This window comes from Sphaerodactylus townsendi, linkage group LG08 (genome assembly GCF_021028975.2).
Source record: "Sphaerodactylus townsendi isolate TG3544 linkage group LG08, MPM_Stown_v2.3, whole genome shotgun sequence".
NCBI lineage: Eukaryota > Metazoa > Chordata > Lepidosauria > Squamata > Sphaerodactylidae > Sphaerodactylus > Sphaerodactylus townsendi.
In genome coordinates this window covers 81,844,486-82,132,843 of record NC_059432.1, presented here as the reverse complement: position 1 = coordinate 82,132,843, position 288,358 = coordinate 81,844,486, and the positions used below count along the sequence as shown (strand labels likewise).

The window sequence follows — 288,358 nt, the reverse complement described above, 5'->3', positions numbered from 1 at the left end:
AACACTTGGAGCCACAAATAATTTTTGACAGTTAAAATAAAGATAACACTATATATATTGGGGGTTTTTCTACCTTTTACTCCGCTCATTCTGAGAAGTGCATGGATGCGTCTGCCCTGCTGACTGCAGGGCAGGCAAGGATGGGGCCTGGGGCTCAGCCTCGCCGGCCGCCGGGAAAGCACCCACCCCGCTCCAACAGGGCGGGTGAGAGGGGAAGCCCACGGAACCCAGCCGATCGTGGGCAGTTGGTGCGCCCGCCCTGCTGCCTGCAGGGTGGGCAAGGATGGGCCTGGCGGCTCTGCTGTGGAGCCACAGTGCAAGGGCAGAAGAGCCGCATGCGGCTCTCGAGCTGCAGGTTCCCTACCCCTGGTATAGAAGATCTTGTGCAGATTTCATTACACTAAACCATTTAGCTGCAAAATAGCATCCAGGTTTACATAAAAACACAAAGGGTGCCCTGCTATATCAGTACAACATCCTGGTTGAGAAAATGGCTAAAAGGTTTCCCTACTCAGCCAATGAACAGGGCATAGAGGCTATTGTCCTTCCTGATACTGCATCCTAACTAGAGGCTTTTTGTATCTGGGCAGGGGCAGACTGGAGAAAAAAACTGACCTGGGAAAAGGGTCCCACCTCCACCAATCCTGTGACCTCCTTTAACACCTAACATGAAGCAGTGGGGTCATCCTGACAGGAGTGACTGTCACTACATCATCAGGCAGTGAATGCCACAGTTTAATTACGAATTAAATGAAGAAATACTTCCTTTCGTCTGTTCTGAATGTGTTTCCCGTGAACTTCATAAGTGGTTGTGTTCTACTGTTTTGGGAGAGGAAAAATATGTTTCACCGTTTCCATTTTCTCCACCTCATGCATTATTTTATGGACTTTCATCAGGTAACCACTTACTTGTCTTTTCTGTAAACTGAACACATAAAGCTGCCTCACAATGGGTCACATCATTGGTCTATCAAGGTCAATATTGTCTGCTTGGACGGGCAGCAATTGTCTGTGTTAGCCATATAAGTCCTTCATCCCACTTACTACCCAAATCTTTTAATTGGAAATCTGTGGGACTTCCTGGATGCAAGCAGATTCTCTACCCCTGAGCTACACCCCTGCCCCCAAAGCCCAGATTCTTCAGTCTTTCTTCATAGGAAAGGTGCTTTAGGTCCTTAATCACGTTAGTTGCAATCTTCTGAATTTTTCGAACTTCAAAACATCCTTTTGAGATACAGTAACCGTAACTCTTCACACTATGGTGCATGAGACATAACTAAGTATAGATCTAGAAAACATCATTACAGTGTTTACCATTTAATCCTTTTCCTAATAGTCCCAAATGTGGAATTTGCCTTTCTCAATCCTAACATAAAGCACTGTGAGTCAAGGTTTTCATTTAACCATCAACTGCAACCCCAGTGACTCTTTCCCTCTCAGTTCAGATCCTATCAGCATATGTTTAAAGTTAGGATTTGGATTCACATTTATTAAGCTTCATTGGCCATACTTGTACCCACTTTGAAAAGATCCTCTTCACTGTTGTGGTTGTCTTTACCATGAATTTGGTATCAAAGACCAATACTGAGTGGGAAAATGCAAGATGTCAGGATGGTTCTGCAATTCTCTACTTAAAAGGATTGATCATGTGCTTTCTGCACTCATTTTACACTCAGAGTTGAATCAAAAGATCCTCTGCATGCACAACAGAATGTGGCAGTTAAGAAAACCAATGTGATTCTGGGCTGCATTAACAGTAGATCAAGGAGTAGATCAAAGGCATCAACAGGATAGATTAAGGGAAGTAATAGTACTACTCTATTCTGCATTGGTCAGACCTCACATGGAATACTGTGTCCTGGGCACTGCAATTCAAGAAGGATATTAACAAGCTGGAACTGGTCTAGAGGATGGCGACCAAAATGGTGAAAGGTTTGGAATCCATGCCCTACGAGGAGAAACTTGGAGGCTGGATATGTTCTGGGCACTGCAATTCAAGAAGGATATTAACAAGCTGGAACTGGTCTAGAGGATGGTGACCAAAATGGTGAAAGGTTTGGAATCCATGCCCTACGAGGAGAAACTTGGAGAAGAGAAGGTTAGGGGCTGACATGGTAGCCATATTTAAATATTTGAAGGGATGTCATGTTGAAGAGAGAGCAAGCTTGCTTTCTGATGCTTCAAAGACTAGCACATGGGGTAATGGATTCAAACTACAAGAAAAGGGATTCCACCAAAACATTAGGAAGATCTTCCTGACAGTAAGGGCTGTTCAACAATGGGGTACACTGCCTCAGAGTGAGATGGAGTCTCCTTCGTTGGCCATTTTAAAACAGAGGCTGAATGGCCATCTGTTGGGAGTGCTTTGATTGTGTGTTCCTTCATGGTGGGGGGGTTGGACTGGTTCAGCCTTCCTCTAGTTCCAGGTGCACCAGGTGAGCACTTCCTGGACTGGCCTCTCCTCCTTCTTCACCTGCAACTGTGCCAGTGAAGGAACTTTCTCTGTGTGGTCCTCCTGTGCATTTCCTCTGTAGGGCAGGTCTGGTGGCACCCAGAGGGAGTCAGCAGCATGCGAGATGAGCATACACGTGGCCCCATCCCTCACCTAGCTTTTTAGACCCTTGCTTGCCTGCCTAACAAGAGGGCCTGGGGGTAAGGGAGGGGGCAGGGGGCAAAAATGCTCCCTCCATGTGACCCAGGTTAATGGCACCTCTGTCAAATGACCCCGTTCCCCCCAAGAGACACCATTGCTTGGGAGACAAAGCTGAAGAAGTCTTCTCCCCAGTACTCAGATTTATTTTATTTCTATCCTGCCCTCTTCCCCACTGTAGTGGTGTTTGGTACAGCTAACAACATGTATCATTAATATCCAGTAAATATATAAATACATAAAATCAACATCAGATTAAGATTATTTTAATATAACCCTAAAAACTCTGATATGGTACAATTTTATTTGTGTTTCACTTGTCCTCCAAAGATCTAATGAAAAAGAAAAAGAAGAGTTGTTTTTTATGCTTGGTTTTCATACTTTACTTTTCTCTACTGTAAGGAGTCTCAGTGGCTTACAATTGCCTTCCCCCTGCCCCCATCTTATGAAGTAGGTGTGGCCTAGAGAGTTCTGAGAGAACTGTGACTAATCCAAGGTCACCCAGCAGGCTTCATGTGAGGAGTGGGAAATCAAACCAATTTCTCCAGATGTGATTCCTCTGCTCTTAACCACTATACCACTCTGGCTGTCATGTGGAAAGGCATTGAAACAGCCACAGCATTTCATTTTTGCTACAACAGACTAATAGTAGAAAGGACTTTTTAATTGATGGCATAAAATAGGTATGAATACCACTGGAATTTTTGAAAACAAAGAATGGACCTGCTGCTACAGATGGTTCTTTCAGAAGCTGCTAAGTTTGTAATTACAAAGATTAAGCTAAAAAGGTATAATGAAAAATGCTTCAATTGTTATGTCCTGAGTGTACTGCCAGGTTCATTGGATGATACTGACTATTGTGTCTTGAGAGAAGGAAACACCAAGAGGGGAGATAATTTTATCTTTGTTGATCCATCTAGATCATATTATATGGATAGTATTTATGGTATGCTGTAGAAAAGTGTGAATTAAAAAAACCACAGTGCTAGAATGAATGATTTAAAATACAATATTAGAAAAGCAACATTAGATCAATGTCATATATTCTTTGATATAGCTGTGGTGTGTCAGCCTTAACTGAATGGTTGAACTAAAAAAAGGGAAAATAAATTTGTACTAATAATTGCTAGTCAGAAGTTCAAATCTATTCCACAGGAGATTGGTTTATGAATAGGCTGAAATGCATTGAAAGTTAATAAGGAATTCTTAAGTAAGTGAAAATGGGTCAGGACTATCAAGGAGCTATGCAAGTTTGATAGTGGATATTGGTTCTTACTGAGCAGTGATCGGTAGAAAATAAAATAACAACTGTTATGAATAATAGAAGAACCTTTTTGTGAAACCCTGCTGTATAAAGTATGATTCTGAATGGCAGAAACATTTACAGTGGAGAATGAAGATTCCTTGTATATATTTTAAAAATAAATAAATGAGAGTGGCCCTAATCTTTCCTGGGAGAAAGCACTGTTGAATAACATGGAATTTGCTTCTGAGTTGACCTGTTTAGCAGTGCTTCCAGGGTTGTTTGGATAGTAGCCAATTAAAGAACAAATACAGTGGAACCTTGGATTTCGCCGATAATCCGTCCGGCGATTATCGGCAAAATCCGAAATTGGCGATTTCTGAAACTGCACTGTTTGCGCATCCGTGACGTTTGCGCATGCGCAAACAGCATAGCAAATGGCGCAATTTACGTCGGTGAAATCCGAGACTGTTGGCAAAATCCGAGATGTTTTAACAGCCGGCGGCGACTGGCGAAATCGGTGATTTCCAAAGGTGCCAATTTCTGAGGTTCCGGTGTAGATTGTTCTTCATGATTTAACTGTTATGTTTTTACTTTCCTATCCATTTTACAACCTTTTAATCATATTTGACATAATATGGTATATAGTTGCTACTGCATTTGTTCAGTTTTATTTAGCCTTGTTAACTAGTATGCTGTACAGAGTTATTTCAGACTGTGCCCATTGATTTATTTGTGCTTGGACTGGAGTAGCTGTGACTAGGATTGCATTATAAAACTTCTCCTGCAGCACAGTCTCTTCTGATGTGTCCTTTTCTGTGTCTGAATTGGGGGGGGGAGCTGTTTTCCAAGAACATTTTATAAAATGAACATAAATTGAGTCTCCCTCCACCCCCACCATGCCTGTCTGTTATAAAGCCCAAAGTGCCCATACATTGGTACTGATTCATTACATTCTATTCCTAGTGATCCACCTTGAGTCTTTTTGGGTGCAAGTAAACACATTACTAATCATTGTCACCTCTTTTGTCCTGTGGTTGCCGTGTTTATTCAATGTAAGGAATATTATGGATTGTGGTGGTATTGGTAAGAATGGATTAGAGTTGCCAAATCTTTTTGCATATCTTCTCTCTGTCCATTTCTGGTGGTTTCTTCCTACACCAGCATCATCCCTGGCTCCCAGAACCATCTGGTTGCAAGGATCTTTTCTTCCCACCGTAATTTCGAATATGATCCTGGGTGGAAAATACATGCAGGCTTGTCAATCATTACAAAAATATTTCACTTCTACAAGAAAACACAGAGCATAAAATATGCTTGCAATATTTTCAGAGAAAATAAACAGCTATCTGTAGCGAAGTGATAGAAGCACTTGGAATTTCCATGTTCAGTTCCTGAAACTGAGCAGAGAGTGTACTTTTGCTGTTTGTAAGTTGTATTTCAGTCTGAAATTGGGCCCTACTGTGGTAAAAGAAATTCTAATCTTGTTTCAGACTTTGCTTGTCATTGTACACCTCTGAAGATGCCAGCCACAGATGCAGGCGAAACATTAGGAACAAGATCTACCAGACTACAGCCACATAGCCCAGAAAACCCACAACAACCAGTTAAATCCGGCCATATTTGTTGTTTTAAATTTTATTACTCTTTGAGAGAGGATACCCAGGAGTAATTATGTTGAATACCTGAATCATTTCCCCATTTGAGGTAAGGGCATTGAAAGGAACACTAACCATATCAACAGAAAATTGGCTAGAGCCATCAGAAAAACATTTGGATCCATTTGGCAATATCAATATCATTTGGCATCATCAAGTTAGGCTAATTAATTTTTCTGCAGGCTCCTGCCCTTCCCTACCCCCGTTTTTCTGCCTATTTGCAGTGGTGTAGAGAGAATCACCTGGTGTTCATTGTTAGTCACTGGCCCATTATGCATGGAAGGCTTACTTTGGGATTCTTCTCTGTGCAGTAGGCTTTGCAGCAAAGTCTCCTCTTGGGTGTGCAGTTTTTCCTGCAGTGAACTCTCCCAACCTGGTTCTCTTAATTCTGTCCATCCGCTTATTCTTCAAGGCACAGATCTTATTACATTTGGTAGTCAAGATTCCTGACAGTTTTTAAATGGCACTTTTATCAATATTACTGTTCCAAAAATAATCCTCCCGCGAATGAAAGAGCAAAGCAATACCTTGGCCCACATGCTGCCAAAGAAGAGGGCATCCTGCTATAGCCGATATTTTATCTCCCTCCTCACTTCCTGCTGCTGTCGCCTGAGAAGAGAGGTTTGTCATTCCAAGTACTCTCTGTTGATATCTCAGTAACTCAATAGAATGCAGAGGTCAGCGTATTTTGGTTAAGCCCATGTGAGGGAGATTTTTTTCCTTCACTTGAGGAAGCTGGCAACTTGGAAGGGGGGCAAGGAGGAAGGCATGGATGGCAGTGCAAGGGAGCAGGAAGGCTGGCTGTAGGGAGAGGGAAGATGTCTTGTGCTCACTGTGATGAATCAAAATTAAAATTGTGCTACAAGTAGTTATGCTTGCTGCAGAGAGATTGAAAAGTGAAAGCGGGGCTTAAAGAAATATGTCTGTACAGTAAATCTTGCTGTGGCAGACATTTTCCCCCATCATGCAGCAAATATGTTGTTTATAATTGGCCACTGGAAATCAACTGGCTAACATTTTTTGAGCTTAAAATACCTCCGTGGGTAATATTTTCATAATCTATTTTATACTCTTTCCTTTATATTGTAAAATGTTTTTTCAGGCCACCTCATAATAGGTTTTTTTTTTTTGCAATCCTATATAAGTAATGCTTGTCAGACCCCAAATAAACAGCAGTTGTGTTGTGTAGGAAGGAGAGATTTTATCCTTTCATGGAGATGCGTTTCAGAACAAAACACTTAGTACTAAGTTTTTAATGTAAATATTCATTTAATTTCCTCCCTAACATGTATTTTTATAATTTTGTTTTCTATTCTGTTTTCTATTACTTTTTAATGTTAATCAACTGTGTCTCCTTTAAATTATTATGCTGGATTATACGTTTGATGCCAATAAAGGCCTATGGATCTACGTATGTATGCATGTAATAATCTCCTCCCTTTCTCTTATGAATCTTCAATTTAAATAGAAAATGTAAACAATTATGCTTTCCTTGTACTTCTTAGTAGTGGATAATTCTGTATCTTTGTACTGTTCCTGAAATAATGTCTTTTTAAGAGATGAAATTAAATATTTCTGCTTATGAAGTTTCCCAACTGCTTAGCAGTCATAATGGAGACTGTAGAGTATAGTCACATGCCATAATGCTTCCTGTAATCATCACTCTAATTTAGGGAATTTTATTTTAAATATAGAATTAAGTATGCTGCGGGATGATTGTGAGGGCAAATAAAGACCTTTTGGTAGATCAAAGGAGTTCAATAGCTGGCACAGTGCTGAAATGGGAGGAGGTTGCTTTTTGCATGCTTTTACATACTGTGGTGGTTTGGTATGTGGCTTATATGTATGGGATATATTTATTTACTTCAAACCTTTCTCACTGAGACTTAGGGCACATTTTATAATTGCAAAAAATGCAGTAGAAACAATATAATAATTCAACAACATGCTATAAAACTGAATTGCAAAATTAGATAATACATTAGAAAACATACAATAAACTGAGATTACAAAATTAGAGAACAATGCAAGAAAGCAGTTTAATATCTACAATGAACAATGCAATGGAGACTCCTCAGAAATTCAACTGTTTGTTAAATGACCTCCTGAACAATTTTGTGATATGTTTATGGTCTTCTTTCATTTTTAAAATTGTTCTTCTTGTGCTAAGTAACTTTGGGTATTGTTTGGTTGTGGTGGGTTTTCCGGGCTGTGTGGCTGTGGTCTGGTGGATCTTGTTCCTAACGTTTCGCCTGCATCTGTGGCTGGCATCTTCAGAGGTGTATCACAGAGGGAAGTCTGTCCAGACTTCCCTCTGTGATACACCTATGAAGATGCCAGCCACAAAAATGCAGGCGAAACGTGAGGAACAAGATCCACCAGACCATGGCCACACAGCCCAGAAAACCCACCACAAACAGTTGAATCCGGCCGTGAAAGCCTTCGACAATACTTTGTGTATTGTATTTTCTATTAATCTGCTATTTAAAGCATAGACTAAGTATGCAAAGCATATATAATTTTATAAGCAATCTTCAATGCTAGGGGGTCAGGAGCAAATAGAGTGTGAGGGTTCAGATGGTAGACCTTTTGTGGTGAAAGAAAGTGCCTGAATTGTCTGGCCATGGTAATCCAGGAAGTGGCCCATCACTCTGCCTATTCAGTTGGCTGTTGCACTCCAAATTCAGTTGGGCAATAAGATATGTGAAGCATTGTTTCCATTATGTATTCGCTTCATTTCCTCTTATTTGCTTATTTAATTTATTCCTGCTTTTCTCTCCAGTGGATGCCCAGAGTGGCCTACAGTGCTCTGTTCTCCTCCATTTTATCCTTCCAACAACCCTGTGAGGTAGATTAGACTGACAGTCTGTGACTGGCCCAAGGTCTCCCAGCAAGCTTCTAAGGAAGAGTGGGGGTTTGAATCTGGGTTTCACAGATTCTAGTCTGAAACTTTTAACTACCGTATAACATTGCCACTCATTATGCATTAGCTTTATTTGCTCTTGTCAGTTCTGATTAGGTACTTGCATCATGACATCACACTTGTTATGTGATCCCCGATAGGGTGATGTCACATCATGCTTATTTAGGAACCCCTGGAGAATGGGAGAGTGATTCTAGAGCAGTAGCTGATTGGATTGTGAACAGGTACAATATACTGTACATCCGAAGGATATTCCCCCAGCAAATGTAAATATGCTCATCACAAAAGCACTCTGTTCATAATAAAAATGTTTCAAACAATATGCTCCTAATTATTGGTGGAAATAATACTTGGTATTTTATATTTGGCTGCTGGCTATTCTAAGCAACAGTGTATTATGCAATCTCAGTTTTTTGGCTAACCATTTAAATGTTTTCATATTTATTATTTGATAATGTGCTCGGCTGTGTATTCAAGACCTTTCTGTGGCTCAAGCATACCTGCATACCTGCATATTGGAGGAACATGTTTAAAATGCAGTAATGTCACACTGAATTTTTCTTTCATCATCTCCTCTGCCAAAGTCGCCTTTGAAAAGTCTTAGAACTTGAGTACTATTTCCTTGATAATAACTAAATATTCCTAAGAGAGTGTGTCATCCCATTGCAGCTACCGTCTGCCTTGGTTGGATAGCCAGAAACCTGCTGTAGAATGTATGCGGCTTCACTGAAGCAGCCAATTGTCTGTTCCGCATATAGTCACGTAGCTATAATGGGGACAATCAGGGACAAATGCCCTGGGAGCCCCCTGGAAAATCACCTCCCACACTTCTGACACACACCCCACACACCCCGCCCCCGCTGGCCTCAGCCAGTCAGGCCAAGTGAGAGGTGGCGGGCCGTCCGGGCCGTCAACCAACCCGGAGTCTGGAGTAGCCAGCCAGCTAGCCAGGCCCCACCCCCCCGGCTGGAGCCTGGGCTTTACATCAGCTGGAGCCTGGGCTGTGCAGCGCCGGCTCAGGTAAGTGGGTGCAGGGAGCGTAGCTACCATGGGAAATGGGGGGCAGGAGGGGTGTGTAGCTACCACAGGGCACTAGGGTGTTCCATTTTGCCCTGGGCACCATTTTGCCCAGCTACGCCTCTGTCCGCATAGCAGAAAAAATACTTCTATGGGATGTCTTGAAAAGAGGCGACTGCTTCTTTTTTTATTTATTTATTTATTTATTTATTTATTTATTTATTTATTTATTTATTTATTTATTTATTTATTTATTATATTTGTATACCGCCCTCCCCGAAGGCTCAGGGCGGTTTCCAACAACATAAAAATTTAAAACATCATAAATATAAGTTAATTAAAATACATAAAATATTAAACTAGAGATGGCTTCAACTATTCTATTCTATTCCCCCTTTTATGAACCCACGGGAGGCCAGATGTTTACTTATTATTGCGGTTGATATCATCCCGGCTGGCCAAATGCCTGGCGGAACAGGTCCGTTTTACAGGCCCTGCGGAAACTTTGTAAATCCCGCAGGGCCCTGATCTCACCTGGAAGCCTGTTCCACCAGGTAGGGGCCAGAGCCGTAAAAGCCCTGGCCCTTGTAGAGGCCAGCCGGATCGCCTTGGGGCCAGGGATCACCAGTAGGTCTGCCTCCGATGAGCGGAGGGGCCTAGAAGGGCGATATAGGGAGAGACGGTCCCTTAGATATGCTGGTCCAAGGCCGTAAATTGCTTTAAAGGTCAAAACCAAAACGTTAAACATGACCCGGTACTCGATCGGCAGCCAGTGCAGTTGATACAGGACTGGAGTAATCTGGTCCCTTGCTGTTAACTCGGAAAGGAGTCTGGCTGCCGCATTCTGTACAGTTTCAGTTTCCGGATCATGGCCAAAGGTAAGCTCAGCGTGAAGCGAAGTTACAGTAGCGTAATCTAGAGGTGACCGTGGCATGGATCACACAGTGGCCAGATCAGAACGGGAGATACGGGGCCAGTTGCCGCCTGCCGCAGATGGTAAAAGCTGCCTGGAGCTGTCTACTTGGGTGACCTGGGCCACCAATGATAGAGATGGATCCGAGTCACCCCCCAGGCTCTTGGCCGGGGATGAAGAGTTAATTTCGCAACGTCTTCGCCAAGAAGGGTAGAGCAGGCCAAAGGCCACCGGACACTCCGACCCAGCCACAGGACCTCGTCTTGAGTGGGGATTCAACTTCAGCCGACTTGCACTCAACCAACCAGCCACAGCATCAAATAAGACAACGCTGGAGAGCATCAGGGGCCGTAGGTCGGGCTGCCTCCATTAGTGAACAAGAGCTGCAGGTGTCATCAGCGTATTGGGTGACAACCGCAGCCCAAAACTCGAATCTAGACTCCGCCAGGGGGGTGCATGTAGATATTAAAAGCATTGGGGAGAGTATAGCTCCTTGCGGCAACCCGCACACATAATGGAGGCTGACGGCTTTGGAGATCTCACCCCGATGCCACCTGGTGTCCCCAATCTCGGAGGCGCGCGATCAGCCAATTTAAAGGCTGAATCTCGAACCCCTCGATACTCCAGCTTAGCGGTGGACCAAAAGGTCGATGGTCTACCATATCCGAGGCACGCTGCGGTGAGATCTAACAACACCAACAACGCCGAACCGCCTCTGTCCAAGTGTAGTCGGAGGTAGTCCACAACAACAGTGACCAACACTGTCTCGGTCCCATGACCAGCGCGGAAGCCAGACTGGAAGGAATCCAGTACGTTTGCAATGTGTTCATCCAGGAATCGCTGGAGCTGAGCCGCCACCGCTCGCTCAATTACCTTGCCCAAGAATGGCAAATTAGAAACTGGGCGGTAATGGTGGCGGATCTCCAGGATCTAAGTCGCGGTCTTTTAGGAGGCGGGCGGACCACTGCCTCTTTAAGCCCGACCAGGGGAAAACTCTCTTCTTGCTCAAAGGGAGCAGTTGACTATATCCAACAGGTGGCTCAAGCTCCTCCCTGCCGGCTTTCACCAACCAGGAAGGGCACGGGTCAAAAGGACAAGTGGTAGATCGTACAGCATCCAGGATCCTGTCAACATTCGTTGGGTCAAGTAAGCTGAAGTGGTCCAAGAAAGGACCCAAAGACGCCCCAGGGGCCTCTAGTTCACATACCGTATCAATAGTGGCAGGGAGGGATTGGCGGAGGGTCAGGACTTTGTGTGTGAAGTAGTTAGCAAAAGCCTCACAGCCTAATGCCAAATCAGTCTCTTTTGGACCTATCGAAGAGGTCGTCCAACGTCCGAATTACTCTGAAACAATTGTGCTGGGCGCGAACTAGCAGATTCAATAGCGAAGCAAAGTATGCCCGCTTCGTCTCCTTCACAGCACTCTCATAGGACTCTCATAAGCGATCGATATGAGTGTCTTGACCCCTCGTCAAGTACCCGCCGCCACCCTCGCTCAAGCCGTCTCAGGTCCCTTTTCATCTTCCTCAGCTCCTCTGGGTACCAAGCAGCCGGGTTGATGCAGGCACGGAGAGGACGCTTTGGAGCCGATACCGTCGGCGGGCTTCAGAGAGCCTGGTGTCCCAGCTCTCTACCAGCTCATCTAGAGTAGTGCCAGTGGAAGGAGTTCCCGTGAGAGCATTTTGGAACCGTTCTGGTTCCATTAGTCTCCTGCTGGGCTGGCTAAAATATGCCCGTCACCTAGACGGGGGGGGCATAGGAGCATCAATCCGAGCCTTCAGGACATAGTGGTCAGACCACGGCACTCTTTCTACAGAGGATAAGACCACATGCACACCTGCCGCGAAGACTAGGTCCAGAGTGTGGCCTCCCTTGATGAATAGGGACACCAGTATTTATAAGAGAGAGGCCTGAAGCGTCGCCATGGATGACACTAGATCAGCGGCCACTGACGAGGAGGCCGAATCAACATGGACGTTGAAGTCACCCAGCACAATTAAGCGAGGGTGCTCCAGCGCCCACTCAGAGACGACCTCCAGAAGCCGTGACAGGCTATCCACTGCGCCTAGGTGACCGGTACACTAGCAGGATAGCCAGCTTCTCTTGGTAGTCCCAATGAAGGCCTAGACACTCCATGCCATCAATCACCGGGACAGGGGACATCCTGAAGGCGATAGTATCTCGGATGAGCATCGCCACGCCACCCCCCCGGCCCTGTGTCCGAGGCTGCTGGACTGCCACGGTACCCCTTGGAGTGAGATTGTTGAGGGCAACTGTTTCGCCCTCTCTCACCCAGGTCTCCGTGACACACACGAGGTCAGCAGCTTGATCTCCGAGATATTCTCGGAGAGTAGCATATTTGTTATTAATTGACCTCGCGTTAATCAACAGCAGCCTAGGAGCAGAGTAATTAATCCCTGTCCCACTACCTGCATTCTTTGGGATAGGCCGTAGGTCAGACAGAGAGCGAGCTTCACCATATCTCACTCTGCGTCTAGTATTTTCATTTCATACACCCCAAATAAGGTGTTTGGAGAATGTCTTAAAAATAGATGGCTGCTGATTTGGTTCCAGATAGCAAAGGCATCAGTGGGAAAAAGAAACTTTTTCCCAGCCAACCATTTTGCTCTCTGGTTAGCTTCAGTCTCCACTTGTACCTGACATTTTGTGTGTTGCTGAAGAGATTCTCCCTATCTCCATTTTCTGAAGGTTGTTCCAGGATGTTGGTTCTGCAGTCTCTGATCCTGGATGCCTTTTTAGCCTGAAAAGTACATAGTTGTACTCCGTTTGTCTTGCTAATTCTGGCAATATAAAGTTTTCCTATTTTTTAAAAAAAATTGAGGAGCTATCTTTGTAGCTATGCAGACACACCTAAGAGAATCTTAGTCGCTTGTAGGACTGCTTTACGCCCCATTGAGAAGCATTGGGTAGACCCTTTTGCAGGTGCCTTAAGGGAAAAAGGTGCATTTTGAAATGTTTTCAAAAAAAGACTTCTTGAGCTTAAATAAGGTGTGGAATTCCTTCCCAGGATGCCCTTTTTAAAGGTCCTCAGGATGTCTTATTTGTGTTGTGAGTAATGGACCAATACGAGCAGATGTTAACTGAAGGGAAATGAGAGAATATGAAGTTGACTAGATATGCGGCCTAGCAAGTTGACTAGATATTGCAGCCTAGCAAGTTAGAGTCCCACCCATCAACTCAGAGTTGGCATCTTGGTGTCCTAGGCAAGTGACAATGTGAATTGTGCTATTCATTGAGTGACTTCATGGGAACTTGAATGGTTTACAAAGTTACGTGAGTAGAGCAAGGGAAATAAAAGAGCAGTTTTGAAGTTTATCAGGATAGTTCCTGCTGGTACGAGAAGATTTCACTGTCTTACGAAGCCCTCTTTACAAAGCCGTTGAAAGGACACCCCATTCTTTCCTTAGTACAAAGGATCACATTCTATTATAGCTTTGAAACTGCAGAGTGCTAGTGCAACTGTGATTTCAGTTCATCAGTTTACTGCTAGCTCTGGGTACTGCAGAGTTCTGATAATGAGAATGTGTTATTTCTAAATAGGTCACGACAACCTCAAGAACAAAGTCAGACCATAGGTAAGTAGCCTAGATCAAATTTTGCAAACATGCTGAACCTTTTTTCAGCAGGGTATGAATAATTGGTAACATGTTTATTTTTGGCATCTAGTTAGAAATACTTGATGCAATTATTTCCAAGTTAAATGGCATCAGGTCACTTCTTTCTGTCCTGTTAGTACACATCACAGCTGGAACATTCCTTTTTCACATACATGAAAAAAATGTGCAGCATTCTTAAAGGCATGAGATTGGCCCCAGGCATACATTATTCACACAATATGAATGGAAATGAATGCTGCTGGATATCTCATGTCCTTGCTGAGATAAACACTATACTGCAGCTTCTGTTCAAAAGCAAAGTCAGTAGGGAGCTTTTTCCCCCCTCTGTGATTTTATACCTTTTCCAGAAAATGCAGATCAAACTTCATCCCTTGGAGGGGTGATATCTATCTAGCATTATATAAAATCCGCAAAAGGCAAATACTTTTATAAACATAGACTGGATTATCATACCCATATGTATAGTATTTTTTTAAAGCACCAATCTCTGACAGGTTCTGAAATACTGTGCCCCATTTTTCAGCAACCAGATAAAGTCTTGTTGTATGCTACTACTTCTAAAGAAATAATATTGTCTGTTATTATAGGTTTGACTTGTATTGTAAGTAGCCACTGTGAAGTTCCAGAAATGATTCATAGCTCATTAATGGAAAAATGTGGCACAGAAAAGAACCCTTTTGAATCCAACCAGCTTTCCCATTCCTTACTACAGCTCCTGCTCCACATAACTTTCAGCGATGCTGGTCCCATGATCACTGGCATAGACATTTTGGTGGTCAGAGGGGTGCCACCTCTTCTACTTTCTGCTATCTGAAAAGCTGGTTGGATCCAACCCATAACCTGCATGCTCCTAAGATATTTGGTTATCTGGTTTCAGATAAATTTGTGCTCATGGTTAATACTGAAAAATCTAAACTTACTGCTACTCAGTTGGTGGAATTCATAGGAGTCCCATTGGATGCAACATCCAGTAGGGTTTTCTTGCCAGTTCTCATGGCACACGTCACCATGACCCTGAAACACAGGTTTCAGCACAACTGATAACGAAGGCTATTTGTATTCAGAAACTTTTGGAGCTTGTGGCATCAACTACTGTAGTAATCCCTTTTGCCAGACTGTGTTTAAGAACCCTGTAAAACTGGCTCTTTTGGAACTGCTGTATGTTGCAGTGTTACCTGAAATGACAGGGTCTGATCCTTTTAAGATGGGAATTACCAGCGAACAGGCCTTAAATTGAGAGAGGGGATAACCGGGTTCTTTTCTACTTGAGTTTACCAAGGTATTTCTCTGTCAGAAAACCACAGGAGTTCAGAAAGTAAAGTTTTAACAATTTTATTGAGAAAATAAAATAATAAATTTGCACACACACAAATGATAAAATGAACATACATAGAGAATTCAAGAGATTCCAAGAATTTAGATAGAGGTGAGAGAATAGGTATGGAACAGTGGATTGTTGCAGAATGGGGTGATAGCTACCTGTCTTGAAGAAGAGAAGGCCCAGAAGGGCAGAGTCCAACAACTGCATTTGATTACCAGAAGAAGTAAAGCAGCACTGTGCGCAGGAAAACTATATATTGCCAGAATCAGCAGGAACAGCTGAGTTGATTCATGTAGTTTATTAACTGAAAAGAAGCCCGGGTGTGATTCATGCAGAGCAAACGTCCCAGGGCAAATTCAGCTAATGGCTTGAGCAATGGAGAATTCAAGCAGCAGAACATGGCTGGTGTCAGTGAAAATGAAAGTGAGAACTTTACTGAGCAGGAGAAAAACCCACTCTATCCTCAGACACTTTGTTGTTGTTTTTTGTCGGTTGGGACAAACAAAATGAGGAGATGGGTTTTTTAAAAGACATCCTCTGGATCTCTTATTTTGATTGTGTGTAAAAAGCCATGATCAATTTCTATGGAACAGGGATACACTTTGGAATTGCCTCCACAGGTGTCCAGATTTTCATGGATGCTTCTCTCCAGGGCTGGAGGGCACATTATGAGGGTAATTATGTCCAAGGACACTCTCAGGCAGAGTCTTCACTGCATATAAATGTCTTAGAACTCAGGGCAGTGAAACATGTTCCTGTCTTTTTTGCTATTATAATCTGTGGCAAGAGCATGATGAATTTGACAACTCAGCCACAAAATATCAACAAGCAGAGTGGAACAGGCTTGAGCCACCTGTGCGTCAAGGCTCAGAGTCTGTGGCTCTGGGAAATACAGCAGCAGGTGTCCCTAACAGCAGTCCACATAGCAGAACAGTCCAATAACCTAGCAGATTCCCTCAGTCTGAACCTGAATCTGAACCATCAACAGGAATGGGCGGCACAGACTGGAGGGATTTCAAAATCCCTCCTGCTTCCAGAATTCCCCCATAATGGAAACAGACTTATGCCTCTGCATTTATCATGAAAATCTGAGGGCTGATCCAGAGCATTCCTGGCACAAAAGTCTGATAGAAGTCAACTAAAGTCAGCTCCGCCTGTGGGAACACCCCCAGCCATGCTGACCTACAGCTTTCCCACCAGCGTAAGTGCTACTTACAGCCCTGTGCTGGCTCCAAGAGCTGATTCAACTACTACTCCACATCGAATAGAAAAGTTGTCTCTGAATAGAGAAAACCTCTCCAAGACTGCCCCTTCCCAAATTTGATGAGATTTATTGAGAAACAAATCGTGTGGAACCATAATATGCTTATGAAACACAAAACTCCAACTTCCTGAGCATTTGAAGTGGCACACAACTTGCTTTGAGAAGTTCAAAGTAGGTCTCTCTCTCTCTCTCCTTGAACCACAAGGTGATCTTGTCAACAGCTGTTGGGCATTATTCTCCTGTCTTAGTGATCTGACATATGATTAGAGAACAACATGAAATATTTTTAGATCTGTACTTACAAGTTGCCACATTTTTTTAATTCCCTGTTGTTGTTTTTACTAATCAGTCTAATGAAAGAGGAGCAGGAATTGAAAATGTATTCTTAAATACTTGTTTATCTGAAGCTCAAAGAATAAATAGGTTTGAAACGAGCTGATGCAGCAAATTTTATTTAATTTCCCCCCTTATCTTTGGACACTCAAAAGCCTATGTTTGTACGCTAAAGAATTTCTATCTAGACTATAGTGTTACAATCTTAGGGAAGCATACGGAAGGAAGTCTGAGTGGAATACTGAACAGATGCAAAAAAGTATGGCGAGCTTATATTCTAATAGCCACAATGCAAATTAGAGTAAGTGTGTCCTAATTATTTTTTCATTCATAGTTTCATGCTCTTCTCCAATAGCATGCTAAAGGAAGTTGTTGTTAATGAAATGTAAATGGCATTTTTTTTGCTCCCAGTAACAATTTTTAAAATTTTATTATGCTCATCTTTCTTCCTTCTGGGCTGATACCCATAGAATTTGCCATAGCAAAATGTGTGTGTATATATGTATGAGGGACAAATATATTTATTTGAAAATAAGTCAGTAAATCAAAGCAATGACACTTGGCTTTAACTCTTACAAACAGCAAGTTAGTATGATATAAGTTCTATCTCACACTTCCAGTTGCACAGGGAGACTGTGGAAACCGTAAACCGGTGTTTGGAGATAGTTTCAGAATGGATATGGGCTGACAAGCTAAATTGATAAAATGGAGGTGTTATTAGTGGGGGGGAATTTTGACCCAGGAATTGGGATTCACTTGTTCTGGATAGGGTTGCCCTGTCCCTGAAGAAGTAGGTTTGTAGCTTGGAGTACTGCTGGATCTGAGCCTCCTGTTAGTTAAACAGGTAGTAGTAGAGACTAGGGATGACTTTCACCAGTTTTGGCCAGTGAGCACTTTCTGGGCAGGAAAGATTTTGTTCCTGTAGGTCATGCCCTAGTAACATCTACATTAGACTACAACAATGCACTCTGCATGAGCCAGTCCAGAATGTTGACTGGAATGTGTTGCCCAAGAGACTGTTATTCCAGGGGAATAAATCCAAACTGTGTTTGTGCACATTAGTTTAATGCTTGTTAAATGTGATGAATGAATGCATCCTATATGAAATACAGATATTTGCTCCTCTGTGAGATTTAATCACTCAAAAATGGGGACAGAACCATGTGGACTGAAAACACTTTCAGGTGAAGAAATTTGCTCTCAAAATAGATTATGTGCAAAGTTTCTATTTTTTTCATTCTCACCACAGTAAAACTGGTAATTGCAAGAAGGGCCCTTTTTCAACTAAACACAATTTGGTCTTTCATGCACATAATAAAAGTCTGCCTTTTTATCCATTGCTTATTCACAATCTAATTTTTTCTTATTAGAAAAAAACGGAGTTGTGATTTGTGTGTTTCTGTATGTAGTAAATTTTTCCTTTTTGTTTCATCTCTCAACTAAAATAATACCCAAAAATTAAATAAAAACTATTCAACCCATAAGACTGAGTCAAACAAAACAACAACAGATCAATAGAAACATAATACAGCATAAAATCAACAGAGTAGTCTAAGGTGGTATTGATAAAATGGTTCTCAGGCTATGCCTGTAAAGCCCCTGGGGAACAGGGAATCCCCAATCCCCAGGCAAGAGAAAAATTAAAAGAAAAATATAGTGTTCTATACTATCACATTGTTCTTATCATAGAGTTCTTGGTGATTCCTAGAAATATTGAGAAGTGTAGCTTTAGAATCACTAGAAACTACACCATATAATTTTGTGATTCTAGAACTACCCTTTGTTACTTGAGGGTAGCTTTAGGAATAGCCAAGAACTCCATGATAAGAACTTATTGTACGTAGATGAGATCTTGTTTTTAATTTTCTCTTCGGATGCTGCCCCCTATTGATAGTTGCCAGGCAATACTATCTGAGGCTCAGAGCAAACTGTGTAATAGTTAAAAAGAAGGAACACCTCCTACCCCGGTTAAAAGGCTGGGTAAAGAGAAATTTTTTTGGCCTAAGGCTTAGAGAAAAGTAAGGTAAGACTTATTTCCTTAAGATTAACTCAGTGTAGGGGTGGGGTTTTTTTGTTTTGCTGTATTTGCCTTGGGAGGAATATGTATCTCAGCACAGTTGTATGGTGTCCCTTCCGAATCCAGATTTGTGTAAGTTCTAATTCTCTGAATAGCCAAAATCAGCATGATTTTTTTAAAAATGCACTTGCATTAATAATTATGCACCACCGTGTAAGGGTAAAACAATACACAGGAGTCTAGAAATATAGGTGTGTGTATATGTGTGTGTGTGTGTGTGTATGTGTGTTTGTGTTTGTGTATTTTGACTGAAGGCTTGTAAATATTCTGAGTTAATATTATAAAATCCTTTAAAAATTTTATATGCAGAATCAACTTGGGCAGATTCCCCATTGGAAGGAAGGACTTAGGTTAATGATCTTGCAGTTTGTAAACTGTGCGTAATAGACTTCATTATGCAGACCAAAGAAATCTAAGTCAGAAATCCAAACAGATCTCATAAGAAGTAAGTCCCATTTTATTCAACGGGTTTATTCACAGGAAAATGTTCTTAGGATTCTAGTATGTGTATACAGACCACCCCTTTTTGCCACTTGGTTGGACTGTGCAGTTAAAAGATGTCATTGTTTGTAATAATATTATTATTGATACATTTAATATAATAACCAGATGTTTCTGTTGAGTATTGCTATTTATTGTACTTTTGGGCCCTATACTTTTGCTTTGTATGTACTTCTCTCCAATTACTCTGAAGACAGTCCTGCAATGCAGAGCTCCATATCCTCTTGTGTCAGAATCCCAAGAACTGTAACAAACTCATGTAAAAGAACAGTAGTTTATTGGTAAATGAGATCTTCTCTGGTCAATGCCAGAACTGAGATTTGCCCGCGCAAACCCCTATAGTTAAAGCAGAGTGCACCCCCCCCCCCATCGTGGGAATGCGTGCCCAAAAGAACTGAAAATGAGATAACAGTGAAGACAGCCAGGCACTGACCTTGGGCAGCACCTGGTACAGTATAGCATCACACAGAAGACAGAGAAAAGTCAGTTAGAAATGCCGTTAACCCATTCCACCACCCTCAGCATCCAGAAAGCAACAAAAGCAAATCCCTTAATTAACAGGCCTCCTGACATCTTGATACTTTGGTGATTATAGAAAACATTGGAGTTATGCAAATGGAAGTAGAGTGAGTGGAGTGAGAGGAGGGGAGTTCCGTGGGAAAGGTCTGCCTCTGCAACTGGGGTCACCATCTCTGGACTGGGAAATTCATGAAGATTTGGGGGCAAAGCCTGAGGAGAGGGAATTTGGGGAGGGATTTCACCCAAAATCTATGGTAACCCTAACTGTCTACCTGCTGAAGCTGCCATTTCTTTCTAGGAAAATTGCTCTCTGAAGTGGAATTCTGGGGGAACTTCAGATCCCACCTGGAGGTTGGCAGCCCTGTCCGCAGATAGGGCTGCAAAATAGGGAAAACCAGAATATCTACTTTGGCCCTAAAGCCCATTTAACTCACTGGAATTCACTCCTGAGATAGCATGTATAGGATTGGGCTATTAGCATCTGAAATGGTTGTTTATTTCATACATAATTTGCAGATGTACTTCTGCACTTTCAAATCAAGATCCTTCCTTGCTCTTATTTCTGCAGCTGTAGCTCTTCTGTTTCTTAGTATCATCATCTATTCTTCCAGACAAAAGAATCAGAGAAACAGAGTGCCTCTAAAACTGGATAAGCTGATTAGCTTAATTGTACTTCATTCTTATTTTGTATTATAATAATGATCTGTTTTATAATAAAGGCCTATCTTATCCCTTAGTATTAATATTCTGTGATATACCATTTCTTTTTTTTTACTCTTAGAAAATCATTTTTATTTTAATTTAAGATTACCAGAATGAACAAAGACATTTGTGAAAGAAGCAACGTGGTGCTAGTTATTCTTCATTCACTGCTTGTGTGTCCTGACCTTTTACTAAAGTAACTATGGTCAAATCTACCAGTTCCATGAGTGGCCACACCTGATATACCTGCCTTAAGCTGGAAAAAGGAATCCCTGGCAACTTCTGAGTACCCATGTCTCACACAGTAAGGAGTACCCGCTGACTGTGAAGCTGTCCTTAAGGGGGAATATTACCCCATCTAGAACAAACTGTAGCCCTCCTCCCCAATTTGTTTTTACCTCAAGCTAACATTACTTTCATCTTGTCTAGATTAAGTTTGTTTGCTTACCTTCATCCAGCCTATTTCCTCCAGGTACTGATTTACAGTCTCCATCATTTTTCCAGATTGTGATAGAAAAGAGAGAGTAGTGTGTCATCTGAATATAGATTGCTGGATGAATCATCTGCCCTTGACACATTTCAGTCTAGCTTCAGATATGGTTTTGGAACTGAGTAACCTTAATTGCACTTTTGAATTATTTTCTTTTCTATCTTAATAAGGGCAACATCCCTTTCTGATTCTATTAGGCTTTTCTATGGCCTTTGACAATGTGGATCACTCTAGTAGTGAGCGGATATTGACAGTTTGGCCCTACGGTGGCTTTGGTGGTTTTTCTCCTGACAGATATCAAGAGTTTCTGTGGGAGAGTCTGCATCAGCAGTTTCAAAACTTGATTAGCAGAGTGCTGCAAGGATCAATTTTGTTGTCAAAGCTCTTTAATATTTATGTCAGGTCTCTGAATGTGATTTTCTATAGCTATGAGGATTGGGAGTCATCAGTATGCTGATTACTCTATTTTATTTTGTTTTGTTTTGCCTGAGCCCCTAGAAGCTGTGTGTCAATTGGTGACATTAGGGTTAGGCTTCTGGATGCCTCACAGATTCAGTACTCTCCCCCACCTCCAGCAGGTTGTAGCTTTTCATTAGAAGTATATATGACTATTTAAATCCCTTCCAAAAGATCATTAAGTACAGAGCCTGACGTTACTTACCTGTGATCATTCTAAAACAGTGAGTTTGGGGTAAAGGGACGAAGGCAGAATCAAAAGAAGCTGAATCCATGCAAAACTGAGGCAATGCTAGTTATGAAAGTTGTTTAGGATTCTGGAGGGTAGAGTCTACCTGTTTTAGACAGAGTAAATCTCTTTTGCAGATCAGATTGAGAGCTTTTGAGTACTTATGGAATACAGTTTTGCTTGAATAGTGTTAGTATTGTGGTTGGAAGGGCTTTGAAACAATTGCACGTTGTTCACCAACTGTCTGTAGTCGGATTTGGCTGATCAGGCCATGGTCATTTATGATTTGGTGACCTTGTAACTGGATTACTGTAGTATGCTTTACGTGTCTGTAAGACCGTATGGCTGCCTGTTTGTTATCAGACGTAGCCACCAAGGGCTTCTTTCAGCTTTGCTTAGAACAGCACCATTGATTACTTTTCTGTTTCCAAGTTCAGTTCAAGATACTGAACTTGGAAATAGTTTAAAGCCTTTCGTGACTTGTGACCTATGTATCTGAAGGACCATCTTCCCTTACATAATCCCAGTTGTCTCATAATCCTATAAAAGAGGGTAAATCCCATCCCTCACTTAGCATCCTATATTTTTGTAACATATACCCTAGACCTGTATGGCCACTCTTTGTACAAGGTTTTGTTGTTGTTGTTCTCACCTATTGCTGTTAGATATGAAATGTACTTTCTCCTCAGACAGATACTCAACTTGCCCATCTCTTGCTGTATCTAAATGCTTGTTGCTGGGACTGTGTGATGTGTCTTTAGTGGACTCTCATGCTCTCAGAAATGGCCTTTCAGTCTGTTGGTGTTTTCCCTCTCAAGATAATACAGTCTGATGCAGTATGACATTTAATTTAGGCCTGTATTTCAGTTTAACTCTATAATGCCTTTATGAGGTGAAGAAAAAATTTGCTGTTTGGCCTAAAATATATTTGATTCTGATTTTCCCAAATAACTGGTGAGTACTTGTGAGGTACTCCTGGGTGGCAGTTGCCTCTCCCACAGTCCCCACACCTGTCACACTGAGAGGGGCTGCCTCAGAATAGGAGGGGAAGGGGGAAACTTGCACCCAACTCTTGCAGTCCCTGACAGGGATATTCCCCAGTCTATGGGAACTTTTCTACTTGATTCCTTCCCAGCCTTGATTCCTTCCCAGCCTTGATTCCTTCCCAGCCTTGCCTCTCCCCTCCCCTCTTCCCCTGCCAATTCAAACCCTGAGGCCAGCTTTGAGCCATTCTCTCAGGGCTTGGGTTGGGTCCCTGGCCTGCCCATCAACGTTCTACCCCTTCTCCTGTACCAAACCCCTCCCTCCCCAACTTGATGTCAGCCTTAGTTGCTGAGGTCTGCCTGTGACTGGAAGAGGATCTCTGGTCCTGTAGCCTCAGTTACAGCATTGGGATGGTGAGCATGTTCTGCGTCATCACCTGCTCGCCAGCTTGTTCCTCGCTTCTGCTTCTAAGCTGTCCCCAGACACCCACTTCATGTCCGGCTTGCCCCATTGCTGTCCCTTACTACTGCCAGGTGACTCTGGGATGCTGGGCCTCTGGGCAGGTTGGTAAAAAGCAGGGGGCTTGCTGGAGCCATTATGGGACAGTGTTAAAAATTTTGGTGTTGTACACATAGATGCAATTTTGCATAGTGTCTGTAAATAGCTGAGTCTGACAGCACCAATTGCTCTATTGTGTAATCTAAATAACTTCAAGGTGTCCAGTTTGTAGTTATTTTTGAAACCAGATGGGTCCAGAGTGACATTTATTATACAAGGTGTGCTGTATTGCATTACTGAGAGTTATTGTAATGCATTCCTAATGAGCTAGACAGTGCCAAATGTCTTGCCATCTTGCTAGAGAGAGAAAAAGCACACACAGAGATCTTTCAAACAGCAGAGCCACAATCTATAGAACAATGTTACTAAAGTAAAGGATATGTGTAGAGAGAATCTCTGAAATCAGTTCTTTGAAGCAGCAATGGGGGAGGGACTTGGTCCAGTTTGTTGGCCTTCCAGGTGGAACAGGAGGCTGAACTAAATGGACCATAAAGTGTGATCCAGCAGGACTGAAATTTATATTTATATTACTAGCTATATACAAGTAGAAGTGATTTTGACTTTTTTTAAAGCAATCTCTTTTTACTTAAATGGAGCATTCTACTAAGAGAGCCAACGTAGTGTAGTAGTTAAGGGCAGTGGACTCTAATGTGGAGAACTGGGTTTGCTTCCCCACTCCTCTACATTAGTGGCAAACTCTTATCTGGTTTATTTTCCCACCTCTGTACATTAAACCTGCTGGATAACCAGTCACTGTTCTCTCAGAACTCTCTCAACCCCTCCTACCTCACATGGAGTCTGTTGTGGGAAGAGGAAGGGAAGGAGTTTTTAACCTGCTTTGAGACTCCTTACAGTAGAGAAAGATGGGGTATAAATCAAAACTCCTACTCTCCTTAATATTAAGCATTTTCTTTTTACTTAATATGGAGTTCAACAGCAGTTTTTGCCAGGGACATAAAAGAATGCATCAGACACTTTGCCACTATTTATGTACGATAACAATAGGTTCATGAATGTGCACACACAGGGAGAGATAGTTGCTTTTGCATCACAAAAGCCATGAGCATTTTTCATAGTCTGCTAAACAGTGGCCTTACCACATTGAGGAACAGGTGAATGAGGAACCTTGCCCATCAGATCTATCAATTAATGCTTTTGTATTTTCTCACTGTTAATAATATATTTGAAAAAACCCTTGCTTATAGGAAAAAGCAGCAAAGGAAATTTTTCAGGGAGGAGTTTCACCCTTAAAAGTTATTGTCAAATGGAGTCTATGGTGCAGCTTTGTGAGCTTGGATGTTACCATAGAGTGGACAGTTCCCTGGTTCTGAAATGTATTCAACAATTCCCATCTTTGAATTTGAACCACAACAAAACATTGTGATATGTAGAGAGGTTATCAGAATCAGGGGGAAAGTTTAAACTCTGCTCTAGTGGTATCAGTGTATGCATGGTGATACTTTCACTGGCTTCTGTTCATTCACTGTGAGGAAAAAAATAATGTATAATTTAAGTGTTTGGTAAGAGCCTTGCAAACCTGATAAGGAGGACTTTAAATCTTGTGGGGGACGGCAACAATGCTTCAAAGTCTAGTTAGATGCCAATAACTGAAGATAAGAACACTAGAGATGTGTGGGGAGTGACAGATATGTGGGGAACCATTAATTTTCAGGTAAGAACAGAAATTGATTCCTCAGGGCACATTAACCATAGTTTCCAATGTCTTTATACTAGTACGCAGAATCTGAGAAACAAGCAGGAGGAACTTGAAATTTTAAGACCGGAAAGGGATTGTGGTCTAATAGTCATTACTGAAGCTTGGTGGTATGGAACTCACAATTGGGATATTAGGACTGAGGGATACAACGTGTTTAAAGGAAATAGACAAATAAGGAAAGGGGGAAGATTAGCATTATATGTCAAGGAGCTTTATATTTGTGAGGAAATACATGAATCTGAGCAAGGAAAGTCAGTTGAGAGTCTGTGGGTAAAAATAAAAGGAGGAAGAAATAATAGTGTTATTATGGTAGGGATCTCTTATAGACAACCAAACCAAACAGAGGATTTGAATGAGACTCTCCTAGAACAGATTACAAAGTTCTCAAAGATATGGGACATAGTGGTCATGGGAGATTTCAATTACCCAGATATCTTCTGGAAGTCAAACTCTGATAAAAATAAAAGGTCTAATATTCCTGTCTTGTGTTGCTGAATACTTATTTTCCAGAGGGAGGAGAAGGAAACAATGTGGTCTGCGATCTTGGATTTGATTCTCACCCCAGGGAAGAACTGGTTGATGAGGTGAAAGTAGTGAGCATGCTGGGTAATAGTGATCATGTAATTTTGGAATTTAAGATCTTGGGGAAATGAAAAACTGTATGTCACTACACATATAGGTTGGACTTTTAAAAAGCTAATTTTTACAAATATAAAAATTTTACAAATGTAAAAATTGTCCACAAGTACACAAACAATTTCAACAGAAAAGAAGAAACCATAAAAATGAACAAAATTTGTCTGCCAGTACTGAAAAACATTAGAATCAAGACACTGACTAATGAACACCATCCAGAGAAAGGATGTCTCCAGGCAGTAAGCAAAGGGCTGGTGAACACCACCCAGAACATCACCCACCGCTCTAGGCAGTAAGCAATCAATGGGATCAAAAAGGCCAGGCTACTACAATGCAGATGCCCTCACCAATTGATTATGCTTTCTTCATGGTTACTCACATGCTAAATGGGTGAATACCACCCAACACATGCAAGTCAAGCTTGCTAATTGCACCCTTTACACTTGTTAACAGGCAAATGGTTCTTTCTCCCACCCTGGACATTCCACAGGTATAGATACTCTGACTTGCTTAACTACCATCAGATCCTCTGAAGATGCCAGCCACAGATACAGGTGAAGCGTCAGGAGAAAATGCTACTAGAACACTGCCTTACAGCCCGGAAACCACACAATACACCAATGTAAAGTTATGTTGGGTAGAATCCTATGGTCAGAAATACTTAAGGAGAAGGAAGGTCAAGAGCGGTGAGAGTTTCTTAAAAGTGAAATCTTTAAGGCACAATCACAAGCAATTACAATAAGAAGGAAAAATGTGAGGAACCTGAAGAAGACCGGGTGACTCCATAAACAGCTTTCCAAAGATCTTAGGGCCTTTGTTCATGATTTTGAAGAATTTTTGGAGAACAGCTGAGTTGTCAAAAGATTGGAGGCAGGCAAATGTTATCCCTATCTTCAAGATGGCAGAAAAGGAGGATCTTGTAACTACCGACAGATCAGCTTGATGGCTATATCTGGAAAGGTTTTAGAACTAATCATCAAACAAGTCAGTCTTTGAGCATTTAGAAAAGATGGTTGTGATTACTAAGAGCCAGCACAGGTTCCTTAACAATAATAAATGTCAGATTAAACCTTATCTCCTTTTTTGAGAGTGTTACTATCTTGTATAGGGAATGCTGTGGGCATAGATTATCTTGATTTCAGTAAGGCTTTCTGATAAGGTTCCACATGTTATTCTTGTTGATAACTTGGTAAAATGTGGTTTTGATCCTGTTGCTGTTAGGTGGATTTGTAACTGGTTGACTGATTGCACCCAAAGAGTGCTTGTTAATGGTTCCTCATCTTCTTGGAGAGGAGTGACAAGCAGAGCGCCTCAGGGATCTGTTCTGGGCCGTGTGTTGTTCAACATTTTAGTAACTGACTTAGATGAAGGAATAGAGTGGATGCTCATTATATCTGCAGATGATACTAACTTGGGAAGGCTAGAAAATGCAATAGAAGACAGAGTCAAGATACAAGATGATCTTGGCAGGCTGACAAACTGGACTAAATCTGAGTTTCAACAAAGATAAATGTAAAGTTCTGCATTTAGGTAGGAACAATCAAATGCATAATTGTAGGATGGGGGATACGTGTCTTGGCAGTAGTACATTCGTAAAGGACCCAGGAGCCTTAGTAGAACATACACTGGATATGAGTCAACTTTGTGATGCAATAGCAAAAAAAGCAACTATGATTTTCGGCTGCCTCAACAGAAGTAGTGTCCAGATCATGCAAAGTAATGGTATCCCTTTACTCCTCGCTGGTTAGATCTCAGAGTAGTGTGTTCAGTTTGGGGCACTGCAGTTTAAGAAGGATGTTGACAAGCTGGTATGTGTTCAGAAAAGGGCAACAAAGAGCAAATCCTATGAGGAATGGTTGAAAGAACTGCATGTGTGTAGCCTGGAGAGGAGATTACTGAAAGATGATATAATGGCCATTTTAAAGTATTTAAAAGACTATCATATAAAGCAGTGGTTCTCAACCTTCCTAATGCGGGGACCCTCTAATACAGCTCCTCATGTTGTGGTGACCCCCAACCCTAACATTTATCCATTTTACAGATGGAGAACACTGATGCAGAGAGTCTTAGGCGACCTCTGTGAAAGGGTCATTTGACCACCAAAGGGGTCCCGAACCCCAGATTGAGAACCACTGATATAAAGGATGGAGTAGTGTTGTTTTCTGTTGCCCCAGAAGATAGGATCCAGAACCAAAAACCAATGTGTTGAAATTAAATCAAAATTGTTTTTGACTAAGCATTAGGAAGAAATTCCTGGCAGAGCAGTTCTTCAGTAGAACAGGTGTCCTCAGAAGGTTGTGGGCTCTCCTTTGTTGGAGGTTTTTAAGCAGATGGCCATCTGACAGCAATGCTGATTCTGTGGATTTAGGCGGATCACGAAAGGAAGGGCAGAAAGAGGTGAGTCTGTGCTTGGCTCTTGTGGTCCTTCCTTATATGCCAAGGTAATGCCAAATCACTGGGAATGAAGATGAAGGACCAGGGCAGAGACTTGGACTTAGTGAAGGAACACATGTTGGGCAATCTGGGGTGTACTTCAGTTCAGCCTTTCTCAGGAGGAAGAAGCATTGTTGCAAGTCTTGGCAGGAGTCAGGACCTTAACCAGACTACCAGGAAGGACAGGGATTGTAGCCTCCTATATAAGCATACAGGTGAAAGAAAACTTTCTTTGGTTCAAAAGGTCCCACTAATCACTCACATCTAGCCAGGAAAGAACCTGACCTTCCACACCAGCCTCTAGTACTGAGTTTATGTGGAAAGTCCTGTTCCTAGTTCCTGCCTCACCTCAAGGTGCACAGCTGCACAAGGTCTACAGCCTGCCTGCTGCATGCAAGGCTGCTTCTTCCTCTCTGCTTCCTTGTGAGAAGACCACTTCACTGCTGACACCTACTCTGAGTCCAGGAGCAGTTAGTCTACACAGTCACCAGATTGCTCTGTTTGGGGAAATGTAAGGTAACATACATGCTACTAGTATGGGATACAGAGCAGTATCAGTGTATGGTTTGAAGTGGGGAAAACAACAAAGCTGTTGCATGGTACAAATTGAACAGAAGGTGCTGAGTAATGGAAGGATCATTTGCTGACATATGCAAGTATGCAAAATTTGGCTTTTTTTGGATGGGGGGGATCAGGAAGATGCACTGTTTTTTAAGGATATTTGTGGAAAGAAAGTTAATGCCTTTATCTTATGCCTACTTACTCAGACGTTCTATAGGGTTCTGAGACACATTTGAATTGTAAATAGAACTGCACTTGCACAGAAAGGGCTGATTGTTAAATAAGTGTAGGATGCAACACTGTAGTAACCTCTTAAAAGTACATTTATTTTATTGAAGAGGTTCCATGAAGTGCCACTGGTGGTAGCAGTATTAGGTAGTTGCAGACAAAAATAAAATGACCCTGTTTTAGCATCTTAACAGTTGCAGCACATCTGACAAAATGGGATCCAGTTCATAAAAATTTATGTTACAATACATTTGTTAATATTTAAGAAGTGATTATTGAATTGGGTATGTTCATGGGTTGGATCCAACAGCAGAAATTTTTGCACATGCAGAAAAGCTGTGGTGAATCCAACCATCTGAATGCTTCTGAAATAGTGGCCCATATTTTTGCCTAATAAATACTTGTTGAAAAATGTATGGACCTACTCTGAGCTCTAGTGAAAGATCAGGCTCTAAACTAAAGTAAGCAAATATGGCAATTTCTAAGTGAAATTATTACAACTTACATCATTTTTTAATTTATTACATCTACATTAGCTGACACTGCATCATAAGATCTGGCTGGAAGTGGCTTGGAGAGGAAAATGCATGGGGCACACTTTTCATTCCATGCTGACAACCCCTTTTTCATCTTGGAGCAAGATGTGCTTTCTGCTGCAAGATCCTTCCATTACCTGGCCAGCAAAAGAAAGTGGTGTGGGAAGAGACCTAGAGTTGAAAATGTGTCCTTTCTTCTTTTTATTGACTGAATAGGTGTAATATCTAGTCTGGTTATGATAATGATTGAACTGTGAGGAGTGTTTGTTTGGATACATTAAAGTTGTTTTTCAAGTTTGAAAGGACTTGGAGGATCACAGCAAGGGATGAAAAATATTCAGCATCCCAAATAAGGTGTATTTTGGGAAACTGATACAATGATCCCAAGAAATATTTTGCATTTATTAGGTAGAAGCCAATGTTCACAAGCTCTGGGAGATGTTTTTTTACTCTCCTTCTTTCCCCCCTTTGTCTTTGCATTTAAGTTGAGGGGGTGGTTTCATATAGGCTTGTCAGACTGCTTGGATCAATTTGTCTTTGTCAGTTTCAAGAGAGTTTTTTCTTTGTCAGAGTTGCTTTGTGTTCCACTAATTGTTTTCACAGTGTTGGATTTGTTCTGCCATTGATTCACATTAGTTCTGTTGGAACTAGTTTTGCCTACTATCATGGCACTGGAGTCTCTGGATATCTGTACATTGTCATTTATTCTATTGGGCTTGCAACACCCTTGTCCCTTGCTAGGATTTGTTCTGGTGTAATCCTCCAAGTCCTTTTGAACTTGCACTGCCAGAGTGCTCTTGGGTTCTGCTGGGCATTCTATAGATTGCCACTTGTTCTGCTTGGCTTGAAAAAGTACTTCACGTCTTCAGTTTCTACTTCAAAAATTCTCTGGTTTGACTTTACATTTGTTGAACTTGCACTGCCCAAGTGACTCTGGGTTTTTCTGGGCTTGTGCACATTGCAGTTGGTTCTGCTACACTTGCAAAAGGACCCCCCCTTCAGGTTCTACTGCAGAGATTGTCTGATTTGAAATTGGTTCTGTTGGGCTTGCACTTCCACAGTGGTTCTGGGTCTCTGCACATTGCCATCAGTCTTTTTGGGCTTGCAGAAATGCCCCCAACCTGGAGTTTCCACTGGAGAGATTCTCTAGTTTGATTTTGGTTCTGTTAGGCTTAGCTCACTAGCTTGTGATTCTACTAGGATTACTGGGTTCTGCAATGGTTCTGCTGAACTTGTTGTGTTGGTTCTTCCATGGGAAACATTTGACCAGTGATTGCTGCTTGCAGGAATAGCTTTTGCCCTGGAAGCAGCTTGGAGGTTTTCATTTTGTTCCCCTCCATAGGAAATAATGGAAGATGGATGGGGGCACCTGTTTAGGGGCCTATAGAATTGGACCCTTTGGTCCAATCTGCTTCACTTTTTGGGCTATTTAAAGGACAGGCACTAGCATATCCCCTGCAGTTTTGGTCCCTGTACCTTTAAAAACAATTCTGCCCCCAGCCACTCAGAATTTTTCTCCCATAGGTGATAATGGACCCAAACAATTTAGAAACCCCCCAAACATCCGAATACCATATTGATATTTTAATTCAGGGATGTTGGGAATACTGATGTTTTCCAAATCAAATATACCTGAATCCAAAAAATGCCATTTTTTGTGTTGTTGTATGTCACCTATAGCTGTGATGTTCTGTACAAGCTGAAACTTCCAAGTTATCTTCAGGAGTAATCCTATGTAGAGTGCTAGTCTAGCTTCAGGGTTACTGTGGAATACTACCAAGTAGCTAGATTGGCCTTGCAGTGAGGTATCCCTCATGCTAAAAGAAGTTTGAAGGAATTTCACAACTGAATACAAAAACTGTGTACATTTGTCTGCATCACAACAATTTGTGTGTGCAACATGCTGTCAAGTCACAGTCAATGTGGCAACCCAGTAGGGGTCTGAAAGCAAATGACTAACAGAGGTGGCTTGCTAATGCCTTCCTCTGCATAGCGACCCAGGTATTTCTTAATAGTTCCCCATCCAAATACTTATCAGGGCCAATTCTGCTTAGCTTCTGAGATCTGATGAGATGAAACTAGCCTGAGGCATCCATATCAGGGCCATTACAACAACAGTCTTAACTAAATGAAATCTAGGACAGTCAGGTAGCAATCCTAAGCAGGTCTACTCAAAAGTAAATCCCATTTTATTTAATGGGCTTGCAGCCAAAATCAACAATAGGTGTGACGGAGAATCACATTGTTCGGAATTTGCTAAGAATGCTCTGTTTAAAAACACATAATTCATGATGTTACACAGTGGTTTACTGAATAACAGAAACTTGTATCTATTTGTATTTTAATAAAATCAATTTTATACTTGAAGCCTTGGGTCAGTGTAAATAGGAAGGAAATTGTGTTCTATTATGGTTCTCATACGTTAGTGATAAAAACCATTATAAACATATACTCCTGTAGGAAAGATCTCATCTGGTTAGTTCTGAAATTTCTTCCATAATGATACCAGGCCCAGTTGGAGGTATTTTTTATTCCCTCAAGGCAAACCCTAGGCACATACTATTACCACATTTTCAGCTGATGTATCTGTACTACTTTAGTTAATAACAAACTGTCTCTTGCTATCAGAAGAAATGTACATGTAGAAAGAGACCAACATACTACAGGAAGCTTTTAAAGAGCAGTGTATTCTCTGAGCACATTAATTACATTGCACATCCTCAATTGGTCTGTATTGGTGAAGATTAGTGCTCTCTAGTGACAACAGTGGCAGGAAGGAGGTTCTCCAACAAATGCATCTCATATTGCAGAGGTTCCCTATCTGCATTGCTCTCATTTAAGTTATCTTTCTTACTCATTCTATGGTATGTTGGTACATTGAGAGCAGTTCAAAATGTTCAGAACTAAACAGGATACTTTTATTACCTTGGTTGTTACTTGGTTTTATGGTTTTGGCCAGGTATATTGTCCTGGGTGCTCTTTAGACAGAAAAACAACCAATTCGCTTTATAAGTAAGTTACATTGCAAGTATCAGAGTGAAAATAAAAATCAGATAAATTGCTGAGACCTTCAGTACCCTTGTCCAGGATAAGCCCCGTTGGCCTACTATGCAGTGTTTTTTGTGTGATAGCATGTGTTCTTGGATTTGCTGATTTCTGGGCTATTCTATAAACTAAAGTGAAATAAATTGGCATACTTCATTTTGGTTAGAAGTCTTTTGGTATACATTTTTGAAGGCTGTTGCAATAAAATTATGAACAAAATTACAAAAAAAGAAATATTGAAATGAAATAAAGCTTAGAGATGCAATTAAGATTTGTTTGTTTGGAAGATGTCCTCTCAGATTCAGGGCATTGTGCTTTTGGTTTTCAATACTTGGTTTTCAATTAAACAGAACTTTAAGCTTCATTGGAGTAGTGTGTCAGTCGATGTGTTTATTGCATTTGTTGGCATTTTGTTTCGTGAAATATCAAAGCTCATAGGAGTGGAAGGGCAACTTGGAAACAGCCCAATTTAGTTGTCATTCACAACTATGATTGATGTTTTAAACTGTCTCATAAGGGTTTTGTTTATAATTGGATTTAGTTAGATGTTTTATTTTATAATTTTTAAATGGTGTGGACTATTGAGAAACATCAGGAGGAAAGATAATGGTAAGTGTAAAAGGGGTAACTATTACTACAGCAGTTTGCAGACACATATGTGTGATGTCAGTGTATGTTTAGCAGTAACCAGCGAACATGCCGTATGTGCCAAGGGGACTGAAGGAGTAACTACTGCAAAAAACCCAACTAATATTGCATTTGGCATAGGGGGAAAGCAGCCTTGATGTGGATACAACCATGCAGTTTTATTGCTGCCTTGCTGACATTCACCTAGCTTGTTCTTGCAGTCTCTGATGCCTGGTCCAGACCAGTCTATTTTTCAATTCATTTCAATTATATTTGTACCCTGCCCTATCCCCGAAGGACTCAGAGCGGCTAACAACATGATAAAAATACATTTCAGTAATACAACAATAACATACAGTAACAATAATAAAATACATGAGACTAAATAGAACCAATTTCAGATGGCAACTAAGCATTTCAGGCTATACAACTTATATGACCTTGGGCAATGAATTCTTGGTTTTGTTTCACTCTTCCCTGCCATTCACCTCCTCTGAGACTTAAGGCTTTATCTGAACTGTATTTGGATCCAAGCCGTTTGCTGTCTGCTTCTGTTGCTCAGAGCTGGGTTGGAGGCGGAAACCTAACACCAGCTGCCTGGAGCCTGACTCAGCATAGATAAGCATCTTTGAGCAGCCTGCGGAAGCTGGCATATTCTACAGCTCTGAAGGGCTGCCCATCAATAGCAATCATCATACTGATGAGATGTGACCCTTCTCTCTACCATTCTTCTTACCTCTGATCACTCTAGTGCAGTGGTTCTCAACCTTCCTAATGCCGTGACCCTTTAATACAGTTCATCATGTTGTGGTGACCCCCAACCATAAAATTATTTCTGTCTCGGTTCCTAAGACTACCGGAAAAATGTGTTTTTGTGGTCTTAGGCGACCACTGTGAAAGGGTCGTTCGACCCACAGGTTGAGAATTGCTGTTCTAGACCAGGGGTAGGGAACCTGCGGCTCTCCAGATGTTCAGGAACTACAATTCCCATCAGGCCCTACCAGCATGGCCAATTGGCCATGCTGACAGAGGCTGATGGGAATTGTAGTTCCTGAACATCTGGAGAGCCGCAGGTTCCCTACCCCTGGTCTAGACCAAGGATGTTAGAAGACACCCCTGGAGCAGACACTCTGTGTCTAAAGGGCACAGGAAGAGATGAATGAAAGGAGTTGAGATGGCAGCACACTGAGATGTTCCTCCATCTTTTCCTCTTGTGTCATCTCTAGCCTCTCCTCCTGTCTCCCACGGGAAGGGCCGCTGGGCTGTGCAGGAACCAAAGAAGAAGATGGTGCATGAAATTCCTTGTCCAGTTCCTCCAGCATTCTCTTGGTCTTTAGGGTGAGGTTCAGAGCTGCAAACCTGCTAGGAAGAGTACAACAATATAACTTCACCAACTCAACAGAGCATCAATGTACAAAACCTTCCCCACTTCAAAACAGTTTAAACAAATGAAGAAAAAACAGGGAACAGGGACCCAGCTTACAACAGCTCACCACAACAGAGAAACAAGCATCAGAAAACGAAGGGAGGGAAGGAGGAAGAATCAACACAAAAAATTGAAAGACCCTCCCAAGACTCGGAATCCTAGAGAAAGAAACCCAAAGGGGGGGGGAGGGACCCCTAATACAGGGGTGAGAAAACATACATATGCACAAAACCAAAGGAAGTACTGTTAAAAGAAACCTAGAACCTCCCACACAAGAACAAAAAAATAATTAAAACCTCTGCAACCAACCAACTACTGAAACACCTCCCCCAACAGAAGATAACCAGTCACTCAGGCTTTACAGAGTTTTTTGGCCTATCTTTCCCCCCTGTCCCACCCAAGAAGAAGACAAGAATTTCCAAGTGAAAGATAGAAGGATTGATGGAAGGCCTCTCCAAAGAAACAGCCCCCGAACAAGTTCAGAACCCCCAGCAGAGACATACACAGACACTCACAAAACCCTAAATATACCCCAAAAAAGCCTTATCAAGTTTTAACACACAGGGAGACCGGAACAAATTCATAGCAACTGAAGGGCCTTTATGGTTTGCCAGGCCTTGAGGGCCCCTAAAACCCACCAACAGGCCAAAGACTGAAAAGTGTAACAGGCACACTTCACAAAAAAATTACTCTTCAATAACTCAATTATTTCGACCCATCTGATATCCACGTCTCCAGGCAGTAGGAATCCAATGCAGGCAGGCAGTAATCCAAGGGATGCAGTAGTCAAAGCACCAGAAACTCAGAGGGAAGAGCAGCAGCCAAAGCCAAGCTTTGCACTGAACTCTCTCAAACCTCTGTCTGGAATGGAGTCTGTTGGAACTAGACCTTCGTTTTTTGCTCTTTGACCATGTGCAGAAAAAAATGAAAGAAATCCAGACAAAATACCTTTTGTGATTGGCCAAAGAATAGCGTTATCTCTTACCTGAAATCTTTTCATCCAATCTAAATTTCTGCCCCCCACTTTCACAATCCTTTCTCTTTAGGTTGCTGCAGTTCAAATTGGGACTGCAGCAGCCTAGCAGAAGTTCAATTCAAAATGCATTGCAGCCATTAGCTAAATAGGAAAGCTCTAGCAAGTCCTCCTATTTGTCCTTTTGTGTCTCCTTCCCACTTATTGCTCTGTAAACCAACCAAAGGGAAGGAAAAGGGCACCAGGAGAGTCCTCCTGCAGCAGCAGATCCCAGCAGAACCCAACTGGGAGTGCATTAGTTGAAGACTAAATGGCTTAAAAGTTATACCTGTGTAGAGAATTGCAGTGGTATGAACCAAAATAGTCGTTCTCACATGCTGGTGTTTTCAGCATGTGAGAAAAGACAAGTGTGAATAGAACAATTTACTATCGGTATTATAGTGGTGCTTTTTAATCTTTCTCTATTTCTCTGGCTTGGAAAAAACTTTCAATGCAGCGCTAAAGTCACCTTGGTGTACTTTTGTTGCAAACCTCATACAAATTGAGGTGAAACTTCTGCTTTTTTCCACTTTCATCTCTAGCTTTGTCAGCTAAGCTCTGCATCTGCTGACTTGTACCAGAATTTCTATAGAGTCGGGTATTCAAGCTGACAGTCAGATGCCCCATGGATAAATAAAGAAACAGATAACAATAGAGTACATGCTGCATCCATTTCCTCTTACGAAACCGGAGAGTTATCAGAGTCCATAACTGCACTGTATTGACATGTTTTATCTACTTAATTTTTACCAAATTATTCTACCATTCAGTAATATTGAGGCTATTTAGTTAACTGTTCATGTATTGCAAATGCTATTTCAACATTGCCTATTTAAAAATTAAGCCTTAAATAAGGATTTCTGAATGACTGATTTGGCATCCACCAGTCAATTCTGTAAATGCATTGCTAATTTGTTCATAGTTGTGGGCACTGAGAGCATGGTCAGCCCTGTAAATAATCCAAATGCCTAACCCCAACATTTTTAATTAGCCATCTCCCCCCACCCCCTTGTATGCACTGGTATTTGTGGCAAGTCATGACAACAGAAAGAAAGTCCTCCCTCTTTGGTTGTTTGGAGGTTACCAATAATCAGTTGCAAGTGGATTGAGAATGCAGAAGGTACTGAGCTTCTTGTTGTTACTGGTTCCTAGCAATGTGTCAGCCCCACATTCCACACATGTATCTGCATCTCGAAATCTTGCTTAATCTATCATAGATTCACAAAGGACCAAATCAAACTGTAAACATGTTATGACACAGCAATTTTTTTCATGAGCAGAAGGCTTCTAGTAGACCTTAGATTTTGCTAGTGCACATATTATACAGTAGATGTTGTCCAACTTGTCCTTGTTTGAGACTGTATGTCTTCCAATATTGTTTAAAAGATGTCTCCTTTATAGTTGGAAAAAACAAAACCTAAATCTTTAAGGATGGCCTAGATTTTATTTATTTATTTAATTTATTTATTCGTTCCACTTTTATACCGCCCTCCCCCAAGGGGCTCATTTGCAGCTCGTCAGGGTGTGTCCCTTTCTGTGCTGGCTGGGAGCTGCCTTACCTGAGCTACAGTTTAGGAAATTAGGAGAATCAAAACAAAACAAATGCCTACTGTTGGGGGCAGGGGTCATAATGTCCAAGATTCCCAGATTTGTGTACCCATTCTGGAAAATCATGGTAACAACCTGAAACAGTAGTTTTCTTGTATATTTTTGGCTTGGGAATTCCAAAATGCATGGCCCTTCTAGTTATGTAATAGTTTGTGTTGAGAATAAACTGCAAAGGAAGAAGTGATCTATGTGAACTGATGTAGTACAGGACATATGGTCATGGGGCTTTGAAGAAAGTGAAGATGCTCTGTGAAAAGTTCTCATTTTTGGCTGACAACATGGTATGGGGGATTGAGGATGTGGGAAGAACAGCAGCTGTTAGAAATCCTAAGGAATTAGACTGCCTTTTGCTAAACAGTATTGATGGAAAAAATGTCTGAAAGAGGGACTTTTTGAAGGGAAATTGGTCTGTGTGAACTTTCTGAACAGGTTGCATACACCTGTATGGCTTTTAATGGATGAAAACGCTTGGCCACCTTTCCAGATTTTGATGGATGGCTTTTGCCTGTGAAATTTAGTTTTATTTTTTATTCATGTTTAGACTCTTTAATCAGGTGGTCCATTTCCTCATGTTAGCATTTCTAGTGAAATTTATACACCAGAGCCCATGCGATACATTACTTGATCAAAGCAGACAAAAAACTTTCTGTTACTGAGTGCTCATACTTTGAGGTAATATCCTGGGAGCTGAAGCAAGAGGATACATGTTCTATTTCAGGGATCACCGACCTAGTTCACCAGTGGGCACTTTTTGGAATTTTGAAAACATTGAATGGATACTTTGACAAAATGGCTGCTGTATGGGGCACAGCCACCAAGAGAGGCTGTCATGAGTAGTTGGGCCACTTTGCTTTCAGAAAGGAATGCTTTGATGAAGGAAGTAGATGCTAGATGCTATGGTATATTGAGGATCATGGCTGAACTGCATCTCTTCCTGATATTCCAAAATTCTAAAACATGCCATCATGTTAGTTTGGATTCCATCAGAAAGGTTTAAAGGGAAATGTGGTCTTACCTATTTAAAAAATAGACACGATACAGTTTGATGTGGTAGCTTATTTCTTAGCATACATATGCATATACTTCCAAAGACTACTTTTTAAAAATTAGCTTCTAAAACCGTAACAGTACTTTTAGTAGAAAGGGATGTTTAAATTTAATAAGTAATTTCATCTGTATAGGTTTGAAAAAAAACAGAGTTCTTAACTGAAATGAAGAAGCCAGTCTACTTATCCAAACGTTAGATGAGGCAACTAATTAATTAGTGGATATCAATGACTGGCTGGAGTCAAGTGAGATTGCTGGTGTTATTCAACTCTTCTGTTGGTACTAGAGGCTGTTAACACTGTCGAAAGAGCAAGATATCTAATTGATGTTATCTTAGTTTCATACAGAAAAACACAGTGTACTTTCAACACATAAAATTTTTCCAAATATCATGGTGCATTTCCAAATAACATGGTACATTCTGATTTCTAGTGCATTTCAAGAGGATTCTATCACAAGGTTCTTCTGCCAAGCTTTTAAGTGCCATCATTTTAAGATAACCAATTTTTCTTTACTCTGTTTCCTTGATTTATTGTATGTGGAAAACCTGAGAATCTTTTTAAATTGAAATGGGAACAATGAACCATATCTAATTGCTGATATAAAGCCTTTGAAATCACCTAAACTAAGTATGAATTTTAGTCCATTCATAATTTAAGATGAAAAGCTAATTCTATTTCATAGTATTAATTGATCAATTCTGTTGTTTCTGTTCAGTTTGTTTCAGATTCATGTGCCAGCAGTCCTTGCCACCATGGCAACTGCACTAGCAACAGTGAAGGCTACCTCTGTGTGTGTGATGAAGGCTTTGAAGGAACAAACTGTGAACACTCACTTTATAGTCCTCCAGTGTCTGGATGGACAGAATCGGAGGTGCGAAGCCAAAGCAGGCCAGCACTGACCACCACGGAACCTGACATAGTCTTGCCAAGATCACAGGCCACAGTGACTTTGCCTACATGGGAGCCAAAGGAGGGACAGAAAGTTATGGACCTGAAATGGAATGAAGTAGAGGTGAGAATTTTTCTATAAATGTTCTGTGCTGTTTTAAAAAGCTTGTAATATAGATACATTGAGTGCTTTTTAAAGTTACAGGACCTGTTAATTGTAAATGATCTATCAACTGCCCAGTATATGACATATAAAATCAGCTGAAAGAAAAAAAATAACTTATAAAATAAAACTAAGCATCATCTCACTGTTTTTCATGTGAAACCTGCATGTTTTAACCAGTGGATTAATTTTAATTTATTTAACAACCTCAATTTAAGTGATTTCACAAGTAAATGGTTAAACATTATACATATTTTTTGTTGGACTGTTCACTTGAATTATATGAAATGTGGAATGTCAGAAGCCAGTACAGTATAGCTTGCAGGTGCTGAAGAGAAATCACAAAATTGCATGAAAGATAAATTATCTTTACAAAAGCATTGAAATACAACCACTCTGCTTAGTCATGGCATATAGTGCATTCTCTTTTTTATTACCCTAAAAAGGCCTCCACAAGAAGTAAACATTGGAATCAAGTGTTGTCAAAGTGTGAGGGATTTTTGGATGACCAAAATTTTTACTTTCTTTTAAACAATTTAAATGAAGCTTTCTGTGAAATGGCTGCCAAATTTCTCTTTGATGTAATTAATGCTTCGGTATGAAATACGGGTATGCAACCATTAAGCATCAGTGAGAGTCTGATTGATTTTGTATATAATTAGATATTTTAGGCTGTGATTTTGTAATTTTTTACTATGCTGATAAAGGCTTTGCATGCATGTGACAAGCATGAGTGTGCCATGGTATCTAAATGCAAGTACTTGAAAAAAGAAAATCCCCTCTACCCATGGGATTCCAACAGCCCAATCCAGAGCCCTAGGGCAGCCAGGGACGGTGCTGCTCTGGTGCTCCATGCTGCCTCCACAGGGCTTTTTGGCAGTGCAGGGAAGCAACATACAAAAAAAACCTTCCTTGGTGCCAAACAGCCCTCCATTGGGCTCAGTTGGCTTATGCCATCCAAAAGGTCAGAGTAAGTCCATGCCTTGGGTGCCAGTTTTCTGGGAGGTAAGACCAGGGACAAAGCCAACTAAGGTCAGGTCCACCCCCGACCATGCCTCTGGAATGCTCACTATGCTGGCAGAGCTGGGGTGTGTGTGCAGGAATGATGATGTAGCACTCTGTGCTGCATCTGACCACCATGGAGGGCTGCTGCAGCCATTTGCCAGCTGATTTGCCCCTCTTCCAGGGTAAGTGCCCCAGGGAGGGTAAATCCACTGGTATAGGGGTCCGCCACCTCCACAACTCTGTTGCCTCCCTTTCTCCTGGATTGGTCTGTTCATCTTATTTTAAACCCAGTTTAGAATATCAAGTTGGAGCAGGGTGAAAAACCAGCCTCTGTTCATTTAGGCACTTGCATTCAGATATCATGGCAAACTGGAATTTGATTCAAGACTTTCAGTATTTAGAAACCTTTGACCATGTTCTGTGCATAATGGAAAAAAGCAATTGGATAAGTGCTACACAACACCAGCCCCCCAAAGAGCAACATAATTTGCAGAAGTTTTTTATGATAAAGCTGCTGTTGCCTGAAATAAGCTATTTTACAAGAAGTACTGTAGAGGTCATGGATTTCTTTACTTAGCAGGTAGTGATGGCTCAATTTATTTTGTATAAAGGTTTCAGTGAGTGAGGGAAAACTATAATAGGCTTCTTTGTTATAGGGATCAGGTAGCAGAGTTACTATCAGTGGTTTGTTGAAACGGTACATGATATTGTGTCTCAGCTATGCTTACCACAAGTCCTCCTTGCTACCCTTTCAGAAGCCTCAAGTGTTTACACATTATCTAATGTCTAACAGGTCATGTTGCAGTCACACAGATTTATCTGGCATATTATGTTATACCATTCCATTAATTTTTTTCCTGAAGAATTTCCTGATGTTTTTACAAGGTAAGATCTATTCTTTAGAAGAATCCTACAGTTTCTCCTGGCATTTATTATTTCCAGTGGTTTAAAATGTTTACATGAAATGTCCTGACATGTTCATTACATTTTCCCTCTCAGATAATTCCTGATGTGGCTTGTGGAAATGCCAGCTCCAATAATTCTGGCGGGGGTCGCCGTATATCTTTTGAAGTTCCGAATAACACATCAATAAAGTAAGAAAGTCTCCTTCACTTAAGACATTATATAGATATTTTAAAAATAATTTGGCTTCTCTAGTTCAGTATCTTAAATTTTACCCAGTAGTGATAGCAAGAGATGTGACAAATGTAGAGGTAAATGACAATTGTGTAGTCAGATTTTGGGTGCTATGGAGCTGGGCACATTGCTGGGCTCCTCTTGCACACTCAGCATTCCATCCTTGGCCCATAGCAAATATACGATGTCAAATTGTGTTCTTATTTCATAGGAAACCCAGTCTTTCATACCTTCTTCTTTTTCTCCCACCCATATGAGATATCAATGAAAATACATTATTTCAAAATTATGTCCTTATCCGTCTTTATACGTTTGATATCTTACTCCCAAGTTGGGAGTCATAGCTTGGCAGTAGAGCATCTGCTTCGCATGCAGGAGATACGAGGACCAAAACCCCACATCTCCCATTTAAAGGGATCAAGTAGTAGGAGATGCAAAAAAACCCCCTCTGATTGAGATCCTAGAATGTCACCACTACTTAGAATAGGCAATATTGACCATGTATGAAGCAGTGTCATGTGTATTCACGAAATAGACCAACAAACCTTTTCCTTTTGATAGGCAACAGTGCTCCTCCTGCAGCATAACTAAGGTCTCGGTAGCTTGATTGGATCTAGCGCCTAGAATGAACCAGAAATCTATGGTACCAGATGCTTCTTGGATCAGCACATCAACCTGTTCTAAGTCTCATATTTATTTTCTGATCTAACCAAGACTGAACCTATAAACACTCCTGTTGACAGAAAAGAGGCATTGTATTGCAGGACTTGCATCCAGGCAGCTGCTGTTCCAGTCCGGAGAGGACATTTTCACTGCTGTATTGTTGCGCCATTTCCACAACTCCCTTCAGCCTCCCCTCTAATTTACTGTAGATACTGGCAACATTTTAGCCATTTCTTCTTCCCTTTTGGCTCCCTTTCAGTGCTCTATTCTTATCTACTGATTTCCAGGCAGGCTTGGAAAGTATCTTTTCCCTTTTTAATTCTCTGCTTTCTCCTATTGCTGGGGCCTTTTGCACTCTCAGCTTCTTTCTTTTATGTCAGGTTTCTAATTCTCAGCCCACGTCTAGTTCTGTCTTACTTCTGTCAAGTCCATTGCTTATCTCTTATGTCCTTTAGTTCTTGGGTTCTTATTTACTCAGCTTTCAGACTCTCTTACTAGCCTAGTGCATCTGTCTTTCTACCAGCAGTATCTATCTTCTCCTTTCCCCAAACTCTGTATAAATGAAATGATTTCAACCTTCTCACAGAAGTGCCTGTGTCTGACAGCAATGTATTGCTTCCATTTTGCCCTTGGCATTTAATTTTTTGTGAACATTTCATGACACCATAACAGATCAGCCAGAACCTAGGATTCTAGTGACATCTGGCTTGAATGAGGTGTAAATCTCTTTCCTTTGTTACCTTTTCTGAGTTTGCAACTCTAATCCCAAGACCTGCCTGAATTTCCTTTGATTGGGTGCATCTCTTATGCATCTCCTTAACTTGTTTAAGTGTTCAGATGTAGGGAAAATGCACTGCATTAAAAAGTAGCTTATCTGCAGTCCAGTTGGTGTCTTTTGGTTTTGAATCTGTGCTACCTATGTTTCCTTTTTATATGACTTAATGTATACTTTTTTAAAAAACCATCTGTTTGATGTTGCTATTTTTAACCTCTTTTTGGTCTTTTAGCATAAGGCAAGATGCTACAGCTTCCCTTATTTTGTTATGGAAAGTCACAACAGAAAGGTTTAAACAATGTTCACTGATAGATGCCACAAGTATTACTCTTCTGCAAGCAATGGGTGGACTTGTCCTGACGGAAGAAATGCTTGAATTAGGAAACAACTATTTCATTGGTAAGTTTTGGTTAAGTTCTAGATTACAAGCTATCAATTGTATGCGGAACCAGCAATTCTGATGACACAACAAAGTACATTATTATATAGCACTAATAAACTAAGGATGAATTTGTAGAATTTGTTATGTTCTTACATGGATCAGGACCTGCATCTGAATTCATTTGAAGATTTTTTAAATGGGACACATCACACTTATTTGAATACCGTTCATAGATTGCATTGGTAATTATGATGGTACAATTAGGGGGCCTGCAAGGACTCACAAAGAAGGGAAATACTTTTCTCCTGCTGGCCCATGCTCCCTTTCTCTGCCCTATCACCTTCCTAAGCCACTTAGTAACACATTCCCTCCATTCCCAGTCACATACTGTATATTCCTCCCTAGATCTTCCTTTTATGTATCAATCCATAAACTGCTCCATCTCCATTTTGATTTTTTAAATAGATATATTTATGTATATGTACAGTACAGTAAACCTTTATTAGGCATAAATGTATATTTATGTATATATAAAATATAATTTTAAAATTTTTATATTTTTCTGAAAACGTAGAGATTATACCCCAAGTTGACAAAAATATATGGGCCAGTTAACGTTCTCTCAGAACCCTCTCAGCCCAACCTACCTCACAAGGTGTCTGTTGTATGAAGAGGAACAGATTGTGATGGTGTCACTTAGAGGTAGAGAAAAGTGGGGTATAACAACCAACTCTCCTCCTCCTTTTTGCTCAATATTAAGAAAAAAATTAATGTAGGAACTGTTTTTCAGTAGTACGTCCTCTGAAGGTCAGGCTTACTCATCTAGACGCCATTCTTGTGTTCACCTTCTGTCTCATCATCCCCTGTTCTGCCATGGTTTGCACTCTTTCCTTCTGTCCTCACATGCTATAAGATGGCACCAGAATTATTCATATCTCAGGAAATGGAGAAGAAAGAGCAAACTAAGCTAGCTTTTAATCACCTATATAGTACAAACGTGTTTTACATATGTTATGTTGCTGTTTTGGGTCAAGTTGTTGAAGTCATATTTTCATTTCCCTGAGAAATGAAAAGATTGCAGTGGATGTATCTTCCTACACGGATAAATGAGTTTTGAAAAGCATTTTGTAAATTAGTACATTAATTAATTCTGTCAAAATAAGATTTTATTAGCTTCCTTTTATCTCCCCTCTCATTAAAATGAACAAGTTCTAAAAGATCAGTGCATTTTTTCTTTGATCTTCAACATACACCAGCCTGATTCTGAAGCATTACTGCAAAATTTAGGCTACTTGAACATTGATGTCAGTGAGTTTAGACTGCAGTAACTGGTTGCACTCTCAGTTTGTAACTTATTTCTTTCAAGTTCTTCCAAATAATTCTGATGCTCCTAAACCAAACAATTCAGGAAAGTAAATTATTTGCTTTTATGTATTGCCCCTTGGTATCTAATTAACTAAATTAGCATTTCCTTAAAGATGCTTAGACACCACTGAGAGGAATTCAACAGGAGTCTATATCAAGGTACTAATTAGACAATCAAGAGATTCAATTAACAAATAATATATATGCTAGAAATAATGCATACTATCTTGGAGAACATTGACTCATAGGACCACTGTAAGTGACTTGACAAAGCATCTTCAGATTTGAGCTTGTGGCTTATTTGTGCATGGAAACACGGCTACAGCGGCCTGAATTTTTACTGCTGTTTTTGGCCAGAAACTTTCATAATAGGAAAGTTGGGCATTAAGTATTTACAGTCAGTTAATCTGCATGTGGCTGCTTATGTAAAACCCACACAAACCCCTAGATCCGGAAGTGTGCTACCAGAAAAAGAGTGTTTTGCATCATGCAGGAGGTCTATTGGCAGAGAATAAAGTTGTCAAGTGTACAATTCCAGACACGATAGCACTTAATTTGCACAGATAGCTACATTTCCAAAGAGGAATTCTTGCAAATCTGTTAAAGATTTACAGTTAAAGTATCTGAAATACTAACTTTTTTGTTATTTATTTTTTAAGATACCACAAGCGGCAGAGTGGGGAATCAAACCCAGTTCCTCCAGATTAGTGTATACCTACTCTTAACCACTACACGACTGTTGCTCACTATGCCACTATACCACTGCTGCTCAGTTTAGTGGTTAAGAGCAGCTAGATTCTAATCTGGAGAACCGGGTTTGATTCCCCATTCCTCCACCTGAGTGGCGGAGGCTTATCTGGTGAACCAGATGTGTTTCCACATTCCTACATCCCCACTGGGTGACATTTGGCCTAGTCACAGTTCTTCAGAACTTTCTCAGATCCACCTACCTCACAAAGTGTCTGTTGTGGGGAGAGTAAGGGAAAGGAACTTGTAAGCCACCTTGAGTCTCCTTACAGGAAAGAAAGGTGGGATATAAATCCAAACTCCTCATCCTCCTCACATACCCATAGCTGGATAGAGAAATAAATGTGCAAGTCACTACTGCACCGATAATCACAAATTAACCAACCTTTTCCAGCCCCCTAGTCTGCAGGTGTATCGCTCGGAAAAAGAAACATGAATTATGTTAATCACCACTCTGAGAAAGGGGAGTTCTGGCTGCCTATCTAATCCCCTTCCTCCTCAAATGGGGCAATTCCAGTTTCTTTTAGAGCAGGGGTAGGGAACCTGCGGCTCTCCAGATGTTCAGGAACTACAATTCCCATCAGCCTCTGTCAGCATGGCCAATTGGCCATGCTAGTAGGAGCTGATGGGAATTGTAGTTCCTGAACATCTGAAGAGCCGCAGGTTCCCTACCCCTGTTTTAGAGGGCACCCACATTGGGGGCCTTTACATAGTATGCTCATAAGAATTGTGATTCTTACTAAATAGTGCAATAGTTCTAAATAGTGCAAAAAATCTTGTGCTGACAACCATAAACAATCCCCTCTGGGCTCTAAGCCAGTTTTGCAACAAATGATCTTTGAGTAGCAAAAGCAACCCACAAAAAATACATGAATTACATGTATATGCCATATGCAATTAAAGTATTCAAAAGCTGTTTAAATTGGTGGCTTATGGGCAAGCCAGGCACAGAAGGAAACATAGAATAGACATAAGATATTTTGATTTTCTTGCACTCTTTACATGTTGCTTTTTGGTGTTCAAGCAACAGTTGCAACATATATAATTCAATATATATCAGAGGTGAGTTACAAACTCCTCCCATTGTATCCAAATTCAGAGGAAATAATTAATCAACAAGTGTAGTATATCATATCTTAAACCGGCTTTGATTTAATTTCTTCGTCTTGTGAGAATCTCAAGACGACAGTTTTAAGCTGTTGTTCCAGTTCTAAGTATGGGATGTAAGCATATGCTAGATAGGACCTGTGGTCACTAATATGCTAAATGTCGTCTTGGGAGCACTGGAACATTAGAGGAGGAAAATGCTTCACCTTTTCAATTCTGGGCATTTTTGTACAAAAAAAATTATCCTGCTGTTTCAGCAACTTTTCTGTTTTCAAGAGAAAAGATATATGTCTTAGCCTAGAAATGTTAAGTGAGCACTAAGTGCAGATCCACAAGCTTTGTCATCACTAGTTTCAGGAAATATAGCTTTGTTTGGACAGCCACAGAAAGGGAAAGTTGGCTAGTCAACAAAAAGAAATCTTGGCTCAGAAATCTAGTATATGGGATAGGTGTAGAGAGGTGGCCATCAACTGTCCTATGGAAGCTTGATGGATGACTTTGGACCAATCAAACTTACCTTACACAGATGGTGTTGTAAAGATCAAAATTATCTGAGGAGAATGTTTTGAGTCCCTATTGGGGAGAAAAGCAGAGTATAAATGAATGGAATATTCAGTCATAGCATTAAGGCAATACATTATTTTTTAAAAATGTATTGGGTTACTGTAAACTTTCTATTATGAAAAGGCTCAGCCAGGGTGTACAGGCACACCTGAGAATCTTGCCAGGTTTTGATTGCCCAAAGCAAGTTCTGAATCTCATGATGCAGAAGGGTAAGCTGCACTTGATCTTTACCACTGCCTCATGCATTACTACATGGCTTGTATACCACAACAGGCATATTCTAGATGTTGTTTTGGAAAAGCTAAGCATTTTGTTGGTTTTTGAAATTAAAACACGGCACTTGGGGGCTTGGATGCATACATGGAACTCTTGGGTATCCACAAGTGTATCCCCATTCACTTCAGAAGAGTGGGAATCTTGTGGCATTTGTCTTGCTCAAAGATGATTAAACAAAGCATGGTCCACATAGAGATGTCCAAGTTGGACTCACAATATTTGGCTACATTGCTGGCACTAGGTTTGCTGATTGTGTAACTCTCCTCTTTGTTTTTAAACACATTTAAAAGGTGCTGGTTTTATTTGCAATTATTACAGAGATGGGAGACTACTGAGTTGTCTCCCTGGCAGTTTGCTCTTCAACAGATTCTGTTTGTTCCACTGTTGTAATAAGTGATTCAGTATGCACTTTGTAACTGTGAACAGCAAGAGAGCTATAAATGAATCCCTGCAGAAGTAGTCATGTAATGCAAATGTAAACATATACAGGATTTTTTGACATGGCAGAATAAAGAAATAGAGTATTGTATTTTATTTTCATTGATATAATAGGCACAAAATAAAGAAAAAACCTACTACTCCAGTGAAAATCACACAGTTTTAAAAAGCTGTCACTGAAAAGCCTATGACTTGTTTCTGTCAGAAATCATGTATATAGTTGACATTTCAAATCCCACTGCAGGAAGCATTTAAATTGTGGAAACAGTAGTGATTTAAGTAGTATAGATTTTAAAAACACATGGAACCATGTTAGTTCATTAGAAAAAATGTTCAGAATTGGAACAATGAATGGATGAGGATTTGCTAAGGATGAGCTTGCTCTGTTTATATCTGGGAAGAAGGTGCTGCTGACGGAAACAGCGTGGCAAGCTTCCAGTTTTCCTCCTGCTAATCAAACACAGTCAGGTCAGCCATCATACCCTGTGGAATGAATGAGTGGTCAAACAGGTAAACAAACACAGCTGAATAGCCCTGTCTGGGAAAGAGGGGAGGAAGAGCTTTCCAAACCACCCTGTTCCACCTAATGAGACACTAGGGGACTGTGACCATTCGTCCCTCGCAGGCTGCCACCAAAGATCTCTTACTTTGTAAGGAGGAAACTCTGATGCCTTTTCTAAGATCCATAGCAAACCTGATGCTCATAGGAATGTCAATTAACACTCTATACCACTATAATTGGAAGAACTCAATCTCTAGATTCTGTGGATGCGTGTGTTGCAGTTGAGGATTGCTTTAATTCCAGTAAGGCCGGCTGGTCAGGCTGAAAAATGGTAATCTTTTAAAAGATTTATTGAATGTTCCAGAGGTATTGCTTAGTGTCAGCCATGGCCCTCTGCCATTTACAAGCTGACTTGAGTTTTTGTAATTCTTGTTCAGAATTGGGCAATAAAAGAGGGCACATAGAAAGGATGATGTGCTTTGGATTTGGTAAACCCACTGTGCTATTTTATTATCTTTCTGGACTATGCAAAAGAATTGCATGAGTGAAAGATTTCCTCATCAGTCTGGGTTCCCTACCAATGTCAAACTGGAGCAGTATAACTTTTTCTGATGCCATCCTGACCTTTTGCACCTGAGATTCTCCTGTAAACCGAGTGGCCTGCAAGAACTTGGATAAAAAATTTTCTGGCTCATCTCTAATCAAAGTAAGACAAACAGAACCTCTTATTATAGCGACCCAGTGTTGTATTGTATGCCCATACTTCTAGATGCCTTGTGCATTGCTTCTTCTGTCTTCAGATGATTTATGCTGAATACATGTCCAGTGTCACCTCATCTTGGAATGATTCTACTATCATCATTTTGGGAATGTCCAAAGTGCCCCACCCTTCCAGAGTGGGGGGGAAATCAACTTGGGGAGGTGGTGTGGACCTAAGCAGTGGATTTGCTTTCCCTGCTTACCCCAGTGGAGGGGCAATCACATCATCAGGCAGCCGCCGCAACCCCCTGGTATGCCTGGACATGGCACCCAGCACCTCGCCAGCACTCCCACTCTGCTGCCAGCTCCACCAACACAGCAAGGGCATTGTGGAAGCATTCCCAGGCATGGAGCTGACCTTAGTTGGTTTCCACCCTGGGTTTGTGGCAGTTGTTCTGTAGCCCCAACCCTTGGACTTACACCATCCTTTGGGGGGCATATGCTTATTAAGCCCTAGTGGGGGATTTCTGGTAGAGGATGTTCTTCACCCTTCCTGTTCCACTGAAAAGCCCTCTGGAGGCAGCAGGGTGGTGCCGCAACAGTGCCATCCCTAGCCACATAGGGCTCTGGATTGGGTTGCCTGACAGGGGTAACCTTCTGTTACCATCTATTAGGCAAAATCTCTGTTATTTGGAACCTGTCACCTGACCAGATCCAGACCAAAAATGGGTACAGCATATATCAGAAAACTAGAAAAATGCCAGTGTACCCAAGCTGCCAAATATATTCAGGCACAAAACTCCTGTGCAAGTGTTTAATTAACAAAAGTGCAAGTGCAAATAGTGAAATAAATTGCTAAATGCACATATGCTATAATAAATACATGCAAACATGTACAAAACACCAACAATCATATCTAAGAACACTCTAAGAGTGTAAAAGCAAAACAGTTCATAAAAATGAATAGTCCAATCCAGGGTCTAAAGTTCACAGTCACTATGAATGCAAACAATTCACAGAAGCAGGGACATAGGTATAGATTTTTATGGGGGGGTTCGGGGTGGGGCCCACCCCCACCCGCCCCTAGGGCATGGCCACACCTCCCCAAGCCCTGCCCCCATCCTAGCGCTTATAAAAGCAGCTCTCCGAGGCCAGGGACGGCAGACTCCCCCACCCTGCTCTCCTCTGCCCTCGACCAGCTGGGCTCCCAGCCGGCAGCCAGCAGTTCCTTCTGCCCTCCCCTCTGGGCAGAGGCATAGAGGGAAAATGGTGCCGGGTGCAAAATCTGAGTTTTGCGCTCCTCCCGGGCAGCCGCTGTGATGCTGGAATCCACCCCCAAACAGCATCACTTTCAAAGGTGTTTAAACTAGACACCCAAATTCTCCTTTTAAATCCACCTTAAAGGCAGAATCTGGGGTCTCCAGTTAAACAACATTGAAAGTGATGCTGTTTTGGGGTGGATTATCCCCACCCTGAAACAGCATCACTTTCAATGTGGCGTAGTGGTTAAGAGCAGGTGCATTCTAATCTGGAGGAACCGGGTTTGATTCCCTGCTCTGCTGCTTGAGCTGTGGAGGCTTATCTAGGGAATTCAGGTTAGCCTGTGTACTCCCACACACGCCAGCTGGGTGACCTTGGGCTAGTCACAGCTTTTCGGAGCTCTCTTAGCCCCACCCACCTCACAGGGTGTTTGTTGTGAGGGGGGAAGGGCAAGGAGATTGTAAACTCCTTTGAGTCTCCTACAGGAGAGAAAGGGAGGATATAAATCCAAACTCTTCTTCTTCTTCTAAAATGAGGATCTCAGATTCTCCCTTTAAATCCATGCCGAAGGGGGTGGATTTAAAAGGAGAATCTGGGGAGATTTGGGGGGTGCCTGCTGTCAGGGGTGCAGTTGTTAAGCTAGAAGCACCAAACTTTCAGGGTATCTTTAGGAGACTCTCCAAATGACACCAATCAAGTTTGGTGAAGTTTGGTTCAGGGGGTCCAAAGTTATGGACCCTCAAAGGTGTAGCCCCCATCTCCTATTAGCTCCCATTGGAAACAATGGGGGATGGGGCACCCCCTTTGGGAGTCCATAGCTTTGGACCCCCTGGACCAAACTTCACAAAGCCTGGGTGGTATTAGTAAGATACTCTCCTGATGATACCTCCCAGGTTTGGTGAAGTTTGGTTCAGGGTGTCCAAAGTTCTGGACCCTCAAAGTTGGAGCCCCCATCTTCTATTAGCTCCCATTGGAAACAATGGAGGATGGGGGCACCCCCTTTTGAAGTCCATAACTTTGGACTCACTGAACCAAACCTCACTAAACCTGGGTAGTATCATCAGGAGAGTCTCCCAAACAATCTCTGAAAGTTTGGTGCTGCTAGCCTAAACAATGCGCCCCCTGCAGTCCAAAAACCAAAATACACTAAAACGTTTTAAAAACCCACAAACGAGCAGGCGGAGCTTCGGACATGAATGGGGGGATTTGAACCCGAGAACCCCCCCTTACCTACGTCCTTGAATAGAAGTTCTTTAACTCTCGACCAGATTTAACCAGATGACTGTCAAGTTCATCTCTTTTCAGCTGCAGGTGAATATGAACTCTCCCTGTACGTAGACTTGTAATAATAAAGATTTCACTAAAACCGGTCTTCCAGTCTGTTGGCAGTAAGATCAAAGTCAATATCCTAGTTGGTTAGCATCAAGCAAGTAGCAAGCAAGCAGAACATTTTTCGCAGTAAATCACATTTTCAGAATGCCTTCTTCAGTGATTATATAAATATTGCCATCTCTTTATAGGGTTAAAATGTAGACTTATCTCTCATGTCCCTGGTATATTGCATCAAGTTCTATTTGGCAGCCTGGGTACAGTGGCATCTTTCTAGTTACCAATACTTGGCCAGATCCTTTAACTTATCCTATTTAATGAAGTACCCTGTAAAACTGGAAAATGCAATCATTTCTAACAACTGATTCCCCACTGTTCAAAGAGAGGTTCTCTGCCCGCGTAGAAATATGTGCTTTGCCTCTAATTTGATATCAGTTCCAACTTCTAAATGGCATGTTGCCACTGGATCTCACTGTAATTCCTTCAAACCTGAACTAAAATGACTAAACTGAATCTAAAGCCAAAATGGCTAAACAATTTATCTTACATTGATCATATCATGAAAAGACACAAGTTGCTGAAAAAGGATAATAGGAAAAGCTGAAGGCAGCAGGAAGACCTAACATGGAATGTGTTGACACTATAAAGGAAGCTACAGCCTTCAGTTTGCAAGGCTGCCAATGATAGGATGTTTCAGAGGCTATTAATTATTAGGGGTATCGCAAATCAGAAGTGATGTAAGGGCACATACAGCATATGATTCCTTTCTTGGATTATTTCCCTCTGTCCTCCTCCTTCTGTTCCTTTCTTTGTGTCTCCTTTTGCCTTATGCCCCTGAACATCTTACTGATTCCTTACTTTTCAGCACAGCAATGTGTGTGATTTCATTACATTTAAATTCACCTTGGATGAATCATAGAGTTAAACTAAAGTCCCTTTCATTTGAAAAGTAGCTGCATTTTGTTCCTCCAGAAAAACAAATATAAACATGTTTCCAAAATTATTCTCCTACTTGGCAGCTAAAAATAGGTGTTAATGCAATTCAGAAGCAATAGGCATGTTTTAGTCAAATTAACTGGGGGAATTAAAAATGGCAAGAAAATGTGAAATTCTGGTGAGAATAAATTTTAATAGCTTGCCAAAGGCTTCATTTTAACAGGATTTAACACAAAAAAGGAAGCTGATTTAAAATTCCTTCAGGGAGCTCTCCTGAAGAACATGCAAATTGTCTACTTCAGACAAGTGAACCTGAAGATAATTTTTTAAGTCTAAGAAAAAATTCCAGTCATGCTCAGATATGTCATTTCTGACTGTGACAGACAATCAAAATTTATATTGAGTCTGAGAGTGAATTTTATCTATACACTTTACTGTTTGTGCAATGAAGTTTTATTATTACATTCTCTGTTTTATTCTCAGAAGACTTCTGTTGTTTACTTTTAAGCCACCCTATGTAAAACATTACTTTTGTTTAAACACAATTTTCCCCCTGTGTTTTAAAATCCTGTAATTTAAGTATGGGGGAAAATAATACAGGGTTGTAGAAGACAAACATTCAGTTATCCAAATCACACAGCATTTATGGAAGGTATTTGATGTTGAGGAATAGGAATACTTGAGGATGTGGACAAGATCCCTGGACAGCTGAGACTTACCAACCTGTATACTCAACCCTTGTCCTTCTTAGTTTATTAAAAGTGCTGGGGGCTGGGGGACTGGTTGAGTTAGCAAGGCAGAGTGGTAAATGCTTCCTTGAGAGCAGGAGTTTTGCTGCTCATGCTTAAGGAGGCAGTGATTACGAAGGAAAAGTCCTCTCTGAGCCATACTACATTGGAAAATTTCTGTCCAGTTGCCAGTCTTCCATTCTTGAGTAAAGTGTTAGAACAGGTTGTTGCTTGTCAGCTCCCAGGTCTCTTGGAAGAGATTGATTTTCTGGATCCATTTTAAGCTGACTTCAAGCTGGGATTTGGAACAGAGAATGCTTTTGTTCCCTTGGTTGATGACCTCTCAAGAACTAGGCAGGAGCAATGTGACCCTGCTTGTTCTGCTGGTTGCTATTGATCATTGTCCATGGTCAGGGGATCCCCCTCTCCCTGGACACCTCCCTGCCCCTGGCCCCCGCAACTCACCAGGGGACAGGAGATGGAGCCTGGTCGCCCAGATGAGGCTGGGGTGCGCAGGCCAACCTGGGGGCGGAGTAAGAGCTGCCGCACACCCAACAAGCGCCAGGATGAGCCAGGACCAAGGCATCAGGCGCAGACGAGTGTCAGGAAGCTGACAAGTGTGGCCCCATGGCCTTACTCGCCTGAGGCCCAAGAAAGAGCCGACAGCTGCCAGGACCACCCCAAGTGACAGCAGCAGTCCCAGGGGAGGCAGCCTGTTGCCCTGCAAGGCCCTGCTTGGCCAGCCAGATGGGTGGGAACTGGGAGTGGCCAGCCTATCCCAAGCAAGGATGGGCCCGAGTGGTTGGGAGAGGGCAGGAAGAATCTAGAGGAGAGGCCAGCATTTGGAAGGGAGGTGGGAGGAAGAAGATTTAAGGGAGAATGGGAAGTAGGAAGGATTGGTTGTTGTGAGTGGAAGGGAGGAGATGGTGGGAAAAGAAGAGAAGCTGTTAGGAGGAGCAGGGAGTGAGGGACACGGGGAGGTAGAGGGGAGGAGGCTGCAGAAGAACTGGCAAGGAGGATATTTTGCCAGGGATAGCCAGGCCCCAGACAAACTGTGGGTGCGCAAGCTCCTAGGAACCCCAGGCCAGAAGCCTGAGGCCAAGGACAGGCAATACCTGGGTAAGGGAATGTGGGAAGGATCAGGCCTCAGTGGGCGGGACCAGGGAGGTGGAGTGCCACAATTATAGTATCTATACTGTGACGCCTCTCAGCACCGAAACTAGGAACACTGTGTTACAGTGGTTTGAGTCCTATCAGGGTTGATCTCAGAAGGTTGGGGGATTCCTGTTCTACCCCATAGCTTCAACTGGTACAGTAGCTGCATGTGTTCATGGATCAGTCTGATCTAACCTCAGACCACTGAACTGTTTAGATCAGTATTGTCTGCTCCAACTGGCAGTAGTTTTTCAGAGTCTCGGGACTCATGTCAGGGTCAGGTGCATCACCTAATACCAGATTCTTTAAACTGGAGATGCTGAGGATTAGGCCTGGGATCTCCTGTATGCAAATCAGATGGATATTAACCAATCCCTCAGTTTTAAAAGATTTTACTGTACTGCTCAGTTCAGGGAAAGTCTTGAGAAATATAAACTCCAGTCCCCTTGATTATGAAGAGCTAGTTGTGCATTTATTCAAATCTCAGCTGTGCATTTCTTGAGCTCTGGAAAAAAATGTGTCAGGCAACTACAGACTGCATTGGTTAAAAATGCAGATGAATTGTGGAACTGTTCTCTTTTCTGGGGAAGTATGTCTTTCTAGCTCTGGATAGGTGATGGGCCCTTGTATGCCTCCATCTATACAATTGTATTTTTACTCAGGCAGCAGGGCATCAATCCATGTGACTCTATGAGTTCATTCTCCTCTCAGGGTATGGGTTGCATATTGTGTTGCTTGTACAACTACCAGAGCAAGTACAATGATCAGAATTGGGGTGCTGTCTGGTTTCCGGGCTGTATGGCTGTGTTCTAGCAGCATTCTCTCCTGACGTTTCGCCTGCATCTGTGGCTGGCATCTTCAGAGGATCTGATGCCAGCCACAGATGCAGGTGAAACGTTAGGAGAGAATGCTGCTGGAACACGGCCATACAGCCCGGAAATCAGACAGCACCCCAGTGATTCCGGCCATGAAAGCCTTCGACAATACAATGATCAGAATTGTTCTAGTATTTGAAATATATGTTTGCAAAAGTATTATGGGACTATTTTTAAGAGTGTACTTCTCAAGGCATAATATGTAGGATTCTGGCTTAGCTGTGTTAACCTTGTAAACATTATTATCTCTATAGGAAAAGAATATCAGGATTAAAATTTAAAAGACATTGTTAGATATGTCTCCTTCAGATTCCTTTTTGAGGGAGACAGAAGTTCAACACATTTTTCTGTCTCCATTTTCTACTCTTTTTTATAACTAGGTTAATTTGCATTAAAATATAAATATTTTCTATAAGTCCTTGCTGTTTTGTCTTTAAGAAATCCTTATGTATAAATTTCAGTTATATTCAGCAATGTCAGCAGTTGTGTAGCGAATAAGTTATGACTTCAGGGTGAGTAAAAACAGCATGTACAAATGAACTGCTTCTCATTTAAAATCCATATCTGCAAAAAAATAAAGTAAAAAAAGGAAGAAATCATATTTTGTACAAGAAAGATGATTGTTTCCCACAGCACGGTTATTATCAGAAGAGATTCCCTCACCTAAACATTCATACTGCTGCATGTGTTGTTACAGGATCATAGGTTTAACTATACTCCTTAAAGAACTTAATTAAGTCTATGGACAGTATCTATCAAACCCTTGATAGAGTATTTAGACAAAACAAATTGATGACTAGTGGCTTTGAAGGAGTGTTAAAATAAAAACCAGTAGAGAAAAGGAAGAACTTCTGTCACTAATGATGCTGAGGATTTAATTTTCTCTGGACCAAGTACTTAAAAATGTTTTTAGGGTTAATATTTGGAGCTGAAGAACCTGGGAGTCCTAGAGAATGAATACTTTGTAGTGTGGTGAATTTTGTCTTTGTATGTATGTTTGATGTTGGAAAGATGTTGAAGTACAAATAAAAATTTTGATTAAAAAAATCACAGGTTTAGATACACTGCTAGCAATAGTTGGTATGTCTGTTTCTAATCAGTCATTTTTAAATAGCTATTTTCTGATGTAAGAAGACTTGCAACTGTGCTCTAAGATATATAAAGTGACAGTAATAATATTTTGCCCTTAAATCCATCATCAGTATTAATGACCATACTAGATCCTTGATTCTCATAAATAATAGATAAATAAGGAGTTGGCTATAGCTCTTTCCCAAGTGATCCCAAGGGCCTGTGCTTACTCACTGACATTTTTTTAATTGAACAGCAGACCCAAATGCTGTAATTGCAAAGAACTTCTATTCTCCACAGTTTTTAGATCAATTTGATGTATGACCCAAGGGACTTTGAAATTAATGTTAGGTTGTGGGAGGTGTCTGAAGGTGTGCTTCAAATCCTGTGATTTCTAAAATCTTTACCCCACATTCTGTCACATCAGTAATTTTACAATAAAGTGTTGTTTTTCTTTTTTAAAAAATAACGTAATACTCTAACAATATTGCACTTCATCTTTTCTACAGGTTTCGTGAATGATTCTGTAGCCAAATGCATTGTGGCTTTACGCTTGACTGTGATAGTGAAAGTCAGCACATGTTTGCCTGTAGGAAGCCAGGCAGGTGACCTTCAATGTTCAGGGAAAGGAAGGTGCATCACGAAACCATCTGAGGTAAGAGGAGTCATTGTCCCCCTGCAAGGGAACAGAGAGAGAGAGAGAGAAGGTTGGAAAGAGGTCAAAACTGGTGTTGTTTACAGCTTGGTGTTAAGATGGCAGGGACATTAAAGTATGATTGATAGCCTGACTGAGAGGAAGAAACGGACCCAGCCTATGTGTTGAGTGTACGGCAAAAGAAGAATAGCTAAAGGCAGTAGATGACATGTATCTTTCTTGCTGCCTACAGCTACTGTCTGGGAATGCAGCTGGTCTGCATGCTACCGCTTATCTCCATAAAAAATAAGATACACTGTAGATCTCCTTCACCAGACCAGCTCCTGAAGACCAAATGTCATTCAGCCAAATGTTATTTCCCCTACTGAATAAAAGCACATTGTCATTTGTATACAGATCTCAGAAACTGTGCAAATTATCCTCAAGACTTGAAGGTGTCTTGACCTCCATGTGATGACTCATGTGGCTGTTACAATTCTAAAAGAAGGGGTAAACTCTTTTGAGAGTAAACTAAGTTTAGTAATACTTGTCCTTCAAATGGAAAAAATGGAGGACAGTCATAATACTAGATTCACAGGACCACTGTGCTGCATGATAAGAAAGAAAGGCTGGCATCCAAATGCAGACTATGAATAAACTACAAGCAAATGTCACGATCCTGGCTGTGTTAGGCTGTCTTGGGCTTTCTTAGATGTAGGGGATACCATCTGCCAAGTGCACATCTTTGTCACCGGTGTCCAATCATTATCAGTTCACCCACACATGTTTGATTTTCCTATTTGTACCCAGATTTTCTACCAATAGGGATCCAAAGGAACTCATAACATTGTTATCTTCATGTCCATTTTATCTTCACAACAACAACCCTGTGATGTGATCTTGACTGGCCCAAGATCACTTAGTGAACTTTCCTGACAAAGTGGGGGTTTGAACCAGAGTTTCCAGTATCACAGACTGATACGCTAACCACTGCATGATGCTGCCTAAGGAAATTGAAATAGAGTTCAGCTATGACCAAATCCATGTAGGCAGATTCAACAACTGGCTCAAGTTCTGTTCTGGTTCGGTTTCCAAGAACCTACTTCCCTTTTGGCAAAGGCTTTAAAAAGCCAGGTTTAAATCTCTGTTTCTGAAAATAAGACAGCATATCTGCTGTTCTGCTCTCAACTCTGGATCCCTCCCTCTCAGTGCAAAGAAAGATTTAATTCTGTCATTTAAAATCAGTTTCATCATAAAGCAGCTCAGAGGAAACACCATATTCTTCATCACCATTTAAGAAGCAATGATAAAATCTGCCTAGGTCAGTATTACAAATCACATAGAACAAGAAACATACAGAATGCTTTGCTGACCTAGTTCCAGATTTAAACCTGTGAGGGATTGAGTGGAAATTAAAGCTTAGGCAAAGAGAAAATAGAATCATTATTTTCCATTAGCTCAGCAGAGAACTGGGTTGCGTAAAACAAGAAAAGTCAGCTGCAGGCTATTTCAAACAGTGGTATGGAACCCTCCTTGTAACTCAAGTTTTGTCACTAGTGAAGGTCAGAAAACAAAGCATATTATAAAGAATATGATATTTATTTTCTAAAATTCTAGCAATTGTAGCAATACATAGCTACAAAGTCTCAACTTCATTACGTTTAAAGAAGGCATCCTGTTTTTCACAATCCCCCCCCCATCTAATGTCATCTCTTTTCATTGGATCTCCCAAGTTTTCCCAGCAGCCCTTCATGTGTCCTGTGATCTTTTGTAGCTTTGGTGCTAGGTGTCATAATTAATACATTAATGATACTTAGTTATATCTAGCATTTTCAAATCCTTCAGAAGGGCACTATCTTAGGTTTGGATACAGTATACACTTGATGCTGTGCTGTAAATATAGGTGATTCTAGGTGGGACTGCTGATGTTCTGGATAGGATTGTCTTGATGGTATTAGATGGGCTCAGCTGATCCAGTGAAGAGTCTGGTTTAGAGCAAAACAGCAGGAGCCTGGCACAGAAAGAGGATTATCCACCATGCAAATTCATCCAGCTTCTATCTTGGAGGAGGGTGGCAGCAGCTTGAGGGGCTAAATGCTCATGTTCTTGTGTGCTCCTAGCAATTCTGGACAGCAGTGGAGTGGCACTATTGTTGGAAGGATTGCACATCTTCTTTCTAATTGGATTGCTGTGGCTCCAAGGGGATACCAGAGGTCTCTGCAGTTTGTTGGTCTTGAGTACTAGCAATGCCTGCACACATAGGTTGGGTTCTTTGATTCTACCATTGGCCCTTCATTTTTCTGACCCTGAAGACTAATTGATTTTACTATTTGTAATGTGTTGACTACTTATTTGTTTCAGTGTTTTATTTGTTTATATTGTTAATATTTGTTTCACAGTGTTTTAGAAAAACGTTTTTCCATTCTTTGCCATGTTCACTAAATGTAGAAAACGTCATTAATAGTCTAACATAAATTGCATAGAATTTCTTGGATTAAATGTAGATTTATTTTGCTACTATTATTTTGTAACTTACTCAGACCTATTTCAGCTCCCAGACATTTCACAGTTTGAAGCAAAGAACTGAGAGATGAAGCTTAAGTCTGATATATACACATGCTATCAGCTCTTCTTAGCTCACTGGAAGGAAAAAAGGTGCTTTCATTGCAGTTGCTGTCATATAGAATAGTTCAAGCAGCATTTGTAGTACAGCAGGAAAATGCAGACTTTAGAGGTCTTCACGTTGACCTTGTTATTGAAACTGTTGGATGTTTAGAAATTGTCCACTCTTCAGTATTAACAATAATAACTAGAACTAAGAACAGAAGAAGAAGAAAATGATGCTGAAGGTGAAGGTACTGTTGAGTTGCTACTGACTCATGGTGACTCCATAAACTGTTCCAGGAAAGAGATGAGCAGAGTTGGGTTGCCATTGCCTTCCTCTGCATAGCAATCCATGTCTTCCTTGGTGGTCCAAGCACTGGCTGTGGCCAACTTTGCTTAGCTCGCAAGCTCTAATGCTGGGCTAAGCTACAAGCATTTATGCGAAGAGCATATGGCAGATTGCTTGTATGGAGTTCACGGGGAAATTATTATTATCTAACAATGGGCTTAGTGAGCGTAGAAGGGTATATATCTGTTTAGGATGTCACAAGTTTGTTTAGTGGACTTAGTTCAGTTATGTTGAATCTAAAAAGTAAAATTTTGAAATAATTGAAACTGATCACAGTATTAAACTTTGGCTATAACTGGTTTAAATCATGATTTGACTCGTACTATCAATTGTTCTATTTATTACATTCTTATATTATATGTTCTCAAAGGAACCATGGGACTATACCTGGAAGATCCTTGAACTTGTCTCTTTCATCCTTTCCTTCCTTTCTTGATTTGCACATGACAAACTAATTTGCTGAGTAAAACTGTAGTTTGCTGTTACATCTTGAGCTTGACCTGCTAATCAGGAATACAATCTGGTTTGTTAAGCAAGACAACAGTCTGATCTCTTAGAAATCTAGCATATCAAGATTGCAGCCCTTGAAGGGAAGAATGTTTGTACCAGAAAATATTTGGTCTAAAATATAAATTTTTGAAATAATTGAAACTGACAACAGGACAAAAATTTGGCAGTGTTCTATCATGAATCTGTAGTGCAGTAGTCCTCAGTCCACAAATCATTGAGAACCACATTCACAATTATAATCAGCCAAAAGAGCCATGTGACTACTGTATGCTCCATCAAATGTACACATGTAACAATGTAAGGTATAAGTTCTAATATTAAATGTATAATTGTAACCTTTTTATTTACCAGAGTATCTCTGAGCATGTAGGATTTTCACCCTCACCACTGTTGAGTCTTAGCCAGGCATTATAGACTGAGGGCTTTCCTCTCTGCCTTCCTTTCTCTCTGCAGAATGAGGCATAGCAGGTCAGGAGGGAGAGAAAGATTGCCAAGGTGCCCAGAGGAGTGTAGTAATGCACTGCTGATCCAGCAGCACCGTGGTAGAACGTTGGGACGCCAACGGACCTACGGCCTTGCTGGTCGCACCGCACCCCCACTCCTCATCCCCCCATGAGTCACGGGTCATGAACTGCCTGGCTCAATCACCGGGCGCAGGGACAATGGTCTTGCCCCCAGGTGAGGATTAGGCTCAGACGCTTACGCTCCTCTCCGCACGTAGCCAGATGAGATCATGCATCACATGATGATCTCCCGACCTCCCGCTCTCCCGGAACTCCCCCCAGTCCTCCCTCCTACACGCCCCCAATAGGATAACAATAAAAGGTGCCAGGAACCGGCAGACGAGAGACTCGCTAGGAACACGGACCTCCGGTCTCCCGCTGCTGGCGATCTCCACCAGATGTTATCTCCGCGTCTCGTCTCGTTCTTACGCTGACCGCGTGGGTCGACTACAGAGGAGAGCAAATTGGCTGCAGAGAATAACAAGTAAAACCATTGTTACTCAAAACTCTGTGACCAGCTTGCTCTTTTCCCAGGTGGCTGTTGTGGTAGGGGTTTCAATACCAGCAGCCTGCATGCTAGGATAAGACTGCAAAGATTGCAAAGAAGAGACAGGTTGTCAGAGAGAACAGACCCTTAGATCCCTGGCACAAGGCCCACAGTTCATGGAGACTCACAACTTACCCTTCCTCCAGAAACTTTCTGTTATTATTCTTTTACCAGTTAATATGCCAAGTAAAATTATCATGTCCTAAAGCAGCCCAAGAAGCTTCCTTCACGATTCATTTTAATAGATTACAGCCATTTCAACCAGTCAAAATATAAAATCTTATTAAAAACAGTACATGATCTTAATAATCACAACACAATAAAGCATATGTTATGCATAATATAGTACACCTTCTTGCCAACTAATTCTTGAAAAACCATCTTGATGGAGAAGTGGGAAAGCAGAATCAAAATTGGCCAGCATGTTCTGGAAACTCTCCAAAAATCTAGAATTTTAGGATGAATGAAGGTATAACTATAAGAGAAGAAGAACTAATTCTGAAGTATTTTTTAGAATATTGGCAGACTGCCCCTAACAATTATTTGAATTTTTGGTGACTGCCCAAAGGCACATGGCCAGTTTATGAAAGTAAACTCTGAAAATAGAATGTTAGTTAAGAAACATGATTCTGTTGCAAAGGAAAAGGAGTATTTGCAACTTGAGCAGCACTTGAGGGTTATATTAGTGATTTGTACATTGCCCCAAGTGCTCCTTGGGAGGTGCTTGCTCAGTGTTACACAGAAAGTAACAAAGCATCTCACCATAGACAGCATGAGGGAATTACAAGCAAGAATAGAATGTCACTCACTTTTAATACTCACACTGCACAACATTCAACGCCATGATCAGACATAAAAGTGTGTGTGGTACCTTTATAGAATGATACTTTGAATCAAACAAGGTGCTTCAGGCAAGGCTTTGAAACCATTGCACTAAATAGGATATGACTGACACTAACACACACAAAATGATATGAAAGCCTATGGAGAAAAAGTAGACATTAGAAATGTGACAGAATGTTTCTGCCACTTCCCTCCTTTTCTGCTTTATGCAGATTTTCCCCTACTTTCCAGGAATAAATATGGTGGAGTCTTTGAGTTGAATTCTGTTTTTCCAACTCATGAAAAAATGATGGTAGAATGGATCTTTCCCACCTCATATTTTCCTCAATATGGTTCTGCATGCTCTCAAAGTCTTCTACTAAGCACTGAGAAACCTTCTTAACAATGCACTGCATTGAGGGGTGGAGGCTTCAGAGAGGGGAGGGAATTGGGTGACAGGAGGGCGCAAAAATTTCAGGTTCATTGGTGTACTTTTTTGTATTTTTGTGTTTTTTCAGTTTTTGGCCTGCAGGGGGCGCAGGTTTTAGGCTAGCAGCACCAAAATTTCTGGGATTTTTCAGGAGACCTTCCTGATGATACCACCCAAGTTAAGTGAGATTTGGTTCAGGGGGTCCAAAGTTATGGACTCCCAAAAGGTGTGCCCCATCCCCTATTGTTTCCAATGGGAGCTAATAGAAAATGGGGGCTACACCTTTGAGGGGCTACACATTTGCCCCTTGCACCAGTGAAGTTGGCATCCATGCCAGGGCAGGGTTCTGCTGACTCTAGAGGAGGATTCTACACCCTTTGGATTGGGCTGCCCTACTTTAAAAACACATAATGGTCATACAAAAAGAGAAAGAAAACACAAAAGTGCATATGAGAAGGGGAAAAGGAAGGGTTCCCAATTTAATTTGCACCAATTAAAACACACTATTTGTACTCTTGTTACTGTTATAAAAATAATTCTTTATTTTTACCAAAAAGCTTCACATTTTCATATATTATATCGATGTTCTTGTTTTTCTATTCAAATTCACAAATCATTAATTCCTTTTTTCTGTTTGACACACAAAATCTATCAAGGGTTTCCAACTATTCAAGAATTTAAATAAGTTATTTTCTGTTAATCAGAGAACTAAGTTTAATCATATCGTCAACTCCAACAACTTCACAAGCCATTCTTCTGTTGTAGGTGTAGATGAAGTTTCTGTTTTTGTGCATAGTTCTAGATCAGGGGTCTGCAACCTGCGGCCCTCCAGATGTTCATGGACTACAATTCCCATCACCCCCTGCCACCATGACCAATTGTAGTCCATGAACATCTGGAGAGCCGCAGTTTGCAGACCCCTGTTCTAGATAAATTCTAAATGCTTGCAACTTCAAGATTTGAATAGCTTACCCTTCGTCACCAGTGTTAGTGGTATATAAGAGTTAGGTTCAGAGAATTTGTGCTATCACCTTGTCTTTTATACCTTGCTCAGTCTGTTGCATTTTCAAATGATTGTGTGTGATTTTTATTTTCTTAGTAAACTCTTTTTCCTTTCAGTGCAATCAGTCTGATCAGTGTATCTACAGAAAATAGAGCCTGGGGCAAGAACTGATTTTGCACCCCGCCCCCCAAGCATCCAGCACCCATCTTTTAAATAACTTTCCAGCTGCCTCGGACAGGGGCTTTTCCTGGCTGACTGTGGAGCTGCCCCTCCCACCCTCATCAGCTGCCCACCCTGAAGGGCAGAGGGCAGGAGGTGACCCGCAAGAGCCCAGCAGGGCACCCTGACATGGCCTCTGCCCACGTCTGCCCAGCCTTCCACTTCCTCCAGCTGCAGCACCAGGTCCAGCTGACAGGCCTCCTTCTCCCATGCCATGCCTGGTGCCCTTTGCCCAGCGCCCCCTTCACATGACTGGCAGTGGCCCACACCACCAGCTACTGCCCAGCGTGCCCAGCATGGGCCAGGCCAGGCAGGGCACAGCCCAGAGCTCTCTGGCTGGCTTGAGATCTTGATGGCTGTGTGGCCTGCAGAGCAGAGTGCAGGGCCAGGTGGGGGTGGGGGTGGGGCGAGCTGAGTCTTAACTCCTTCCTCGGTTGCTCGCTTGCCACTTACCACCGGGCCAGGCTGTGCTGTGTGCTGTGCTGTGTGCTGCGCTGCGCTGCGCTATTCTGCACTCCTGGTGGTGAGGATGAGCTGGCCAGAGCCCCAGGGCTGAGGAGGGCCACTGGGGGGAAGGAGGAGGCGTGTGGGGGGCAATTTTCTGCCCCCATGTGACTACATAGCCTCCACCTGGGGACATTTACCCCGTATGCCCTCTGGGTGGTACGCCCCTACTAGGTCCCCACAGTAACAGAGGAAAACTAACTGTTGGACTGTTCTGTGAAGCAGCAAACTGGCAGAAGCTTCCTGGGTTCTATCCCATACATGCTTTGTGCCCTGGCTAGCTGATGATAATGGTACTGAGAGAAAGAGAGAGAAAGTTGCAATTATGATTAGGAAAAGGAAGCCTAGCTGGGCCAGATATTCAGGGTGGCTGTATAACTTTCTCCCTCCCATTAAATCATAAACACTCCATTTATACAGGCATAGTGTTGTTTGGCTTTTTCTTTAGTAATTTTCTCCAAAAATCTTTTTTTATATTCGGTGATAAGTAATTTGCAAGTCTGAAATTTAAGCCAGGAAAATATGGATTGCAGCCACTGTAAAGGGTGGAATTTAATCAGTCAGCTTGTAGAATACTCAAACTTAATGAGGCATGAGATCCTTTTGCCACTTTTTCTTTACCTGGCTTGAGAGATGCCCACAAATGGCTATGTACTTTTTCTACAGATGCTGCAATCAGCTACTGAAAATTATATAGTTAATGTGAACCAATCACAGAATCATCTTCCTACAACTGAAATGCCCTCCTGTTTTTTTTGCATAGCAAAATTTAATTTTCCTTTTAACTTTCCGGTAAGGTCTTTGAAGTTCTTTGATTTTATTCATAATCTTTTCTTTTTGTACAGTGTAACCTTCCAGCATTGAAAATGTTCTTTTTAAAAAAGGATATTCAAAAGGAATTTCTCCATAAACAAGTATCAGTGGTGGCAATCAGTGCTTCCACTCTCAGCATGAAAACTTGATTAATGTGTCAGCAGATGTAAAGCAGAGCTACCCAGAGTAGACAAGCTTGTAGTCCACCTGCACACACTGCAGCCTCTCAGGAAGAGGCACTCCATACAAGGTGCTCTTTCCACAAGGCAGGCTTTTATCAAGTAGTTGCAATATGTACAGAGTTCTATATACAGCTTTTGGAATGGTCAAAGTGCTTCGCCAGACAACAGTTTCCCAAAGGAACGAAGTCATAGTCCAGTACAATCACTTTTATGCATTGATGAACCAATCACATTAAAGGTCATCTGGAACTGGTTTGGTCTGGTCTAGCTGATCTAGTCAAGCTGTCATCTGTTCTTTTTGCTGACTCATCCATCTGCTGCCTAGGAGATGATCTACTGTTGACAGTACATGTCATGACATAATGGTGTACTTAAGGTGTTACCATTTAGGTGCAAAGATTTCTGAGTGACCAATAATACATTATTTTCAGCTTATCTCACTTTACTATTCCATAAAGCTTGTGAGAGTATTTAATTTAGGAACAGTAATAAAAGAACTGTTAGGCCACCTGTGCTACGAAATCCTTTGCCCCATCCTTCTTCTTCTTGTTTTGTTGTTGTTGAGGGGAGTGTTGTTGCAGTTAATATTGTGCCATCTAATCCACAAAAGCATCAGTGGAATTGCTTTCATATAGTATGGCTTTATGGTCTGATATATATAAAAAAGAAATAATAATGATGACAGTATACCATACAAAACTGTGGTGGGAATCTGTTTAACACCATTTACCCCAGAATGTTGTGAGTTCTAAAATGCATGGGGTACATCTGAGATACTGCATGTACAAGGGAAAGGTGGAGGCGTCTCAAAGAGGCCTTTAAGTTATTTTTGCTGCTATTGGTAGGAAAAATGTGAGTGAAGGGAAGGGGTAGAGCTGAGAGGCTTAATAGTGGGGAAACGGGGCTGAATTTAAGAGGAAGTGCATTGAGTGCACTATTCAACAATAGGTGAAAATAATCTAATACATAGTGCAGTTCTTACCTCAGTGAGGAAAGAGGACGAGAGAAAACAGGAAGGACAGCAAAAAAAGTCTTGACTGTCTTCTTCTGTTTTGGGATGCTGTCTAGTTAAGTTTACAGTGTTCTGGAAGCCAGAGATCCACGTGGACTTCAGGCTTACAGAAACCCGAGAAAGCTGATATCCTGAGAAGTTCCAGGGTCACTTGGCAAGGATGACAAGTGGGAAACTGTGCAGTAGTACAAGTGGTAATTCAAAAAGGGCCAGTAGCACCTTAGAAATCAACAAGGGTATAAGCTGTAAAGAGTCAAAGCTGTCTTTGGTAGAGCTGACACAGGGATCTCTGACTCTTGACAGCTTATACCCTGGAAATCTTGATGTCTTGAAGGTGCAGTGTTACTTGAATTTTGTGGAAACTTACATTCTGGTGGAAAAGATCTCATAATAGTTATCCAGCCTCTCATTAAGCAAGGTCTGCCCTCACTAATTCCCCACTCTAAAAGGGGCAGACCCCAACATTTTGGGTAACAGCTTCATCTCAATAAACTCTCTTAGCTACAGGTTTTGCAATTTCTGGAGATCCCGTCTACTATGGTGACTCAGGGCATAGTGCTTTTGTTATCCAAATAGGTCTGTATGTGTCATGGCTGTAATGTGCAAAAGCTAACATGGAACAAACTTTTTTTTGGCTCCTTCACTACTTGGAATCTTAGCATGTGCATTCCAATGTCCAAATTCAGATCAACACTTGGAAAAACAAGGTGGGAAAAATTCTTAAATAGAAGGGGGCTTGTTTTAAAAACAAGAGAGAAACCAAATTAATTTATGCAAACAGTGGAGCAAAATTTTAATTATACAATGGAAAAAATGCAAAGCAGCAAATAAAGCACAAAAACCTTTCCCTAGAAACCTGCCTACCTTCAAAGGGGAAATGAACCTGTAAAAGATAATGAAACATATAAGCATATTCCTGACGAGAAGTGAGGAAAGAAGAGGGGTGGTTGTCATCTCCAGTGAAAAAGGTGCTCCTGCAGCTGAAACGGTCAGGCAGGAGAGGTCAGCACAGGGGCAGGTTCATGAAGCCAAGAGATGAGAGGCCAACTGTAAGACTGGGGTAACAGGATAAGTCCAGAAAGGCTACAAAAATTGGGCCTGATGTATAACTTTATACGTTATTGGCTGGGCTGGAGAGGAAAAGGGATACTTGCATCAGAATGTGATATTTTGAGAAAGTCAGCTTGAAAAGAAACCCTTTGTATAGCAGATGGGAGTTTTCCTTTTGTGCTTAGAAAGTATCAAAATGTTCCCTTAGGGAGATTAAGAAGTTAGATCTGTGGCTGGGTACTTGTCATAATGGGTGAGGGGATTGGACCTTCCAGTAAATTGCTGGAACTGGGCTGTTAGTTATTGTTTTGGAAATCTGAGTCTTTAGTTGAGGTAATGATTTGCAAGGAGACTCCAGGGTCCTTGGGAAAACGGCCCTCAGTTTGAATTCTTCTTAGGGTGGAAATATGCATGATTTGGGTGCTGTGTGGTTTCTGGGCTGTATGGCCGTGTTCTAGCAGCATTCTCTCCTGACGTTTCGCCTGCATCTGTGGCTGGCATCTTCAGAGGATCATATGCATGATTGATTCAAGAGCTGCTCTGAATTCCTTTCCACCTTAGCAACTCATTGCTTTTCGGGATCACCTTAATTCATGCTCTTTCTATCAATTTGGGGGCCACACTCAGGTGCACACAGGTACAGAAAAAGAGGGAATAAGCCATGATTAAAATGGGAATTCCCTGCAGTGAGGGAATTTGGGCCATCAATTTGGTTGCATAGCTGTGTTGTAGAACACTCAGTGACAAATGCCTGATTGATTAATTTCTCTAAGTTGTCCTTTGTTGCTAAGGTTTTGCCTTTCCACAGCCAATCTAATCATTTATTCTCCGGTACTGGAATTAAGTCATGTGAATGTGGTCTGTTTTGCTTTTCTCCTAGCCAGTTTAACCTTTATCTTGCATGCACCCTTGCTTCGACTAAGATTCACTGCTACTTTTCTGGTAATTAGATCCTTGGATAAGGGCTGACAAGATATCTCTGAGGTGGACTGCTTGTGAATGGAAAGAGGTAGAGACCAGAGCCATGAAATTGAGGCAATGGGTAATGGCAACAACAAATTCTATTGCACGAGTAGATAACAGTCCCAAGAACTGAATTTTAGAAAGCACAGGAGGATACACTAGAACAGGACTATATTAAGCTGGCATATGTCATTTCACATTCAATACTATATGAATGTTCCTAATTGTATTAAATGTGATTGTAATCAAATGTTTCATTTTGTAATTACTTACGTATTCCACATATGAGAAAGTGTGTGTTTCAAAATCAAACATATACCGGTAGGGAGGTTGCAATCCAAAAGATTTGGAATCATTGTTGTAATGATTATGCCCCTATTTTTGTTTCTGTTTTTCAATGTTAAAATTAATTTGAGTGACAGCTGATCTGTAACATCATTCATGCTGTGTGAATTTAAATCAAGGTAATTAGTTTAATAGAAGAAAATCTGTGGTATGCGCTTGTGATACTGAGATTCAGTAGAAGACAGCCAGAGACTCTAGCACATTATTGTTTGTTTAATGAAAACAAAGAATGTATTCCCTAGATTGATTGTAAAGAATATAACTAGGGTTGAGCAATACAGAAAATATTTGGTAAAATTCGTATTCAGCTTTATTCGGGTGTAAAATTATCGGTATACCCGAATAAGTCAAAGACCATATTTGATTTACCTGAATATATTTGGGTATCCTGAATAATTCGGGTCTGTTTGAATTTTTTCCCCATTTTTCTATTTCTAATTGCAGGGTATCTTCAGGAGATTCTCCTGATGACACCAGCCAGGTTTGGTGAAATTTGACTGAGGGGGGTACAATTTTATGAACACCAAAGGGGGTGTCCCATCCTCCATTGTTTCCAATAAAAGCTAATAGGGGCCTACCCCTTTGATAGTCCATAAAATTGGATTCCCTGAACCAAACATCACCAGATTTTGGTGGCATCATCAGGGGAGTCTCCTGAAGATAACCTTCAATTTTGGTGCTGCTAGCTTTAAAAATGCGCCCCTTACAGGGACCCTAAAGTAAGTATTGGGAGATTTTCTGGGGGGGGGGTGCATTCTTTTTTCTTTCTTTAAAATGGGGGGGACTCTTTAGTTTGTTGTGTTCTGTCTAAACATTCTTTCAAGGGAGTTCACTCCTTTGAAACAATGTTTAAAGACATAACACAACAAACTAAAGAGTTCGCCCTCCCCTTCCCCTAAGAATCAGCTGCATGAAGGGATTGTTTAAAGGGACTCCTGAATGCAGCCGATTCCTGAGGGAAGGGGGGGGATCTTTAGTTTGTTGTGTTCTGTCTTTCAATATTGCTTCAAGGGAGTTCAGCTATCTGAATTCGACAATTCAAGCTACTCAAATCACCAGCCCTAGATATTACCTTCCTGCCCAGGTGGCTGCATAAAATCCCTAGGTCCTGTGTACCCAGAGTCACTGAGAGACTGCATCTTTTATCAAAGACATAGGTATAGACAGTCTTTATCTTGTACCAAACCACAGAATTTTAATCAGGTCTACATGCAAATAAACTGCACCTGCTCAGCAAAAACCAGTTTCCCTGCAAAACATGGCATACATTCCCAGTCAAGACTTTGTTTTGTGACTATAAGGAATCCTGACACATGAAGGCCAAAATGAATGACCAGTGTTTGAAGGAAAATAACTCAAGAGAGTTCCTTATGATGTAGAACCACCAGGAACCCAATCAAGCCATTCTTCAGGCAGGTAATCTCATCACCTGATCCTGTTAGCATTCCCTATGCCCGTGGTGGCGGACCTTTGGCACTCCAGATGTTATGGGCTACAATTCCCATCAGCCCCTGCCAGCATGACCAATTGGCCATGCTGGCAGGTGCTGATGGGAATTGTAGTCCATAACATCTGGAGTGCCAAAAGTTCGCCACCACTGCCCTATGCAGTCTCACTTTCTGCTGCTATCAAGAAAGGGCATTAGACTATGGTACTTAAGTAGTACTTCTGACCCAGCACTTTAGCCTCAGTCTTGCCCTCTGCCACTGGAACAGTTGAAGATTGCTCATCTTTTGGTCCAGTCCTATTCCCAGGCCTACCCTCTGCCACAATAATGGAAGAATGCTCTTTTGTAAGCATCATTCCTTCCCTGCTCCAGAACTTCATGGCTGTATTCAAGCTGAGGATCATCCATGCAACATATGAATCCCTTCCTCCTCCTCTTAATCCCGTCCTCCTCCCCACTTCTCCCTGCTTTCTCTTGTCCTTCCTCTCTGGCCTCCAAACCACTAGCTTCCCTCAAACTCCATTCCACCTACTTGCTCTCCCTTTGAGTTCTGCTGGAGGGAATCCTATTCCTGAGCCTTGGCTTCCGCGTCCACACTCTCCCCTCTGTTCACCTTATTGGGACAGCACACACAAATCCCTTCAATGGCAGGCTCCATTTCTTAAATAGCAAGGGAAAGCATATCTAGTGGACAGCGTCCATTAGGAACAATCTGCATTGATTTCTTATTCCCTGGTATTCTGTAGTATATGGGTAATCATTGTACACTTTATAGTGTTTTCTGTGCTTGCCTTTCTAGCACTTTCTGTTTCTGCCTGTGTCCAAATTTAGTTCAGTTCAAGTTTGCTATCTTTCTCTCCTCTCCAGAATTCTACCTGAAACATTACCCAGAAGATTGTGTTTACAACTGCATAGTCTTAAGATATCTTACCTTGAAGTCAAAAGTTGCATTTGTAAAGGCCATACATGTAACTCCCTTTGAAAAAATAACAAGGTCCCCATGAGCCGAATTTCAGCAATCTTAATCAATTGCAGTGGGGGTGGGGTGGGAGTGGGATCTTATCACACAAGCTTTGCTCCACTGAGACGACTTTGAATCCAACCCGTAGAATTAGAAACATATGCAAATGTTTGAGATCTGCATCTTCCAGTAACATTGAGCGGTTGTCAGTTCAGTTAATGATAGCTACATGTATTCATTTGCACATTTCTTTGCTGCAAGCAGAGAGATGAAGACAGACAAACTTCTGAGGGTAATGGATGTGGTGTGACACACATAATCTTCCTGAAAATAAGTGTTTCAGAATGTTCAAACCACTGCCAGCTTCCACCACATTTAAAATGTCATGTTTATTTTAACTTTTAAGAAGAAAAATAGTAAGTAAAATGCCTTTTAAAAGTTATTTGATTCTTTTAAGTTTAAAGGTATCATTTAAACAAGGATTATGTCACTGTATGGTCTTCATTCTGTGCTGTAAAAATTATTGTTTATATGTCACTAAAAGTATAACTGGGATGCAAGAAAAATGACAGTGGCATATCTAATAACAGCTAATGGTACCTAATCATCGCTGCATTATAACTCATTGGAGTATTATTATCTGTCTGAAATTTTATGCTAGAAATGTTGAGACATGCTTCATTGTCAGTATTTTTAAATAAATTGTTCTCTGCAGTTTATATTATATTGTTGCCATGCATCATTTTATGACATAAACCTTATCCTTGCTGAATGCAATATTGTGTCACATTGGAAGTGAGATTGATGTACTGATTTTTGTTGCCCTCTTTATAATGGTGTGATTGATATTTCTCAAAACCTGTAACTTTAATTAGAATGACTCCCTACTCCTAATAGAAACAAGGAAAGGGAGGAAGGACTCAGATGACTAACTGGATGGGAATATGAATTATTTCCAGCAAATCTTAGCCAGTGCTCAGACATGAACTCATTAATCATAACCTAGTACCCAGTTAGGTGAATTTAAGACTTGCTGGAATCAGAGATACTTGGGCTTCCCAAGGCTGTAATTCTGTACACATTCTCCTCTGAACAAGCCCCATTGAACACTTTGTGATTGGTTTCTGAGGACCCAACTAGATGTAACAATGTCCTGATGTGTACCAGGGAGACATTGCTACCATTTTAAAGTGATTTAAACATGCTGTGAGGGGTGGGATTGGGGCTTTTTCAGAACTTATGAAGATGCAGGGGGACATAGAGTGTCAGTCTGCCATGCTGTAGTTTCAATTCAGATCATTGTGGCATTTTAAAATCACTTTAAAATGGCAGTGGCGTCTTCACAGTGGACATGAGAAGAGAAGAAGCCAAGAGGTTGGATTTATACCCCACTTTTCTCAATCGTAAGGAGTCTCAGAGCAGCTTACAAACTCCTTCCCTGTCTCCACAACAGATACCTTGTGAGCTAGGTGGGACTGAGAGAACTGTGACTAGCCCAAGGTCACCCAGCAAGTTTCCTGTGTAGGAGTAGAGAAACAAGAAGCCACATTTTTTTTATTATTATTATTATTATTATTATTATTATTATTATTATTATTATTATTATTATTATTATTATTATTATTATTATTATTATTATATCAATTAATTAATTAATTAATTAATTAAATTTAATAGAGGTTAGAAGGACATTTAGTATGTCCTTATGGAAATATGTAGAATTGGGCATTAGCTGCTGGGCATTATGGTGGCTACTGGAAAATTAAGACAATTATTCATGATGTGATCAGGAATTGCTGAATAATGAACACCTGCAGTCTGGTTTGGGCTTAGTGATAATTAGAGAAATGCCCTGTTTGTGCACCTGAAAGTGCTGAAGAGCGGGGGGGGGGGGTGAACCAGGGCTCCCAGGGCTTCTGTGCTACACACCTGATCCTGATTGGGGGTTCACAGCCATTTTTAAAGAATGGCAAATGCTTTTAAAATGGCAGTGGTGTTCATGAGATGAATCTGTGCCTTCCATATTTTATAGTTTAGCTCTAAGAAATGTTGCATTGCAGGGAAAAGCATTTTGGTCCTTCTGTTCTTTTCCTAAAGGAAGTATTGTAAGGGAATGGAGATGTACACTACTATGGCATTAGATTCCACATAAATTGTCCTAAATGCTTAGCAAAGGACAGTGGGTTTAGAAGTAAGCATTTGGGTAGCGCTTTCATGTAGCCTAAGTTAATTTAACTGTACACTAGATTATAATCACTGAATTGATGTATGACACTGACTGGAAGTTCCTATAGCTTGTCCTTCTTCTCCTTTGTTAATCATTTTTTGTTAATCATTTTTTAATTTCCCTGCTTTTGTTTGGCTTAGCTACTCATACTAAGAGAAATATCATGAGAATTATAAATTTAAGTATTAAAGTATTATCAAAATGGCAACAAAAATAATTTAAGAGTTAATATTTTCAGTGTTGCTGTTCTACTGCTAGTATCTTTTTATGTTTTTTTCTATCCCAGATGTCTGTACTACGGGTGCCTGAATTCAAGTCTTAGATCTTGAACACCTCTGAAGTTTTACAAAGATTGTATGAGGTTCTGACATAAAGTGGACTGCTAACTCTAAAGTGAGATGAATCAGTTAGCAGCAGCACTGTGCTGGAGGTGTTTGTATCTGTATTCAGTTGTGACCTTCAGGTTTGGGAACGTTTGTGCCCTAGATCTGAGTTCTGCTTTTATGAAAGGTCTAGTGCACATTTAAACTTTATTCTGTAGAGAACCATCTTGCCACAAGAACCTGTATTACAGACTTTTTAAGGGCTACTGATACGTTTATATATTGAGGAATCTATGTTTTTAATTTAAATGTACAATGATGGAATATTACATGTATGAAGTATAGTAGTTTGACATGAAGCTACTGGGGCAGGTTGAGGTTGAAACATATGTATTTACTGGAATATAGTAAGGAAATGGATTTGGAGCTAATTTTTCTGCCAACAAAGCAAACTGGTTCTGTAGAGTTGTATTTTGATTTGGTTAAATCTGATGCTCTATGTTATATTGCATTTGTGCCAGTGAAATCTTTCAACAGCCTGCTGTCCAGTTTTTGTGAGGGAAGAAACTAAGCACTGTAAAGTTGCATATGGCTAAAACTTCACACAGAACAGATTCAGGATTAAGGACCTCTGAAGATAGGACAACAAAGGGGCACAGAACCCAAAGCAAGGGCTGAAGAAAGGCTAGAGGGAGATGTGGAGGGGTCCATTTGAACTTGTTTAGATCTAGACTTAGGAAAACAGCAAAAAAATGAACAAACGTATACAAGGCATCCCATGACCCCATTCTTCCTCTTCCTGCCATTCCCCAAAGAATGCCACCCTACCCCCACTTGACATGATGTCTGTGTAACATCTGCAGTTTTGAACCTCAGTGTACCGTGTGAGATAAACTCTTTATTATGCCTCACCTTAACAAGTGCAGAGACCTCAACATGAGGGTGAGCATGTTATGAGCTGTCCAAGTACAGGAAATACAATTTTGACGCATATATCCATGCAAAAGAGAAATCTGGAAGGAGGACAGGTAATTACTAAAGCTGAGGAAAGAGCACAGGCTGTAGGAAAATGTAACAAGAAAGGACTCATCAAAGGGAGCTCTAAAGGGAGCACACAGGTCTTACAATTGGGATAGAATTTTGTCACATAAATGTGGGTATGGAGAATACTAGGAAGCTCAGTCAGGAAATAAATTGGATAAAGAGTGTAGGACAAGGTAAATACCAATACAGAAGAAGGAACTCAGGAAACCAAGAGATGGTAAATGGGGGTTCCTGAGCCCATGGCAAAGTGCATGTTTTCCAAAGTGGGGAAAGTCATGAGAAACAGGAACTTGGTTCAGCCTGAAAACCCACTATTTGGCATGGCGCAGGGGAGCCCATGTGAACCAGATATCTGCATTGGGATTGGGAGAGAGCAGGCAGAAGGGTTAAAAGGTGCATTCTTCCTTTGTTCTGGAGTGAGAGTGAGGTGAGAGGAGAGACAAGATGAGGAGGGCTCAGTTCAGCTATGTTGGAAACCCATCCTGAGATGGTTCTTTTTTGTTTATAGAAAACTGCAAATGATAATAAGCTGTACTTTGGGGACATTGTTTACTACTGTACAGCTGACAATGTCCTGGGTGGGAAAAGTTCTAGAGTAACTTCTCTGAATTTTTGTCCAAAAAAGTTCACTGATCTAGCTATTTCATGCCAATAGGGTTTTCAGGATTCTAAAGCTGATACCTTAACATGGGAATTAAGATGTTTTTGGTTTCAATGTTCACTGCTGTGTTGTGAATATTCACTGAAAGGATAGCAACAAGGGGCCAGAGACAGTGGCTGTTGGGGGAGAGGGGGGCAGAATTAATTACTAACCAGCTGGTCTTTGGATACAGTTTTCCCAGTTTGATGCATGTTGTAGTTTTTAAATATTCAAACTAAAAATCAAAACATGAAGGCGACATACATCCCAAATTTAAATGAGACCAAAACATCATCTTAATTTCATCAGCATTTTCAATTTCTATGTTAAGCTCATTAAAGAAAAGATAAATTAATACATCTATTTTTTTCTTTAATCCATAAGGTAAATAATGTGCTAATCATATTCACCAGAAATATGCCAGTAGTACTTCACAGCTCGTTAGCATACAGATGGCATTCGTTTAAGTCTGTGCCATCATCTGATAGGAAAACTGTTACAGCATTAGCTGTGGCTTTTATGTACACTTAATTGCCACATATATTCATTAATTTCATCTAAATACAGTAGAACTTATAGTTAACTGAGTTTTCTTCTAAGTACTACTGGTACAAACAACTCAAAAGCTCTACTGTAAGCCTGACTCAGCATTTTAGTTAAGAGGCCTTCCAGTGGCCCCCTCACAAAGCACACTACCCCTTCAGCTGGAGGAGAGAATGCAGCATAATGTTATGACTCCTCTAAGCCCTACTGGATCCTGTAAGGCTGAAAGTAGCATAAAAACATTGGGTTTGATGTTTCCAGCTTTTTTTCCTGAGAGGCGCACCTGAAAGAGAAAGGAGAGTATGACTCTTCCATATTCCTTTAAACTCACTGGTGCTGGTACTATTTAATGGAGTGAAAAGATTGCTGCCCATTGCTACCTTTAGGTACCAGTCTCAGCAACAAAGGAGTGATTGTCCGGAGATCCAATTTTGTAGTTAAAAAAAATTGATGTGCATATGGGTGGGGGATAGGAAGGTGTGGGTAACAGCACAATGCAGAGTCTATGAGCCAGTGCCTTTAGAAAAAGGGAGATGATCCATAGGACCAGGGAAATAATCCCTAAAGTCCTCTGATGGTGCCAGTTTCCCAATCCTAGTGCAAACATCTCTGATCTGTAGAGGACCATTTGCCAGGCTATGGAGCTTTGGCACATTTCTAATCATGCTGATGCCTGCTGCTATCCTGTTGTCCCTACCCAAAGCATTATTGTTCTTGCATTATTCCCATTCATTTTAGTGTAGGTTGCTTGGGAGAGCTTCCTGGATGAATCATGCCAGACTGTAGTTTAACCATGCATGTTTTTTTAATGTGGCAAATATATTTAATATATTTTAGGTACTTGCAGAAAGGTTTATCCACTGCCTTCTGTTTTTGAAGTATGCTATAGAACATTGGAGGAGAAACTATTCATTTATTTGCATTTTAGTCAACCGGAGACTTTCTAATAGATAACGTAGCCTGAAGTAAATACTTTTAATTTGATAGAGCTAGAAAACATGAAACTTCTAAGAAGGAGGAAAAGAAGAAATATAATCAGAATAGGAAAATGAAGTTGGTGTTGTTGCTAGTGGTGGAAGTGTAAATGGGAAGAAGTGGGGATGAATACCTTATGTACATGATCAGGCATATGTTCTGAGATCATTATCTGCGGAGAGGCTTTGTTCCTTTGAGTGAGAAATCTCTGAGTGCATCACGCACCCTATCAGCATAGCCTGCTGGTGCAAATGATTTTGACAAGAAATAACCTATAAACAATGCTATCATACCAAAATATAAAAATCCATGTTAAGTTTGTCTTTTTGCTAGCAAAGCTAGGCATAACAACCTATATACCTGTATTTTTAGCTTTGATGTTATATAAGATTTGATGAAAATGCTATCCAGTGGAACAACTTTTATTATTGCAGTTTCTAGGACAACAACATAGATGTTTTGTAAGCTTTCCTGTATATTTTCAGGAGTTGTAAAATTATCACCATGGTACCGAAGAGTATGCAAGATGCACTGCATTTAAAATAGTTCACTAGCTGGAAAAGAATCCCTTGCTAAATATGTTTTAATGTGTATACCTGATATGAAATTAGTGTTAGGAAACTATATTGCAAGCCCATGTTTGTCTGAAACCTCACAAAATTATATGGCCATGTGTGATCTCCCCTTGGCAAGGTATTTTCTTCCCTTATTCTCAGAAAACCAACATCTCTCTTTGTATTTTTCAGCACTACTAACTAATATAGAAGAGTATCTCCTGCCAAAAGGATCAGTGCTTCTAATTCTCTTTATTTCATTGCTGTTTCAAGGCTCTGCCTCATTGCCACTTCCTTTACTTCACTTGTACTTACTGCCACAGTACCCTGTTTCCCCAAATATAAGACATCCCCTGAAAATAAGACGTAGTAGAGGTTTTGCTGAAGTGTGAAATATAAGGCATCCCCCGAAAGTAAGACGTAGCAAAGTTTTTGTTTGGAAGCATGCCCGACAAACAGAACACAGAAAAATAAGACATCCCCTGAAAATAAGACATAGTGCACCTTTGGGAGCAAAAATTAATATAAGACACTGTCTTATTTTCGGGGAAACACAGTAATTCTCTATCACGCTTTAGGAATGGCTAGTTTAACTGCTGCCCCTCTTTTTACTCCTCTTTGGAAAGTGGCGCCAAATTAGATGTGGTATTACTACAGAGATCAAGACTCAGGAATTTAGAATATAGGAAAATTTAATTTTAAAAAGTACACATGATTTGTACAAGCATCAGACTGAGCAAGGCTAACAAGAAATGGTGTAAACACATTGTCCTCTGAATCCTATTCTGTGCGTATTCTAAACATTATGGACAGGCTAGTAATTCTTAAAGTTTCAGCATTTAAAATTCTTCATTACCTTAGTTCTCAGAATTTTGGAGGCATTCAAGATCTCGCTGGGATGAAGTCGCATCATAAAGGCTTAATCCTTCAGGACACACAAGGGCAAAAGACCAAAATTTAAGAGAGACGAAGTATAAGAGCGCTTCTACCCGGTGTCCAGAGAATTTATAATCTCCCATTGGGGGTCCATTCAACTATAGAGTCATTCCCAATCTTCCTGACCCAAAGAGAAGAAAATGCAGTGTACTTTTCAGCCTCTGTCCCTTCGATGTGGTTACCTAGATGTTAACTGGTAAACCTTTCGTCTCATTTCAGCCAGGATGATTTACATCTCTAAGCACTGAAGTGTTGTACTTGGGAGCTGATGAGTCATTCCCTGTACTTTTCCCTGTTACTAGCTACTAACTTATAGGAAAAGTCCTGTCCATAAGCAGAGTACAGATATAATTATTATAATAGAGACATGATACTTAAGGTGGAAGGCATTTCTCTAGAAGTATTATTTTGAATTACAGCCAGATGACTTCAGAGTGTGGCAAAGAGCAAATCCACAGTTTCTTCTACTGCTTTTTGTTTGCGGCTCAAAATATAATAAAAAAGTGTTCTTCTGAAGAATTTTGTTTTAGGATTAGCTGAAGACAGAAATCTTTTGGAAGCACAGAGCATTTATATTTTGATTGGCATCATGTTGTACTGAAAGTCAGTCTGTGTGAAACTGCACATAAAATAATAAAAATGGAATAGGTCTTTGAGTAGCATCAGGGCAGTGAGGACATACATTGAGAGGCATATACATGTGTAAGCAGCTATTTGTGAAATCTAGCACAAACTTTAAGGAAAAATATCTAGACTCAAGATGCTTGGTTTAATTATGGTCCCAATTATTGTTTGCGATTTAATTTTTTAAAAAAGTTTTGCTTTTTCAAGATATGTTTAAGATATTCGATGTTTATTATTGGGAGAATATCAAGAGTGCTTTTAAAAATCAATCTTAATGTATTGATGCTGGTGCAGAAGCACTTATGTGTGGCAGCATGACCCCTGGGTGCCAGCACAGGCACAGCACTAGCTCTCCTTTATCACAGGAGCCCATACCCATGCTGAAGGAGTCCTTCTGGGGAGGGGAGGGGAGGCCAGCTTTAGTCAACTTCCTTCGCTCAGGAATGCCCCCATTTGCCAGTGCAGACTTACACTGTCAAAATCAGTGGCTCATCCAATTGAGCTGCATAGGCCAGTTTTACTGGAGAAGGGACAGTGTTGCTTATGGCTTGCTGTCTGTGGCACAGCAATCCTCTTTGGAGGCAGCGTGGCTGTGCTGTCTCTGGTTGTGGTGCAATTACTCCTCCACCATCTGGATTACACTGCCTGGCTAAATGAGAAGAAATTAAGTTAAACCACATTATAGTTTAAGGATTTCTCTCCCTAGTTTCCATTTTAAAATTAACTATTTACCATGAGTATTCTCTTTCCACAACTAAAAAGAGAATTGAATCCTCTCTTCTTGGAAAATATGAGGATTTAGAAATGTTGGAGTTTCATAATAAAGTGCCATATCCTTGTTTTAGGCAACTTTTTTCTGCGACTGTGAAGATCAATACTTGGGTTCTTTCTGTGAAGAATTCGATGCCTGTCAAAGTAGTCCCTGCCAAAACAATGGAACATGCACAGATGTTACAGAAAAACTCGATGGAAACAATTTCACCTGTACTTGCCTCACTGGTAAGTTTTTATGTTGTGTTTTGAATAATGGTTTGGTTTTGCAATAAGCATCTGAAGTGTTGCTTTGCACAAAATTGTCCTGGGTTGTTTGAGACTGTGGGAGAAGACAGACCTATTAAAGGAGCAAAGTATGTATTGCCAATGAATATTATTAGCCATAGTTTTTGGCAAAGACTTGTCCCAGTAAACATTTTGATCCAAGAGTACCAGAGTGGGGATACAGAGTGCCATTCTACTTCTTCCTGCAGCATCTCAAGGGTTTTTTTTTAGCACATAGGAGATGTTAGGGCTACTTCATACAATAGAGGAAGAGATGGATAGAGCCCTGAAATTCTGTTTTGATTCTTAGGCATATGATTGCAGTATACGAATATATTGTAAGAAAATACAAATACGTTCTGTACAGATGTGAGTACAGACTCAGGCCCCTTCTGCACATGCAGAATAATGTACTTTCAATCTACTTTCAGTGCACTTTGAAGCTGGATTTTACTGTGCGGAATAGCAAAATCCACCTTCAAACAATTATGAAAGTGGATTGAAAGTACATTATTCTGCATGTTCAGAAGGGGCCAAAGACAGGCAGAGATCAGCAGGCAAGACTGGAGAATAAGACAGGACTGGATAGGTGGAAGAAGAGGCAACTGCTCAGTACCGAGACTAAATATGCCACATGTAGTAGCGGTAGGGAAAAAGCACCTTGCAATTGCCTTTCTCTATCGGAAGAAAACAATTCTGTGAACTATTGAAGAAAACTGTTAATCTCTCTTGACACTCTGAACCAGAAAGAATAGCCACTTGAGAAGTTCAGTGAAATCAAGTGGAAGTGCTGAATTGCCTTTTGTGTGTAGGATGTCCATTATGTCCGATCTTTTAAAATACTGCATTTCAATTTTTCCCATCAACGGCTTTTTAAAAAACCTTAGTATATCCAACCAGTAAATGATTTGTATGAACTCTTCAGATTTAAATTATATTTAAGCACCACAGAAAAGATGTGACCTCTCTTTGTGCGTGCAGCTTCATTTATTCTATTTAATACAAGTATGCAAATACATCCAAGTACTTTCTTAACAAGAAAGATATGTAAATACAGTTAAGTAATGCTTTACATTCTATTAACTGCAATGCAGGTTTAAAAAGATAATAGAGTCTGTAATGGAACTTGAAAGAGAATGCCTTGAATGAACTGTACCGTCAAGGTCATCATGAATGAAGTCTGTCCTAGACTCTTAAAATAGAAAGAATTAATAGATCAGTCCTAATAGTATGTAAAATCTGGAAAAAAATACTCTCCAGTCAGTTTAAGTTAGTCTTTAGTCTTCATTTAAATACTCAGGAGGGTCTGCTAACCCTCTGCAGAAGCTTTTCTGGATGTTCTGTGTGCTGCTTGGGGGAGATGGGAAGATTTGCTTGTATAAGTTCCTTCTGGTTATGCATAGGATTCAGCCTGTTGGGATTGTTTTTGTTGCAATCAGAATTTTGCAAGATTTTAGCATGAGAGAATGAGTGTAAATTGGGTATTGAATATAGTGGATTTGCTTCAAACTAGTGCCCAGCAGTCATTTCAACAAATGTTCATTGTAATTATAGTATAATTAGGTGAGTAAGAATTCATGGAGGTGCACAGACATTTACACACACACTGTCACATTCCACTTGGAGCTTATGTTGTCTTTTAAGAGCTATATAATTCATGGCTTAACAACAGTACAGAACAACTACCGTATATACTCATGTATAAGTCAAATTTTTCAGCACATTTTTAATGCTGAAAAAGCTCCCCTCGACTTATATGCGGGTCATTAAATTTTGTGTGTGTGTGTTTACTTTGCCGGCCAGCAGGGGGCACAGTTTTTATGCTAGTGGCACCAAAATTGCAGGGTACCCTCATAAGACACTCCTGCTGATACCAGCCAAGTTTGGTAAAGTTTGGTTCAGGGGGTCCAAAGTTATGGACCCCCAAAGGAGGTGCCCCCATTCCGCATTGTTTTCAATGGGAGCTATTAGTAGATGGGGCTACCCTTTTGAGGGTCCATAACCTTGGCCTTCTGAACCAAACCTCCCATAAACCTGGCTGGTCCTCATCAGGAGGAGTCTCTTTATGATACCAGCCAGTTTTGGTGAGAAGTTTGGGGTCAGGGGATCTAAAGTTATTGGACCCCCCAAAGTGGATGCTGTGCCCCATCCTCCCCATTAGTTTACATAATGGGAAGCTAATAATAGATTTCCTTTCCATTTCTGGTAATATCCCTTCCTTAAAATCTAAAGTTGGGTTACATTTTGGACATACAGATGATGATGAGGAATCCAGTTTTAACTCTTTTGTGTCTTTTAGCTTGGCTTGCTGGTTGAAGACTAAGGTTAGTCTTTGTACCTTTGTAAAGTTATTGTGGATACCTTATATTGTTCCTTTGTTGACCCTCTTTTCCACTCTTCTTACAGAACCAGTTTACTGTCTTTGCTTTGGAAATAAATATTCAAAAAACGATTTAACCTACTGCTTGCCTCAATTGATGCTTAATTTTATTGGCATCTATTTTTATTTTTGAAATTTACCAGCAGCTGCTGCATTTTCCACCCTCGACTTATACGCGAGTCAATAAGTTTTCCCAGTTTTTTGTGGTAAAATTAGGTGCCTCGACTTATATGCGGGTCAACTTATACACGAGTATATACGGTACATAATGCTGTTCACTGATACATTGATTGAGAGAATGCTAATTTGATAGAATTCTAATTTGTAATACTTTTATAATACAAACTATTTGTGGTGAGACTTCAAAGATGACTCTTTTTTGTTAGTACAGCTACATAGTGTATAGTGCAGGTATAAATGCACTTATTTTCACAGAATAGTAAATGTTCAAAACTTAGATATGATTTAGAAGAAGCAGAATTTGGATTTATACCCCACTTTTCTCAATCATAAGGAGTCTCAAAGCAGCTTACAAACTCATTCCCTTCCTCTCCCCACAAAAGACATCTTGTGAGATAGGTGGTGCTGAGAGTTCTGAGAGAACTGTGGCAGTTTCCCCATGGACTATGTACCCTGGGATAAGGAGATGAAACATCCCAGTTCAGCCATGACTTCTGCATGGCTTCAGGGCCTAAATCGGGCCTGTCCCACAAGATTTCCCTTACCCCGTGGCTTTTAAAAAACGATAAAATGGGAGGTTCTTTTTTAAAAGTTTGGGCCGTTCCCACTCCCATTCAAACACTGCAGGAGATGGATCGGTTTATTTTTCCCACCTCGCTGCCTGCTTTCCCCGCCCCACAGCTACAGCCAATCAGAACGTCAGAAAAACTAGAATGTTCACGCATGCACAGGAATCTGTGTAAACTACGTAAACACAAATATTCATGTAGAAAATGATAATAAACCGGGGGCTTGTGGATAATTCACTGGAGTTCTTTCTCCCGGCCTGAATACGCTGACAGGGCAGCCGTGCAAAGGGAGAAAACGAGATACAAACAACCCGGTATGTTTGATCCTGGTTTTCCCTCAGGATATTATGTCCATGGGGAAAATGCCTGTGGCTAGCCCAAGGTCACCCAGCAGCCTTCATGTGAAGGAGCAGAGAAAACAAACCCAGTTTGCCAGATTAGAGTCCATCACTCACGTAGAGGAGAGGGGAATCAAACCCAGTTCTCCAGATTAGAGTCCACTGCTCTTAACCAATATATCACTGTAAAAAAGAAGTATCAAATTTCTGTTTGAAACAAAATATATTTAATAAACATCAACACCACTGTTAAATGAGCTTTACTAATTTACCTCAACATGGCCAGTTTTGTTATGCCTTTTTTCAATGTAGTATTTTGAAGGTAAAGATATTGGAATAGGTATTGAGCATAATATACAGGGAAGTATGGTGGAGAATTCACCTTGGGAGGGCAGAGGCAGTGAAGTTCATGTAGGGGTGTCTCTGATCACTGCATTATAGAGAGCACCTTGTCTAAAGTTAATGTGAGAAATTATATTATTTACATACCGTGAAATTGTTTGGGTGGATGTTCACATACATGCTGTTGATGTTTCAGCCTTAAGCTAGATGGATAATTCGTAGTAAATACATTATAATATATAACCTAATGCCTGTGGATGTGTTACATAATAACAAAAATTATACATGATGGAAACTTACTGATGAAAGTATATTTTAAATGCATGTCATGACAGGAACTTATTTCTGGCTTTCTGAAAACTTGCAGAAATTTTGAATTCATTGTAGTATTTTCCTTGCTGAAAATACTGCAGAAGAAAGTGTTGTTAACAAAATACTGAGATACACCTGAGATACAGAGAATTTTTAAACTAGACCTGATAACTCTTGTTCTGATATTGTACTTAGGAAATTGTAAAACATTTCCATAGCGTACAACAGTAGATATGCAGTATTCTTCCTTGTAAATCTGAAATTAAAGGACAAATAAAGTGTGTGTTCTACCGTAAGGTGGTGATATTAAGAGCCAAACCACATGTGATACCAAGGCTCTAGTTTCGATCACCAGATGTGTAATTGAGCTATAAAAGTAGCCACTGTGGAGCCCAATATGGATTGGGAAACAGTGTTATGGGAGGGAAAGTAATCCCCCAATGCCATTTCTTTAATCAGAAATGTCCAGTTCCTTGCTGTTTTAAGACTTCTGACAGGCTGGTACAATATCTGTCCCTATCCCCCCATCCCCAGAGTTTAAATAAATTGTGAGAGACATTTCATGTTGAATTAATGGTTTGTGATCTCTCTGCATGTTTTCACTCCAGCTTTATGACTGCCTTTTACAGTTTAGGATACGTGCCTGGGGTTCCACATGTGGATCCCCAGATGTGGTTTAGTCCTTAAAGTAACCACTGAGTATAAACATTGCCCAGGGTGACTTTGTTATGGTGAAGAGATGTTTCTCTACTTTTGCTGCCGTCTTTGCATTTTCAGAAAAAGCAGAGAGCTAATATGCAAGTCACCTAGAAAGGCTACTTTTTCTGCTTTTGGGCCAAGTTTTCCAGCAAGTCATGAAATCAGGATTTTGTGGCTGTATGGATCAGTATTCGTGACTACAACCCAAATGTGATTTCCATTGATATAATGGATTGCTTAGAGACTTCTCATGACAGTTTTTGGACTTGCTGCAAATATATTTGAAATGTTGTTTGTGGCTACCCAGTTTCTTGTAAAAAATTTCAGCCTTAACTCTGTGCACACTAGTGATTTCAGAGTATTGCTTCTGGCAAAACACTGTTTGGGGAATCCCAGTTGTTTTTTATTTTATTTTGATTTTATATAGCTGGAGGCCAGATTGACAATGTTGATTAGTATAAAGTACTGTATAAGGGATTACCACATAGGATGAGAATTCCAGGAAATACCCGGTTGTTATTTGGACGCTACTGAATGCTACTGTGATCCATGTGTTAATTTTAAAAACTATGCCCATCTCTCTCTGTTTTTATATAAACCATTCAATTCCATCATGGTGAAGGATATACTGGAGATCTGTGTCAGTCAGATATTGATTACTGCCGTCAACAGCCATGTAAAAATGGAGGATCCTGTTTTTCCAGTGTCAATGGATTCAGTTGCCAATGTCCAGAAGGTAAGCAATAAAGGTTTTGGTAATAATGTTTTTGTTAAAAAGTCTTGTGCATTATATCAGCACTTCTGCTCATTTGAGGAACTGAACCACAGAGCAGATCCAAATCATCGCTGTTTCTATATTGCATTTGAATTTTGTTTTTTCCTGTTTTTCTATTAACTTCCTTTCTACGCTTTCCAGTTTTAACCTTCATAAATTGCAATTTTTATCCATAATGAAATTTATGTATGTATTTATTTATAGCTCGCTTTTCTCACTGAGGGTCAGAGTGGATTACAAAATGTCTAAATAATGCAGTTAGACAGCATATAACATTCATAATGCAGTAAAACAGGACTGCAGAATTATAAAACAATGCCCAGAAAAAGACTTGTGACACATGATATACTTTTAAGAAAGTGGATTACAAACGTTTCAGACAATGCAGTCAAAGCAAGATGATGTATACAATGAATGTTGAAATAGCTTTTAATACATAATCCTGTTAATTTATATATGCATCCCCTGACTGTTCCATTCTACTGTAGTTCTAATCTCTTTATAAAACAAAGCCACTTTGCATTTCTGTTTTACACATACAGTGGAATGATAGGCGTGTGATATGTGAGTGCCTTCCTGATCTCTTCTTGTAGACCATTCCCCAAGATAGGAGACATGAGACAGAATTCTCAATTACAGGCAATTGCTAATCTTGCCCATTTGCAGAGTAGCACCTTCAGAAGGCTTTGTTCAGATGATTGAATCTGTTATTTTAAAGCATAGCAAGAGAGTTATTCCTGCAGGTATGTGGGTGCAAAACAATTAAGGACTGAGTGGATAAAAACTATTTCCTTCAATTGAACCTGGTCACTGATCACTGACCAGTGGGGTGTCTACAGGATGGAGATATGTGTGCTCCACCTTGCTCCTGTAGTAACTCAGCTAAGCATTCCAACTGGAGTGTCCAAGTTGACTTTAAGGTAAGCCTCATGTAAAATCCAATAATCTAGCCTTGAAGTAACCTTAGCATGGATCTGCTGAATCATGGTAGAGTGCCACTTCTGGGCTAAATGAAGATGGAAAGAAGCATTTTTAAAAAATCTGATTAACTTCCTTCTCCAGTAATAACACTGCTTGCATAATAACCCCTAGACTCTTAATTAAGTCAGCAAATGTCAGCATAACCACATCAAATGTGGGAAGGGCAACGTACCTTAAGACTTCATCCTTTCTAACCAGCATCACCTCTGCCTTACTGAGGATTCAATTTCAATTTGTTCACCCATAGCCATTTAACCACAGCACTCAGGTGGTGGCAGTTAAAAGATTATTTGTGCAGTGGCGTAGGAGGTAAAGAGCTCGTGTATCTAATCTGGAGGAACCGGGTTTGATTCCCAGCTCTGCCACCTGAGCTGTGGAGGCTTATCTGGGGAATTCAGATTAGCCTGTGCACTCCCACACACACCAGCTGGGTGACCTTGGGCTTCGGAACTCTCTCAGCCCCACCTACCTCACAGGGTGTTTGTTGTGAGGGGGGAAGGGCAAGGAGATTGTAAGCCCCTTTGAGTCTCCTGCAGGAGAGAAAGGGGGGGATATAAATCCAAAACTCTTCTTCTCTTCTTCTTCATGTGTGCCTCCCTTTGAATGCAATGCCAGTGTACTAAAAATTAAATTAAATAGAAAGACAGAGACGTAGCAAGGGGGGAAAGCGCCTGGTGTACCAGTGCATCCTCCACCTCCGCCTCCGGAATGCCCACACCACGCCCCCAGAATGCCCTCGCCACACCTCCACAGGGGGGCGTCCAGAGCTTTGCCCCCCCGTCCCCTTGGAGCTACGCCTCTGAAGACAAACTTACTATAATGAAACATACCATGTAGTAGCTGGAATTGGCTACTCCTAAAAGAAATTGAGAAATAGGTACACAGGTACAATAGCATACATAGTGACATAAGAGGAAGAGGGAGATTCTATTAAAGATGAATGGCCAGGAATGGGGGGCCGAGTGGCGACATATGGTCCTTAAGATATGAAGGTCCCAGGCCACAGAGTGCCTTAAAAGTTAAAATCAACACCTTAAAGATGATTTGGATCTCCCAACGGGAGCCGCAGAGTGCCTTAAAAGTTAAAACCAACACCTTAAAGATGATTTAAAACTCCAACGGGAGCCAGTGCAGCTGGCGTAGCATGGGCAAGATGTGGTCCCACAATGAACTACCCATGAGAAGCTGGGCCAGTGCGTTCTGGACCAGCTTCAGCTTCCAGATCAACCATAAGGAAAGGCCCACATAGAGCAAGTTGCAATAGTCTAGTCTGGAGGTGACTGTTGCATGGATCACTGTGGCCAGGTCAAATTGGGAGAGGTAAGGGGCCAGCCGGCATGCTTGGTGCGGATGGTAAAACTCCACTTGAGCTGTGCAGACAACCTGGGTCTCTATATAGAGAACTGAACCCAGGCAACCCCCCCAGGCTAATGATAAAGGAGCCCCCTCCAGCAGTGGCAGCTGGAACCCCATTCCCCCCCTCGTGACCCACCCACAGGACCTCTGTCTTCTATGGAATAAGTTTTAACCTGTTTTGCTTTAACCAACCAGCAACTGCCTCCAAACAATGCTGGATAGCTGGAGGGATGGAGGTTGGTCTCCCCTCCATCAACAGAATGAGCTGAGTGACATTGGCTTACTGGTGACAGGTCAGCCCAAAACTCTATACCAGCTGAACAAGGGGTTGCATATAGATGTTAAATAACACAGGGGATATTAGGGCTCCCTGTGGTACCCCACATTGAAGTGGGCACCATTTGGAGACCCTGTCCCCCAACTTCAGTTGCTGTGAGGAACAATAGTGGGGGAATGGGATAGCTGCTTCCTCTAATCCCTTATAGGTCCCTGCTTCTCAATAGCTGGAATTAGTAGGTAGATGTATGGTATGTTTGAACTTGATGTCTCCTGTTAGAAGAGTCTATCTTATTTATTACCTTATTTAACATTTATTTATTTATTTATTTACTTACTTACTTACTTCCTTGAAAAGTAGTTTACAGTACAGACCTATTCTTGAATTAAGCCTGCTGCGAATTAAGCCAAAGCACCAGAAATTGTGATTGGGTTAATATCTGTAAGCTTTTTTGAAATAGCAGTCATAAAGGCCCAGTTTGGATTTGGACAATGCACAGGATTGTACCATCTTCCCACTGTAAAATGACCACCTGGAGGTACTTCTGGAACAAATATTGCCTCTCGTGGGCCACTTTTATCTATCAAATGGCAAAGGGGAATAAGGGTTACATCCATCACTAACCAGTACTGTGATTTTGATATAAAGGCGCCTTTAAAGACATGGGAGATTAAATTGTGGATCTTCAGTGCTTCATTTAGCTTGGTTAGTCTTCTTGAGCAGATGCACCATAGCATCAGATTGGTGAAAAAATATCCTTATTTTTTTCTTTTATCCTTAAACCACTGGGATGCTACAGCTGGCAAAACCCTTTTGCCATGGCACAGGAAAGCAGGAGTTAGTCAGAATCCTTTATTCACTCAGGGTTTATCCTCCCCCCCTCCACTGCCCATCACAGGCATAATCCTTTGCAGCCAAGTTAAAAAACTTCCACTGAAGTCAGTGCATGGTTCCAGATTCTATTTACTCTGCAAGAGTGCTGGCACAGCAGAGGTTAGAATTCCAAGTAGTTCCTCAGCCAAATCATAGCATACTATAAATGGAATATGGGACCCCGCCAGGGAATGCAGATTTTATGTATCATTTGGCATGGGCCCTATATCACTCTTACATCTCAAGTCTAGAGAATTTAAATTGTGCAAGCACTGATTTGGCGATTGCATTGATAAAAAGGCACATTGCACATACAGCACAGGCTCCAGTGACATGGAAAAGGCATAATGCTAACATTTGACTTCTGCGATCCTTTTCAGATAGTCAAGATTCCAAATGCAAACACCCAGCTTTACTGCTTCAACTAGTGTTAATGGACAAATTACCCAGGTAACTAGAGCCTAGATCTCACAGCAGGACCTCATCCTTTACCCTAAGCACTCCAAGAACATTCAAATATCAGTCACCACAGACTGTCATCCATCTCCACAGAAAGGGGGGGGGGGCACCATGTAGAGGTTGTAACGATGTCCCCAACACAGGATAGGGAAAGGGACTTTGGGCCACAAACCACAGGTGCAGCTGATCTCCTACCACATTCCACAACATTGCACCTAGCTACACACCTGGCACTTCTTGTCATTGCTGGTGATCTGGCCAAACCTTCATGGTTAATCCTTCTTTGCAGTATCAGAACCAGAATACTTGAAGCAGAGGAAACTACCACTAGAGACAAGTTTTCCATGGAAACTCTGTATGTGGAATAGGTTGATATTGCTGAGAGATCACAGTTACCTACTCTAATAGATGACCCTTCAAATATAGGTATCAGTGGTAAGTACCATTGAGAAAATGTAGAGGTGGGTTAGAGAAGATGGAACAGCAAGTAGCTTCATAGCTTTGCCTATTTTCAACTATTTAGTCAATAAGCTTCCAGACACAGACAGGCATTTCTTATTGTAGCTATTACCTTGTGTTGCCTATATGATCATTATCTGTCTTGTCTCTTCAATACCTCCAGAGACAAACTGCAAAGAAGCCCATCACAGTGGCAGCAGTGACCAGTGGGAAATCTGCTGTTCCTCTGGGAAATTGCCATCTTTGTCTTCCCAGTACTCCTGTAATTTTCTAGAATTGATCCCTGACAGGTTGTATAACAGATGCAGTTGTACGCAGCATGATAGTGATGAGGAAAGATGTACAAATTGTACTGATGTCAAAGGCAGAAGGACATGCAAGAAGAGGAAGGTTGGCAAACCCATTTCTGTTGTTTGCTGCAGAACTTATTTAACTTATAAGTCTCTTAAATAAAACACTGTATCTGTTACACCTGTGTCTCAATTCTTGTGAAAGTTAGCAGGTTAGGAAAGCATGATGACTACCTCAGCTGCTTTCTCAGTGGGGTTTATACCAGGGGATGGGGTGTCAACAATAGATTTTCTACCACTATATGCCATCAGAGATTCTGCATATTAATTTGACCTTCGCCACAGTGGCAAAATGAGAAACTCCCAAAAGGTCAATTACTGCCTAACATTTCTCCAGTTGCTTCTGGTATAATAATCGACACAATAGGGTTAATGCCATGAGAAGAAGTGATTGATGGCACAATTTGCAAGGAACTTGCTAGCAACCATTACAACATGGAATAAGTGTGAGTTGATTAAGGGGGATGAGCAAAATGAAGGACATCATGGTGTACAATTGAATCAGACAGTTACCCTAATGAACCTATAGATCCTTTCTCTGGTTGTACTTATTAAGGCATGAGGATATGGACACAGAGTGTTCCTTTTGTACTCCTTGTGTAATGAGAATGTGTTTATTTCACTGGACTTCAGACTCTCAAGGGAACGGTTTAGTTCTTAGCTGTCTAGTAATGTTCCCTTATTACAGGGAGCCCACCCAAACTCCAGGTTTGTGCCCTATTGACCACTATGTCCATTAACCTCTCCAGTGCAGATGATCATATTAATGTTTGTATTCCTGCTTGTTTGTGTGTTGCGAGGGTATTGGATAGATGACCTCAAGGGCTTGTTTGGTCATCTCTATGCATTGTTTAGTGCCCCCATGAAGTATTATTAGTATGCAACCTCCTGATAGATAAGTGTTGGTAAACTATCACAGATTCTGCTGGTGTCTATTGATGATGTTGTAATGGTTTTTGCTTCTTTGTCTGTTGCCTCTGGTGCAAGTGCATATGATCTCAAGTACTTTAGGTGGGCATCAACCCTGTTATAACATAGCACAGCAAGGTCATAAGATCACCTTATCATCCTGACTCTTCTCAGTTCATGTCAAAAAAATGTAACGTGCCAGATTGGAACACTCTGTAATGCTAAGAAATGTATACCTTTTGTGCCTTGCTTCTGCCTGTAAATGCCAAATGTATGTTGATTGCTTCTAAATTTATTGCAACTGGAAGCTTTCAATAACACAAGTCTTGCATTAGTCATGATCAGTCAATTTCAGGCTGGAGCTCACTGATGATAATATTTTTGTTCCCAGTGTGTTTGAGTTATCTTTTACTTTACTTCTTGTGCACTTGGGCTGTGCTGTAGATAGAGACTTTTCTTGTAGCTAATCATTATTTCCCTATGCATACCTACTTAACAATTAAAGTGTGCTCGTAATAACTTTGAACACTGGGCTCTTATCTCTCCTTGGAGTAAATCATTATAATGAGTGACCCATTTAACAGCTATGCTGAGATCTATAAACAGATAAACTATGTCAGCAGTTTGGATCTTGTATTTTCAGTAATTTCATAAAAGGTCCCCCCCCCCTCCCACCCATTGGATTTTAAAAATAGTAACGGTATTCTCTGAGATGATCAGACACTGGGACTTAGCCAAACCTAAATTAGTTTTCTAATTCTGTCCAAATCCTATTCTATCCAAATCTTTTTTTAAAAGATAACTGGATATATATTTGGGCAGTAGGTATATGGAACATTTTAAGTATTTGGAGCAATACCAATTAAATGGTAGCATTGGAATTTGACTAACCAGCCTATAGGCCCTTTGGGCATCCAGGCCTTGGATAATCTCCATGGGCTGAGTTGGGCAAATAGATGACCACACAGTGCATGCAATGGAGCACAACAAGTTTATGGACCACATGCATAGTGATTTCAGTTTTACTATTGGCAGGAAATGCATAAAAAAACTGACAACAGTTGAGGTATCCATGCAGACGTCTGAGGCTGAGGATCTTTACATTCTGGCAGTTACCTGTGCAATGGAAATGTGCAGTGGTATACATCTTTTGTCATTAATTGTTCCAATAGTTTGACTACTAGTTTGACTATTTCTTAACATAATACCAAAGCATAGTGGTTAGTAGGGGTGTATATTCTGATATTACTGAGCATGGTGTAGTGGTTGAAAGCAGCGGACACTAATCTAAAGAACCGGATTTGTTTCCCCGCTCCTCCACTTGAAGTCTGCTGGGTGACCTTGGACTAGACACAGTTCTCTCTGAACTCTGTTTGCCCAAGTTTCCGCACAATTTTTTTCTTATTCTTCCTCCTCCTCTAATTTACTCAGCATCATATCAGGTAGACTTCTTGGAATGACTCCTGGATCTCTTTACTATGAATTAATTACCAAGAATTTAACAAAGCCCATCGCCCCCCCCCCTTTTAAAAATGTTTCTTGCCATTCCCAAGGAAAGAGCAATTCTTCCAACCAGTCTTAGCCCTGCAACCAACGATTATATGCGTTACCTTGGCCAATCATACTGTCTTCCTTGGAGAGAAGGGAAGTTTTAACCTGTAGATGTCTGCTGTGTTGGCTATTTTGCACTGCCTGTGTGCTGTGCTTGGGGAAAATGTCATGCTTGGATTATGCTAGACCCCAGCGAGGCAGATTCTGCTTGGATGGCACTTCTTGCCAGATGAGTCTGATACATTTATTATTACTATTAGTTAGTCTTTCCTCAATATCTTTCCTCTTGTGGGATGGTTAGTAAAGAGGAGGTCACATTTTGTCACTAGGGGGTTGAAGAGAGGTATTATTTTTGTTTTAAACTTTAGAGAGTTGAGTTGTTTTGGACTTCATAGAGTTGGAAGGAACCATACAGGCCATCTAGTCCAACCTCATGCTCAATGCAGGATCAGCATATAGCATCCCTGATCAATATTTGTCTAACTTCTTCTTAAAGGCTACCAGTATGGAGGAGCTTGCCTCCTCCCTAGTTAGCCAATTCTGCCGTGGAACAACCCTTACTGAAAAAAAAAGGAATCCTAATGTCCAGCCCATAAATTAAACCCATTTTTGTGAGATGTATCATCTGCTGACAGCAGGAACAGCCCCCATCTCTAAATGACAATCCTTCAGATATTTTTAAAAAAGAGCAATCATGTTTCCCCTCAACCTCCTCTTCTCCAGACTAAACATTCCTGAGTCTTTCAGCCATTCCTCATAAGGCTTGATGGCCAGGCTTCCGATCATCCTCACTGCTGTCTTCTGCAACTTCTCCACATCCCTTTCGAAGTGAGGCTTCCAGAACTGATACAGTACTCCAAGTGTGGCCTGACCAATGCAGTGTATAGTGGGGCTATGACATCTTGCAATGTAAATGTTATGCCTCTGTTGGAACACCCCAAGATCGCATGAGTCTTTTTTGTTGGTGTATCATATTGGCTGCTTATATTTCACATACTGTTTTCCCATATCCCAAGATCTTGTTCACACAAACTGGTTCTCCAGATTAGACTCCCCCTGCTCTTAACCACTACGCAACACTGGCTTAGGAACAAACTACCAGACCATGGCCACACAGCCTAGAAAACTTACAAAAGTTAGTTCCATTTGTAAGTTTGTAAAGGAAACAAACGACTACAAAGCTAACGTAAGTTCTCAAAAATAAAGGTAACAAATGGAGTGGGTATATGTTTGGAAAAGGATAATCACTGTCCTAAGAAAGTGCTTTCAGGTATCCAAATCCTGTAGTATTGCCCTTGGAACTTATTATTACTCAGTAGCATGAGATGTGAGCTAAAAAGCAGTAATTAAAAAAAACTAATGAGGAACTGTTAGAGCATAGTTCAAACCTAGACATGACAGGAGGAAAGAACAGTAAGACTCTTAAGCAATTAAGATTGAGAAACCATTTGAGGCCACTGGTAAGATAATGATAACAATAATTCCACAAGATGTTTCAGACTTGGCTACTCATACTTAAAGATGTCAGCAATTCCTGTGGGATGTCATGTTTCAACTCCAGAATATATTAAGAAAAGGAACTCCATTCATTTCACTTCAAATTTCATGTTAGATTTGTATAGTTCTTTGTGTTTGACCTCTGAGTTGTATTTGACCTTCAAGATTTCAGGAAGTATTGACGCTTTGAAAATGAACTAGTACATTTTAACAGATGTAATACTGTAACAAATGATGTAAACTGTTATGTAAAGTGAATAAGACAGTTTAAAAGCAAATTAACAATACTGTGTCTCAGAACAGTGGAATGTAAAAGTCTCTTAAGTAATTGGATTAGATCCTTTTAGAAATGGTTTTCCCTATTTATAATTAAATTAATTATATTTATTGTCAACTTATTGTCAAGCTAGTTCTTTAAGCATGTATGCCTCATAGTTTGCCTAATTTGCTCCTTTTACAGTTAGTGCAGTGCTATCATTTTCATATGGATTACTATAGGTTATCATTTAACATGTGGCCACCAATGTTAACTTCATCACAGATTATATCAAAATACTTGATCCCAGTTGTGTACCATGTCCAGTCACATAGTGGGATGACTTTTCTTGTCAACCTTTCCCTGAATCCTTATATTTCCAATTGGTACAAATTGCCTGATTGTAAGGCTGGATGCTGCCGATGATTGGCTTTCTGTATGATTTTGTAAGAGACTGGTAAGATTGGTAAGATTTCAGATTGTGGTTATCTGTGGGTTGGCTATCATGTGTAACTTGAGTGAGAGGATATAGATTGTGTGGGACCATCTATACCACCCTTACATCTTTAGTCTATGGAATGGGTAATATCTCTTTTAGATGCTAGTTGGCATCTATGAGATGCTCCCCCTCTGTTTCCTAGTCTTACAGCTGACCTATGAATTGGCACACCTACAATCACTCATTTTGTTCACCTTCTTGCCTGTTGTATATGTTGTTCAGCACAGAAAGAATCCCTGCATGACCAATAAGTGTTAAAATGAAGAAAAGATGAGATGATGCACATTTTTATTAGCTAATATATTTACTGTGGTTAAACCTATAGCTATTTTAATATTCAATTCAACCTTTAATGGCATACAAGCTATTTTAATATTTATTTAATTATTTTATTTTTATCTAAATATTATTTTTGTCATGTGTGATAATTATTTTCTGTTATGTGCTATGATATTTGGTCATTGACCACAGAGACCTGTGTTCAAATACTTACATTAAATGGGTTAACTCCACATATACTATTTTGGGAGGAAGGGGAGAATGCAAGTACGATCAGGAATAAATGATGCTTGTAGAGTTATTCTTATTTATTAAAGCTTCTTTTGGTTAAAGTGCTCTAAGTTGGTGTCAGTTTCTCTCCAGAAACTACTGTAAGCCACCTTGATATTCTGTCAATGAAAAGGGTAGCTGGGAAATTTACAAAAATGAATAGATGCAGTAAATTTAGATGTGGCTCATGCTCCAAGTAATAAAGTTCTTTTTATTATATTTTGTATGGCATGGATAATGAGAACTGCTTCTCTTGTTTGCTTACTTAATATGCCTAGCTGTCCATTCCGTGTCAAATGATTTTATTATGACTAATCCTACAAGCTAACTTCGTTATCACATTTGGCTTTTTGTTTATAGGTCTAAATCTAATGCAATCATCAGCCAGCTTACCAACTGCATAATAAAGCAATCCTGTACATCCTCAGAATATTTTCAGTCTGTTGTTTTAATGGCCATTGCCAAGCCAAGCCATTAAAATCCTTCTCAATCCAAAATGTATCCTCATTATATTGCTCACTTTATTTGTAGAATGTTCCCTAAATTTACTTTATTCTCAGAGTCTGTTTTTCACCACAAGATGTAAGGATATTAGTTAAGTTTACTGACCTCAGAAACCTGGTGGCAAAATGCTGTGAACAAAAACATTTCTTTGTCTTTTTGAACCATATTTTATGTGTGATATTTCTTTCGCTGGTTTCTGTTTATTTGCTCCCTTTAGTAAATTTTCACATTCTCATTAAATCTTGGTCAGCATCACGGTTCGTACTGCCAATAATAATTCTGTCTCCAAGGCTTTTTTGGTCCTGTTTCATTGCTGGAAAAAAATGCAGATATCATGTAAAGCTGAGAAACAATTTTTTCCAGTATTTTCTTGTTCACAATGAGGAGGGTGTCTTCCTGTGTTTATTTTCCATTTCTTTATATTACTATGCTTGTTGTTTAATAACCTGTTTTACTGGTAATTCTCATTTGCATATACAATCAGAGTTGCTTTAATTGTAGACTTTGAGCTTAATCATGTAATTATATTTGAGTCCACAATTTGCATATATTCAACATAGAAAGCACCCTCTTATTCATAATGGTGTAGGAGCAGAGCTACCCAAGTTTATATCTAACGAAACAACCTTTTGTTTATAAGTCTGTTTCCCCCCACTCCCAGGACAAGAAATAAGATAATAACTTTTGTCTTTCCTGTTGAAAAATTATTTGGTTACAATATGTGGGTATTCAGTTGTACTCACAGTAAGTATACATTTGGTTTTTGATAACTAAGTAGGGAAGTCAGTGTGGTAGAATGCTGGGACTGCGAAGACCCAATTCAAATCCCTAGTTTGCTATGCATCTTACTGGGTAACTTTGGGCTTTGTCATTGTCTGTCAATTTAATCTCCCTCACAATGTTGTTGTGGGAAGAAAATAAAGAGGGAGAACCAAAGTGTGCTACCTTGAACCCTGCTGAGGATAGAAGGGGCCACAAATGTTGTGAATAGATCATTTATAAGTAATTAGCAGATGGGAGAACTCAAAAACTGCCCCAGAAGGGCTGGAGCAGAGTGGCAGACTCTAATCTGCTGAACAAGGTTTGTTTCCCCATTCCTCCACATGAAGCTGGGTGATCTTGGGTTAGTCACAGTTCTCTCAGAACTGTCTCAGCCCCACCTACCTCACAAGGTCACTGCTGTTGGGAGAGGAGGGGAAAGGAGTTTGTAAGCTGCTTTGAGACTCCTTACAGTTGAGAATAGCGGGGTATAAATCCAAACTCCTCCTCCTCATTGATACATAGGTACACAATGAAGAAATATCCTGTCCTTTCTTCTTAAAATGCCTGTAGCAAATCAGCTGGCAGGGAAACCCCCATTTCAAGTGATGGCCTTCAAACCTTTCCCGCCTGCAGATTTGCGAATGAATAAGTAGCCCTTCCTCATCCCCACTGGTATTGTGACTGGGATATTTTATGGGTTTTTTCCCATACTGATTCTCTATGAGTGACAGAAACGCATCTCCCCACACCTTAAAGCAGTGGTTCTCAACCTTCCTAATGCCGCGACCCTTTAATACAGTTCCTCATGTTGTGGTGACCCCTAACCCTAACATTTATCCATTTTACAGATGGAGAACACTGATGCAGAGAGTCTTAGGTGACCCCTGTGAAAGGGTCGTCCAACCCCCAAAGGGGTCCCGACCCACAGGTTGAGAACCACTGCCTTAGAGGATTGGAAGGAAAAGATGAATACGTAGAAACTTGCTACTTTATATTAAAAGAGTTTCATAGGCAGCCAGGAATAAACCATATCTAGCTGCAGCAAGCTGTGTCCTTCCAGAAGGCAACAAAACCTTTGGTTCAAAAGCATAATGACTTAAGGCTTTTCTCAAGAATTACAAACTCCTGGTCCCACCTTCCATAAATGGAGCAATGGGAAGAAATGGGAGAGCAATGTCATGGCAATCCAGTGTGCTTCCTCCCCTGGCTTCTGGTCCCAAAATCTTCTGGAATTGCCAGGTTCAGGGTTGCCAACCCTATTTCCCTCCCTTACGGAACTGAGTCGTGAGAGAAAAAACGATTTCCACATAGTGACACTGTAGGAGTATCACCCATAAATGACATCACACTCTTCCAAAACTTCACCCTCCCTGGGCATTCCCTCAAAAAACTCCTGGCATTTACTGATCATGTAGTGGTAAAACTCTATACTAAGCTGCAGAGAATATGGTAACATCTTCTTTTGGGATCTTTGAATGCATGTCAGCAAAGTGTCTGGGGTAATTCCAGACACTTAACCCTGCTTCTAAAAATCTATCCTGTGTTAAAAATTTTGGTAACAGGCAAGTAAGTTCCATTCACTTTTTCTTTTCAGGGTACTCAGGATCATTTTGTGAAGAGAAAGTTGATCCCTGTGCTTCATCTCCTTGCCAAAACAATGGGACCTGTTACGCCGACCGGGCTTCATATTCTTGCAGTTGTAGTCCAGGATTTACTGGACGTACTTGTGCCCAGCTGACTGATTTCTGTGCTCTGAATCCTTGTGCACATGGCATTTGCCGTAGTGTTGGAACAAGTTACAAATGCCTTTGCATCCCAGGTATGTTCAGTCCTCCACATTTTTGCAAATCCTTTTGGATTATAGAAATATACTGATTAAAATTACTTCAATTTTGTTGTCTGGCATATGCATTCTGACAGTTCTGAATATATTGTAATGACATTCCATTTACATTATACTGACACATTCAATTTAATCAAATATTTTAGAACGAACACTTGACATAGAAATTATTTTCCATATAGTTATAGTAAAACAGTAAAGCTTTTAGGGTATGAACTTGAGGGTGATGCACCAAATATCTTTCATTGTATAAAATTAGAGACATGAAAAATGTTAAAATAGCTTATTTTAATAGAAATAGTTATTCCCTGAATTTGTTTTTTGATTGCTCATGGGAGTAAAAGTTTAATCTGGTGGTTGTAGTTATATTTTAATTGTATTTACAGAAAACTAAATCACGTGTAACTTTTTAAAAAATATACAGTCAATGATGATTAAGCATGAATGGCCATACATTGTTATAAACATAATTTAAAGTTGCTAGAATAGCCTTATCTCTTTAGATCTCAGTAACTAAGCAGGGTTGACCTCGGCAAGTATTTGGATGGGACACAACCAAGGAATACCAAGGGTGTGATATACAGAGGCAAGCAGTGGCAAACCACCTTTGAATGTCTCTTCTTGAAAATCCCACCAGCAGCTGCCATAAGTCAGATGTGACTTGATAGCAAAAAAGGAATAGAAATATAACTACAATTTTAACATATACAGTGACAATGAACTGGTTCTTTACTTTAAACATTACTTATAGCTAACACTGAATGTTATTTATAGCTGGACTTGCACACTCTGATCCAGCTGGGAGCCATGTATATGGAAAAGTGGTGCTTTCCATAGTTGCTATCTTTGTTCCAGGTTCTGGAGATGTTCCCTCATCTCAAGCAGTAATTACTTCTATCAGTTATTTGGTGGGAGAAGGCAAGATTTAATCCCTCATTTTGTTCCTTTAAAAATGAGTTGTACAACTTCTGTTCTCTAAAGAGGGTTGTATGCTTGCAGCGAGACTGGAGCCATGAATGTACATGATTCATTACTTTATTAGAAAAGAAGACCTCATTTTGTCTAGTTGCTCATTTTCTTCTCATGATAATGACAGCTTGAAACTCAGAGACTGCTTGAGCTACCTCAAGCGCTTTCCAAAAAGAAGATGCCAATTTTCTGCTTGTGAAGCAAACAAATGCACAAATCTGAATATAAATGTGTTTCTTGAAAAAAAGAAAAAAACATAAAATGTTAATAAAAGTTTTAAAAATTTTAATGCTGCTTTTTGCTAAGTCTTCAGGATAGCAAACAATGATCTATATTTTATCTGAAATCTGAAAAACGTGGCAAACCATTTTTCCTGAATTTAATTTATGGCAAGGTTTTTCCCTGAAGAAAATAAGGGGGACCGCGCCAACGCAAAACAAGGGCAAGGAAACAAATAGTACAGAGGGACATGAATTCTTTAATAATTTTTCTTTAATTATTTTCTCTCTACACCATTTGCACCAAATTGTGCAAATAATTTTCCCTCCCCCAAAGTAACACTTCTCATGCATAGTTACTATTACTGGTATATTGGGGGAAAATCTGGAAATCAGTATCGAACCCCTTCCATTTACATTGCAATAATTAGATATTTTCTTCAAGAAGAGGGATATGCCAGCTTCTTCCTTCCAATTCTTTGATCCAGATTATGAAAATACTGTTCCAGAAAGGGGGACAGAAACAATTTTACTACTTAACAGCTGGAGCTAATTATACAGTGTGGCCAGATCTGGTGACCTTTCTAAGGGTGGGAGGATCACATAATTTATTTATTTAAAATGTTTCTGTGCCAGCTTTCCACCCAAATAGGGCCCAGAAGGCAGTGAACATCAAAACATTTCAACATTTCAACATTAAACAAATGTTAAAATAAAGCATATGTAAAAGAATTCAATAAACAACATAAATACATTCAGATATGAGTAGATGGATGCAATATCTGTTGGGCTGCTTTATGAAAGTGTTATTTCATTGCTGAGAGATATTGTCAAATGCATAAATGGTGCTTATTGCTGCTTTAAATTAAAGACAAATATGGCAGCAATTTTTGGCAATATAGAGCTTGCAAGCAGCTATTGACACAGAAATGCTTGCCATCTGGGGCTTGATTTAATTCTTCTTTCATTGCCATTGTAATGACATGCAATATTTGTGATCCACTGTTCTTCGTGGAAGTTTTGGCCAGTCCTTATGGAATGTAAGACAGCTCTCAGAACACTAGATGGTGTCATCAGTACCCCTTCCACATAGTTGGGATTAGGGGCGTGCTCCCCCATCTGGAAATCAGCATTAAAAATTTGGCCTTCCCTTTGCACCAGAGAAAAAGTCTGATTTTTGTTCTTTTTATTTTATTTTAACTTTGAGAATTGTCTATATTTATGATATTAAAAGATAAAATATGTTGATATTATACAATAGTATGCATATATTTTTATGCATTTCTGAGTTTCTAAATTCTTTCTGTGTCATATGTAGCTTCTGCAAAACTCCCCAAAAATTCCCATTTAATTTCTTATGTTGACCTGCAATATACCAAAACCATGATAGGGAAAGTCACGATGTGGAACGGACAACTGTAGTGGCAACATTTTTGTACAAAAACACATGAAAGTCTAATAAACATGTTCTTGGGTGAACTTTTGAAAGCTAGAACGTCCTTATAAAACTGATACACATGTGTGCTGAAGCAGGCTCCAGAAACCAACTGTAGGAATAAAATTTAATTCTCCCAGGACATTCCGTAGGTGACTTCAGAATTACCATTCTTCACAAAAGCAATCAAAGGGAGGCTGTAAAGAGCAGAACTTTCAGGTTAGACCCTTAGCAAAGCTAATACTATTTGCTTTGGGTTGCATAGAGATTGTGTGTGTTTTTTCAGTAGAGAAAATGATTATCTGCCATATGGAATTAATATATCTAACTGTGCAGGTTAAATTCTAACTGACACTAGTTGGGTTCACTATGTCATCTGGCATCAGTGGATTGGATTTTGATTATTTAATATACTGCAGTCTCTTCCATTTTCCTCTGTCTTTTGGTCTCACATTTTCAGGTCAGACATCATGTAAGAGTGTGGTTTTTGTTATCTGTTGTTTGTGGCAAACAGTTGCTTACAGCTTGCTTGCATTTCCAATCTGATAAGAACTTCCATCTCCAGGTTTAGTGGTTTCTGAGGGTACTGCATAATGTAGCTGTGTTTTGTCACACCACACCACGCCAATTCTGTAATAAAGATTCTTTGAGTCCCAATGAGCCATTGTGTAAAAGTGTTTTTCCTTTGCTATCCATATTCATGTACCATTCTTTCTTTTGTGAAATGAAGGCATAGGCATAGATCTGATTCTTTGGATTAATTGAAACAGATATTATTTTTAGGGAAGAGTCAAATGCTAAATCTCTTTAAATTCAGGGAGTAAACTGTATCTATGTTTCAGGACATGTTTTTCGTAAACATGTGCATTTTTCCCAGTCCCCATGTCTTTTTCTGGATATAGCTGGGCTCAAAGGAAAAGGGGGTGACATCTATAAAAATAATTGCTACATTAAATAGAAGTGTGTGGTACATTTTTATATGCAAAAAAATGCAGAAATGTTAAAAAAATAAGCATAAAATCCAGTTTGGAGAAATCGTCGGTCGATTGACTTATTGAGATGCGTGAACAAGTTTTAGACAGGAGGTTTAATGACAAACGCCTCACATTGTTTATTGATCCCAGTTTACAGTGAGATGTGATTATGTTCATTGTTCTGTGCCTTACTGGTCCAATAGATTAAAATAATAATAGTAGAAAATGGTACAGTACCTATGGTTGCAGTATGTGACCTCCTCCATGTAGTGGACTGAACAAGCACAAGTCTGTTGCTTTGTATCTGTCAGTGCAATCTTGAGGGAGCACACTGACACAGAGGTACATATGTTGGTGCGAGGGAGCCTTCAGCTACGTGACGCTTGGGTGCCAGTGCCAGCACTCTACTGCAGGAGCCTGTGCCAGCGCCAAAGGGGGCATTCCTGGGGTAGAGCCAGCTTTAGTCAGCATCCTGAGCTCTTTCAACTGTGAGAACACCCCCATTTGCTGATGCAAACACATGCTGGCAAAACAGTAGGTACAGCCCATTGTGCTCCATAGGGGAATTTCACTGAGGTCAAGAGAGTGTCTCTTTTAGCTTGCTGGCCACAACACAGCAAGCCTCTTAAAAGGAATGCTTCCTGGCATGCTGCAACTACTTCCCTCAGTATTGCATTGTAAGTGTAAAGGTCTGTTTCCTGAGCACCATTATTTACTTTCCCTTTCTGATTTTGAAAGATATGGAAGAACTTGGTTTTGTGATCTTTGCTGTAGATCAAAATGCTTCTTATCCTCTTCTTTTGTTGTTTAGATTCATGATACTTTGTTCTCAGGTCATTACTGCAGTAGAGTGATGAAAAGCAGCACAGATGGATTTGTTTATATTGAAATGGATTCTGGTAATATGAGTGACAGAGAGTTGGATTTGTCTAAGGTTGATATAAAGTCAAAATCTGAAGTTTCAGTTGCAAACAATAACTAATTCCCCAAAGGCTTTTTCATTTTCTTTAATATTCATCTGCTTTGTTAGATAACTTTTTTCAAGAAGTGCAGTAATTTAGAATAATTCTAGTGAATTCAGTATATTTCTTCCCAAATGTGAAATAGTTGATCTTGTGCATTAGCTTTGACTTCCTCTCACCTAATTGTTTTTCTTCTTGTATTACCATGGGGATCATTTTTATTTTAGGAATAAATGGTAATAGTGTCTAATAAGGAAATGCTAAATTTCCCCTTTCAGACCTCCAGTAGACTTTTAATCACCTTTTATGTGAGTTTTTTCCGCTTACATTCCATGATAGAAGTTATGGCATATGAATCTCATTCAAACCTAAACAGTTAATTCCATTATAGGTGCTTTCCTCAACAACAGAGGGTCCTCTAAATCCTGCTCTGCCAGGCCACTCCCACCATGGCTTCCTTCAGCATCATCCTTCTAAAGTTCTTTCTGATTGCCGCATTCCCTTGGGAGTCTCCTCTCTCAGTCAAGTTACACCAATCATGGTGCTTTTGAGTAAATATGTATGCAGTGTCATAGGGTGCCATGCTCCCTCTCACCCCAGAGTGTAAAGGGAGAGGAAGGATTTAGGGTTTGTCGAAGGCTCAAGGTTGAATCATTGGTGTGCTGTGTAGAGTCAGGGCTGTATGGCTAAATTCTAGCAGAGGCCAATAGAATCCTGCGTTTCTCCAGATAAACAGGAACTACAATTCTCATCAGCCTTTGTCAGCATGGCCAATTGGGCCATGCTGGTAGGCTGGGATGGGGAATTCAGAGTTCCTGGAACATCTGAGAGCCAAGCAGGTTCCCTACCTCAGTTTGCAGAAGTAGCAGCATTCTTCAGCTGGGCTAGAATTGTTTCGCCAGTTCGTGTTGAGAAGAGTTAGAGGATTCGATAGTTGGAAAGGAAAGGAAAGCAAGTAGAGTATATATACCTGTGCTTTCCTTTCCAACTATCAGATCCTCAGAAGATGCCAGCCACAAATGCAGGCGAAACGTCAGGAGAGAATGCTGCTGGAACACGGCCATACAGCCCGGAAACCACACAGCACCCCAGATTTAGGGTTTGTTATTTTATTTCACTGGAATGTTTTAAAACTATTATTTTATGCCTTATTGAACCATGAGGAAAAGCGAGGTATAAATGTTTTAATAAATAAACAAATCTGAGCCAAAGAAAGGCTCAGTGCTCCCATAGTGCTCACCTGAAAATGCAGATGAGCACTATGTTGTATTCTAACCCAGAGGATACAAGTTTCAGTGGCATCTCTATAAATATGTCAGATTAACAGAAAGTCAGCAATTGAGGCTGCTTTCTCGTAGACATTTAATTCTGCCTTGCCTCCCAAATTAAGTGTTTTGCAGAGTGAGTGAACACGCTGTCATGTGATTGACCATTTTCCACTATAGCAGTATAGCTCCTACCATTTCCCCCCCCCAGAAGTCAGCAAAGAGCCATGCTGGTGGCTAGGAGACATGGCGGGCATGATGAGATAGGGAGGGAAAGCCATCAGTGAGACTGATGTAGGCAGCAGATGGCAGAATGGCAGCAAATGGAGTATGTTTTATTTGTGCGACGTACAATATCAAGGCTCGCAAAAGAATTAATTTCTGAGCTTCCCAGTTCTGTTGTGTTTTCAGAGATTTTCAGTATTTTGTGGCATCCTCTGATCTCTGAACATTAAAAACGACATGTCAATAATAAACATACTCCAAAGATATCTTTTAGTTAATAATATGATGACACAGGACACAGGAGTATAAATTGGTACATGTAGACTGTTTGGTTTGGAGACATAGTAGGTAGCCACTGGTATGCTTAGATTGTTTGATTTGGAGACATTGTAGGTAGCCACAAGTTCTGTTGAACTTTTTGAGTGGTATTCATGTCTGGTTCCTCAGGAAACACGAGAGTCGCTAAGATCATTTGACCTTTTACTACCCATTTGCACAAAGTGAATCAGGCATATCATATTTCTGTAGATTTCTTCTCATGTGTTTTGAAATATTCATGAGGCTATTTCTTAAGAACCAGTTAGTATGCATTCAATTTATAAAAAATATATTTTCTCATTTCTATTTGTTAGGTTGCAATTATAAATTTTGGGTAGGGAGGAACAAGGGGGAAGACATTTTTCCTTCTAATTTTGCTTCGTTGCCTGTGTTTTTGAGCGAGCAGTCAGAAGCTGGGTATTAAAGTTATGGGTTTTTCTAATTAAGGTTCTTTGAACTATATCCATGGATAGCAACTAAATCTTTATTGAGGCCATATTTTCTAGCTGAGCATATACTGTAAAGAGCCAGTTGACTTCAAATACTGACTCACTCCTATGCATACTGAGGCACAGCAAAGGACTCTAACCTTTTCTAATGTAACTTTAGCACAGAGTTCTTCCCTTGTGTGCCTTAGCTGCCTCTTGGATAGACCTTGTGTGATTGATGCTGATGGAGGTAGTAGTGTTTACTGAAGAGGACTTCATGAGAGCCACAAGTCTATATGGAATGAAACAGTCTGCTGAAGCATCTACTGCTGTTCACTTAGGAGAGAAAATAGCCCACAGACTGAGACCTGGTTATCACAAACAAGACATGAGATGGTAAAATTATTTGGGGCTATACCATTTCAGATTACATGTAGGGAGGAGGGTAAATGACAGACTGACTGCACTTCCACGTCTTTAAAAATCTGCATACAGGCCACAAAAATATCAACAATAAAGCTAAGCTGGAAGCATCCTCCCTGAAATCTAGGTTAGTATATGAAGGAATTTGGAGTCAGAGAACCTTTTACCCTGTGTTCCTCACTGCCTGTCTTCCAGCAGATGCAAGAAAAAGTCAGTCTCCCTCTCTCTTCTTGGTCTGATTTTCTTCATCTCTTTCCTATTTGGGATATGACCTCTGGCTATTCATGTAGATTTGTAGCAGTGATTTGAATGGCATGGGAATGGTCCTCCTCTCAACAAATTTTCTTTCCCCATAGTTTTAGAGTCTGGTTGTGTTGGTCTGCAGTGGAACAGTTACATTTTAGTCCAGTAGCACCTTAGAGACCAACAAGAGTTGGTCTGTAAAGTGCTACCGGACTTATATTTAACTGTGCATATATTTTCCTCCAGTGTCTGGTGCTGTAGCTGCTAGGAAATATTTTTAAAGTTCCATAGGTACACTGAAAGAACACACTCAGCGTTTCAGACTCACAGTGACTGCCCAGTACAGACAGTGGGGAGAAATATTTTTTTAATTTCTGGATACACATTTCCATAATTCAGGGAATTTCTGGAAAAATAGGTATATTGTTTTCCATGCATTAGGGATCTCTGAAAATGTACCTAAGATTTTCTAGTATGATTTCAAAATGATTGAAAACATCTCATTTGGCAATCTTACATACTGAGTGAGGAAGAATTGCTAGTAATTTCAGTGAGTCTTCAGATATGTGTCAAATGATCCTTCATAAATTTTGCTGACCAAAGTAACTGAACTGCCAATTTCTTCACATTTTTTATTGCTGTCAAGCTACAGCTCTCTTACGGCGACCCCTGGTTGGGGTTTCAAGGCAAGGAATATTCAGAGGTAGTTTGCCATTGCCTGCCTTCATGTCACATGCCTGGTATTCCTTGGGGGATCTTCCCTCCTAACCTGCCTGAGTCCAAGGTGAGAGAATATGACTGGCCCAAGCTCACCCATTAAGTTTCCATTGCAGAGTGGGGATTTAAACATGTTTCCCAGATGTTAGTCTGTGTTAGGTCTTGGAACGTTAAGGCAATAAATAGACTCTGAAGTATTGATTGGTAGCATTGATTGAATAGGCATTGAAGCACCACACTGGTAAAGCCAGTTCTGATGAAGCTGGCATTCACAGTCCCCTTTATTCCTCGTAGAAAGCCCCCCTCCCAGTTTCCCAAGAGTTTGTGAAAAACAGCCCTTGTAGCTAAGGTGCCCCAAGACTGGCGGCACATAGCAAGAGAAAGCCACCTGGCTTCCTGCCCTACAAGATAATATATGTAACATAATTCCCATGGGTCAGGAGGATTGGGGGAGCCTAGTTGTGTACAAGCATGTGAAACTGTAAAGATCAAGGAAAGAATGCCCAGAGGTGCTGTGTGGTTTCCAGGCTGTTTGGCCAACTTCTAGCAGCATTCTCTCCTGACGTTTCGCCTGCATCTGTAGCTGGCATCTTCAGAGGATCTGAATGCACAGATGGCAGTGGATACATATAGCAGGCTGGTTAGATATATCTTTGTAGAAGCAGCAATCAATTTGTTATTTTAAGCAGTTGCAGGGTTCTGGGAATTTATCTCATTCACCTATATAGCAACCCCTGACATTCTGACATGTTAACCACTATACCACACTAGCTCTCTGATTTCCTCTGTAAGCTTACAGGAATTCCATTTGGAAGAGCACTTGGGTGAAATATATGGAACCATAATGAAGGATGTTCTGTGATGACCCAGCAATTTAGGAGCTGCATATTGAGATTGATCGCTTTATTTGATCTTACCCGTTACAGTTTAGCTGCTGAACAAGCACAAAGGAAAGGCTGGGATAATGTTTGCTTTTTCATTGACTTTGTAAACTAAGGGATTCCAGTACTTCAGTAATACCAGTTGAAATAATTATACCAACAGTATCACAAAATCTGCCTCCTTGCTGTCTCTTTCTCCACCATCTCTGTCAGTAGATTTGTTTAAGACCTTTATTATTAGTAGCAGTAATCTATGTCTTGGTTGTCTTTGATCACTTTCTGCATTCATTCAGTATATGCAAAGATCTCCCCTCCTGCACAGAGAACTGTGTATGTGTAGGAACAGTTGCACACTGGCACAGATGCTTTAAATTTTTTTTCTAAATGTGCAGTTTCAAAATGAGCACAGTTAAGGAATATGAAAATTAAAATGCAAATTAATTGTATTTATTGGTAATAGCCTTAAGGTCATTCTTATAATTATCTGGTTTTCAACTGTCGTTAGGAAATCGGGAGTTCACATTTTTTTTCCAACAAGCTGGGTGAAGATACGAAAGTTTAAAAAGTGTGATAGGTGGAAGCTTCCCTCTAGTGGATAAAGAAGATATAGCATAGTCTACAAAAACAGGTTGATACAAATTATTAAAACAGTCATTTTTTTACCATATAATTCAGAGTGTTTGCTCCCAGCAATGAATATTTAGTATGCAGGAAAGCTTTTTCAGTTATATATAATTCAGCTTTTCCCGTTATATATAATTCAGATATGTGCATATATTGAGAGTAATTAAAATATGACTTTTTAAAAAAATCATGCAATTAAGAACAATTTCTGTGGCTTCAGATTTCTATACAAATTCTCAGATTATAAAGCAGCAATAAAACACTACACTTCATGGTACATCTCGCTGTGACATACCTCTGAAGATGCCAGCCATAGATACACACAAAATGTTAGGAGTAAAAGCTACCAGACCACAGTGACACAGCCAGTGGTGGGATTCAGCAGGTTTGCCCCACTTTGGCAGAACTGGTTGTTAAAATGGTGCTTGTAAACAACCAGTTGTTAAATTATTTGAATCCCACCACTGTACACAGCCCAGAAAACCCACAACACCCAGTTGATTCCATTCAGGAAAGCCTTTGACAGTACAGCAATAAACAGTAATAAAAGACAGGAGACAGCAATAGAGACACCAGTGTCATGTCAGAAAGTCAGTTCACCTGGTTATCACCAAATGCCCTCTGAAATAAAGCAGCCTTCATGTATTTCTGGAAAGTTGTGCATGTTCTGAAATCTGGAGACCACAGCTAAGAGGGACCTATTGCAAGCCCACTTTGTAGCTTCATGTAGGGTCTTTTTAATAGTAAATTAGGGTTGGAGATTCGGACAGTCCGAATCTGGATTTTGACCGAATTTGCACTGATTCGGACAGATTCGGACGAGCAGGGGCCGAATCTGAGCTGTCCGAATCCCATCAGATCCGAATCCATGAGATTCGGATCACCAGCCGAATTGCGTTTTTATTTTTTTGGTGTTTTTTCGCGTTTTGGCCTGCAGGGAGTGCATTTTAAAACATATCGGTACCATAATTTCAGGGTATCATCAGGAGACTGTCCTGATGATACCCCCCAAGTTTGGTGCAGTTTGGTTCAGGGGGGCCAAAGTTATGGACCCTCAAAAGGGGTGCCCCTATCCCCCATTCTTTCCAATTGGAGCTAAGGAGATGAGGGCTACCCTTTTGAGGGTCCATAACTTTGGCCCCCATGAACCAAACTGCAACAAATTTGGGGGGTATCATCAGGACAGTCTCCTGATGATACCCACTGGAAAGGCTTACTGGTACAGACTAATAGCTCTACAAATGCGTGCCCCTGCAGGCACCCCCAGAAATTTGTCCAAGATTCTTTTGTTCTGCAGTGACTTAGCTGCATTGGCTAAGTCCAATGGGGAATTTCATGATAGAGGGGCTGTGGAGTGCACAATTCTCATGGTAAACCCACAAAACTTTCAGGGTATCTTCAGGAGAGTCTCTGGATGACACCATCCAGGTTTGGGGAACTTTGCTTCAGGGGGCAGTGGGAGATGAGCCCTACCCTTTTTGGGTCCCATAGAATTGAACCCCCCTGAAGCAAAGTTCCCAAACCTGGATGGTGTCATCCAGAGACTCTCCTGAAGATACCCTGGAAAGCCTTTTGTGACCATACTGCTTCAGAAATGTGCACCTCACAGCCCTCTACCAAAAATTCCCCATTGATTCAGCAATACAGCTAAGTCACTGGGCAGTACACTAGAATCTTGGACAAATTTCTGGGGTGCCTGCAATAAGGACACATATTACATTAGATGTATAGGCACTAAATTATCAGGGTATCATCAGGTGGACGGTCCTGATGAGTACCCACCAAGCTTTGTGCAGTTTGGTTCAGGTGTAGACCCTCAAAAGGGGTGCTCCTATCCCCCCATTGTTTCCAATGGGAGCTGATAGGGCATGGGGGCTACACCTTTGAAGAGTCCAACTAACTTTGGCTCCCCTGAACCAAACTGCACCAGTCTTTGGGGGGGTATCATCAGGACAGTCTCCTGATGATACTTCCTGAAGCATTTTGGTGCCAATATGTCCAAAAATGCACTTGCAAGCACCCCCTGATATTTGTCCAAGATTCTTTGTTCTACATCTACACATTCCATTGCTGTCAATGGGAAATTTCTGGTAAGGAGCTTGTCTGCAGGGGGCGTATTCTTAGGGTAGCAGCACCAAACCTTCAGGGTATCATCTGGAGACTGTCCTGATGGTGCCCCATGTTTGGTGAAGTTTGGATCATGGGGGGGCCAAAGTTATGGATCTCCCTCAAAGAGGGTGCCCCTATTTTATTAGTTTCCAATGGGAGCTAATAGAAAATAGTGGCTACTAAAGCTTTGGGAGTCCCATAACTTTGGCCCCCATGATCCAAACTTCATCAAACCTGGGGGGGAATCATCAGGGACAGGTCTCCAATATGATACCCCTGGAAGAGTTTGGTGCTACGTAGCTTAGGTACCTAATTCTGGTTTATGTTTTTTCACCCCTCCACTCCACATGAAGCCTGCTGGAGTGAGTGAGCGGTGAAAACACAAACCAGAATGTTTAAAGCTAGCAGCACCAAACTTTCAGGGTATTATCATCTGGAGACTCTCCTGATGATACTACCCAGGTTTGGTGAAGTTTGGATCAGGGGACAAAGTTATATGGACCCTCAAAGGTGTAACCACATCTCCCTATTAACTCCCATTTGGAAACAATGGGGGGATGGGGCACCCCTTTGAGGGGTCCATAACTTTGGTCCTCCTGATCCAAACTTCACCAAACTTTAGGGTGTCATCAGGAGAGTCTCCAGGTGACTACCCTGAAAGTCTGGTGCTGCCTAGCCTTAAGAATGCACCCCCACCATGCACTCCCCCCCTTCTTTCAGAAATTCCCCTATTGACAGCAATGGATTGTGTAAATGTAGAACAAGAGAATCTTGGACAAATTTCAGGGGTACCTAAAGGGGCTTCACTTTTTTGACAGGTTATACTCAGGGGCAAAAAAAAAATTTCAGGGTATCATCAGGAGACTGTCCTTATGCTACCCCCCAAGTTTGGTGAAGTTTGGACCTTCAAACGGGTAACCCCAATCTCCTTAGTTCCCATTGGAAACAATGGGAAATAGGGGCACCCCCTTTGAAGGTGCATAACTTTGGCCCCCCTGATTCAAACCTCATCAAACTTGGGGGGTAGCATAAGGACAGTCTCCAGGTGATACCCTGAAATTTAGGTGCTAATATGTCAAAAAGTGAGCCCCCTGCTGGCCGAGACGTGGAAAACACCCAAAAAATAAAAAAACACCCCAAAAATCCCGGATTTTCCCACAGATTCGGCCCAGTCCGAATCTGCAAGGTTCGGAATTCAGCCAATCCGAACCCATTGATCCAAATCTGGGCCGAATCCGAATTGGAACAAATCTGGCTGGTATTGACCAACCCTAATAGTAATCTAGTATGAATATTACAGGGTCAGTACTTCCCAGAACATTTGCTCTTATAACTCCGCTGGTAAAACACAAACTGGCTGAGGGGGGCAGTAATCCCCTCAGATACTTGTTGTAAACCTAACTCTGGTTCTTTATTTCTGACCAACAGCATAAGTATCAGGCCCCCCTCTACACACATCTAGCTCTTTTTATCTAGGTCCCAAGAAAGGGCTTTCAGTGTTTACTTGAAAGAGAGAGAAAGGAAAGACAGAAATGCGTGCCTTCAACAAACTGATGACACTACATCAAATCTCCAGATGATCTCTGGAACATGGAATCCTACAGGCCAATGGTCAAAGGGAAGAGCAGAAATTTCTCAACAGCATCTTCTGAAACTGTTGTCCCAGGGAAGACTAGATGCAAATCAGTGCATCTCAGTACTGTCCTAGCTAGATAGTATTAATAGCTTCAGACAGGTGTGCTATCTGTACAGTGACGATCATCTCTTTGAGGTGGTCAAAGCAGAACCATGTCAGAAGTTCAACTGAAAAAGGTCTAGATAATTCGGAATCATCCAGGATTACCTGGCGTTGAGGCTGTACCACTCATTCAAGCATTTTGCCTCCCTCCCTTGCTAATTAGACAGGATAATCATTCAGATCTGAAGGGTCCAAAGATTTGGGGGGTGGGGTGGAGAAAAGATCTTCGTAGTATTTCCTTTAACACCACTGGAATTGGCTCTTTTCTTAGTGAAACATTATATGACTTACCCTGTGTGTGAACCCATCTTTGTCAGATTTTGATTTTCATTAGTAATGAGCTTAAATTCAAAGATTCTGTTGTGAAGCAAGAAACATTTCTACCCAAATGTTTATGTGGATAATCCCTGACTGCCACCCTCCCACTCTCTCTGGGACCTCCCTGCAGCAGGATGAAATTGCAATACCCTCTCTTCTTGAACAGAAGTATCTTCTAGCAAGACCTTGGGATCCAAGCCGTATTACTGATGAATGTTGAAACCAGTAATGCACAGGTGGTTGTTTTATGTTTGGGGCTTCTTCTATTAACTGAGAGTTCAAGCTGACACATGAAATTTTCAGATCTAAGTGAGATTTCCATATGCTTTACTTGGCTAAGCATTTAGAAAACAGACTGTGACTTGATGTATGTGCTTGGATTGTTTTGAGTTATCTAGGATGTACAGTAAAAGGTCTTTCTAGTTCAGTGAAGTGGGGGATATTCAGCTGAAATCTGGCATCTTGTCAGGTACAATATATCTATTTTTCAAGTGTGGGCAGATCTGTGGACACTATACATCTGTGGATCAGGACTGCACTGAGATAAAGGAGATTTTTCTCCAAGCTTGGGGGACTCCCCAGGCTTACAGAAAAATCTGAAGAATGTAGGAAAATTACACAGGGAGGTTTAACACACACACACACACACACCCCAACCCAAATCATTGTCTATGCATGCGCAGGAAATCCACCTACCTCTGTCAAAGTCTCAGCAGTGATGGGGGAGGGATGAGTGAGATCTGTTCTGTGCTGGCTGCCATCAGCTATGAGGGTAGAGGGGCTTTGGGAGCCACAGCAGCCTGGCAATGTTGGCCCGTAGCTGCTTTGGGCTTGAATCGATGTCAGTGGGGGGATTGGTAGGTGGGAAAGAAGCAGCCTGACAGTGGAGACTGGAAGTTGCACCAAATTTGTGACAGTGGCTGTAATCGTATGTTGTAAGCCATGATAATTGCAGGGATATCCCTCCCCCCTCCAAGATGGCACTGCTTGGGAGATTGAAGTTAAGAGGGAGAAGGGGGATCCCCTGTGAGTATTGCAGGTCCTTACTTGTACATTTTAATAGCAACATCAGCCAAATCTAAGGATACTGAAATCCAGGGTTTGGAGCTGTGAATGGGCGAGACAAATCTTTCTACAAACCTGAAAAATGCCCCAGGTTTCCAGAAAAAATTGAAATCTAAAAAATAGGTGTTTTTTTAAGAAACCCAAAGTGATAAAAGGAGTGCCTGTAGCTTTAACAAATGGTTTTCCCTAGTGGCCATTGCTAGGCAACCTCAGCATTCAGTCACTTGATTTCTGTCAGCAAAAGGCAGGGGGAGGGAGCAGGGTGCTTCCCAGAGGTGTTTTGGCCTTTGACGGAAGACTCATGGGGACCAGATCTGACAGCAATCACTGGATGACTTGATGTCACCTGGCTTGTGTGATTTGCCTAGGCCTGGTTGCTTGCTACTCTGCAACAGTAGCCATCCTATGAAAGTCTGTATGGTGTAGCAGTTAGAGCTTCAGAATAAGGTCTGGGAGACCTAAGTTGAATCCTCATTTTGCTGTGGAAGGTCACTGCGTGATTTGGGGCTAGTTACATACTTTCGGCCTAACCTATCTCACAGGGTTGTTGTCAGGATAAAAAGGACGGGAACAAAGAAAATTGTAAGCTGCTTTGGTTTTCAGTGTGGAAAAGGTGAGATACAAATGAAGTAGATAAATGATAAATATAGCTGAAGATGAGAGGCAGATGAAACATAGGATGGTGAATGGCTGAGGAGAGAATGAGATAAGGAAAGAAAAGAGGATATAGGGGTTGCCAGGAGGAGGGAGAGAGGAAATAATACGAGGAGGAGGATACAGGGAGAAGTGAGGTGCCCTCCCAAGTCCTTGAGGATTCCCTACCATGCAAGTGGCCAGCACCACACAACTGGGCCATAGTTTGCCTAGGCAAAGGCAGATACATTTAGGTTTGGTGTTGGGTGGGAAAGGGAGAAGAAAATTAGAGAAAATGGAGAGGCTGTGGAGACTTTGAAGAAAGGAAAAGCGGAAACAGTAGGGCTGGGGAAAATGAGATCCCTGCCACAAGTCCTTGTGGATTCCCACTTGTAACTATAATTCACCAATCATTGCTGCAGCACAATATCTACCTAAGTAGAACCTCTAAAGAGATCCTCACAGGCTTCTGGGAAATGAGTGAAGATATTGTTATACAGCTGCTGTACATTAGTTGACAGAAGTGAAATATGGGAAGAGTTTGCTGGAAGAATGGAAATAGTAAAAGGACCAAGTAACTCCATTTGTTCTTGATACTCGTCAGAACAAATTGCTGTGTGCAATGAAAAATACAATGTATACAAAAATACAATGGGCTCGTAATAGCAGTTATGTAAATGGGTAATCAGCGTCTTACTCTGCAAAATGATACTTGGTGAGATAATAGGTGGGCAACTCCAAGATTTGATAGATCAAATTTGTACTTATTGTTTGTTTCTCCATGTTATAATGTTGCTTTCTACTGTACCATTTGGACTCAGCCATGCCAGTTATCTACCATCTCATCAAGCATTAATGAGTAGTCCTTTATATTGTGAACAATGAGCATCAGATCCAATTTTGATATTGCGGTGTTAATCATCAGTAATTTGACTAATACTTTTTTCTGTAGTACGCAAACCATTGCAGGGCAAAAATAAATTCTGACCATCTAGTCAGTTTGTTTGTATCCTAAAGCAGGAAGTTAGTTTCTAAGGCTAACCTGTCAAATGTACAAGTAGTTTTGATTTTAGAAGGTAGTTCCCACCTCTTTTCTGTACATTTAGTAGCAAAGTTATATTAAAAGAGTATATGTTTAGTGCTATCCATTTCATCTTAAAATCATTTCTGCCCTATTTGTAATACTAATGCTGCTACCATCTGTTAAGGAACACTTCTGTTTTTTCACTTTTTCCTTATTGTGTATTTTAGGTTACCATGGCCTATATTGTGAGGAGGAGTATAATGAATGCCTTTCAGCCCCTTGTCAAAATGGTGCCACCTGCAGAGACCTTGTCAATGGCTATAAATGTGGGTGTCTTGCTGAATACGAAGGTGAGAGATGTATTGCTATACAGTTGGTGAGTTTGTTCCTTAATGTAAACCCAGCTAATAAATGTAATTCTTTCTAATACATGGTTTATTTAGGCATTTTTGATGAAATATTATGTAGAGATCTCTTAAAAACAAATTATGAAGTTGGTTTGCAATCTGGGAATGCCATCTGTAGTGGATGACTTTGCTGACAGTCTTTCTCCTTGTTACTGAATCTGGCTTTGTGCAGACAGTGACTGATTACGCACAAGGCATCTGCTGTGCAATTGGGGCAATTGCCTGCCACACCAAGATTTCTTGTACAGACATATTTCCTCAAACTCCGCTTACACTTTCTAGTCTCCCTGTAGCAAATGAGACCCCTTGTACCACAAATTTAATTTTGTTTGGCTGCTGGAGTGGGGAGGTTTTCCAGTGAGCACAACTTTGCCCCAGACCACTTCCTTCTACTCACAGCCAGCCTGCTGTCCATGCCCTCCCCCTTATCCTGTTCTATGTTGCCAGCTCCTTCCTGCTTCTCTGGATACCTTTACAAATGTTTTGGAGGGAAGGAAAAGGGCTTTTTTTCTAATTACAGCCACTTCATTTAATCTCATAAACTTTGATAGAGCAATACATTTAACTAGACTAGAATCAGAAGTCACTTCTGATCTATTCATTTTTACTCTGAAGAGAAAAAGGCAAATAATTTCCTTGAATGTGCAGGACAAGCATTCAAAAGAAAATCAATTTAAAAAATAATAATGTGTTGAATTATTTGAGTGGATAGAAGTACACTTTTCTTTTTTAGGGGGCACATCATAAATTGTTGATGTGAACACAGACAGAAAAATTGTGGCTTGGATTCAGTGATATGGTAGTAGAAACGAAAATGTACTTTGCACAGTTTTGCTTGCACAAGCAATAGTGCAAAGAGTGAAGCAACAGTTAGCATTTTAACACCCCTTTAAGGAAATGTGCATGTGAAGTAATAGCATGTTGAAAAGATGGTTGCGTAATTTTATCTAGTTTGTTTTTTACATAGTATCAGAAGAAATATCTTGCACTATATCTTACATGCACTAAAAGAATAATAGGGTCCCAGGCTCTATCACTTAGTGCAAGAAGAGCATGGGGAGCTATTTTATCACTTCTGTTTGTGCTAGGAACATTGTGCATATGGAAATTTAGTGTGGGTTCCCAACCTATATGGGGTTTTCAAGGCAAGAGATGAACTAAGGTGGATTGTCATTGCCTACCTCTGTGTACTAACCCTGGACTTCCATGGTTCTGTCCCATTCAAGTACTAATCAGGGCCAACCCTGCTTAGCTTCTGAGACCAGGCTAGCCTAGACCATCCAGTCCAGAGCTTAATAAAGTTATACCCTTCAAAATCCTATTGAAATTAGATAGGATTGCTCTGTAGGGGCACGACTGACCACTGCTCCTCAAGCATCCCAAGACTGGGGCAGGGGAGGGATAATGCAGAATAAGTACAACTTCACCCGGGTGATTTTTTCTCTTTTGTCAGACTTCTTCCACTAGTTGTAAGACAACCAAACCCAAATTGTTTCATATTAATGTGTGCCTCTTGTCTTAGTCTGATGGCTCATCTTGTTGACCATGCACTGTTGCAGCTTCACTGAGAACAAGAATACATATGATCATTTCATGAAAAACATTGACTTCTTTTGATATAATAGAAAGGTTTCATATTTTGATTCCCCTCTTCAGTCTGAACAATGTTAACAACATCCATTCTGTCTTACCATTCTCAGGCAGGCATTGTGAATTGTACAAAGATCCTTGTATTAACATCAGCTGTCAGAATGGCGGTACTTGTGACAGCGAAGGGCTAAATGCTACATGTATCTGTGCCCCTGGATTTACAGGCAAGTAATTTGTATCTTCCATAATATGGACAGTTATTCATCTGAGTGTACAAAAGGAGGCAATTGTCAAGTAAATGCATTGCCACCTGCACATTATACTATGTGACTGAAGAACTGACCTATATTCATATGAGATATTTCACATTACACTTTAAAATGGTATTAATGGTATTTCATTGTAGTGCTAATAAATACAGTACAACACAGGTGAATGTAAGAAAGTGTTCTATCAAATGACCTGATCCACATGAATCCTTTTGGTCTAATAGTTTACTGTAACAGATGCACAAAGGAATTGTTCTTTCTGCTAGAATTCACTACAGAGCTGTCCACAACAAATTGCTTACATAGTTCTTTATTTTAAAAAAATTACTGTGTTTGGGCAATACCAAATCTAGTCCCCTTAATCTATCAGAATATTCAAAAGAAGCCCACAAAAAGAAGGACCTAAGCATGGTTCTAGAAGAAGGACCTAAGCATTTAATGATAACAATGGTCAGATCAAGAATGCAACTAGTTAATTGGCTTGCACCTCTGGCCACACCTAGGCTTTGTACTTGCAAGCAGAGGAGGAAAAAACACAGTCCAGATTTTTTTCAGCTTTTTCAAGCAAGATATTGCCCATCTCCCTTCCTGATGCTTTGTACATACTGTTCACTCCTATGCAAACTTTGGATACTTGTGTTCCTTTATTATGTTAACATATTGACCTGGCCATGCCTTAAGATCTGCAGACAAAGCCCCCCCTAATAGTACAACCACCTTCAATGATAGAAAACATTGTGACTTGAGATGGGTTTTTCTGAGTGGTGACCCAATGGAAAGGTCTTTCCCATGAAGTGCATCAAGAATATTATTTATATGTTTTCAGAAGATTGGAAAAGACACACTTATTTTCCCTGGCCATAGCCTGAAGAAATGGTTTCTCCTTCCTACTATTTTAGTAATATTATGAATTTTAATAGGTTTTATTGTAGAAGTGGCCTTTTCCTCACAAGTCATTTAAAATGTTTCTGGGACTTTAAAATAAATGGTTTCCTCCATGTTGTTCCACACTTCATTTTCCCTGAAAACATTTTCTTTTCTTTTTAATCTGTCATATTTGAAAACCCTTTTATGACAGTTCTTTTGATTGAAATATTTCCAAACAGCTTTCCTTGCACTGAGGTATTCTTTAAACATTTTAAATTTCCTGCTGAAAAACCAGCCTGTTTCTCAAGCCCCTATGCCCTTGCTCAACTTTCCCCTTGGAGCCTGGCTCACCATTTTTGTGTCCCTCACTCCATGCACGTAGGTAAGAGGGGGGGGGTTCTCAGGTTTGAACCCGCACCCATTCATGTCCGAAGCTCCGCCCCTCCGTTTGTGGGTTTTTAAAATGTTTTAGTGCTTTTTTGGTTTTTGGCCTTCAGGGGGCGCACTGTTTGGGCTAGCAGTTCAGGGATTGTTTGGGGGACTCTCCTGATGATACTACCCGGGTTTGGTGAGGTTTGGTTCAGGGGGTCCAAAGTTATGGACTCCCAAAGGGGGTGACCCCATCCTCCATTGTTTCCAATGGGAACTAATAGAAGATGGGGACTACACTTTTGAGGGTCCATAACTTTGGACCCCCTGAACCAAACTTCACCAAACATGGGATGCATTATCAGGAGAGTCTCTTATTGATACCACCCAGGTTTTGTGAAGTTAGGTCCAGGGAGTCCAAAGCTATGGACTTTCAAAGGGAGTGCCCCATCCTCCATTGTTTTCAATGGGAGCTAATAGAAGATGAAGGCTACATCTTTGAGGGTCCATAACTTTGGACATCCTGAACCAAACTTCACCAAACCTGGATGTACTATCAGGAGGAGTCTCTTATTGATACCATCTAGGTTTTGTGAAGTTTGGTCAGGGGGGGGAGTCCAAAGCTATGGACTCCCCAATGGGGGTGCCCCCATCCCCCATTGTTTCCAATTGCGAGCTAATAGAAGATGGGGGCTACACCTTTGAGGGTCCATAACTTTGGACCCCTGAATCATACCTCACCAAACCTGGAGTGAGTATCATTAGGAAGAGACTCCTAAAGGATACCCCTGAAAGTTTGGTGCTTCTAGCTTAACAACTGCACCCCTGACACAGCAGGCACCCCCCAAATTTCCCCAGATTCTCCTTTTAAATCCACCCCCTTTGGCATGGATTTAAAGGGAGAATCTGAGGTCCTCATTTTAGAAGAAGAAGAAGAGTTTGGATTTATATCCCCCCCCTTTCTCTCCTGTAGGAGACTCAAAGGGGCTTACAATCTCCTTGCCCTTGCTCCCTCACAACAAACACCCTGTGAGGTGGGCGGGGCTGAGAGAGTTCCGAAAAGCTGTGACTAGCCCAAGGTCACCCAGCAGGCATGTGTGGGAGTGTACAGGCTAATCTGAATTCCCCAGATAAGCCTCCATAGCTCAAGTGGCAGAGCAGGGAATCTAACCTGGTTCCTCCAGATTAGAATGCACCTGCTCTTAACCACTACGCCACATTGAAAGTGATGCTGTTTCAGGGTGGGGGATAATCCACCCCCAAACAGCATCACTTTCAATGTTGTTTAACTAGGGACCCCAGATTCTCTCTTTAAGGTGGATCTAGTTTAAACACCATTGAAAGTGATGCTGTTTGGGGGTGGATTCCTGCATCACAGCGGCTGCCCTGGGGGGGGGGGGGGGGGCAAAACTCAGATTTCACACTAGGCTCCATTTTTCCTCTATGGCTCAGCCCAGAGGGGAGGGGCAGGGCAGGGCAGGGGCAGGGGAGTCTGCCATCCCCGACCTCGGAGAGCTGCTTTTATAAGCACTAGGCCAGGGGCGGGGCTTAGGGAGGCATGGCCATGCCCTGGGGCAGGTAGGGGTGTGGCCCCCCGACCCCCCCCATAAAAAAATCTATACCTACGTCCCTGCCTCACTCCTTTTGTGTTACCTCACTCCTTCCCGCTTTGCCTGTTGGTTTTTATCAGTCTGTGCATTTTATATTTTTGAGCTTTTTTATCACTCCTCTCTCCCACACATTTTTTCTTACATGTGGGTCAATTTACTTGTGAGTGAACCCACTGTTACTTGAATCAGTGATTCAACAGATTGATAAGCCATCAAATCAATGGATCAGCAAAAAAAAAGAAGAGAAATATTTGGAGGAGGTAATGTGGACAAACATCATAGTAAAATGTGAGGAACTGAAATCGTTCTGGAGACTTACTAAACGATTTGGGTGGAAAGGGCCATTATGAATCTTTTAACAGGTTTTATTGGTTTTATGTTGTAATTGTTTTAGTTGTATTTGATCTTATGATTTATATGAGTTCCATGTTGTAACCTTCCCTGAGACCTTTGGGTGTAGAGCTGGGATAAAAATGAATGAATGAATGAATGAATAAGAAGTACTTGTTGTGGTAGCAACAGTTGCTTCCAGGAAAAGGTTAATTGGTCTTTATGTGTGCTGATTATCTGCTTTGTGAATAATATGAGTGATAAACATTTTTAGTGATTTTTGTTACATTGTGTTGCTAATAACATATTGATTTTTGATGCCTGAAATAGAAAGGGATGAAGGTATCCTTTTTAGAAGTGTTTGTATAATGTAAAACTCTATTCCTTTCTTTTTTTAAGGTGAAGAATGTGATGTCAATATAAATGACTGTGAAAGTAACCCCTGTCATCATGGAGGAATATGCATAGACCAGCCCAATGGGTATACTTGCCATTGTCCCCGTGGTTGGGTTGGAGCAAATTGTGAAATACGTATGTATTGATGTTTTGTTTCCATTTTAGCATTCTGGTAAAGATGGTATAATAGGGCAATTTCGTATGAGACATTCTTTTTTCTCTGTTCTGCTGGGGGGATTTTTCAAAGGTTTTTTCAAAGAAATTTTGGGTGAAATGTGTGTTTTATGGCTAATGAAAGCATGATTTACATTACATTCATTTACAACGGCATGGATATTTCTGTAGACCTTATTCAAAGATACCTCCTAATGAGACTCTCCCATGTGAAGCTGTGGTGGATACTAGATATTTCAAATAAAGTGTGGCTATAGCATGAAATTATTTCAGAGATCTTCCCCATGTAATTTATTCTGACCTTTAAAAGGCTACATAATAAGAATGGTAACTTCATTCTCTGTCCAGCTGTGGTTGAGGCTTTCCTCCATGTAGACACAAAAGCTATGGCTTTAATTCAGATGTGTCCTATTCACATTTATTTGAGAGCATATGCATTGCCTTATTTGCAGTATAGGACATTCTAGGTCAAACTGTAAAGTTTCTGGGGAGCTTGTCATCAGTTTGAACTTTCTCAGTTTGTCAGTAAACCATTAAAGACAAAATTGAGTCTCAGAGGCAGAGACAGTGCTTAGAAAGGTATCTGGATTTGCTATGGACAGAAACAGGGTGCAGGGATAATCTCTGTCCCTCCAGACTTCTTAACCAGTTGAGGTGCAGAACTTTTAGAGATTTTGCTTACAGTTTTCATGAAGTACAGAATATGGCTTGTGGATTATCTTAATCACCTCCAAAAAGACAGAAACTGCCTTCTATTATTTCTCATAACATGTCACCAGTCAATAATTTAACAATCTGTGGCTGGCAAACCAACAGAAGTGATGCAGTGTCCTGGAAAGTAGAACATGATTTTGTCATCTGAGTGCAGGATTTAAAGCCAGCAGCTTGGAGAGAGGCCAAGGAGGCTGGTAGCTGAGAGGTTCCAGAAAGTGTGAAAGATGTTGAAATGAGGAAGGGTCTCAGAGGCCAGTTAAAGGTAAGAAAAGCAGGTTGTGAGAAACCTAAGACACTGATAGAGCCAATTCCCAGCTGGGAAGAAGTCATCAGAAGAGGAGGTACTACTGGACAGCAATCAAATTCTTCCCTGAAGAACCAAGAAAAGGACTTTCTAAAGCAGTGGTGGCGAACCTTTGGCACTCCAGATGTTATGGACTACAATTCCCATCAGCCCCTTCCAGCATGGCCAATTGGCCATGTTGGAAGGGGCTGATGGGAATTGTAGTCCATAAGATCTGGAGTCCCAAAGGTTCGCCACCACGGTTCTAAAGAAACTTAAAAGGACAACAGGGAGAAAGGAGGGATGGGAGAAGGAACTCCTCACTTTGGGAAGACACAGAGGTGTTAAAGCAGGCACTGACAAAGCATTGTATGAACTATTTAAGAGCATATATGTAATGCAGATGGCCAGGGAGGGCCACCCTTATCCAGAAGTGTAAATGACTTCTGGTCTGAGGCCACAGCAAAGAGTGACACATGCTATGGGCAGTTTCCATACCAGTGTGATCTGCTCTTTATTGTAGTATATTCCACCCACTATATTGTAGTATATTCCACCCACTATAATGTAGACAGCTGGTCATTAGATTATTAATAACCTAATGTGGAAACATTAGGATATAATACTGTACATTATGAAAGCTGTTTCAAGTTTTCTTTGCATGGCAAAATCATGTAATGACTGGACTTTGACAATGTCTTGGATGAAATAAGATTTATAACTAAAACAGGCAAGTTCAAATGATTGACAGCTTCTTCAGGTGGTTGGCAAGATGAACAAATGAATTCAATATCCTGAGACATGTCCATTGTCCTTTAGAAAGGTATTCCATTCATATTTTGATACTATTGCATTATTATTTAATTTACTGTCTTTATTTGAAAAGGTGCAGATATCTGCAATCAGATACTTTTTATTGCACATTAAAGATGATGTGGTATGCATCCAAAATTTAAATCTACAAAGAACATAGTTTTCGGTGTGAAATACAGAGAACCAGTTGAATGTGGGACAAAGATTCACCAGCCTATCTGTTTCGTTTTGCCAGACAGAAAACAGGGCTTTTTGTGTGTGCTGGTACTGTTCAGTAGCAGTGCTTAGTCTTTCCAAATCAGTATGGAATACTCTTTGATAGAATTGTAAGTCTCACTGATGTGTTTTCTATTTCTGTATATTAGTAGTACGCACTTCAATGCAATGAACTATTTTTATTCTTATCTTGCTACTGTCATCAACTAGGGGGATAGTTTCTTGTTTCAGATAACAGGCAATACTAGTCTGCAAGTAATAACTAAAATATAATTTATAAATTAGACTTAACTCTTGTGTTTTGTAGAAATGTGTCTGACAGCAAAAGAAAAGATAATCTAACATTTCCGCCTTCTTTCCATCTAACTTTTTGAAGCACTGGGGACTTCTGTTTCAAAATCTGTAAAACAAAATCAGAAGAATGATAATCTTTTCAGAACTTATTCTTTTAAAGTTTCACATTCTGAAAAAGAAATGTTAAGTTTTATTAATAGTCTGCATTGTTTTTGTTACATGTGGAAAACAAAATAACTCACTTTTTAGAAAAAGTGGAAAAATTCTTATTAAAAATGTCTGAAGGATCCAGCAATTTTATGGGGTTTTTTGTTGCATCATCATACAGATTTATGGTGACTGCCATAGCGTTTTCTTGGCAAGAGATATTCAGTGATGGCTTGCCATTGCCTGCCTCTCATAGTGACTCTAGCAGTCCTTGTGGTATGCCATCCAAATACTGACCAGGGCTGACCCTATTTAGCTTCCAAGATTGGATGAGATGGGGCTAGCCTAGGTAATCCAGGTCAGGGTATCTTATGAGCCAATTTGTATGAAATGTCTTGCACAAGCTGTCATATATTTTCCCAGCTGTTTCTTTTACTGAATGTGAAAATAACATGATCTCTATGGGACAACACTGTAAAAACTGTGATGGGTGAAACAGGGATAAATACAGGGCACTGTGCTTCATAGACTACTTTGGACTCACACCTGGAGCAATTTTAATCTAGAACACATTCTGCATGACTGATACAATATGCTAATTTTGTTGTTATTGTTCCAAAAAGCATCTCAAAGCTCCTTCCAGAATTGAAACACAAAGCTCACAGCTGGGCTGTTGTCTTTATTAGGACACAGATTACCTTAAAATATTCCGTTCATCAGCCTACACAGAATTGTTAAATGCTTTATTCTTTAGGACACTATGCAAAAAGAATATGTGAAAAATGTTTTGTTTAGTTTTTTAAAGTTACCTTGTTTTTTCAGGTGGTACAAATATTATCTTGACAAAAAAAGCTCAAAGAAATGGTGAAACCATTTTTTCACTTGTATTAATTCATAACATAAATATATTCTATTTTTATGAGGTTATTAGTGGAACACCTCTGGTGCTATCCTAAACAGAGTTATACTCTTCTAGGCCCATTGGCATTAATGCATTTGGGAATAGGTGAGTCAGCCAACGCATGGAGACCATATTCAGATGTCATGAAATGTCTCTGCCCATAATTGGCATGAACACAGCTTGTTGCTGTACTCCCACAATCTCAGTCCCTCATATGCAGAGCAAAGTTGAAAGTGTCATGGTTTGCAATGCCTTCAGTCAGACTCTGATTTGCCATAACATTCTAGGTTTAATCATGATTTGTGGAGGAGAAATAAACTTCAATTTGCATGGGTACTTGCATTTGGGTAGCATAACAAGTTAGAATTGGAAGGCTTCCTATACTAGGAAACTTTCAGTTGCACACTATGCACTGGGCAAAGCATACAGATATTGGAACATGCTATGTTTCATGCCGATAATGGACAAACAGATTTGTTGTGATGTCTGAATACAACAATATTCAGGTATGCAGGTCCACAGTTACATGTGCATTTATAACCAATGCACTGTATTTCTCATGAGGCAAATCTGTCACTCAATATCTAGAAAATATAGGCAGAAGTGGGGTATTGTGTGGTTTCTGGGCTGTATGGCCGTGTTCTAGTAGCATTTTCTCCTGACGTTTCGCCTGCATCTGTGGCTGGCATCTTCAGAGAACCACTCAACCCCCCAGTGATTCCGGCCATGAAAGCCTTTGACAGTACATAGGCCGACTTCTTAAGTGACTTCCAAGCAGAGACTCTAGCATTCTCAGTAGCTTCAGTAATTTTTCAAGTAACAACAACAAATATTTGTTCAACTGCAGGCACAGCTGCAGCTAGACAGTACTAATGGTAGAACATTCATCATTTTGGGCTGGTCAGGGGAGGTTGCTACTGTGACTTGAACAGAGATTAGTCAGATCTTTCCAGATTGATAAGCAGAGGTATTGCGCTTCATAAACTTACGTCCTAGTCTGTGCAAAATACTTGAAAGATACTGTTTTGAAAACAGTAGCAGATATCATTAAAACAAATACTAGTGAAATATTATATTGAAAAGGTTTTTAGACTTAAGAAAGAAGAGGATCATAATGAAGAATATTAACTGCTGTCACGCACTGATAATGTTTACAATATGAAACTATTGTCAAAGCCTATTCCAGTAGAGTACAGACAGATAAAATGAAAATTATGCATACAAATATCATGCATCTCTATAACATGTGCATTGCAGCCTCCTGCAGCCTCCATTTACCTTAGTCATGGATGATAGAAGTTTTATTCTTGACTGACTTGGCATTCACCAACAGCACCCACAAACCCGAGGGCTAGCCAACATGGCTCTCTGAGATTTGAGAGCTGGGGAGCAAAACAGAAGGCGTGATAGCCTTCAAACATCTAACCTCAACTTTGCACTACTATTTTGCCTCCCTCTCCCATATTGCCCTTTGCCCATGACCACTGAGATCCTGCCTCCACACTCCTCCCTCTCCTCTCCCCCAGGCAAATGTCCCCCAACCATTACTCCATTGCTGGTTCCCCTGCACCAACTACATGCCGGTTCCCTAGAGTGTAGAGCACTTGAGGCTCCCAGGTACCTGTTAGCAGGAAATGGGGAGCTGGAGCAGCCTCTGACCTGAGTCAGAGCGCCCCAGGTCACCGCACCCCAGGTCAGCCACCCATCCTTACCTCATTTCTATACCCCATAGGCCCTGCAGCCAGTCCAGAGAAACCCAGGCCAGGGGGATCAAAGGGAGATCATTCATCTTTTTCTCCCCCCCCCCACCCCCCCCACCCCCACCCCAAAAGACAAAACCCTGTAACTTCACTAAAACCCCACAGCACAAGCCAACCCTTATCCCCAACCAGGCCCAAAATGGGCTTTTTAATGGGTGGTGTCCTTGTGCCACTGGCCTCTGAGCTGGAAGTCTCTTATGGAGCTGCTGCCTGAACAGCCCTTCCTCCAGTGCAGCTGTTACCTATCAGGTGTGGGTGTGGCCCTCCCTGCTGCAGAATCAGCAACAGGAGGCAGCATGCAGCAATTCCAGCAGCGCAAACTCAGGTTGTTGAGAGGTGCAGTTTTTTTCAGCCTTTTCAAAAAATTCTGTTTTTTTAAAAAAATACTAACTTGAAAAGTACTGGAAAAAATGCTGCGCAGCCATAGTTGCTACATCATTTTTTTGACATTTCCCCCCCTAGGCATTTGGTGGCTTTGTTGTTTGTTGCACTTGCATTCATGGTTTCTAATGAGTTCTCATTGTTATACTAAGTTATAGACTTACATACTCTAACTCAGCTTTTCAGTCTCTCAAGGAGCATGGACATTCTTGGTGTGGGCTTACCTGAATAGAAGCAGCATAACTGGACCAGGGGCTGGGAGGAGAGGCAAGTGGGGACAGGCTTAGAAACAGATGCCACCCCACATTGTGGAGAAAATACAAGATGGTCTTTAGTTCCCCCCCCCCCTCTTTGTACCATAAGGAAGATCTGATCCAAACAAGAACTTTAGAATTAGAAGGGAACGAATATACGCTGGTAACCAAGAATGTTGAAAGTGAGAATGCTTAAAAATAATGAATGCAAACGAATGTTTTTTTCCCCCTTGTCCTCAGATCTGCAGTGGAAGTCTGGGCACATGGCCGAGAGCTTGACAAACATGCCACGGCATTCCCTGTACATCATAATTGGAGCCTTGTGCGTAGCGTTTGTCCTGATGCTGATCATCCTAATCGTGGGGATCTGTCGCATCAGCCGTATTGAATATCAGGGTTCTTCTCGGCCAGCATATGAGGAATTCTACAACTGCCGGAGTATTGACAGTGAATTCAGTAGTGCCATCGCCTCTATCCGACATGCCAGGTTTGTTGGGGTAAAGGGGAAGGTATAGGTTTAGTTCTTAAAAGCTGCAGATGGTAAGCCTGTATCTTGACTGTCCCAGTAGAGTTTCGGGTGAAGGCTTCTATATTATTTATACCTGCAATGTGAAGAGTCAGGACTGGTGTGTTGATTGTGTAGGCTTCCACAGTCAGTCCAGTTTATGGGAAAGCACTTTGAATCTATGAAAAGCATTGATAGATGTTTATATCATGAATGTTTGATACTTACGCAGAGTTTTGAAATAATATCTGAAAGTTGTTTTTGAGATAACAATGAGTCAGTCAGTCAGAACTGCAACACTCTTCGTGTGTTACTGGCCAGCTGTTTTGTTCACTGTATCTTTTTTTCTTTTCGCTTTTGTCTTCAGGTTTGGAAAGAAATCTCGGCCTGCAATGTATGATGCCACCCCAATTACTTATGAAGATTACAGCCCTGACGACAAACCTTTGGTCACACTGATTAAAACAAAAGATTTGTAACTACTTCAGGTGTTTGAGGGTTTTTCGGATTATTTTTCAAAAGGAACAGGCTACCGAATTAACTCAAATATTTTTAAGATGAAGAAAGTGTAAGAAATTAAATTGTCAGCTGCTCCAGAATTTTCTGTAGATTATTTAAGAACAAGTCTTCTGCAGCTTTTAGTTTGGGGAAATATTTTAAAGAACTAATTTGTGAAATTCATGGTTTACCTTTTAATGTACATTCAGCTTTAGAAACTCTAATCTTAAAATAGTGTGTACTTTTACCAGATGCAGATGAACTTCTGTGGTTGTTACAAACAGAATACAAAGTGTTAAGCAATGACAAATTTCTCTTCAACATAACAGTGCCAGCATTCTCAGTAGATTTAGGAAAGATGTAAAACTTTATATATCCATTACAGAAAAATGAAGTATGAAATGTCTGTGTTGTGAAAAGGAATCTAGTTGAATGTATTATTCCTAAACTGAATGAATTAGCTTTCTCCCTATTTTGTGCATGGATAACTAAACTAATTCTCTGTTATGTTCCTGCTGAAACATACTCTTGAGTTGATGTTTGACATTTTTGTAATAGTATTCAAGGTAAACTTTGTAAATTAATATATAATTGAAGTGCCTATTGAGGCAAACAAGGAGGATAGATCCTGCTGACTTTGACATAAGTGGATGACATAATTTCCATTGATTTCATGGTGTTTAGGATCAGGCCTTAATATTGGATATATTTCTTTTAAAAGTCAAGGGTTTTTTAAAGTGTGAGTAAAAAAAATTATAATTTGAACGGTTTGTCTCTCAAATGTTAATGTACAGTATTCTTTTGCTTCAATATATTGTGTATCTCCCATAGTGCATCTTATTTATGTGTATATGTCCATTCCCCCTCCACCCAAGTGATTGCTTATGTACTTCTAAATTCTTGCTTATTTCCAAGAATAGTGAATAAATGTGATCAGTTCAAGATAGTTGCTGTTTTGCCTTCAGCTGAAATAAGAGGGTAGGGAATAAATATTTGTTTTACTATGAGTTCACTTGAGTCCAAGCCATGTGTATAAGGGCCATCCTATGAACAACCATTGACATCACTTAATCTCTTAATTCGGCACTGATGCTTGTATATTTGGAGAATTTTTCACATTTTATAAAAACAATGTCTGTTTGTCTCTATTAGTGATAATAGAGTGCTAGAATGAGAAGGAACACTGTCCTGATTTGCCCAAATTAAATATCTGGTAATCCTTACAATAACTAAGGATGATTCTGGGAATCAATGACATTGAAGATGGAAGTGGGAAGGAAAGTATGGGAGGTTTTTCTTGATGTTATGGCCAAACTGACAAAGCAAGATGGGCAGTTTCATCCCCTTCCTCCTCACACCTTGCCCCCCTCCCAATTCCACATAGGTATTAGTTTATATGGACCTTCAGCCCCAGAAATCAACAGTCCTAGAGATCTGAAAAGAAGGACATTTGGAAAAGATGGGCAGTCATCATCACCTTCTGCTGACAAATTACAGGATCCAACCATCCATGAGGATCCATCACTAAGAAAACCGTAGTTTAATTAATGTTTTGTTGAGAGGTTTGATTGCAGCCTACACTAAAGAACATGATCACAGGAAGGTTACCAGATGTTGTCTGTTCTGGAGCAAAAAACAAATATCTTATTGTGGAAATGCCAAAATTTGAGGAAAATTTTTCAGATAACAATATTGGAAGTATTCCTACTTATCATTCCTCATATACTTTGTTGTATAATAGAATTTTATCTCCCATCACCTATCAGTCAGTTAATGAGTGAACACCTCCAACATACCATTTATATGATGTTTAGCCAAGTATGTGATTAAAGTCCACTACTCAAAGGCAATGTATAAATCTTTTATTATGTCACAATGTTCTGCTACAGCTGCTAGAAGTATAAGAATGAACATTCATTACAGCTTTCTAGCTGAGAATTTTATATAATCTATTCTAAATAGCCTTTTAAATCTCTACCTGATCCTAATTTATCTCTCAGCAAATTAAAACTTTGACACTTATCATAACCTGGACAGAAGCCCAGAGGAGAATTCACTCCTCTAGGACAAACTCTCCCAGTTAAAAGAGAATTATATTACTTGACAATTACAGAAAATTGATTTTTTTTAACCCTGTTTCTAGCTACGTGCAACTAAGTTGGGAGGAATGGCTCAAAGGAAGAACTTCTTGGTTTGTTTTTTAAGGGGGCTTTTAACCCTTTCCTCTTCCCTTTTCCTATTGAAAAATCTACTCTTGAGTATTTTATGGGTGCCCATTTTTCCGCAACTGGGGTAAAAGCACTCAAGGGAAGATTTTTCAGTAGGAAGAGGGCAGGGGAGGAAAGAAACACCGCTCATTCCTACAGATCACAAGAAGTTCTAGAAACAGTGTTTATCTGGACTGACTCCCTTTGGAGGAGAGAACAGTGGACACTTACAGTATCTTTATATATTAGAAGAGTGGTGAAGGTAAAGGGACTATTATAATGAGCTGCAGATGTGATTATCCCACATCAACTATCAGAGACACACTCCAGTGTGTCAGTCAACTCATCTGTTTCTCCCTCTATGTCTTCCAGAATCTAAACGGCTGTTTTTTTTCTCATGCTGAAGCACCTGCCCTGTTCCTTCAGAGAGGGGGGGCACCTCTCCCAAGGCCAGATGGTTGCTTGTACAATGCCATTTCTTAAACACTGAGCCTTCAGTCACTATGGGATATTACCATTCTTTTTGTCATAGGCTTTGACTTTGGCTCTTTCTAGGCAAGTCTCCTCATGCCAAGCCCACAGGTAGCCTGCTTCACAATGACCTTATTTCAATATGTCAGAGATGGTTAAAAAGCCCCATCTTTCCATGGTATTTCTCCCACCATCAAATGGAGTGGGAAAAAAGGAAAAAAAATAGAATGATGATGACATTCAGTGTGAGCCTAAGCCCCCTTCCGCACATGCAGAATAATGGACTTTCAATCCACTTTCACAATTGTTTGAAAGTGGATTTTGCTATTCTGCACAGTAAAATTCAGTTGCAAAGTGGATTGAAAGTGGATTGAAAGGGCATTATTTTGCATGTGCAGAAGGGGTCTGAGAAATCTGGTTACACTCTTAACCTTAAGCAGAAACTTAAGCAGAACAAGCAGCCCAAGTACAACATCTAAAATAATCTGGATGAACATACTAATCTGGATAAACATACTAGGCTTCAAAAGCAGGCCACTGATATTCTATAGAGAACTGTCTTGTTTCTCTTTGATCTTGGGAAAGCTAGATGTGTTTGGAGCAGGGTCCTAAAACCCTTCCCAGAAAGCTGGTGTTCTGAGCTGAGAAGCGATGTGTGGCTTTTCCCCCTTTTGTATTTGTGCACAATCAGAATCCTTGACATCACACCAGCCAGACAGCCCGTGAATTCTGTGGCGGAACAAACAAACCCTGAAGTTCCATCTTGCCTTTCTTCTCTCCTATTCCTTTCAGCTATATTCTTGCAAATTATGTCTAAGATGCAGCTTTTAGGCTATTGTGGAAGTCACCCCTGTGCAAAAAACATGAGTTCGTGGCTCATAATGCAATTATTTTAGTGCTATACTGCAAAAGTTATTGTTTTGGAATATGGAGAGCAAAAATGTTTATGAAAACCTTATCTTCTACTCTTTTGCACATTTTTCTTACACCTGATGGCAGCCATTTCCTGTCCAAACTGCTCCCCCTTTGTTAAAAAACAAACTTCTTCAGTGCAAAGGATCATGTTGTAACCATAATGAAATAGTACCTTATGATCAGATGGATTTGGCTGTGTGACGATGTCATTTAAGGGCCAACCAAATCCTCCAATTGTCCTCACTGTGAAGGAAAAGAAAATTTTTTCCTGTTTCCCAGGCAACTGAACTGTACTGGCATGCATAATGATTTTGATTGTTTTTGAAAAGCAGAATCCAGAAGGTGTTGATGTGGGGTTTTAATCTGCCCCACAGTGGTAGAGCCTGATCAGGACTTCAGCAGCCGCAGTCTGTATCAGTTAAAGTTTCTGAACCATCTTTGAGGCAGTCCTATGATCATCACATTACAATAATCTTTCAGTCTTGATGTTACTAAGGACATGTGACCATTGAGACCCAGCAGCTGTCAATTTTTTTCCAAAGGTGCAACTGGTGAGCCAGCCCAAGCTGCGAAAGAACCATCTGACAATCTCCATCATCCATGAATATCTCCAGATTGTGAGCCTTATCCAGGGGGGCAGGGAATAACCACATAAAGTAAAAGCTGTATGCCCAGTCCTGAACCAGTTTTAATCTTCCATGAACTCCATAATAGATTTAGGTAATTTCCAAATGGAAGTAGTGCAACAGCAGAACCCATGGGCTGCTCAGTTTCCCAATTTCCCAGTAGCCCCCATCCTCCCACCTGAAAGCCACTGGTGATTTTTATTTTTAAATGACAATTACATACTGTTATATTGATTGTTATAACAGTGAGTGTAACAGGGTCTGTAAAGTTTCTAGCCTATTCCATATACTAACTTTCCCCTTATTTGTCTGCAATAGAAGACACTAAGCATTCCTCAACCTTTTGGACCTTGTGGGCACTTTTGGAATTCTGACATCGTGTGGTGCATGCAGCTGCCAAAAATAGCTGCTGCAGGATGAGGAGCCTGCCACAAAATGGCTGTTGAAGTTTACTTTCAGTCACAAGGTGAAGATTCTTGTGCTGTGAGGGTAGCTGCTGCCAAAGTAACATTTTTAAAAATCTGCACACCCAATCAAATCTCCAAAGGCCATTCAAATGCCTTGCTGAGCAAAGCTCCCCCCGACCCTACCCATTTTCTAAAAACACTTGGAAAGCACCAGGAAAAATTTGGGGCAGATGCCAAGGTCATGGCGTCACCAGCTTTCAGGTGGTGGTTGGAGACCTCCCACTGTTACAGCTGATCTCCAAGCAACAGAGACCAGTTCACCTAGACCAGGGGTAGGGAACCTGCGGCTCTCCAGATGTTCAGGAACTACAATTCCCATCAGCCCCTACCAGCATGGCCAATTGGCCATGCTGGTAGGGGCTGATGTCCCCACCCCCCCCCCCCCCCACCCCCCCCCCCCCCCACCCCCCCCCCCCCCCACCCCCCCCCCCCCCCACCCCCCCCCCCCCCCACCCCCCCCCCCCCCCACCCCCCCCCCCCCCCACCCCCCCCCCCCCCCACCCCCCCCCCCCCCCACCCCCCCCCCCCCCCACCCCCCCCCCCCCCCACCCCCCCCCCCCCCCACCCCCCCCCCCCCCCACCCCCCCCCCCCCCCACCCCCCCCCCCCCCCACCCCCCCCCCCCCCCACCCCCCCCCCCCCCCACCCCCCCCCCCCCCCACCCCCCCCCCCCCCCACCCCCCCCCCCCCCCACCCCCCCCCCCCCCCACCCCCCCCCCCCCCCACCCCCCCCCCCCCCCACCCCCCCCCCCCCCCACCCCCCCCCCCCCCCACCCCCCCCCCCCCCCACCCCCCCCCCCCCCCACCCCCCCCCCCCCCCACCCCCCCCCCCCCCCACCCCCCCCCCCCCCCACCCCCCCCCCCCCCCACCCCCCCCCCCCCCCACCCCCCCCCCCCCCCACCCCCCCCCCCCCCCACCCCCCCCCCCCCCCACCCCCCCCCCCCCCCACCCCCCCCCCCCCCCACCCCCCCCCCCCCCCACCCCCCCCCCCCCCCACCCCCCCCCCCCCCCACCCCCCCCCCCCCCCACCCCCCCCCCCCCCCACCCCCCCCCCCCCCCACCCCCCCCCCCCCCCACCCCCCCCCCCCCCCACCCCCCCCCCCCCCCACCCCCCCCCCCCCCCACCCCCCCCCCCCCCCACCCCCCCCCCCCCCCACCCCCCCCCCCCCCCACCCCCCCCCCCCCCCACCCCCCCCCCCCCCCACCCCCCCCCCCCCCCACCCCCCCCCCCCCCCACCCCCCCCCCCCCCCACCCCCCCCCCCCCCCACCCCCCCCCCCCCCCACCCCCCCCCCCCCCCACCCCCCCCCCCCCCCACCCCCCCCCCCCCCCACCCCCCCCCCCCCCCACCCCCCCCCCCCCCCACCCCCCCCCCCCCCCACCCCCCCCCCCCCCCACCCCCCCCCCCCCCCACCCCCCCCCCCCCCCACCCCCCCCCCCCCCCACCCCCCCCCCCCCCCACCCCCCCCCCCCCCCACCCCCCCCCCCCCCCACCCCCCCCCCCCCCCACCCCCCCCCCCCCCCACCCCCCCCCCCCCCCACCCCCCCCCCCCCCCACCCCCCCCCCCCCCCACCCCCCCCCCCCCCCACCCCCCCCCCCCCCCACCCCCCCCCCCCCCCACCCCCCCCCCCCCCCACCCCCCCCCCCCCCCACCCCCCCCCCCCCCCACCCCCCCCCCCCCCCACCCCCCCCCCCCCCCACCCCCCCCCCCCCCCACCCCCCCCCCCCCCCACCCCCCCCCCCCCCCACCCCCCCCCCCCCCCACCCCCCCCCCCCCCCACCCCCCCCCCCCCCCACCCCCCCCCCCCCCCACCCCCCCCCCCCCCCACCCCCCCCCCCCCCCACCCCCCCCCCCCCCCACCCCCCCCCCCCCCCACCCCCCCCCCCCCCCACCCCCCCCCCCCCCCACCCCCCCCCCCCCCCACCCCCCCCCCCCCCCACCCCCCCCCCCCCCCACCCCCCCCCCCCCCCACCCCCCCCCCCCCCCACCCCCCCCCCCCCCCACCCCCCCCCCCCCCCACCCCCCCCCCCCCCCACCCCCCCCCCCCCCCACCCCCCCCCCCCCCCACCCCCCCCCCCCCCCACCCCCCCCCCCCCCCACCCCCCCCCCCCCCCACCCCCCCCCCCCCCCACCCCCCCCCCCCCCCACCCCCCCCCCCCCCCACCCCCCCCCCCCCCCACCCCCCCCCCCCCCCACCCCCCCCCCCCCCCACCCCCCCCCCCCCCCACCCCCCCCCCCCCCCACCCCCCCCCCCCCCCACCCCCCCCCCCCCCCACCCCCCCCCCCCCCCACCCCCCCCCCCCCCCACCCCCCCCCCCCCCCACCCCCCCCCCCCCCCACCCCCCCCCCCCCCCACCCCCCCCCCCCCCCACCCCCCCCCCCCCCCACCCCCCCCCCCCCCCACCCCCCCCCCCCCCCACCCCCCCCCCCCCCCACCCCCCCCCCCCCCCACCCCCCCCCCCCCCCACCCCCCCCCCCCCCCACCCCCCCCCCCCCCCACCCCCCCCCCCCCCCACCCCCCCCCCCCCCCACCCCCCCCCCCCCCCACCCCCCCCCCCCCCCACCCCCCCCCCCCCCCACCCCCCCCCCCCCCCACCCCCCCCCCCCCCCACCCCCCCCCCCCCCCACCCCCCCCCCCCCCCACCCCCCCCCCCCCCCACCCCCCCCCCCCCCCACCCCCCCCCCCCCCCACCCCCCCCCCCCCCCACCCCCCCCCCCCCCCACCCCCCCCCCCCCCCACCCCCCCCCCCCCCCACCCCCCCCCCCCCCCACCCCCCCCCCCCCCCACCCCCCCCCCCCCCCACCCCCCCCCCCCCCCACCCCCCCCCCCCCCCACCCCCCCCCCCCCCCACCCCCCCCCCCCCCCACCCCCCCCCCCCCCCACCCCCCCCCCCCCCCACCCCCCCCCCCCCCCACCCCCCCCCCCCCCCACCCCCCCCCCCCCCCACCCCCCCCCCCCCCCACCCCCCCCCCCCCCCACCCCCCCCCCCCCCCACCCCCCCCCCCCCCCACCCCCCCCCCCCCCCACCCCCCCCCCCCCCCACCCCCCCCCCCCCCCACCCCCCCCCCCCCCCACCCCCCCCCCCCCCCACCCCCCCCCCCCCCCACCCCCCCCCCCCCCCACCCCCCCCCCCCCCCACCCCCCCCCCCCCCCACCCCCCCCCCCCCCCACCCCCCCCCCCCCCCACCCCCCCCCCCCCCCACCCCCCCCCCCCCCCACCCCCCCCCCCCCCCACCCCCCCCCCCCCCCACCCCCCCCCCCCCCCACCCCCCCCCCCCCCCACCCCCCCCCCCCCCCACCCCCCCCCCCCCCCACCCCCCCCCCCCCCCACCCCCCCCCCCCCCCACCCCCCCCCCCCCCCACCCCCCCCCCCCCCCACCCCCCCCCCCCCCCACCCCCCCCCCCCCCCACCCCCCCCCCCCCCCACCCCCCCCCCCCCCCACCCCCCCCCCCCCCCACCCCCCCCCCCCCCCACCCCCCCCCCCCCCCACCCCCCCCCCCCCCCACCCCCCCCCCCCCCCACCCCCCCCCCCCCCCACCCCCCCCCCCCCCCACCCCCCCCCCCCCCCACCCCCCCCCCCCCCCACCCCCCCCCCCCCCCACCCCCCCCCCCCCCCACCCCCCCCCCCCCCCACCCCCCCCCCCCCCCACCCCCCCCCCCCCCCACCCCCCCCCCCCCCCACCCCCCCCCCCCCCCACCCCCCCCCCCCCCCACCCCCCCCCCCCCCCACCCCCCCCCCCCCCCACCCCCCCCCCCCCCCACCCCCCCCCCCCCCCACCCCCCCCCCCCCCCACCCCCCCCCCCCCCCACCCCCCCCCCCCCCCACCCCCCCCCCCCCCCACCCCCCCCCCCCCCCACCCCCCCCCCCCCCCACCCCCCCCCCCCCCCACCCCCCCCCCCCCCCACCCCCCCCCCCCCCCACCCCCCCCCCCCCCCACCCCCCCCCCCCCCCACCCCCCCCCCCCCCCACCCCCCCCCCCCCCCACCCCCCCCCCCCCCCACCCCCCCCCCCCCCCACCCCCCCCCCCCCCCACCCCCCCCCCCCCCCACCCCCCCCCCCCCCCACCCCCCCCCCCCCCCACCCCCCCCCCCCCCCACCCCCCCCCCCCCCCACCCCCCCCCCCCCCCACCCCCCCCCCCCCCCACCCCCCCCCCCCCCCACCCCCCCCCCCCCCCACCCCCCCCCCCCCCCACCCCCCCCCCCCCCCACCCCCCCCCCCCCCCACCCCCCCCCCCCCCCACCCCCCCCCCCCCCCACCCCCCCCCCCCCCCACCCCCCCCCCCCCCCACCCCCCCCCCCCCCCACCCCCCCCCCCCCCCACCCCCCCCCCCCCCCACCCCCCCCCCCCCCCACCCCCCCCCCCCCCCACCCCCCCCCCCCCCCACCCCCCCCCCCCCCCACCCCCCCCCCCCCCCACCCCCCCCCCCCCCCACCCCCCCCCCCCCCCACCCCCCCCCCCCCCCACCCCCCCCCCCCCCCACCCCCCCCCCCCCCCACCCCCCCCCCCCCCCACCCCCCCCCCCCCCCACCCCCCCCCCCCCCCACCCCCCCCCCCCCCCACCCCCCCCCCCCCCCACCCCCCCCCCCCCCCACCCCCCCCCCCCCCCACCCCCCCCCCCCCCCACCCCCCCCCCCCCCCACCCCCCCCCCCCCCCACCCCCCCCCCCCCCCACCCCCCCCCCCCCCCACCCCCCCCCCCCCCCACCCCCCCCCCCCCCCACCCCCCCCCCCCCCCACCCCCCCCCCCCCCCACCCCCCCCCCCCCCCACCCCCCCCCCCCCCCACCCCCCCCCCCCCCCACCCCCCCCCCCCCCCACCCCCCCCCCCCCCCACCCCCCCCCCCCCCCACCCCCCCCCCCCCCCACCCCCCCCCCCCCCCACCCCCCCCCCCCCCCACCCCCCCCCCCCCCCACCCCCCCCCCCCCCCACCCCCCCCCCCCCCCACCCCCCCCCCCCCCCACCCCCCCCCCCCCCCACCCCCCCCCCCCCCCACCCCCCCCCCCCCCCACCCCCCCCCCCCCCCACCCCCCCCCCCCCCCACCCCCCCCCCCCCCCACCCCCCCCCCCCCCCACCCCCCCCCCCCCCCACCCCCCCCCCCCCCCACCCCCCCCCCCCCCCACCCCCCCCCCCCCCCACCCCCCCCCCCCCCCACCCCCCCCCCCCCCCACCCCCCCCCCCCCCCACCCCCCCCCCCCCCCACCCCCCCCCCCCCCCACCCCCCCCCCCCCCCACCCCCCCCCCCCCCCACCCCCCCCCCCCCCCACCCCCCCCCCCCCCCACCCCCCCCCCCCCCCACCCCCCCCCCCCCCCACCCCCCCCCCCCCCCACCCCCCCCCCCCCCCACCCCCCCCCCCCCCCACCCCCCCCCCCCCCCACCCCCCCCCCCCCCCACCCCCCCCCCCCCCCACCCCCCCCCCCCCCCACCCCCCCCCCCCCCCACCCCCCCCCCCCCCCACCCCCCCCCCCCCCCACCCCCCCCCCCCCCCACCCCCCCCCCCCCCCACCCCCCCCCCCCCCCACCCCCCCCCCCCCCCACCCCCCCCCCCCCCCACCCCCCCCCCCCCCCACCCCCCCCCCCCCCCACCCCCCCCCCCCCCCACCCCCCCCCCCCCCCACCCCCCCCCCCCCCCACCCCCCCCCCCCCCCACCCCCCCCCCCCCCCACCCCCCCCCCCCCCCACCCCCCCCCCCCCCCACCCCCCCCCCCCCCCACCCCCCCCCCCCCCCACCCCCCCCCCCCCCCACCCCCCCCCCCCCCCACCCCCCCCCCCCCCCACCCCCCCCCCCCCCCACCCCCCCCCCCCCCCACCCCCCCCCCCCCCCACCCCCCCCCCCCCCCACCCCCCCCCCCCCCCACCCCCCCCCCCCCCCACCCCCCCCCCCCCCCACCCCCCCCCCCCCCCACCCCCCCCCCCCCCCACCCCCCCCCCCCCCCACCCCCCCCCCCCCCCACCCCCCCCCCCCCCCACCCCCCCCCCCCCCCACCCCCCCCCCCCCCCACCCCCCCCCCCCCCCACCCCCCCCCCCCCCCACCCCCCCCCCCCCCCACCCCCCCCCCCCCCCACCCCCCCCCCCCCCCACCCCCCCCCCCCCCCACCCCCCCCCCCCCCCACCCCCCCCCCCCCCCACCCCCCCCCCCCCCCACCCCCCCCCCCCCCCACCCCCCCCCCCCCCCACCCCCCCCCCCCCCCACCCCCCCCCCCCCCCACCCCCCCCCCCCCCCACCCCCCCCCCCCCCCACCCCCCCCCCCCCCCACCCCCCCCCCCCCCCACCCCCCCCCCCCCCCACCCCCCCCCCCCCCCACCCCCCCCCCCCCCCACCCCCCCCCCCCCCCACCCCCCCCCCCCCCCACCCCCCCCCCCCCCCACCCCCCCCCCCCCCCACCCCCCCCCCCCCCCACCCCCCCCCCCCCCCACCCCCCCCCCCCCCCACCCCCCCCCCCCCCCACCCCCCCCCCCCCCCACCCCCCCCCCCCCCCACCCCCCCCCCCCCCCACCCCCCCCCCCCCCCACCCCCCCCCCCCCCCACCCCCCCCCCCCCCCACCCCCCCCCCCCCCCACCCCCCCCCCCCCCCACCCCCCCCCCCCCCCACCCCCCCCCCCCCCCACCCCCCCCCCCCCCCACCCCCCCCCCCCCCCACCCCCCCCCCCCCCCACCCCCCCCCCCCCCCACCCCCCCCCCCCCCCACCCCCCCCCCCCCCCACCCCCCCCCCCCCCCACCCCCCCCCCCCCCCACCCCCCCCCCCCCCCACCCCCCCCCCCCCCCACCCCCCCCCCCCCCCACCCCCCCCCCCCCCCACCCCCCCCCCCCCCCACCCCCCCCCCCCCCCACCCCCCCCCCCCCCCACCCCCCCCCCCCCCCACCCCCCCCCCCCCCCACCCCCCCCCCCCCCCACCCCCCCCCCCCCCCACCCCCCCCCCCCCCCACCCCCCCCCCCCCCCACCCCCCCCCCCCCCCACCCCCCCCCCCCCCCACCCCCCCCCCCCCCCACCCCCCCCCCCCCCCACCCCCCCCCCCCCCCACCCCCCCCCCCCCCCACCCCCCCCCCCCCCCACCCCCCCCCCCCCCCACCCCCCCCCCCCCCCACCCCCCCCCCCCCCCACCCCCCCCCCCCCCCACCCCCCCCCCCCCCCACCCCCCCCCCCCCCCACCCCCCCCCCCCCCCACCCCCCCCCCCCCCCACCCCCCCCCCCCCCCACCCCCCCCCCCCCCCACCCCCCCCCCCCCCCACCCCCCCCCCCCCCCACCCCCCCCCCCCCCCACCCCCCCCCCCCCCCACCCCCCCCCCCCCCCACCCCCCCCCCCCCCCACCCCCCCCCCCCCCCACCCCCCCCCCCCCCCACCCCCCCCCCCCCCCACCCCCCCCCCCCCCCACCCCCCCCCCCCCCCACCCCCCCCCCCCCCCACCCCCCCCCCCCCCCACCCCCCCCCCCCCCCACCCCCCCCCCCCCCCACCCCCCCCCCCCCCCACCCCCCCCCCCCCCCACCCCCCCCCCCCCCCACCCCCCCCCCCCCCCACCCCCCCCCCCCCCCACCCCCCCCCCCCCCCACCCCCCCCCCCCCCCACCCCCCCCCCCCCCCACCCCCCCCCCCCCCCACCCCCCCCCCCCCCCACCCCCCCCCCCCCCCACCCCCCCCCCCCCCCACCCCCCCCCCCCCCCACCCCCCCCCCCCCCCACCCCCCCCCCCCCCCACCCCCCCCCCCCCCCACCCCCCCCCCCCCCCACCCCCCCCCCCCCCCACCCCCCCCCCCCCCCACCCCCCCCCCCCCCCACCCCCCCCCCCCCCCACCCCCCCCCCCCCCCACCCCCCCCCCCCCCCACCCCCCCCCCCCCCCACCCCCCCCCCCCCCCACCCCCCCCCCCCCCCACCCCCCCCCCCCCCCACCCCCCCCCCCCCCCACCCCCCCCCCCCCCCACCCCCCCCCCCCCCCACCCCCCCCCCCCCCCACCCCCCCCCCCCCCCACCCCCCCCCCCCCCCACCCCCCCCCCCCCCCACCCCCCCCCCCCCCCACCCCCCCCCCCCCCCACCCCCCCCCCCCCCCACCCCCCCCCCCCCCCACCCCCCCCCCCCCCCACCCCCCCCCCCCCCCACCCCCCCCCCCCCCCACCCCCCCCCCCCCCCACCCCCCCCCCCCCCCACCCCCCCCCCCCCCCACCCCCCCCCCCCCCCACCCCCCCCCCCCCCCACCCCCCCCCCCCCCCACCCCCCCCCCCCCCCACCCCCCCCCCCCCCCACCCCCCCCCCCCCCCACCCCCCCCCCCCCCCACCCCCCCCCCCCCCCACCCCCCCCCCCCCCCACCCCCCCCCCCCCCCACCCCCCCCCCCCCCCACCCCCCCCCCCCCCCACCCCCCCCCCCCCCCACCCCCCCCCCCCCCCACCCCCCCCCCCCCCCACCCCCCCCCCCCCCCACCCCCCCCCCCCCCCACCCCCCCCCCCCCCCACCCCCCCCCCCCCCCACCCCCCCCCCCCCCCACCCCCCCCCCCCCCCACCCCCCCCCCCCCCCACCCCCCCCCCCCCCCACCCCCCCCCCCCCCCACCCCCCCCCCCCCCCACCCCCCCCCCCCCCCACCCCCCCCCCCCCCCACCCCCCCCCCCCCCCACCCCCCCCCCCCCCCACCCCCCCCCCCCCCCACCCCCCCCCCCCCCCACCCCCCCCCCCCCCCACCCCCCCCCCCCCCCACCCCCCCCCCCCCCCACCCCCCCCCCCCCCCACCCCCCCCCCCCCCCACCCCCCCCCCCCCCCACCCCCCCCCCCCCCCACCCCCCCCCCCCCCCACCCCCCCCCCCCCCCACCCCCCCCCCCCCCCACCCCCCCCCCCCCCCACCCCCCCCCCCCCCCACCCCCCCCCCCCCCCACCCCCCCCCCCCCCCACCCCCCCCCCCCCCCACCCCCCCCCCCCCCCACCCCCCCCCCCCCCCACCCCCCCCCCCCCCCACCCCCCCCCCCCCCCACCCCCCCCCCCCCCCACCCCCCCCCCCCCCCACCCCCCCCCCCCCCCACCCCCCCCCCCCCCCACCCCCCCCCCCCCCCACCCCCCCCCCCCCCCACCCCCCCCCCCCCCCACCCCCCCCCCCCCCCACCCCCCCCCCCCCCCACCCCCCCCCCCCCCCACCCCCCCCCCCCCCCACCCCCCCCCCCCCCCACCCCCCCCCCCCCCCACCCCCCCCCCCCCCCACCCCCCCCCCCCCCCACCCCCCCCCCCCCCCACCCCCCCCCCCCCCCACCCCCCCCCCCCCCCACCCCCCCCCCCCCCCACCCCCCCCCCCCCCCACCCCCCCCCCCCCCCACCCCCCCCCCCCCCCACCCCCCCCCCCCCCCACCCCCCCCCCCCCCCACCCCCCCCCCCCCCCACCCCCCCCCCCCCCCACCCCCCCCCCCCCCCACCCCCCCCCCCCCCCACCCCCCCCCCCCCCCACCCCCCCCCCCCCCCACCCCCCCCCCCCCCCACCCCCCCCCCCCCCCACCCCCCCCCCCCCCCACCCCCCCCCCCCCCCACCCCCCCCCCCCCCCACCCCCCCCCCCCCCCACCCCCCCCCCCCCCCACCCCCCCCCCCCCCCACCCCCCCCCCCCCCCACCCCCCCCCCCCCCCACCCCCCCCCCCCCCCACCCCCCCCCCCCCCCACCCCCCCCCCCCCCCACCCCCCCCCCCCCCCACCCCCCCCCCCCCCCACCCCCCCCCCCCCCCACCCCCCCCCCCCCCCACCCCCCCCCCCCCCCACCCCCCCCCCCCCCCACCCCCCCCCCCCCCCACCCCCCCCCCCCCCCACCCCCCCCCCCCCCCACCCCCCCCCCCCCCCACCCCCCCCCCCCCCCACCCCCCCCCCCCCCCACCCCCCCCCCCCCCCACCCCCCCCCCCCCCCACCCCCCCCCCCCCCCACCCCCCCCCCCCCCCACCCCCCCCCCCCCCCACCCCCCCCCCCCCCCACCCCCCCCCCCCCCCACCCCCCCCCCCCCCCACCCCCCCCCCCCCCCACCCCCCCCCCCCCCCACCCCCCCCCCCCCCCACCCCCCCCCCCCCCCACCCCCCCCCCCCCCCACCCCCCCCCCCCCCCACCCCCCCCCCCCCCCACCCCCCCCCCCCCCCACCCCCCCCCCCCCCCACCCCCCCCCCCCCCCACCCCCCCCCCCCCCCACCCCCCCCCCCCCCCACCCCCCCCCCCCCCCACCCCCCCCCCCCCCCACCCCCCCCCCCCCCCACCCCCCCCCCCCCCCACCCCCCCCCCCCCCCACCCCCCCCCCCCCCCCCCCCCCCCCCCCCCCCCCCCCCCCCCCCCCCGCCCCCCCCCACCCCCACCCCCCCCCCCCCCCACCCCCCCCCCCCCCCCCCCCCCCCCCCCCCCCCCCCCCCCCCACTGCGGCTCTCCAGATGTTCATGAACTACAATTCCCATCAGCCCCTGTCAGTATGGCCAATTGGCCATGCTGGCAGGGGCTGATGGGAATTGTAGTTCATGAACATCTGGAGAGCCACAGGTTGCAGACCCGTGTTAGAAGGATGCAAGATGTTCAGAGAAGCAGCAGCATAGTGATTAAAAAATAAAGTTAAATGTTTATTAGGGAACTACATTTCAGATTGAAAAGCTGTCAGACAGGGATAGTCCTCAGCTACCTTGCTAGCTAGAAAAGGAGGAAGATCACAAATTCTGAGGAGGAAATTAGATCTGAGAGTATCAGTCTACAGCGCACCAGTCTAAAGAAGTGGATCAAAAGGACAGAAGGGTCTCTAACCTTAAAGCTCTATCTAACGGACCACTTCCTTGCCTCCTGCAGGGTCTTCTTCTCAGCTCCTATGCATGCTTGCTACTTCCAACAGAATTACCAGCAACAGCGCTCAAAATTTTGTACCTCTACCTTAAAAAACAGCCCTCTCCCTGAGACCCAGAAATGTTCCCCATAGACAATAATGGAGTGGGGGGATTTAGAAGTTCACATTGAAGCCTACTAGGAATCCTGAAAAGCTGATTGAAGCTGTTTGTATTGGCTTTTCTGGCTACTGTTTGAAGAGGCCATTTTTTCAGTTCAGCAAAGTTGAACCAACACCTCTATCTAAACCATCTGGTATTCCATAGTACAAATGCTACAAAGCTGAGGAGTTGTCTCTGAGAACCATCTTCTGGAGCTTGTAGCACATACCAGTAATAGATCCACTGACTATGGTACTATAGTTGAACTGCAGAAGGCTATTTTTATTTTGAGGAATTAGGTGGTGCGCAACAATTCTCGTTTTGCAATCAATTTGCTTTTCAACTCTGGATGCTTTGAGCAGACATTTGTGTTTCTTCTTTTCCTTTCACTCTAAGTGCTGGGGCTTGAGAGCATAGTTTTTATATCTTTAAAGGCAAGGGAGTAGAGAGAGAGATGATAGCATAGTCATCACAGCTAATCAGTGGATCTTGGCAGGGCTTATTATCCCCGTCAAAGTCAGCAATGCATGTCAGATAATATGTAAGTCTGGGTAACAGTCCTAATGGAGAACTTCAGCATAGCATGAGGAACGTGCTATGGTTTGGTCAGTTTCAGGGCGTCCATCTACTATTGATTCTCTGGGGGACCAAATGAAACATTGCTGCTTTTTTCTATAATTGTCTGCTGGTTTGCTACTGAGGTCTTCAACTCCCATCCCACTTTTGTGCCTATCATCTCTGAATCTTTCTAAAAGAACAGGAATCATTGCCGTTGGTACTACAGGTGACTGGATGCCCATTTTTGCCATCTGGCCTAGCATGATACCATGGTCGATAATTTTGAAATCCACCATAAGATTCAAGAGAATAAGTCACATCAGGTTGTCTCTCTACTGGCAGGGTGTCAGCCAAGATGGCCAAGGGTGGCCAGGGTGTCAGAATGGCTAAGGCAAATTTCAGTTCCACTGCAGGGTTGGAACCTGAATTGAAACGGGTCTATATGATCTCTGCACTTTCCAAACCACCAACTTCTCTAACATCCAAGCTAAAACTTGAATATTTGTACAGGACAACAGTTGTTTAACATTTAAGAGGCAAGCCTATGAGACTCAAAAGTCTTGTTTGTTGTTTTTTTTCCTGGCATCACCATTGTTTCTGGATTCATTAGTTGTAAATATTGTATTGTAATACAGGGAACTAACAAAAGATCATCAGTTATAAAAAATGAATGAAGTTGCTCATAGCTTTGATAAAGTTTAATTATTAGAATGTTTTAAAAAGACAGGCTTGCCAGGGTCATAGCAGCTGTTCCTTGTGTGCGTATCAAAAAGATGCATTCATCTGCAAAGTATGGTAAAACCACTGCACAAAACTAACATAAGTGGAAACAAATTAGTGAGTGACTTTCACATTTCCACAGACATTGGTATGCTGAAAGATGTAATTCCACAAAATTTGTTACCCTTTGGCTAAAAAAAAAGAACAAAAGGGCCTTTTGCCATTCCAGAAGCTAATTGGTTGGAGGTTTTTTTTTTTTTAAATGGTTCTCAGCAACATAGTATAACATTTTGACATGCAATAGGGTAATTATGAGAAAATAAAACAAAAAAGGTTTGTTCCTTTTGGGGGGATGAATACTGCACAAATAAAACCTAACAACCAAAATTTGTGTTCCTAAGAGAACTAATAATGAAGAGAATCCTTGCCACAATCAACACTGTGCAATATAACTTACGACAGATTTCTCCTTGTTTCCATGTGTGGTCTGGGAAAAATACTGAATTTTAGCATCTTGGCTGAACTCTTTCAAATGAGAAAAAATTGCTGCATCACTTACCAGCAGATGTCTCTGTTACTCTCACCTACCAGAAACGATTGTATAATGGAGGAGAGAAAATGAGCTTGTTTTGTTCAGGGGTAAGAAAGCTACTTGCTTCTTTTCGCCTTTGTTTGCAGTTTTTCTAAGAGGAAATATACAGTGATGTATGTCATTTATTATTCTAGGAATGTGAATTGTGTCAAAATCCAGGGTACCACAAAACAGTGAGAACACATAACATTTGTCACTGTAAAAAGTATGATTGTGCACTGAAAGTACCCTCAATCTCATTTAGGAAAACTTGTCATTTATAAAATGAAAATTAAAATATAATATTTTAAGCATAAGCATAAGCATTTTATTGTCATTGTGCACGCACAACGAAATTTACAGCAGCATTCCTCGATGCACACAATTTCAGACTCATACAATTTCAGACTCATGCAATTTCAGACTCAAGTTTCAGACTCAAGTTTTTGAACTTTTTTTGTGCCTCTCAAAAATGAAGACGAAACCATGGTCTTTTTTTTTTTAAAAAAGGAGGCAGGAGTTGACACACAAGATGGTGCTACTGAGTGGTAAAGGATGCTGATAGATCAACACAACATTTTCATTGCGACCAACCACAGTCTCAAAACTTGGACACTGGGGTTGGATGAGGAAACCGCGATGAAAAATCTCCCACAAGGCATTTGAGAGAGGAAATGGTCGCATCATATTGCAGGAGGGCCCAGAAGGCGTGCTCAAAATGATGGCTTGGAAAGGTCGGGAAAAACCAAGTCTGTCATTGCAAATCCAGCCAAAAACATCCTTTCCGCTCAAATGTCACTCAACAGAAGCGACATCAGCGCGCTTTCAGCAACTGCGTGCGCGCGGAGCAGCCAACGGTGCCAGGGCGTTTTCTCCATTGCCAGCCCTCTGGTTGACGTGCCTGCTGCCTCGAGATGGGAGCTGGGTGCTGCGTGGCGACGCGCCCTGGCAAGCACCCTCTCCCCGCCAGCCGTGCCACAATCCCGCGTTGTCTGTGACGCACCGGGTTGCAAAGCAGGAGGCCGGCCAGCGTCAGGCGCCCGCAGCAACCGCGCCAGAGAATGCACACGGCTGGAAGCTGCGGAGCGTGGCGTTTGCGCCGGGGGAAAAGAAGGGTTGGGGGAGTGACTTGTGCGAGGGAGAGGAGGTGAAGGGCGGGGCGGGGCTTAAAGGAGGAGGCGGGATCGGGGGCGGGGCTGGCTGGGAGAGGGCGGGGCTCGCCGCTGGCCCGCCTCTTCTCCTGCTGCGCTTCGGGGCCTTAGGTGGAGACTGGCGCAAGAGGACGGCGGAGCCGGCGAGGAAGTCTTGATTGAGGGTTTCTCTCCTCGGCTGGGCGGCGCTTGCTTCTCGCCCCGCTTGCCCGCTGGCGGCTCGCCTTGACCTGCCACACGCCGCCGCGCAGATGTGAGCGAGCCTGGCCAGAGCTGTGCAGCCGCTCCGCTCATCCGCGATTGTGTCCCGCTTCTCCGCGCCAGGTCCCAGTGGGAGAAATATGTGGCAGCCGGCAACGGAGAGGCTGCAGGTAAAGGGGGTGAGCTGGAAGGGGGGGGGGGAGGGAGAGAGGATGCTTGTCATGTGACTTCACGGTTTGTGTAGAATTGAGATGGGGAGGGGGGGGAGTCACCGTCAACTTGGCCGTCCTTCCTTGGTCCTGGAAGAATCTGCTTGCAACTTTCCTCTTTCTCCAGTCGCATTCCAGCCTGGGCTGGGGAATCTTAACTCCAGATGTGCTTTCTCTGAGGACGAAAAAAAAGCAGATGACTTGCAGATTGGGCGTTTGGACTTCATGTCTTCTGCTTTCTTCTGAAAGGGGGGGGGCGGCTTCCTTTAAAAAAGATGTTTACGAATTTTTCCGATCCCCGTGTCCTCATCCTGTTTTTACAAAGCGGGTCGTGTCCACCCCCTCCCCATCATGGAAAAGGGACAGTTGAGGGGAAAGGGGTGGGTGGATCTAGTGGCCTTCGATGCTTTCCTGTAAACTATTGCGTTCCCGATCGGTTCGGACGAGACGCCTAGACGAGACGCTCTTTCTCAATGACAAGACGTAGCTGTCCGACTGGCGCTTTTGTAGAGGAGTCATGAACCACACGTATCGAGGTCTCTGGAGCCGGAGGGTTTTGCAGGTCTCTCTCTTACTCTGAAATATTCTCCAGATGGTCAGCCAGAAAAGCTGCCAGAGAAATTTACAGAATTCCTCGACAAACTTCTTGGCAGGCCGGGGCTGCATTAAATCTTAAGAGTCAACTCTGAAGAACTTGTGAGCGGCAAAACAAAATGCGATGCAGGGCAGAGGGATTGAAAGGCATGCAGGGCAAGGAGGAAATAAAACGCTACTGCAGACTCCTGATTTATAAGGGCAAGGCCAGAGGTCAGCAAGCCTATGAAGTATCCCCCTACTGAGTGGGAGGGTCTGGTCAATACTGGCAGAAAGTAATGGTCTGTTCTATGCACCAGGCATGGATTTGGAATATTGCAGATTTAATGAAGCTGGGCTGATGTGTATGAACTTAAAGGTGTCCCTGTATTTTTTTTACCATGGTTTGTTTAGCATAATGCAAGCTGATCTTGACTTTCTCAAGATTCTTGGGGTTAAAGAACTGTGTTGCTTCTTGGAAAGGTCTGTCACAGTAGCAGTGATTTCTTAGTGTACTTTCTTTGCAGGAGCGTTGGTCGTGATGCTGCTGCTGTGTGTGTGTCTGCACACAGAAAGACCTAAACAACATGCTTTATTTAAAATGCTGTGAGGAATTCTGGCTTGTGTTCATCATTGTAGCATTTCCACTTTAGAAATGTCAGCTTTGTGTTCAGGGATTAGATATTACAACATTGATCATAGTACTTTCTGTTGAGTACACTGTTGTTTTAGCAGTGGTGTTTTCTGAAGTCAGGCTGTTATGTAAAACTCTTGGCACACACACATATGAGCAACAGTTGAGTTTTTTTTAATGAAAGGAGTTCTTTTCCCATAATAGTAAAACATGCTGTCAAAATGATGGTTCCTTGAGGTTGACTCTTCAAACTATTTACTTCAGTACAAAATTGTCTGGAGTTGGTAGCTTAATGCTGTAGCCCTGCCTGGTACTGGCATTTTAAACATATAGGTAGCTGCCAGTTACTTGCATTGATACTGTAAACTTTTCTAGATGTGTCTCATGGTTTAAATACCTGAAATACTTTTTTTCAGAGTTGTCGAACAAATTTGATTTTACAGCATTCTTAATTTGGACATTCTGTTTCAATATATACTATCAAAGGTTTTTGTGATATATCTTAAAATAAACAGTAAATGATGACTGGTTGGTGTGGGTTTTCCGGTCTGTGTGGCCGTGGCCTGGTAGATCACACACAGCCCGGAAAACCCACAACAACCAGTTGAATCCGTCCGTGAAAGCCTTCGACAGTAAATGATGAGTTTTGAATTTGTGGTACAAGACTAACAGAGAAGATAGGTCACCAGATCAGCACTGTTGCCTGACCTGGAGGAAACTGGAAGGTAAAGAGAGATGGAACCAAGACATTATGAATTGAGGTGAAATGTGGAGGAAAGAGATTGGAGAGTGGACTCTTTCAATGACTCAAGGATTTCTGAGCTGAAGAGTTCATTTTCCCTTTGAAATTCTGCTATGGCGGGGTTCAGGGTGGATTTATCTGTCTGTAACCAAAATATATCTGTCCCACCCTGTCAAGAAAGCATCCATCTTAAGAGAATCCTCTGGAAGTTTGGCCAGGTGCAGATAAGTTTTTTAGGTAATTGGTTACCTCCAAGGACAAATTTGCAGGCTGATTCTAATTTAAAACATTCAGTGTTGCTGAGAAGCTTCTGGCTGGGATGGGTGAATTACTTTTTCCAGTTTGGAGGAGGCAATTTGTCCCAAGCCTGCAAAGTTTGGTCAGGGCAGTCCTAGGATCAGTTAGAAGGGCTATCAGATTGTGGCCATCATTTTCCATAGAGAATCTTCATTATAAAAGTTAATCATTCCTTTTTAACAACACCCCCCCCCCCCATATACCACTTTGTTGCTGCCAGAGAAGACTTTGCTTATGCTTTGCAACTTAAGGCCTCAAGAACAAGAATATAGGACTTTAGTGATTATGATTATGTAGAGAGTGTGCACTATTATTTTCGGTATACCTGTTATTGCCAAGCTGTAATTCTGTTTGATTTTAAACATCTTACTAATTTTCTCAATAAAGCTGTTTGCATTTTAAACAGTATGAGTTTACTGGCCAAATCCATTTGCTTGGTTATGTTACTAACAGCGGCTGGGTCTTTTGTCGCTATACACCAATATTTTCCCAGCATAGTATCAGCACTGGCAGCTGTCTTAAAATCAGTGTTTTCTGAAGTTACTTTCAAACCCAGAGCCATGCAAAAGGAAGGGGAAGTTAGTATTTGGAAGGGAAACTCCCAAGGAAATTCAGGATCGTGATGCATAGGCAGGCAGTGGCAAACCACCTCTGACATCTCTTGCCTTGAAAACACTACAGGAATACCATGAAGTCAACAGTGGCCTGCAGCACTTTCCACCACTGCTTTTATACTGAATTGTCTATTCAGCTTGGTATAGTCCAATCTGACTGGCAGTGGTTTCAAGATGGGAATTTGCATCTTTTCTATCCATGCAAACTGAATCTTTTGGCTGGATACGTTGGAAGTTGGATCTGGGATATTCGGTGTGCAAAGAGTGTTCATAAGCCATTAACTGTATCAGGTCACTTTGATCCGAAATTTTTTTACTGTCTAAATAGGAAAATACAATTCTAATTAAAATGCATAAATGCTTAATCAAATTTGGGTTAAACAAGTCTTCGGGATGTGGGGGCATTCCTGCACAGGCGCACTACCAAACTGTGAATGAGCCTGGAAATAATGTGTACGCTTGTGCATTCCCTTGCATGTTCCATTTCTTTCCCTCACTGACTTGTGGCAGATTCTGGCTTGTTGAGTTGGTTGAGATTGCAAACAGTGGTAGCAAGTGTAAGAGCTTTGGGTCACTGTAGTAAGGTTTGTATTGATCCTTTTTAAAGTACAGAGATCATTGAAACTGGAGGTTAAATAAAACCGCAGAGAAGATTAATTTGTATAAACATTATCTATATATATAAAAATCTATCAGTGCGTTTTCTGCTGACAGGTAATCTCCCAAACTACTGGATCGAGTTCTATGAAATTTTCACACAACGTCGCATTCACATGTGGCCAGGTTTCCATAATGTTTCTACACCTCCTGTTGTGTGCATGTCACAACTGTGCCAGTTATTGTGTACATGCCACGCATGTGACAGTTGGAGCCACAGTTCTGTTCCGCAACAGCGCCATCTGCTGGCCGTCAAAACAACACCCTCTGATACAAGGGAAACAACCATGACTTCTTTGAAAACCGCTGCCATCTGGAGTGAAAGCGATGACCTCACCATCTGGACATGGCCCACCCACCCTAGCGGAGGAAGGGGAAGGTGAGGGAGGGTCTGGGGTTTTGCTGGACCAAACGCTCTGAAATTTGAACACAACGTAACTCATGCCTCTCAGCGTGTTTTAAGCTACTTACCTAGTTCATGTACCACACTGGCCAAGGTAAACCATGATAACAAGCTACGTTCCACCCAGTTCTCCCCCCCCCCCACATACACATAGGAACCGAAAGCCAAGTAGAAATGGATAACCTTTCATACGCACATCTCTTAGGGGTGCGTTTCAGTCGAACCGTGAGAGGTATTGTGTGCCTGCCACACTTGTGACAGTTGGAACCATGGTATGGTTCCACAACAGTGTCATCTGATAGACGTCAACAGCAACACACTTCGCCTGCAAGGGAACGGAATGAAAGGAACAGGGTCCCCCATCTGGACATGGGCCACCCACCCTAACAAAGGAAGGGGAATGTTAGGGAGGGAGGCGGCGGGGTGCCATGCAAGGGAACGGGAGAGATGGAGGGGAGCGAGGGGCCCCTTGCCCCTCCCCTCCCTTGCATGCATTGTTCAATGACACATGTTCAAACCATTTGCTTTCCCTTTTCTTTCTTTTCCACTTCACCAGACTGAAGCCACAGTAACGCGTGACCGGGCACGCTAGTGTTGTATAAACATTATGTCTCTTTAAAGCTTGTAGTTAACAGGTCTGCTCATCACCAGAGACTGGCCTCACATTCACTCCTCTCCCAGAAGTTGTGTTACACCAGTCTGCCACAATATCAGGCAGTGCTATACATGCAGTTGTTCTGTTGTTGGGACAAATACCCTCTCGCTCAATCACTCTCCAGAAAAACATTGACTGCTAGAGTAGCACTCAGCACTCTCATAGATTCAGGGGTCAAAACATCAGAGTGACTGTTTTACTTTGCAGAAACAGAACAGCCTCCTGTCCCTCACAGCTACATGCACAGCAAGGGAGGAGATAGTTCTTTAGTAGAAGGAGAACAAGAAAGAATGGAAGTCAACAAAGGAATCCTGTGAGCTTTTGAGTTTTGTTTTAGACTTGTTCGTGTGATCTCAGTCATGGCGTACCATTGTGTCTTAATCAAGCCAATTTATTTTTAAAGTGCTGTCAGATAAAGCAATGAAAGAAGAATGCTTTCTGTTAAACTCTTCTGCAAACCAAATTTGCAATGGATATATCTAATTTTAGCCTTCTTTTCCAAGTTGGTCTCCCCCCTGCCCTGCACATACTTTATTCACATTTTAATATAAATAAATATGCATGGAAACCTGAGACAAACGGACAGTGAAGCAAAATAAAGCTTACTGTGCAGTTTTACTGTATCAACTTCATAAAGTTCCCAAAGCAAATATCTAGAAAGACATAGCTGAACATATTAAACACAGTTATTGGTCTGTAGCAGATATTGCTCCTTGGAGGTTTTATTGTTTCTGCAGTTGGAAACCTAAACATAAACCGAGGGGTTGGGGGAAGGGAGATGTGGGTCTTCAAAGTGATTTAATTTAGCCAAATTTGATTTGGTCTGTGAATTTTAATCAGTGCTGTCAAACACATGATTTTTATAATTATCTGGAGATCTGAGATGACACTGATGTGGAAGATTAGTTAAGTGAAAGAACACGATGGAAGCAAATGCATGAAGAGTAAGTGAATGAATTATTATTGGGGCTGTAGTTGTACCCACCTTTTTGTCTAGATAAATATTTGCTCTAGATGAATATTTTCTTCCATGGAATATGGGGGGGGGGGGTTGTGTTGTTTGTTGCATGTCCATTCTCCACCCCTGCCCAGCAATCCCATACAGCCCCTGGAGAGTTGATTTATGGGGTCATAGGTTCTGACTAGAGTAACAGCCATGTAAGTTGAGGACTGGATTTCCCCCTCTGTCTTCTACAGATGTAATCCCACTGATAGCTCCACTTGTCAAAGAGGGAGAAGCTCTCTTTCTACTGCCATACCACTGTGTTTGGCCACTGGTTCACATGTGGCTCTTGAGATCAATTTTCTAGAGGTTGGAAGGGACTCTTGGGTGGAAAAGAATGAGGTAATTATCCTTTTCTAGTGCCTTGATCAGCCCAGTTTTTAGGAGAAAAATGTTTGTTTGTTTGTTTGTTTATTTATTTATTTGATTTTTATAGGGGGGAATGTTAGGGGGGATTTGATTGCTGGAAATGTAAACCGTGAACTACAGGAAATCATGGTACTTTTTCATCCATGTACTTCCTTTCTTCTAACTTGGTCAGACAAATTGATTTACTTATGTCACATTTAGAATAGAATAGAATAGAATAGAATAGAATCTTTATTGGCCAAGTGTGATTGGACACACAAGGAATTTGTCTCCGGTGCATATGCTCTCAGTGTACATAAAAGAAAATACATTTGTCAAGAATCATAAGGTACAGCACTTAATGATTGTCATATAGGTCTAGTAAGCAATCAGGAAACAATCAATAGTAATAAAAACATAAAATGTAAAATCATAAAATAAAATGAAATGTCAGCACAGGCTATAGTCATACAGTCATAATTGGGAGGAGATGGGTAATAGGAATGATGAAAAAAGTAGTGCAGTAATTATATAATAAATATATACTAAATAGTTTGACATTATCGAGGGAATTATTTGTTTAACAGAGTGATGGCATTCGGGAAAAAACTGTTCTTATGTCTAGTTGTCTTGGTGTGCAGTGCTCTGTAGCGACGTTTAGAGGGTAAGAGTTGAAACAGTTTATGTCCAGGATGCGAGGAGTCAGTAAATATTTTCACAGCCCTTTTTTTGACCCGTGCAGTATACAGGTCCTCAATGGAAGGCAGGTTAGCAGCAATTGTTTTTTCTGCAGTTCTGATTATTCTCTGAAGTCTGTGTCGATCTTGTTGGGTTACAGAACCAAACCACACAGTTATAGAGGTGCAGATGACAGACTCAATGATTCCTCTGATCATTTGAGATGCAGTCATTGGTATACAGAGAGAAGAGAAGTGGTGAAAGTACACAGCCTTGGGGGGCCCCTGTGCTCATTTTACAGGTGTCTGATGTAATTTTTCCTAGCTTCACCTGCTGTTTCCTATCTGTTAGGAAGCTTGTGATCCACTTACAAATATGCTCAGGTACTGCTAGCTGATTTAGTTTGGTTAGAAGAATGTCCGGTCTGATAGTATTGAATGCTGAACTAAAGTCAACAAAGAGGACCCTTGCATAGGTCTTTGGCGATTCAAGATGCTGTAGGATATAGTGCAAAGCCATATTAACAGCATCATCTGTCGATCTATTTGCTCGGTATGCAAATTGCAAGGGGTCCAACAGTGGATCCGTGATGGTTTTCAAATGGTACATCACTAGCCTTTCAAAAGTTTTCATAACTACAGATGTTAGAGCAACTGGTCTGTAGTCGTTCAGTTCCTTGATGGAAGGCTTCTTCGGCACTGGGACGATAGTGGAGTGTTTGAAGCAGGAAGGAACATAGCACATCTCTAGTGATTTGTTAAAGATTTGGATGAAGATGGGGGGCCAATTGGACAGCACAGAGCTTTTAGGCAAGAAAGGTGTTACATCTTGTCTGGAGCCTGGAGTGCTTTTCCAGAGCTACTGTCATGTGATAATAGATCACTTGCACTTCCTTTTCTACAGAGAATCACACCAGGGGTTGTGAAACCCAATGAAATGGAGTTTCAGATTGGTAGGAAAGTTTGGCGGCTATTGTTGGTGCATCTGAGATAGAGGTTGTGGAGAATGGTGACTGTAGATTGTTTTCAAACCTACAGTAGAACACGTTCAGGTCGTCTGCCAATTGCTGATTTCCTTCAGCTTGGGAAGGTGGTTTACTGTAACCGGTGATATTTTTGAGAGTTTTTGTAAGGAATTCCATAGAAGCAGAAATAAAAGGCTCTTTGGTGAAAAAGACCGTTTATTCAGACATCTTAGAAAGCTCAAGTACACGCAGTGGCAGGAATGACACTTCCCGCCAGAAGCACAGGTTATAACTCTATCCATCCCATCCCCCTCCCGGCTTCCCATGGGAACGGAGACCTCATCTCCCGCGCAGAGATAAAGTCTCCGCCGATGAAACTGGCCCATCGCCCGGGCTGTGGAATGTACTCAAGGTTAAGTGACTGCCCTTCTCATCAACACCATTGAAACCTTTACACTCTGCCTCCCTTAAAGAAGACCCCTCCCCAGGTTTATCTTGAGGAAAGAGAGCGGTGGAAAGAAAGCAGAAATAATAAGGGTGGGGAAGTCAATATTTTTTGAACTAAACCCATTGAATTATACCCAGAGGAATATCCCACCAGAGACTAAATATTGCAAGCGTTTGCGATTAAAACGAGAGTCCAGTTGATAGGCGTCAATTTCGTAGTGCTTGTGGCCATCAATAATAGTCGGTGGGGGGGTCCTCTCCAAAGGCGAATTCGTGCCAGGCTTTATCGGAGGCGGGAGCCTCCTTGAGTAAACTTGGAATGGAAGACAGGATGAATGTTACTAAGAGAGTTAGGCAAAAATCCAGTCGAGACAGTGACATCATTAATCACTTTAAGTAATCTGAAAAGGTCCGCACGAATCTTTTCCTAGTTTGGAAAAGGTATACACGTCTCTGAGATTTTGGTAGACAAATACACCCAAAAGCCCACACGCAGAGGAAATCGGCGGTGCTTATCCAGCTTGCAGCTTTTGGGGAGTCCTTAGCCTGTTGCCAGGCGGTCTGGACCCGATTTCCACCCCTCGGCTGGGGATGAAATCCATTGTTGAAACTCTGGAGGATCCAAAGCTGTAAAGCGGGTAGTTGCTTGATAATGGTAGGAAAGAGCGACCCGGACTTACAATTTCAAAGGGAGTTTTTTCTTTGTACTGCTATGGAACGCATTATTATAGAAGGCATTACTCCGCATAGCGGAATAGGCTTCGCACCAATTGTCTTGGTGGTAGTTGGTGTAACAACGTAAATACTGCTCTAGGGTTCTGTTAGTTCTCTCCGACTCACCGTCGATGCGCAGGCGTGGTAGAGGCTGGCGACCGCCCGGCTGACCCCCTAACAACCCTAAAAAAGCCTTCCAGAACGCCCCAGGAAATGAATTGAGGGCCGCGGTCGGGAGACCACCTTAACGGGGGCGGAGTGTAGACGGTAAACCATGTTGAATGAACAGCCGATCGACGCTGGCTTAGGCAGGAGGGATGGAAGCACTTTGCCGGAATAAAATGGGCTTGCGTACGAAATAGATCCGCACTACGCCATAAGGCCGTGTTGCCATGGCTTTCCGGTAAATCTGTAATAAAAATCCATGGAGATGACTTCCCAGAGGCGGGAGGCCACCGGGAGAAGGTTTCAACAGCCCATGGGGCTTTCCCAGAATGTTTCCGGCTTCTGCACAGACAGAGCAACCTTTAATATACGCCCTCAATGTCTTTGCGCGTGCAGCCACCAGAGGTGGCGGTAGGGCTAAATGCAGAGTTTTCAGAAAGCCAAAATGTTAGCCGAGCGGAGCATGGTGGCAAGCTTGAAGTACCGCGCTAGCGGAGGAGGAGAGGCGCGTGCCAACACTCCCCCCTCCGCCATGCGGCATTCTCCCGGCGCGGTTGGGAGATGCGCTTCTTCCGCTGGAGGCTCGATGCAGGCCAGCCTCCTCGAGTTCCCGCAGGAAAGGAGAGACGAGACTGGGAATGGGTGGTGAAGGAGGAGTGGGCGATCTGAGATCGGGTGACAGCCAGCCCTAACTGGGAGGGGGAGAGAACAGTGCGTGGAATGTCACCGTAAGGCAGCTCCACCCCCCCTCACGGGTGAAGGCGCGAGAGCGCGTCAGCCAGGTTATTAGAGTTTCGGGGAAAAAATGGACTGTGAAAGAGAAGCGAGAAAAGAAATGAAGCTAGCGAGGGTTGTTTTGCGGACATCTTGAGGGGGGGTGGGGAAAAAAAGGCGTAGGTTTTTGTGATCCGACCAAAGGCCATTACAGAGGGTGAACGGCCCCTCAAGCCAGTGGTGTAAGTGGAGAAGTGCTACTTGCAGGTGACGCAGTCTCTTTATCTCCCACAGTCCAGTTGAAGGTTCAGCACCGGAGGAATTTCTTTGATAAATAAGCACCGCGGAACCAGCCTACCATCTTTGGCCGCTGCAACAGGGCTTTAAGCGCTTTGTCCGAACATCCGCGTGAACCACAAACGGAGATCTGGGTCAGGGAGTTGCTGTAGGATGGAATTGATGGTAAAAGCAGACTTTAAGAGCTGAAAGGCTGTTTGACATTCTTCAGACCAGGAAAAGAAGGGGGCCCGGGCTTGGCGGACATTGAATCTTTACCCTTAGTGCGTAAGAGGTCCGTGAGGAGGAGGAATCAGTTCAGCGGTGGGGTATGAAGTCCACGATAGAAATTAGCAAACCCCAGAAAAGATTGGAGTTCTTCACGGTTGGTGGGGGCAGCGAGCCATTTTGCGGAGGACCGCATGTTTATAGGATCCATTTTTAAGGCCTCGAGGCGAGATCCATTAACCCAAATAGTCCAATAATAGGAGTCTGGTGGAAACAGCTTCATTTTGGAGAGTTTGGCAAAGAGAGAGTTGTTGAGCAAGCGTTTCAATACTTCCTGAACCAATGCTTCATGCTCTTCCATGGTTTGTGAATAAATTAAAACGTCATCTAAGTATACCACACCTCCCTTGTACAATAAATCATGGAGAACTTCGTTGATAAGGGCCATAAAAGCCCGGGGGGCCCCCACTTAACCCGAATGGCATTATTAAGTATTCAAACTGTCAAAACTTTGTGATGATCAGTCAAGTGTTCATAGCCTTCAGCAATTCTGACCCTGTAGTAAGCTTCTCTCAAAGTCTAATTTAGTAAAGATGCGCCCTTTGCCCAATGAATCTAAAAGGTCCTTGATCAAAGGCAAAGGGTATTTATTGGACAGGGGAGACCTGCATTGAGGACCTCGATAATCTGTGCAAAGCCGTAGAGACCCATCTTTCTTTTTTACAAACAAAGCGGGGGGCAGCGTGTGTGTGTTTGGTAGCCCGCCCGTATGAACCCGCTGGCGAGGTTCTTGTCCAAGAAGACACGCGAAGTTCCTTCTCCTCATTAAGGACTCATCACGGTAGATTCTACCTTTGGGCAGTTATTTAGGCTGTACTCGCGATTTTGCAGTCGGAGGAGTGTCTCTATGGGGTGGCAGCTTAATGATCGCATTCTTGCTCCCTGAAAAACTCTGGGCTGGGTCGTGGTACGCCCGGTGGGATGCCAATAGAATCGGGAGCAATGGCTGGTGAAGCCAGGCCGGGGAGGGTATTAGGAAGGAGTTGAACTTACGTTGTACATGTGTTCGCATGAGGGAGGATGGTCAGGGAATTCTAGGGTCAAAGCGCAACGAAATGAACTTTGGTTCGTGTAACAATAACCATGGCATGCTTGGAACTTATGGAGTGTTTGGCCACTGGCGCCAAAATAAAACTAATTTTCTCCCAATGAATTACAGAGCATGACCGGAGGAGAAGCGGTTGTGTATTGAACAGGGCGGGCGGTCCTTACGTTCCGGAGAGGGCTGCCGTCCATTTGGGTGAATGGTAATAAACCAGGGGAATTTGGTCCAGACCTAGCTCCTCTGCCACCTGGGATCGCATTAAGCAATGGGAGCAGCCAAGAATCCACAAGAGGCCGAGGCTATCTGTCGAGTAGCTATGCTTAGCGGGGTTGGCCCGGCACGCTTGGACAGTAATGGGAGGGCTTGCCTATACTCACAGCGTCAAATTGGGATTACATGTCCATGGGGGCTGAAGAAAGGCGAAACAGCTGCTTCCCCTCCTCTGGAGTAAGCGCCTTCGATGGCCGCTTTAGATGCAGAGCCGTCGGTGACGGCCCCCGATTTGCGTGGTGGCTTGGCAGATGGAAGTTAGCAGCGTGGCTGGAAGCGGTTGGTCTTTGTTTCTTCGGACAGTTGGCGGCTAGATGACCTGGTCCTCCCTCGCCAGTAAAGACACAATCCCGGTGCGTGACCCGGTATCCGAAGGTGGTCTCATTGGTAGGGGCGGCTGGGCTTGGCCCCGAGTGGGCGCCAGTGGCAGGTTTTGAAGGCGTGGAAGCGGCCTCCGACGCGAAGCGTGTTATTCAAAGCGAGGCGCCGCAGGATCCCAACTGGATTAATCAACAATAATGCGAGGGACCCGAATTAAAAAACACCGTTTCCGCGCCAGCTTGCCGTCAACAGCATCCGAGAAGTATTCGCATTTCATGCGTTCAGGCCACTCAGGAGGGAGTCGAGGAGCAGCCGCCATACGCGAAATTCCGCCGGGCAAATTCGCCAAAGGAAGGCGGTTGCCCTGCTGGATAGTTTTGATGGTCGCGGATAGCTTCATTTTCGGCGCCCGGATCTTGGAAAGCTCTTAAGGCTTGGAGGAATGCGGGCACCGTCGCGGCGAGTCTTCATCTTGCAAATCCAAAAGAGTCACAAACCAGTCGGCTGCTGCTTGCATCAGGACTGAGCCCGATGTCCCGTATTATTTTCGGCGCTCAGACCCGGTATAAAGTCATAATAGTCCTCCAAGTGGGCATCGAGTTGTAAGATGAAGTAGGGGAGTTTGGAAGCGGTCCCATCAAAACGGGCAGGTATCGGGGGCCGGTAGTAACCCCTTTCCGCGGCTCTTGGCGCCTGCAGGGGCGGCGGATGCGCCAGTTAGCGAGCAGGTTAGTAGGCAGCGGTTGCACGGGGGGGCCGGGATGGGTGGCGGTATTAATGCCGGTGCAGCTGGCGTTCCGGTGGGAGCTGGTCTATTACCGCGGAAGGTGGCGGGGCCCAACAAGCGTCGGCCCTCTCTTTCAAGCGGCAGTATCAGTGACCAGCGTAGACTCCAACTTGGGGGCTTCCTGGTCTGCTGCTTCCTCAGTTCCCTCTCAAAGGCAGCCAGCTCTCTCTCCTTAACGGATCAATGCATCCTGAATGCGCATGCAGAGCTGCTTTTCTACCGTTCCAATTTAGCCAGTTAGGTCCCGTTTAATAGCTGCAGTAAGCTCACTTTGCGTCGCGCAAGGCCTGAGCAACTTCGGCGTTGCGGCTGTAAATCATCAGTTTAAGATACGTTCCAGGACCTTATCATGAATTGACAGATTCTCGCGCGTATTGTCGTTGGAGGCGCATCTTTATGCACGGTCCAGCTTCGAGTTGGACTTCTTTGCGTTACTGTTCCCGGTCCCTCTGCAGGTTTTCGCATCTTGCTGCAGCTGTGCCCGTTCCTCCTCCCAAAGCTGGCGTTCACGGGTCCATGCTTCTTGGGCATCTCGCAGTCGGCCCACTTCCTCATCCCAGTTCTCTTTAGATGGGAGAGGGAACAGATCCGGCTGGGAGTGCAGGCTTTCTTCGGACTCTTAAATTAAGTCTGGAAGCGAGACATCGGAGACACCGTAGCCACCCGGTAGCTCCCCGGAAGCGCACTCAGGTGCGGCAGCTGACCCGGGATCAGGGGGGTCCGATCGGGCGACGGTTGCGGATACCCCTCCCAATCCCAGGTTTAGTCCCAGTGTCGCCGGGCCGGGCCCCAGTGCTGTACCACGGTGGTTAGAACATCGCAAAATGCCCGAGGTCGCGGGAGATCGTTCAATGGACTCCTGGAGTTGCCGCATGAAAGGTGAAAGTCAGGCCCGTCTCCTCCGCGACAGGTTGCATCTGAGGTTTTGTAATCCATCACGAAAGCGAGGTAGAAATTCCGATCCACAGGCTTTCGATCCGCAGACCGGCGCCCCAAAGCGACTCATGTAAGTCTCCGTAATTGTCGTGCGTCACGTCCCTCGTTCCAGCGGAGTAAAGGAAGGGCTTCGTGCTGATCACGAGGGCGGGGAAAAGAAGTCACCAAGCCGAGACCCGTTCTCCCGCTGGAACCTCCAGATCCAGAAGGGAAAGGTCGGAGCCCTCTTTGGGGGCTACCGCACCTTCCCCAAAAACATCCAACCTCTCCATGCCGAGACACCAGAGGTCCACTGCACTAGGGATATAGATGAATTAAGATGAATATGGATTCCTGCCACAATGTAAGGAATTCCATAGAAGCAGAAATAAAAGGCTCTTTGGTGAAAAAGACCGTTTATTCAGACATCTTAGAAAGCTCAAGTACACGCAGTGGCAGGAATGACACTTCCCGCCAGAAGCACAGGTTATAACTCTATCCATCCCATCCCCCTCCCGGCTTCCCATGGGAACGGAGACCTCATCTCCCGCGCAGAGATAAAGTCTCCGCCGATGAAACTGGCCCATCGCCCGGGCTGTGGAATGTACTCAAGGTTAGGCGGCTGCCCTTCTCATCAACACCATTGAAACCTTTACAGTTTTCCACATGTTTGCTGTTTCGTTTGGTGAAAACTGATTTTTTAGCTTTTCAGAGTAGTTTCTTTTTGCTGCTCTGATCTCCTTTGTTAATACATTTCTGGCCTGATTGTACAGCATTCTATCACCCTTTCTGTAGGCCTCTTCTTTGGAACGACGTAACTGCTTAAGTTTAGCTGTGAACCAAGGTTTGTTGTTACTATATATACGCAAGTTCCTGGTTGGTATACAAAGATCTTCACAGAAGCTGACATATGATGTTACAGTATCTGTGAGTTCATCCAAATCTGCAGAGATGTCTTTAAAAATATTCCAGTCTGTACAGTCAAGGCAAGCCTGCAGCTTTAACTTTGCCTCTTCAGTCCAAGTTCTGCCACTGGTTTAGTTGTGGTTTTGTGGCTTTAAATCTTTGTTTGTAAGCGGGTACAAAGATTGAGATCATGCAATGATCAAGAGATATTTTCCTGGCCTACAGCTGCTCGTGGTAAAGACCAATAAAGCATCTTTCAGTGTTGTATATGAGTGGAGTCTAAGATATTCTTGCCCCCCCCCCCACCCCCCCCCCGCCCCCTCCCCCATCCCCCCCCCCCCCCCCCTCCCCTCCCCCCTCCCCTCCACCCCCCCCCCCTCCCCCACCCCCCCCTCCACCCTCCCCAGCTCCGCCCCCCCCCCCCCCCCCCCCCCCACCCCGCCCCCCCCACACCCCCACCGACCCCCCCACACACACAACCCGCCCCCCCCCCCCCCCCCCCCCCCCCCCCCACCCCCCCCCCCCCCCACCCCCCCCCCCCCCCACCCCCCCCCCCCCCCACCCCCCCCCCCCCCCACCCCCCCCCCCCCCCACCCCCCCCCCCCCCCACCCCCCCCCCCCCCCACCCCCCCCCCCCCCCACCCCCCCCCCCCCCCACCCCCCCCCCCCCCCACCCCCCCCCCCCCCCACCCCCCCCCCCCCCCACCCCCCCCCCCCCCCACCCCCCCCCCCCCCCACCCCCCCCCCCCCCCACCCCCCCCCCCCCCCACCCCCCCCCCCCCCCACCCCCCCCCCCCCCCACCCCCCCCCCCCCCCACCCCCCCCCCCCCCCACCCCCCCCCCCCCCCACCCCCCCCCCCCCCCACCCCCCCCCCCCCCCACCCCCCCCCCCCCCCACCCCCCCCCCCCCCCACCCCCCCCCCCCCCCACCCCCCCCCCCCCCCACCCCCCCCCCCCCCCACCCCCCCCCCCCCCCACCCCCCCCCCCCCCCACCCCCCCCCCCCCCCACCCCCCCCCCCCCCCACCCCCCCCCCCCCCCACCCCCCCCCCCCCCCACCCCCCCCCCCCCCCACCCCCCCCCCCCCCCACCCCCCCCCCCCCCCACCCCCCCCCCCCCCCACCCCCCCCCCCCCCCACCCCCCCCCCCCCCCACCCCCCCCCCCCCCCACCCCCCCCCCCCCCCACCCCCCCCCCCCCCCACCCCCCCCCCCCCCCACCCCCCCCCCCCCCCACCCCCCCCCCCCCCCACCCCCCCCCCCCCCCACCCCCCCCCCCCCCCACCCCCCCCCCCCCCCACCCCCCCCCCCCCCCACCCCCCCCCCCCCCCACCCCCCCCCCCCCCCACCCCCCCCCCCCCCCACCCCCCCCCCCCCCCACCCCCCCCCCCCCCCACCCCCCCCCCCCCCCACCCCCCCCCCCCCCCACCCCCCCCCCCCCCCACCCCCCCCCCCCCCCACCCCCCCCCCCCCCCACCCCCCCCCCCCCCCACCCCCCCCCCCCCCCACCCCCCCCCCCCCCCACCCCCCCCCCCCCCCACCCCCCCCCCCCCCCACCCCCCCCCCCCCCCACCCCCCCCCCCCCCCACCCCCCCCCCCCCCCACCCCCCCCCCCCCCCACCCCCCCCCCCCCCCACCCCCCCCCCCCCCCACCCCCCCCCCCCCCCACCCCCCCCCCCCCCCACCCCCCCCCCCCCCCACCCCCCCCCCCCCCCACCCCCCCCCCCCCCCACCCCCCCCCCCCCCCACCCCCCCCCCCCCCCACCCCCCCCCCCCCCCACCCCCCCCCCCCCCCACCCCCCCCCCCCCCCACCCCCCCCCCCCCCCACCCCCCCCCCCCCCCACCCCCCCCCCCCCCCACCCCCCCCCCCCCCCACCCCCCCCCCCCCCCACCCCCCCCCCCCCCCACCCCCCCCCCCCCCCACCCCCCCCCCCCCCCACCCCCCCCCCCCCCCACCCCCCCCCCCCCCCACCCCCCCCCCCCCCCACCCCCCCCCCCCCCCACCCCCCCCCCCCCCCACCCCCCCCCCCCCCCACCCCCCCCCCCCCCCACCCCCCCCCCCCCCCACCCCCCCCCCCCCCCACCCCCCCCCCCCCCCACCCCCCCCCCCCCCCACCCCCCCCCCCCCCCACCCCCCCCCCCCCCCACCCCCCCCCCCCCCCACCCCCCCCCCCCCCCACCCCCCCCCCCCCCCACCCCCCCCCCCCCCCACCCCCCCCCCCCCCCACCCCCCCCCCCCCCCACCCCCCCCCCCCCCCACCCCCCCCCCCCCCCACCCCCCCCCCCCCCCACCCCCCCCCCCCCCCACCCCCCCCCCCCCCCACCCCCCCCCCCCCCCACCCCCCCCCCCCCCCACCCCCCCCCCCCCCCACCCCCCCCCCCCCCCACCCCCCCCCCCCCCCACCCCCCCCCCCCCCCACCCCCCCCCCCCCCCACCCCCCCCCCCCCCCACCCCCCCCCCCCCCCACCCCCCCCCCCCCCCACCCCCCCCCCCCCCCACCCCCCCCCCCCCCCACCCCCCCCCCCCCCCACCCCCCCCCCCCCCCACCCCCCCCCCCCCCCACCCCCCCCCCCCCCCACCCCCCCCCCCCCCCACCCCCCCCCCCCCCCACCCCCCCCCCCCCCCACCCCCCCCCCCCCCCACCCCCCCCCCCCCCCACCCCCCCCCCCCCCCACCCCCCCCCCCCCCCACCCCCCCCCCCCCCCACCCCCCCCCCCCCCCACCCCCCCCCCCCCCCACCCCCCCCCCCCCCCACCCCCCCCCCCCCCCACCCCCCCCCCCCCCCACCCCCCCCCCCCCCCACCCCCCCCCCCCCCCACCCCCCCCCCCCCCCACCCCCCCCCCCCCCCACCCCCCCCCCCCCCCACCCCCCCCCCCCCCCACCCCCCCCCCCCCCCACCCCCCCCCCCCCCCACCCCCCCCCCCCCCCACCCCCCCCCCCCCCCACCCCCCCCCCCCCCCACCCCCCCCCCCCCCCACCCCCCCCCCCCCCCACCCCCCCCCCCCCCCACCCCCCCCCCCCCCCACCCCCCCCCCCCCCCACCCCCCCCCCCCCCCACCCCCCCCCCCCCCCACCCCCCCCCCCCCCCACCCCCCCCCCCCCCCACCCCCCCCCCCCCCCACCCCCCCCCCCCCCCACCCCCCCCCCCCCCCACCCCCCCCCCCCCCCACCCCCCCCCCCCCCCACCCCCCCCCCCCCCCACCCCCCCCCCCCCCCACCCCCCCCCCCCCCCACCCCCCCCCCCCCCCACCCCCCCCCCCCCCCACCCCCCCCCCCCCCCACCCCCCCCCCCCCCCACCCCCCCCCCCCCCCACCCCCCCCCCCCCCCACCCCCCCCCCCCCCCACCCCCCCCCCCCCCCACCCCCCCCCCCCCCCACCCCCCCCCCCCCCCACCCCCCCCCCCCCCCACCCCCCCCCCCCCCCACCCCCCCCCCCCCCCACCCCCCCCCCCCCCCACCCCCCCCCCCCCCCACCCCCCCCCCCCCCCACCCCCCCCCCCCCCCACCCCCCCCCCCCCCCACCCCCCCCCCCCCCCACCCCCCCCCCCCCCCACCCCCCCCCCCCCCCACCCCCCCCCCCCCCCACCCCCCCCCCCCCCCACCCCCCCCCCCCCCCACCCCCCCCCCCCCCCACCCCCCCCCCCCCCCACCCCCCCCCCCCCCCACCCCCCCCCCCCCCCACCCCCCCCCCCCCCCACCCCCCCCCCCCCCCACCCCCCCCCCCCCCCACCCCCCCCCCCCCCCACCCCCCCCCCCCCCCACCCCCCCCCCCCCCCACCCCCCCCCCCCCCCACCCCCCCCCCCCCCCACCCCCCCCCCCCCCCACCCCCCCCCCCCCCCACCCCCCCCCCCCCCCACCCCCCCCCCCCCCCACCCCCCCCCCCCCCCACCCCCCCCCCCCCCCACCCCCCCCCCCCCCCACCCCCCCCCCCCCCCACCCCCCCCCCCCCCCACCCCCCCCCCCCCCCACCCCCCCCCCCCCCCACCCCCCCCCCCCCCCACCCCCCCCCCCCCCCACCCCCCCCCCCCCCCACCCCCCCCCCCCCCCACCCCCCCCCCCCCCCACCCCCCCCCCCCCCCACCCCCCCCCCCCCCCACCCCCCCCCCCCCCCACCCCCCCCCCCCCCCACCCCCCCCCCCCCCCACCCCCCCCCCCCCCCACCCCCCCCCCCCCCCACCCCCCCCCCCCCCCACCCCCCCCCCCCCCCACCCCCCCCCCCCCCCACCCCCCCCCCCCCCCACCCCCCCCCCCCCCCACCCCCCCCCCCCCCCACCCCCCCCCCCCCCCACCCCCCCCCCCCCCCACCCCCCCCCCCCCCCACCCCCCCCCCCCCCCACCCCCCCCCCCCCCCACCCCCCCCCCCCCCCACCCCCCCCCCCCCCCACCCCCCCCCCCCCCCACCCCCCCCCCCCCCCACCCCCCCCCCCCCCCACCCCCCCCCCCCCCCACCCCCCCCCCCCCCCACCCCCCCCCCCCCCCACCCCCCCCCCCCCCCACCCCCCCCCCCCCCCACCCCCCCCCCCCCCCACCCCCCCCCCCCCCCACCCCCCCCCCCCCCCACCCCCCCCCCCCCCCACCCCCCCCCCCCCCCACCCCCCCCCCCCCCCACCCCCCCCCCCCCCCACCCCCCCCCCCCCCCACCCCCCCCCCCCCCCACCCCCCCCCCCCCCCACCCCCCCCCCCCCCCACCCCCCCCCCCCCCCACCCCCCCCCCCCCCCACCCCCCCCCCCCCCCACCCCCCCCCCCCCCCACCCCCCCCCCCCCCCACCCCCCCCCCCCCCCACCCCCCCCCCCCCCCACCCCCCCCCCCCCCCACCCCCCCCCCCCCCCACCCCCCCCCCCCCCCACCCCCCCCCCCCCCCACCCCCCCCCCCCCCCACCCCCCCCCCCCCCCACCCCCCCCCCCCCCCACCCCCCCCCCCCCCCACCCCCCCCCCCCCCCACCCCCCCCCCCCCCCACCCCCCCCCCCCCCCACCCCCCCCCCCCCCCACCCCCCCCCCCCCCCACCCCCCCCCCCCCCCACCCCCCCCCCCCCCCACCCCCCCCCCCCCCCACCCCCCCCCCCCCCCACCCCCCCCCCCCCCCACCCCCCCCCCCCCCCACCCCCCCCCCCCCCCACCCCCCCCCCCCCCCACCCCCCCCCCCCCCCACCCCCCCCCCCCCCCACCCCCCCCCCCCCCCACCCCCCCCCCCCCCCACCCCCCCCCCCCCCCACCCCCCCCCCCCCCCACCCCCCCCCCCCCCCACCCCCCCCCCCCCCCACCCCCCCCCCCCCCCACCCCCCCCCCCCCCCACCCCCCCCCCCCCCCACCCCCCCCCCCCCCCACCCCCCCCCCCCCCCACCCCCCCCCCCCCCCACCCCCCCCCCCCCCCACCCCCCCCCCCCCCCACCCCCCCCCCCCCCCACCCCCCCCCCCCCCCACCCCCCCCCCCCCCCACCCCCCCCCCCCCCCACCCCCCCCCCCCCCCACCCCCCCCCCCCCCCACCCCCCCCCCCCCCCACCCCCCCCCCCCCCCACCCCCCCCCCCCCCCACCCCCCCCCCCCCCCACCCCCCCCCCCCCCCACCCCCCCCCCCCCCCACCCCCCCCCCCCCCCACCCCCCCCCCCCCCCACCCCCCCCCCCCCCCACCCCCCCCCCCCCCCACCCCCCCCCCCCCCCACCCCCCCCCCCCCCCACCCCCCCCCCCCCCCACCCCCCCCCCCCCCCACCCCCCCCCCCCCCCACCCCCCCCCCCCCCCACCCCCCCCCCCCCCCACCCCCCCCCCCCCCCACCCCCCCCCCCCCCCACCCCCCCCCCCCCCCACCCCCCCCCCCCCCCACCCCCCCCCCCCCCCACCCCCCCCCCCCCCCACCCCCCCCCCCCCCCACCCCCCCCCCCCCCCACCCCCCCCCCCCCCCACCCCCCCCCCCCCCCACCCCCCCCCCCCCCCACCCCCCCCCCCCCCCACCCCCCCCCCCCCCCACCCCCCCCCCCCCCCACCCCCCCCCCCCCCCACCCCCCCCCCCCCCCACCCCCCCCCCCCCCCACCCCCCCCCCCCCCCACCCCCCCCCCCCCCCACCCCCCCCCCCCCCCACCCCCCCCCCCCCCCACCCCCCCCCCCCCCCACCCCCCCCCCCCCCCACCCCCCCCCCCCCCCACCCCCCCCCCCCCCCACCCCCCCCCCCCCCCACCCCCCCCCCCCCCCACCCCCCCCCCCCCCCACCCCCCCCCCCCCCCACCCCCCCCCCCCCCCACCCCCCCCCCCCCCCACCCCCCCCCCCCCCCACCCCCCCCCCCCCCCACCCCCCCCCCCCCCCACCCCCCCCCCCCCCCACCCCCCCCCCCCCCCACCCCCCCCCCCCCCCACCCCCCCCCCCCCCCACCCCCCCCCCCCCCCACCCCCCCCCCCCCCCACCCCCCCCCCCCCCCACCCCCCCCCCCCCCCACCCCCCCCCCCCCCCACCCCCCCCCCCCCCCACCCCCCCCCCCCCCCACCCCCCCCCCCCCCCACCCCCCCCCCCCCCCACCCCCCCCCCCCCCCACCCCCCCCCCCCCCCACCCCCCCCCCCCCCCACCCCCCCCCCCCCCCACCCCCCCCCCCCCCCACCCCCCCCCCCCCCCACCCCCCCCCCCCCCCACCCCCCCCCCCCCCCACCCCCCCCCCCCCCCACCCCCCCCCCCCCCCACCCCCCCCCCCCCCCACCCCCCCCCCCCCCCACCCCCCCCCCCCCCCACCCCCCCCCCCCCCCACCCCCCCCCCCCCCCACCCCCCCCCCCCCCCACCCCCCCCCCCCCCCACCCCCCCCCCCCCCCACCCCCCCCCCCCCCCACCCCCCCCCCCCCCCACCCCCCCCCCCCCCCACCCCCCCCCCCCCCCACCCCCCCCCCCCCCCACCCCCCCCCCCCCCCACCCCCCCCCCCCCCCACCCCCCCCCCCCCCCACCCCCCCCCCCCCCCACCCCCCCCCCCCCCCACCCCCCCCCCCCCCCACCCCCCCCCCCCCCCACCCCCCCCCCCCCCCACCCCCCCCCCCCCCCACCCCCCCCCCCCCCCACCCCCCCCCCCCCCCACCCCCCCCCCCCCCCACCCCCCCCCCCCCCCACCCCCCCCCCCCCCCACCCCCCCCCCCCCCCACCCCCCCCCCCCCCCACCCCCCCCCCCCCCCACCCCCCCCCCCCCCCACCCCCCCCCCCCCCCACCCCCCCCCCCCCCCACCCCCCCCCCCCCCCACCCCCCCCCCCCCCCACCCCCCCCCCCCCCCACCCCCCCCCCCCCCCACCCCCCCCCCCCCCCACCCCCCCCCCCCCCCACCCCCCCCCCCCCCCACCCCCCCCCCCCCCCACCCCCCCCCCCCCCCACCCCCCCCCCCCCCCACCCCCCCCCCCCCCCACCCCCCCCCCCCCCCACCCCCCCCCCCCCCCACCCCCCCCCCCCCCCACCCCCCCCCCCCCCCACCCCCCCCCCCCCCCACCCCCCCCCCCCCCCACCCCCCCCCCCCCCCACCCCCCCCCCCCCCCACCCCCCCCCCCCCCCACCCCCCCCCCCCCCCACCCCCCCCCCCCCCCACCCCCCCCCCCCCCCACCCCCCCCCCCCCCCACCCCCCCCCCCCCCCACCCCCCCCCCCCCCCACCCCCCCCCCCCCCCACCCCCCCCCCCCCCCACCCCCCCCCCCCCCCACCCCCCCCCCCCCCCACCCCCCCCCCCCCCCACCCCCCCCCCCCCCCACCCCCCCCCCCCCCCACCCCCCCCCCCCCCCACCCCCCCCCCCCCCCACCCCCCCCCCCCCCCACCCCCCCCCCCCCCCACCCCCCCCCCCCCCCACCCCCCCCCCCCCCCACCCCCCCCCCCCCCCACCCCCCCCCCCCCCCACCCCCCCCCCCCCCCACCCCCCCCCCCCCCCACCCCCCCCCCCCCCCACCCCCCCCCCCCCCCACCCCCCCCCCCCCCCACCCCCCCCCCCCCCCACCCCCCCCCCCCCCCACCCCCCCCCCCCCCCACCCCCCCCCCCCCCCACCCCCCCCCCCCCCCACCCCCCCCCCCCCCCACCCCCCCCCCCCCCCACCCCCCCCCCCCCCCACCCCCCCCCCCCCCCACCCCCCCCCCCCCCCACCCCCCCCCCCCCCCACCCCCCCCCCCCCCCACCCCCCCCCCCCCCCACCCCCCCCCCCCCCCACCCCCCCCCCCCCCCACCCCCCCCCCCCCCCACCCCCCCCCCCCCCCACCCCCCCCCCCCCCCACCCCCCCCCCCCCCCACCCCCCCCCCCCCCCACCCCCCCCCCCCCCCACCCCCCCCCCCCCCCACCCCCCCCCCCCCCCACCCCCCCCCCCCCCCACCCCCCCCCCCCCCCACCCCCCCCCCCCCCCACCCCCCCCCCCCCCCACCCCCCCCCCCCCCCACCCCCCCCCCCCCCCACCCCCCCCCCCCCCCACCCCCCCCCCCCCCCACCCCCCCCCCCCCCCACCCCCCCCCCCCCCCACCCCCCCCCCCCCCCACCCCCCCCCCCCCCCACCCCCCCCCCCCCCCACCCCCCCCCCCCCCCACCCCCCCCCCCCCCCACCCCCCCCCCCCCCCACCCCCCCCCCCCCCCACCCCCCCCCCCCCCCACCCCCCCCCCCCCCCACCCCCCCCCCCCCCCACCCCCCCCCCCCCCCACCCCCCCCCCCCCCCACCCCCCCCCCCCCCCACCCCCCCCCCCCCCCACCCCCCCCCCCCCCCACCCCCCCCCCCCCCCACCCCCCCCCCCCCCCACCCCCCCCCCCCCCCACCCCCCCCCCCCCCCACCCCCCCCCCCCCCCACCCCCCCCCCCCCCCACCCCCCCCCCCCCCCACCCCCCCCCCCCCCCACCCCCCCCCCCCCCCACCCCCCCCCCCCCCCACCCCCCCCCCCCCCCACCCCCCCCCCCCCCCACCCCCCCCCCCCCCCACCCCCCCCCCCCCCCACCCCCCCCCCCCCCCACCCCCCCCCCCCCCCACCCCCCCCCCCCCCCACCCCCCCCCCCCCCCACCCCCCCCCCCCCCCACCCCCCCCCCCCCCCACCCCCCCCCCCCCCCACCCCCCCCCCCCCCCACCCCCCCCCCCCCCCACCCCCCCCCCCCCCCACCCCCCCCCCCCCCCACCCCCCCCCCCCCCCACCCCCCCCCCCCCCCACCCCCCCCCCCCCCCACCCCCCCCCCCCCCCACCCCCCCCCCCCCCCACCCCCCCCCCCCCCCACCCCCCCCCCCCCCCACCCCCCCCCCCCCCCACCCCCCCCCCCCCCCACCCCCCCCCCCCCCCACCCCCCCCCCCCCCCACCCCCCCCCCCCCCCACCCCCCCCCCCCCCCACCCCCCCCCCCCCCCACCCCCCCCCCCCCCCACCCCCCCCCCCCCCCACCCCCCCCCCCCCCCACCCCCCCCCCCCCCCACCCCCCCCCCCCCCCACCCCCCCCCCCCCCCACCCCCCCCCCCCCCCACCCCCCCCCCCCCCCACCCCCCCCCCCCCCCACCCCCCCCCCCCCCCACCCCCCCCCCCCCCCACCCCCCCCCCCCCCCACCCCCCCCCCCCCCCACCCCCCCCCCCCCCCACCCCCCCCCCCCCCCACCCCCCCCCCCCCCCACCCCCCCCCCCCCCCACCCCCCCCCCCCCCCACCCCCCCCCCCCCCCACCCCCCCCCCCCCCCACCCCCCCCCCCCCCCACCCCCCCCCCCCCCCACCCCCCCCCCCCCCCACCCCCCCCCCCCCCCACCCCCCCCCCCCCCCACCCCCCCCCCCCCCCACCCCCCCCCCCCCCCACCCCCCCCCCCCCCCACCCCCCCCCCCCCCCACCCCCCCCCCCCCCCACCCCCCCCCCCCCCCACCCCCCCCCCCCCCCACCCCCCCCCCCCCCCACCCCCCCCCCCCCCCACCCCCCCCCCCCCCCACCCCCCCCCCCCCCCACCCCCCCCCCCCCCCACCCCCCCCCCCCCCCACCCCCCCCCCCCCCCACCCCCCCCCCCCCCCACCCCCCCCCCCCCCCACCCCCCCCCCCCCCCACCCCCCCCCCCCCCCACCCCCCCCCCCCCCCACCCCCCCCCCCCCCCACCCCCCCCCCCCCCCACCCCCCCCCCCCCCCACCCCCCCCCCCCCCCACCCCCCCCCCCCCCCACCCCCCCCCCCCCCCACCCCCCCCCCCCCCCACCCCCCCCCCCCCCCACCCCCCCCCCCCCCCACCCCCCCCCCCCCCCACCCCCCCCCCCCCCCACCCCCCCCCCCCCCCACCCCCCCCCCCCCCCACCCCCCCCCCCCCCCACCCCCCCCCCCCCCCACCCCCCCCCCCCCCCACCCCCCCCCCCCCCCACCCCCCCCCCCCCCCACCCCCCCCCCCCCCCACCCCCCCCCCCCCCCACCCCCCCCCCCCCCCACCCCCCCCCCCCCCCACCCCCCCCCCCCCCCACCCCCCCCCCCCCCCACCCCCCCCCCCCCCCACCCCCCCCCCCCCCCACCCCCCCCCCCCCCCACCCCCCCCCCCCCCCACCCCCCCCCCCCCCCACCCCCCCCCCCCCCCACCCCCCCCCCCCCCCACCCCCCCCCCCCCCCACCCCCCCCCCCCCCCACCCCCCCCCCCCCCCACCCCCCCCCCCCCCCACCCCCCCCCCCCCCCACCCCCCCCCCCCCCCACCCCCCCCCCCCCCCACCCCCCCCCCCCCCCACCCCCCCCCCCCCCCACCCCCCCCCCCCCCCACCCCCCCCCCCCCCCACCCCCCCCCCCCCCCACCCCCCCCCCCCCCCACCCCCCCCCCCCCCCACCCCCCCCCCCCCCCACCCCCCCCCCCCCCCACCCCCCCCCCCCCCCACCCCCCCCCCCCCCCACCCCCCCCCCCCCCCACCCCCCCCCCCCCCCACCCCCCCCCCCCCCCACCCCCCCCCCCCCCCACCCCCCCCCCCCCCCACCCCCCCCCCCCCCCACCCCCCCCCCCCCCCACCCCCCCCCCCCCCCACCCCCCCCCCCCCCCACCCCCCCCCCCCCCCACCCCCCCCCCCCCCCACCCCCCCCCCCCCCCACCCCCCCCCCCCCCCACCCCCCCCCCCCCCCACCCCCCCCCCCCCCCACCCCCCCCCCCCCCCACCCCCCCCCCCCCCCACCCCCCCCCCCCCCCACCCCCCCCCCCCCCCACCCCCCCCCCCCCCCACCCCCCCCCCCCCCCACCCCCCCCCCCCCCCACCCCCCCCCCCCCCCACCCCCCCCCCCCCCCACCCCCCCCCCCCCCCACCCCCCCCCCCCCCCACCCCCCCCCCCCCCCACCCCCCCCCCCCCCCACCCCCCCCCCCCCCCACCCCCCCCCCCCCCCACCCCCCCCCCCCCCCACCCCCCCCCCCCCCCACCCCCCCCCCCCCCCACCCCCCCCCCCCCCCACCCCCCCCCCCCCCCACCCCCCCCCCCCCCCACCCCCCCCCCCCCCCACCCCCCCCCCCCCCCACCCCCCCCCCCCCCCACCCCCCCCCCCCCCCACCCCCCCCCCCCCCCACCCCCCCCCCCCCCCACCCCCCCCCCCCCCCACCCCCCCCCCCCCCCACCCCCCCCCCCCCCCACCCCCCCCCCCCCCCACCCCCCCCCCCCCCCACCCCCCCCCCCCCCCACCCCCCCCCCCCCCCACCCCCCCCCCCCCCCACCCCCCCCCCCCCCCACCCCCCCCCCCCCCCACCCCCCCCCCCCCCCACCCCCCCCCCCCCCCACCCCCCCCCCCCCCCACCCCCCCCCCCCCCCACCCCCCCCCCCCCCCACCCCCCCCCCCCCCCACCCCCCCCCCCCCCCACCCCCCCCCCCCCCCACCCCCCCCCCCCCCCACCCCCCCCCCCCCCCACCCCCCCCCCCCCCCACCCCCCCCCCCCCCCACCCCCCCCCCCCCCCACCCCCCCCCCCCCCCACCCCCCCCCCCCCCCACCCCCCCCCCCCCCCACCCCCCCCCCCCCCCACCCCCCCCCCCCCCCACCCCCCCCCCCCCCCACCCCCCCCCCCCCCCACCCCCCCCCCCCCCCACCCCCCCCCCCCCCCACCCCCCCCCCCCCCCACCCCCCCCCCCCCCCACCCCCCCCCCCCCCCACCCCCCCCCCCCCCCACCCCCCCCCCCCCCCACCCCCCCCCCCCCCCACCCCCCCCCCCCCCCACCCCCCCCCCCCCCCACCCCCCCCCCCCCCCACCCCCCCCCCCCCCCACCCCCCCCCCCCCCCACCCCCCCCCCCCCCCACCCCCCCCCCCCCCCACCCCCCCCCCCCCCCACCCCCCCCCCCCCCCACCCCCCCCCCCCCCCACCCCCCCCCCCCCCCACCCCCCCCCCCCCCCACCCCCCCCCCCCCCCACCCCCCCCCCCCCCCACCCCCCCCCCCCCCCACCCCCCCCCCCCCCCACCCCCCCCCCCCCCCACCCCCCCCCCCCCCCACCCCCCCCCCCCCCCACCCCCCCCCCCCCCCACCCCCCCCCCCCCCCACCCCCCCCCCCCCCCACCCCCCCCCCCCCCCACCCCCCCCCCCCCCCACCCCCCCCCCCCCCCACCCCCCCCCCCCCCCACCCCCCCCCCCCCCCACCCCCCCCCCCCCCCACCCCCCCCCCCCCCCACCCCCCCCCCCCCCCACCCCCCCCCCCCCCCACCCCCCCCCCCCCCCACCCCCCCCCCCCCCCACCCCCCCCCCCCCCCACCCCCCCCCCCCCCCACCCCCCCCCCCCCCCACCCCCCCCCCCCCCCACCCCCCCCCCCCCCCACCCCCCCCCCCCCCCACCCCCCCCCCCCCCCACCCCCCCCCCCCCCCACCCCCCCCCCCCCCCACCCCCCCCCCCCCCCACCCCCCCCCCCCCCCACCCCCCCCCCCCCCCACCCCCCCCCCCCCCCACCCCCCCCCCCCCCCACCCCCCCCCCCCCCCACCCCCCCCCCCCCCCACCCCCCCCCCCCCCCACCCCCCCCCCCCCCCACCCCCCCCCCCCCCCACCCCCCCCCCCCCCCACCCCCCCCCCCCCCCACCCCCCCCCCCCCCCACCCCCCCCCCCCCCCACCCCCCCCCCCCCCCACCCCCCCCCCCCCCCACCCCCCCCCCCCCCCACCCCCCCCCCCCCCCACCCCCCCCCCCCCCCACCCCCCCCCCCCCCCACCCCCCCCCCCCCCCACCCCCCCCCCCCCCCACCCCCCCCCCCCCCCACCCCCCCCCCCCCCCACCCCCCCCCCCCCCCACCCCCCCCCCCCCCCACCCCCCCCCCCCCCCACCCCCCCCCCCCCCCACCCCCCCCCCCCCCCACCCCCCCCCCCCCCCACCCCCCCCCCCCCCCACCCCCCCCCCCCCCCACCCCCCCCCCCCCCCACCCCCCCCCCCCCCCACCCCCCCCCCCCCCCACCCCCCCCCCCCCCCACCCCCCCCCCCCCCCACCCCCCCCCCCCCCCACCCCCCCCCCCCCCCACCCCCCCCCCCCCCCACCCCCCCCCCCCCCCACCCCCCCCCCCCCCCACCCCCCCCCCCCCCCACCCCCCCCCCCCCCCACCCCCCCCCCCCCCCACCCCCCCCCCCCCCCACCCCCCCCCCCCCCCACCCCCCCCCCCCCCCACCCCCCCCCCCCCCCACCCCCCCCCCCCCCCACCCCCCCCCCCCCCCACCCCCCCCCCCCCCCACCCCCCCCCCCCCCCACCCCCCCCCCCCCCCACCCCCCCCCCCCCCCACCCCCCCCCCCCCCCACCCCCCCCCCCCCCCACCCCCCCCCCCCCCCACCCCCCCCCCCCCCCACCCCCCCCCCCCCCCACCCCCCCCCCCCCCCACCCCCCCCCCCCCCCACCCCCCCCCCCCCCCACCCCCCCCCCCCCCCACCCCCCCCCCCCCCCACCCCCCCCCCCCCCCACCCCCCCCCCCCCCCACCCCCCCCCCCCCCCACCCCCCCCCCCCCCCACCCCCCCCCCCCCCCACCCCCCCCCCCCCCCACCCCCCCCCCCCCCCACCCCCCCCCCCCCCCACCCCCCCCCCCCCCCACCCCCCCCCCCCCCCACCCCCCCCCCCCCCCACCCCCCCCCCCCCCCACCCCCCCCCCCCCCCACCCCCCCCCCCCCCCACCCCCCCCCCCCCCCACCCCCCCCCCCCCCCACCCCCCCCCCCCCCCACCCCCCCCCCCCCCCACCCCCCCCCCCCCCCACCCCCCCCCCCCCCCACCCCCCCCCCCCCCCACCCCCCCCCCCCCCCACCCCCCCCCCCCCCCACCCCCCCCCCCCCCCACCCCCCCCCCCCCCCACCCCCCCCCCCCCCCACCCCCCCCCCCCCCCACCCCCCCCCCCCCCCACCCCCCCCCCCCCCCACCCCCCCCCCCCCCCACCCCCCCCCCCCCCCACCCCCCCCCCCCCCCACCCCCCCCCCCCCCCACCCCCCCCCCCCCCCACCCCCCCCCCCCCCCACCCCCCCCCCCCCCCACCCCCCCCCCCCCCCACCCCCCCCCCCCCCCACCCCCCCCCCCCCCCACCCCCCCCCCCCCCCACCCCCCCCCCCCCCCACCCCCCCCCCCCCCCACCCCCCCCCCCCCCCACCCCCCCCCCCCCCCACCCCCCCCCCCCCCCACCCCCCCCCCCCCCCACCCCCCCCCCCCCCCACCCCCCCCCCCCCCCACCCCCCCCCCCCCCCACCCCCCCCCCCCCCCACCCCCCCCCCCCCCCACCCCCCCCCCCCCCCACCCCCCCCCCCCCCCACCCCCCCCCCCCCCCACCCCCCCCCCCCCCCACCCCCCCCCCCCCCCACCCCCCCCCCCCCCCACCCCCCCCCCCCCCCACCCCCCCCCCCCCCCACCCCCCCCCCCCCCCACCCCCCCCCCCCCCCACCCCCCCCCCCCCCCACCCCCCCCCCCCCCCACCCCCCCCCCCCCCCACCCCCCCCCCCCCCCACCCCCCCCCCCCCCCACCCCCCCCCCCCCCCACCCCCCCCCCCCCCCACCCCCCCCCCCCCCCACCCCCCCCCCCCCCCACCCCCCCCCCCCCCCACCCCCCCCCCCCCCCACCCCCCCCCCCCCCCACCCCCCCCCCCCCCCACCCCCCCCCCCCCCCACCCCCCCCCCCCCCCACCCCCCCCCCCCCCCACCCCCCCCCCCCCCCACCCCCCCCCCCCCCCACCCCCCCCCCCCCCCACCCCCCCCCCCCCCCACCCCCCCCCCCCCCCACCCCCCCCCCCCCCCACCCCCCCCCCCCCCCACCCCCCCCCCCCCCCACCCCCCCCCCCCCCCACCCCCCCCCCCCCCCACCCCCCCCCCCCCCCACCCCCCCCCCCCCCCACCCCCCCCCCCCCCCACCCCCCCCCCCCCCCACCCCCCCCCCCCCCCACCCCCCCCCCCCCCCACCCCCCCCCCCCCCCACCCCCCCCCCCCCCCACCCCCCCCCCCCCCCACCCCCCCCCCCCCCCACCCCCCCCCCCCCCCACCCCCCCCCCCCCCCACCCCCCCCCCCCCCCACCCCCCCCCCCCCCCACCCCCCCCCCCCCCCACCCCCCCCCCCCCCCACCCCCCCCCCCCCCCACCCCCCCCCCCCCCCACCCCCCCCCCCCCCCACCCCCCCCCCCCCCCACCCCCCCCCCCCCCCACCCCCCCCCCCCCCCACCCCCCCCCCCCCCCACCCCCCCCCCCCCCCACCCCCCCCCCCCCCCACCCCCCCCCCCCCCCACCCCCCCCCCCCCCCACCCCCCCCCCCCCCCACCCCCCCCCCCCCCCACCCCCCCCCCCCCCCACCCCCCCCCCCCCCCACCCCCCCCCCCCCCCACCCCCCCCCCCCCCCACCCCCCCCCCCCCCCACCCCCCCCCCCCCCCACCCCCCCCCCCCCCCACCCCCCCCCCCCCCCACCCCCCCCCCCCCCCACCCCCCCCCCCCCCCACCCCCCCCCCCCCCCACCCCCCCCCCCCCCCACCCCCCCCCCCCCCCACCCCCCCCCCCCCCCACCCCCCCCCCCCCCCACCCCCCCCCCCCCCCACCCCCCCCCCCCCCCACCCCCCCCCCCCCCCACCCCCCCCCCCCCCCACCCCCCCCCCCCCCCACCCCCCCCCCCCCCCACCCCCCCCCCCCCCCACCCCCCCCCCCCCCCACCCCCCCCCCCCCCCACCCCCCCCCCCCCCCACCCCCCCCCCCCCCCACCCCCCCCCCCCCCCACCCCCCCCCCCCCCCACCCCCCCCCCCCCCCACCCCCCCCCCCCCCCACCCCCCCCCCCCCCCACCCCCCCCCCCCCCCACCCCCCCCCCCCCCCACCCCCCCCCCCCCCCACCCCCCCCCCCCCCCACCCCCCCCCCCCCCCACCCCCCCCCCCCCCCACCCCCCCCCCCCCCCACCCCCCCCCCCCCCCACCCCCCCCCCCCCCCACCCCCCCCCCCCCCCACCCCCCCCCCCCCCCACCCCCCCCCCCCCCCACCCCCCCCCCCCCCCACCCCCCCCCCCCCCCACCCCCCCCCCCCCCCACCCCCCCCCCCCCCCACCCCCCCCCCCCCCCACCCCCCCCCCCCCCCACCCCCCCCCCCCCCCACCCCCCCCCCCCCCCACCCCCCCCCCCCCCCACCCCCCCCCCCCCCCACCCCCCCCCCCCCCCACCCCCCCCCCCCCCCACCCCCCCCCCCCCCCACCCCCCCCCCCCCCCACCCCCCCCCCCCCCCACCCCCCCCCCCCCCCACCCCCCCCCCCCCCCACCCCCCCCCCCCCCCACCCCCCCCCCCCCCCACCCCCCCCCCCCCCCACCCCCCCCCCCCCCCACCCCCCCCCCCCCCCACCCCCCCCCCCCCCCACCCCCCCCCCCCCCCACCCCCCCCCCCCCCCACCCCCCCCCCCCCCCACCCCCCCCCCCCCCCACCCCCCCCCCCCCCCACCCCCCCCCCCCCCCACCCCCCCCCCCCCCCACCCCCCCCCCCCCCCACCCCCCCCCCCCCCCACCCCCCCCCCCCCCCACCCCCCCCCCCCCCCACCCCCCCCCCCCCCCACCCCCCCCCCCCCCCACCCCCCCCCCCCCCCACCCCCCCCCCCCCCCACCCCCCCCCCCCCCCACCCCCCCCCCCCCCCACCCCCCCCCCCCCCCACCCCCCCCCCCCCCCACCCCCCCCCCCCCCCACCCCCCCCCCCCCCCACCCCCCCCCCCCCCCACCCCCCCCCCCCCCCACCCCCCCCCCCCCCCACCCCCCCCCCCCCCCACCCCCCCCCCCCCCCACCCCCCCCCCCCCCCACCCCCCCCCCCCCCCACCCCCCCCCCCCCCCACCCCCCCCCCCCCCCACCCCCCCCCCCCCCCACCCCCCCCCCCCCCCACCCCCCCCCCCCCCCACCCCCCCCCCCCCCCACCCCCCCCCCCCCCCACCCCCCCCCCCCCCCACCCCCCCCCCCCCCCACCCCCCCCCCCCCCCACCCCCCCCCCCCCCCACCCCCCCCCCCCCCCACCCCCCCCCCCCCCCACCCCCCCCCCCCCCCACCCCCCCCCCCCCCCACCCCCCCCCCCCCCCACCCCCCCCCCCCCCCACCCCCCCCCCCCCCCACCCCCCCCCCCCCCCACCCCCCCCCCCCCCCACCCCCCCCCCCCCCCACCCCCCCCCCCCCCCACCCCCCCCCCCCCCCACCCCCCCCCCCCCCCACCCCCCCCCCCCCCCACCCCCCCCCCCCCCCACCCCCCCCCCCCCCCACCCCCCCCCCCCCCCACCCCCCCCCCCCCCCACCCCCCCCCCCCCCCACCCCCCCCCCCCCCCACCCCCCCCCCCCCCCACCCCCCCCCCCCCCCACCCCCCCCCCCCCCCACCCCCCCCCCCCCCCACCCCCCCCCCCCCCCACCCCCCCCCCCCCCCACCCCCCCCCCCCCCCACCCCCCCCCCCCCCCACCCCCCCCCCCCCCCACCCCCCCCCCCCCCCACCCCCCCCCCCCCCCACCCCCCCCCCCCCCCACCCCCCCCCCCCCCCACCCCCCCCCCCCCCCACCCCCCCCCCCCCCCACCCCCCCCCCCCCCCACCCCCCCCCCCCCCCACCCCCCCCCCCCCCCACCCCCCCCCCCCCCCACCCCCCCCCCCCCCCACCCCCCCCCCCCCCCACCCCCCCCCCCCCCCACCCCCCCCCCCCCCCACCCCCCCCCCCCCCCACCCCCCCCCCCCCCCACCCCCCCCCCCCCCCACCCCCCCCCCCCCCCACCCCCCCCCCCCCCCACCCCCCCCCCCCCCCACCCCCCCCCCCCCCCACCCCCCCCCCCCCCCACCCCCCCCCCCCCCCACCCCCCCCCCCCCCCACCCCCCCCCCCCCCCACCCCCCCCCCCCCCCACCCCCCCCCCCCCCCACCCCCCCCCCCCCCCACCCCCCCCCCCCCCCACCCCCCCCCCCCCCCACCCCCCCCCCCCCCCACCCCCCCCCCCCCCCACCCCCCCCCCCCCCCACCCCCCCCCCCCCCCACCCCCCCCCCCCCCCACCCCCCCCCCCCCCCACCCCCCCCCCCCCCCACCCCCCCCCCCCCCCACCCCCCCCCCCCCCCACCCCCCCCCCCCCCCACCCCCCCCCCCCCCCACCCCCCCCCCCCCCCACCCCCCCCCCCCCCCACCCCCCCCCCCCCCCACCCCCCCCCCCCCCCACCCCCCCCCCCCCCCACCCCCCCCCCCCCCCACCCCCCCCCCCCCCCACCCCCCCCCCCCCCCACCCCCCCCCCCCCCCACCCCCCCCCCCCCCCACCCCCCCCCCCCCCCACCCCCCCCCCCCCCCACCCCCCCCCCCCCCCACCCCCCCCCCCCCCCACCCCCCCCCCCCCCCACCCCCCCCCCCCCCCACCCCCCCCCCCCCCCACCCCCCCCCCCCCCCACCCCCCCCCCCCCCCACCCCCCCCCCCCCCCACCCCCCCCCCCCCCCACCCCCCCCCCCCCCCACCCCCCCCCCCCCCCACCCCCCCCCCCCCCCACCCCCCCCCCCCCCCACCCCCCCCCCCCCCCACCCCCCCCCCCCCCCACCCCCCCCCCCCCCCACCCCCCCCCCCCCCCACCCCCCCCCCCCCCCACCCCCCCCCCCCCCCACCCCCCCCCCCCCCCACCCCCCCCCCCCCCCACCCCCCCCCCCCCCCACCCCCCCCCCCCCCCACCCCCCCCCCCCCCCACCCCCCCCCCCCCCCACCCCCCCCCCCCCCCACCCCCCCCCCCCCCCACCCCCCCCCCCCCCCACCCCCCCCCCCCCCCACCCCCCCCCCCCCCCACCCCCCCCCCCCCCCACCCCCCCCCCCCCCCACCCCCCCCCCCCCCCACCCCCCCCCCCCCCCACCCCCCCCCCCCCCCACCCCCCCCCCCCCCCACCCCCCCCCCCCCCCACCCCCCCCCCCCCCCACCCCCCCCCCCCCCCACCCCCCCCCCCCCCCACCCCCCCCCCCCCCCACCCCCCCCCCCCCCCACCCCCCCCCCCCCCCACCCCCCCCCCCCCCCACCCCCCCCCCCCCCCACCCCCCCCCCCCCCCACCCCCCCCCCCCCCCACCCCCCCCCCCCCCCACCCCCCCCCCCCCCCACCCCCCCCCCCCCCCACCCCCCCCCCCCCCCACCCCCCCCCCCCCCCACCCCCCCCCCCCCCCACCCCCCCCCCCCCCCACCCCCCCCCCCCCCCACCCCCCCCCCCCCCCACCCCCCCCCCCCCCCACCCCCCCCCCCCCCCACCCCCCCCCCCCCCCACCCCCCCCCCCCCCCACCCCCCCCCCCCCCCACCCCCCCCCCCCCCCACCCCCCCCCCCCCCCACCCCCCCCCCCCCCCACCCCCCCCCCCCCCCACCCCCCCCCCCCCCCACCCCCCCCCCCCCCCACCCCCCCCCCCCCCCACCCCCCCCCCCCCCCACCCCCCCCCCCCCCCACCCCCCCCCCCCCCCACCCCCCCCCCCCCCCACCCCCCCCCCCCCCCACCCCCCCCCCCCCCCACCCCCCCCCCCCCCCACCCCCCCCCCCCCCCACCCCCCCCCCCCCCCACCCCCCCCCCCCCCCACCCCCCCCCCCCCCCACCCCCCCCCCCCCCCACCCCCCCCCCCCCCCACCCCCCCCCCCCCCCACCCCCCCCCCCCCCCACCCCCCCCCCCCCCCACCCCCCCCCCCCCCCACCCCCCCCCCCCCCCACCCCCCCCCCCCCCCACCCCCCCCCCCCCCCACCCCCCCCCCCCCCCACCCCCCCCCCCCCCCACCCCCCCCCCCCCCCACCCCCCCCCCCCCCCACCCCCCCCCCCCCCCACCCCCCCCCCCCCCCACCCCCCCCCCCCCCCACCCCCCCCCCCCCCCACCCCCCCCCCCCCCCACCCCCCCCCCCCCCCACCCCCCCCCCCCCCCACCCCCCCCCCCCCCCACCCCCCCCCCCCCCCACCCCCCCCCCCCCCCACCCCCCCCCCCCCCCACCCCAGATGTTCAGGAACTACAATTCCCATCAGCCTCTGTCAGCATGGCCAATTGGCCATGCTGGTAGGGGCTGATGGGAATTGTAGTTCCTGAACATCTGGAGAGCCGCAGGTTCCCTACCCCTGGTCTAGCCCATCTTTTAAAGTCAGATGAAGGAATATAGAACTATTAGGGAAAGAACTAATTAGCACAATGGTCTTCCCAAGGTAAATCCATACTGAAATATTCATATACTGGTCAATCACTAAGGTTGGCAAGCCACTCTCTCTGATTACACCTGTGCAATCTAAGTTTATTTTTTTATTATTTATTTTTAAAAATTTATTTGCATTTATAATCTTCTCTTCCCCAAAGGGCTCAGGACGGCATACATAATGTCATAAAACAATATAAATACCCCATGTAAAATCACTGCAGTAAAACATTTATGAAATACTGAGATGACAACTACTTTTGTTGGCTTAATTCAAGATGGAGGTCTGTGTTGGTTCCATAGGCTCTTCAAGATGAGCTAGTAATGGATTTTCCATCCCAGGGTCATGTATGGGCCATTTCCTTAGATGCTATTTGCAGTTGCCTCTTACCCAGCATTTGGCAGAACTGCATGAAAATAGAAGAGCAAGGGATAAAAAATGTTGCTAAAATCCTTGCCCTTCTGCATAAACCTTATAACAAAAATGCACTATAAAGTGTTTTGCTTTACAAGGCGTTAATGCAATCAGTTGCTTTCTTGTATAGAAGGGATTGCATTCACTGTTAACTTTTTATGCAGCATTTTGCTTTTGTCAAGAAATTAAGAGGAAAGCTGCTGTTCTCTCCCCTTCTCCAAACAATACTGATGCTCATGCCCAGTTTGTTTGTATGTATTCCAATTTTCATTTTGTTCTAGTTCTTAAAAAGTCCTAATTGAGTTCCATCAAAAGCAAGCTGTGGGTAGCCATTGTCATGGGTGCTTGCCAATTATGATGTGTTTTATTTTAATTATGAGCCCTTGGCTTCTCTTTGGAGAGGCTGCCTTAAAATGTTGTGGTTTTCATGTTAATGAAATATTATGTGTGGCCATTGGAATACATGCTTTAAATCTGTATACATTTTGTAATACACTTAAATATGGCTTCAGTTTTGAAGGAAAGCTGAATTCTGTGAGGGTTTATGTAACACTTATTGGGTAGGTCACTAATGTAGAAAGATTGATGACACTTCTGCAAAATCAGACAGTTCTTGTGATGGTATTTTAGTGTGCAGAGGGGTGATTCTCTTTTGTGTTATGTATTGACTTTTTAAAGCTGGTGATTTTTTTGTTAGATTTTATATGTCACTTTGGCCATTTCTGCACGGCCACGCTCGGGGGAGTGCGTTGGCGTATATGATGCCGACACCCCCCCTGGTAGGGGCGGAGAAGACGGCGCCGCGCCACGCCGTCGCCTGAACGCCTTCCCTTCCCTCCGACCTTCCGGCGCGTTGCCCAGGCCAGGGGGCACGGAAGGTCAGAGGGAAGGTAAGGCATTCAGAAGGGGGGGGGGAAATGGCGCCTTCCAGCCGCTGCCTTTCGCATGGCAGCGGTTGGAAGCTGCTGTTTCCGAAAAACCTCGCCCAGGGAGCGAGGTCCAGAAACAGTGGCTTCGCGCTGCTCGGGGGCTGCGATGCAGCGGTGGCGGCCGTGCGAACCCCTCCCCAGGGATGCTGTTTTTAGCATCCCTGGGTTGCTGTATTCCGCCCATGCAGAAACAGCCTTTCAGTTTCTAAAAAGGCAAAAGTTAAAAAAAAAACCTTTAAAACTAATTCTTCCTGACACATATAGGATGAAGTGCTTGAATTCTTGCGTTGCATGTGATGACTCAACAATGAGTGACTCCTGAGCTGCCACTTCCACCCCACTACTTGTGCCAAGAGCAGCCATCTTTCTGCACTCCCCATCTTTTAAAGTGTATTGCATAAGCCTTACATGCCCTGACAGATGCACTCAGCTCTTGAATGATTCTTTCCTCTCATGAGAGTTCAGCCCATTATTTTCAGCATATCCCCAGTTGGACTGCACCCATGGCACACTGACCCTTTAAATTTTTAAGGACCATTATTTTAAACGGATGGCAGACCTGACCTCCTGTAGGTGAGGTCTATGCTGAATAGACACAGAAGCCCTTGAAAATGTAAAGGGCTTATGCACTCCCTGCAAAACATCAGAAAGGTCTCCCAACCCAATTCTGGATATTTATCAGGAGTGAAATGTTGGAATCAGGAAGTATTATAGTATTGACTACTGCCAATCTGATGTTAGAAGTATCTGGCATTTTATCTGGTGAACAATCTCATTGTGCATCCCTAATGTGTTGCTTGAAGTAATCATCTCAGCAGATCTCATTGTAAAAGGACTCCTAACAAGAACCTGAATTCTGGAATAGACACATGCGTCTCTATTTGACTAGGTAAGGCAACAATCCTGAAAACAGTTTCCTGAGGTGATGGTTCATTGAATAAAGTTGGACTTAGTTCAGAGTAAACCTGCTCTGGATGGCTCCCTGTGACTTTTACTGTGAATTGCTTTCCCTATTTTCAGTATTTCAAAGATATTTGTATAAGTTTAAAAAAACAGGAGGTGATTCTTCGCATTTACAGGGCATTTCCAAAGGGCAGAATGCTCCCTGTCCCTCTGTTTCCCTCTTAGTAGTCTAGTAGTAGGAATAGGGAAGCAGGCAATGGTATTTTGGAAAATATACGAGCTTATTTTCCAAGATGACAGCAGTTATACTTGCTGTACTTTATCCTGATAGTGGGTAAGTGGACAAGCAATATGAGTACGCGGCATGTATATGGTAAGATTTGTTTTTAATTTGCTCTATTCTCCCCACATTACATGTTTAATAATCTTTTTGTAAAACAACTCCTTTCTCCTGTAGATCTTTGCCTTCATCCCTTATTCTTCTTGCTTTCACTCCTGAAGCAAAACCCAAGTTCATGTAAACACATTTGTACATAATTTATTCTCTTCCTTTGTGTCGTTCTTCCCTTTCTTTTGCATCTTTCCTACAGCTGAGATTAGACTGTAAATTCTTCTAGCATGTTGTATGTCATTTTTCTTGGTAAAACATTTTGCATATTGACATTCTATGAATAATTAAACTAGTGATTAGATGCTATGATTAGCTGAATATCTAAACTAGGCGATATCCCCGATGCACCATTTGTCTAGCAAGGCCTGTGTTGTCTGTTCAGACAGGCAGTAGCTTTCTAGAGTCTCAAGCTGAGATCCTTAGTAACATCAAACTGATCTTTTTAAGAAAAGAAGAAGAAGAGTTTGGATTTATATCCCACCTTTCTCTCCTGTAGGAGACTCAAAGGGGCTTACAATCTCCTTGCCCTTCCCCCCTCACAACAAACACCCTGTGAAGTGGGTGGGGCTGAGAGAGCTCCATAGAGCTGTGACTAGCCCAAGGTCATCCAGCTGGCATGTGTGGGAGTGCCCAGGCTAATCTGAATTCCCCAGATAAGCCTCCACAACTCAAGCGGCAGAGCTGGGAGTCAAACCTGGTTCCTCCAGATCAGAGTGCACCTGCTCTTAGCCACTGCTCTTAGCCACTACGCCACTGCTGCTCTGGAGATGCTGTGATTGAACCTGGGACTTTCTACACTCCAAGCAGACGCTCTGTCACTAACCACTACTAGTATTTCTTTTTTATTATACTATTACTAACCTGTGTTATCACCTGTTTTAGGTTTCATTTTTTTGAAAACATTTTCAAAATGCTTTCAAAATGTTTTATTACTGCTATGAAAACATTTTATGGTGTTGTATCCAGCCCCCCCTCAATTGGGAGAAACAGCATCATTTCTAATGTTATTTAAACTGGGAACCCCAGATTCTCCTTTTAAGGTGGATTTAAAAGGAGAATCTGGACTGTCTAGTTTAAACAAGTGATGCTGGAATCCACCCCCAAACAGCATCATTTTCAGTGGTGTTTAAACTAGGGAGCGCAGATTCTCCTTTTAAATCCACCTTAAAGGGACAATCTGGGGTTCCCAGTTTAAACAACATTGAAAGTGATGCTATTTTGGGGTTGATTCTCCCCCATCCAGAAACAGCATCACTTTCAATGTTTAAACTGGGGACCTCAGATTCTCCCTTTAAATCCATGCCAAAGGGGGGGATTTAAAAGGAAAATATAGGGAAATATGGGGGGTGCCTGCTGTCAGGGGTGCAATTGTTAAGCTAGCAGCACCAAACTTTCAGGGTATCTTTAGGAGACTCTCCTAATGATACCATCCAGGTTTGGTGAAGTTTGGTTCAAGGGGTTCAAAAGTTATATGAACCCTCAAAGGTGTGAGCCCATCTTCTGTTAGCTCCCATTGGAAACAATGGGTGATGGGGAACCACCTTTGGGAATCCACATAGCTTTGGACCCCCCTGGACCAACTTCAACAAAACAATTGGTATCAGTAAGAGACTCTCCTGATGATACCTCCCATGTTTGGTGAAGTTTGGTTCAGGGGGTCCAAAGTTATCGACCCTCAAATGTGTAACCCCATCCCCTATTAGCTCCCATTGGAAACAATGGGGGATGGGGCACCCCCTTTGGGAGTCCATAACTTTGGACTCCATGAACCAAACCTCACCAAACCTGGGTGATAGCATCAGGAGAGTCTCCTGAAACATCCCTGAAATTTTGGTGCTGCTAGCCTAAAAACTGCGGCCTCTGCAGGCCAAAGTCGGAAAAACACTGCAAATACAAAAAATCCCACAAACAAACCCTGCAGTTTTTGCCCCCCCGCCCCCCGAGGGGACGCCCTGGGCAACTGCCCACTTTGCCCAATGGGAGGAACACCTCTGCCACAGGCTCAAAAAAGTTGGAGAACCCTGCTTTAGACTGTATCACTTTTTGTTATTGTTTTTCCCCCATCTATTATAGTAGGGAAATCAATAATACAACACGTCTCAAACAGTAGTGTGAGTTCATAGGAAAATGATACATTTAAAAAAACCCCAAAATATTCTTTAGCATCAGTAATAATTTTCACTTGTGCCCATTAGGGGGGAATAGAATATTAACTCATACTGTATCATTGAGTTCTGTTTTATTATAGGTTCTGAAATTTTTAGTTAGCATAGAAATTTTTAAATGAGCTCCCCATGATTTTCAAAGACATGTCTGGAGCTCCTGCCTTGCTTTTAGTGTGTGATGTTTTATCCAGAAGATAGTCTGTGTGTCTTAGCAGTGCACTGACAGAACCGTATAATCAGCACTGAAAATTCCTGAGGAATGTCTGTCACTCAAGTGCTCTAAGTTGGTTGTCCACTACAATATAAAAGCTAAAGGGGAAGGTTTCTCCCAGCATGCTCCATTTTCTTACAATTTTCTGTAATAGGTACCACCTGTGTACATAGAGAGTTGAAAAGCAGCACAATAGATCTGCCTCTAAGAAATACCTGCATCCAATAAAAGTTAAGTTGCCGTCTTTGCAGTTACATGGTATGGTGAATTTTGTCTAAGTAGACTATAATAATAATTTCTTTTGAAATTTTCTGAAGGGCTCTCTGACTGTGCGCAAATCAAGTGGTATTCATGAAAGTAATAAAATATGACAGGTTTGTGCTGAGAAAATGTTACCGGGCAATGAAAAGGGAAAATGTTAGTGGGTTAAAGCAAAGTCTACCCCCCCCCCCATTACTTGAGCTTTGGGTCACTTCTCTTTCATTTTCCTATTTTCACATCTGCGAGAAAATGTTTTGGCCATAAAAAGCAAGGTTTTGTGCCATTTTAAAAACCTGTGCTATTTCATCTCTGACTATAGTCCAGGTTTTCCAATGACAGTTTAGGAAATTCCTGGACATTTAGGGGTGGAGCTTGCTGGGGGGCGGGTGGGGTTTGGGGAGAGGAGGGAGCTCAGCGGGGTATAATACCATAGAGTCCACCCACCACAGCTGCCATTTTCTTCAGAGAAATGGATCGTTTGAAAAGCAGTTGTAATTCCTGGAGATCTCTAGTTCCTAGCTAGAAGTTGGAAACCCTGCTGTAGGCCTATGAACATCTACTAAGGATTAGTAGAATAATGGGACTCATTTCTGAATCAGCATGCATAGGATGAGCTGATTATCTGGTAACAGATCTATAACAATCCCCCATTCAGATCATCTGCAATATGATCCCCTCCCCTTTGAACAATGAAAAGAAAAATAGAATCCTTTGCCTCTTTTTGTGCCTGTTTGAAAAGGAACAGTGTGGTGTATCTCAAATGTAGTGGTTGGAGGATCCAACAACACAGTGACCTGGCTTCTGTAATTCTGTGGTCATAGAGCCGATTGTTAGAATCAGAAGTCTACTATATATCTGAGCACGCATTTTCTCAGCCTGTGGGTCATGTAGTAGTTCTAGCAAATGGTAAACTACATCTGACTGAGAAAAACAGCTGTACTTACTGGTAGGGAGTTTAAGTTTGTCTTGGTGCTATTTGCTGCATGTGCTTCTCTATGAAAACTGGAGGAAGAGAAATTCCAAATGGCCTTTTACATCAGTGCATAGACAGCAAGTACTTTATTGTATGTCAGGAGACCCTGTGCATGACTGCTAATCATACCTGTTCTTTTTAAGATTGGACATGTGCAAGATTTATTGTGTGTGTTGGGTTTTCTGTGACTTTTGAAAACTCTTGGACATGGATTCTTATCACTGTGCCTTATTATTGGCCTAATAATAAGGGCATTAGTGCGTCAAGCAGAGACCCAATATTTGCTAGTGCTGATGTTGAAATAATGTCCAGAGTCTGAGAATTTGGAGTTTGTTATGTTAGTTTTGCTTAGGTACATGTCAGATAACATGATATTCCAGAGGGCACTTGCCTGCCTTTTTTTTTAAGCCTGGACTACTTCCTGGTGCATGACATCATGTCATGTTACTTTGTTTTCACAGGAGTTCAAGGATTTCAAATGATGTTGATTGGACTGTATCTATAGCTTATGAACAGTACAGTTCTTTAAAAGTGTTTTTTTCTTGGGAGGAAGCTCCATTGAATAGACCTGAGTAGGATTCCATATATACCTGTTTAGATATACATCCTAAATTATATAACCTTTCTTCATATCCATTATATTGTAAATGGTTTTCTACTGTCATTGTTAATTTTCAAAGCCCGTTAGCTGAATACAAATAAATTTTATTTATACATTTTCAATTGTAGCAACTTGAACCGGAGTTGCTTCTGGCATCCCCATTATTCATTTAATGACTTTAGTAAGAATATTCTTGGTTGACTTGGAAAAACTTTATATAAGGCAGAATTTTTCTAACAAGTGAATTTACTAAATTCACCTTGTTCATTAAAATCTGGGCCATCTATTATCACCATTAAGGCAGTCTGCAGAGCTTAATCTAAACTTGTATTAATGCTTTATTTTGAGAAGGCTGTCCATTATAGCCATTTTCCAGATGCAACGTTATGACCTTTTCCGTTAATCTACAGTACATCTTGGTTTTGTATCTGAGGATGCTTTCACACATACTGAATAATGCACTTTCAGTTCCCTTTCAATGTACTTAACTATTGTTTGCTAATGGATTTTGCTGTTGGAGAAAAAGTTTAGGTTGGAGGATGGTTGGATCTAGCCTAGTGGATCTGTTGCCTCATAAGAGGCATCCTTAGCTAAGGCTCCCTGTATTTTAGTGGGGTTATTGTGAGGCTTCATCACTGCTGTAAATGGAATATGAAAGGTAATATCAGATCAAAGAGATTTTTTTCAGTCTGCATATTTTGTCTATCTCTAATGATATCCTGTTTCATACAAGAAAAATGAGATATTACTATTATTATTATGCTTTCACTGTGAGTACTTGGAGTCTGAAAGTAGCAGCATTCTGAAAAATTTAGTATACCGTAATGTTCTGAAACACTAATGATTTAGGTCACTTGAACTCTACAGAAATAGATGGAGAAGTGTAATGGGCTTGGTACAAAATTAAAAGTGGCTCTTGAGCTTTCTGAACCTATTAAGCTTTCTAATTCTCGATCCAAACCCTTAAGAGCTGTAAGGCAAGGCATTGTTGTTGATTTTTCCTGTAGTGTGCTATAATGATGGGGTCAAAGCCTCCCTTGCTTCCCAGATCTTGGGATAGAGTTTATAGAGGCAGAACAGCTTCCTTCAGTGTTTACCTTTTTTTAAAAAAATGCCTTCAGACATATTTATTCTGTTGTATGCTTGTTTAATATTTATCCATCTTATTGCCTTCATTTCTGCTTAGTTGTGAATAACCTTTGTCTTTTGTGGGTCATCATATTGCTGCTAAGAATAGTGTAATTCAATATGTGACTGCCATGTTCATCTGTTTCTTTGTCTCATAACTTGGGTTCCTAAAAGTTTAAATGAAGGTGGAAGAAACAGGCAGTGAAATAGCTGACATAGTTATGATGGCCTTGTTGTTGTTGTTTTGTGCCATCAAGTCACATCTGACTTCTGGCAATCCCTGTAGGGTTTTCAAGGCAAGTGACGTTTGGAGGTAGTTTGCCATTGCTTGCCTTGATAGCATGGCTCCAGTGTTTTTCAGAGGTTGCCCAAGCACATTCTCACCAGGACAAACTAATGTAGACAGTAAAGAGATGGGTGCAGGACCAAGGACATGCTATTGAGCTGTGCACTTCCCCAGTTTTCTTTTCACTTGTTTGCCTGACGATGTGATTTGGACAAACTACAGTTGGCAACAGCCAGGCTACAACTAAGGCATGGTTTTAGCAACCACAAATAGAGCAATTTCTGATTAGTGCTACTGCCAACTGTAGTGTGTCTGATTGGAATGTCATAGCAAATACAAGTTGAGTTAATCAGTGAAGGGAGAAGGAGGAGAGGATAGTGCGTGGGTGTGTGATATGTTCCTTATCTTTTAAGTTATAGCCTGGACAATTGCTAACAGGGTGTGAGTCTTGTGGCCAAACTGCATATTACCTTTTACACAGGTTTGCCACAGGGACTTGCAACCATAAATCAACTGCTAGTCCCCAGGGGCAACTCTGTTAGAAGTTCCATCAGGATCATGATATAGGGGGAGGTGGGGATTCTGCTCTCCCCACTATTTTCTCAAGCCAGAATGGTCAGTGCTAGCTTTCAGCTGACATGATTTGTTGGGCTTCATGACAGTGAGAAACTTCTGTATTGTACAATGGGGATACAGGGAGACACTTTCAGTGAGTTGGGTCAACACAATGACTTGTGTTCTTTCATCTGACAATCTTATGATGTGAGCCTCTCCCTGGGATTCAACAGGGAAATTCTCTGGGCGGGGGGGACATCAAATACTGCTTCTCAGCTACTGTTAGGCAGTTTCTGACTGCCATATATTTGTGTGAACCATGTTGGAACAAGGTGATGCCATCTGGTGACCCATTTAGTTGTCTATTCAAGATCACTTGTGACTCACCTGCCTGTTCTAGCTCTGCATCCTTGCTCTATCAAATGAAGATCTGCTAGAAAGAATTTATCTGTATAAGCAGAAATAAATTTTACGAAGACAGTAGTTTCTGACATTATTGGACAACTCTGAATAGAGGACTGTTAGTATGGAATAAATACAACATGTTTGGCACTATAATTTCTATCTCTGTTCCATACTGGAAACTCTTCTATCGGCTGCCTGCTTTCTTCTGTTCTCTCTATGAAGCCTTCAAGCAAGATTTTTGATACTTCACAGGTTTCATTGCAGTCTGTGCTTGAAAACTGAAGGTTTCAGATAAATGAATATACTCAAGGAAAAAAGACACGTATAGAGTAGCAATGAGGAAGTGTTGTTTTAAAGCAACCAAATTGGCCATTACTGAAGATGGGAAGCTTTCATATATACATCCTGAGGTGGGATCCAGCAGGTTCTCACCAGTTCCCGAGAGTGGGTTACTAATTATTTGTGTGTGCCAAGAGGGGGTTATTAATTGGGTCTGCTTTTCCATCTCCACGCCCTCGCCTCCCCCTCTCTTCTTCTTTCTCGATGTCCGGAGCTTGCCGGCTAGTAAGAGGAGGGACCCTTTAACTACTGTTGGGTCCATGGGAATCTTTACTTGCTTGGTAGGCTATTTATTTTGGCACTCTGTTCATTTTATGATAAATTGTGATTTACCATGATGCTTGGCCACTTAAAAGCTCTGTATTCCTGTATGTGAGAATGTTATGCTAATCTGTGTCTCTAATCCTGGATTAATTAATGTGAAATATTTGCAGAATATACAGTATGGATTGCGAATTCTAGTTCACAATGGATGATGTTCTGGTTTATTTTTACTTTAAACAGAAGAAGAAGAAGAGTTTGGATTTATATCCCCCCTTTCTCTCCTGCAGGAGATTCAAAGGGGCTTACAATCAGAGGTGGGATCCAACCAGTTCTCACCACTTCTCTAGAAGTGGTTACTAATTTTTTCTGAGTGCCGAGAAGGGGTTACTAAAGCAACCTTCCTGCCCAATAGGGACTGGAGGTGCGTGTGTGCGGCGGCGCCACTGTTTGAATCCCACCACCATCGGAACCTGTTATTAAAATTTTTGGATCCCACCACTGCTTACAATCTCCTTGCCCTTCCCCCCTCACAACAAACACCCCGTGAGGTGGGTGGGGCTGAAAGCTGTGACTAGCCCAAGGTCGCCCAGGAAAAAAAGGGAGTGTTAATGGCTGATTTTAGGTATTTATGGGGCTAAAGGATTACAAAGCATTTTGTATAAGTGAAAGATTAAAGGTACTAACTACTAATGCTTACTCAATTTTTTAAAAAGTCATAACCTGTGTATTCTGGCAGTAGCCTTGATATCTAGCTCTTGCATATGACTATGCAGTAGGAATGGTCAATCAGATCCATTTTTAATGAATTTGTGTCTTAATCTAAAGTGCAAATTATTTTGAGTATTGAATGTATTAGCCCTTCAGAATATAGTTAACAAACAGTGGTGATGGTGAATCTTCACTAAACTGTAGTGACCACTCATGATTTCACAGTTGGCATAAAGTCCTGTTGTTTCCTATGTGGCTGGTTAGCAAAGGTAGAAAACGGGATAATTCTCCCTGTTGGGCTGTTTTAAAAACATGTTTTAGAAATATGGTAAAGTTCCTTGTTTAAGGAAAGTATCCTTCTTCTGATTTCTAGAAACAAAATTATTTGAAAGTATTAAGTATTTGACAGGCAGTCAATTAGAGGAGAAGTAGTTGTTTCTGTTGGCAGTAGACGATAGGACTTGCTATAATGAGTTTAGATTATAGACAGAAAGATACCAGCTGGAAATTAGGAACTTTTTTTTACAGTTAGAGTTTTTTACAGTAACAGAAATTATTAATGCCCCGCCCCGGAATGCCCGGCCATGCCCCGGTCGTGCCCTACCCAGCCCCATTAGCGCTATCCCACTGTTTGAATCCCACCACCATGGGAACCTGTTACTAAAATTTTTGGATCCCACCACTGTATACATCTCTCTGAAGAATTTTACTCTAATTGTAGACTGGTTGCCCCATGGATGGTCCTATGAACTGAGAGATGGCAGAATTGGCATGTTGCAGTTTTAGTTCCTTGCAGTGATTTACTAAAGGAGCAAAGGACTTCTAAAGCCACCTCTTTCCAGCTTTTGTTGATAGCACTGGAGGAGGTTTTGAAGGAGACGGAATATCTCACTAATGCCTTCTGAGGCAGGAGAAAGAAAGGCTTTATCTTTGGAAACAGAAGAGCGTGTTTGTACAGGAGGCTAGCCAGACTGCTGTGGAAGTAAGAAGCCAGTTAAAAGGCATTTGGCACAGAAATAAAGTGTTGATTCTCTTCAGTATCAGTTAGCATAGAAACCTTGTATTGAGATGGATTGTAGGCGCTGTGATGCTTTGCATTTCAAGACAGAACCTAGGATGAGGGAGTTATTTTTCCCTTCAAGAAATCCCAAGTATCCATCTCAAAATTTATTCATTAAATATTGTTATTCCTGTGACTGAATGATCCTTGGAGGTGTGTTGTAAATAGCCAAGGAGAATTATTCAGTCTGAAGCAATGATAGCCAGGGGAGAAGTTGGAAGTGATATAGAAACGGAAATGTAGAGAAGTCTGGTCAGCATAAAGTCGTCGTAGTCAGAGAGGTTTGGGTTTCAGTAGAAACCAAGTATCCAGAATCTAGTGGAGATAAATGGAATGGTGTTGAAATTAGTAGAGAATGCATCTGTACTGGAGAGTCTCTTGCTAAGAAAGTAAATAAGGCAAGATATTGAAGAAAGCACAGATTTGCTTGTAATGGAGAACAGTGAAAATGTTAAGTCAGTGGAGATACACAAAATGTTGGGATTTGGCAAGTGTTTGTCACACAACTAAGCCAGGAAAGAGTTAACTGTTTGTATGTTAAATAGTTGCTGAGGTCATTGCATAATTAGAGAGTCAACTGATTAGCTATTGGTTAATTTTAGCCTGACTTCTTGGGAGCCAGATAGCAGGTATGACCAAGTTTGTAAAAGCTAACTTGTTCTCCTTGTTCAGAAATCCTCTTGCAGCAGACAACACACACACAGAGAGAGATAAGAGGTAACTATAGACCACATGTGTAACCCTCTTTTTTCAATATAATAGCTAGTAAAATTTTTCTCATTTTAATAGCAACTAGGACTCGGACTCATTTATTCTTGCAGCTGTGCTAAGCTCTGCTAATGAGCATATAATGCTCATTATATATATATATATATATATATATATATATATATATATAAAAAAAAGAAGGTTTTTGAGTTTAACTGAAGACATCAATGTGTGTTTGGAACTGTGGAATATCCTTGAACATTCTAATGATAAATGGACCAATATGGCAGTAAGTAATTTGAACTGAATTATGGAAATTCTTATTTTTGAGTGTTGGACCGCTCAGTTCGGAGAGGGGGGAGGGGAGCTCCACAGTGGCTGTGGATAGCATGGGGAAGCATTGCCTCACCACCTCCAATGGAGCACCAGGCAGCACAGCAAGCAGCAAGGGGAAAACCCTGCTGTCACCTTGAAAACTCCTTTGAAAAAAGTGACTAATGCCATATGTTTTCATGGTGTAAGTCACAGACCTCTGCTGGGGGCATTCCTGGGCTGAAGCCAGAATCTTCCTTTATACCAATGCAGCTCTGAAGGTTTAAGCCTCTTCTGGGTTCAGATGCCCCTGCCCTGTTTACCCTCCTCATGGACATAGGTGCCACATTCACTGGTGGGGTGGACAAACATGTTGGCTCAGGCCCTCATCACTTCCACAACCCATTCCCTGCCCCCATCTGAATTGGGCTGCTAGTGATAAGTCAAGAAACAGATGAACTGGAATGGAATCAGGTATTTTTGAGTGGAATTCAGCAAGTGGAAGAGGAGGAGAATGAGGAGAATATATTAATCTAGATCCTAACTGTGTTTTTGACTGCAGAAGGCATGTCTACTTGTCTAAAGCAGGATTTGTGTGAGAGTAGGCAGTTTGTTTTGATGCATGCTTACCTCCTGTTTCAGACCCCCCCCCCCCACAGAGGTGGGATCCAACCAGTTCTCACCACTTCTCTAGAAGTGGTTACTAATTTTTTCTGAGTGACGAGAAGGGGTTACTAAAGCAACCTCCCTGCCCAATAGGGACTGGAGGTGCGTGTGTGCAGCAGCGCCACTGTTTGAATCCTACCACCATCGGAACCTGTTATTAAAATTTTTGGATCCCACCACTGCCCCCACATCATTCCCATCCTATTCTTGACCCTGGCTGCAGGGGGTGGGGGAAGTTTCCACAGCCAGATGCACTAAAAGTGGATTCTACTTGTTCCACTGTGCTTGTGCTAAATAGGATCCATGCTATCATATAAAAGGGACCATAGGAAACACACTCTCACTCACACACATACTTATATTATTTGGTTTTTTTTAAGTGCCTATGATAAAGGGAAACTCCTTCTGTGAAGTTACTGGGAAACTAAAGAAGTTACTTCTTGCTTTTGACTTAAAGTAGTAGAACGGAATATCTATATCCAACCCACAGATTTTAAAATAGATTATAAATGGAACATTTTTGTGAAATCTGTGTATTCCTATCTGATATGAATATGTGTGGTAGAGTTGTAGCAGGTAGATTTAAAGAGGCACCCATTAGGCAAATTAAGAGTTTAATTCCAGAATGTGAAAAAGAAGCATAAAGATAAAGCTGCAGAGGCTTCTTTTTTGCCTTTATGCTTCTTTTTTTTTTCTTGCAGACTAGCTTAGTCTTGAACATCATGGCTTTTGATTGTCTTAATTTATTGAATTTAAGAACACTCTTTAGTATGCGATTGATCAGGCTACTGAATGTCTAAGGACAGGCCAGAAATGACTTCCAATTATAAATTGTTTTTCTATTTTCTCAGATCCAAAGTGAGCTTGTACACAACGTTTTCTGTCACAGTTTCAAAGATGGTTGCATTGTGTGGCCAGATTGTGATGCATTTGCTGGGAATAACCAGAATCTTTCATAATCAATTTTAATTTTATCAAGAATTAGAGAAAATTTGACTTTTTAAGCTTAATCAGTATAGCATGTGGAAAGATGGACCATTCACTAGGCTAGCTACAAATCTTGATTCCCTTAATGGAAGAAAATCAATTTGATTTAATCACCACATATTAATGCAGTGATCTATGGAGAAAACTGGAATTGGCTTTAAACACTTGCCACTGTTTGATGGCTGTGACAAGTGCTTTGAGTCCTTAGTAGTGATTAATAGCTTTGAATTTATGATGTTGTCAGATATCTTTTTTGAAAGTGTTGCTGTATAAAATCATTTATAGTTCTGTTCTAAGTAGTTATGCCATTTAGGCAGCCCAATCCACAGCTTGGGATAGCTGGGGATGGCACTACTGCTGCGCCCTACCTCTGCCTCCAGAGGGCTTTCCAGTGGTGTGGGGAGGCAAAAAATTAACCTCCCACTGCTGCTGCTGCAAAACCCTCCACAGATCTAAATGGACTTATGCCACCCAATTGGGTGGCGTAAGTTCAAGCCCTGGGCCATGGCATATCTACTGGCAAAGCCAGGGTGAAAGTTGACTAACATCAGCTCCACCCCTGGGAACACCCCAGCTCCTAGCAGAGATGGCAAATGCATCAGCACAGCCCCATGCTGGCTCCACAAGAAAATTCAGCGCCCCTGTAGGATTCCACTGTAAGTCTGTTGGTTTCAATGGGTATAATAATTCTATTTAGAACTGTACTGTTCAGAAATATTAAGAAGAGGGCAACTTGGTTGATTTTTTGTTGCTTCTTGAATAAAGCAATTTTTGTGGCTAACTTGAGGAACAATTTATGCATTTTCTATTTCTGTCAGAAACAATAATAAGTATCTATTTGGCAGCCTATTATGAAATGATTAATTTCTGGAACTATGTTTAGGAAAGAAAACACCTCTACGCGCTCTTCGCTCCATGATAATATTTAATATGGTGATCTTTGGCAAGTTTTTGTAACTGTGCACTATTTATTTGCTTTTAGTGTGACAGATGTTAGGAATGCAGAAGAAGTTAAAATGGCTTCTGTTGTGGAAAATTCTGGTACTTAAGTTAATTTAAACCTGTTAAAGTCAATTAGAGTCTTTATGCTGACTTTAGTTAATGCTGGATCTTGCTAACTTTACTTTTGAAGACTTGTATTAATATGTTTGTGAGAAATTAATATTTGAAATGGTTTTTTTGCACTCATTAATAGGATATGAAGTTGAGCGGAAGAAAGCATTGTATATACATATTTGTATTTATCATATTTGTATGTTATCTGTTGAAAGAAAAGACAAAGCAGACAAGCTGTGGTGTATTTCCTTTGTTAAAAGCCTAGGTTGGATCCTGTGCATAAAAGGTGACATTTCTGTTTTTCCTCCTTCTGCTGCAGTCTTCTGCCCCTCCATTAGTAACCTATGTAGGTTGAAGTAGAGGTCTGGGTTAGAGGGGGATTAGAAGGAATCACCCTGTTTTATATGAGTGGAAGTACCGATTGTGAATGGAAAGAAAAGATCCAAGCCCTAAAGAGGAACCCAAATCACACACCTTCACAATTCATTTTCCAAAATTACACAATGAATTTAAGCACCTAAGCATATGTCCTTCCAATAAAATGGAAGGGATGCATAGGCTTAGAAACTTGAATTTAAGGATTGTTTTTGTTTGACTTATTTATTTGAAACTCTTGTACCTTACTCTTCCATATGAACTGAGCATCTAGGATGCCTTACAACAAATATTTAAAAATATCAAAAAAGCCTATGTAAAACAAAAAAGTAGCCAACCGTCAAAAGAAAACAGACAGAGAGAATATAAATAGGCCAAGTAGGCTATGTAAACAGCAAAAAGTAGCAGGAACCACATGCCAAAAGCTCTTTAGGAATACTCTTTTCCCATGTTTTGGTGAGAAGCTGGCAAATGAATCACTGTTGGAAGCAAGTTCCATAACCTTGATGCAACTGAAGAAAGGGCCCTATCCTATATAAGCAGAGGCAGAGAGAGGGGGAACTGCGCCTGGGGCATGTGAGGGGGAATTGCACCCGGGGCATGCGCCCCTGCCCCGGAACGCCACGCCCCACCATGGCCCGGCCGCACCCCCTCTGCTGCTCCGCCCAGGGCGTCGCACCCGATCCAGCCCCGTTGGTGCTACGCCACTGTATATAAGCACAGGATAAAATGAAAATAAGAATCTTTTCCAGAAAAACCTTCTGTTTTAGAAAGAAGTAAAATCTGCACTTAAAGCACTTGGGAGAAAAAAATAACCAGGAGCAGGTGGGATATCCATTGTGCAGTTTCAAGCCACCGAAAAGAGTCCATCAGAGTTTTAATAACAATATTCTAACAAATATGGAAAATTAAACAATAGTCCACAGGCTGGAAAAAGTCAGTTTACATTCCAACTCCAAAACAAGAGATGTCAAAGACTGCAGCAACTATTGGACCTTTACATTTCTCCTTCAAGTAAAGTGCTTCTCAAAATTTTATAACAAAGATTACTACCATACATGAAATGAGAATTGCCTGAAATTCAAGTTGGATTCAGAAAAGGAAAAGGCTTTAGAAAGTATATTACTAATTTACGTTGGTTACTGGAGCATCTGAGAGATTTTTAGAAGAAAATTAGCTTGTGTTTCATAGCTTACAACAAAACTTTAACCCATGTTTATTTTCCCAAGAGGGGAGCATCAGGAAAAAAGGAACTGTGGTTCGACTGTTTGGGCCTACTTGCGAAAGGAAATCTAATGGATGGGCATCATAAAATAAGATTGAGGGAGAGAGAGCTATGTGCCATGGGACTCCTTTGGCAGATTGCAGAGCAACTTCCATGATGGTTAGGATTCCTAATTCTGGATTCAGGGGGAGGTTTTACCTGAGAAGGCAGAAGTGTTAAAAGGTGAATGCATCCTTTGTTCTGGATTAAAAAATTTAATCCAGATGCAGTGACCAGGGAATGTGTTTGCTCCATCTGAAGGTAACTAGCATAATGTAACTCAGAGATGCTTTCCTTTTATTTTCTTAGAACTGTTGTCTGTAACACAGTGGATATTATCCATAGAGTCGTAGAATCATAGAGTTGGAAGAGACCACAAGGGCCATCAAGTCCAACCCCCTTCAATGCAGGAACATATTATCAAAGCACTCCTGACAGATGGCCAGCCTCTGTTTAAAAACCTCCAAAGAAGGAGACTCTCTCAGTCGCTCTGTCCATCTCCAGCTTTATACTGCTGTACCTATTTCCCCAAGCTCCACCTCTGAAAATCAGGTGGACCTTGGGGATGGATTCAGCTGTATAAAGCTGGAGCTGGGCAGAACGACTGCTCAGTTTGACACTTAGGTCAGCCTTGCCAGGTCAAGGTTTTAACTGCAGGCTTGAAGCAGCTTGGTCTGCAGTTCGATCTGGCCAGGTTCAGTGTTCAACTATGTGCCCTGCCCCTGAGCTCCAGGTGGAGTTCAGGGTGGGGCACAGTTCAACAGTGGCTGCTCTAGGTTGTGTCTGGGCATGTTCCCTGCCTTGCTCCACCCTAGGTATGCCTTTAGATGTGACAATAGACTTAGTTTAGTAATTTTAGCTTCTTAAGTAGAGTTCAGACTATGCATGATTAGCCCAAGTCATCCAAAATGTTCTGTGGCAGAAAGGTGTGATTTGGGTCTCCTAGATCCTTGTCTGATACTGTCACCACTAGACCTCATTAACTAATTTTCAAAGTTGTGGTAAGCATTGTTATAACCAGGGACGAAGGGAGAGGGAACTGTGCCCGGGGCATGACCTACTTGTGTGCCCTTGCCCCACCCCCACCCACCCCTGCAGAGGGGAGGCCTGGGGGTGATTTTCCGCACCCACTTAATTCCAATGGAAAGTAGTGCATGAGACTATTGTTTGTGTATAAGCGCTTTCCCCCAACTAGTTTCCCACAATACATAGTTTTGGTCAGATTGTTTGAAGATGGGTCTATCTGAGACAAGATTGCCATTTGATAGGTCAAACAAATGTAGTAAAGTATGATCATAACTGGTAATTGCCACAAACTACAGATTTATGTCAAGAACGTTAATGATGTATATGAATAAGGAAGTATGTACTGTTGCAAAATAAGTTTCTGGCAGAATTGCTGAATGGACAGTATAAACTGAACTGAGAAACTCTGAACTAAATAAACTATAGGGTATGTGGGGTCTTCTAGAGCTAGTTAAAACAAAGTTTATGATTTTAATAAACAGCTGTTCTTACTTGGTGTATCCAAATCAAGTCCCTTTTGTTCACATATAAAACATAGGTTTTCTGTTGTTTCTGTCCAGAAGGGGTAATTGTGAACATCTACCCTGACATAACACAGATCATAAAAACAGTGTCAAAAATTGGACATTGAAATTCTAGAAACCTAGTTATAGTCTAATAATATAACAGCACCACAGAATAATGGCGAAGATATCTGCTTTCAAGTTTATTAACTATAAATGATCATAAACTTTTAAAAAGATTATGAGCTGCAAATCTCATTAAAACAACTTGGAAGACTCCCAGAACAGGATTATTCTCCTTCTTTAGGGAGCTATGGTTATGTGAGCCAATGAGTGATAGGGGCAGCACATTCCAGGAAATTGGTAATTTCAGCAAAATATGCAACCCCCCCCCCCCTTATGTGGTTGGCATAATCATGAAATGCTATTGCAGCTGTACCTGTAGATGTAAAGTCAAGCTCACTGAGAAAGTACTGGGGTTCTTTAGAGAGAGATTCATCTCTCCTGTCCATAGATAGTTTTATCAGATATATTTTTTTACTCCAGGGCTGGTTTTGTTACATTCAAATAAGAAATTAAAGAACATCTTGTTTTTTTCTAGACATTTAGTCTGTAAATATTCTGTATTTACTATTCTGAGGGTTTCTTGGAATATGTCCAGATTTGAACGGCTTGCAAATACGTATAATTTTGGCATACCACCTAGACATCATTTCCGCAACCGAGATTAGGGCATGGGGTAAGGATATTAGATGCACAGGCAGGGCTCTGAAGTAAATTGGCTAACTGTGAAATAATTTCTTCTTTTAGTGCCAAAGACGAGACATTCTGGAGCCAGGTTTAATATATTCACTATTTGAACAGGCCACTATCCAGAGGCATCAAACTGTCCATTCCGCTCTAAAGTTTGTTACAGTTTTAGCAAATGCTAAAGATTGTGAGATTAATTGCTGGTGCAACAAGAAATTATTTTGATAACCAAATTCCTTAATGTGCTAAATTGGCATAAATGTCTGTTTGAAGCCAGCATGCTCCCTTCAACGAGTAGCCAACCAGACACATCATTAGCTATGTTTGTTGTTGTAGTTTGTTTGGGGGTCTTTTCTTAACTAGTTGCAAGTAATGTGTGTATTAATGAACAACAATTTTACTTGTTGTTTCCTAAATCAAGTATCTACTGTTCATATAATACAAAGATTTCATATGCAGAACTTGACATCAGATTGTTCTGTATGTAAAGGTCTAGTCTTAACAATGTTTTTTGTTAGGCTGTTAGGTCTATAACTTTTTGATTCCTTCTTACCCACCTCAATCCTTTTGGAGAGAAAGTGGTGTTAATTGGCTGGCTCCTTACATTAAATGATCCATTCTTCTGTTTCTTTCTTCAGTGCATAGTACTTCAATAATACAAATATTGTGACATAAGCTTTTGTGGATCAGACCCCAGTGAGGTGCAACAGTGATGAATCAACAGTAATTTGTAGTACCTCAATGTATATCAGGCTGACAGCAAGCTTGAACAAAGATGCTATGTGGTCTCTTAAACCATGGGTTAATTTGAGCTATATTTTAATCTACCCAAGCATATGTGAACGGTTACAGTAATAAATATAGTAGATTTGAGTACATGCAAATATGCACAGGACCTTAGGTTACAGGCAGCATCTTCCACAGGAACAGGAACAGGAACACCTTTCCTTGCATCTGTGAACTTGCCCATAAACTCAAAATCTGTATTGTGTGCATGTTGTGTGTTATCCAGACTCCATGTTGTTTGATGTCATCTGCACAGCTAGCAACTATTCTTGCGAGCAACAACTCTCCAAGTTAAAGACTCTTTTAGTTCTTCAGGCCTATTTCTTCAGAGATGTCTTGATGTCTTCTCCTAAACATGAAAATAGGAAATTAATTATGCAGAGTTCTAAGTATGATAACCCTGTGCTCTTTTGGTGAGTCAAAGTGCATAAGACATTATCTAGACCAGTTTCAATCCAGAGTCAAGCCTGGGATTGGGCCAGTGGAAATGGCCCTTCTTGTTCTGATTTATAATCTTAGCTGGGATCCTCATAGAAGCGTGCATTCTTGTTGATTCATCTCGGCCTCTCAGTAGCATTTGTTAGCATTGACTATGGATTTTTCTCCCCCTAACGTATGCCTCTCCCTATGCAGAGGTCTCAGAGCAGTTTACAAAACTAACATAGCATTCAATAAACTGTAAAGGAAAATGTCAAAAATGAATAATTTCCAGTGCTTGTACTTTGGGGTCTTTTTTCTACCCAGCAAGTATAGTGTGATGCAGACATTCTCCATGTTAACAGAAAGGGGTATGTCTCTTCAGCGCACTGAAGATGGTTCTCTGGATTATAACGTTGTGAATTTTATGTATTATTTATTTTAATTCATTTTTTACCCTTTTCTCCCCAATGGGACCTAAAGTGGCTTACATTTTTTCCTCTCCTCTGTTTTATCTACACAATCATTCCAGTCACAACAACACCGTGTGATAGGTTAGGCTATGTTTTCTGTAAATCATGGCCCAATCTGGGGGGCTGAATCTTCTTGTGGAGGCAGCATGAGGCTGCACCAACACATTTGCTTCCTCTGTTGGCACAAGGAGCACCCACCCTGGCGGAGAGGGTGAAGGTGGTGGCAGCTGTCTGCCACTCAGCACCGTGATGGCAAAAGCTGGAAGTTCTGACCCCGGTGGAGCTGTGCTGGTATCCCAATCAGATGCCAGTGAACGATGGGGCATTCCTGGGGGTGGAGCTGATGTGAATCTGTTTCTACCCCAGCTTTGCAGATATTTGTGCCACAGCCTAGGTCCTGGACTTACACCACCATTTTGGAGGGATTTTTCATGTGTGGGGAGTTTTTGTGGCTTTTTCTGCCTCCTCATGCCACCGGAAAGCCCTCTGTAGGCAGTGGGGTGGCACCACAGTGGCACTGTCCACAGTTGCCTGGAGTTCTGATTGGGCTATTATAAAAATATTACTTTTGGGAAATGAAAATTTCTCTAGGCTAACATGAAATAGGGTACTGTATTTGTGGGGACTAATCTAATAGCTTTTATTGTTGTACAAAGCTGGCTTAAGGAGACTCATGGTGCAGAGTGGTAAACTGCAGTCAAAGCTCTGCTCATGACTTGAGATTGATCCCGACGGAAATCAAGGTTGATTCAGCCTTCCATCCTTCCCAGGTTGGTAAAATGAGTATTCAACTTGCTGGGGGTAAATGGTAGATGACTGGAGAAGGCAATGGCAAACCACTCTGTAAACATTGTCTGCCTAAACATTGTGATGTGACATCACACCCATTGGTCAGTAGTGACTCAGGACTTGCACCTTTACCTTTACCAAGCTGGCTTGGCATATTTCAGAACAAACATGCTGTTAAGTAAGTCGAGTCTGCTTTGCTATGTATAGATATTCTGTATAATTTGGTTTTCTAAGATCTGAAGAATGTCATAGTTCTGTATGGTGATCATTGGCAGGAATGGGTTTACGAAACAGTTTTTTTCTTTAAAAAAAGACTTTTTGTATCTATTATAATAAGCTTTCAGGCATGACAACTAGAGACTGTTCTTGGCTCAAAACAGAATACTTAAATAGTTGCTGAGGATGAAAGATATTTACAGTGCTCTTGGGCCTTAAATAAAAAGAACAAAATGCTTAACAAATTGGCATCTGCAGAACACATTGCAGGAGAATTCCTCCTCCAATGAGTATTAAACCTACATTTTTACAGTAGAGAGATATTCCTTTAGAGATTCCACCATTTAAGTAGTTGAGTGAAATCTTGAGATACTGCTGTGTCATCTAGGCTTTTCTCCAAACCTATTATCCTGGACTGGAGATATTTACTAGAACGTAAAATCCATGCCGGGATTAGAAAGATTGTCCAAATGCAAGTAACAGACATGTAAACCTTTCCTTGAATATTCTTTATTCCATTATTAAAATTTGTTCCTTCTCTGAAACTGAAGTAACTTGCTTGAAGATTCCATTTCTTTGGAGTCCATTCTTTTGGCTTGACAGTATACAAAACTCTTATCCAGTAGCTTGGTATGAAAAGCTACTCTCTGTGCATGCATATAAAGTGCTTTTTAAAACTAACTACTTTGCAATCTGTAGCCCCTTTACTACATCTGTTACAGATTGCATACTTTATTGAGCTTTGGCGCATGTTTGCTGCTCACTTAGAAATTAAAACAATGTCTCCACTGATAAAAGATTAATAGACTCAGATGTTGTATTTAAGTCTTGTGGGCAAGGCAGATCTTGGATGTCAAGATGTGATTTCCTATTTTGTCACTATATGACGTTTCATGTCAGCGGGAATTAGATGCTACGCTGCAGTCGTCCTTCCACCAATTCCTGAGGTCCTGATAAAAGGTTTGGAATGGTTGCAGCCTTTTGCTTCAGTGTTAATGCTTGGCGAATTTCTTAAGCAGACAATTCTACAAAACCATTTTGGCTTAGTATTATTTACCTTTAATGTGACGTTATGTACAATAGAGTCACTCCTGCTTGAACTAGGCATGTGTCTTTAGATAACTTAGGCAAACGGGACAGTTGTGATTCTCCCTCAACCCCTGTAGTTTTGTCATTTATTATTTATTTATTGGTTCCACTGATTTTTAATAAACTTTTAAAAGCTTATTTTAGATATTGATGTGCTTGCCTTTCATCTAGTATCTTTCAGAGTAGCCTTGTGGTATGACGTAATCATCTAAATAATATCTTTACCTCTGGATGCCAGTTCCAAGTGATGCCAAGGCAACTTTCACTTTATGTACCCATATTTTCCTAATTGTACTGTAGTTAGCATGGTATAATAAGAACTTGGTTGGTCAATATTGTTTTCACATTACTTAAATAATGATGTGAAACTATAACAAGCTATAGAGGGGGTTTCATTTTGAACTCCTGTCATAACGATGTATCGTAACAGACATATGCTGTGCCAAGTATTTTAAAGGCACTGCATTTTATCAAAGCCACCCTTCTGCGTTTGCATGCTGATGTTCATGTAATTTCTGCAAAATTTCTGTAAAAGCAATTGGCTTTGTTTTGTGATATTGGCAGGATATACAGTAAGAAGCCTGAAAGAAGACATCTCTTTATTTTTTATTTCTATCTACAACTATTAATAACAACCTTTTCCCATGATAACAAGGTGTGCTAGCTCTTGGCTGACATGAACAGAGCAATCCTGAAGGGTGCCAGTGCTGGTGTGATTGGCTGCAGTGCAACTGTCACACTACTGGTCTGCTCCCGGTAGGGTTTTGTTATGTGGCAGATTGCAGGAAAAAGTCTTTTCATTTCGCTGTCAGTGACCATAACTGTATCAGCATCCCCAGCAGCCATGCTGTGGAGGAGAGGGAGGGGCCATGATGGATAGGGCTGCCAGAACCACACAGGGATCATGAGCCACTGGGGCCAAGCCAAGCACCTGTCACGGTCCAGAGATGGAAAAGGCTGAGAGAACTCAGCATCTCAATATTCTATTTAATTGTTTTTAAATATGAGGCTAAGATAAATTTAAATTAAACATGAAATATGTGCCTGTGGAACATAAATATTCAGATGCAATATAATGTTTCTGAGGAAGGTTGATTTTAATACTTCTAAAATGTGATTTTATTATGTATGTTTTAATTTGCTGGCTGCATTGGTTGCCCTTGTGAAGGCAGAAAGGCAGGATATAAATTTTGTAATGTAAATAAACAAAATAAAAAGGCAGTACTCTACTGAATTCTGACAAGACACTTCATTCAGAATGTAACTCTGATTCCTCAGATTACTTTCCCTTATTCTAAAATTTAAAAAAATTAATTTCTATATTAGCAGAGCAGAGAGATTAATTTGATGGAGTTCAAATTATTGAACAAAGAACATTAATTATTTAATATGGATTGTCTGTGTGAGCCTTAAAAATTTTCACTTGTCACCTTTTTTGTTTTTTAGTACTGCCAATTTCTCCTTGGGAAATTTCTGGAAATTGGGGGATGCCTGGGAGGGCAGAGTTTGGAGAGAGGAGTGGGTTCAGTGGGGATGTGTTACTGTAGTGTTCACTGTCTGAAGTTAGGTTTCTTCCTTGGGAATTTATCACTGCAGGGATCAGTTGTAATTCTGGGAGATCTTCAGTTCTCATCTCTGTCTACCTCTGGTTTAATGTGTAGCTTTCTTCTAAAGCAATTTGCATTCCTTGCAGCTATATGTATGCATCACTACACTGATTATTAGAATACATCAGGTAGAAATATTGACCTCCAATTTTTGCTATGATATTAAGGAGACACATTTTGCAGAAAAAATATTAATGATCTCTCTCTCACACTTTTTGTCACATAGCACTTTCAGACCATGTTGAAGACTAAGCTAAATGTCTTAACCCTTCGGAAGGAGCCTCTCCCTACGGTGATCTTCCATGAGCCAGAAGCCATTGAGCTGTGCACCACAACTCCATTAATGAAGACACGGGCGCACACTGGGTGCAAGGTGTGTATTGATTCAAAATTTGTGTCATCTTTGGGATCATTCCACTCAAAAAAAAAGTTGGAAGAAGAGGAAAAATCCAAACACCCTATAAACAATTATTTAGAAAGCTACAATGTGTTCTTACTTTGCACCACCCATTATTATTTTGTCAATATAAACCAGTCACAAAGATTTTACCTAACAGATTTCACCTTCAGTTCACATTAATCCTGGAGTTGTAAAAAATATTTGTGTTTGATGGTTTTAAAAAATCTGTATGTAATATATTTATTTCATACTAATGTTCATATTAAAATGTGGTTGTCTACCACCAAACATCTAGGGCAACCTGAAAAACACTCAGGTGCATTCACTTCTATACTGGAGCAGGGCCGATTCAGGGGAGGGGGGAGAGTGGAATGGAAGGACCATTTGACCTGGACCTCACAGTGGCCATCAAATTTAGACACTTGTTATTTCTTTTATCTTTGATAAGTTTCATAAATAGTATCTCACTCTGATTTTATTTTCATGTGTCATGTTTATTTCTGTTGTGGCTACGGGTCTTCCAGACCTCTCTCTATGGTGTGGGTCTTCTGCTGGTAATCCTCCTTGCCTGCTGCCACTTGAAATGTCAGCAGGAGGGGGAAATGCTACAACATTGCTACATCTCTTCTGGGGAAAACCTGCAAGTAACGTAGGGCAGCTCCAGCAGTTCTTAGAACTACCCTACCTTACTTGTGTGTTTCCCCAAGAAGTCACACAACAACAGCTTTGCTGCCCTCCATGTCTCTACCCTCAATCTGCCTGCAGGTTGCCAGGATTTATTTATATTTATTTTATTTATTTATGGGATTTTTATACCGCCCAACCCCTGAAGGGCTCTGTGCGGTGCATAACACAGATTCTACATTTAATATATACAAACAAAAACCCCATTAAATTAGAATTTAAATTAAAAAATTTAAAACACAGCGGTAAATTCAATAAAAATGGTGTCAGCAATAACCCCAATTAAACCCTTCCAAGGAGGGGGGAACAGAACAAAAAGTGGGTCCCCTAGATGACAGGGGGACTCCGAAACCGGAGGAATAGAATAGAAGGGGCACCTCAATCAGCAGCTGGACACTCCAAAGGCCCGGTGGAACAACTCAGTCTTACAGGCCCTGCAGAATTACCAAGATCCCGCAGGGCCTGGACAGCTGGAGGAAGAGTGTTCCACCAGGCAGGGGCCAAGGCTGAAAAGGCCCTGGCCCAAGTGGAGGCCAGCCGCATCATTGAGGGGCCAGGAACCACCAGTAAATTGGCCTCTGCTAAACGCAGAGGCCGAGTGGGGACATATGGGGTAATGCGATCCCAAAGATACGAGGGGTTTGGAACCATTGGCTTTAAAAACTGAAAATGGTCTGGGCTTCAATGGACTTCTGAGAGCATCTGGCCAGACACTCCAGAATTCAGCAAGAGCTACAATTCTGTCAAAGAAATTGTTCAATTTGAGCTGCAGGCTTTATGGGCAGTTTTGAATTGATGTAGTGAAAGCTAAACTTTGTTAAACCCATAGCTGTGTGATGAAAAAGTGATTATCTCATGCCAGTTCAATGGACCTGGCCATTTGTTTGGTCTCCTCTGATGATTTAAACTCTGTGGGTACTGGCAAGAAGAACAGCGCAATTGCTATGAAAACACTAAGGCTAAATTTTTCACAGAGAAACAAAAAAATGTTGATTCATTGTGTTCTGAAACAACACACCACCACAAACTGTGTGATTATTGGGAAAGTGGCCAAAAAGAACAGATGCCTTGGTGGCTTTGGTTTTGGCTAGCATCCTGATTATTTACTGACATTCAGAATGTTAAAGATGCTGGCATAGTTTAGTTAGCCCTCCCCCACTATTTTTGAAAACCTGTGAACATTAAAATGTGATGAGTGCATCTATGGCATTATAGCTCACTGAGGTCCAATGCTGCAATCCTTAGGCTCCACCCTCAAATCTCCATGAATTCCCCAAGTTGGAGCTGGCAGACCTAGTTGGGCTAGCTAGGATCTTGCAGTCTCAGTTTTCAATCCCCACTGTACCAGGAAATTTCTGGGTGATGCTGGGCCAGCCATACTGTCTGCTGAATCTATTTCACTATTTTGAAACAGCAATTCCTAGTAAAGGTAAACTGGAGCAGAGAAGAATGATGTACGCTGCCGTGAGGTCCTTGGTGGGATAAACATGTAGTAAGAAATACTTCTACTGCAGAAGAACTGGCGTATATATGCAATAGATGATGGTGATTCTATAAAGTGCTGCTTAGAAGCAGCGGCCATGTTCCAAGCCAGGCTAAGAGAGCCAGTGTGCCTTGTCGCTGCAGTTCTGGCACACAGTTGATGCTCTTGTGCTAGCACTTCTGCCCCAGTTTTCTTCCAACACAGCTGCAACTGGAATGTTTCCAAGTAATTAACTAAATCATTTTTGGGGAAGGGACTCATGGAATGGTTAGTTGTTCCCATCACAAGCATGCGCTAAGTAATTCCAATGGGATTACTTGGAATTAATTCTGCAGAGGAGGCCTGTTCTCTGCACTATGAAGTTGGCAGCCCTGTGCAAATTACACAAACCAAATTTCTTATTGCTTTGTCCTGGGTATAGGAAGGCACTGCCGAAGAAGCTTTATAAATAAGTTTTATTGTGTTGCTGCTTCAAACCACTCATTGCTGTAATGAAGAATGACAGGGGTTAAGAAAGTTGGCTGTAATGTACAAGGTTATGTCATAAGCGTAACATTTCTATTAAATACTTCCAATCTGTTTAAATCAGATACGTAGCTTTCCTTTTCAAAACAACAAGTGTTGCTTGTCTTGTTTCCATCACACGGGCTGATATGTTCATTTGTACTTGGAGTGACACTTGCATAGATTTTCAGTAGCACAGGAAAGATTGTGATTATTCAAAGGAGGCTTCAGATGTCTGTCACTTGATCTTTTTTAGACAAGATGTTAGTTGAATGGAAATGTATATGTTTTGAAACAGAATTTGCTAGCTCACTGTGTTTTGTGTGTGATACTGTATTTTGTTTTGTTTGGAAGATCACTAAACAAAAGATTTTTATTCTTCTAAAGTGGGAATGTCACATTTATTATTTGGTAATACAATAGTCCTCCAAAATAGAAATGTTGCATATCCCAGTATTTTTTTTTAAATCTTCATTTGAGTCCAATGTGTTTCCAAATATATTTCAAGATGCTGGTTCAGATTTGTAAACTCCAGAGCATCAGGTTATCTAGATACGTGCTTTTTTCCATACAAACTTGCTTGAGAATTAAGATCTTCCTCAAAGGAACTTATCCATCCATCTTCAAGTGGATGTTTAATGGAGAACGTAGTTTGTGTCCTTTCTTAGAATTCTGTCCCCAGGGATAGTGGCCTACCATTATCATTACTGTGATTTGGATGTCAGATTAATGTTGTTGTAGTCATATGAACCATTAATAATAGCTGACTTTTTGTCTTATATTGCTGCTGATTTTTGATATGTTGCATTCTACTGTAGCTTGCATTCATTCTATTTTGATGGGGTGTTCAGGAATTGTAAGATATTATGAAGATTTTGCAACAGAAAAGAAAGGTACAGTTAACTTATAAAAACGGACAGCAAGTTTAAAAGTTACCCTAAGTTAAAAAATGAATTGCTGCACATAAAATCTTTTACTTCCCTGTGAGCCTTGGTTCCTAAAATCTGCACAGAATCTTGCAGAATAATTTCTGTACTCATTCTAAAATCTGCACAGAATCTTGCAGAATAATTTCTGTATTCATTCTAATAAGACAGTTTTTAGCATGTGTATACTTTATGACTTATTAGTTGAGTATTGGATCATTTTGATTCCACATTTTTATGTGGTTTAACTGTGAACTCTAGCTTATAGTTGATATTGGCTGCTTCTAACCACAATTGGTAACTGAGGCATGTGTTCTTAAAGCCACTTCCTTTTGTGACTTTTGGTGGGAACAGTTCTCCTCCATGTCATTAAAGCCCCAAATGGGGAAAAACTAGCTTGTTCAAGGCTTTTTGCCATTTTATAAAGTGGTAATTTGAACTTTATTACTGCATCTGTAGCAAAGGAAGATTCCCAAACAAATACATGGAAAAATATCAGCATTGAATCTGTTTTTCTTCCATGCTATAGTATATGAATGGGATGTGCGTTTTTGTATATGTTTCATTAAAGAGCCTATTGTTCACTATTAAACCTTGCTCATTAAAATATTGCCAATTAATAGTGTTTCTTAATATTCAGCCTGCTGGTTTGCTTCTTACAATATTTGTGTTTTCTAAAATCAAAATTGTTATTGACCTCAATATTGCTGAGATGTATGCAAATTAGATTCCTCAGAAGGGAGATGATAACCGGTCTAGTGTATATTAGCCTTACTGTCAATTGAAAACACACTGAATTTAAGCTGGTCTACTTAAAAGTAAGTGTCTGTGGGTCAGTGGAGCTGACTCCTGGGAAGTGTCTTCAAGACTGCAGCCTTTTCTATGAAATATGTGGTTTTATCTCGAAGCAGACTTCCTTCTGTTCCATATAAACCATCTTTATGAGGATTTTTAGAAGAGAGCGTACTGCAACATCCCAACCCCACTATTATGCAGCAGCAAGGAAATCTATGGCTGCTTATCCACAAGGCATCTGCTGTGCAATGAGGGCCAATATGTGTCACAGCAAGATTTCTTGTAGGGATGTATTTTCTCAAGCCCTGCTTTTAATTTTTATTCTCCCCACAGCAAGCAAGACCACTTCTAGCACAAATTTAATTTTGCTTCACAGCCAGAGCGGGTAGAGTTGCCTGTGAGCACAGCTTTGCCATGGACCTCTTTCCACTGCCCACAGCCAACCTGCCTAGTCTCACTCCCCCACTACCTCGTACTGCATTGCACACTTCCCCCTCCACCTCTCTAAAAGCTTGTATCAATATATCGATTGGAACAACACAATCAGGGTCTCTTTCTGGCTCCACTCTGCTTTCCCCTTCTCTGCTTCTGCCCTCTCCAATGTCTGGGAGGGCTTTTTACAACTTTATTTCAAACAAAGATTGTATTTTAAAACAATTTTCCTTACTGAGGCAGCAGGAAGAGGAAGAGAGAAAGAAAAAGTGTGTATGTGGAGGCAGATCTAGCACATGGTTCCCTTCTTCAGCAGCATGTGATCTAGGGAACAGCTTTGTGTTTCTTTTTTGGGGGGGTTATGTTGGAAAAGGGGCTACAATATTGATATTTTTGCTATCACAGGTATAAGGATATACATTAACAAAGCCCTTTATCTTGCAGATAGGTGTGTGATTAGATCTGTGCCTTTAAGAGGAGTTGATGGGCAGAGTTAAGAGAACCAGGAAAAGCTGCAGAGACCAATTGAGACCAGCAAGCCAACAGGCAGAAAAATGACTCCTCAGCTGTACACAGAAAAATGCAAGGAGACCCCTCTGCAAGCCCACTTCTCACAGAAGAGCCCTGAAACAAGTGTTTTATGCATAATGGACCCATCGGTCCTGAATGCTGCTGAATGCTGCATAACTGACCAGGAAAGTGAGTCGTATACTCACTGAGCCTTAAAGTTTCAGAGTCAACCGAAAGGACATTATAAAAAATTGTTGCAAGATCCTATTGAATTAGTTTTAGGACTACATTAAAAGATCAGGAAATACTAATCCGTAGTTTGGTCTGCTGAAGAACAGTAAAAGGGAAAAAATTACAAAGTTTGAGGAAGATACTGATCCAGCTACTCAGGTTAGGCAAAGGGGCAAAGCTGTAGAAAGGTCATGTAACAGATATTAGGCTGCAATGAATAGAGTGGTATTCTGTGTTTGAGGACAAATGACATAAATATTTGTTGAAGTAAGGGGAATGTCTGAGTCTTAGGTAGGTGTTTATTACTTTAGAAAAGCTCACAGGGTTTGATGTTTAGGATGTGTACTGAAACGAGCGTGGCCCTGTAATGAAAATGAATAATCAGATGGAGGATATCAGTAGAAAGACAACTATCATGCTGAATTCAGCATAATAGCTGGTGTTTTTCTTTCCAGAGAAAGCTCTGTCACATTTTCATTCACTTTCTGCATTTTTAGAATACTTAATGAAGCCAATGGGAATTAATTTTGTGAATGAATGCTAAGATAGGTATGTAAAGTGGACTGGAGAAAGGAGAACTTGTGTCAGTTGTGGAGGTCACTGATCATTAGCCTTCAGGGAACAAATCACAGCTCCTTAAGCATTTAATGAAGTGAATGAGAAAAGCTTAAGTCCGAATATGTGGTTGCTCTTGTCCTTGTTCTTATCTTGCATAAGGGAAACCAGAGAGCTATATAGGCTTGCCGCATGCCACATTATAACCTGAGCATGAGAAAGATCTATCCAGACCTTTTGGAAGATTGTTTACATGCTTTTAGTGAAGGAAGAAGATCTGCTGGGCTTTTTAAAAATCCCAGGGTATACTCCTTTTCTTGAATTGCTGCGTCGAACTGTATATTGTGCAATAGTTCATTGTGTGCATCAGCATGCTTGGAGTTCTGGACCAGATTATGCAGTTAACTCTCATTACTATTTTCTGAAGAAAGCATATTTCCACTGAAATGCTCACCTTTTAAAAAATTGATAGCCAGTAGCAAATATTTTGTTATAAATCTTCATGGTTATATGGAGAAGTATGTAATGTAATGTTTTAAGATGGAACATATTGGTCATATAGCTGCATTCAATGTCCTTCTACTTCCTTGTTTGTCAGTGTCTGTAAATTGATGGCATTCAATTCTATTTCAGAATGATTGAAGTCTGTTAATATATTTCATGTATATATATATATATATATATATATATATATATATATATATATATATATCTCATCTTGATGAGGAAGACATAATGAACCAAGTTATAATAAATGTGTTGAGTTTTGAAAACATAGTAATAGATGAAATGATAGTCTGAAATTTTACTTTAAATTATTTGGATTTGCATTAGAAAACATAATATTGAGAATTATAAAGGATCAGGCTTCTTGAAGAGAACTTTTCATGAGAGTCACATGGAGTGGATTTGCTTTACTATAAAAGCTTGACACATGTTTAATTTCTTTTAAAAGTTCTAAGTTATTCCTTAGTGAGAGATATAATTGTTATTGAAGGCAACCTCAGTTAGTCTTTCCTGTAAAACTTTACTCAAAGTAAGATGCAGTATTTTGCACACTTTTGATATCTTTCCAACTCCAGCAGTTGAAACTGCTTTTCTTAAGTGAACTATCAGAGCTTTCCTGGAGACCTATGTGAGACTATTTTGCATGGCACATGGAACTAGCTTTCTCAGTTTTTCAATCTTGCTGTGAAATGCATACCTGGCACTTTTATTATTAAGGCTATATCTAATAACCAGGGCTCAGAATCACTTCCACTTAATAATTTGTGACACAAGATGATACAGCCAAATTGAAATTTATTGTGGTGGTTTACTGTGAGCAGATTTTGCTGTCATTGCCAATTGGCTTTCTGCGTAATGTCCTTGAAAATTGTTTTCACCTTCTTGTGACCACTTCTGCTTCAGGATGAAATCACTGGTAACTTCTCTGATGTTGTTTGTGTGAGTGATAGCTCGGATGAGTTGCTATGGTTACTGAACTCTATCTGTTGGTTGTCTGATAATTATTACAGGCACTGGATCTTTGATTTGATTTGCCTCTGGTAAATGGACTATCCTTTATGTCTCTCCCAAAAGTGAATTTTATGACTGACTGATATTTTTCACATTTTATGGCTCTCTGATAATCTTCACAGATCCTTTAAAGCATTGGTCCCTTGTGAAATAAATAGAACTTATTTATTAGATAGCCTTGTGTAGTTTTTGAAATGACATTGCATTTAGATCTATTTATATATAATGGAAGGTATATTCATACATGAAATGGAAGTGTTATGAACAAGCTTGGGAATTGCTTGGAACATGATAAATCTGGAACATGATAAATCTAAGAGCAAGTAATAAGCTGTTGATGATAGTTGTCAGGACCTTGTGCTGAAGCTGAAATTCATTAAATGGAAATTGCTGGAATTGGATCCATCATGTTCAAGGGGCTTTGGGTTTCATAATTTCCAACTGACAAATTCTGAATAATATATTTTGATTCTTGTCTCAGGGGCTAACCCCACCTGCAAGGTGCTTACTGAAGTATGTACGAACTACAGGTTTACGAGCATCTTTGGATTGGGTGTCCCCAATAACTGTAGTGTAAGGCACTGCACCAAATTTAGTACAAGGGTTCAGCCATGATGGCTTCAATATCTTTGTTTATTTGGGGTGGTGGTGGTTAGGAAGTGTAACTTTTGATAGGATGTATAATGTAATTGAAGATTAAAATGCAGTATAAAAGAAAAAGTTGGTTTTATATATGCTGCACAAACTTACCTGTAGGCACAAGTTGCCACACAAAAGGGGTAGGGGAAAGTGAAGGAGGCTCTGAGCTGAACACATGCTGCCCAGCGGGCAGGACCATTGAGTGGGCCAGCTCAGGAGGCGGCCAAGTGTGGCAGCCTCCTCAAGGGCGGGGCACAGCACAGCAATAAAGTGTTACCCATGTGTCGTCTCCTCACCCCCTTTCCCCTTCCACTGCCCAGGTTGTTTCCCACCCACCCTTTCCTCTTGGATTGTTGGATTGTTGCTTGGATTGTTTTAAGCATTGTTACAATTGTTATGTTGGCTGTGTTTATTTTAATTTGTCACAGCTTGGCAGATTGGGCATGGTGATGTATCATTTTGGGGGAGACGATGGCTGTGTGCCTGCCTCCCCAACTATCCTGGACCCCCATAAGGGCTTGGGGGTGGGGAGGCCGCTACGCAATCTGCCCAGGCATGGGCAGGCGGATGGCCTATACCCTCTGGAGGGGAGGGAGAGGGACTGTATTATCTGCTGCATATAGACTATACTCCACTTTCTCCAATCTGGCAGAACAAAGACCATCCACCACCTCTAAGTTTCTCAGGACCAGTTGGTATGGGTAGGAGTTACTGGTGTCGGTAAAATTCTAAAGATGGGAAGGAATGAACAGTCAAAGCAAAAATATATATATTGTGAAATATTGTGAAAAAATGTTGTCACCTTGAACAATACTTTTGCTTGTCTCTGGCAGTTGATCTGAGCAAGGAATTTCTACATACACACTGGAGTATTTTGAGACCACTTCCCTTTGTTGTCTCTTAAATGTATGCCTCCCAAAGACGAGGATTATTCAAGAATGACTTCTGCTACAGTGTGAAATTTTTTTGAGGGGGAGATTTGGGAAGTTTTAGTTTGTCCACTGAAACTCTCTATGTACACCACTGGGCTTTTAATATTCAGGGCTTATTTCTAAGCATTATGATGAGGCCGCCTTTTCTTCTTTGTCTGGTAGATTCCAGGATGTATTGGGGAACTGCTGGGAGGCTAACATAGCTGATGCAGTAAATCTGACAACCAACTTAATTATCCATTTTCTCCCAATCTATAGTGCTTTCATTTAAGTAAATTTGTGCTAATAAAAATAGACATCCCTGCAAGTTATGCTGCTCTTTAGATTTATAGGTATGCTTTCTAAGCAGCATTTGATAATTAATAAATTATTGTGTTTGGCGTATAATTGAAAATCATGTTGTTAAGGCTAGGAAAGCACCTTGTAAGCAAGGTTCATGTTTTGTTGTGTGTGGGGCAGGGGAAATGATGTCCAAAGGAGCAAACTGTAGCCACTTGGACCTCACAAAATGCAATAATGAATTATATGAACTTGGTGTTACTTTCAATAGCCAGACTTCCATCTTTCTAACCAGATTCAGTGAAGGAGTACATGAAAGAAACAACATGTCAACAGAACATTCACTTAGACCTAATAGAAGAGGTATCTTCAAGTGCACTTAAGTAGCAAGTGAACATCATGTAGAATGTTTCATCTTGTACTTGGCGCTGTCTTGCCAAAGGCAGAAGAGATTAATATCTGGTTATATGCTAGCATTCTCTGACATCTGTGATGTAGTGATCAAACTTATTCTGCCTGTTGTCCTTTTTTGTAAAGTGTGTTTGAATTGGAAATATAGCCTGCCAATGAGAAGTGACATGCCAATAATTCTGATGTTTGGAATCAGTATAGGCTTGTCATTTGCCAATCTGTGAAACCCCTGCCTTTAGCCCCAGTCCCTCACCCTTGATTATTTGAGTAGGAGGAAAAAGGGGGAGGGTAGCACTGATTGTGGTTCTCTAGGAATTTCCCCCATCTCTGTGTAATTCATAGAGTATCACTATCAATGTTATCTTCCTATTAAAGACCATAGAGACTGTAGGAATTTCTAGAACATTACTCAGAAAACATCATGTTCTCCAAACCTCTACCTCAGTGGTTCTCAACCTGTGGTCACGATCCCTCAGTGGTTCTTAACCTGTGGTCACGACCCCTTTCACAGGGGTCACCTAAGACTGTCTGCATCAGTGTTCTCCATCTGTGAAATGGATAAATGTTAGGTTGGGGGTCACCACAACATAAGGAACTGTATTAAAGGGTCATGGCATTAGGAAGATTGAGAACCACTGCTCTACCTGGAAGTGACACCCTCCATGATACTCCAGGAATTTCTGCAGTCTCTACGGTCTTTTTCACAGAGATCAGGAAAATGCACACTGTGATGCCACAGTCCCTGAAAATCAGATTTCCTCGGACACCACAGCCCCTGGCAGTGTAGGACTGGCATCCCAAAGACAGTAAGATGTGGTAACTTCATGGGTTAGTTATCCTCCAGGTACACCTATCAGAAGGAGCTGAGAGGGCTCTGCTTTTTGGTGACAGCTGTGTTGTCCCAGACACAGGAAGTTCTACTTTTGGGGGGCTACTTTAGTAATCTGCCTACAATAGAGGAACAATCAAAACCATATTCTAGGTCCAGTTCATAATGTAACAGATGATTGCATTATGGATCCTCTGCTATTAAGTTAACATTCCAAAATCATGTCAGCATGCTACAAAAAAGAGCACTGTGGTATTTTAATAAGTTTGTCGCAGTATAAATTCATGAAAGCTTATGCCACACTAAATGTCTTCAAGTGCCGAAAAACCTGTTTATTATATGCCAACATCTTTGGTTTCAGTGCAGCCCCATAGATATATAGTTTGCTGAGTATTCAGACTCCAAAGCATAATAAATCATGTGAAGCTCCAGATAACTGAGAGCAAGGTCTTAATTAAACAAAAGTGCTAGAATACACTAGATGAGATCAAATCTTTTACATGTTGTTTATCATTCTGAAATGCTGAAAGTTTTAAATAAACCCTGCAATAAATTTGATTGCATAATCCATACTGACAGAGAATTGAAGAGCATGAAACATGTCCTTCTACTTTCCTCAGAGCTGAGCTTTGAGTACTATTTGAAAACCTAAATAGAGTGGGGGAAAGTGAATTCAGTCTCAGGTGAGCATCAATGTATACTAATATTTAATACAAGATCAAGAGGATAGGAGGTAGGTCTCACAGCTGCTAGAACTCTGTCAACATCAGCTTCAGAGAGCAGACTGAAATGATCCAAAAGTGGACCAGAACAAGGAAAGTGTGGAGAGGGAATGTAGGACAAACACCCCAGGTTTGCAGAAAAATCCAAAATCTAAAAAAAATTGCTTAAGGAGTTTTAAAAACTCCCAAATGATTAAAGAAACTCCTGTGTCTTTAAAAAAAACAACTCCCTCAGTTGCTAGGTCGCCACAACAGGCATGGTGTCTGTCAATAAAAGGCAGGAGTAGAAGGAGAACCTTTTCTGGGGATAGTTTGACCTTTGAGGGAAGACTTATTGAGACTCGGCCCAGCTCCAACTTCTAGTGACTTGGTACCACCCAACTTGCATGACTTACCTCCACCTGGATTCTTGATAATGTGCAATGGCAGCTCCCATATGAATGCCAGGGACTGGCTTTCATGGGGTGGCTTTTCAGTTTTGTCAGTAGAGCCCTGTGCAAGAGGTAAGATGGGACAGATGGTAGTACCTGGTTTTACTTGCACAAAGCAAGACAGATGTTGGCACTTGGATCATCCCCACATGAAGAGAGGCAAGCAGTAGTCCCTGGCCTCAGTTTAACCTCAAATGAGACTAAACAGATGGCCAAGCATTGTGCAAGGCAAGGCAGGTAGTAGTACCCAGGTGACACTGGAGGTGGTGACACCACCCAGCCCTGTGCAAGGTAAGGCAGTGCTCAGCCCAAGGCCAGGTGGTGACAGGCAGGGACACCCAGTGTGGCAGGTGGAAGTGATGCTCTAGCCACTCAACTAAGTCTGACTTGAGAGGTGGGAGACACCAGCCAGCCCATCTAAGCTGAGAAAGGCAGTGCCTTCTTGCATAAGGAAAGGGAAGCAGCGTCTGGCCTGCCCAAGGCAAGGAAAGCAGTGCCTGGCCAGTTACTTAGGCTGCCTCTTCCTTCTTCCTTACATTCCCCTTTTGGAAGGAGTGGAAGGGGGAAACAAACTGCCTGTTCCTCTCTTCTGTGGGCAAGTTTGGGGCAAGCTTTGGGATGAACCCTTTTAAAGAGTTTTTTTTTTTACTTTCAGTCTGCTCCTGCTCACTAAATTGTTTTGAGGATAAAATGGAAGAGGGAGAATGAGGTAAGATGCTTTTGCTCCCCATTGTGGAGTAAGGCAGGCTATGGATGAAATTAATACATAATAGGTATAGCTGAAGATGGAGTGTCAGATAAAAGATGGGTGGGAAGGAGAGCAGAGAAGGTTAATTATATCAGAGTTGCTAGGGAAAGACAAAAGAGCATGGGGGAAATGAGACAGGGGGAAATGATGCCCTTTGCAGGTGCCTCACTGTGCAACTGAGCCCAACCTGGTAACTGGCACCAAGCAACTTGGACATAGATTTCCTGGGAGGATGTGTCAGTGGTCAGGCATTAAACTGAAGATAGGGAAAGATAAAGGTAAGTTGACTGATGGACCAGAATAAGAGGAGAGAGGCTGTGGTGGGCTTCCTTGAAGGAAATAGGAAATAGCACGGGAGAGGGAAATTCACCTTGCAAGTTCTTTTGTGTTCCCACTTGTTACCACTATTAATTGAATGAGAAAATGGGATGGCTTTGAACCTTGGTTTCAAATCCTTGATAAGATGAAACTCCATTAACGTTACTGCTTTTGTAAAACTTGGTATGTTCAAGCAATTAAAATTTATTGTAGGCACATATCAGTTATTTTACTGCACATGCTCTGAGATTGTAACGTCTATCAGTGTAGCGGCCCTCAAGCATTTTGACAGCCTGGATAATGAAAGATATGAGGCAAGGAATGTTGGGGGATGGGGAGGCAGTTTCCAGACGCACTTCAATTTTATTCAGGTTTTTTTTTCTCTGAACAGTCTGTTTTATTTTTCTCAACGTGTAGCCTTCCAAAACTTACTGACTGGGTTGCCTGCTAAATATCTTGAAAATGTTTTGGTAAGAAAAATGGTCTTGAAGGATGCTTGTTGGAGCATCTGTTAAGCAGATGGCAGTGAAAATGTTTCCAGTTCTTAATGGCAAACACAAGCAGGTGGAAGTGTTCCAAGTATTGAGCAACTTACTGGAGACTTGCTCCTCAGTATCTTAAGGAAGACAGAGTTTGAACCTTTTGCAGCTGAATTACTTCGGAGAAAGCATTTGCTTACTGTGTGTGTGGAAGGCTAGCAGTGAAACTAGGCCAATCTTTTCCTAGCCAGAACTTTACTGTGCCCAAAGGTTAAAACGACTTGCAGTCTGTTGCTGCTTTTACCAATACTTTCTCTAGGAAAGAAATGTTGGTTTACATAGGACACTAGGCTGGCTTTGAACTTCAAAGGTATCTAAAGTTTATGGCTCCATCTGAATGAACTGCATACCAGAAACTGAAAGAATTTGTAAGGCAACATAGGTTTTTTTTCATGCCTATTTCCTTATTACTTATAATTCTGGCCAAAACTTGAAGTAACAAGGAAAACCAAGATTCAAATCCCTGCTCTGCCATGGAAGCTTGCTGGGTGATACATATTAAATCTAACCTGCCTCATAGGGCTTATGTAAAGATAACGTGGAGGAAAGGAGAACAGCTTTGGATCACCATTGGAGAGAAAGGCATGATATGAATGAAGCAAACAAATAAATTATGGAACAGTACCAGTATTAGTCTGTCTTGGGAAAAAAGACTCCTGTGGCTTCTTTAGACTAACAAATTTATTGTGTTAGAAGCTTTCATAAACAGAGATCTGATTCAAATAGAGCACAGACATCTATTTTGCTACTATTGGAAATAGCCCTTTCTTTGTGCATGTTCCCTCCACCTTTCCCTATTAATGCTGTTCAAATACAAGCATAGTTTATCCTTATAACTAAACCTATAGATTGTGAATTTCACTTTCCTTTTAAATTAGGATTGAAAACAGTTGCAAGCCATATTTTGAAAGCCTGGTTAGTAAGGGAAGTACTAAACCCTAGTTTTTGGTAAATGTGTAATGGTATCTTTTCAACAATGGGGTTGCAATTCCCCTGAAAAAAGGGGGTTGTAGCTTGGGGTGCTACTGGACCAAGTCTGGCTGCTTGCCAGTGTTTAACAGTGGTGCCTTTCACCAGCTTTGCCTAATGAGCCAGCTGTGGCCTTTCCTAGGCAAGAAAGGTTTTGCCACTGGTAACATTTAGATTAGATGACTGCAGTGTGCTCTATTTGGGACTGCCCTTGAAGACTATCTGGGAGCTACAATTGGTACAGAATGCTGCAGCCAAAATGTTGACTGGAATGGGTTATAGCAACTGTATCACCCCAGCCTTGTTCCGTCTACATTAGCTCTGAATTTGCTTCCGGGACCAATTCAAAGCTCCTGCACAGCCCTGCTTAAGGTAGTCTAGATGGTAAGGGTGAGGTGGGGGAGAAGGCTCCTGGGGAGGCTCATGGTGGCCTCAGCTCTGGCAGCCACTGCCCTCCTTCCAACCCCCCCCCCACCTGCCATTTTTAAAAAATTACTACTTCACTGCATGATCTCCTGCTTTTTCTTCAAGGCATGGGAAGTTCATGATCTCAAGATGGCTAAACTTTGATGAACACACATACTTAAGCTAGGGAGGGACTGAGAAAGATGCTGCAGGGGACTTCCCCGTTTTGGAGCTTCACCAGCCTGCCAATGCACCCCCTGTCTCTCTCCGCCCCCCCCCCCGCCCCCCTCGCATCAAGCTGCAATTCATTTCAATTTGTTCAGTGGCTTGCCGGTTCATTGCTTTCTGCTGAGATGGGGGATGAGTTATTCTACACACGGATGTTGGGTGGCACAGTTTCAATGCTTGCTCCGTGCACCATTTTCTGTAGCTATGCTCATGTCTGCGACAGGGAAAAAAAGAATTTATATTGTCTGTAGGCATAGGGATTAGAATTTCCTTTGCCTTTTGCTTCATTGCATACTAGCTGTAGCTTCCAAAAAACATTATTTTTAGGGGCAGTCCTATGTAGAGCACATAACAGCAGTGAAACTACAAGGCTACTTCTCCATTGCAGAAGCATGGTAGTGGTGAAATCATTCATTTTTAATGAAAAGATACATTGAAGGTTACCGGAAGTAATTCAGAGAGCTTGTTCCTTGTCACTAATGTCAACTGTATGGCCAAGAGTGATCTACAACCATACCCCACAGGCCCTGAATGTGTATGTCCATTCTACAGAGGTCTTGGAGGTTTTAGACAAATCACCATTCCTTGGTTTCACCTTCCTCCCCTCCAATATTTATCTGCAGCAAAGGGGTAATAGTGACCTGCTGTGAAGGTTGCAAGGCTTACTGAGATAATGAAGGGCCCCTTCTGCACATGCGAATAATGCACTTTCAATCTACTTTCAATGCACATCACAGCTGTGCAGAATAGCAAAACCCACCTTCAAACCATTGTGAAAGTGGATTGAAAGTGCATTATTCTGCATGTGCAGAAGGGGCCTAGGGGAAGCACTTGAATTCCAAGTGCTAAATGTTGAATATTGTGATGATTAAGCTCCTGTGGACTTTTATTGCATTGCTGAAGGAAGTGATTTGGATCCAGTGACCACCCTCCACTAAGGAGCTTTGCTGTAGTGGAAGGAGACTTCTTACTGAATCTTACCTTCTGTGAGTGCCATTATAGACCTTTTCTGAATAACCCTTTCCAATTAAAAAGGCGGATAAATACTTATGTTTCTTGTAAATCCATTTCCCCCCAGCAACATGATCTTGAAAATGATCTCCCTGCAATCATTACAATGCTATCTATGGGTTTTTTTCTCTGACTGGCTCCCAAGAAAATATTTTAAACTATGTATTCAAGCTGAGAAGGGTGCCAGCATCATACAAGTATGAATGATTAGGGTATAGAAAGCTGATTTCAAAAGGAAGACATATGGTCTAAAAGTGTCCTGTAGATATATTTGGAACTATTGTGTGTGGGGGGGGGGGAGGGGGTAACTATGTGTATTCAAATATTAACCACAGCCAGCCTGCTTAGCTTCGTGGATTGGGCTATCCTGGGCTTCCCAGGTCAAGGCTAAATACTCATATTTAATATATTAAGTATATAAATACGTACTTGGTGGTTTTGAACGAGAGTTTGGCATAAAGGTACATATTGCAGAAGGATGTCATATTTGGCTTCTTGAGCAAGCTGTGGATGAAATCCGAATGAAGGCCAAATACATGTTCTGTAATATTGTACAGTTCGTAGTGTGTCATAGAACACTTTCCACATAGAAAACTGATTTGCTAACATAGTTGGTACTAATGCACATTAGAGTTGGATTTGAATGCATTTACATCTTATAATTTGGTTCTTTTTGTTAGAGTTGCTGAGTCTGCTATTCTGTGCTTACTTACTCTTTAAAAATAGGGTTTATTTAAGTGTGAACATGCACAAGATCGCAGATCTCCTATTATAGTAGGAGACCTCCAGGCTGGTTCCCCTGTTCCTAACTGCTGCCTCAGAGAACAACAAAGGGCGGGGATGAAGGGGGTTTCTTGGCATAATGCTGACATGCAATGTTGCTTTTGGCAAAAAATTGAGAAGTGATGTTCTGGTATTTACCCCAAACTCTACGGTTTAGCAACCCTAAACATACTATATAGTTTCTGAATAACTGTCAGGATTAATTAAAAAAAAAACCCTAACTTTAATTACAAAGCTAGTTTCTGTTCTGGATAAATAGTTTTGGGCACTTCATTTGGGTCACACTGAGTGTAAGTAATGAAAGCAAAACTAGTATAATACCTTTTAAACAGGTACGAATCTCTGGCGTGTGAGGTTTCTATGGCTAAAGAATTGGGTTGCTGATCCAAGGTTACGTTCAGGCTTTACCAAGTTGTGAACTATTAGGATTATTCCATACACCCATTCATTATTTTGAATGCTTTATTTAAGGAGCACATTTAAGTTTCAAAACAGGAATTTTGGTTTAAATTGACTTTTTTTCTTGATAACTTAAATCATGATTTAAATGGCTTTGAATGAAATCAGTCCACCTTGCACTTGTATAGAAAAAAACTGAATCCATATAACCCAGATGAATGATTCTGTACACTTGTTTTTGGTGTATGAGGGAAATACTCCTTAAGGGCATAAACTTTTTAGTAAATTATAGTGTTAGTAATAACTTTCTCACTCTTGGCTCTCATGGAAATGGGTACATGAGTTGAGCTTGGGGGTTAATAAATCTCAGCCCACTTTCTCTGTGGAATTGTTACCTCTCAGGGCTAATAGGTATGTAAAACTAAGGTCTCACTTCACTTGGCCAACAAAAGCAGTTACCGTGAATAGATACTTGGTCTATTTTATTCTGTGTAGTAGCCATATCTACAAGAAGTTAAAAAATTGTAACAACTAGGTTCGAGTTCTGTAGTATCTTTGAAATGACAAGATTTTGGAGGTATAAAGTTCTGAGGGTCAAAGTTCCCTTTTTCAGATACCTGACCAAAAAAAAAAAATGCTATTAAACACAAAGTCAGGTTTCATATTATCCTCTGAGATAGGTTGTAGAAAGGTTCGTCACTCTGTATTTGTAGTGCCTGTCGACAAAGGGAATTTTGAGCTTCAAAAGCTCATACCCTGAAGGTCTTGTTGGTCTCCAAAGCTCCACACAACTTGAACTTAGTTGCGGATCAACCCAGCTTCCCCCCTGAAACTAAAAAAAGATACATTAATCGGAACAATTGTGCAATGTTGTCTTTTCCATGAGCCCAGTGAGTGATAGTATCATATCTTCCATCCACAAATTCTTCTTCCTGCAGTTATTCTATTTCAAGTAACTATAAACATAATTAATGTTTATTTAATTATCTAATATTTTAATGTTGAGCATAAATACAGTCAAACTAAGGCTACAAATGTCCAGATCAGATTTTTGTAAAGTGTGTTGTCATCCCCCCCCCCTTTTTTTAAGGATAGGATGAGTGTATCAACCATCCTCTCTCCCTGGACAAATTTGTGAGAATCGGAATAAATAATACACCTGATTCCTAAGATAAATCTGTAAAAGGCTATTTCAGTTCACATGTAACTTGAGAAGCCAATCATACATCACTGCTTAAGGTAATACATCAGAACAATGTGTGTAAGTAGTCTGACTCTGTGATAAGGCATACAGGTTTCCTGGGCTTGCATCCAATGCTTTCTGAGCTTGGAACTGGTGGAAGAGTTAAAGAGTAAGGGTGTGTTGTTTGCTTGAGGATGTACGGTTCCTGAGCTGTTTGGAGTTTGTCTATCTGAAAATTTCCTTCTAGTGTTTGGTGAGCACTATAGAAGCATATGGTCTTGCTGGGAAGTGAGGCTAGTTAGCTGCTGGCTATTGTCTGACTTCTGGAGCTGGAGTCACAGCTTTCAGCTGTAAAGCAGAATTCGTGAGAGTTCTAGTTCTATAAGAAAGCACTCGGGTTTTCAAGGGGTTTTCATCCAGTGCTTTTAACAGGGGAGTTCAGTGGGAAGTTTAGCAAGGGAGGTCAAGAGCAGGAGAAAAATCTGTCTCATCTGAGTTTCTTAAGAAGGACATAAAAGCTCCACGCTAGCAAGGAGAGTAATGTACCACAATATGCTTTCTGCTGTGGAAATCTGCAGATTCAGGTAAGCACCCGGTTCTATTCCACTGTTTCACAGAGGAACTGCTATGTTTGCCTGCGTTGCTTTTTCCAGGTTATCCTGGTCCTACAATTTCTTGATAACTGAAAGGTGGGATATAAAATATAGTTCTGGGAGGAGGTATGCATTGATGATATGCATTGATGTGCTTAGCTATAAGCCAGTAATCCTTTTACTATAACTGCAGGCCATGTTCTGTCATTACTTGTTAGGCAGAAGTTCAAAAAGATGGTGATTGCTTAAGTACATGATAATATGCTATAGATAAAGAAAACCAGGGTATGGAATTTCTAGCCTGTGTTTTCATATGATAGAAACTTTTAAACGTTTAAATTCAGAACGTTTAAAGTCAAAAATAAAGATTTTTTTTATTAGCGAAGTAATTCTATTTGGGTTAACTATGTATAATTCATGCTATAATTATTTAAAAAATAGCCTAAAGCAAGCACATGCCAATAAAATGTGTATTAAGCTCTATTTTCAAATGTTGACTGTTCGTGTAGCAAAAGCTGCTGCCTTTTTTAAAAAAAGAAGATTCTTTAACTCCCAGCCTGTTTTTATCGCTAATCCTTGGTTTCTGTCTGTGAGTGTCTCTTTCCTGGTCATTATTCTTCAGAGTCCAGACAGGGAACCTGTTTTTAATTTTAATCTGTCATGTCTGTCTCATAAAACATTTGCCGTATCGTATGACCATTGTGCGACATTCACATGAATATCTCCATATAGGAAATTGTCTTGAAATAGTATATTCCAAGTCTCAAAAATTCTCATCAGGTTATGGCCACAAATCAAACAGAAAATTACCAGCCTGGCTGCTTTTGAGGCAGATCAGTCACCCTATTGCTCAGCAAAGGAGATAAAACTGGGTAACTCCCCCCCCCCCCAACTGATGCTATGTATTTAAAACGTTTATATGCTGCATTTTTCTCAGATTGGGCTTTTGAGGTGGTGAACAATTAAAAGAAAATGCACAATCAACTTTAACAAACAAAAAATATAAATAAAACAGACTATTAAATACAAACAAGAAAGAGGGTCAGTACAGGTTCACTAGACAAAAGAGCGACAACATCACATACTGCAAGAAGAAAATGATGGTTGGCATGTGGGGTGGGGAGATTGATGAATTCCTGAATTTAAGTATTTTTTTCATCATGTATCACTATATTTTTGGCTAGGAGGAGACCCAAAAGTGGTCTGTGCCTTCATGCATGCTTATGTAAGCACAATATACTACATGGACTGCGCGGACTGCGCATGAGAATTTCAAATCTCAGTTGCTGTTGTTTGGGCTGTGTCCACCGCCCCATTGCCCCCGCCCCTCCCCCCACTTCATACTGTATTGACAAGCATCCTGGTCTTGCTTGTCATGGTGGCTGTTTCACTTAGGTTGGAATTTTATAGCTATGGTTTTGGACTATGGTTAAGCTTGCATGTAATTATGGCTTGCTGAGAAAAATGAAGGGGCAGATTAAATCACAGTTAGTGGAAGCAAAAAGCTCCTTCACATAGTGCCAAACTGTGGTTTGGAGTTAAGTCTGGACTATTTCATTGTTTTTGGTTTGGCAACCCAAGTTTAGTGTGAGTTAGGCTGGCATATAGTTGGGCCTTAAATTGATACTGTGGTATTTTTCTTTCACAACTTCATTTCCATACTGCTTAGATGCCACTAGCTGTGCTTTGAGAACCATACCCTGTGATCAACTTGTGTATATAGTATCTATTTCTTTCTCTCTATCAAGTGCAAGGCCCCCTTGTTCATGTCAGTAGAAAACAAGGCATAGCAAAACATGCATGGGACTGCTTCCTCAGCTGAGATGGGGAAACAGCAATACCTAAAAGCTCCATATTCCTATATGAATTCTCTCACAGTTCTAGGACATGGTCATGTAAAAAGCTATTAAACACAAAGTCAGGTTTCATAATATCCTCTGAGATATGCTATGGAAAGGTTCTTGGTTAATCTGTATTTGTAGTGCCTCCCAATTACCAGACTCTGGTTTAAACAAAGTAGGTTTATTGATCTGCGGGTTGTGAACAGGATACATTGTGGCTTTGCCAGAACTGGTAGTCTAACAGATTGCTCTTAGTTACTATCTGTATTTGGCCCCCTTTCCCAGTTCCAATAAAACAAAACCATTCTGTAGCCATGCAGCTTCTCCAAGGTTAGGGACTTGAGAAGACCCCAGGTGCTGTCTGGCGGGATAAAGAAACAGCAAATTATTGTTAATTGTTTTAGCAGGAGGTTTTGGGTGCCATATCCCTGCAGCCTCCCCTGGTGCAATGGCAAGAGCCAGGTGGAGTCTTGACAGTGTTATGTATGTGAAAAAATAAATTAAGCAATTTTCGTGTGACCCCCAAACCTGTGAGCCTATAAACTGGACATAGGTAGTCATTATAGCCTGGATAGAGCCTAGAGTTTGGTAAAGGTACACCATATTTGTAATGCTGCTATGTTTTTATAGAGTTTGTAATATGATTTTAAATTGAATTTAACTTATTTATTATGTGTATTGTTGATTCTGGTCTGATGTACACTGCCCAGAGCCCTACGGGGGTGGGAGGTTCTAAAATCCTCTAAATAAATAAATTCTATATTAGTGGTTCTCAATCTGGGGGTCGCCAAGCTAGGATACATTTCTCAAATGCTTTGGTTTTTTTTGCGTTTCAGTCTGCAGGGGGTGCAATTTTAGATGTTTCAGCACCAAAATTTCAGGGTATCATTAGGTGACTGTCTTGATGACACCCCCAAGTTTGGTGCAGTTTGGTTTAGGGGGGCCAAAGTTATGGACCCTCAAAGGGTGTGTCCCTATCCCCATTCTTTCCAATGGGAGCTAAGGAGATGGGGGCTACCCCTTTGAGGGTCCATAACTTTGGCCCCCCTGAACCAAACTTCACCAAACTTGGGAAGTATCATCAGGACAGCCTCCTGATGATATCCTGAAATTTTGGTGTCACTAGATTAACGCTTGCACCCCTGGCAGGCACCCCCAAATTTGCCCAAGATTCTTTGTTCTGCATTGAGTTTGCTGCATTGCTGTCAATGGGGAAATTCTGGGGGTGTCTGTGGAGTGCACATTTCTGAAGGCACAGTCACAAAACTTTCAGGGTATCTTTCAGGAGAGTCTCTTGATGACACCATCCAGGTTTGGGGGACTTTGCTTCAGGGGGTTCAATGCTATGGGTAGGTTGCTTGGTCACACAAGCCTCTTACTGTTGCCAGCTTAGGTCACCTAACCTTCAAGCACCTCCGGAGATTCCAGCCACAGGTGCAGGCCAAACAGTTGGAGCAACCAACTGATACAAGTGTTGTGTGTGTTTTCTAGGCTGTGTGGTCGTGGTCTGGTAGGTCCTGCTACTGTAGTTTGGCCTGCACCTGTGGATCCTAATGATTTTTTCACTTGGTCACCACAAAATCACCACCACATCATAGCTGGCATCTTCAGAGGTGTATCACAGAGAGAAGTCTGTTATACATTGTGTCTATTGGGAACGAAGGCTTCATGCCTACAATTGTTACAACGGTGGAACCCAGCAGTCTTCATGTAGAGGGCGGTGAAACACACAAACCAGTATTTTTAAAACTAGTGACACCAAAATTTCAGGGTATCATCAGGAGACTGTCCTGATGATACCCCCCCACCCCAAGTTTGGTGAAGTTTGGTTCAGGGGGGCTTCCAAGGACAGGCTGGCTAAGACTAGTCACTAGTCACTTTTTCCTTGCCTCCCCATCCGTCTCACTGCCTCTCCACCTCCAAACTCGTCTTCCAGACAACCCATCCCCTGCCTTCCATTCTTCCCACTTTTAAACTTTCCCATCTGTTTCAAGCCCTCCCACCAATCCCCACGACTTGCCTCTGACCCTGCCTTTTTGCAGTCAGCCTCAGGCTCCAGGGGGTGAATGCCGGGACATTTAAACTATGCCCCGCCCCCTGCTTGGGGTTTGTTGCTGCTGCGCTGCAGGTGTGGGGTCAGCAAGGCATCCTGGCTCCGCCCACCTCGTTGCTGGTGGGCTCATAGCACTGCCATTTCTGCTGGCTATCCCAGCCTCTCCTGAACTCCTGAGCTTTCCCTATCATCTGGGCACCCTCCCACCTCTTGGGTCTTCCTCATTGGTGAGTTGGGGTGGTTCTCATCCCCCTCCCACGGCGACGTTGGGTCTGTCTCACCTGGCCCCGAACAGAGGGCTTGTGATTTTTATATCATCTTTCTCCCCCCTTCTCTTCCCCTCTCTCTATCTTATCTCTCTTTCTCTACTTACTTACTTACTTACTTACTTACTTACCTACCTACCTACCTATCTCTGTTTATCTCCCTCCCTTTCTGTGTCTCTATCTCTCTTTATCTCCCTCCCTCTCCCTCCCTCTCTCCCCCCCTCTTTCATTTCCATGGCCCCTCTGGATTTGTTAGATCTCCCCCCCCCCCCATACACACACACATGTTTATGTCTGATTCCATAGTGAAAAAGCTGCTGGGTTTCCTACAAGTCAGAATGGGAAACAGAAAGGGAACATCCAGTAGGTAAGGGAAGAGCCTCCATCCTGTTAAGATACATATAAATAGCTGAGGCAAGGTGATGAAGAGGGGTGGGTGGGGATGGAAGGCTCCTTTTGCCCAAATGCCACATAGACCCCTATCCTTGGACCTTGCAGGCTTGTATAATATCAATATTTTGTTCATCATTACAAAAGCACCTTTGGTGTATAAAGGAGTGGATGCTTTTGTTTGGATTTTGGGCCAAGCTCACCGCCTTGACTTAAATAGATCTGTGGTGGTGCTCAAAACAGAATCCTTTCCTGAAATACAGTCCATGTTTTTCCAGGAGTTACTTTCCTATTCATATCTTTGCAACAAGGCTGGAGGGAGGGGGACAGCTGCCCCAAGCAAGCACAAGGAAGCGGGTGAGGCTAAGGGGGCTGCTGCTTGGGGCCCCCACCTAGCCAGGTCTCAGTGCACCAGGCATGTCACAGGCCCTGTTTTTGAGAGGAGGTGGAGGGAAGAGAAAAGAAGGAGATCCTGGCTTCCTTTTTAGAGTTAATTCATGTCATACTGGGTCTTCTTTTCCTGATGCCTTCTGCTTTTCCTAGTATTATTATCTTTTTCATCTTTTCCACTGAGTCTTGTCTTTTCATGATATGGCCAAAGTCAATAGCTTCAGCTTGGTCGTTCTTAGCTGCTAGTAAGGATTCAGGTTTGATGTGATCTTTGTGTGCATTATGTGCAGCCAGTTTATGTCAACCCTATGAATTAACCACCTCCAAAACATCCTGTCATTAACAGCTCCACTTACGTCTTGCAAATGGGGGGGGGGGTGCAAGGCTTCCTTGATGAAGTCAATCTGTCTTGTGTTAGGTCTTCCTCTTTGCCTTAGGGGCCCAGCAGAGGCCTTCTGTCCCCCACCCCACCCCAAAGGCCAGTGTCTGTCTGGAGTGCCTGAAGAGCAGAAATGAACAGTGGTTAAGGAAATTATTATATTTTATTGTGTAAAGATAAACATTCTCTTTACATATATATTTCTATTCAGCTGTGGTCAGGACACAAGCATGGGGCCATGAGAGAATACAAGTGCATTTTAACGGGAGGTGGGGTATCTGGCCTGGGCTGCAAGTATATCATTTTAAAATTTCTAAAACAAAACAGGACTTTTGTCTGTGGTTCATTGGACGAATGGCATGGAGTCAGGCTGAACTGCAAGCTTGTATTGGTCCCCGGGAAATGATTGTAATATTACAGTACAGTGGAGAACAGTTTCTCTGGATCTCAGTAGAATTTATGCTCAAATGCATTATTACTAATATGAAAATTGTTGATATTGTGTTTTATATGACAAATTACAGCTATGAAGTAGCAATGAAAGTAATTTTATGGTTGGGGGTCACCACAACATGAGGAACTGTATTAAAGGGTCCCGTCATTAGGAAGGTTGAGAACCACTGTTATATATTGTGGTGGGCTGTCCCATTCTCCTAAGTCATATGGAGACAGATGTGATCAAGGGCTGAACTCTGAACTGGTTTAAATAGCTTCTTGTGGATGGAACTTGCTGTTGGATACCTGTGGTTAGCCCTGTGTGATTCCCACAAGGCTCAATTTTATCCCCTGTGCTGTTCAATCTGTATGTAAAGCCCTGTGGGGAGATCAGTCACGGTTTGGAACTGGGGTCCATCACTGACGACACTGAATTCCATCACTGTCCTGAGTCACTGAGTAGTTGCTGTGGTTACATAATGGAAAATAAACAAGTTCAAACTGAGTCATGGCAAGTGTGGGTTGAGAAGGCTATGATCTTGGAGGATATTGCGCTTCCCAATTTAATGGAGCTAATCTGTCCCTTCCTGACTCAGTTAGAAGTCTGAGAATTTTCTACCATCATTGCTGGACAGATTAATTCTATTGCAAAAAATTGCTTTCTTTCCTCCTCCTTTTATTTTATGTCGTTTCATTTTATTTGTGTCCTGCCCTTTCCTTGCCGAGAGACTGACTCCCTACTTTGACCTGACTTTTCTGGCCATGTAGATCCTAAGTATGGTAATCTTAAGGCTAGACCACTGTAATATTCTATAAATGTTTCTGCCCTTAAAGTCAACTCAGAAATCCTAGCTGGTACAGAATGTCTTGGCTCATTTATGGTTCGGAGTCATCTGGAGTATTAATATTACACCTATTCTGCAGTCAGTCCACTGGTTACCAGGTTTCTCCTGAGTTCAATTCAGGTTGCTAGTTGTTACCATGGCTTAGGACTTGCTTACCTACAAGACTGCCTCCTCCAGTATGTTTCACCGAGACAGCTGTGCTTCATTCTGAAAGTGTTACCCTAGAAGAGTAACAACTGCAAAGTATACTTGAACGTTCTGTCTGGTGGTCCCCATCTTTTGAAATGGCCTACCTGATGAGATAAGAAAGGCTTCCACTATTCAGTCATGTTGCAGAATGTGAACAATTGAACTATTCAGGAAGGCATTTGCTTAGGAGGAATAGGAACATAGTAAAATGGAATTCAGGAGGAAACTTTAAATTAAAAGTTTTACTTGCCTGTTGAATTGTTAGGCAGGCTTCTTTTCCTCTACCTTTAATCTGCATTTCTTAGTGAATGTACTATATAGTAGTTTAGTTTTCTGTAATAGTGAAATCTTGTTAGAACTTAGTTCTCTAATTTTGAATTCCAGTTTATGCGATATATTGTGCTGCTGTTCTTTAATTTGTGTAATCTTAGTTTTGTTGCATTGTTCATGTTGTGTACAAATCTATCACTGTTATATAGTTTTCTATAACTCTAATCTGCCTTGAATGCCAATGAGAAAGATGAATGACAAATTAATACTACCATAAATTTTCAGCATTGAACTCCATTTTCCGACTTGCACTCTGTACTAGACTGGTCCAAAACATTAAGATATCCTGTGTTTTGTGATGTTGAAGAACCTTCATTTCATAGGCTCAGTTCTTGAAAGTGATTCAATATGAAGAAGTGGGTGGGGCATACCTTTGTAGAATACTGGCAAAAGGTGTTGTGTATAAAGATGTATTTTGAAGATTGTATGGTTATCAGTACAGAAAGTCTTGATCAAAAGTTTACCTCATTCAGTAATGAAGGTGGTGGATGTTGCCAGTGATGTGATCCCATTAAGGTCTTGAGGGAAGGATAGAGAACAACCAGTGAACAAGAGATATGGAGGGAGCTGATGGCACGAAATTTGGAGGGGGGGGGGAAGGATCAGCTGGAGGGCTCCTGAAGCCAGTGGCATACTGTATTCACAAAATGCATTTTAAAAAATCCTAAAGCAGTTCTGACTGCAGCCCTGAGGGTTGCAGGGAAGTCAGAACAATGTATTATTTTTCCTCAAGGGGACCCAAAGCAGTCCAGGACACATCAGAAGATAGACATAGAATTCAATGAGATCTGAACACATTGGAAAGGTGGGCGGGTGTGCCCAAGATACAGTTCAAGAAGGATGTGCAGAGTTCTACATGTGGGTAACAAAAATGAAAAACCACATACTGGATGGTGTGTGTGTGGACTTCTGGATAGCAGTGTGTATGGACAAGATTTTGGGGAATAGGTGGTCCATAAGCTAAATAAGAGCAGCCAGTGTGATGCATCGATAACAAAGGCTAATGTTGGGGTGTATAAGCAGAGGCATAACATCCACATTGCAAGATGTTATAATCTTGCTTTACCCTGCATTGGTCAGGCTGTGTCTGGGGTAGTTCAGTCCTGGAGGTTTCACTTCAGAAAGGATGGAATGGAGCAGTTGCAGGGGAGAGTGAAGAGGATGATCGGGACTCCAGAGACCAAGTCTTATGAGGAAGAGCTGAGGAACTTGGGAATGTTCAGTCTGGAGGAGAAGAGGCTGAGAGAAGCATGATTCGATCTTTTAAGTATTTAAAAGGCTGTCACTTAGGGCAGGGAGCTGTTCCTGTTGGCAGCAGAGTTTAGGACTTGCAATAATGGGTTTAAATTAAGGGCAGACAGATACCAGCTAGATATTAGGAAACATTTTTTTACAGTGAGAGTAGTTCAATAGTGGAATTGTCTGCTAGGGAGGTAGTGAGCTCCTTCTCACTGGTAGACTTCAAGTGGCAGCTGGGCAGACATTTGTCAGAGATGTCCTAGGCTGATCCTGGATCGAGGTTGTACTATATGGTCTGTAGGGCCCCTTCCAACCCTATGATTCTATGGTATCAAAAGGTTCTGACTGTTTCCTTCCATTCTCTTGTTAGGTAAGAAGAATGTATTGTACTTTCAGAGGAGCTAAATGAGATTCTATTGAGAATGGGCCTTTTTGAATTTGTGTGTGTGTGTGTTTTTATGTGGTGATCTGGTTGGAGACCATGTACCTTGAAAGAAAGTGGCTGAAAAGTGGTGCTCTGCGCTTAGTAACGAATCGTAGATTTATTATTTTTCTTGACATTACTAAAAGTACTGTGGAACCAAACTTTGAAAGAGAAGGAAAGCCAAGCCGAAAAGGAATACAATTATATCTCTGACCACTCAAAAAATTGTGCTTTTCTTAAAATAAATTATCCCTTTCCGAGACTGTCAAATGGATTTGAATGTGCTACATCAAATACAGAGAACTTCACATCTTGCTGGTTGTATCTAGGGTTCATTTATATTCCAGAGTCCTAGAACATTAACTGTTATATAATGAAGCTGTCTTCAGGCTTCTTGCTTCAATACAAGCTGCATAAGACAAAATCTTCTTTCTTCTCTCCCTCCTCATCCCCAACCCCCAGTAAACAGAATGCTGTGAAGTGTAAAGGCAGAAGGTACGCTGGGTTGGGAAAAGAAAGGGGAGAGGAAGCTGCTAGAAATGTACGACATGCTTGCAGCATAGCAGGAAAGCTTGCAAAGAAAAACAGTCTTTTGAAATTCTTATGGGTGTAGATGGAGGGTAGTGTGAAAGGAAATGAAGGGGAAGAAAATAGTTCATTAAAACCCCAGTGGTTACATGAATGATCAATGGAAAGAAAAGCATTTTTCAGATAATAATGTGATTAATAATATGAAGCAGTGAGTGTAGATTTCTGATATATTCAATTGAGTTGTTCTATGGTGGTAAAAGATTTGATGGCCAACATGCTGCCTAGTGTTGGGATCTGTGTGGAATTTTAACTCTGCAAATTGTTTCAAATCTTACTAAGATTTCAGACATTTAAAAAATATTTTTGTATATCCTCTTTTTTTCAAATAACCAGATAGAATATTATCGGCCAAGGTCTGCTAAACGCATGCATTGTTGGAACATCAAACTTTGGATATTAAAGTTGTTATTACACAGCTTCTTAGCATGTTCCATGTTACCCTAGTTGCAGTGTACTTGCCATATTAAGAAGTAGAGTTGGTTTTATACACTCCTTTTATCTACTATTAAGGAGCCTCAAAACAGTTTATAATCTCTTTCCCTTTCCCTCCATACACCAGACACCTTGGCCTCTTCCACACTGGCCAATAAAGCTGGGTTGGGGGCAATATAAACACCATTTTGGACGGGAACTTCGCATGGTTCCTGCCCTGCAAATGACTCTAAATCGCCCCTAACCCGCACCAGCAGCCTCGGAGTGGGTTATACAAGACTCGCTCAATGAGTGATTCTTTTGTTTTATAGGGGAGCAAAGCTGTGGCCAAGCAAATGGCTGCTGCTCTCAGCCGCTGTAAACAGACGAATCGCTCATGGAGCAATTCTCGCGCAACCCCCTCCCTGGCTTCCATTCACAGCGCTCCCACTCACAGAGGGGAAAAAGGGGCCATCCCATGACCCAGGGGGTTGGCCCTGCCTGACTGCGAAGATGCACTTTGCAGGCAAGCAGGGATGACCAGGGACGAGTTGGGAGGAGGTGGGGAAGGGAACCATGGATGCGCCTCCATGCGAACAAGCATCTGTGGTCCCTGGCAGCTGCTCGCATGAGTGTGTGTGGACAGTTCCAGGGCACCACTGGAGTCAAGTACACCAGTGTGAGCCCACCTCCCTGACTTGTGTGGAAGGGGCCCTTGTGAAGTAGATGGGGATGAGAGAGTTCAGAGAGAACTGTGACTAGCCAAAGGTCACCCAGCAGACTTCATGTGGAGGAGTGGGGAATCAAAACCAGTTCTTCAAATTACAGTCCTCCCTTCTTAACCACTACACCAATTTTTTTAGTATCTTCATCTAAGCAATTGTCCCAGTTCTTCATTTAAAATAATTGATTGAATTATTTCATATTTTTTCTTCCAGTGTTACATTACTGCTTGTTGCTTGTTTGTTATTAATTAAATAAGAATTACCCATCTTTACCCAAAAGAAAGATGACCCTGAATATAAAATAACCCCTCTAATACTCTACACAAGGGTTTTCAAATATGTGTACAATGTATGTGAATGTAAGGAGACCCCCCCCCCCCTCCACACACTTGGAAACAAATCCTAGTTTTCCTTTTAGGTAAATACAGTAAGAGAAAGCAAGTTTGTCTTGGTATTTGGTGCTCTATTATTCTGGAGAGGACCACAGGAAATGCTATCTATAGTGATAAATACCAGGGTAAGAAATTAGGGTATATAATTTAGCTTCCTAAAAATCTACCCATTAGGAGAGAAGGCAATGGTTGTTCCGCAACTGCTGTTTGTGCTACTTGAGGGTTGGGCATGTTGTGAATTCACTTTCTTTGAAGTTTTTTTTCATTCCACAGTTTTTTACTGTAGTAGTAGATGTCTTTGGCCACAGAAATCTCTACGAGTTTAGGGGCCCCAGAAAGGTTTAAATTATTATGGTTTTGAAAGGCTTACTTCATATTTAATTTCCTTTCTCTGACTTAGCCTGCAATTCAAAGCACACTCACTTGGAAGAAAGATCAAATGAAACTTACTTCCAAGTAAGTATGAATTAGATTGGAATACCAGCTGAATAGCTAGAGAACAAACCTTTTTAATTTCATTTGATAAGAGGTGGGGTTTTTGCCAGTACCAGTTCCCTACATAAGATTAAAACTAGCATCCAACTCTGATTTTTCCACTTCATTTTCATCAATAAAGTGGCTTTATTCCTACTCTGATCCTTTTTGGAATGCATGATTTTTTCCCCCTCATGGGACAATTTGTACTGAACATGGGGTTCTGTAGAAGACTTGTTCTAGTGCTGTCACTGGCTCATTCTTGTGTTTTAAAGAATTGTCATCCATTTCAAGCCGTTTAAAGAGCAGTTTAGTAGTGTTGTGGAATGCCATGGTGATGATTTAAAATTAAAATGTGCTTGGTACAGTGTTCTGACTGCTGAATGTGGCACACAAGAGACATGGCCTGCTCCATAGCTTACTGTGTGAACAATTCAATCAGGACACAGATAAATGGAAGAAAAAATGGTTTTATATCCCAATTTGCTCTCCCTTTAAGGAGTCTCAAAGCAGCTTACAATCATCTTCACTTCTCCTCCCAATAGGCAACTTGTGAGGTAGGTGGGGCTGAGAGAGTCTAGAGAGAACTGTGGCTTGCCCAAGATCACTCAATAGGCGTTATGTGGAGGAGTGGGGGATCCAACCCAGTTCTCCAGATTAGAGTATGCTGCTTTTAATTACTACACTGTGCTGGCTGCATGATGAGAATCTGAGGAAGATGATTGAAAGAAAAACACCTGTGTGGTTACTCATGAAAGAGCCTGTGGAAGAGATGCATTTTGACAGAGGATTTAAAAGAGGAAATAGCAGTAATTTGGAGTTGGAGAAGAAACGGCTGTTATAAAGATAATGAGCAGATTGGGGGAAAGCATGAATTACGAATGCAGAAGCAGATGTAAGATTATGGGTAATCTAATACGGATAATCATACCTTTTTGGGGGTGCTTCATTACAGAGTATCTGTTTTGGTAAATGGCATAAATCTGGACCAGAGTCACTGAGTTTATTGTTATTGCTTCCAAACTATAATTTATCCCCTACTGCATTACATTTGACTTGATCTCAGATGCATTTTAGTTGCATGTTTGTGGGTCATTCAAGTAACTGTTTTTACAGTTGAAACTGGAGTTCTGTGGCTTTATGGAGTGTTTCATATGTACTTTCCCTGTTCATATGATGCTTATTTATTTATTCAAAACATAACAACTAAACTGCTTTTTGGAGGAGAACAACACATCTTGCATTTTAAATTAGGGACCATGCTTAAATGGTTTTAAAAGGTACTTGTAAGCTGAGGATTTGGAACTAAAACACATGATTCCTATTTTTCTAAGTGGAAATGTGCAACCCTTTTACTTTGCCTGGGGGGAAAGGGGGCTTCTTTGTTTCATATGGCAAGAGAGAAGATACTGCCGAAGTGTGTAAGAAGTGTTTCCTCTTTATGTAGATATGTGTGTTGACTTTTAAACAACTTCCTAGCCTGTTCTGAGAACATGGGTCAAATGACATATTTATAAACAAAGATGGTTTATTTATTTGCAAATGTAGGTACTTCCCTGCATGCCTGACAACCAACAGCATATTAAATATTGCTGCAAAATAATTGGCTACCATCTCAACTAACCAATCCAAATAAAATGGTTTTGCATCACTTCCAGAAATATAAATCCAGTTCCATTTGAAGGATGTATGCAAGGCTATCAAAGATGCTGAAAACTGTAAGAACAAGTTGCTTTTGAAACAATATGGTTCAAATCAAAACCATAATTTCAGCTTTATAGGCTCAGCATTACTTATCATTGCTTCTCTGCTTTCATTGTCTCTCTGCTTAACAGCCCTGCCCCTATGATGCAGTGACATACAGAGAAGGAAAAACAGGCAGCATTATGCTGTGTCAATCCAGACACTATGCTGACTTCAATAAGACCAAAGCATGGCTTGCATTTCAAATCAAGGTTTTCAATTCTGGTTTCTATTATTGCAAGCCATGCCTTGTTAGTTCAGGCATTCCGCTAATACTTCGGTTTCCTTTAATTATGGTTCAGTGCGCAATCGCCCAGAGCCAACTTTTCAATATCAGTAGTGTCAATTTATTGCAATGAAACGGCCAGTTGAAGTTTAGTAGAAAAATAGTAAGTTATATATTAAGTGGCAGTTGAATTTCAACACTGATTCTCTTTTTAACAGGGCAGTTCATTTTTGTTAGTACAAATCAAGTCAATTTCAAATATATTTGTAAAGTTAAGAAGTAATTTGATAATCACAAGTACTTATTGGTTTGGGAAATGTTTTCATTATTGCTAGTAGAATCTTTGTATGATGAAAAGAAGGTCTGAACAATACTTAACAGTGGATGACTCCATAACACTAGTTACAAAATATAGATTGAAATATTCAGAGGTATATTAAATCATCTTTGGCTTATTTCTAAGTTTAGATTAGTGCTGTAGAAATGGCATCAGGAGATACAGTTCCACAAGGAATGACCTTGAAATGTATTAGGAGTTTTGCATTTTAAAAACAAAGGAAGAAGAAGAAGAAGCGTTTGGATTTATACTCCCCCTTTCTTTTCTGTAAGGAGACTCCAAAGGGCTTACAGTCTCCTTTCCCCCATCCCCACAACAAACACCCTGTGAGGTGGGTGGGACTGAAAGAGCTCCGAAGAGCTGTGACTCGCCCAAGGTCACTCAGCTGGTGTGTGTGTTGGAGTGCACAGGCTAATCTAGTTCCCCAGATAAGCCTCCACAGCTCAAGCGGCAGAGCAGGGAATCAAACCCAGTTCTCCAGATTAGAGTGCACCTGCTCTTAACCACTACGCCACTGCTGCTAACTGTTATGCTAATGGCGCCTTTTGACTTTGCCTTTGGCTTCTCTGATATTTTTGTATGGCACCCTTTCTTTGGCATCTGTAGATAAAACCAGTTTATAGAATCAGACTTGGAAAGGGCCATTCAGGTTATCTAGTTCAACCTCCTCCTCAGTCTACAGCATCCCTTGTATAAGTCTAATTTTTCCAAGGCTGCAGAATTTATTATTTCTCATTTATATTCTTCTCTCTTTGTGTATATAGAAAAATGTCAGAATTCAAGGAGATGTTAAAAGTTGTTGTCCAGTATTCGCTAACTGGAAGATATAGGGATACACAAGGTGGGATATTTTCACCTATTTCTCCCTCTCGCAGCAGCTCCCAAATGCCTCTCTCGGGGATGGGGGTCCCATCAATAGCCTGGGTGAATCAGAAGTCTCCCATAGAAGAAGGAATTGTTGAAAATTATCCCACTCACATCTACAGAAACTCTAGGCAGGATCCAAGCCAATATATTTTTTCACTATTGTTCTTGGTAGAAAGGTGTAGGATATGTATCTGAATTCTTGTTTTCCTTTTTAAAAAACCTCTTCTCTTTTCAGAATACTATCTGAGAGGTGTAGCATGTTTACAGAAGTGAAATTGAATAGTATTTCATGGATGTATTTTGTTTATCACAGTTTAAACTGCTTTATCCTTTGAACTTAAATTGCTTACAATTTAAAAACATCAGTAAAAAGCATTTTACTTAACACTCACTAAATGACTACCTACCGTATATACTCGTGTATAAGCCGACCCGCATATAAGTCGAGGCACTTAATTTTACCACAAAAAACTGGGAAAACTTATCGACTCGCGTATAAGTCAAGGGTGGGAAATGCAGCAGCTGCTGGTAAATTTCAAAAATAAAAATAGATACCAATAAAATTAAATCAATTGAGGCATCAGTAGGTTAAGTGTTTTTGAATATTTATTTCAAAGAAAAACAGTAAACTGGCTCTGTAAGTGGAAAAGAGGGTCAACAAGAACAATATGGTCTCAACAGTAACTTTAAAAGTACAAAAACCTTAGCTCAATCAGCAACCAAGCTAAAACACAGGAGTTAAAATCCTTCAAAACTGGATTCCTTATCATCATCTGTATGTCCAAATGTAACCCAACTTAGATTTTAAGAGGGATATTATCAGAAATGGAAAATCTACTATTAGCTTCCATTGTAAACAATGGGGGATGGGGCACCCTTTTGGGGATCAATAACTTTGGATCCCCTAACCCAAACTTCACCAAACCTGGCTGGTAGCATAAAGAGACTCTCCTGATGAGACCAGCCAGGTTTGGTGAAGTTTGGTTCAGAGGGTCCAAAGTTATGGACCCTCAAAAGGGTAGCCTCATCTACTAATAGCTCCCATTGAAAACAATGGGGAATGGGGGCACCTCCTTTGGGGGTCCATAATTTTGGACCCCCTGAACCAAACATTACCAAACTTGGCTGGTATCACCAGGAGTGTCTTCTGAGGGTACCCTGAAATTTTGATGCAGCTAGCTTAAAACTGCGCCCCCTGCTGGCCAGCAAAGTAAAAACACAAAAAATTTAATGACCAGCATACAAGTCGAGGGGAGCTTTTTCAGCATTAAAAATGTGCTGAAAAAATCGACTTATACATGAGTATATATGGTACATTAAAATATCTTACATTGTATCTAGAGAGTGCCCATGCTCCGCTGAGATTTTATTAGTGTTCACAAGTATGTGTTAATCATTTGCTCATCAATCTTAGCATAGTTTACCAGAAAACTTTCTGCTTCATTGTGACCTCAAAACAAACAAAAAGGGACATGTAGTCCTTTAGGAGCTGGTGCTAATGTCCACATTTATTATGGCTGCCTCTAATGCGTTAGCTCTAGTTCTTTACTGCCTTAGAAAATAACAGAATAATGGTGGAGTGGGATGGAATGATACTTTTTAATGAGCAGATACTACAGACAATGCACATCCATGCATAACTTTCATTTCTTTGTAAGTGGTGGATCTACTTCATACGTTTGCACCATACCATAAAAACTTTGAAATAGAACTCAGCTTGTGAGCAGAACTTTAACCATCATACTTTACACTGGTTTTATCGATATAAAGTAGCTGCATTGCATATTTGCACCAAATGAATAAATGGTTTCTGGAAATACACACATTTTTATAATCCCGACTTCCATTCTGAGCTGTAACTGTGGTATCAACAGGAATCTTCTTTTAGCACACTGTGTAATCATGTGCTTTTTAAGGATATGCATATATGTGGCTCTTATTCCTTTGCTATTTGTGAGTATTATAGGTGCAACAAATTTGATCCTATCCATCATTTGGGTAGGACCAATTATACCAGACTATTCAGAAGAAATCCAGAAAGATCTAAGAATCTATGTGAATTACCTTCTATCAGAAACCGGGGCCCTTTCTGCACAGGGCCAAAAACAGCGGCCCAGGGACAGAAAAAACCGGTCCCTGGGGAGCTGTTCGCACCAGCAGTGCTGTCCTGTACGGCCCCGAGCGGCATGAAGGCGCCGCTTTCCACCTCCCTTCCCGAAGGAGGTTTTTGGAAAGCGCCGCCTTCCCATCAGCGCGGTGCGAACTGGGCCAAGGGCGCCACTTTCCCGTCCCCCCCCCACTCACCTTGTCCTCCAGCGTCAGTCTGGAGGGCTGCTGAGACCCACCCACGCTGCCCTCTGACCCCTGGAGGTCAGAGGGCAGCATGGACAGGTCCCTGCAGCCCTCCAGACCGATGCTGGAGGACGAGGTGAGTGGGGGGGGGGCGCAGAAGAGGCAGCTCCATGCAAAGCCGCCTCTTCTGTGGTGGCCTCTGCAGGGGCCGCTCACATGCTCCTGTGCCAATGGCCCCCTCCCCTCCACCGGCATAATTTCTGCCGGTGGAGAGGCGCCCTTTCCGCTGTGCGGAAAGGGCCCTACAAAACAGGCTATTGACAAACATTCATCTTAAGTTAAGCATTTCTAAATTTTACGTATTCAATGGCTCATTGATTTTAATAGTTTTAGACTGGACTAGTTCAGTATAGCAACAAACTGTAGGGTTTTTTTTAAATGTAAATGGATTGTGTCCTTTATTTCTGGTAAATTAAACAAACAGTTCTCCCATCGTCGAAGGCTTTCACGACCGGAATCACTGAAGTGTTGTGGGGTTCCTGGGCTGTATGGCCATGTTCTAGTAGCATTGTGGGGTGGACTTCTGCTGCCAAAATATTTCCAATTTTTTTCAACCCTATTGCAGTAATATTTGCAAGTGCATTTGCTTATCTGGAAGACAAGTTCATTCCATCTTTTGGTGCAGCAGTTAGGAACAGTAGTTGTCCCACTGAAATTCTCAATTGCAGTTTTTATTTGCCTTGGAAAATTGCTGCCATATGGATTGTGGTGGGATGGGGGGAAATACAGATGGGATCATTTGTAAATGTGGCAAGATTGATGTAGGTGGAAGCTTGACTGTGTCATTCTTTATCCAAAGTTTGGCTAGGAGAAGGCAGAAAAATGAAGCAACACATTGTGTGTGGGCATTACACTGAGCTTGGTTGGAGCAGCCGCAGCAATAAAACCTTGTTATGTGTCCACCAGCATACCATAAATATTTAGAGGTCCCTATTGGAGGGTAAGCTGTTTCAAGAACCTTCTGTTTGTAATCTGTCATTAAAGTAAACACTTTTTAATATACTTGGGCTGTGGTAGGTTCTTCAATTTAAAAGCTTCCATGAAGTCAAGTGAAAAGTGTAAACTGCTGGAGAGTTGAAATCTTGTGCTATACTTTGAGAACTTCTGGCGGAGGGGGGGATCTTGGTTTCTGTACTGGTTGATTGTATCATAGTGTGTGACCACTGTGTGCTTAACTGCCCAGAAAAGTCAAGCCTATCCTTTTCATTGATGCTGCAAGTTGAAAAGGGACTGTGCATAAAACAAGACAGCCTCTTAATACTGGTGTATAAATCTGTCATTTAGAATACTTTGCATAACCATCCTTTCTAAAAAAAAACCAGTGGATTGATTGTAGCATGAATTATGTCAGGAACTAGCCCTACTCACCAGTGTTTTAAGCCCCTATCGTGTGTCTTTTTCCTGCAGTGGAAATCAGGCCAGAAAAGGCAGCAGACAGAGGCAAAGAAGATATGGAAATGAAATGTGAGAAAAGATGAACACAAAGCAGTTTAGGAAGAAAGGTGTAGAAAAGGAATGATCAATGGAAGAAATGCTAAAAGAAGCCAAGGGGTAAAATGAAGAAATTGAGGGTAGAGGAGAGATTTGAGGTGTTAGTGCCCTAAGAGAAAGAAGCAAATGAGGCAGTAAACAGATGTAAGACTTCAATGAAAGAAAATGAGGTGGCAGCTAAATTAAAAGAGGATTGGCAGAAAATTTGGTCCTTACTAACGTCCTTAGCTAGAACAAATCTTTAAGGCCATATTTCCATACTATTACTGCCACTAGGTTGTCTCTCAACAGTTTGTCCTGTCACCATTGTGCCATTATCGAGGCCTCTAGCTTAATTTAAAATACTAAAGACAGGATGTTCCCCATAAGAGCCATGTAATTATGGGCCACAATAGGACATTCCTACTACTCAGGAAACTGTGTTGCCTGCAGTGTTGAATTACTTGCAATTAGATGTTGGGTCAGAAATGGCCAGTTCTTGAAACTTGGTCAGAAGATATAATTATATCATTTCCTTCTGGTGAGACTAGTGACAGAGGGTCACAGAGAGGAAAGCACGATTCAGTTATGTTAATATAACCAGGATTAAGGCAAGCAGTCATATTTATTTGGAGCTGTTTATCAGATGTTGCTATCTGCTTAGTTACTCTGTAGAGAAAACTGTTCTCCTGGAGATAATAAAATTATGGAAATGGAATTAGAAATCTGGCCAGCAGTTTGAGACATTTTGTTGTAATAATAAATATAGATCACTGACAGACATTTCTACAGTGCAGTCTTGGCAAACATGCCAAAATATTGCTTCTGACTCTGTGCCCAGATGGTCATACTGTCTGGGAGAGAATGAAGCTTCATCCTTGAAGCCAATGCAGAATGTCTTTGGCTGCATAGTGGTTGTTTCGTGTTCTCTCAAGCAGCTGCAAAGGGTTTGAAAATAAAACTACCAGCACTGTAAAATCTTTATGATGCTGTTGCCCAGGAATTGCACACAGATCTGATCAGTCCACAGCAAAATGAACTGTTAATACCCCCAAAATGAAATCAAGGTATTAGAGTAATTTTCCTAGAAAGAAAAAGTGAATTATGTGGAGGGTGTACACACATTAGCCTTGAAAAGAAAACCACAGATTGCACGTTGTCAGGAAAGTAGATAGCAAGAATTCCCCTGTCCTTTCCTGTTATATTAATGGCCATATGAACTTGACTGATGGTTGATTCAGGACAGATAAAAGCACTTCTTCACACAGTTTGGATACTCTCCTACATACCTTTATAAAGGGATTAGACACATTTACTGAAGAATAGGGGTGTTGGTGGTGGCTAGCCACAATAACTAAATGAAACTCCATTTGTTCATTGGCAATATACCCCTGAATGTCTCTTTCTGATGGGGAAAATAATGGGAAATGTGGTTGTCTTTATGCTCCACTTGAGGTCTTCTTGGAAGCATATGTTTTAAGACATTAGAAACAAGATGCTTGACTAGAAAGTCCTTTAGTCTGATAAAACAGCCATTTTATATGATATAGCCAATATACATATAACCAATGTGTTATCATTCCTGTCATTTTCAGTTAGCTTGTAGCAGCCTGCTTGCAGCAGTCATGCATAAGGCTAAAAATCCACTTCCATATGCTCTAGATCAGTGGTAGCGAACCTATGGCACGGGTGCCAGAGGTGGCACTCAGAGCCCTCTCTGTGGGCACCTGCGCACATAGTTTGTCATGTGGGGGGAATCGCCCCCCTCCACACATCTAGGCTGGTCTGGGCCGCTGAACTTAATGTGTGTGCACCTCAGCGAGCAGGGAGGACTTGGCTGGCGGGCCTGGTGCCTGTGCTCCAGGTGGCTGCTGCCTGGGGGCGGGGGGGGGGAGAGGTGGCAGAGATGCCAGAGAGGCGCAGAGCAACGCATGTGGGACTTGCTGGAGGCTACAGCAGGCTGGCCCCTGCTCGAGGGGATTATTCAGGTTAAATTGCCGCGTTGGTGTAACCTCAGCTTGTGAGTTCTGTGGGGCAGTACTTGGAAGGAGTTGCAAAGAAACTAAATTTAAAACAAAATGGTTTACTTTCTTAACAAATAACACTTTTAACATTTAACATTTAACACATTACAGTCCTGTTAAGTTGCATTTTCAAGTCCTTATATTTACAGTCTACTGATATTGCCAAGTCCAATTCTTCTTTGCAAGTGGCTTTGCTCCTGAAGACTCCAAGGGCTTGATGAACAGGATTCAACATGATGAAGGTTTCCAGGAGAACTCTCACCCATTACAACCACAAAAACCCTAAACAAGGTCTTAAGGGCTTATACAAATCAAGGTCCGAGTCTGGTAGCCTTGTCTCCTCCAAACTACATGAGCTCTGCAGCCTCCTGCTGCTTTGAGTCTCCACTCCTTTCTGGGTCAACCCATTCTGAGCATGGGGATTACATTGGCACTTTGCGATAAATAAGTGGGTTTTGGGTTGCAATTTGGGCACTCGGTCTCAAAAAGGTTCGCCATCACTGCTCTAGATCAGGGGTCCCCAAACTTTTTAAACAGGGGGCCAGTTCACTGTCCATCAGACTGTTGGAGAGCTGGACTAAAAAAAACTATGAACAAATTCCTATGCACAAATGATTGTAAAGATTTCACCTTTCAGCCTTTCTGTCATGGTCTATTTTTAGAACAGTGACCAAAGTATGTCAAGTACAGGGTGGGCTCCAAATATTGTTGGGGAGGCTGTGGAATACCTTCCCCTGTAAAAAAAAAAAAGCAGAACTTTCCCAATGAAACATTCCATCTAACCCAGGATCAGGTATCTTCCTGGGTTCTTTCCTCCCTAGCAGCCAGCGATCGATTCGCCAGCCTGGCTGATGCTAATGGGAGTGAGGCGGAACAGAAAGCCTGAGAGCAACACATGGAGTAGCTGAGAGGGAAGGGCGGAGCAGGCGTTGCCACATGTAAGGTTTCCAACTCTGGGTCAGAAAATTCATGGAGATTTGGGGGTGCCATCATGTAACTGCAATCAACAGCCGTTGGGGCCGGTTCCTCCTCTCCCTTGAGCCCCCACTGCACATGAATGGAGCAATCGCCGTCATGCCTGGTGGGCCGGATAAATGCCTTCAGGGGCCACATTTGGGGACCCCTGCTCTAGATCATCATCAGGCAGCTTTGTATAATTGGATGTTGAATAACATTTGGATTGTCCAAAAAAGCAGACTTTGATTATTTCATAGCCATTTGTAGTGTCTCCATGTTGTTTCTCATTGCTCCTTGTCCTCTATTGTATTTTTCCATGATATCTTTTCTGATGTGTCTGCATCGCTTTATCAAAGTACATTTCAGCATAAAGAGTATTCTAGAGGATAATAATGGAATTCACAGCACAGCACATCTTCTTATATCAACATTTCTAAAAAAATTATGTGGCAAAAAGGACCTTGATCTTTTTCCAGAATAAGTTGAGTGTTGCTTGCTTCATTGTTCAGGGTCACATAAAGAAAATCCTTCAGTTAACTTAAACTCTCTGAACTTTTACCTGGAGAAAACAGCTGCAGTGTACACTGGACATGTAAGCATCCAATAGTATCAGTGGTATACTTCTGACTAACTGGAGCTTTGAAAAGGAGCTGTGCTACAATTTCCACCTTGCCAAATTAGCCTGCTTCCTTCACTAATCAGGAACAGAATCAGATAATAGCTTAGAAGGCTTCCTACCCTAATTTTTCCATTAACTTTTGTTTTCTGCTTCAGAATAAAGTTTTAGGGTCCTGAGCAAAGGTTTCAAGTAACTGGGGAAGTCAGTGTTTTGTATCATATTACAGAAGAATTATTTAGAATTCTGAAAGAAGATTATCTGGAAGTTTGATTAAAAATCTTTATCAAATGTATTTATGTATTAAAACATTTACATCCTGTCTTTCCTTTTGGTGCCAGGCAGATTACAGTAATAGCTAAAATATTGTCTTGTAAAACCAAAAATCAAATAGCAAACCCTGAATCTCTCCTTCTGCCATTCAAACCACATCAAAAGCCTTGGCAAACAGGCAGGTCTTGCAGTGCCTCTTGAAGGGCTCCAGGGATGGGGCCCCGGTACCTTACTGGGAGTTCACTGGAACTACAGTGGAAAAGACCTAGGCCCGTGGTGGCGAACCTTTGGCACTCCAGATGTTATGGACTACAATTCCCATCAGCCCCTGCCAGCGTGGCCAATTGGGATGGGAATTGTAGTCCATAACATCTGGAGTGCCAAAGGTTCGCCACCACTGACCTAGGCTATGGTCAATCTCAGATGAATCCAACCTAGGTAGTAGGGAAGCCAGTAGATGACTGCCAGACAACTATGGTTGATGCACAGGGACATATAGAAGGAGACAGTGCTTCAAATATATGGGTCCCAGGTTGTCAAGGGCTTTAAAGGTCATAACCAGCACCTTGAAATGAACTCTGAAGCAATGTACCTGTTTCCAAAAAAGCAATGTTCCCTGTGGCCATTTCCTGACAATGCTAGAAAAACAGAGTGGGGAGTATAAGGAAGCAAAAAAGAAAACGTACTACACCTGACCAAAAGTAATCTGATACCAACCATTCGAATAGTGCCTGTTTGTTAAGTAAGCTACCATATAGAGGAAAATGTGTCAAAAAAACTATGCACCACTATAAATATTAAACATTGTACAAAATACACATTCAAAATTTGACCATGCATCCGTTGGGCTGAAGTATGAAGCCGTTTTCTGTACTCCCCTCAGTTCAATCCTGACATCTGTGAAATTGGGGAACGCATATACTCTTTTCCAGGTAATAGCTCTAATAAAGGTTTACATTGTACTTGATTTTGGCCCATGAAGCCATTGATGTTTAAACCCACATATCATCAATCCCACTCTATGGATCAGGCTGTGTACAGCTATTTTTCATTACAAGGAACTATTTCCATCTCGTAACAAAATTACTGCTTGAAGCAGGTAACATCTATCAAATTATCTGTGATTATTTTCTGAAAAATTGATGGTCGGCTATGCTGTGTTTGTTTTTACATTTGCAACTGAAAAGTCCGACAATGGGATAGTCTTGGTACTAGTGTTTCCAGAACTTTTTTTTTTTTTGCTAACCATGATAAAATACAGAATGGTTCCAATCTCCTAGAGGTCCAGATTCCATGAAACATTATTCAAACAGTCGTTTTTGGGGTCAACCAAGAAGTCAACTAGATTCAACAATATTTTATTTGCTAGACAGTGCCTTCAAAATGTTTCATACTAAACATTCGAATAAAACCAAAGAAAACAAACAAAAAGTGACTACTTTGTGCAACAGTATTGCTGATAATGGTGTTACACAAAAATATCTTGGATCCTTTATGTACAAACAGATGATGAAGTTCCAAAAACTATCTCGTCATACTGATTTTTTCATCTTTAGGACATCAGGATATTAGAGCTTGCTCGTACTTTCAGCATCATTCTGAGGTAAATGTTAGGGTGAAGGTGGTGATGAACTTAACAAATAAGAGAGGGCTTTCTTGATACCCTAAAACCTACCATGGCAACTTTCTCAGAGAAATTACCTATCATCTATGGACATTTGAGAAATCACAATATCTTGATTAGGCCCAATTATAATCGGTATGTGATTTGTTTACAAGAGCCATGTTTAGTATCAAGTGTTGCCATTTGGATTAACATTATGGTGGATTAGCATCTGTCATCACAGTATTTACCAAGAGTTTATTAATTTTCCCTTGATCATTGAATGTTCAGTAAACAGGTAATTGATTTGTTATAAAATGTAACAGTCCTCTATATTTATATCATGAGATAAGGTTATTTAAGAGTAACTCTTGATGTGTTGGGGATCAGTGTTTCTGCCTCAAAAGACCTTCAGTCCTAAATATATGGTAGAAGTGGCCCAGCTTGTGGGTCTTATGATAGGAAATTCTTGACATTTATTTTGTGATGGACTGCAGAGAATGTGTGTTTTTAAAAGGGCATGTCTTAAAGCAAGCATTGTTTATATTCAGTGTGAGACATAAAGGCCAAGGAACAGGAGAAGCCATCTGATTGGCTGTGGCATCCTGCACTCTGGTTGGCCAGAAGGCTAGATGATGAAGAGAAGGGAATAAGGTTAATTCCCTGACAGAGCATTTGGGGAGACGTTTGAACTTTAGAGTTCCTGGTGTTAAGAGCTATTGTGCCATAATTGAGTTTTAAAGCATAACATCTCTGAGGAGAGTAGTGGCAATCAGTGTGTTGAAGTCTGGCTTCCTGTACTAGTCACAGCCCTTTGAGCTCTCTCTGTGTGTGAAAGCAATAACATATGAGTGTTTTATGTTTTAGTAAAGGGTTTTCTAACTGTGAAGGCTGAGTGAGGGTTCTGAGTATATGTACCAAGCCTGTTAGAACCCAGCATGTGAACAAGCCATTAATGAGAACATTTCAAGTTTAAGGAATTGTACCATCTAAGAAAAAACTTTATAGCATCTAAGCTGAACTGTAACTGAGAACTGAAACTGGTAAGTCTGTGTTTGAAGAACTAAAAACTGAATCTTCGTGCCATGCTGTAGTGTATATAGATTTCCCCTGCCTTATTTGTCTCATCCACTCCTTATCTCTAAGTTATTCATTTCCCTTTCCCATCCCTTTTCTGTTAATAAACCTTTTATTCTGTTTAAGTTTCAATCTGCCTCCGTATTCTTATTTTGTGTGCCTTATTGAGAGGTTTGCCTAGAAGGGTTTTAAGTCAACGGGCGTACTCAAACTTCAGGGTCAGTACAGGGCTGAGGGAAAGTTCTTTTATTGTAGTATATATTTCCATTTTTCTGAAGCAACTCATTCCCTAAGGAAAAGGTAGGAAAATCTGACAAGCTAGGTCAGAGAGTGGTTTCCCTGCCTAAAAAGATTTTAAAAAGGTGTGGGGGTCTATTTTGTCCCTTTTAAGATGAGAGCTTCTCAATACATCTTGTACAGGTCCACAAAAGGGTATCATACCACTCCCCACATCATACCATACCACTCCTGCCTGGTTTAACTGTACTGCCGCTATAGCCTACCTGACCAAGCAGAAGTGACACAGGAGGTACAAGCTGCTTCTTTTGTCACTAACTCCAAGGTAGAATGGGAGGGAGTGCTTCGGGCAATAAAATGTTTTGACTAGTCCTTGCTGTACTCATATGACTCTGCAAATAAGGCTTATGATAGCACTTGCAAGCTCTTTTTGGACTCATATCACTGGAAATGGCCACCTAACATACACTACAGGTAGCATATCTGCCTTTTGTGGATATGAAATGCCAGTATACTAAGCATGTTTTGAAATGCTGCTGTCTTTTGAAACTTGTATCTTCCTGGAGATCCATGGTCTCTCTTAATTCATCAGACACAGCTAGTATTTCTCCTCTACTAACTATTTAGTCATTTGCCCTGAAAAATATCTCCCATTTAAAGGTTATCAGATTCATTTAAACAAAGAGATGGTTTCTTTCTGTGGCCACTTTTCCCAGCTAGGCTTCTATTACGCGAGAATGTTTCAAAATCTTGGGACTGAGATACTAACAACCCCCTCCTTTTAGATATCTAGAATGATGCAGCTGTTACAGCTGAGGTAATGACAAGCAAAAGTATTTGCTCTGGCTCCACTCATTCTTTGCCATATGGCATTACAGCCTCATTCCCATCTATTATGTTTAAGGAACTTGTCCAAGTATTTCCACTTTTCAGTCAATAATGTTGAATAGTGCATGGAGGCTTATGTATAGATAGAGGATCTTCCATGTGGTTACTTGTCCTAAATCCAATTTTTGCAGCTGAAATGCTTAATTTTGTAAACTTCCAGGTATTATTAAGATTTCTAAATTTTATTTTCAGTTTTTCTGTAAAGTGATCAGGTAGGAATTTATAGTTGTAGCAAAAGGTTGAAAGAAGTAGTCTATTTATTTATTAGATTTATTGACCATTCTCCCCCATCAGATCTAATGATTAAAATTATGAAATGGCTTCAACTAGCATGTAGCACTGTAATATAGATGCCTTGAGGTTTAATGTATCTTTTTGGTTTACTACGGTCATTAATTAACCTGTATCCAACTACATATTCTGATGACATTAAGGGCACTAAAGCTTTCTTTAAAGGAAGTGCTCATATCCACTAATGCCTTCCTCCCACTGCAGATCTTCACTCTGTCTTGTGTGCTTTTCTTGAGAATCTGATTCCCCAGAACAAAATTAGAGGATGAAATCAGTGGCACAAGTCACAAAACATTTCCAGAATGTTTTCAATTCCCCCCTTTACCACAGCATTTGTCTGCATTCATCTCCTCCAATATGTTTCATGGTCTCTGTGAGGTTTTTTTTTTTTGCTTATTTGTTGAAATGATGATTTGTTGATTCATTGGTTTGATGCTTTATAGATCTGTTTAATTGATACTTCCTTGATATTAATTGATACTTCCTTGATCCACTCAGTTTAATTGATACTTCCTTGATCCACTTCCTTGACCCCCCCCCCCAAAATCCCCAACACCCAATGACAGCTGATAAAAATGAAGAAGTGAGGGGTAACGGAGTGAGGTGAGGGATGTGAAACAATGACCCATTCTGCATAGCACAATAAAACATTTCCGGGAACTGAAAACACATTTTGGGGTAGAGTTCTGCTTAGTTCCCCCCTCCCAAAAAGTTTGGGAAACTATTAAATTTGTGCTCAAATCAGTTTATTCTGAAAACACTAAACTAGTGACTTTTTTCCTGAAGCCATTTTTAAAATGATTCCTGTTTGCTGTGCAGAGAGCAGGAAACATTTCATTTTTCCCACCCAAATGTAAAGCTCCCACTTTTATTTTCTCAGCCATTCACGCCCACCATTTTCTGCTGCTTCAGTTTGATTTTCTGTGCCATCTGCCATTTTCTGATTCTTTCCCACAGACATTTTCTCCACTGGCATGTCTGGGTTTCAGTGACTGAAGTACTTGAATGTAACTCTGTTGTGTCTGCTGATTATGGTAACATGTAGTTTCCCCCCTTTTTAATTTTTGGTGAAGTATCTTTGAAGCTTCAATGGTTTGATATGAAAATCAGCATGGATCCTCATATAGATTCTTTGAAGCTTTGGAGATACCTAATCAAGAATAAAAAAGGGGAAAACAACACATTGTCATAATTGGAAGGCACAACTGAGTTTGTTTAATCACTGACCAGTCCCCTCTAATCGGTTTATCCATCAAAAAACAATAAATATTGATTTCATTGCCCATTCTGGTTGCTGGGTACATCCCTCACCTCACTCCATTACCCCTCACTTCTTCATTTTTATCAGCTGTCATTGGGTGTTGGGGATTTTTTTTGGGGGGGGTATACTGAGTGGATCAAGGAAGTATCAATTAAACAGATCTATAAAGCATCAAACCAATGAATCAACAAATCATCATTTCAACAAATAAGCAAAAAAGCAAAAAAAAAATCAGTGACCAGACACTGAGTTAAGTATTCAAGAGTGAATTGTTCCTCTCCTGAACTTTAACTGAGGTGAGATAGGGATTCTTTTTAATCAAAGACATTTTAACTGGTAGGTCTTATGATATAAGAAGCTAGTTGTATAAGGTCCTCAGTTATATATGAAATGAGGTGTTGCATAGAAAGTCTTGGCTATCTGATGTTACTATCCTTAAGGCTCTTCTTTAAGCAGAGGACTAACTGGACTACCCATATTAATTACTCTTCAAAGCAAACTGGTCCCAACTTCTTTGCTGACTGAATTTATCTAGCATTGTGTCTAACCAGTTGGTTTTTCTGTGCTTTTATTCCAAGCATCTAAGTGCCTTTCTGCCAAAACTGCTTTAAGCACTTTGTAGCCTTGATTTAATTAGCTCAGATGTATAATCCTGGCTGTTAAAAGAAGTATGTTACATGAACAAATTCTCCAGAGTTCATATTGAAGTGTAAATGATATAGTGTTGTCTTTGCCTTGAGGCTCTTCAAATCGACCTTTTGCATTATCCATAACAGCATGTGCGAGTATCAACAAAAAGCAGTTTTAAAGCAGCTGATATCCTACTCATGTGCCCAAGGTTTACACTAGACGTCTGTAATATAGTCTAAAATAACAGTATAAAAAATTTCAGTAGACAAAATTCCTTTATAAAATTCCTTTGCCTTCTCCTAAAGCCGTCTCTCCAGGATATCACTATGTTTTAAATTTGCTGTGAACATGAGTAAAATGAATCTATATTAAAATGGAGATAAAATTATTATTTCTAAAATATATATATCAAAATGCAGTGCCTCTATATGTCACAGAATCTCCTTTTGTTTTATCAGAATTTCACAGATGGACCTTCCCGCACTGAAGCCATAGGAATTGTCTTTTAAACCAGGCAGGCTGTGGCCACCATCCCCCCTCTGACCCACGGAGCAGGCAGCTGCCTGCTCCGCTGAGCAGAGGGGGTTTCCCTGCCCGGTGCCGCTGCTACCCGCAGCGCGAGAGGCGGCAGCACCAGGCAGGCTGCGGACGCCATCCCTCCTCTGCCCCACTTAGCAGGCAGCTGTCTGCTCCATCGGGCAGAGGGGTTTTCCCTGCCCGACACCTCCGCCTCCCAGCGCAGGTAGGGAAGGTGAGTGAAGGGGCCGACCACTCCAGCTCGGTAGATCTTTGGGCCGTGGAAAACAGGTCCAGATGGCTCTTTGGGTGATAAAGTTTGCTGACCCCTGCTCTAGACAAATACATGTTTGAATCAAGTTCCTTGGAGGATAATAGATAAATTACAGAATTTTAAAAGACAAGAGTTGATCCTTAAAATAATTTATGTGAAGAGGTGGGTTCTTAGCTGCTAGCATATTTCCACTGTAATGAAACCAGTGCTGATTTTTTAAAAAAATTCCTTTAGAAAATGGCATAAGATGTAGTGAAATCAGTGGTGGGTTAACTTCCCTCACCATGAGTCACAATCAGTTTGATTTCACAGAAGAAAAAATCTTGTCTCTTCAAGGATTTTCTTTCAGTTCTCTCAAAATTTCATCTACGTTTTGTCCAGTTTTCAGTTAGAACTGACTGAAAGCCTCCCCCAACTTATTTTTAAAGCCTCTAAAGACTTTTGGGGCCTATACAATTCAGTTATTCTCCCAAACCTTCACAACAAGGAGTTGTGCAGTCCCTGACTTTCTGTGACCTGAATGATCATTAATTTCATCCCCGAACCCTAAAAAGAAAAAAAAAAGTGTAGTTCTGATAGTAACAGAAGCTAATTTCTTAATGCCTTGGTTTTAGGAACGGCATCACAAAAGCTGAAAAAAATCATAATAGATTTTTACATAACTGTAATCATGGGGCTTAAGGGAGGTTGATGTACAGGGTATCTGTATAAACTTTAGCTCCTTAGGATTGATGCACACTCGAGTTGCCATAAGTTTTTGTCCAGGATGTTAGCAGTCCATCCAAGGCTTGAACAAAACTGATCTTTCAGATATTTTGGATGTGACTAATTTAATTATTCAATGGAAAGTGATCATGGGTATATAAAAATGATCTTGCATTCAGTGTCAAGCAGGTTCTCTAATTCACTTTTGGCCAATGGTACTTTTATTTATAAAACAACGCAAAGCAAATTCATGCTTTGCTCAGAGCTTTACAACTTTGTTGGTTGTGAATTTTTAATGCCATTAAAGGTCATTGAAATTATAGCTTTTCTTTGGGAAAGGTTACCTTTCTCACTAGATAGGGAGGGAAGTACTGAATTTGGAAAATAAAGGTTTCAAATCCCTGCTCAGTCATTGTAAGTAGGAACCATGCTCAATATTAGATTGAACTGGAAACCTGTACATTTGTTGGTGTTTGAGGCATCACAAGACTCTGCCCTGGCTACATATTTAAATATGGGAGTCTATAACAGGAATCATTCTGTGTTTAGAAGAAGAGTTTGGATTTATACCCTGCTTTTGTCAACTGTAAGAAGTCTCCAAGCAGCTTTCAAACTTTCCCTTTTTCTCTCCACAGCAGACTCCTTGTGAGGTAGGTGGGGCTGAGAGTTCTGAGAGGACTATGACTAGCCCAAGCAGGCTTCAAGTGTAAAAGTGGGGAAATAAACTTGGTTTACCAGATTAGAGTCCACAGCTCATGTGGAGGAGTTGGGAATCAAACCCAGTTCTCCTGCAGAGTCCACCACTCTTAACCAACAATCACTGATGTTTTTCAGAGATGCAAGTCCCAATGCAGGTACTGCAATGGCTGAAGGTCATGTATTAAAAGTTAGTTCAAATTTAAAGTCCATGTGATAAAACATATTTTCTAAATCCAGTTCTATATAGTCTGAATGTGTGCACTGTGTGTGAGATGTACATTTTATCAAGTTCCTCTTTGCTTCTCATCATTATAAAATCTGTCTGTTTCCTTTAATACATTGTATTGATCAGCTGTAAAATTAGCCAATGAAGTCATATCTAGTTCAATTCAAGGTCAGATGAAACTATTAAAATGAGTTTTCCATCTTTCACAATATCAGTGACCTCTGTAATGTCAGAGGGATTAGTTTACTTGGGTATGAATAGAGTACTAGGAACATGCTGCGTCCTTAGACAGGATGATGATGCAGTTTGAGTGGCAGAGTCCTGACTTGCACTGTGGGAATGTTACTATAACAGATGACCTGGATTGCGTAGGATTGCAGCTGTGTTAGGTATTATTCTCTCTGGAGCAGATTAAAGACAGATTTCTTCTCTCAGTCAGCCCCGTGTTTTAAAAGCATGCTGCGTATTCTTTGATAGTTTGTTCTCATTTAGATCTTTTTTGATACAGGGAATTCTCCTTCTTAGTGGTGGTAATTGGTAAGAAGAACTGAACAGATCTAGGTACCAAACTCCTAGTAAAACACAGAAACTAGGACTGTCAACTAAAATTCCAATGGGTTGGGGGGGGGGGGTTGTAAGAAAAACATTTTATAATGAATGAAAACCCTCCATGTAATTAGGATATTCATCAGCTTGTTTGTTACCCATTTCTAAATTTATGTTTTTAAGAACCAAGCAGATTTCTCCAAAACCACTATATTGTGGTATGTCTGTTGCTTTGCAGAACTATTAACTATCAACTTCCTTGTTTATTCTGCGCATCCTGTACTTAATGTCATTTGAGGCATTCCATTTGTCAGAATGGTGTAACACAGTGGTGGCGAACCTATGGCACGCGTGCCAGAGGTGGTGCTCAGAGCCCTCTCTGTGGGCACGCGCACACAGAGTTCGTCATGGGGGGGGCAGAAAATCCCCTCCCCACACATCTAGGCTGGCCTAGGCAGCTGGGCACAACATGTAGGTAATCCTGTTAAGCGCTGTTAAACCCCACTGATTTTCATGGGAAGAACTAAAGTGGGATCCTTTACCTGGGAGTAAGCTCAGTTGCTGGCAATGGTGCCTGCTTCAGAGTAAACCCTTCTAGGGTCGTGATTCACCCATTTGAAGCATTGCATAGTTGCTTCAAAGCACAGCCACCGACTACCACCAAGCTTACTCCTAAGTAACACGCGCCTTGGAGCCAGCCATTTTTCCTAAATTAAAACCTCAGTATTCAGGTTAAATTTGCGATAAATAAGTGGGTTTTGGGTTGCAGTTTGGGCACTTGGTCTCGAAAAGGTTCTCCATCACTGGTGTAACAGATTGTTGGACAAGCTTGTGGGTTCAAATCCCATAAAGATGCTGAGTAACCTTGAGTCAGTCCCCCACCCCTTAATAAGTTTGTTGTAATGATAATTTTTTTTTCTGTGTGGTGGCATAGTGCCAACCTTGTGTACAATTCACTGACTGTGCAGTGATCAACCTGCCTACCTAGGTTTCTTTTGGATCACAGTACAGCAAAACCCAATAATATTAATGGGAAATTAAACTGTTACCCTGCAAAACAGGATTCGTTGTGTCTCCACATGGAAATCAAAAAGAGCACAGAACAGTGTCAAATTAAACTACGCTTATAGCTGTTATGACGATCCTATACTTTTAATGTTTTACTTATTGAGATTTTAAAGCTTAAGTTATTTTTAGAACATGTATCTGTTTCAACACCGAGAAGAAAAAAAATGGATAAAGTCATTTAAGTCAAGATTGGCATATGCGTTCTTTGACAGATTTTATCATCAATATTTTTGTTCTGAAAAAGTCTAGCAAAATGTGTTGATTTCCCTGACACAATTTTGTATGCAGAGCACCAAGAAGATATAAATATAAGTAGAATTGTTTGTGTGCTGCATGTGCAGCAGTGCCATTTGTTTTGACTTGAAGCTAGACAGACTTGGCAACCAAGACAAAAGGAGAATACCTGGATATTACTGTGGTAGCACTTTTATAAAGTGCCTTTGTCTCCAGAGTCACACTTTAATGCCTCGCAGATAAATCACTTTAGACTTCATCAGTGACATCCATGATACCCAGTCTTCACACACCAGGAATCTGGTTGACAGCCATTTGATAAGACCACAGTGGAGGGGGGAGGGGACTTCCAATCCTCTGTACCATACTATGAAAAAAAAAGATCAGAGCAAAGTTGGAGTTATATTTGCTGGATCCAGAACTGCTGTTGCATGAGCTAATTGTAATGGGAGTTAAATGAAGAAAAGAAACAGCAGTGTGAAAAGAAGAGGAAAACTAGGAATGTGACAAACAGACCTAGCCATATGGTTCATTAATGAGATTTCTTGAAACCTGTGTATATATACAGAAAATGCCTTATGACGTTGTTATCCAAATCGTCATGTCCTGCAACTTGCAAAGACATCCCCTTGCTAGCACTGTCCAGATTCAGACTAGCATTGGAAAGAATGAGGCGAAATAAGCTTTCTTAAACAAAATTTTTTTTATTTAATTAACAGGAAAGAAACCAAGTTAAGTTAAGCCATCTGCTGAGCAAAATGAAAGGTTACAGGAAAGAAAAACGTGTTAGTAAAACAACTCAAGCCTTTCCCTAATAAACTACCTATTTATGGGAGGTGGGGGAATGAAAGGGGAAAACAAAACAAACAACCTTGGTCTCAGAGAGGAGGGTGAGGGGTGAGGCTGTCCTCAGGCGGGAGAAGAAAGTGAAGCAAAGTGGATCCAGGAAGCAGAAAGGCAAAGAAGTCAACCATGAAATTGCGGTAACTGACTACAAAAACCTGGGCTGAGGAGTAACTCTTTATACCTGTTTGCTGAGAATGAGGAAGGGGTGTTGAGGTCACAATGTAAGTAATTAATAAATCAGTCTTTCCAAAGATGAGCAAGTTTGAAAAGAAAACCTTTGTATTGTGAAGAGTTTTCCTTCTTTGCATTAATTAATTAATTCTTTCCATTTATACTCCACCACCTCCACTACAGCATAATAAAGGTAGAGTTTAATGGATACCAGGTCAGTGGAGCTTCAGAGCTCCCAGAAACCAAAATATTATAAAGAGTTTTGCTTAATGTTTCTATTGTTTGAGCTCTTTTGGCATTATTGCAGAATTCAGATGTTAGTGAATTGGACATCTGGAAAATATGACAAATTTACTCACTTTTCCTATATCCTTTTATCCACAAAATGGAGGTATTTCCTACTGCATTCAGTGCTTGTAGAATAAACACTGAAATATATGGCATAGATTTGTTTACTCTTTAAAGAGACTTTGTTTCTGTCTAGGATTGCCAACTGCCTGGAGAAAAAGTGTTCTGTTCCTTTAATAGAAGCTTAATGTGATGTTATTTAAAATCAATCAATCAGTAAATAAATGCCATGAAAAGTTTCATCTGCCCACTTGTACACATGAAGCCTCTGTTAAAGGGGCAGGACATTTTTCTCCATGCTTCTTGGCGACTTAAAAAAAAATCTAGGAGAGCAGTCCTAGCTGGTCTGCTCACAATCCTGCTCAGGTCTATTCAATGGGGTTTATTCTCGGAAGTGTTCTTAAGATTGCACTGCAAGTTACTTCCTAAGCCGGAGCTGAAATCAATTCAAAATGTCAATAGAGTAAAAGACTAGAATTATGAGTGAAGCTGAACTGACAATAATTAATTATTATCTGAAGAAAACAAATGTCCTGCTGCTAAGTAATAAAACCAGAACTAATTGGTACTTTGTCAAAGAAACATACAGCCTTTGGGTTTGGGTAATCATGCTGGGCTCCTTTTTTTAAAAAAAAAATTGTAGTTTGTATATTTTTGTCCCTTTTTGTTTTGGAAGGATGAACAGAGGAAAAACTCAGAAGGTCCAATTGATGTTTGCAAACTGTCAGTTAGTAGTAAGCCCCAAGAAAGGCAGAAATCAACTTCAGAATCTATTTTAAGTGTTATATTTACAAAATATATGTCTTGAAAACGATTCTTCCTGTTCCATGACTCAGAAGTTGAATCTGAAAGTGAAGCATTTCCGGAAGAAAACTGTTCGGAATTGCTATTTGGCATCAGCTGGCAGTCAAGTAAACTGTTAGAAGTGTGGAATGGGTTCATTAAATACAAATCAAAGAGAGATAGAATGGGCAGTCCCTCCTGACATGAGCAGGAAAGCTATCAGTAGTCCTAAGCACTCATCTCCTGAAGGGAGAGGACAGGGATGGCCAAAAGTAGGAAATGAGGTGAGGATTTAGTCTTGGTGAGCAGGAAAGGAAGATATAGAAAGGACTTGCCAGGCATGGAGAAAGAGATATATAACTCATATAGGGTTTTTTCTGTCCATTCTACCCTAGCTCAGGGAACTTTTAGAGTCCTATCAGCTTGCCACTGATTTTTGCAAGCGATTTCAAGTTAGTGTGGAGGAAAATAATCCAAGGTAGCTGATACATTTCAACTTTGTCCAGCTAAGTATGTGGTTCAGAATCAGCATGGAGAAGGTAATTCAGGTAACCATCCTGGTAGGGATTCCATCTCTTTTTCTGGACATCCTTTCAGACAAATTATCACTGTAGTGTGTATGTTTTGAGTATAGAGATCGATTGGGCTAGTGTACTGCTCCATTTATGTGGCAGATTTCCAAACTGACTTCACAGAGGTAGTGTTGTGACTTGTGCTATGGTGAGGATTTCTTGTAAGTGGAGTTCAGAACTTGATGGTCCTACTCAGCCACTGGGCTGTCTCAAAGTATGTCTAGCCCTACATGTGATACAAGTCATACAGTTGACATGATATTTTGCTCTGCTTGGAAAAAGAAGAGAGGCTATGATTGGGGGAAATTGATACTGGTTCCATGGTTATGGATTCTGTGAGGGGTTTTTCCCCAATTATTTGAAGATATTTGTCTTTCTCCCAGTTGGCTTGAGGTAGTCAGTAGCCTTTACACATTTTATAAATACAGTTCAGAAACTGATAATGGAGGACTCTGAAAATCAGTACCACTAAATGGCAACACTCAGCGCGCCCATAAAAAGAACTTTGAAAAGTCTCACGAAGGCCTTATATGGAGGCTACTAGGTCCAAATGAGTTATTTGGGGATGAAACTAGCTGATTTGACAAGTGTTTCTGTTCAGTGGACTGGCTAATCTTTGGAATGAGGAACTGACCAAAATGCTTCTAAACATCTCATTCTTCACTATAGAAATGAAAGGTCTCCTTGATCTTTTGACAAAGTTGTGAAAATAAAATTGGAAGGATGAACAGATGAAAAACTCAGAGGATCCAATTGATCATGATCAAGGGCCAGCCTTATTCAGTGGCTTTGCTGGCGGTGAAGACACATTACTTCTCTGCCAGCATTATATCTGTGAAATGCCACCCAGTGGAGCTTTTCTGGATTGTTAAAACTTTGATTCAGATTTTGCTGTCCCCTGCCACCCATGAAGTCCTCATTGAACTAATTTGCAGATAAAATTGCCCAGCCAAATTAATTTAACAGTAAATGGTGCTCTTGAAATGACTTTGGATTCTGCATTTCACAGATGCTTGGATGAATTTAAGTTGATTTGGCTGAAGAACGCATTTCCCCTTCAGCACTTCATGTCCTTGGCTGATAATAGCCAGCCTACTTTCTAGGAACACTTGACAGACTTCATGAAATATTTTTTTGGTTACCACATTGGGGACCCTTTGTCTACTACTTAGTTATGGTAGATGGTCTTCACTAAGAGAGAAAGTTCATCCTTGTTGATTTTCCTGAACCTTTCAGTTAATTTTTACACCATTGATTACAGTATCTTTCTGTGCCACTCTGTGAAGTTGGGATTGGGATGCACCACTTAGTAGAGGATCCGGTGAATTCTGTAGGGTAAGTTCCAGAAGGTGCTGCTGAGAAAGTATTGCTTTGTTTTGTTTACTATATTAATAGAATAGTCATGAAACCACTGGAAAGGATTGTCTTGGTATACGAAGAGCAATGCCAACAACGTGCTGATGACATTCTGCTCTGTCTTTTTTATGTGATCCAGGTGAAGCAGTAATAGTAATAAAAAGATGTCTAAAATTGAATGAATGAGAACAAATAAACTAATGGAGATATGGGATACAGTGGACTAATTATCCTATTTTAAATTGAATTATGTATGGTCTTGAAAATATCACTTTTCCAGCTTAGGGATTTTGATGTGCTTCAGAGATCCCATAGTATCTCTGACTAGGAGTGTCATTTAAATTGATTTGGCAATAAATTGAACTGTGCTACTGTTCCCATAACATATACCATTGCTGATTGTTAAATGATATTAGGTCAGCATTTGGAAGATACTCCTCCTTCCAAATTTTATACATGCTACACAAAAGCATGCTTCCCACTCCCCCCTGGGGGTGGTGGTGGTTGGTATAGCACATAATAAAACTGAAAATTCTTGTGTGTCCCCCCCCCTCAGATTACATTGTGACAGTACATATTGGGAGGATTTGCTAGTTTTTCTATACATGTGGACTTTAACATATGGAAAGAACTGATATAAGAAGTTAGACTATAACAAGACTTGAAAAAGTTTTGTAGGTTGATCTACTATAGCAAGAAATTGTTAACAGATTGATATGTTGCATACAGTGTTTTACATAGTTTCAATGGGTAACAGTGTTGGCTTGCAGTAGAACAACTAGATTGAAGTCCAGTAGCACTTTAGAGACCAACAAAATATTCAGGTTATAGGTTTTTGAGAGTCAAAACTCCCTTTGTCAGTGTTTTACATTGCATGTATTAAGTTATTTTATTTTTGCAAGAATAACCTGTAAGAAAGATAAAGCTGTGCATGGTAGCTGGTTCAGAGTTACCCATTAACTTAATGGATCAGAGATGTGAACACAGGTTTCTCTAGTTCAAGTCCAGAAATCTACACACAACATTTTGGTAATTTCCTGACATTTTAGTCTACGAATAAACTACAAAGCATGGTAGATATTTTCAGTATAAGTGCACGAATTCTGGATTTTTTAAATGCAATTTCATGCATCTTACAGTTAATTTAGAGATAATGGAATTCCAAGATTAGAAATAGATCAATCACAGAAGATCTGATTTATGAAGTAAATAGGAGTTCTAGAAAATTGTATTGTAGGTATATTATGATTAATTGTTATTATATGCTGTGGTATTTCAGGGTCTGTGGAGGAGCAAGGAAGGAGGATCATTTGTTTGATGTGTAGACTTAAAACTGAAACTCATGGGGGAAAACTATTATGCTCTTGGGCATCTAAATCTTATTCTATTTTTTCACGTGATGACTTAGCTTTCAATAATATGAGAGAAGTGAGTTATGGCTATGCAAGGGTATGTTTTTCCTGACCTGTTTTTCCTGAAATTCAATATTAACCATGCACAAGGCAAATCCTCCAGTCTCACATTGAAATGCATAACTGCTAACTGCTCATTTTCTGAAGCCTGAGTATTACTATCTGGAAAACAATGGCCAAGTCTGGAAAAATGGTCACTGCTCCTGGAAATGGCATACCTGCTGTCTCTCTCACACACAAAAGATATGCTAAGCACCAGCCAGCAATCAAAGTTTCCTGACAGCTATTCTTATCTTGCTAATCCTATCACTTCTTTCCTGCTTTACTCTTGGGAAACCACCACCTCACTTTGAATTAGAAAAACTCTTGAATTGTGATTTCATCAATTCCAACCTAAATCTAATCAACTGCTGGACACTCCTTGGCTTTTACTTATCAAGCCATTGTCCACAGTATTGTCCTTTCCCAGAGGACAGGAAATTGTTCAGGAAGATTAGCTCTCTTAACATTGCTGGAGGACCAGATTTTCCTAGTAACTAGGCTGCCTAAATTTCAGCCTTTGCCCAGTGTCTTCTGAACCTCCTTTGGTTTGGTTACACTGCATTCTAGCTGCTCTACCCTCTTCTTGGAATTCAGCATGGATGTTAGACCCTGCCCTTTTGGACCTCTTCAAGACAGGTAGCTATTACCTTTCTCTCAATAACATATGCTTTTCCAAACCTATCCCCTCATCTCTTTCTAAATCCTAGGCGTCTCCACAATCCTCTGTATGCCTGTATTTTTATCAAGAGTGTATTTGTTTGTTTGTTTGTTTGTTTGTTATTTTCTTAATAAAAATGGTTAAACTTTACTTTCTGGACTCCTGCAGTTTTCTGACAAAGAAATATGTTTATAACAAAGGCCCCAGTTGGCCCCTCTTGTAACATAAGCCTGTTCCCTGTTAGTTCCCTATCCTTTATGGGACACACCCTACCATTTTGGGTAACACTCTTGTTTAAGAACTCATGTCTTAATTGATCAGCTCATGGGTCACTAGGATCCTCATGATCCAACAGGCAGTAGTTGTATGTTGGAAATCATAGCGATCTTCCTGTGGATTAGTATACACCTTTGGACATCAGCTGCTTCAGTGGATAATAAGACTACTGAGAAGTCATGAGCCTTCTTTACAACGAAGAACTGACATGTTTTCTAGAGGACAAATGAGCAATCATTGATATCCTCCTATTCAGCTGGGACCTCTAGTGCCCTCTTGTCAAGCAGAAGCATCTGTGAGCATTTCAGTGCCAGAAAAAAAATAAACTGGTTCTGGTGGGTTTTCCAGGCTGTGTGGCCGTGGTCTGGTGGATCTTGTTCAGACCATGGCCACACAGCCCGGAAAACCCACCAGAACCAGTTGAATCCGGCCATGAAAGCCTTTGACAATACATAAAATAAACTGTTTTGTTGATAAGTTCAAGCTTATAATGACATCGTCCTTAAGTAAATACATTTAACAAGATACATCTTGCCTTCTTTAGATAACCTGCCATAGTTACAGCAGCTAAAGAAGAATTTATTTCAGGATTACTTTTAAGCATATTGCTGGTATTTATTGTTTTAGGAATGGGTTGGTCACACATTACAGTAATGGCTTCAGTTGGATTTCTTTCTTCAGTGGGACAGATCAGTGCTGCAGATAAAGCACTTCTTTCTGGCTAAGACTGTTTTGATTTCTCTAATGCAAATTGTCACATGCCTATTTGTCACAGAATAATATCCAAATATGTGTGTGTGGAATATGTATAGCACCTTAATATGATGTATTTGTGAATGCAGTTGTTTTGCTTCAAGAAGACACAGCCATATTTTCATAAAATTCTTTTCTGAAAAATGTTGAAATGCCACAAGGAGTAAAGGAAATATGATTGGTCTGATGAGAAGAGGGAGAAAACATAATAAAATGTTATTCATAGTGATGCTCTAGGAATTTCCCCATATGTCTATGATATTAACCATGGAGATCAGGGGAAGTTCCTAGAATGTCACCCCCAAATGATGTCAAGCCCTCCCCAAACTTTACCTCCACGCCCAGGCACAACTCTCAAAATCTCCTTGTATTTGCTGAGTCAGTGCTGGCAACTCTATTAGGCATGGAAAAATTCCCAGAATGGTCACAAATTTGCTGCTTTCCAGGAGATTCCTGGTTCATTTCATATCAGTGTTAACTGCACTCTGTCCTGCCCATCTTTTAAGGGTCTACAGTCTATGGGAACACATTTTAACCAACCAATCAGCTGTAAAGTCAAGTTCTAATAACTGCAATTATTTACATGACACAGTCAAATGTCACACTAATACTGTTTTAGTGGCATGGATCCAGGCTTTCTCCAGCCTAAGGAGCCTTCCGGCGATGGAAGAGCCACTTAAGAGAAAAGCTTCAAACATTTTTGTAAACAAGAGTTTGAGTTCATTACTATAAACTATCACAGGCATTCCCTCTCTATCTGACAGTGTTTTGTTTTGTTTTTTGAGGATGTAATTGAGGAGGGGAGAATAATGTATGTCATGCTGAACTCCTTGGAGGAATGTACGATGGCTTTCACGGCCAGATTCAACTGGTTCTGGTGGGTTTTCCAAGCTGTGTGGCCGTGGTCTGAACAAGATCCACCAGACCACGGCCACACAGCCCGGAAAACCCACCAGAACTCCTTGGAGAAGTTTGGATTCAAAAGATCTTAACAATAATAAATAGAAAATTACAGCATTTTACATTAGAATTATTAATTTTTCTGCTGAACAAAATGCGTACACACTTTATAAAAGCAGAAGATGGAGAAAAAGGAACAATCCTATATCATTTACCGGTAACTCCCTGGCTGTGGGCTTTAGAATTAGCAGTTCTGGTTTCTGTTTTTGAAAGAACTGTTCTCCTTGATAGCACAATAGCAGAGGCAAAATCTGGTGGCACTGGCGATAATGCAGGTCAGGAAAGTTGATGTTTTAGAGCAATTGGATGCACCTGTCCTGGATGGAGTGGAATTGGCTTTTGCAGAGCAAGTTGAAGAGCTGGGAGTGCTCATGGATGCAGCCTTCCTGACTGAAAAACACAGCACAGTGTTCAAGAGTGCCTTCTGTCAGCACCATCTGATTTGCTGCTCTCTCCTTTCCTAGATGCAATCTACTCTTGTGCTGATCCATGTTTTTCCAACCTTATGGTTCAATTGCTATATATGCTCTACATTGGGCTGCCATTGAAGACACCTTGGAAGCTGCACCTGATCCAGAACGCAGCCTGGCTATTGTCAACGGCTGACATTTTGAAACAGCTGTACTGGCTGCTAGTTTGTTTCCAAGTTCAGTTCAAGATGCTGGTTCTGTCCTTTAATGGTCTTCATGGATTGTGGCCAAAATATCTGAAGTGCATACTATTCTTGTGCTCTGGAGACACTTGTCAGAAAAATTGGTCAGCATTGCTCTAGGAATTTCCCCATATGTCTATGATACTAACCATTGCTCTAGGTCAGGGGTCTGCAACCTGCGGCTCTCCAGATGTTCATGGCCATGCTGGCAGGGGCTGATGGGATTTGTAGTCAATGAACATCTGGAGAGCCGCAGGTTGCAGATCCCTGCTCTAGGTTATCCTTTTGATGAACCTGGTGCACAAAGCAAAATTCTGTTCTTTTAAAGAGCTTCCAACAAATTCTCTTTGAGTTTCACCCCCAGCATAAGTGCAAGCCGAATAGAAAAAGCTCATGGGAGAGATTTTCTGCAAACTGTACCTTGAGTAAGATATTGATATCCACTTAAATTCCTATGATTGAGAACTAAAATGTTATTTGAATTGGATTTTGTTTTCTCACTAAAGTCTAGTGTATTCACATGCATCTAATAACTGTTAATAGCTGAATCTGCAGCTGTGTTTGAGGTCATTGCGGAAGCTTGGCAGCATGGACAGGACTTGGACAGCAATTCCCATTTGACAGAAGAAAGGGCAGAAGTATAAGAAAAAATCAGGGTGCCAGGAAGGTTGCATGAGGAAGGATACACTATCTTTTACATATCCTTTGAAAAATTGATACAGAAACATTGAGCCGCTACAATTTGTAATAAAACTATATACGTCTGCATCTGGATAATAGTAATAAAAGCCCTTTATTATTCAAATTTATTTTTTTAAAATCTCTGTTTCATATGAAGCCTATTGCATAAACCTACTGAGAGCTAAATTTCTCACTTGAATTATTCCAGAGATTTGAATGTTCACCCACAAGGGAGTGTGTCTATCCCAGAATTAATGGCTAGATCTTATAAACCGTATTTTATCCTGCACAGAGACCTATAAAATTAAGCAATCCAGCCCACACCACTTGCTAGATTTGACTGAAAAAGAAATACAGCCTTCTTAGAAATATGAATATTGCTACTCCTACAAATGGATTTGCTTCAAGAAGAAATCTGTACTTATGCATAGCTAATGAATAGCAGACACTGTTTTTTTTTAAATTGGTGCCTATTAAACTGCATGTGTGTATACTGCAGCATGTGTGTTTACTGTATCTCAGTAAACTCTAAAGTCAACTTGGACACTCTCCAGCTCAGTTATTATTCTGCTTCTGCAGTTACTCCATTAGCTGCCCAGGAGTTACCAGGTTGAGTTCAAGGTACTGGCTGTCACATAAAACTCCCTGCATAGTCTGTTCCCTCTTATCTGCAGGACTGCCTCTCCTGTTAAATCCACCACAACAGCTTTTTTTATCTGTTATGGGGCCTTTTGCAGATGTGACCCTGAAAACAGGCAAGATCAACAGCTGCTCATGCAAGTGTGTTCTCTGTTGTGATGCAAACATGTGGAATGGCCTGCCTGAGGAGGTCAGGAAGGCCACACTCCTGTCATTCTGCAAATTGTGTAGAACTGAATTGTTCAGAAGAGCTTTTTGATAAAGGTAATATGTGTGTACTATAACAGAATAGTTCAGGAAAGCACTTTATGATACAGGACATATTACCAATTTGCTGCACATATTGCCCTGTTGTTGCTTCTTTGTTTTCTCTTGATGAGATACAATTTTTCAACATTATATCTATGCTTGGTGTCATGGCTAATATGCTATGTGTATTCAGGTGTCATTAATTCTAGCTGTAGTACCTAGATCATTCAGTGTCTTTTCATATTGATTGTGTCAGCTATGCCTATTACATGCCTCTTGGTATGGGCTGTTACTGATTTACATTGTGTAATCTGCTTTTGAGTCTGTCTTAGTGAGAAATAAAAACTATAAATACAATAAATAAACATCTGATATCATATCAACAAAATAATAACATGATATTATTTATGTCTTGCGTTTTTTAAATGCTTTTCAGAAACTGTCGGAATTTTACAGAACTTTGTGGTTGTGATAAAAGCAAAATTTTCTATTACAGAAACGAAGGGACAATTCTTCCTCCATTTGAACCTTCCCATCCAAATAAGATCATATTGTTATGAAGTAGTACATAAATACATTAAATAAATACAAATTAAGTGGGCGGCGAGTGGAGGAAAGGCCTTCTCACTGGTTGCATGTCAGTTGTGAAATTCACTTTCAGTGCAGTCCATCAAGTGTTTGTGTTTGTGTGTGTGTCAGTGTGTATGACATCAAGTCACAGCTGGTGACCCTGTAGCGTTTTCAAGGCAAGAAATGTTCAGAGGTGGTAAGCCTGTATCTGCACAGACTGATCGAGTTCTGAGAAAACTGGAACTGGCCCAATGTCATCCAGCAGACTCCATGTCATAACTGCTGATGATATTCAGGAATATTAGTTTGTTCCTCTCAATCACTGTCTTCTACCAGAAGGTGAAGACTTCTCTGTTTTGTTTGACATTCCCTCAGTGACCTTCCTTGTGTGTATGTCTTAACTGCTTGTGTTTTTTAATTGTTTTTGATACATATATAAACATTTTAAATTTTTTTTAATGTTTTGACTGCCACCTTGGGGACCCTGAATGGGGTGGAAAGGCAGCATAAAAATGTTTTAAATGAATAAAAAATAAAATATTCTGTGATGGGTCACAGGATTTCTGTAGCTGGAATACCAGTATTTAGTTGACAGGCTTTTTTCTTTTGTTCTCTTCTCAGGTTACGTATTTGGGTAAAGTTTCTACAACAGGGATGCAGTTTTTGTCGGGTTGCACAGAAAAACCAGTCATTGAGTTATGGAAGAAACACACACTTGCCAGAGAGGACATCTTCCCAGCTAATGCTCTCCTGGAAATCCGCCCCTTCCAAGTCTGGCTTCATCATCTGGACGTCAAAGGAGAAGCTACTGTCCACATGGACACCTTTCAGGTTGCGCGTATTGCTTACTGCACTGCTGACCACAATGTGAGCCCAAACATCTTTGCTTGGGTTTACCGAGAGATCAATGATGACTTGTCCTACCAGATGGACTGCCATGCCGTAGAGTGCGAGAGCAAGCTAGAGGCCAAGAAGTTGGCACATGCCATGATGGAGGCCTTTAAGAAAACTTTCCATAGCATGAAGAGTGATGGCAGGATCCACCGGAATAGCTCATCTGAGGAAATGTCTCAAGAATTGGAATCTGATGATGGCTGATGTGAACTCATTCATGATTAAGCAAAAACAGAAATGGCCCTGGGGATAGAAGCATATAGTTGAATAAGCAACAGTTTGGTTTGGGATAAGAGGTCTTCCCAGCACTTGACTGATTCAGCTTTTCAAAATAAAAAAGAACAATTCAGTAAGCTCCCACAAATACATATTTTTAAATAATCATTACAATGAAAGCTGCTGTTTTAAAATGTGAGAGAAGAGCTTTTCAGTTTCTTAAATTTTATTTTCCTTTCCTTCTCACCTCCCAGTTATTTTGGCCCTTTCTATTCAGGTTCGTACTTTGAATATAATTTTTTTGGCCTGTTGAAACCCATCTGTGTAGTTCTAATGATAACATCTTCTAAAATTTGTTGCTAAAGTCTACAGCTGATGCATAGTAGCAATCCAGATCGGTTGCTAGACAGAAAATATGAATTGGTGGTCTCGCGCCAATCCTGTTGACCACCTCCAGTGTGAAATAGCTACACAGCCTTTTAGATTTAACAGCCTGACAGTCTCCCTTTAATTCACATTTCTCAGTTTGAATATTTAAAGATGCTTATATTTACACGTTATAATCATATGCTTTGTTTTATTTTATTCATTTTACGTTTTTAATGTACCTGCAGCCATTCACGTCCCATTTAGCTTCCATAGGTTTTTTTAAAAAAAAAAAAAACTGCAGGAATACCAAAAGGTAGGGGATGGAAATCTGATTGTGAACTCACTACCTTTGAATCCCTGTTTCAAGAAAAATGAAATTTAATTGAGAGAAATCTTATAAAGATTCTGACAAGTACTTAACTCTTATTCAGCCTTAGGCCTGGTGGGGCAAGCAAGAGAGTGCTAGTTTCACAACAGTCATGTTGGCAACCACTGCTATATTGGCTTGGTTTCCTGGTACCACTTGTTCTCAAGGGTCAGGTTTGAGTTACTGTTATGATCACAGGATGTGTAACAGAAAAAAGCCAAGGATTAATTGCATTCACTTTGAGAGCAAATGGCTTGTTCTGATTTAAAACCTCATGCTAATATTTCCTGAACCATGAAAGGGTTCATAAATTAAGGAAGTTTTTGTTTTAAGTTTTAAGGCCAAGAGCTAATTGGTAGTTTGCAGGTAATACTGCTCTTTTATACAGTCGTGTTCATAAAACGTGGTAATGTTTGGGGCACTAGGGCACCTTACAGAAGCCTTAAAAGAGAGCTAATCAAAGCAGATAGCTATAGAAGTCTGTTCTGTTGTGTGAATATGTATAATGTTTGTTTGTGTATATGAGTGTACGCGTGTGAATGTGTGTGATTACTGTTTAAGCATGTAGATTGATCATGGGAACATACTGAGGAGGACTCGCACCTCTTGAAAATATGCTTATTGCTTTCCAAATGTATGTAAACAATTCCTGCAAAATAAAGGCATTCATACTTTAATAAAAAAATGTTTTAATTAAAAATAAATTATTTTAGGCTCCATGATTTATGTGCATGTTCCTGTTTTGCTTGAAAATACAAAATAATGCTTCGCTTTAGTATTCCATTTGAAAATTAACACTAAGTCACAAAGACACTATAGAAGCAAATGGCACATAATTTACTTCTCTGATTTTTAATTCACTGCAAAACTTCTAGCAGGATAATAGAATTGCTTTAACAGTAATTTGCCATGAAGCATTAAAATGTAATAATTGTTTAAAAAATAGTTTTACTTGAATTTTAGGATGTGTGACTCCAGTTATATAATTTAATCTTTGCTGAAAATTATTTTATTTCTTCAAGCCATAAATTTGAAATTTGGTGCTTCACAAATCAGATTCTGTTTACTCTTTTGGTTAACAACAGAATAATGGAAATCTACAAATTTCAGCTTCAGCAGTCTCTGCTAAGGTTTTGGATACATTTTAAAGAATAGAGGCTTCAGCTGGACAAAGGACTGAAGTCGCTATGTACCTACTAGCCAATGAATCATTCCCCATTTGATGGAATTTCTTCTTGCGATATCTGTTCAGGCACCAAAGAGCAATGCATAGAAATCTAGTTCAGAATAACCAATGAATCCATGATGTTTCTAAGAAACAAATTTTCCAGAGTTCACATTGCTCTGAGACAATTGTTAAAAGACACTAGAGATCAGATTAAAATAAAGATTAAAATAAAGTTGTTTAAGTGTCAGTTGCCACTGCAGAGTTGGTCTCATTTTTCTCACTCCTCTTTCCCAATATATTTTTAAAATTGCCTGTCTTCTCCCCAGTACTTGGTCTTCCACTGTACATGGACTTTGGCTCATTCCGCATGGGCCAAAAACAGCGATGTGAAAACAGTGTGAAAGTGGTGTAAATGGGTTTAAAACATTTTAAAAGGGTTTATACCATTTTCACACCGTTTTCACATCACTGTTTTTGGCCCATGCGGAATGAGCCTTTGTTACCTATAGCAGTCATTTTGTGGTTGGCTTTACCTCCTATGGCTGCCATTTTGTGCTTACAGCTACCACTGTGGGTCAGAATTCTTAAAGTTCCCACAGGCTCAAAAAGGAGGGCACCCCAGTTTTAGAGTATAAATACATTGGTCTGTCTAGCCCACTATTACTTACATTGTCTAGTAGAACTCCTCCTCCTGGAACAGATGACCAAACTATCAGTAGAACAGAAGACTCCCTGATATTTGTTGGGAGTCAAGCTCTGCCAAGACGATAAGGTCCAACAAATTCCTCACTTTCCTTGCAGACAATTTCATAGTCCAGAAGGTAGAAGAGGCAACAAGGAATCATAGATCTGCTCCTAACCAACAATGTTGATCTGGTTAATGGAATGGAAGTGGTAGGACCTTTAGGTGGAAGTGACCATGTTCTTCTGGAGTTTGTTATACAGTAGGAAGGGAATTCCAAGCTTAGTCAGTCATGCATTCTAGACTTTTTGAAAGCTGATTTAAGAAAACTTAGGAAACTACTGGGTGTGATCTCATGGTTAAGAATACCAAAAGAGAAGAGAGTGCATGATGGATGGTCGTTTCTTAAAAGTGAGACCTTGAAGGCTCAATTTCAAACAGTTTCAATGAAGAGGAAAAACAGGAGGTGTCTAAGGAAGCCAGTATGAATGCCTAAAGAACTTTCAGTTGAGCTGAGATTTGAAAGGGACATGTAGAAGAAATGGAAAAAGAGGGAAATTACCAAAGAGGAATTCAAACAAATAGCCCGGATATGAAGGGAGAAATTCAGAAAAGCTAAAGCTCTAAATGAGCTCAGGCTTGCCAGAGAGGTTAAAAACAATAAACAAAATCTTTTTTGGTTATGTCTGTAGCAAATGGAAGAAAAAGTATATTATAGGGTCACCATGTGGAGAAGAATAGAAAACAAAGAAAAGACAGAACTACTCTTTGCCTGGGTCTTTTCCCAAAAGGGAAAGCAGTCCTCAAACTGGGGGAAATGGAACAGAAGATACAGTGGGAGAAATTCAGCACAGAATAAATGAAGCGGTAGTACAGGAGTGCCTGGCTAGTTTAAATGAATTCAAATCTCTAGGTCCTGATGAATTACATCCCAGGGTATTAAAAGAACAGGCAGAAATAATCTCAGAACCACTATAATCTTCGAGAACTCCTGGAGAATAGGAGAAGTCCCAGCAAACTGGAGGAGAGCTAATGTTTCCCCATCTTCAAAAAGAGGAAAAAAGTGGACACAAACAATTACCACACAGTCAACCTGACATCAATACCAGGAAAGATTCTAAAGCAGATAATTAAACAGACAATCTGTAAGCACTTAGAACGGAATACTGTGATCACTAAAAGTCAACATGGGTTTCTCAAACACACCAGACTGATCTTATCCTCTTTTTTTTGATAGACAAACATGGTGTATGAAGGAAATGCTATGGACATAGCATATCTTGATTTGAGTAAGGCCTTTGACAAGGTGCCCCAGGATATTCTTGTCAAGCAAGCTAGTAAAATGTGGGTTAAACAATGCTTCTGTTAGATGGATTTGGAATTGCTTGACTGACTGAACCCAAAGGGTGCTCACCAATGGCTCATCTTCATCCTGAAGAGAAGTGACTAGTGCAGTGCCACAGGGTTCTGTCCTGGGTCAGGTGCTATTCAATATTTTTATCAATGATGGATGATGGAATAGAGAGCATGCTGATCAAATTTACAGATGACACCAAATTAGGAGGGATAGCTAATACCCCAGATGACAGATTTCAAAATGACCTGGACAGATTAGAGAGCTGGGCCAAAATTAACAAAGTGAATTTCAACAAAGATAAATGAAAGATACTACACTTAGGCAGAAAAAAATGAAATGAACAGATATAGGATGGGTGATGCCTGACTTGACATCAGTACATGCGAAAGGAATCTGGGAGTCTTAGTAGATCACACACTGAATGTGAGTCAGCAGTGTGATGCAGCAGCCGAGAAATCCAATGCAATTTTGGGCTGTATCAATAGGAGTATAGTGTCTAGACTGAGGGTCCTAATGGTACCTCTCTTTTTTTGCATTGGTCAGTCCAGTTCTGAGCACCATAATTCAAAAAGGATATTGACAAGCTGAAACAGGTCCAAAGAAGGGTGATCAAAATGGTAAAAGGTCTGGAATCCATGCCCCACAAGGAGAGACTTGGGCAGCTGGATATGTTTAGTCTGGAGAAGAGAGGGTTCAGGGGTGACATGATAGCCATGTTTGAATATTTGTAGGGATGTCATGTTGAAGAGTGTACAACCTTGTTTTCTGCTGCTCCAGAGACTAGGGCAAGGAGTAATAGATTCAGAGTACAGGAAAAGCGATTCCACCTAAACATTAGGAACTTTCTTACAGTACGGGCTGTTTGACAGTGGAATACACTACCTCAGGGTGTGGTGGAGTCTCCCTCTTCAGAGGTTTTTAAGCAGAGTGTGGATGGCCATCTGTCAGGAGTACTTTGTGTATTCCTGCATGGAGGGGGTTGGACTTGATGACCCTTGTGGTCTCTTTCAACTCTATGATGCTAAGGTCTTTCTTAGCCCTGCCTCCTTGAGACATCACAAATTGAATCTGAAACCTTACAGATGCAGAACTAGTGGTTACATTGAAACCAAGCAACACAATCTAAGGCTGATTCCGCATGGGCCAAAAACAGCGGTGTGAAAATGGTGTGAAAACAGTAAAACCCCTTTTACACCATTTTAAAACCTTTTACACCATTTTCACACTGTTTTCACACTGCTGTTTTTGACCCATGCGGAATCAATCAGCCTAAGTTAGCTTTGTAATGAAACTAAGGCACACTCTTCCTTGAAAAGGCACAGCTCATCTTAAATGACACAGAATTGTCAGACTCAAGGCTGGTGTCATCATACCCTGAGGTGGGGCAGCTACAAGGTCCATGACTTCTGGAAAGGCCTGCTGCTGCTGACTTCTTACTCATACATCTTCTCTGATGCCTGCACTCACCCCCTTTCACTCTGCTCTTCTAAGCGTACTGTCTCCTCTGCTTCCAGTGGCATATGCTATCTAGCTCTGCTGGAGCAGGGCATGTGCGAGGTACACAAAAGAATCAGTGTTTCTGGTGGCCATGGCAGTGACACTACTTACTCCACCCAGCAGTGTTGAAATTGTGTCTGCAGGTGGTGGGAGACAGATCCAAGTGATCTGAGGAAGGATGCACAGACAGGTAGAGGCACTCAGGGAGGTAGGCAAGAAGGAGGGCCCTAGTAGTGGGCAAAGGGTTGCCCCTGAGCACTTCCTGCCCAGAACCCCACAAATCCTAGATCTGGCCCTGGCCAGGCCTCTGGCCAATTAGACTCTTTTATTGCTGATCTTATTCAGTTCAACTGAACAGCGAAAAGCTTGCTCTTTCCACAATAAGGAACGCTGCTGTTAAAAAAAAATCAGACATAAAACTAGTTCAGTAGCAAACACATAGGAGTTCTAGGTCAATGCGTTCTGTATCTATACACTGTAAACTCCCCCATAATTATTTTGGTTATCTCTCAGCCCATCACAGTTCTTGTCTAGGGCCCCTTCCGCACATGCAAAATAATGCGTTTTCAAACCACTTTCACATCTGTTTGCAAGTGGATTTTGCCATTCCGCGCAGCTTCAAAGAGCACTGAAAGCAGTTTGAAAGTGCATTATTCTGTATGTGCGGAATGAGCCTAGTACACATAATCTTTTAAACTTCTTTGACTTTCTGCTGCATTTATAAACAATGGCTCACCTTGTAATTTAGATGGCATCATTTAACATAAAAGTGTGACAAGACTGGGACTAATAATCACCAATTGATTCATCGCAGAAGTAGAATCTGTCAATTGTCGTTTGAGATTTGTAGTGACCTTGAGGTTTGCGCTTGCAAATAAAAGAGAAATATAAGATCAGGTACGTTTGCACCAACTGCCCTAATCGTTCCTGATTCAATGTAATATTTCTGAAAGATGTGATTTAGATTTGTTTCTGGATGTATTTATGGATTGAATTAGAACAAAATTGTTGGTTGTGGAATATTTTGATATCTGCTTATTCCTCATTAGTTCATTTAATCTGTCCAACTTTCCCTTTTTTTACATCTCTAAAAGGGAATACAAATCTCCATGTGCAAGCTGAATCACTCCATTTCAGTAGATACGGTAGTTCCAGATGATATATCTGCTATAGCAGTGTTTCCCAACCTTTTCGAGGTCAGGGTACCCTTGACCTCACTCTTCATATCTCACGGTACCCCTACTGCCACCCTTCACCTTCCCCTCCCATTACCCCTGCTTGCCACACCCCCCACCTTCCCCTCCCAGGGTGAAGGGTAGCACTGGTGGTGGCGGCGGCTGCTGAGCTCCATGTCCTTGCTGGCGCCGGTGGGAGACACCACAAAAATAAGGGGTGGTGGTAGTATTGCCGCGGTACCCCTGGGACATGCTCACGGCACCCATGGTACCAGGGAACCCTGGTTGAGAATGGCTGTGCTATAGACTTATCTCCACTGAAGGGAAACCAGTAATGATGTTTTATATGCTTTGGAAGTTCCCTGCTTACTGTAAAGTAAATTAGGCCAACAGTTTGTAATAAAAGTTGATGGTTTGCAAAGCAGCTTTAAAAATAAATATAAAATGTATTAGGCTCAGTTTTATTCTAAGTTCCTCATTGAATATTATTTTATTATTAAAATTCCCATATGATCTTCATTAGTTCCAGCTGTTAAACTGAAGCTGAGGCTTATTTGATATTTGCAAACCCTGCTATCAAAGGAAGTTCTATGCAGTTCTTTTCTTAAAATTGGAAGATAGTGAATGGATTGAAGGGAAGCTCTCAGATTGTAAAGGTCTGCACTTGAGTATGGAAGAAGGCCAGTTTTTCACCACAAGAACTTTCTCTGCTGCATTTTCTAATGCCTGAGGCAAGAATGTAATTGATAATGGCTGCATACTTTTAGCCCTGGAAATAGGAGCAAGGTGGCAACGTTAACAGCAGTTCTACAGTGAAAAAACACCATCGGTTGTTCTTGTATTGCTTTGATCATTCCTCTGCTTTTTTTAATACTTACCTTTTCTGTGTTGTTTCCTGTTGAATATTTTTTGTTTAAAACAAAACTACCCTGAATTCCACATTATATTTAACAGCAAATATTCCATTAAACCCTGACCTGCATAGCCCCAGGGTAGCCCAATCTTGTCAGATTTCAGAAGCTAAGCATGGCTGGCCCTGGCTCAGAGGTTTACTGCCCAGGGGGACATATGAGGTCAAAAGTCCCCAAGCTGCGTCCATTTAGTCACGTGGGGGGGGCAGAAAATTGTCCCCATACCCCTCAGGCAAAAAAGTTGTTTGGTTATGGTGGGAAAGGATGGCCACCCATATGGGGGGTGGGGTGGAAAACAGATTTTGCACCTGGTTACATGTTCCTTTTGCCCTGGCTAGATGGGAGATCTCCAAGGGATACCAGGGTTGCTATGCAGAGGCACACAGTGGCAAACCACATTTGAATGTCTCTTCCCTTGAAAACCCTGCAGAGTCACTGTGACTGCACCCCTTTCACCTTCTATACTTCTTCAGGCAAGGAAACCACTCACTCAGCTTTTCCTCACTTTTTTCCCTTCGGGGACTGAGGGGTCTTAGAATGATGGTACCATAAGGTAGACAGCACTTTCCCACAGTCCTGTAACACATCCCAGAAAGTGAAGGAGGCCCATTGGCTTTTATTTTCCTTTCCAGGCACTCCCCTCACTAAGGGACATTAAAATAAATATACCGAGGCAGAAGTAAACTAAACAGTAACACAGATTTAACAGACAGAGAGATGGGAAAGGGAGGAATAACAATTTGCAGATGGATGAGGCAAATAAGGCAGGAGGCAAGAGAAATGTATGCACTAATTACACAAGAGCTTTTCACAGAGGTGTAGAGTTTCTGATTTCTTCAGGACAGCATTTAAGATTATTCAGATATAATTCAGCTTAGATATTGGTTTCATAGATGTTACTCACTTTATACAGTCTCTTTATCTTAAGATGGTGCTGGCTTCTGATTTCTACACACAGGGTCCTAACATAGGCTAAGTACTTATCCTCAGTACTCTCACTCAGCCCTCCCGATAGACAAACCCTCAAAAATAAAGCACAAAATCTCCACTGAGGTAAACTTAAAGCAAATCCAATTCTCAATGATTTAAAAGCATTTAACCATTCAGGGGTGAGAGCAAATCCCTATATCCCAGTTCCACTGGTTTACTGGAACTCTTCTCTCCTTAGAATATATTCCTATCCTGGTATATATGACCATTCCACTTGGCCTGCCAATAAACCCCAGTATACTTAGTCTGTGTATAATTGCTTTCTCCCAACACTTGGGCTGGTAACAATAATTTCTGTCACACACTTTGACAGAACTATTCTCTCAGAGATGCTTAGTTTTTACTCAGTTAAGGCAAACAGCCCTTAATAGCAGGAAAAAAGTCCCTTAGATTGTACTCATAAGGGAGTTAACCTCCTCCCCCCTCTGCATCATACAGCTACCTGGCCAATCAGAGTGCAGGAGGCCATGTAACCCCTATGTTCAGAATGGGTTGACCCAGAAAGGGGTGGAGACTCAAAGCAGCAGAAGGCTGCAAAAACTGGTGAAGTTGGAGGAAGCAAGGCTACCAGGCTGGGACCTTGATTTAATTCTTTATAAGCTCTTAACACCTTGTTTAAGGTAACTGCAAAGCTGTTGGGAACTAGTGGGAAGGGAGTTGTTTATTTTTGCTATATTTGTAAATGTTAGAATTTATTGTTTCAGGGCTCACTATGTATGTAATTGATGGGAGTTCATTTGGGGACCTTCATCATCTTGGATCCCATTCACCAAGCCTCTGAGGTCTTCATAAGCCAACCACCAGCAGGAAGAATTGGACTTGGCATTTATCAGTAGATTGTCAAGATAAGGACTTGAAATGCAACCTAGAAGGACTGTAAATTGTTAATGTTAAATGTTAATGTTAAAAGTGTTATTTGTTAAGGAAGTAAACCATTTTGTTTTAAAGTTTAGTTCTTTGCAACTCCTTCCAAGTTCTGCCCCACAGAACCCACAGTTAGAGGTTACAGCCACAGCAAATCAGGTGGCTCCCCTCTTCCTAGGCTTCCTGTGCCACACTCTGAAGGTAAACAATTTTTTTCTTAGACAGAACTAAACGTTAAAAAATTATATTTCCTTGCATTCTGTCACATATGTCAGCTATGACTTGATGGCAAAAAATAAATTCCATTTGAATCTTCTGCTACTGAATAAAATAATGTCATATGAGTAATTATTAACTCCTAATGTACCATAGTTACATATTCAACATAAAAATATCTTAAATTTAAAAATGTGTCATAGTATTTGGCTGTTTATTACAAACATCAGAGAAAAAGAGAGAAACCATTATTTATTGCATCCTGATAAGGTCTCTAGAAGGACAATATATTGGCATGCGGTCACAGCATATTGCATTTAACAGGAGAGCAGACATATTTTAAAATGAAACTTTAATTCACTGGCAGCTGCAATCCTAAACGGAGCCCACATATAAGCTGCAAAGTGTGAAGTATTAATGTTGGGATAGCTCCTCACGGCTTACCTTGTAATAAGGTTTGTTTTTCTGAGCTTTCTTGGAAAATGCTCAGGAAACCTTCAGGTTAAGGTGCAAAATTCTCCAAGAATGTTTGGAACCTTCTCAATCCATTCCTTTTCTAAAGTAAGCCTACAATTTGGTACATCTGTGGTAGAAAGAAATGGTTGGGGATGGGAGAGGCCAGTTCATTTTTAAAACTGTTGCTAGTGAGTTATGTGGCATTTGTAATTTGCTGTGCTTTCAGTTAATTAGGTCAAAAGGGAATATAAATTATACTTCCTCTGCAGCCCACTGACAATGCACCCTAGCCTTAAAATGAAGCCTGTAATGCCTCCAATAAACATGCAATCTTATTTATTAATTTTAATGCTTTTTAGACTGGAATAATTCTGTGTACACTTGCACTGTGACTCTGAGTGGAAATATTTTCGGGGAACCAGCTAGGAAATCTGATGGTAGACTACATTACCTTGTGGTCTTTGGCCAGAGAACATATAGTGTTTCTGAACCTTGAAATTGCAGTGATGGTGATTGGTAATATGGATTATATATAGACATCCCAATCCTTTTATGGCCATATGAGTGTGGAATATCTCTGGTGTGGAATATGAGTGTGGAATGTAACTGGATGAGATGTCACATGGTCAGTTTGCTATCTCATACCAGCAGCTGGGAGTGCATGCACCTTTTTTGGCTATATTTTTACTGGGTACATATTTATCCAAGGAGTTTATGAAGGCATGCATGATTCTCCCTTGTTCATTTTTATCAGGATAGGTTGAGAGTGACTGGCCCAAGTCTGCTTACAGAGCTCCATGACAGAATAGAGGTTTGAACCCAGATCATCCAGATTGTGGTCTCACACTATAACCACACTAGCTGTCATCCCTGACCCATTCAGTTCAATTCAATTAATCTTTATTGGCATAATAACACAATATTTATGCATAATTGTCTGTGACAAAACATAAAAATTGCCCCCTGACCCATTAGTAGAAGTGGGTATCTCATTTCTGGTTATAGCTTCATTCAAATGGCCGTACATCCCTTCCTACAGGCCTAGTTTTTTATGCTTCCCTGCTGTGAAATTGAAACTAAATCATGTAGATATTCATGAAAGCAATCTTCAGAAATGCAAAAAACAAAAATGTTCTAAGCCACTTTTTAAAATAAAAGACTTTCACCTTGAAAGAACAAAGAAAATAGTGTGTACTTGTAATTTTTTCATTTGCAAAAATAAAGCTTTTACTCTACCAATGCTGCATTTAGTTTTATTTCAAAGTTTCACCACTATTTATCAAAACAGAATCTAGGATATGTCCTTGTATTTTCATAAAGGTCAGAGCTGGGTCATAATGGTACTTCATGCATAAATTTAAAAGGATTCTCAAGTGTATGGCTGTTTCATTTAGCAGAGTTATGATTGCAAGACCTTGTGCATTCAGATAAGAATGTAGCCCTACAGCTGGGAAATTGTACACATTTTAAAATAATTTACTATGTTCCATGCTACCATAATTTATCTTATTTTCTTAAAGGTCACTCTTTTTACTAAGTTTATTAGAAGAGTTTTCCCTTTGCTCTTCTTACAGTTTTAAATTTTCTGTTTTATGAGTTGATTCTCACTCCAACAACACGGCAAGAATCCAGATCAACTCAAACACATGTGAGGAACTTTACACTGTTATCATGTCAATGTCTGTATAGTCAAGAGATGATGATTGGGCTTTTGCAACATCCTGGTAGTTTTTTAGGAGGGTAGTAAGTACAGTTGGGAGTAGAAGTCTGCCAACATAATGTGGAGCATAGCAGTATGAAGTAATGGGGTTTTTTTACACAGAAAGTCCTATCAACTGTGCAATTTCTGCATTGTTTATCACATCATGTTAATGCATATGCATTTTTTCATCTCCATTTTCAGATTTCTGCAATCCAAACCTTGGGGGTTTTTTTGTTTTTTTCCTTGTAACAGGGATCTTCCATCCCCTTGTATTCAACCTACACTGCAGAAACCACCTTGAGCTGGAAATTGTCATTTACCGAGCACCTTGGGGCTTTTGTCCTGTTTTCCCACCCCTCATTATAATTATACTATTGGTTTACTCATGGACTGGGCCACATGACTCAGTTTCCAACATATTATCTTGGCATTGAATCTGTCTGGTATAGAACTGAACTTACAAGATGCATGGTGATCAAGCAGTTAGGCACATTGGACATCTATAACATGCCAAAATGACTAATTTCAGCTATTGATGAGGTCACGCAGACTCATTTTTAATTGTTATGATCTGGGCATATCCTGGGTGCCAGGACATTCCAGAGCTTCTTTTATATGATCCAGTGTAAAAGTTATTGTTTTTCTGATTTATCCCTTGTCATCTCTGATGGCATTAGGAAAGGAATTGTTGAAGCTGTTGCACTACTTATTCTGTATAAATCAACTTCAGCAATCTTGATATTTCAACTAATTTATTTGTTTTAAGTGTATATTCAAGAGATTTTATGGCACTTCAAACAATAATTATGTGTACATACTCTAGAGTATAATAATAATCTGGGGAAACATCAAAGTTATTTCCTTTTTAAACAGCTGCATTGAATAATTGCTTTCTGTTTACAGTTTTCAAAGCAAAATCCATTCAAATGTATAAACCAGGGAAATCTGGTAATTATAGAACAGGGAGTCTCAATCGATACACTTGAGAATACCATTCATTGAATAAATTATCAAAAGGATGCGCTAAAACTTTTGTTGTAATTTCTTTGGTATAAAGTAAAAGAGATTCAGTGTGAAACTTGACTTGGCATTGATTTTAACAGCTAAATGAACAGCAGAAGACCAGTGACAAAACTGCAACGGGATGGGGTGGGAGCGCTGTGTGCGCCATTGGCAACATGTAGGGGCAGAAAATTGCCCCCAGACCCTCCTGTCAGGGGTGGGGCATGGGCAGATCAGGGCGGGGTGGATCAGGGCAAGGCAGGGATGAGGCGGGGGCAGGGGCGCATGCGGGCAGGTCGTAACCCAGCACAGTTCCATCTCTCTGTCATTGCAGAAGACTAATTTATATATTTGCTTTTTGGCACTCCTGATATTTTCTCACTCATTTGAACATGATAGTTTTTACTTATCACAGGTAGCTTTTACTTAACAGTTCTTGGGTATCAATCGTCGTTTTTGCTTGAATTCTGGGCCTCACTGGAGGGAAGGGTAATTAATCCTAATTGCAAACCATTGTTATAATATTGACTGAGTATGAACGTCTGCATTTTTAGAATTTCCACGTAGAGCCAATGTTTGAATAACTGCCAAGAAACTATACTTTATTTAGAGCTCAAAAGAATATTTCTGTAACTTATTTTAAATTGTTGCCATTTTCAAGAGCAAAACTTTTTAAAGTATCTATTCCTTGTGATAAAAATAGGAATTATGAATGCTGTTCTATCTGTGTGGTTTTATAGTTCTTCAGCAGCAGAATAGCCAGGGAAATTTGAAGAAAATAAGTCTGGTCACTACAACGAAGTTAGTTAGGCAAGATAGTTGATTAACTCCAATCCAGTAGACAAAGTGATTTTTTTGAATATCATAGATGTTCAAAACTTTAATCCCAGTGAAAATTAAAACAGTCTAAGGCCGAGGCAGCCGTAATTTTCTGCTGTAATAACAAGGAAGAGAACAGAAAATGAATGCGAGAAAAGGGTTTATTTTCAGTGGGGTAGGAGTGGGAGGTAAACCGGCAACTTTCAGGACCAACTTTTCCTGAAAGTTCTTAACCTTTAAGATGGCCACTAGAATGGAAAAGGCTTTAGCAGACATCTGAAGGTTTAAGAAATCTTAGGAGAACTTGGAAATGCAGCATTTTGAAAAGAATTAAAGAACATGAAAGGCACTGATGACTACTCTAGCCTGAGAATCAGAAGTAGCTGAACATGCTCTAAACCAAGCTGGACACAGGATCTTATTTGGAGTCACAGAAAATCTTGACAACTTGTGACCCCTATGTTCAGAATGGGATGACCCAGAAAGGGGTGGAGACTGAGAGCAGCAGAAGGCTGCAAAACTCATGAAGTTGGAGGAAGCAAGGCTACCAGGCTGGGACCTTGAATTATTTTTATAAACACCTTGTTTAAGGTAACTGCAATGTTGCTGGGAACTAGTGGGAAGGGAGTTGTTTATTTTTGCTATATTGTAAATGTTAGAATTTATTGTTTCAGGGCTTTTTATGTATGTAATTGGTGAGGATTCTTTTGGGAACCTTCATCATCTCGAATCCAGTTCACCAAGCCTCTGGAGTCTTCATGAGCCAACCACCAGCAGGAAGAAATGGACTTGGCATTATCAGACTGTAATTAGAAGGACTTGGAATGAAACTTAAACAGGACCTTGAAGTGTTATGTTAAATGTCAATGTTTGATAAGTGTCATAAGGAAAAGTAAACTATTTTGTTTGAAATTTAGTCCTTCCAAGTCCTACCCCACAGAACCCACAAGCTGAGGTTACAAACAGACAGCTACTATGTCAAGACTACACAGGGATGCCATTGGAATCCACAAACACTGGGACAATTTCAACAAAGAGGAAAAGAGTCTGAAAATCAATGAAATCTGGCTACCAGAACCCCCCCAAAAAACCCACCCCAAATCAGAGACATTCAAATACAGCTGCAATTGAACTCCACCCAGGCTTATGCAAATGCACCTCACACACCTTGCTCCTGCCTGTGAGGTGAACCCCACCACTCATCACTCTGATCTGCACCACAGAGAGAAATGCATCTTGCCTCTGAAGATGCCAGCCATATTTACAGGTAAAATGTCAGGAGCAAAAGCTGCCATATCATGGCCACACAGCCTGGAAAACCCAAAACAGCCAGTTGATTCCAGCTATGAAAGTCTTCAAAAATACATTAACTTGGATGTACTGAATGAACTCAGGCCTTTGCTTGCCCAGTAGCTTTGAAATCACTCAGAAAAACTATATGTGAGATCTGTATTCCAGGGCGTGCCACAATAAACCACCACACAAAACCGTGCACTTTCACCTCAAGTGAATGGAGGCAGAGCAAGGTTTAAAGAACCTCTAAACCTTATCCAACCCAAATATCAATCAAATGGCTTTTTTCTCTCTGCTCTTCCCCATTCCTCTTTCCCCCAGAGGTTCTGATGGCCTGGATTGGTCTTTTTTCTCTCTCCAGACTACCAGGGCACAAAAGGGGTTGGTAGATACTAGAAAGGGGGACACACGGTTCAGAACTCTAAGCATACGTTGGAGAAAACTTTTGTGTTTTGAATCAGGAAAGGTATTGGAAATTAACTGGCACCTAGAGTGAACAGTGAGGATTAGATACCCTCTAGGATATCCTCTGATTAAAATCTGAATTCAAACTCCTTCAGGGTGAGATGGTCCAAATCTGAGACTGAAACCCAACTAGTATTGAGTCTCTGCCTTAGCAAGTTGATGTGATATTACTTCATTCCAAAATGCCTCCTTCAAAGAACTGCCTGTTGATGGGTTAGAAAGAGACTGAGAAAAGATACTTTATGTGCTAAAAATTCAAGTTTATGATGCTAATAAATGTGCATAGTTAATGGATGACTTCTTGGCCACCTTTCAGGCGACAGTCTTTTGATCTTATCTTCAAGGAAAGCTAAAATTTCACACAAAGGGACAGTTTTTCTCCTGTATTTCTACATAAAAATATTGGCAGAATTCCAATGAAACCAGGTCAATGGCTTTTGGGATAGTCTGTTATTAGTTTTTGCTCGTATTTCTAGTGTTCATAACTTTCTGGTTATATAACAAGATAAGACAGATGTTGAATATCCACTTCTGGCATCCAACCCCTCATTGTGAAAGAGTTGGACTTGTATAGCTTTAGTTTCATTTGTCCTTGACAAGTTCCAAATCTGTTTGTCTGAGTCTAGTACTGAAAAACAGTTTTATTTATGACTATATTGAAAGTTCAAGCAGTTTCTGACTGTGTAGTCAAAACTTCATAAATGGGAATGAACTGATTTCATGTCTTCTATATCCTTTTCTTATGTTTAATTTTTATTTCATTTAATTTTTTTAAAGAGACTATAGGGATCTATACACTTGCACACAGGAGGCTCTGTTCTAAATGATGACAATTAAATTATTGCTTCCTTTATGTAATAACCAAGAAATTTGCCTCCTGAGTTACACGTAATATGAAACACCATGGCCATGGCGCATTCTGTTGTGGAAATAGAAGTATAAATTTCTGTAGTGCAGATAATTTAAAAGCAAATCCTTTGCTTTGCAAAGAATTTAAAAGCTGCCCCTTTGTTACTTAATTGCCACTTTAAAACCTTTTTGAAAATCTTAGGATATCTACTTACATAATGCTAGTTCCTGACACTGTCTGCATGCTGTCACACTTGAAGAGTGACCAAGAAATGGAATGTAGAGTGGATCTAAGCAGGTAAACAGGTGACACAATATAATGAGAAGAAACAATATCTGAAGTTAATAGGGCTAAAATGAGCTTTAGCCCCATCCTAAAGAGCAGTGGCATAGTGCCCACGGGGCAGGGGGAGCACAACGCCCTGGGCGGAGCCGCAGCAGAGGTGTGGCTGGGCCATGGAGGGGGCATTCCAGGGCCAGAGGCAGGCATCCCCAGGCACAGTTTTCTCTCACTCTGCCTCTGTTGTATCCCTTTACTATTACAGCCTCTACTTATTCCCGTGTGGAAAATATTTTAGCAAAATCAGATCACTGCCCATGTCATTACGTTCAGTAATTTGCCTTTGATACTAAGCTCTCACTGCAGAGTGCCCAAAGTCATTGCACAAATGTTCCAGGAGTCTTTCCTTCTATAGACCTTAATTGTCATAATGTCAAATATTTTGCTATTATGAAGGAATTATGGCCTGGCAGAGTGTAAGTTTTTGAACTGCCTTCCCTCTAGCTATTAACTGCTGTCAACAATTATATAAATGAAGAAATAGCAGCTTTCTCCAACAGCTTCCCAGCACTTTGAATCCAGCTGTAATTCACCTGTGATTAGGGACTTTCCTGTTCCCCATTCCCTTCATCATCAGTGAAAAATGACTAAATTTGGATAGATAATGTGTACTGATGCACTTGCACTGGCTTCCAATTAGTTCCCTAGAAAACCCTGAATGGCTTTGGGGCCCTCATTCTTTCAGGACCTCCTCTCCTAGTATGACCCTTCCATACCCCTGGTCCACAAATAGCCCTTTTGTCATCCACTAGAGCAAGGGCATTCTTGGTGGCTGCCCCTGTCCTCTGGAATGAACTCCCTGAGATCTTTTGAAGGGCTGCAGGGCATGCAAGGCTGTGTTGTTTTGTGCAGCATTTAATTAACCAAGAGAATGGGTGAGCTGGCTAGCTATCAAGATTTGTCCCAGAGCTGATGAATGGTTGAATTTTAATTAGAAATTGTTTTTATAGTATTCATTTATACTTTAGTTTT

At 46.4% G+C, this 288,358-nt stretch overlaps 2 protein-coding genes across 2 annotated transcripts in view; both read left to right on the top strand.

Moving 5' to 3' along the window:
* Positions 1–129,230, top strand: part of DNER (delta/notch like EGF repeat containing) — a 181,273-nt gene extending 52,043 nt beyond the window's left edge. Inside the window, exons 2-13 of the mRNA XM_048506096.1 lie at positions 39,070–39,366; positions 41,410–41,504; positions 43,218–43,384; positions 56,929–57,074; positions 80,029–80,182; positions 85,664–85,777; positions 98,693–98,917; positions 115,738–115,860; positions 117,618–117,731; positions 121,352–121,483; positions 127,526–127,772; positions 128,158–129,230. Of these exons, the coding sequence (XP_048362053.1) occupies positions 39,070–39,366; positions 41,410–41,504; positions 43,218–43,384; positions 56,929–57,074; positions 80,029–80,182; positions 85,664–85,777; positions 98,693–98,917; positions 115,738–115,860; positions 117,618–117,731; positions 121,352–121,483; positions 127,526–127,772; positions 128,158–128,269 (1,926 nt within the window). The 3' untranslated portion in view covers positions 128,270–129,230. The remainder of the gene's footprint in view (positions 1–39,069; positions 39,367–41,409; positions 41,505–43,217; positions 43,385–56,928; positions 57,075–80,028; positions 80,183–85,663; positions 85,778–98,692; positions 98,918–115,737; positions 115,861–117,617; positions 117,732–121,351; positions 121,484–127,525; positions 127,773–128,157) is intronic.
* A 17,704-nt stretch (positions 129,231–146,934) lies between these two features.
* Positions 146,935–272,304, top strand: PID1 (phosphotyrosine interaction domain containing 1). Its single transcript, XM_048506505.1, has 3 exons — positions 146,935–147,263; positions 207,062–207,208; positions 270,376–272,304. The coding sequence occupies exons 1-3, from the start codon at positions 147,234–147,236 to the stop codon at positions 270,850–270,852; spliced, it is 654 nt and encodes a 217-aa protein (XP_048362462.1). The 5' UTR covers positions 146,935–147,233; the 3' UTR covers positions 270,853–272,304.
* The last annotated feature ends 16,054 nt before the right edge of the window (positions 272,305–288,358 follow it).

What these genes read in the sequence shown, in the direction of transcription:
- PID1 (XM_048506505.1), top strand. Translation starts at nt 147,234, where the DNA reads ATGTGGCAGCCGGCAACGGAGAGGCTGCAG. An exon ending in CGGCAACGGAGAGGCTGCAG is followed by an intron (nt 147,264 to 207,061) that starts GTAAAGGGGGTG and finishes TTTGTCACATAG; the next exon opens with CACTTTCAGACCATGTTGAA. An exon ending in GGGCGCACACTGGGTGCAAG is followed by an intron (nt 207,209 to 270,375) that starts GTGTGTATTGAT and finishes TTCTCTTCTCAG; the next exon opens with GTTACGTATTTGGGTAAAGT.